Genomic DNA, 223,715 nt, shown 5'->3' on the forward strand with positions numbered 1-223,715 from the left:
CGCTGGATCCAGAGGACAGGAACATTTGCACATGTTGAGGAATGAGCCCAAGAAGGGAACAGGAATATGGAAAGGAAGGCAGAAGGTGGTAGGCAGCTTCTAAGATGGCCCTCAGTGATCTCTGCCTCCTGGTATTCATGCCCTTGTGTAATCACCTCCCCTTAAGTGAGGGCTGGACTTACTGACTCACTTCTAACAAACAGAATGCAGTAGAAGTGATGGTAAGCTGCCACTTTTTTTTTTAAATATTTATTTATTTAGGTTGCACTGGGTCTTAGTTGTGGCAGGTGGGCTCCTTAGTTGCGGCTCGCAGTCTCCTTATTTGTGGCTTGAGGGTTCCTTAGTTGTGGCATGCGAACTCTTAATTGCAGCACGCATGTGGGATCTAGTTCCCTGACCAGGGATCAAACCTGGGCCCCCTGCATTGGGAGCGCAGAGTCTTAACCACTGTGCCACCAGGGAAGTCCCAAGCCACTTCTGATATTAGGTTATAAAAAGACTATGCCTTCCATCTTGGGCACTCTTGTCTTGCTGTCCCTTGGGTCACTCCCCCTGAGGGGAAATCAGCTGCCATGTGTAAGGCAGCCCTATGTAAAGGCCCATATCAGTGACCCTAGAAGAGGATCCTTCAGCACCAGCCAATAGCTTGATTGCACTCTTATGAGAGACCTTGAAGGAGAGGCACCAAACTAAAGCACAGCCAGAGTCCACAAACTATAAGATAATAAATGTTTGTTATTTTCAGCCACTAAGTTTTGAATGCGGCAATAGATAACTATTAAGAAGTAGATATGTTTGCACGCAGGGAAGGCAAACATTTGAGGGAGCATGTGCCTGAAAGCCTTCCATTTTTTGTGCTGAGAGCAAGTTGAAAAAAAGAACAAAGGTTTGGCGTGGCTACATTGGAAGATGGGAAATTTAGCTGGCTAAGGATGCATGAAAGAATGGGCCAGTACTCTTAAGAGCCCAACTGAGATTGGTGATTAAAAAAAAGTTGAAGCTAATGCAATAAGCAGTTAAGGAATTGTTGTCCAGCTACCTTGATACCCTGCAACAGAAGAGAAAGAGGTTGTTGAAATGACCAGGATTGGGAGTTTATAAGATGATGAAGTAGAAAGCCAAAGAAGCAAATCAGTTGGAGATGCTAGCAAGAGACAGGCTACAGTGATGGAACCACAGGAGAGGAACAAGAGGTGGTGAGAAGGTCACAATTGGATGGACAGAAAATGGTAGGTAGCCTCAGTGAAGCTGGGGAGCTGGTTAATGGGCTTAAGAGTGAGAGGAACCCAAAGGCCCTAGGCCTGTGCTCAGAGGGGAGCAGTTCTGGGTGACCAGATGACTCAGGCTGTGCCCATGGGCGCAGGTTTCTTAAACAAGTGCCTTCTGCCAACTCCTCCAGTCTGATTCAAGCTAACCTGAGCTCCCTTCATCCCATCACCATGAACACCATGCTTCAGCCACAAAGGACTCCTGTGGTTCTGTTCTTCTCATGTCGGTCTGGGTTGCTCTCCCTTCCACCCCCATCTTTCCCCAACAGATTCCTTTTCAACCCTCAAGCTCCAGCTCATGTTCTACATCCTAAGTGAGCTCCTCACAAATGTCTCCCATCTGAATTAATGCCTCCCCACCCCCAGCCCAGTTCTGCACCTATTACAGCCTTGAGTTTGCCATAGTTATCATTAGGTTGATGGGGTTTTCTGTTTTCTCCATCGGAAGGTACATCCTTGGCGGGCAGACAGTGTGAGCCAGGATCTTTAGGGAGCTGGTGTTCCCAGAAGAGTGTCTGATTTGCAGTCAGTGCTCAGTGCTGAACTGGATAAAGTAGTAAAATAAGGCTGAAGACACTGAGCATACAGTAAGTCTTCCTGAGGAACTCTGAGATGAAAAAGGCAGCGGGAGAGAGCGCTTCCGTTCACTGTGCACCTGCCGACACTCACAACAGCTGTGCCAGGGAGCTCTTCCAAGTTTGGAAAACTAAGGCTCAAAGGTTCCGACTTGGCCACCACTTGTCTCTTTACTCCTCCCTAGGGTCTCCTCCAGTCTCCAGACTAAAATCCATCAATATGCTGATAACTCCCAGAATTCCTCTCCAGCCCAGAGTGTTCCCGGGCTGGACTCTAGACACAACTCCCACTGCCTCTGCCACATCTCTAACAGGCCTCTCAAACGCACTGGTCACAGACTCCTCATTCCACCGCAAAATGTGTTGCTCCCACAGCTGTCTTCACCCTAGTAAACGGTGACTCCGCTCTACCAGGTAGGACTAAAATATATCGACTCTTCTCTCTCACACACCCTCCCTCAGTGGTCCGATCGATCGGCACTTCCTGTCAGCTCCACCACCCGCGGGTGTCTACATTCAACCACCCACTCCCCTGCTTCCAGCACCTGCCACCTGGATTACTGCAAGCCACTCCTTAACACCTGCCGGCTTCCCGCCTGCCCCCTTCAGCCCATTCTCGGCACAGCAGCAGAGAGGTTCTTTTCAAATGTAAATCCCATCTTTCCGCTCTCCCGTTTAAAACCTTCCGCTAGCGCCCCATCTCAGATCCTCAGATGGCCTAACAGGCCCTGCCTGATCCGGTCTCCTGTCAATCACTGTTCGGATTTTTTATTATTATTATTTTTTGCGGTACGCGGGTCTCCCACCGCCACGGCCCCTCCCGTTGCAGAGCACAGGCTCCGGACGCGGACGCGCAGGCCCAGGGGCCATGGCCCACGGGCCCAGCCGCTCCACGGCACGTGGGATCCTCCCGGACCGGGGCACGAGGGCACGAACCCGCGCCCCCCGCATCAGCAGGCGGACTCCCAACCACTGCGCCACCAGGGAGGCCCACTGCTCGGATTTTTTAAAATAGCTTTTTCAGATATAATTCACATAACATACAGCTTGCCTACTTACAGTGCACAACGGTGTGGCTTTTAGCACATTCCCAGAGTTGTGCAGCCACCATCTCAGGTTACAACGCTTTCATCATTTCAAAAAGAAGCTGAATCCCCTAGCCATCACTCCCCCATCTTCCCCTTTCTCCCAGTCCCAGGCACCTGGCTTTCTGTCTCCATAGATTTCCCTTTTGTGGATATTGCCTTGAAATCTGAGTTTCTCTCTGCCTCCTGAAAGCCCCTTCTCCCCACCTCCTCTCTCTTCCTCTCCTACCCCACCCAACACCTTGGCCTCCTGGTGCTCCCTGAACACTCCCTTCTCAGGGCCTTTGCACTTCGGTTCCCTCCACCTGAACCCCACGGTCCCCAGATCACGGCCACACCTCATGTCTCCACTCAAATGCCACCTTCTCAGGGAAGAAAGCCTTCCCTGACCTCCACACAAAACAGCACTCCCATTATTCGCTTACCCCGCACCTTACTTACTTTCTCTGCGTCACTAATTATATATAATATATGTAATTTATACAATATATAAATAATTATATATGATATCAAGTATGCATATTTTTTTTCCTTTTTAAATTGCCTGTGTCTCCCTGCCACCCATGGAATATAAGCTCCAGAGGGAAGGGGTTACCACTTTTGTACCCTTAGTGCCTTGAACAGCACCTGAAATATACTCTATAATATCACCAAATGAACAGCAGAAACAGGACTTGAACATGAGTCTACTGGACTCCAAAACCTATACCTTCAGTCATTGTACCCTGCAGATCTTAGAAAATGGGAAGGATTTGGACAGTGGCAAGAGGTAGAAAGGTCTAACGCCCATGCTCAGGGTGGTGGATGCTGAGGTACGTTGCCCAGGTCTCCCCTCAGGATGGGGTGTTCTTTACCCCAGCTGCGGGGAGCGTTGGCAGCCAGCAGCTCACAGGTGCATCCTCAGGGCTGGCCCTGGCCTAAAGAGAGCCGCCTCCCTCAAGGCCACTCTGCCCCTTTCCAAAGCAGCCTGTATCCAATGGTCAATGTGGGGTATAAAGCCTGCCCCGAGCTCCAACTGTAAAAGGCCATCCTAGCTCCAGAGCTCCTTGTGACATCAGGTGAAGCCTTTGTTGGGACAGCATCAAAGTTCAACTTTTCCCTCCAACAATCCTGCTTCCTTTCCTCCTCCCACAGGCGTTGATCTTGAGTTCACTCCCCAATAAACTTTGTGCAGGCAAATCTCTGTTGCACAGCCTACTTCCTGGGGAGCTCAACCTGTGATGCTCAGAATAAATCATCCAATGACTTTCCAGAAAGGTCAAAGGATCTTTGGGAAACTGGACACAGAACAAATAAGCTGGGCCACTGAAAGCTATGCCAACAACCAGATGAGCCAGTCCTACCTATGTTTACATGAGCCAGGCTCATCACATCCCTTTTAACAGAATAACATGGAAAGGAAGAGAATGTGGTGTGCGTGGCCCATGACCACTGCCACGGCTTGGGAGCATCCCTCACGTGAAAGCAACTTCATTTCTTAGCCAAGCAGACCTCAGCTTGGGTCCCTGTCTGTGCCGTGACCTCACCCTGCTGAGCCAAATCTGCTGCAACTCATGAGTCATCGGGCTCAATCATAATTTCCTATTAGCTACGTACCCTGCCCCAAGGGACAGTGGTTATCTTCACCTCCCCCTTCTGGAGCCTGGCTGCTGAGTGGGAGAGAAGAGGGGAGGGGAAAAGGAGTCATCAAGAAATGACAACCCCAAGGGGGCAGCACTATCCCTGCCTGAAGTCTGGAGAGGAACAGGCAAAATTATTAAAATCACACTTGCCTGTCAGCCTTTTAGTTGAATAAGAAATTAGAAGGTGGTCTCCTCTCTAGTGTGGGAGCAGCTTGAGGGCAGGCATCAGTTATCACAAGTAATAGTACAGCCATTCATAAGACCATGAGTCATCCTAAGGCCACTTCTCATAGAGACTGGGCCAAGCTCTGTTCTGAGCGCTTGACATATGTTCACTAGTTTCACCCTCTTAACAACGCTTTCAGGTAGGTGCCAATCTTATCACCCTTATTTTGCACATGAGACTAAGGCACAGAAAGCTTAAGAAAGGGTAGGAAACTTACTAAGGCCACACAGGTTACAAGAGAGTTTGGCCACTGTACCTACCACACTACCGGTGTGTATAATTCAGGGCCGAAGGCAGTGCTGGGGTTTGGTGGGGTACACTGCCCCGGCGGCCCTTCTCACAGCTAACCACACACCTCTCAGGGGCAAGTAGGGGTGAGCGGCCCCCCAGAAACCTGGGTTAAAGAAAACATGGGTTAAGGAGAAGTGCAGGGGCTTCCCTCCAAGCCCCCCTTCTTCCTGCCTAGGGTATGGGCTGTGAACATCCCCCCATGCCTTGATTCACGGCGCCTGCTTTCTCTCTGATGCATTCATTCTTTCCAGATTCTTTTACTTTCTTTCCGTTTGCTCACAAGGGAAGGCCTGCTGGGGCGGAAACATCACGCTTGAGTGAAAGGAGAACAATGGGTGCTGGCGGCCGAGGAAGCCTCGAGTGTGGTGGCTGTATTGCGGTTCCAGAACTTCCTCCAGACAAGATCTGATCTGACAAGACACACAGCAGGGCTGATGGAGACATTCATCACTTCCTCCCTCAATAAAAGGTGCTAATAAAATAAACTTCTCCTCTCACTGGCCACTTGGCCGCTGTGTTGATTACAGCAAGATCTTTATGGACTCTGGTTCTTTACTCACCCCTTCCGAGTATTATTTTCCTTGTACCTATAAGTCCCAGCCCCTCCCAACACACACACACACACACATACAAGAACTTGGCTGCGTTTTTCCTTGGGCATCTCTGGGTAGTGTTGTTTATTCCCAGGTTACCCTCCTGGACCCAAAAGAGTGATGATCCCCTTAGGTTCCAGATTTTAGAACTGTAAGAATGTCTAGGTTTAGCTAGACCAGTGTTTCCCAAGCTGTGTTCATTATTACCCCCTAAAGAGCCTTGTCAGGTATTCTTTTCCTAATCGCCCTCCTTCCCATGACATTACTGTCTACCAGCATATCTCAGGGCCACGAACCATTGTAACATCTAAGATTCTTTTCACATACCTCTGCCCTCACCCCCTGCCCCACTCCACCTAAGAAACACCTTGGGGTCAATATCGCCTGCTAAGAATATATGAGCTGGAATCAGCAACGGAGTTTCCAGCCTGGCACTTTCTTCCTTTCAGTGGTGATTGCTGACATCCTGCCCCAGCGCTGCATTTCTTGCTCCTGGCTGTAAATAAACTCCCATCTACCTCTCACAGTCAAACCTTAAGCCTGAAGTAATTTCACTCCTAGGTAATTACCCAAGAGAAATGAGTGACTGTGTCCACCATTAGACCAGTACAAGAATGTTCATAGCAGCTTTAATTGTAACAGCCAAAAACTGGAAACAACCTAAGTGACCGTCAATAAGAGAATAGATAACTTAGCATATATTCACACAATGGAACATTACCAGCAACAAAAAGGAACAAACTACTGCTACATATAACATGGATAAATTGCAAAAACAATGTAAGTGAAAGAAAACAGACACAAAAGAGCATATATGGTATGATTCCATATCTATGAAGTTCAAGAACAGGCAAAATTAATCCATGGTGATATTCAGAATAGTACTGATAGTTACCTCTGGGACAACTTAGAGGGAAATTTCCTCCTCTATCTTGATCTGACTGATTGTTACATAGGTGTACTCAGGTTAAAATGTGTGTACTTATATAAAAATAAAAAGTCTAGCTATACACTTAAGATTTGTGCACTTATCTCTGTAAATTATACCTTAAAATTTTAAACAGGTCCTTGAAAGCTCCTAAAAAACAAATCAGCCAGAGGTGCCTGCTTAAGATGCAGATTTCAGGGTCCCGTTCAGAGACCTACTCTATGGGGCAGGGCTGAGAAACTGACCCTTATCCAAGGCCCCCGGTTATTCTGATGCAGGTTGTCCTGGCATTACCCTCTAAGACACACTGGTCAACAGTACCAAGGCATGTGGGATCTTAGTTCCCCGACCAGGGATCAAACCAGCGACCCCTGCATTGGAAGGGCGGCATCTTAACCACTGGACCACCAGGGAAGTGCCCAGGTCAAGAGTTTTAGCAGAAGGTATTTACTGGTTTCAGTGGCATCTTGGTACATGTTCCCATTCCATAAACCTAAAGAACTTGGAGTGAATGGAACAAATGTAGCAAAATGTTCCCTGAAAAGCTGTGAGAAATGCAACAAAAATAGACCCCTATGTCCTATAAGCTTAAACTGAATCAATGTGAAGGCAAACTGCCCCCTAGGAATGAAGGCTATGATGTTGGAGGCAAGGAAAAAAGGCAGAGAAAGGGACCCTTTAGACTAAACAGTTTTTGTTTGTTTGTTTGTTTGTTTTGCGGTACGCAGGGCTCTCACTGCTGTGGCCTCTCCCGCCGCGGAGCACAGGCTCCGGACGCGCAGGCTCAGCAGCCATGGCCCACGGGCCCAGCCGCTCCGCGGCATGTGGGATCCTCCCAGACCGGGGCACGAACCCGTGTCCCCTGCATCGCCAGGCGGACTCTCAACCACTGCACCACCAGGGAAGCCCTAGACTAAACAGTTTTGAATTGCTGCACTTGAGTACTCTGGTTGCATCCCACCCTAAATCATTGTGTGTGGAAGGCAGAGAATCTTATGTGGACCTGAGTACTAGCTCCTCCCGTTGAGCTGTGTGACTTTGGGTTACTTAACAGCTCTGATCTTCAGTTCCTTCTGTCTAAAATGGGAATAACAGAATTTACTTCATGGGGTTGTTGTAAGGATTAAAAGAGAGAAAGAATATAAGGACATTTTACCATATGTAGGGAAGGAAAAAAGTTTTTTTCCCTCTACCCTGTTAGGTTCTGTACCTGGGCCCTGTAAGTTAGACTGACAAAAGACACATTAACAAGAGAGAAACAAACAGAAGTGTATTAACATGTGCACTGCACATACCTATGGGAGTACCCAGTGATGTGTAACTCAGAGGGGTGGTTACAACTCGGGCTAGGTGGCATCTTAACAAAAGAACAACACACTTTGAGAAGTGACAAGAAAAGGAAAAGGACTTTGAATTTCTAGGGAAGCAAATTGTGGGAAGACAAATACATGGGGGAACGAATGAAAGACAAAGTCTTGTTAGTAAAGTTTGTTATATAGATTCCTCTGGTGCCACCTCTGAGCTGATAAGGGTCTAGAGGTATTTCCAGTGATGAATTTCTGTCCTTCCTGGTAGAGAGGGGAAAGGGACACCTTTATAAACTTCTGTCCTGCTTCTAGGCAAATAGGGAGAGGACAGAGAGCTTTTCTTATATCTGCTTCTTCTCAATTGCTGGCAGTTCAGAATAATCCTTATACCAGAGTGACATATTTGGGGGAGGCATATTCTGCTACCAGTCATATGCCTGGCATGCAGAAGGAGCTTCTTAAGTGTGGCTTTCCTGAAATGTAAGTTGTTTGCAGTAGCTTCAGCTCCTCATTCACACATCAAATATTTATTGGGCACCTATTTTGTTCCAAATACTGAGGGGCCAGGGCTGGAGGGATGGATGAGATGTAGACACGCACAGCAGATGAGGTGGGCAGAACGACCTGGGAGGACAGGAACTGGGGATACGCTGCACAGTGCAGGCAGCAGCCCCACCCCAGTCTCGGGGACCAGGGACGGTGTCTCAAGTTCCCCCAAGCTGCGTTTAGCAAGATAAAGGGAAGTTGCCAGAAAGGCTGGCATAAGGACAAACAAAGGCCTGGGGTAAGCAGGGCATCTAGCTGTGTAAACTTTCTGGGTTCTCTTTCATGGGGCGCATTGATATGAAATGCACAGCATCTAGGGAGAGACTGCACCCAGAGAGGCACTGGGTCGGATGCTGTGAGGAACATGAGGCTAAGTCAGTCCATGCTCTCAGGAGACTTTCATCTGAATCAAGCCCTCCCCAAACCCAGGTAAAAGACAGCAGGGGATCGAATTACACACATAATTCGTATCTGACCTACGTTGTGAACCAACTGCTAGTCTGCAGAGGGGAGGGCTGCAGTCTTGGGTGCTCTTACTATTTGGCCCCTGGACCTGGTAAAAGTCTCTGACCATGGGGGGAGCCGGCAAGCATGCTGACTGGCCCAGTCCTACTACCTCTGTCACCCTCAAGTTACAGCATTTATGAGGTTCTGCTTCTTGGAAGTCAATTGCCAGGAAACACTCGTGAGTGGCAGGAACCATACTCCACCTCTGGTAGGTGGGCAGTATCTTTTCCCAGGTATCTCAGGCAGAATCCAAAGGCCACCATGTCACTTTGTCATAAATTCTACCTTTTCAAGAAACTTATGCTCTCTGTGGAACTGAGCAACCTCTCCAGGGCTGTGAGAAGTGGTTCATGCTCAGCGGCATAGTAGTAACTGTTTAACATCGGCTCTGCAGGAAAAGAAAGCCCTGCCTTGTTCACCAATTTCTCTGGTGTAAATACTCCCACCATGACCAATTTCAAGCTACCAAAGCTACGCCACTGTGTGTGGAGTCGGGAAGAGATGTGTACGATCAGCTCTGGCCAGTGGAAAGGAGTCTGCTCCAGCACAGCCCTGAGTCATGCTCTTGGCAGCCCCTGAAAGATGACTCACCAGAATGATTTGTAAATATAACCTCAGTGATGAATAACGGCATATTCTTAAAAGCCCAAAAGCATTGTCTGAAACACCTTCGGGCACGAGAGTGACCTGCTCTCAGAGCTGGGCTCACGGTTCTATTCTTCTCTGGATCAGGCTACCTTCCATATCAAGTCCCATCATTTTTCTGCCCAGTCTCCTCCTACCCATCCATCCTTCCATTTTTCAGCTTAAGTTACTGCCTCAAGGAAATCTTCCCAACACTCCAGCCTCCACTTAACTCCTCCTACCATGAGCTCTCAAGGCCCCACCCATGTCTCCTTGCTGGGCTCATCACAGTTTAATGTTAAATGTTGTTGGTGTGATTATTTGATTTGTATCTTTCTCCCTCTAGACTAAATTCCCAAAAGGCAGAGCCTGGTCACCATTGATCCTTCCCCCAGCACATCATGGGAGCTCAGAATATACTTGTGGGACAATGAAGTAGATGATGTGAAGAAGAGTCTAAACCAAGAGAACCGACACAGGGCAGAGGCAGAAATTCCTTTCAGGATCACCCCATGGCGCTCTCTCCACCTTCCGTCAGTAGCAAGGTTTTCAGCTTCGGTGTCAATTTAGCCCCAGGGTTATCCTCATCCAGTAGAGGAAAAAACTGTCCAGCTCTGATGAGAAAGCCCTCTAGCCATGGGCTACCACTAGCCTTACATGGCTTGTGTACAAGTGAGACAAAGATCTCCTCTCTGGCCAGATGCAGCCCCAAGGACCCTTGATTTGCTACAGGATGCTCTTTGGTGAAGAAAAACGCTCCTCTTCCTCAGAGCACACAGCTTGGTGGGCAGCACTGGAACTGAATTTCAGCCCTTAATCCACCACCTTTGTGCATTGTACAAACTGAAGAAGTATGCATAGCAGCCCTGCTGGCTTGGCCTCCCCAGGAGCCAGCCTTGCCAAGATCTAGGAACAGAGAGTTGAGGGCAGAGGGAACAGCAGTGCAAAGTCCCCAGGGCAGGGCTGAGCTCAGGCATTGAGAAATAGGAGGAAGTCAGAGAGGGCAGCAGGGGCCAGAAGGGGAAGGGATTTGACTTGTGAAGAGCTTATATTTCAAGTGTTGTTGAATTGAACAGAAGTCGTAAAATTGGATAAAACAAGAATTTTCACTCTTATTGTCATGACCTATTGACCACAATGGGAATAGACCCTGAGGGAATGTACCAAGGTGGCCCCCTTATTATACACAATCGTTTGGGGACCAGGTCCCCTCCCAGGTCATGCAAGACCTGAGCCAAATTATATTGTGAACCCTCCTTCCTCCACTTTCCCCTCCAGGTAAAAGCAGGTTACAATAAGCACAGAAGATGGCCTTAAAGGGGTGGACATTTATTGTTACATGTACCTATCCCCTTTCCCTCCTTTTGGAATTGTTTCTTTTCCTAATCCAAACATGTGATTTGAATGAGGGCTGCCATGTTCTTACAGACCTGGCTCTTGGCCTGAGGTGGAAACTTGGCCTTAACTAAACCAGCTGAATTCTTCCCTAGGGTTTTAAAAATATGGACCAGAGAGACCTGAGTAACTCCTTCCTGTTGCATTTATTTTCCTGTTTTGGAGGTGAGCACTTATTACAAAACTAGGCTTGGGTATAAAGGATACAATGGTAATAACAGGAAAGGACACAGTCCTGCCTCCATGGAGGTTATAGTCTAGTGGGACGGACTAGACTAGTCCCTCCCACTAGATTGTGAAATTACAAAGGGGACAGTTACTACAAAGAAGAGGCTGGTGGTACTCTGAGACCTGTGATGGGTGAAGTTGGTCTTGGCTGGCTTCTCAGAGGAAGTGATGACTGAGCTGAGATCTAGGCATTGGGAATGGCACGTGAGAAGACTAAGTGGCAGGAGAGAGCATGGTGAGTATAGGCAGAGAGGACGGCATGACTTGAGAAGAGGGAGAAGGCTGGAGTGCGGTCTGATGCCAGATGAGGATAGAGGTATAGGAAGAGACCATTATGTGTTAGGAATTGTGTTTTGTTCTAGTTATAGAGACCTGTAATAGGAGTGGCTTCAATAAGATAGACATTTATCATTTCTCGCCTAAAAGTTGTCTGTAGATAGAAAGTAAGCATCTTTATCCCAAGCTCCTTCCACCATTTTCTCTGCCTTTTTTTTTTTTTTTTTTTTTTTTTTTTGCTATACGCGGGCCTGTCACTGTTGTGGCCTCTCCCATTGCGGAGCACAGGCTCCAGAGGCGCAGGCTCAGCGGCCATGGCTCACGGGCCCAGCCACTCCGCGGCATGTGGGATCTTCCGGGACCAGGGCACAAACCCGTGTCCCCTGCATCAGCAGGCGGACTCTCAACCACTGTGCCACAAGGGAAGCCCTCTCTGCCATTTTTAGTGCTCATTTCCATCTTCAAGTTCTCCTCATACTCTCAAGATGACTGCTCGAGCACTAGCTATCACATCCACATTCCAGGCAGAAGGAGGAGGAAGGCATAAGGGCAAAAATGGCAAAACTTCCAGCTGAGTCAGCTTTTTATAAAGGACTTTCCCTAGAAGCTCAACTTAATTACTTCTGCGTACATCTCATTGTCCACCCCCTGACTGCAAAGAGAAGGGGGAAAATGTGATCTTTTCAGCCAGGTACATTGCCACTTCCAACAACATGGGGATTTTGCTACCAAGAAAGAAGGGGAAAATTTCAGGTGCCTTTGAGATACCCAAGAGTAGATACCAGGCAGGCAATTGGCTACATAGGCCTAGAGCATGGAGAAAGGTCTGTGTTGGAGAATAAATATGGGAACCCTCTAAGTAGAGATGGTGATTAAAACTGTGAGGATCTCTGAGGGAGGAAGTAAGAGGACCTAGGATAGAGCCTCGAGGAACTCCAACATTTGATGGCCAGGTAGGAGGCTAAGCCAGTCAAGAAGACAGAGAAAGAGAGGGATAGAAGATGGGAAATGTGAGGCTGTGGCACCACCATGTTAGGGACAACCCCTATCTGCGGGGAGAGAGAAGAAAGCATCCTTGTAGAGAGTAAGCCAGAGAGAAGGACTGTGGGAGGAGGAGGCAGGATGAGGGAGGGATGTTTTCCCTGGTTCCCTCATATCTAATGCCCTGCCTTTCCTGTGATTGAGCTGTTGAGCCATCTTTTTTTTTTTTTTTTTTTTTGGCTGTATTGGGTCTTCGTTGCCACGCGCGGGCTTTCCCTAGTTGCGGCGAGTGGGGGCTACTCTTCGTTGTGGTGTGTGGGCTTCTCATTGCGGTGGCTTCTCTTGTTGCGGAGCATGGGCTCTCAGTGCACGGGCTTCAGGAGTTGCGGCTCGCAGGCTCTAGAGTGCAGGCTCAGTAGTTGTGGTGCACAGGCTTAGTTGCTCCACAGCACGTGGGACCCTCCTGGACCAGGGACCGAACCCATGTCCCCTGCACTGGCAGGCGAACTCTTTTTTTTTTTTTAAACATCTTTCTTGGAGTATAATTGCTTTACAATGTTGTGTTAGTTTCTGCTGTATAACAAAGTGACTCAGCTATACATATACATATATCCCCATATCTCCTCCCTCTTGCGTCTGCCTCCCACCCTCCCTACCCCACCGCTCTAGGTGGTCACAAAGCACTGAGCTGATCTCTCTGTGAAGCAGAATTTCTTAACCAAGCTCTCTATCCATGTACCTGAGAGAAATAGCAAAATCAGATCTGGCCAAGTGGCAGAAGGAATTTTAAATAGTAGGGAAAGGGCCAATAAAACTATTGTTCATTTTTTGATGAGGGGTGGGGAATGGTTTGAGTAGAAAGGACTAACTGATAAACCATGTCCTATTTCCAGTGACTTTGAGTTCCCTAGGTACTGGTATAAACAAGGATATGAAACACACACATCCTCCCTACTCAGGCAGCTAACTAAACCAAGTAACTGTGCCCCATCGCTGGCCATAAGCTTCTCCAAAGCTCCTTTTCTAATCCAACCTATTATACACATGCAAACCATCAACTTTCCCAGTTTGGGAAATAAACATGGAAAATAGTGCTCAGTCCTCATCCTTTTCACCACAGGAGGTCTTAGAGATGGGTATTTTGACTCAAGCCAGTCTCAGCCGCTAAAATATCACCTATCCTTGTCTACTCTCTTGAGAAGGAATGAGGCAACTGGGATGAAACAGGAGAAGTGAGCATTTTATTCAGGAAAGGTGATATACAGTAAATTTCCTACTGAAATGGTTTTATTCTAGGAAATATTAGTCATGAACAAATGCTAGATTTCTTATAGGCTCAAGGTTTAATCGAACTAGTGGGTAATTGTCCACAAGAGATTGTCTGGTCTTGAGAAGTCGTATCACCACGCTCCAAGCTTGGTGTACTGTCCACATACTTCACCACTTTGAAGTCTTTGCTCACAAAGTTTATGGCATTAAACTGTTTTTGGTTTCCACCTTAAGGGATATGAAGCTGTTGTTTCTTCTAGATCAGTCACGGAATTAAAGAAAACTCAGCTACCTCTGAATAAGCCTACTCCTTGAGTTACCTTGAGTAATTTTCACTTATGTCATTAGTAACTGGAGTGAGGGAAAAAACTTCTAATGTGCAACTTTTAAGAGCCTAAGTCATTCCCTACTAGAAAATTAAGAGTTTAGTGATTCATACCAACTCTCCTAGGCCAAAAAGATGCTTCCGATTATATGACTAGGTAGTCCCTTATGCACTACCTACTTGAGCCCCTGGGGAGCTGGGCTTCCACCCCAAATCATCTCCCTCTATCCACCCTACTTGTTAGGGTGTTCAAAACTTTTTGGCCCCTCCTCCATTTAAATGAAAATTCCCCTCAGGAGAGCACTGTTTTTATCTTTTTTTTTACTTATAAAATTTTTTGTACTTTAATCATATAGAGATTTTACAACATGTTTTCATTCACATTTTAAGATATTTTGTTCAGTAGATTATCTCATTTTGAAACTACTGATTTATATATACATACTATGTAAATATTAGTATATATTTCTCGATGACTAGATTAGTGCTTTCTTTTTTTTTTTTTTTTTTTTTTGCGGTATGCGGGCCTCTCACTGCTGTGGCCTCTCCCGTTGCGGAGCACAGGCTCCGGATGCGCAGGCCCAGCGGCCATGGCTCACGGGCCCAGCCGCTCCGCGGCACATGGGATCCTCCCAGACCGGGGCACGAACCCGTATCCCCTGCATCGGCAGGCGGACTCTCAACCACTGCGCCACCAGGGAGGCCCAGATTAGTGCTTTCTTAACTACTTAAATTTGTTTAATTCATATTGTTGTTCTCCAGCATTTCTTTCTTTTTTTTATTTTATTAATTTTATATTTTTATATTTTTATTTTTTTTTTGCTTTATAACAAATTTAATCAGTTACACATATACATATGTTCCCATATCCCCTCCCTTTTGCGTCTCCCTCCCACCCTCCCTATCCCACCCCTCCAGGCGGTCACAAAGCACCGAGCTGATTGGAGAGCACTGTCTTTATCTTAATCTGTGTTGTTTCTTGTTTTTTGTTTTTGTTTTTTGGCCGCGAGGCTTGTGGGATCTTAGTTCCCAGTGAAGGATGGAACCCACACCCTTGGCAGTGAAAGCGTAGAGTCCTAAACACTGGACTGCCAGGAAATTCCCTACCATAATCTGATTTACAGAGGGGAGCAGACAGAGGAGAGCAGGCTTTCTTTGGTTAAGATTTCCACTCAGACTTCCTACTAAATATAAAATCACTGCCTCAATCTACTTTTTTCTCCTTGGGTTCCCAAATCATTGCTGGGAGGAAGTTTAGAGAATATCTCAAAGGTAGGATGGCAGGCAATATTTTGTCAGTTAAGTGCACAGATCCTGGGTTGTGCTGGGATCTGCTATATACTGGCTGGGTGACCCTGGGAAAATTACTGTAACCTCTCAGTGCCTCGGTTTCCATCTCTGCAAAATGGGGATAATAATGGTACCCAATTTATATATCTAAAGTATTAACTATGAGGATGATGATGATGATAATCTTTCTCCATTCTTCTTCTCTTCTCTGATCTACTGAAAATGACTTCTTTTCAGTTCCCTAAAACTTTCTCTCCCTTGACATGAGCCTTCTAGAATGCTAGTCTCTCTTCTTGGGACAACCCCTCCCCACAACTTCACCCCTACACCTTCACCTAACACACTCAGGTTTTACCTTAGATATTACTGATATGGTCCTGATCAGCTATGCCCAAGTCTAGGGTGAGTATCTGTGAAAATATTCCAACCACACCCCACATTTCTCCTACTTAGCACCTATCACATGGAATTATAAGTGCCAGATTAGACTACACTCCCTGAGGACAGGCACTGTGTCTATTTTATCCAAGGACTAAGCACACAGTTTTGATAAGGAATGAACTCATAGATAGATGGATGAATGTTAGACAAAAGTTTACTAATACCAACGTATGGAAATTCCTATAGACATTTCAGTGGAGAGGGTATGAGAATGGAATTACCCAGAGAAGGGATCTTTGCCATCAAATACACATTTAGTGCCTAGATGTTATTTACTTGTCGTTTGAAAATTGATGGCATTTGATGCCAACAGCTCAAAAACCATTTATTATTTCATTTAACTTTACCTCCACAGATGTAGTAATAATATGTTATCAGGATAACAAAATCAAGAAGTTTCTTTTAGGTATTTCTTTTTTGATTTTAGCAGAGGACAAACAGGAAGGAAAAACAGGAATTGAATCCCCTAGCATGTAGTCATGTGTCTCTGTTTCTCAGAGCCTCAGTTACAGTGAAGAGGTGAATGACATTTAGATATGAAGCTAGTGACTTCGGGTCTCAGTCTCTGGTGAAATAGGGTATTTCCATTTGGTAATCACTGCTCTAAAAATGGTAAGAGTGTGTGGCCATTCTGCTGAACAGAACTCCAGCCCAAAGGAATTTCCCTGGGAGCCCTGCTTCAGCCATCTCCCTGGCCCCTGGGAAGTGTTTGTCTGATTTCTGCCCAGTTCTGAAGGTGAGGTCATCATCATCACCCTCTCTATTCAGGGCACCATCCTGAGGGTACTGAGAAGCAAAAGGGTAGGAGATGGACGTGGTGCCCATCCAGGAGGGAGCAGAGGGGAGCCAAGGACACACAGAGCCAGAAAGGGAGCTAGGTTTTGCTCATGGAATAGGCGACTGGACAGGCCAAGGGGTGCACGAGGGAGCAGAAGAGGTGGCCATATTGACAAGTTAACAGGGAAGCAAAGGAGGCAGATGAAGCAGGAGTGTGTCCGAGAAGCAGGGCAGACCGAATGCATTTGTAGGGAGGAGGGGCTGAGCTAAAGAGAGAGGGAAGGCGGAGAGCCCACGCAGTGACGTTCAGTGAGAGACAGGAGGAAACCAAGGTCAAGGTGGAGGAGAACACGTCGGGTTGAAAGAACTGTTCTTCCTCCAAGACCCAGGGATCAAGACAGAGACATAGTTTTAGGGGAGAAGATAGAAGTCCAAGAAGTTCATCCTGGAGATGGGCAGTCCTGGGATCAAATGCCTGCATTGTGACCTGGAAGCAGTTAGAGGCTGGAAGAAGTCTTTAAGCTCTGGTTTCATCATCTGCAAAACAGGGTTATCGATACTTTGCAGATGAAGCATACATACTGCACCAGCCTAGTGTTTGTGGCTGGTGCATAAATGATAGCAGCTATGATTATTTTGTTACTCATCTCAGGAAAGCATGAGGCAAGGACATCTGCAGAAGGGAAACAGGGAGAGAAAAGTTTGGGGCCTTGGGGGAAGTGAGTTGCCATGGGAATAAGACACACAATTAGAAGATGATTAGAAGGCAGGCCAAAAGGCAGTGAGGACTTGCTGAGGTCAGAGGGCAGGAATTTGGGGCAGTCCACTGGCAATGCTGGGATTTGAACTAGTAGGACTCAGCAGCCTGGGAGTGGGGTCAACATTTTCAGGGTGTGGACATTTCCATGGCATTGCCTTGACATCCACATTGTCGAGGGAAACAGCTGGTTGTTTTAGTTTTAGGGAAGCTGGTCTTTTGATCAGGATTTGCACGACAAAGCACCACTTCAGGGCCTGTGGCTCTTCTGTAGCATTGAAGCCACTGTGGGAGGGACTCCCTGTTTCTCACACAGCAGAGCTGGAACCAGGTTTTCACCATTGTTTTAGTTAGAGCTACTGTCCCCACAGCCTTTGCCTGTGCGTTGGCGGTGGAATGGAAGGTACTAAAGAAGGAAGAGCCAAGTGTGTGGCTCAAGGAAGAGCAGAACAATGGTTTATGGGAGAGACCAAACTGCAAAATGCCTTTGAGAAGGTACCTCATGCTGTTTGCTGAGCATTTCATTTTTATTTTATTATTTTTATTTTTGGCCGCACCGTGGGGGGCATGTGAGATCTTAGTTCCCCAGCCAGGGATTGAACCCGTGCCCCCTGCAGTGGAAGCGTGGATTCTTAACCACTGGACCACCAGGGCAGGGCAGTCCTGAGCACTTCATTTTGACAAGCTGAGTTGTCAGTGACCTGCAGTGCAACAAGTACTCTAGAACAGGATTTCTCAACCTCAGCACTATTGATATTTGGGACCAGACAGTTCTTTGCTGTGGGGGGGCTGTCCGGTGGATTGTAGGACGTTTAGCAGAGCCCCTGGCCTCTACCGACTAGATGCCAGTAGCAGCCTACCCACACCAGCCCTTTTATGACAACCAAAACTGTCGCCAGACATTGCCAAATGTCTCTTGGGGGGAAACTTAGCCACGGTTGCAAATCTCTACCATAGGACGAAGGAAAACACTCTAGAGTGTACGTTTCATCACTTGGCTCTCAGCTGTATCTATCTCTCCTCCCAGCATGTCTCCAAGGACCTTCTTCCTCATTATCAAACCCCTGGTTTTTGCAGCACCTATCTGGCAAAGCAGAGCTAAAAGTTCGTAAATCTGAAAAGCAAGAGCTACAGAAATAGAGAGGCATTTCCTCAGGAGCGGTCCCAGTTTTATAGAGCCTGAAACCTGTACAACTTGGGAAGCTCATTTTATGAACACTAATGCCAAATTAAAATCACAAAATTGTGAGGGTCCCTCTCGGGGCTTTGGAGGAGGCTGGAGCTAAGCGAGGGGCCGTATCTCAGGTTTTGTTAGTTTCACCACGAACCTGCTTCTGCACATCATGCAAACCTGATTCTTTACTCAATTTTCTTCTCTTGCCCGAAGTTTTTTTCCCCCTAGAATACTATACTATGTCGAATAATCCCACAAATGACATGTGTTTTTCTCTTGTAAACAAATACGTAAGACACTATCCATTTTGCTTCCTTTTTTGACAAGTTATTGAAGGTGAAACCATACTGCTTTCTGCAAAAGAGGTGCAAAGTCAACCTGAGACTAAGTAAAAGAAACTATTTAGATCTTAATTTCCTAGGCTATATGGAAAATGAAATCATTCTACTTATTTTTGTTTGTTTGTTTTGTTTTTTTGTTTTTGGCCATGCCACACAGCATGCGGGATCTTAGTTCCCCGACCAAGGATTGAACCCGTGTCCCCTGCAGTGGAAGCGTGGAATCTTTTTTTTTTTCAGTAGTTGGGGCGCACGGGCTTAGCTGCTCCGAGGCATGTGGGATCTTCCCAGACCAGGGATTGAACCCGTGTCCCCTGCATTGGCAGGCGGATTCTTAACCACTGCGCCACCAGGGAAGCCCCATTCTACTTATTAAAATAGCCTTTCTTCAAATTCTTGTGACTTACTAAAAATGACCATTAACATTTTCAGTTGATTTCATTTTGGTTTTGGTCAGAGTTTCTTCTGAACTGAGTTTCACTGACAACTTTGGTGACATTTATCCCTCACTTCCCTTTTTTTTTTTTTTTTTCTGATGCCCTCTGGGACTGAGGCTAAGGGATGTGCTGCTCTTGTTGGCACAATAGCTTTTCTCTTTGGATAGGATACGCCGAGACCCAATGCTCCAACAATGGCGATAAATCATGTTTTCCTTTTCAAAGCGCTCTCATATTTACTCTCACTAATGTTATGTGTGGGAAGCTCTTGTGAGTGCAACATAAACCAGGCTTATTTGGGAATCCAACAATAAATAAGGCTCTCTCCTCACCCCGAAGAGGCTCATGGTCTGGTAGGAATGACAGGTAAGTGTATATAAACAATGACAATAACAGTGGTAACGGTAATCATCATAATTTGAGTATCTACTATGTTCCTACACTGTTTAAGCACTTTACAAACATTAACTCACAAAATATTGGGCACACATGTGATATATATAATGGTATCTGAGGCCATATGAATTACAGCTGTGGTGGAGAGCGCCGGGAAAGCTTCATGGAACACAAGGGATTTTAACTGAACTCTTGAAATCACTATGTTTTATACAGGCAGAGATGCTCCAAAGTATCAGACAGACACTTATTTCTTATCATCTCACACGATATCTGAGCCTACTTATAATAATTTAAAAAAAGGCAGCCACAATAGAATTGTTAAAACAAGAATTAAAACACTAAAATCACATTATGGAGGAGGAGGGAGAGCTGTACGAGAGAACCTGTATCTACTAGGACTATTGCTTAGAACTGAGGTAAAATCTAAGTGTCTTGGCAACTTAGGTATAACGGGTTTCATAACTTCAACTTCTTTCTCAAAAACAGATATACATGCTCGCTCTAACCTCTAAGAAAATCAACAGGATGAATCTTTATCTGAGGGGAATAAAAGGTAGTAGAAATTGTTTTTCACAGATACAGAGAGGTCTTTCAGGCATTTGTTTCTTACACTTAAATTATCGTCCTGTGACGGCATTTCTGTGAGAAGCCGAGAAGCTGCAATCCAAGAATGCACCCTTCTGGTGTTCTAATTCTAACCGGATCCAGGGAGGGAGCTTAGAGCAGTGCTTTTCAAACTCTAATGTGCATCCCAGTGACCTGGGGTTTCTAATTCAGTCAGCCGGCTTGGGGCGTGAGATTCTGCATTTCTAACAGTCTTTGAGAGGCAAGGGCTCAGAACAGTAGTTTTCAAATGTGAGCATCAGAACCACACATGGATGGCTGGGCCGCAGCTCCTGAGTTTCTGATATAGAAATTCTGGGGTGGGGCCCAAGTTTGCATTTCTTCTTTTTTTTTTAAAACCACTTTATGGAGAATGACTGACATACAAAAAGCTGTAGATATTTAACATATATCTGATGAATTTGGAAATATACATCCGTGGAACCATCACCACAATCTATGCCATAAACATATCCATTATCTCCAAAAGTTTCCTCCTGCCTTCTTTATTTATTATTATTAAACTTTTTTGGGGATGGGAGTTTGCAGGCCTAACAAATTCCCCAGGCGATACTCATGCTACTGACTACCAACCCCCACCCCCGCAAGCCAAACCACCATCACCACCACATTTTAAGAACCACTGGCTTAGAACAGCCCTCATGAATGTGAATGGTCCCTCCTGGGCTTTGCAGGAAAGTTGGGGGGATAGAGAATTCAAGATGAAACAACCAAGATTGGCCTTTCCGAGCAGGTATCTTATGAGCTTAAATGAAAAGGGATCCACACACTTTAGATAATGAAGATAAGGATAGCTAGCGTTTGTTGACATTTTCTCTGTGCACCAAACTAAGGGGTTTAACTCACATTACCTCACTCAGCAACCAGCATGGGCAGCAGACTTGGTGTTTGATGTGTAGCTGAGGAGCCCGCTCCTTGTGTGTGTCAGGAGGTGGTGTCTCGGCTCAGCGTTGTGGTCCGCAGAGGTACCTGCAAGCAAGGTCAAACTGGCCCTCAGGAAACACCTTTAGATCTGGACAAGCAGCCGCTGAAGGCCTGATTTCTGCTTCACAGGCCTTGCAGAAACAACCAAAAGAATTTGGGGGCAGGTGTTAACAATCATCTGTCTCAACCGCAAAAGTACCTGAATATAGAACAGAGTTTATCAGCCCTAGCACGCATCAGAAGCATCTGGATGCCTGAGACCCATCAGGGGAGAAACCTTTTTTAAAGCTCCTCAGCCAAAATTGAGAACTAATGGTATAGGTTTGATTTGGGGAAAGACCAATGCGGGAGGGGGAGGGCAAAAAACAAACTTTCCAGCAAAACACCTATTCCCAGAATGGATCTCTTGAGGGTTTGCCAAATTGGCCAAATTGGCTTCTTGCTACTCTTTAGAGCAGCAGTTCTCCAATTTCAGGACGCATCAGAATCACCTGGAGGGTTTGTTAAAGCAGTTTACTTACTGGGCCTACCCCCAGAGTTTCTAATCCAGCAAATCTAGGGTGCATTTCTAACACATTCCCACATGAGGCTGATTCTGCAGGTTCCAGAAACTTGGTTGCTCTCTCTCACCCTCAGAGGCATATCCTCAAAGGCCACTCTTGCTGTCAGCCATCAGCACACCGGATCCTCCAGCCTTCTCTCCACCAGACAGCCCTGTCCTCTCCACCACCCTGAGGCACAGAGACACAGCACCCAGACACAGAGCTGGAGGTCTTCCCCCCTAGAAGGAACAACACCAACAAAGGCAGGAGGCAGTGTTCTCAACACAGGGTACACTCTGGAAAATGCCCAGGCCAGGGCTTCACCCCCAGGAATTCTTATTTAATTGGCCCAGGATGGGAACTAGGCAGCAGTTTTGTTTTTTAGTTGGAGTAAAATAGACATAAAAACAAAAAAGTGCACAAATAGACAAAAAAGTGCACAAATCTTAAGTGTGCAGCTCAGCAAATTATCCAAACATGTATGGATTTTTAATTTGTATAAGCATCATTGAGGAAAACACAAACACACACACACACACACACACACACACACACACACACATCACCAGCAGCTCAGAAGCCCTTCATGTGCCCTCCCTGTAAAATCTACTCATTCCCTCTTCTTCAAAGGTAACTGCTGTCCTGGCTTCTAACACCACTGAGATTTAAGATTTTCCTGATTTTCCTAATTGTATGATATCTCATGTTTTGAGGAAAATCTTTTATGTCAGGTTCCTTTTATTGAACATTATATTTGTGAGATCCACCCATGTAATTGCAGCTGTATTTTGCAAACTTTCAATACTGGTCTGTATTCCATTATATATGATATACCACAATTAGTCTATACTACTGTTGATGGGCATTTGAGTTTGCAGTTTGAGCGATTGCAAATAATACTGCTGCAAACATCCTTGTACATGTCTCTTGATGCACCTGGGTAGTCATTTCTCTTGGGTATAAACCTAGGACTGGAAATGCTGGATCACAGGGAGGTATTGGTTCAACTTCAACAGATGCTGCCAAACTGCTTTCCAAGGTGGGTGTACTGACTTACCATCCGTTAGTAATGCCTGTGAATTCTAGTTGCCCCACATCCTAGCAGGACAGGAGTATTTGTATAAGCTTGCCGGGCTCTGTTGTGCATCGGGTGTTGAGAGCCACTGGTGCCATCGTACGTGATACACTTTGGAAATGGCATATGATCTCACATATGGTGGGAGTACTGGGGATAGAGGGAATATAGTGTGATGTTTTCACAACCACCCAAGAAGCAGACAGGACAGATATTTTTATTCCCCTTTTGCTAATGAGGACACTGAACTCAAAGTTCATTGACTTGACGTAAGTAAGATAACCATATAGTAACAGTCATGACTAAAACTCAGGACTCTTGATTTCCATCCCTTTGTATATTCCAACATACAGCATAATGCTATTCATTAGATGTCTAATGTATAGAGGTTTGGGGCAAACCAAACGCCAAGGCACCTTCTCTGTTGTCTCCTGTCCCAGGGTTTAGGAAAGAAGGGAAAGCAGAATGACTCAGACTTTCCCTGTGACTGAAGTCTCTGGTCATGGTTGTGAGAAGTACACAGATCCTTCCTTTAGTCAGGGATTTAAGACAGTAAATATGCCCCTTCAGTGCCCGGGAAACTCCACAAGCAGAAGGGTAGCTGGTGAGCCTAGGAGCAAGATGGCCTGAGCTTCCCTCAGACAGACTGGGCTCTGACCCAGCCCTTCTGTCCTCGCTGGGTGAGCTTGGACAAGAAACTCAATGTCTCTGAGTCTCCATTTCCTCGTTAATAAGATGGGAACCTTAATATATATCTCATGTTTTAAGGAATGAATAGCATATATAAAAACCTAACACATATTAGCAGTCAATACAATGTAGATGTTCTTAATATTACAAGGTAGAGCCCCTTAGCCCCGAATCTTCCATTTTTCCCTCTCTACTGGATCTTCTCCATCAATGTACAAATGTGGTCATTTCTTCTATATTTAAAAACCTCGGCCTCTTCCCTTCCAAGATGGCCCACACTCTGTCTATGGAGTGTGTATCTCCCTGAACAAACCTTCTTTCACTTTACTATGTCTTGCTCTTGAATTCTTGCCTGCACAAAGCCAAGAACCCACACTTGGCGGCCATCCCAGGGACTCAGACATGACTTGGGATGTGACCATCCTCTCGCACCCCACTCTCTTTCCTGCAACATCTTTTCTGGCACCCAATGCGGGGCCTCAAAGGCCATAATCTCGATCTGCCTATTGGGCTACAGCTCCCCTCTAAAGGGTGGCTGGGACTTATCCTGAGCCATGTAGATTCAAGTAGCCCGTTAAGTGGCAGCTGACGTCGCCTGCAGGATCTGGCAGAGACCAGTCCTCTGGCCGTGAAGAAGCTCACTGAGGCCAAGGCTTTTCCCCCTCAGTCTTTCTCATTCTCTTATTGCTCTATCTCTTTGGACTTGATAAGATCCACCCAGAAGACCACCAAACATCCAAATTAAGACTGCGTGGCAAGTAATTGACAAATTGGTTGGGTCTAAAGAACTCCTGCCAGGGGGCTTATCTGGTGGCGCAGTGGTTGAGAATCTGCCTGCCAATGCAGGGGACACGGGTTCGAGCCCTGGTCTGGGAGGATCCCACATGCCGCGGAGCAACTAGGCCTGTGAGCCACAACTACTGAGCCTGCGCGTCTGGAGCCTGTGTTCCGCAACAGGAAATGCCGCGATAGTGAGAGGCCCGCGCACTGCGATGAAGAGTGGCCCCCTTTTGCTGCAGCTAGAAAAAGCCCTCGCAGAGAAACGAAAAACCAGCACAGCCAAAAAAAAAAAAAAAAAAAACCTCTCTCAACCCTACGTCCTCCTCTAGCTTGAGCCCCAGTTCTCTCTTCCATTTACAACTAATGGCCTTTGAAGTATCGTTTGTACTCACTGGCCACAAGCCCTCCTCTTCATTTGTTCTTGAACCTTTCCATCAAGACTTTCACACCCCCGACTCCACTGACAGGACTCTTCTCAAGGTCACCAGTGACTCTGTCTTTGGAGGATTCCCAGTCCTCATCTTACTCTGTCAGCAACAGTCAATGCTCCCTCTTCCTTGATGGGTCTTCTTCACTTGGCTTCCAGGACAGACACCATGTTTCTCCTACTCTCCTTCTAGCTCTTGGCTGGCCCTTCTGTCTTTCAGCTTGTTTTTCTTCTTCTTCCCAGTCACAAACACTAGACCATTCCAGGACCCACATCTTGGACTTCTCCATCTGCTGTCATTCCCTCAAAAACTTCTTCATCTCTTGGCTTTAAATAACATCTCTTCATTGGTGGCCCCCAAAGTTAATCTCCTGCCCCAGCCCCACCCTTGAATTCCAAACTCATATATCTATCTGCCTGCCTACTTGGGCCCTTCACTTGTCTAACAGGGATCTAGGGTGCAAGTTCCCGCAACTGAATTCCTGATCTTCTTCCCAACCTGCACCTGTGAAGCCTTCTGTCTCAATTCATAGCAAAACCCTTTTTCTAGTTGCTCAAGTCAAAAACCTTGACACTTCTGTTTGGCTCCTTTCTCTTCCTCACACCCACAACCAACCCATTAGCAAATCTTTTTGACTGTATTTTCAAAATATATCCAGAATCTCCCCACTCCTCACCATCTCTATTACTACTACCCTGGTGTAAGATATTGATACTTTCTTCTCTTCCTGGGATTATTTCAATAGCCTCCTAATTGGTTTCACCCTTGTCCTTCATGGCTTATTCTTAACACAGCAGCAAGTGATCCTTTTAAAATGCAAATCAGATCATGTCACTCCTAGGTTTAAACCAAACTGTGGGTTCTCATCTTGCTCAGAGTATATAAAAGTGCTTAAAAAGGCCCTCCACCATCCCCCACCCACACACCCACACCTTCTGACCTCATCTTCTAGTCTTTTCTGTGCTCATCCTGTTTTTGAGTCAGTCACACTGGCCTGACTGTTGATCTCTAAACTTGCCAGGAGTGCTCCTGCCTCTGGCCTTTGCATTTGCTCTTGTCTATGCTGAGAATGTTTCTGCCTCAGATATCCTCGTGCCTCTTTCCACCTCCTCCAGGTCTTTCTTTAAATTCCACCTCCTCAGTGAGGCCTTCCCTGACCACCCTACATTATACTGTATTCGTCTTTATTTTCTCCCTAGCACTTCTCACCACCAAACACAACACACACACACATTATTGTTGTCATTGTCTTGTTTATTGTGTATTCTCCCCATAGAATGTACAGGGAGGGCTTCCCTGGTGGCTCAGGGAAGAATCTGCCTGCCAGTGCAGGGGACATGGGTTCAAGCCCTGGTGAGGGAAGAGCCCACGTGCCACAACTACTGAAGCCCATGCGCCTAGAGCCCATGCTCCGCAACAACAGAAGCCACCGCAATGAGAAGCCTGCACACCGCGATGAAGCCTGTGTGCAGCAACGAAGACCTGACACAGCCAATAAATAAATAAGTAAAATAAATTTATGGAAAAAAAAGAAAAAAGAAGAATGTACAGGGAACGAGGGCAGGATTTCTGTCATTTTAGTTTACTCCAATTTCTCCAGCCCCTGGAGCACTGCTTGCTTATAATTCAAGCTCAGTAAATATTGATTTAGTGAATGCAATAGTCCCTACTCACAAATGAAAAACAAAACAAACAGCCTTGGTAAAAGAGATCCTGGGGGAAATCCCCAAGAGTTCTTTGGCCCGAGAGAAATACAACTCATTTGAAGGGGGAAATAGTTTTGGTTTTCCCCTTTATTTCTGAAAGTTCTATTTAACAAAGACTAGCCATGCCTGCCCCTGTAATCCCTTTCTAATCTTTAATATGCCTTCATGAGAACACAGAAAAGAAAGGAGTGTGGGAGCCTGGGGGACCGGCAAGGAAAGGGGGAGGAGAGGAGAGGAAGGCAAATGAAGGGTAGAGGGTTCCGAGGAACGCATGACCCACAGGAACTGGACTTGCCCTGAGTGTTTTCTGCCTCAACAGGACCCTGAAGCCAGTCTCCTGGCTGTGTCTCAGCTCTCTGGTCCCTCCTATGTTCATCACTTCCCCTAAACAAAGAATCCTTCTGGCCGCTTGCATCACTAATGGAGTTTCTCTTAGGTTGTATCACAGCCTCTCAATTTAAAATTTCCATCATAGAATGGTATGTGTTAGGAAAGAATAAAGAGCCATTTACAGCCTGCGTAAATACCATTTCTCCCATTAGAGGGGGGTGAGGGTAGAAAGGATGCTCACTGCCCCACTGCCTGACAGGGAGTGTTTGGTTTGCTTTCCTTAAGTGCACACCTGAGTTATAACAGAATGGCCAACCACAGTTCTCCAGCAGGACCACCTGGCACAGGCAGATGAAGCAGCCACTCCCCAGGCAGGATTTGAGGCTCATCAAAGACTGTTGTGCCTCTCACCTGCTGCAGCATATGCCCTGCTCTGGTTAGGCCGGCCCTTCCCTGGGCTAGGGTGTTGTGTCTCTAGGGCTCGCTGATCAAAGCCCCAGATGTGCTGCAGAAGACAGAGTACAATCCAAGACAGTGGATTACACTTGCCAGGGCAAGAGTGCAAAGGGAGGCCTATGAAATATGTGTTTAAATATTTAAAAGTTATAAGTCAAGCCAACAAACTGTTAACCCTAGAATGGACTTTTGCAAAGATCACTCCACCTTGGATCCCACACAAAGAAAAGGCCAAAACCTTATTAGAAGTTATTTTCATAAGTCCCTGCTGTGTTTTGTTTTGTATCACGTTGTTTTAAAGCCTATTACATCCCAGTGTAATATTTTATCTGCTAAAAGAGTTTGGCATAAATGTTATGGGTAATGTTTCTGTACTAATTTATTCTCAGGAAACAGTCTGTTCCAAGTTTCTGGTGACCACATGTATAGCACTTTTTTTTTTTTTTTGCGGTACATAGGCCTCCCACCATTGTGGCCTCTCCCGTTGTGGAGCACAGGCTCCGGACGCGCAGGCTCAGCGGCCACGGCTCACGGGCCCAGCCGCTCCGAGGCATGTGGGATCTTCCCGGACCGGGGCATGAACCCGTGTCCCCTGCATCGGCAGGCAGACTCTCAACCACTGCACCACCAGGGAAGCCCTGTATAGCACTTTTGATCATCATACTTTGTCTTGTATAGGCCAGTTATCTCCTCTATCTAATCATTTCCTAATAAGTCTTTATATTGTCATTCCACTTACCTTTTAACACCAAAAACATGGGTAGATTTTCATTAACTTGAAATTGTTAATTAAATGACTCCTAATTATAGTATCCGAAGTTTAGACTTTTAAGATCTTGCTGTTTAATAGAATTGGGGTGTGTGTGTGTGTGTGTGTGTGTATGTGTGTGTTTGTGTGTGTGTGTTTAAAAAGTAACTTACATATCTAAATTATCTAGAGCCAATTTAAAATAAACTTTTACCATCAATCCTAATTTTTCTCCTTCAATAGCAGATTTAAATCTTAATATAAATTAAATGTACCTTAGTAAGAATATGTTTTTATTTCTGGAATTTGATTAATGTTACAGGAAAACAAATACATTAAAAAGGAAAAAAAACACCAACAGACCTATGAGATCCTTAGCAAAATGGCCAACCACTCTCTTTCAAGTCCACTTATTTTTGGTTTTCCAGATATGTGGGCATATGACAAATGATTTCGGAAATAAGAAGAGTATGGGACTAGCTGGGAGAAGCTTATCATTAAGAAGTCTCTGATGGTAGTATTTCTATGATATCAGACTGGGAAATGATTTAATTGAAAAAAGTAAGATATTGTAAGTAAGGGTTAAGTCAATGACAAGGGTTAAGACAAACTGTCTAAAGACCAGCTCTCAGAGAATATGGTCTCTGACACTAGTGATAGACAGTAGGGAGAGACCACCAATTGGTCCAGCAAGACACTCTCCCATCCCGAGAATCAGAGGGTGGTCTGTTACCTTTGTAGACCTCCATTAATCGAAAGTGTGAGTCCCCAGGGAATTAAAGGTTGTCACTAGGGAGGATTAGGACCATTGAATCCTGGTCATCTTACTAGATCAGGATTTAAATACTTAGTGTTAAAATAATTAGGGACTGCCAAAAATAAGGCAAGCTCTTGAAGGGAAGAAGAGCCTTTGTTGTTTCTGCCCTAAAGGGTGTTTGGAGCTATCTCTGAATTTGGAAACAGAAGCCTTCAGCTTCTAGTCCCGGCTTTGCAGGTGACTAAGTGACCTACTATCCTTTATTCCCCCATCTTGGGCACCAGCATCCTCCCATCCAGGGTTGCTATTAGCTCACACTGAACTTTGTTCAAATTAGGAAAATGTGCTCCAGACAGACAGCCAGAGCCTGCACCCAAGATACCTGGCCTGGAGGGTGGGGCACAGGCTACTTACCTCTGCCACAACCTCACAAGCGCAGGTGACTGTCCTTCTCCATCAGTTTTCAAACAAGCTTTGTCCCCCTTAAGAAACTCTCCTCCTGGACACCCTTCCGTGACTACCACAAAGCTTGTTTCTCCTTCCCACCTTTCAGTAAGGTCACCAGGGGATTCCAAGTGCCTAAATCTGAGGGACAGTTTTTGTTCCTCATTTCACTAGGTTCCTCAGGAATGTGGACTGTGCTGATCACTCTCTCCTTAAAATGCTCTTTCCCCGGCCTCTGTGGCACCCATGCTCTTAGTCGCTCTCCCCCTCTCTCTGGCCTCTCCTCTCAGTTTCTTTGGCTGGGGTTTCCTCTTTGAAACCATGCTTAAATGTGAGCCTCAGTCCTGACCTTCCCCTCTTCCCATTCTAGACTCTCTTTGATGCTAGTGACCTCAAATACTATTCCCACAGGCAGGGAAGACCTGTTCCTGCATCCTCACATCCTCCCCAAGAAGGAATGGTACTGGAGCCCCTCTCCTGCCTGCCTCTCCACAACTTACCATGCTCCTCCAAAGAGCGAGTAAAGGAGCTGATTGGGAGGGTTGGGGAAATGCTGCACTAGCTCTAGTGACCACACTTCTGGGTCTGGCAATCTCCCCAGCAAGCCAGGAGGCAGGCAGCTGGGGTTGGGAGGTCTAATTCAGGGGGGTGTGTGAGGAAACCCAGCGGTAGCTGCAGATTCCCAGCTGCGTTTTCCAATCCAACTTTATCAGCAATAAAGTTGACATACTGATCCCTAGCAGAGTCCTGATCCTACTTCTCAGTTGGTTCTGAACTCAGAGGAGGGGGATTTGATTTGTTTCCTCCCCACCCCCAAACCATGGCCTACAAACCAGGAAAGCTTAAGGAACAGGCACAACGATAGGGCTTTGGAGATTTAAGATATATCCAGAGAGAGCGATGCTTCAGGTGTGACAGGGATAGGAGGTGTCAATACTTTAGTCAGCACAGGGCTTCCAGGTCCTCGACTGCTTTAAGACACAGCAGTTTAATGAGCCTGGTGTCACAGGACTTCGGCAGACCCAAGCCTTTGCCACCTCAGTGTACACAGGCTTCGCAGGTTTTTGCAACTTATAGATCTAAGAAGGTATGCCCAACATGGGGATTAGATGGGTCTTTCTGTCACTTAAAACATGCAGAGTTTCAGTGAACAAATTATTTAGGTATTAGTGGTTGGGAAAATTTCTTGCTGCTCCTACCATATCTCTCAGGCAGGAACGAACAGACCAAAAGAAGCTAAGTTTCACATGAAACTTTCTGTAAATGGAACGAAGCTCCACCTGGGTGAGAGCTGTGGTTCTCAAATGCTAACATTCATAAGAATCACCTAGCGAACTTGTTAAAATAGTTTCCTGGGCTCCCACCATCCATTTTAGTAGGTCTTGGGTAAGGCCTATGAATTTGCATTCTCTAACAAATTTCCAGGTGATGCTGCTGGTCTGAGGGCCACCTGAGGACAGGGTTAGGATATACTAGTTGTGCATTAAGTCGTCTGCCTCAAATTCTCTTCCTCCTTATGTTGTGTTGAACTGAGTCCAGTTTTAGAGCCAAGGAGTAAACTGTGGTGGAATTAACCTCCTGATTCCTTAATGACTTATCTACAGACTCCCGGAATCACCCTCAAACCCCACCACACAGATCAAAGTCCTCTCTAGCTTTATTGCTTAAGCCTGGCTATGGCTTTGGTTAAAGGCTCAGATCCGGAGGTTCAGCCACGGAGGGTGGTGGCTTTTCATCACCGAACAGATAAAGGAAAAGAGGCCCTTATTTTATAGGTGGCAGGACATCTTTTTGGACATTAATAAAAATATTAGTAAACCAAAGACTAGGAAGGAGTAGTAAGAGGCCTAATGCCAGGAACATACTGTCTCTAGGAATCAAGGAGGAGCTGGATTGGTTTAGAAACTAACAAAGGTTCTCTCCTTGACCAAACTCCAGTCTGGCTCTTCTGAACTCTCTTTTCAACTAAGCCCTGACTTTTAGGCTTCCCGTGTTCATCTCTGCTTTGTCCATCGTTAGCAAGAACCCCGCTAAGTCAGTTTAACTCCATCCTCAATTTCTGATCTCCCTTGATATCTGATTAGGTCCCTCATCCTCCACCATCCCCCAGGTGATGTCTGATCACCCTTGCCTGCCTTCAGCAAGAAGGTTAGGATGGTTTAGCCGAAAATCCCTGCCCCCACTTACCCCTGGTATTTCAGTAAATTTCCATCCACTGACTCCCCTTCCCTGCTCCTTGGCTATAAATTCTCACTTTTCCTTGTTGTTGAGCCCAATTCACAGTTGAGCCCAATCTCTCTCCCCTACTGCAAAAGCCCATTGGTTCCTACAACTACCACAATGATGCTGAATAAAGTCTGCCTTACCGTTCTTTAGTAAGAGTCATGAGTAACTTTTTCTCTAACAAAACTTTGATCTTGAAGTCAGAATGAGAACAGTTGGAGAGAAAAAGATAAATAAAGGAGCCAGGCTGTGTCAGCCAGAGACACACATTGGATGTTTGCAGCCCATGTCCATTCTGACTGGCCAGCACTGGGTCTTACCACCACTGCCGTGTAGGGAGATGGATTTCCTTAAGAGACAGGTTTTGATGGCGGAGGCCAGCCTAGTCCAACATAAAAGATGAAAGGAGATACTCTTGGACCTATGCTCTCAAGGAAGGTATTAGAAACCATTCTGCTTGTTTGTTTTGATTATTACTAGACCAGAAAAGGTGACTGGGATCCAAAGAACTCTAATGGAGGGAGGTGAAATTTCAGAGAACAGACTGGAATAATCTGCACCTGCCAGCCAAAACCAGGAGTGCAGTTCCAGGAAGCTCTTGAGAAGTGCCCTCTTTAAAGGTCAGATAAGGAGTCAACAGTAAGTTTAATTGGGGAATCACCCTTTAAAGACTGCAACAGTTACACCTGGTCACGCAACCATGGCCAGATTTGAGCTGGGAGATCTGGAAGGAGGAGCATAGCATGCTGACAGCATTACCAGTGAGTTTCAAGGTGGCTCAATTATTGTAATAGAAGAGAATGCAGGCATGGCGTGTGCCTTGAGGCAATGTAACCCAGGAAACTTTTGAAAGGGGACATTCAGGGAAGGCACAGGAAGGTGAGATGAGCTGCAGGAGAACTAGGCAGGACAGTGGCAGATAGAGTCCAGGCCTTAGATATTGGTCCAGTAGGACAACACCATCCATGAGGGGTCACCCACCCAGGAAAACGGATAAAGGACGACAAGATCTGTGTCAACAGCCACGTTTCTGGCAGACTCAAGACTTCCTAACTACAGATGGCTCACTGGAGTGGACCCCACAAGACAGAATCCAAGGAGTATATCAGAAAAGCAAATGCCTGGACTCAAAAGCATAGGGAAATAAAGAGGAAAACATTAATCAGTACAGCAAATAGTGCTGGCTGATGTGATAAAGAAGGAAATGATCAACCCAAGAAGCAAGTTAAAATGTTAAAAATGTGGCTGAGTCTTCCTGAAAAGAGAAGTGGAACAACAGAGGCAAACAGATGATCAGAGACATGAGCCACTTCACAGAGAAAGAGGACGTAGGGAAAGTCTCTGCTGCCTTTGACCCAAGAGAAAGGCAGTGCTCTGTGGACTAGCACACGGCAGAGGTGGCTGTCCTCACCAGCCCCAGCGAAGAGCCTCAGAACCACCACCACAAACAAATATGTGCTGAGAACCTTCTGTGTGCCAGGGACTGTTTTAGGCCCTGGGAGTACAGCAGTGAACAAAGACCTCTGCCATCACGGAACACATATTCAATAGCAGCTTTAGTTGAGGAATCCACTATGAGAGATTCTCCAGATTAAGCAAGTGACACAACTTCTTTAGGAGGCCTGAGAAATTCCAGGCAAGAGGCTGTGGCTCATAAGGGCTAGTAAAAGCTGACACTAAAATATTCAGGGATGTAACCTGCAACTTTGGTAGCTTGAAACCTTCCACAGTGGGAGTATTTACACCAAGGAAATTGGCAAGTGCTATCAATCAGGGCTTTTTTTTTATTACACAGAGCCGGTTTACCAGCACACCATTGCAATGACTGCTCACAAGAGGAAATGTGGCTGTGTCCTTGGTTTGACAGGGACACAGGGGAAATAGAAATTAAGGGGTTTTTAAGCGGGCAAGAAATGAGCCTCCAATAAATCCTGGAGAATCATTAAAAATTTCTAAATTTTGCAAGCGGCTGGAAGGTTTCAATTTCCAGATATGATATGGTAAATCTAGGCCATAATTAACCTCTTGGTGAAAGACTTCTCCCAACACCATGTAAAGTTAACAGGTCAAGGGACTTCCCTGGTGGCTCAGTGGTTAAGAATCCACCTGCCAATGCAGGGGACACAGGTTCGAGCCCCTGGTCAGGGAAGACCCCACATGCCATGGAGCAACTAAGCCCGTGCACCACAACTACTGAGCATGTGCTCTAGAGCCAGCGAGCCACAACAACTGAGCTCAGGTGCCACAGCTACTGAAGCCTAGAGCCCATGTGCCGCAAGAGAAGCCTCCCTGATGAGAAGCCCGTGCACCACAACAAAGAGTAGCCCCTGCTCGCCACAACTAGAGAAAGCCCGCACGCAGCAACCAAGACCCAGTGCAGCCAAAAATAAATTAATTAAAAAATTTTTTTAAAGTTCACAGGTCAAGAACTATAGAAAAGTGATATATAGATGGAGAGGCATTCAGACAAGGCTAATATCAATAAGGTTTTTTCTTTTGTGTTTTTTCAGTCTTCCCTCCTCCCCTCAGATCCTGCTGGACCTCTGCCTGGGTCTTCAGTTGGTGCCAGTACTATGTGTGTGTTCTGGGATTTCAAGAACTTTATTTTGACTGAAGTAGACATTAATCTTGATTTTTAGGTGCCCATCGTCTACACCTCTTCCCCCTCCTTAAGAGTCTTGGTTGGAGGCAGAGTCTGTCTCCTTTTATAGAAGCAGAAAATGCTACTTACTTACATTCCCAGCTTCCTTGAAGCCATACGACAAGAGTGCGGCCATATGACCAAGGCTTATTCTGTGAGACCCACCCACCTTGGACTTTGTATCAGGAGTCAGTAACACACAGCCCCAGCCCCAGCAGAGAATTCCCCAAGTCTGTGGGTCCAGGGCTCAGCTGCTGACTACAGCAGCTGCTGACTACAGCAGCAGGACAGGGTCTTCTCAGGACCAGTTCATAGGTAACACCAGGTTTTCCAGTCTTCCCTGTGATTCCGCCAACTGCCCAAAGAACTACTAATACATTCCTTCTCTGCTTAAATCAGGCAGAGTTGATTTCTGAAGCTCAAAACCTAGAATCAAGACTGATACAACTGGTCTAAATGCCAGGTAGAGCCAGCAGATTTGACCCTGTTTTCTAAGTTTCTTGGGTGTGGGACTGGTGCTGGGAAATCTATGTCCTGTTAATCCTTTGGACTCTAAAAGTAGAGCATATAAGAGACTTTGCCTGCAACCACTGAGGGAACTCCACTCTTTCCAGGCACTGAGTGATGCCCCTGGGCTGAGGCTGAACAGGATGAGAGTTTGTGTAGAAGATAACTGTGGACCTGAATGTCTGTGGTCTTTACCTTACCAGAGCAAGGAGATTTGATTTGGGAGCTTTTAGTCCTTCATGGGGATGTAATACTATGTTTCATAACATCTAACACACTACCAAGAGAGGGGGAGAAAATGTCAACTAAAGTTTGCACAACACTTGTCACTTAAAATGTTTATCTTATACTTTCTTAATAAGCTCTTTTAGACTTAGACATAGATCTTTATCATACGTTGTTCTCATGCATATATTAAAAAGAATATGAGCAAAAAAACTTAAAGTATTCTTAGAAGCTCTTTATATTCAGAATTCAAATATTCTGAATCATGTTTATTTTCAAAGTTGGAAAAGAGCTTTTGTTGAATATCCATTTACTTTTTTCCCCTAAAAGATAGTTCACATGTCTATAAGCAGACTCTGAGTACAGATATTTGTTCTTTTTCATTTTCTTTTCCATTATAGGTTATTATAAGATATTGAATATAGTTCCCTGTGCCATACAGTAGGTCCTTGTTGGTTATCTATTTTATATATAGTAGTGTGTATCTGTTAATCCCAAACTCCTAATTTATCTCCCCTCCCCCACCCACCCCCGCTATCCCCTTTGGTAACCATAAGTTTGTTTTCTATATCTGTGAGTTTATTTGTTTTGTAAGTAAGTTCATTTGTATCATTTTTTTAGATTCCACATATAAGTGATATCATATGATACTTGTCTTTCTCTGTCTGACTTACTTCACTTAATATGATAATCTCCAGGTCCATCCATGTTGCTGCAAATGGCATTATTTCATTCTTTTTTATGGCTGAGTAATATTCATATATATATATATATATGAATACATACACACACACCACATCTTCTTTACCCATTCATCTGTCAATGGACATTGAGGTTGCTTCCATGTATTGCCTACTGTAAATAGTGCTGCTATGAACACTGGGGTGCATGTAACTTTCTGAAGTATGGTTTTCTCTAGATAGATGCCCAGGAGTGAGGTTGCTAGATCATATGCTAACTCTATTTTTAGCTTTTTAAGGAACTTCCATACTGTTCTCCATAGTGGCTACACCAATTTACATTCCCACCAACACTGTAGGAGGGTTCCCTTTTCTCCACACCCTCTCCAGCATTTGTTATTTGTAGACATATTGAGCTTTTTTTTTTTTTTTTTTTTGCGGTACGCGGGTCTCTCACTGTTGTGGCCTCTCCCGTTGCGGAGCACAGGATCCGGACGCGCAGGCTCAGCGGCCATGGCTCACGGGCCCAGCCACTCCGTGGCATGTGGGATCTTCCCAGACCGGGGCATGAACCCGTGTCCCCTGCATCGGCAGGCGGACTCTCAACCACTGCACCACCAGGGAAGAAGCCCTTGTAGACTTTTTAATGATGGCCATTCTGACCAGTGTGAGGTGGTACCTCATTGTGGTTTTGATTTGCATTTCTCTAATAATTAGCAATATTGAGCATCTTTTCATGTGCCTGTTGGCCATCTGTATGTTTTCTTTAGAGAAATGTCTATTTAGGTCTTCTGCCCATTTTTTGATTGGGTTGTTTGTTTTGTTTTGTTTTGATACTGAGCTGTATGGGCTGTTTGTATATTTTGGAAATTAATTCCTTGCTGGTTGCACTGTTTGCAAATATTTTCTCCCAGTCCGTAAGTTGTCTTTTCATTTTGCTTATGGTTTCCTTTGTTGTGAAAAGCTTTTTAATAAAATTTAATTTTATTGAACTGAATACAGATTTTTAAAAATATAAGACCTCCATATTGGATGGTATTCCAAAAGGTACTTTTTAAAGCTTTTTACTTTGAAATAATTTTGGACTCACAATAACTTGCAAAAATAGTAAAAAGTGTTCCAATATATCCATTACCCAGCTTCTCTCGATGTTCTGGATCACTTTTTAAAAATGAGATACCATTCATATACCATAAAATTCACTCTTTAAAAGTGTACAATTCAATGGTTTTTAGCACATGCACAATGTTGTGCAACCATCACCACCATCTACTTCAGAACATTTCCATCATGCCCCAGAGAAACCCTGTATCCATTAGCAGTCACTCCCCAATCCGTTCCTCCCACTCTCCCAGCCCCTGCAACCACCAATATACCCTCTGTCTCTATGGCTGAACCACTTTTTAACTCAGAGTGGCCTGAATGATCTCAGATGGTATCACCATCTGTGTCATCAAGAGCACTCGTGAGGGAGCATTTTATAACAACACTCTGCTCTGTCTGCTGGGTTTTCTTCCAAGCTGCTGACACCCATTCTGCCAGTTTTGATGCACATGGCAGGCAATGACACCTCCATCATAACAGCTGCCTGGCTGAGGAGACTGTAATATGACTCCCAATTTTAGAGAGGTTAAAATGTGGGAAAAAATTCACATCCTAGAATCAATGAGATTCTGTAATGGAAGAACGTTATTTGAGACATTTCAATTTTATTGGCATTGCATCATTGTCAAACATATTATCATAAGTTTATACTGTCATTTGATCCCATTGCATATCTTCTGGTAAACCAGTTGGACAATACAGCTGAGCAAATATGGGATAGGAAAGAGGACAGTGATGAGTTTTCACCCTAGGGTGCAGTGGGCATTGAAAACTTTATTAAATAACTGTTCTGTTCCCATTTCAGAGCCTTCTTGGAACAAAAGCTAAACGACCCAACAGTGGTTGAAGGAGGGACTCCAAGGAGTAGTGGATGGTAGGGGGCAGGGTGTGGAAGTTAGTCTCATAAAGGTGAGGACAGAACCATGTGCTGGTTCTTTTCTTTTTTTTTTTTCCTTTTTTTTTTTTTTTAAAAAAAAAAAAAAAAACTTCTTGGCTCTGTCACTCAGCATGCAGGATCTTAGTTCCCTGATCAGGGATCGGGCTGCACCCCATGCAGTGGAAGTGCACAGTCTTAACCACTGGACCGCCAGGGAAGTCCCTGTGCTGGTTATTTTCTGATTGCCCATTCCCACCCTTTTCTGCCCTACTTTGTACCTGGGCAGGCTGACTGCTTAACAGACTACATTCCCTGGTCATTATAGTGCTCTGGTTTCCTGTGCGTTTCGTCAATGGGAGGGAGTTTAGACGGTGGGAAGAATGAGTAGGCTGGATATTTCCCCCCCTCACCCCCCAGCCCATCCCTACCGCTGGCAGTCAAGGGCACACTTTGGGCACTGACTCCTTCCCTCTGCCACGTTCCTGTTGGGCAGCGCCTCTGCCTCAGCTACAACTCTCCTGAGTTCTGTACAAGCTGCCTCCTCTTGTCCCTAGAACGAGAACTTCCATGTAAATCCTGGATGCTTCTACATCCCTTGTCTGTACCCTTAACCTTGCCCACACCTCTGCAAACAATCCCTTTGTTACATCCCCTTCAATTACCTCTTTAAGTATACCATTTATTTCCTGCTGAAACACTCAGTCCTTCCCCCAGGGGGAGTGACTCACTGACGGCTTGGGTGCTTCTTTCTCCTCTCATCTCTCTCTCTCTCACTCTCTCTGGATCCGTGCCCCCTGCAGCAGGCACCTAAGTCCTCTCTCCTACATGATACAATCTTACTGGGGCAGGTGTTTCTGAAATAGGGAGATAAGCAGTGGGGGCCAATAGGTTAAGTCCTGGGGAAGATATTAAAAAGTCCAGTTTTGTCTACAGATCAAAACTATACTCTATAATCTAGCTTAACCAATTTAAAAAGTTAAGATTTTGGGCTTCCCTGGTGGCGCAGTGGTTGAGAGTCCGCCTGCCGATGCAGGGGACACGGGTTCGTGCCCCGATCCCGGAGGATCCCACATGCCGCGGAGCGGCTGGGCCCGCGAGCCATGGCCGCGGAGCCTGAGGCCCGCGTACAGCAAAAAAAAAAAAAAAAAAAAAGTTAAGATTTTGTTCCTTAAGGTCTATTTCTCAAGTTGCTTCTTAAGTCAGAAGTTAGGGGGCATTATTCATTGGTCCCCTTAAATCCCAACAACCCCTCTCAAATGTATATCTCCAGTTTCAGACCCATACAGACAGCTGTCCTGTCACTTTGCTCTTCCTCTTTCTACCCCAACCTGTTCCGAGTTCCCTATTTCATTCCATCTAACCACTCTCCACCCAAGTGCTCATGCTGAAAGTCATTCTTTTTTATTTTCTTTTTGAGGGCCCTCTTCCAGGTTTATTTTATTTTATTTTTTAACATCTCAATTGCAGTATAATTGCTTTACATTGTTGTGTTAGTTGCTGCTGTATAACAAAGTGAATCAGCTATACGTATACATATATCCCCATATCCCCTCTCTCTTGCGTCTCCCTCCACCCTCCCTATCACACCCCTCTTGGTGGTCAGGAAGCACTGAGCTGATCTCCCTATGCTGTGCAGCTGCTTCCCACTAGCTGTCTATTTTACATTTGGTAGTGTATATATGTCCATGCCACTCTCTCACTTCATCCCAGCTTACCCTTCCCCCTTCCTGTGTCCTCAAGTCCATTCTCTACATCTGCATCTTTATTCCTGTCCTGCCCCTAGGTTCATCAGAACAATTTTTTTTTTTAGATTCCATATATATGTGTTAGCATATGGTATTTTTCTCTTTCTGACTTACTTCACTCTGTATGACAGACTCTAGGTCCATCCACCTCACTACAAATAACTCAATTTCGTTTCTCTTTATGGCTGAGTAATATTCCATTGTATATATGTGCCACATCTTCTTTATCCTTTCATCTGTAGATGGACACTTAGGTTGCTTCCATGTCCTGGCTATTGTCAACAGAGCTGCAAGGAACATTGTGGTACATGACTCTTTTTGAATTATGGTTTTCTCAGGGTATATGCCCAGTAGTGGGATTGCTGGATTGTACGGTAGTTCTATTTTTAGTTTCTTAAGGAACCTCCATACTGTTCTCCATAGTGGCTGTATCAGTTTACATTCCCACCAACAGTGGAAGAGGGTTCCCTTTTCTCCACACCCTCTCCAGCATTTATTGTTTGTAGATTTTTTGATGATGGCCATTCTGACCAGTGTGAGGTAATACCTCATGGTAGTTTTGATTTGCATTTCTCTAATGATTAGTGATGTTGAGCCTCCTTTCATGTGTTTGTTGGCAATTTGTATATCCTCTTTGGAGAAATGTCTATTTAGGTCTTCTGCCCATTTTTGGATTGGGTTGTTTGTTTTTTTGACTTTGAGCTGCATGAGTTGCTTATATATTTTGGAGATTAATCCTTTGTCAGTTGCTTCATTTGTAAATATTTTCTCCCATTCTGAGGGTTGTCTTTTCGTCTTGTTTATGGTTTCCTTTTCTGTGCAAAAGCTTTTAAGTTTCATTAGGTCCCATTTGTTTATTTTTATTTCCATTTCTCTAGGAGGTGGGTCAAAAAGGATCTTGCTGTGATTTATGTCACAGAGTGTTCTGCCTATGTTTTCCTCTTAGCGTTTTATAGTGTCGCCTTACATTTAGGTCTTTAATCCATTTTGAGTTTATTTTTGTGTGTGGTGTTAGGGAGTGCTCTAATTTCATTCTGAAAGTCATTCTTGACACCTTCTTCTCAACCTTATATACACGAATTTTCAAATACTGCAGATCCTGTCTATGAACAAATCATGAATCCACCCAACGCTCTCCATCAACACTGCTACAACCTTGGTACAAGCCACCAGTAACTCTTGCCCAGACCTTAGTAATAGCTTTTCTTAAAGTTTTAAGGGAGAAACAAATTAAAGAGACAAAAATTTGTCCATATTCTAAAGTCTCAGATGTATCATGAAGCTTCCAGGAAGTCCAAAATAATAGCTAAGAAACATTCATTCTAATACAGAGTGAATTCTAGTCCTTTTTTCTAACAGTAAGTGACATATTTTTAAATGCAAGTGACTAATATCTAAGGGACTTAAAACAATAAAAAAAAAAGAAAAATAAGTGTCCTAGGGTTTGGAGCTGCGGGAACTGTGAAGGGTGGTGCTCTCTATTTGCTCAGTGTTTGCAAGTGCTCCCTAGGATGAGACCTGAGCCAAATCTGGTGTTCATCAGTAGCATCACTGTTCTAAGAAGTACATGATAAGGAGGATATCTTTGACCCAAAGATCCTCCAGGGCTCTCTGCCCAAATCCATTGCTGTTGTGGGTTGAATTGTGTACCTCCAAAAGATATATTCAAGTCCTAACCCATAGTACCAATGAGTGTGATCTTACTCAGAAATAGGGTCGATGCAAACATATTTCGTTAAGATGAGATCATACCAAATTAGGGTATGACTGGTGTCCTTATAAGAAGAGAAGAAACACAAACACAGATACAGAGGGAAGAGAGCCATATGAAGATAAAGTCAAGGTTTGGAGTTATGCTGTCCCAAGCCAAGGAACACGTAGGGCTACCAGAAGCTAGAGGAGGCAATGAAGTATCTTCCCTCAGAGGCTTTGGAGGGAGCATGGCTCTACAACAGGTTGATTTCAGATTTCTGGCCTCTAGAACTGTGAGGTAATAAGTTCCGCTGTTTTAAGCTACCCAGTTTGTGGCACCTTGTTACAGAAGCCCTAGGAAACTAATACGCCAGCCTTTAGGAACTTAGTCCTCTAGAGCAGGGGTTGGCAAACTGGCTCACTGACTTTTTATTTGGCCCATGAACTAAGAACTTTTTTTTTTTTATCAGAAGTACAATTTGGGGCTTCCCTGGTGGCGCAGAGGTTGAGAGTCTGCCTACCGATGCAGGGGACGCGGGTTCGTGCCCCAGTCCGGGGAGATCCCACATGCCGCGGAGCGGCTGGGCCCATGAGCCATGGCCGCCTGAGCCTGTGCGTCTGCAACGGGAGAGGCCACAACAGTGAGAGGCCCGCATACTGCAAAAAACAAAACAAAACAAAACAAAAACAGAAGTACAATTTGCAATCAATTTGAGGATAGGAAACATTAACTTTGAACCTCAATTAAGTGAAATGTCTCCTAAAAAAGAATTCCATTTTTCTCATTAGCAGACCTGTATTACAAAAAACATATATTATTATTATATTTTTTTTTTTTTTTTTTTTTTTTTTTTGCTGTACGCGGGCCTCTCACTGCTGTGGCCCCTCCCGTTGCGGAGCACAGGCTCCGGACACACAGGCTCCGCGGCCATGGCTCGCGGGCCCAGCCGCTCCGCGGCATGTGGGATCTTCCGGGATCGGGGCACGAACCCGTGTCCCCTGCATCGGCAGGCGGACTCTCAACCACTGCGCCACCAGGGAAGCCCCTATTATTATATTTTTAATATCATTTTGAAATGTGCAGAAATTTGTTTTCTCTCTTATTATATGAATTCCTACATAGTATTTATGGTTTTGCCTCCTGGCCTGCAAAGCCTAAAATATTTTCTATCTGGCCTTTTACAGAAAAAGTTTGCTGAACTCTGCCCTAGAGGGATCTCAGCAACGTCTTCTCATTTAGCCAAGGAAATTTCTAAGCATCAGTGAAAACATTTTTTAAAAATATTTATTTATTTATTTATTTGGCTGGCTGCGTTGGGTCTTAGTGGCGGTGCTTGGGCTTATCTCTAGTTGAGGCAAGTGGGCTCCAGAGTGCTTGGGCTTAGTTGCCCTGCGGCATGTGAGATCTTAGTTCCCCGACCAGGGATCGAACTCGCATCCCCGGCATTGGAAGGCAGATTCTTAAGCACTGGACCATGAGGGAAGTCCCCAAAACATTTAATTATGGTTTTTATCTGTTTTCATTTGACATAAACTTTTTTCCCTTGTTACTTTTTTAAATAACAGCTTTATTGAGATATAATTCACACAACATACAATTCACCCACTTAAAGTGTACAGTTCGATGGTTTTTAGTATATTCACAGTTTTGCAATCATCACCACAATCAATTCTGGAGCATTTTCAGCACCCCATAAAGAAATTCCGTACTCATTGTACCCATTAGCAATTAGCCCCCATGTCCCACTAGCCCCACACCCTCCAGCCCTAGACAAGCATTAATCTACTTTCTGTGTCTATGGATTCGGATATTTCATACACATTTTCCATGTTACTTTTCTATATTTACTTTGGTTGATCTTAATTTTTATTCATTTTCTTTCAATCCTTTAACCAAGAACAAGAAGAATTAAGACCAGAGGTGTGAGCCATAAAAAGCTTTTACTTCTCTGACATCCATCTTTCCCATCCTGATATTTAGCTCACACATATGGTCCCACTGGCTGCATGTCCCATATAGACTAAAAATGTCCTGGACTTTACCCTACAGAAACGTTACATGACTGAATGTCCTGAGGTCAGGAAACCGGAACTCAGTCCCTAGAATTCCTAAACCTCCCAGCTTGTAGCTTTTTGAGCTGCTGAATTGTGACAAGTCAGGAATCACCCCAAATATCTGTCATAGTTTGTTGATAATATGAATCTCTGAAATAGGAAGAAAAAGTGGTAAAAAAAGAAAATTACTTGCACAAATTGCCTTTGAGAAATACAACATAATCTTTAAACATTTCATGTTTACCTAAAGTGAAGTTCTTTCAGAGTCAAGATTTTTTAAAAATATTACTTGGCCTCACCAATTAATTATTTGCTTTAATTATCGGTAACAGATCCTCTGACTGGAAACCACCAGTTCACCTTGCTCATTATAGTAATTAGCTATAATGACTTCTAATGGTCCTAGAGTTTTTTCCTTACTTATTAAAGAGCCATAGCATTTAAATCACCTCATCTATTGTTCCGGCTATCTATTGCTGCATAACAAACCACCCCAAAGCTCATTGGCTTAAAATGACAACAATCATTTTATTATCTCTCGTGGTTTCTGTGGGTCAAGAATTCAGGAAGAGCTCCACTGGGTGGTTCTGCCTTAGGTTCTGCAGTTGAAGTCATTCAGTGCCAGGAGCTGGAAGAGTGAGCACTGGGAGAGCTTGGGCTGGCTGAGCATCTCTCTCCATTTCAGAAGGCCTCTCCATATGGTCTGTCTGCATGGGTTAGCTTGTGCTTCCTCATAGCACGGTGGTCTCAGGGTGGTACTGCTTCTTACATAGTAGTTCATGTTTCTAATGCAGGGCCCAGCAAACCAGGTAGACTCTGTACCACCTTTTATGACCTACCCTGGGAAGTCACATAATATCACTTTTGCCACAGTTTACTGGTCAACCAGTCACTAAGGTTTAGCCCAGATTCAGAGAGGGGCCACAGAATTCACCTCTTTATGGGAGGTCAAAGAATTTGCAGAAAGTTCTTAAAGCTGTCATTGTCTATGCAGAAGACATTTTTTGGCTTATGCAATAATTACTCCAGTGAGAGACATTATTTCTCTCTTCCTTTTACTTCCTTGTGTCTTTTTTTCCTTCTTTCACAATCCCCTTAAAATGTTTCCAATTTAAAGATTTCAGCTCCACATACTTTGCTTGGTACTTTTGTGTTCTGCAGATAGACTAATTCTTGAGCCAGACCCAAATATTTCTGGCTGTTCTGTTCTACTCTGCCTACTTCCTGTTTGGTTGACATTTATTTCCTGTACTCTTTGTCAAGGGCTTTGTCAAAACTGTAAACTTCCATTTTGGCCTAGGCACTGTGTTCTATTTCTGAATCTGCCAGTGGTCTTGAGCAATAGTATGCATACAGTAACTGCAAGTATAATACCGGAAGTGAAAATTAAAATACTATGTCTTAATATATATAGAATTAAATACCCACTTTAAGGAAATACATATTTTAGTGGAGACCATTTTCCAGGAGATCAGACCTCAAAGAGTCAACTCACCTTCTCAGGGGTGAACCGCTTTGAGCCATTGGTTGGACCACTGACGATCCAGCCCCAAAGATCTTATTTCCAAGGGATTACAAGGCTAGCTAGAATTCTTTCTTTGAGACAGTTCTATAGCTCTTAAATTGTTTTGGGCTGCAAACAACGGGAACCTCAATCAACTGGCTTAAACCATAAGAGAATTGTTTAAGCAGCTAACCATGTCATCAAAAACTCAGATTCCCTCTAAATCTTTCTGCTGTAACTTCTTCAGTATGTTGGCTTTATTTTTAACTCACGGTCTTAAAATGGCTTCCATAGTTCACTTGTCACTCGCAGACACAGCCAAGTCCAGTAAATTCCTAGATGTCTCTTTTTATTATGAATGAAAAAAAATTATTCCAGAATCTCCCTAGCAAAATTCCCATCTTGTTACATTGCTCAGAAATGTATCATTTGCCCATTCCTAAACCACTCTGTGGCTCAAGAATGGGATTACCATGATTGGCTTAAAGATGCACTTGGCATTTGTAGCACAGCGAATTACCCAAACAAAATCAAGATTCTGCTAAAAAGGGGGAAGAGAACAAAGAATGACAGATGGGGAGCCTTCTAATATTTGGATTTAATGTAATACAAAGGGAGAAATTCCCCTCCCGTGGAGTTCCTAGATCATTGAATGGGACCACAATTAATACAGTTGCTCAAAGCAGAAATCTGGCAGTTCTCTTTACCTATGTCTCCCAATTATCTGTTCCCCAAAGCCACTGTCTTAATTCAAGCACGTATCTTCTCTCCCCTCCATTGTTACAATTATTTTCCTTACTGGTCACCTGCCTCTAGTCTTCCACTTCCCTTAATCCATCTTCCACATTGTTGAGAGGCTGAGCTTTCTCTCATGGATTATCAGGGTATTCTCAGTGGAGCACAAATGCTAAAAATGGAGTGACTTTCACCGTCCACTTCCTCCACATGAGTTGGTGAAATTTATTTTGTGGCTGCAGATGTATGAAACAGTTCTGGTGCAAGGGTGTTCAAGAGACAGGTGGGGAAGCAACAGAGGAGATGGGATGGCATTCGTTGCTATCATCAGCCTAATGATGGTATGGAGTCACAGAAGGGGTTAGAGCTGAAAGATAAAGATACTGTATTCATAGTAGATGCTGTGAGACTTTAGGCACAAGCAGTCTTCTGTGAGTCCCAGGTGACTGTGATACACTGTTGGACAGAAGGGAAGGTCTTCTGAGCTCAGCAAAGCAGGAAAGAATATTTCATGATCTGTTGTACTCTGTCCCTCCTATTTCAGTGATATACCAAGATCATATCAAAAGTCTAAGGCAACATGGATGGACCTAGAGATTACCATACCAAGTGAAGTAAGTCAGAAGGAGAAAGACAAATACCATATGATATCACTTATATGTGGAATATAAATATGGCACAAATGAGCCTATCTATGAAACAGAAACAGACTCACAGACATAGAGAACATACTTGTGGTTACCAAGGTGGACGGGGGGTGGGGTGGGGGATGGACCAGGAGTTAAGAGTTAGTAGATGCAAACTATTATATATAGAATGGATGGATAACGAGGTCCTACTGTATAGCACAGGGAACTATATTCAATATCCTGGGATAAACCATAATGGAAAAGAATATAGAAAAGAATGTATATAGTGTATAACTGAGTCATTTTGCTGTAAGCAAAAATTAACACAACATTGTAAATCAACAATTCATCAATAAAAATAAATAAATTTTAAGAAGTCTAAGGCAAAAAAATACTCAAAATATACCCAGTAATATGAAAGAAAACTTTATGATTTTTAATATTGATCTATAATGTTTAATAAGTATTAAATAAAAATAAATGTGTATATGTTTACTATGAAAATGAAAAAGCTCCTTCTGGAATATCCCAAATTAGGTTTAATATAGTTTGAACCTCATTAGAGATTTTGATAGTTTGCTGTAAATATTAGATGAAATATTAATAATAAATTATTATTAGAAGAAAATTATGCTTTCTTCAATTTCAGTTGTTAGATAACAAAATACAAGTCTTTATTATGCAATAATTTTAAAAGCCCAACCTTCTGCTCATAATTTCCTATTTTTCCAACTTTCCCACTCCATGATCACACAAAATCTGTTTTTTAACCTCAGTAAGACCTACAAACCTTGGAACTATTCTCAGTTTGCTAGGACATCCATTTTCCAGCCAGCTTCCTTCCTTAAAGAGCTTAGTATAAAAACTATGTAGCAACACAAGACAATGTGGATGGTATAAATATCAAGTGGAAAAAAAAAGGCTACCAAATTTTATGTATGCATAGTATTCATCGCTGTAGCTATATAAATTATGTAATAAAAGTTATCTGAGGATATACTCCAAACCATTACTCTTGGATACTTTTTTCCCAGGGTTGGAGGTAAAGTCATTTTAACTGATTCTCATTTTCTCTGCTTTAATTTTTTACCATAATCAAGTAATAGCAGAAGAAATCAAAGCCTGCATATGAAAAAGTCCTGGAAGGAAACACATAAACACACTCACACATGCACATAGGTGATATCTGTATTAATAAGATAGAATTATAGGCCATTTTTCTTCTTTTCTACAACTTTCTTTAATGTTTTATATATATAATTTTTTTTTTTGGCCGCACTGCGCGGCATGCAGGATCTTAGTTCCTCGACCACGGATCAAACCCACGCCCCCTACAGTGGAAGCGCAGAGTCTTAACCACTGGAATGCCAGGGAAGTCCCCTATATGTATAATTTTGATGGAATTTTAAAATAAAAATTTTAGCAAAAGTTTAAGAACTTTGCCTATTATTGAATAATTTAACTGGTTGGCTCAACTTGCTTCTATGATATTAATCCATGATTTTGGTATTTGTCTTAATATAATCACTATTATGCCTTTCTGCAGGCATGGTTACTTACCTCTTCGGGGAGGGAGAGTTGAAGCCTTGTGTGTGTGTCTCTCTCTCTTTTTTAATAGTATCTCATGCCCAGTGGTAATAAATTGTTACTCATATCAATACTGGACTGATGCAATGTATAACAATTTATATTTCATTAGATATTTACTGAGCCTCTCAATACTCAGGGCACCGTACTGACCACTGTAGGGAATAAAAGATGAATATGATTTTTACTTTTCCCATGGAGTTCAATTGAGGACTTTTGGGAAAACAGCATGAGGGTCTTCTTTTTTTTTTTTTAATTGAGGTATAGTTGATGTACAATATTACATAATGAGAGTCTTAAAAGATACAGAGCCTGTGAATGCTAAGTACTCCTAATACTATGTTAGCATTTTTATTAGTAAGATTATGGCTGCTAAAAATTTTTTTTTATATTGCTTTGTATCTTAGATCAGATTTGGAAATGCAATGTGACATACAGGACAAAGATCTAAACTATTAGTTTGGAGGTCTAGTTTCAAGTTCCAACTCAGCAACTAACTAGCTGTATGACGTGGGCATAGTACTAAAATTTTCTGTCCCTCAGTTTTTTCATGTGTAAAATGGGTTCCTTCTAACCTTAAAACTTAACTGTCCTCTGTTGAGACATATCAGAAACATCATATGACTTTAAGGTGATGAGGACTTTATTACCAGTTCTGAAAAATGCTAATTCTAAATCTGTGCAAGTAGTTATTAGATCACATGCTTGTGAAACAACAGCTATTATTACTACCATTACAGAAACCAAGTTAGTATACTATGTCATACTTCCAAGCAGTGCTATACACATAAAACTAGCATATGTAGAACTATAGGGCCTACACAATGTAAAGATTAAAAAGAGAGGGGTATTTTATAAATGGATGTTTTATGACTGCTTTTTAGAGTTTCCACATACTAAGATTTCATTTCTCTGGGTGCTCACCAATCTCACGTTTCAGTTCCTTAAATGAAAATAGGTGAGTGGGGAGGGTTTCCTCAGAGCTATAGGTTCTTACTTTAGGGACTGGTGTTAGGGAGAACAGGCAAAACTGATGATGGCAGGATCTGGGTTTGCTGCCACACTCCAAGCGATTTATGCATTTTTGAAGTTAATCTACATATTTCCATTTTCCTGACAGCAATTCCTGCTGTATCAGCAGTTTTCCAGATTAGAAATCTGGGACTTTTCTTTGACTTCTGGTTCTTCTCAATTCCCTATATCTAGTTGGTCACCAAGGCTTATTACTTTTCTTTGTAATACCTCTTATTTTCCTTCCTCTTCTTTTTCTACTTCATTTCCACATTCACCATCCTGGTCTGTTTCAGACTCGTATTTGTTTCACTGCAATAACCGCTTAATGGAGCCTTTTTTTAAAAATTAATTAATTAATTAATTAATTTTTTGGCTGCGTTGGGTCTTCGTTGCTGCAAGTGGGCTTTCTCTAGTTGCAGTGAGCGGAGGCTACTCTTCCTTGCGACGCGTGGGCTTCTCATTGCAGTGGCTTCTCTTGTTGCGGAGCACGGGCTCTAGGCGCGTGGGCTTCAGCAGTTGTGGCTCGCGGGCTCTAGAGGGCAGGTTCAGTAGTTGTGGCGCACAGGCTTAGTTGCTCCGCGGCATGTGGGATCTTCCTGGTCCAGGGCTTGAACCCGTGTCCCCTGCATTGACAGGCGGATTCTTAACCACTACGCCACCAGGGAAGCCCTAATGGAGGCTTTATATGCTACCAGTGTGATTTTCCTGAAACACTGCTCCCATCACAGCACTCTCTAGTTTAAGAACTTGGAATATTTCTCTAATGCTTATGAGACAAAACTAAACTACTCCTCTAACCCCTCCATTACCAGGTTTTAACCTTATTTCCCTCTGTTTCCTAACATGTACTCATATTAGTTATTGTAATGCTAGCTGCTATAACAAAGAGATCTAAATGCAATGGATGAGAAAAGAGAGAAATTCATTTCTCAATTTAATGTCTGAGTTCCAGGATGCTCCATGCAATCGCACAGGTTCCTTCCATCTTGTTTCTCGATCCTAACCTCTAGGACATCATCCTCAATATTAGAACTGAATCTGGATGACAGGACATCTCATTAGCTTGAGGGAAGGCAAAAAAAGGGAAGCAAGCTAAACATCTGAAAGGCTCTGCCTATGAATGGGTGGGCATATATTTCTACCCAAGGGAAGCTGGGAGATAGAGTATAGTTGGTCAACCATATATCAAGCTACAATTAATACAGAAAAAGAAGAAAAGTCAGCTGGCACTGTCTGCTGCACACCCTCTGCTTCAATTGTCCTGGTCTCTCCAACATGCAGTTTTTCTTTCTCTCCTTCCCTTCTCTCCACTTAGCCAAATGACATCCACCCTACTTAAGCATTACCTCCTCTTGTCAGTATTGCAGCCATTTTCAAAGAATGCTTCAGTATGCTGAAGAAAGTGGAAATGGTTCCAGGACTGTTCAAAACTGATTTATAGTCCTCATTTTTTTATGACGTGTTTTTCCCTTTAATTTTGTCTTTTACAACCTCTTAATCCACAGAAGCGGATTTTGGAGGTCTCAAACAATGCCCACATAGGAAGTAAGTAAACAGGAGAGTAGCAGTGAAGAGTTCTGGTAAAATCCACTCCTAACAGCTGAGTCCGGCCATTGCAACTGTATGTCCTGACTGGTAGTATTCGAACTGGGACTAGTGTGTAGTCTTGATAAGGCTTAATTTCTTGTAAAATATCCTTGTGGCCTAAATTGATATAAAATATCTGCATAAACTATGGATAAAAGTGGTGTCAAAGAGAAGCAATGTGGTCATGTTCATCTAAAATTCTTTAAGAGACACACTGAATCTGATGAACAGGATCATTCTGGTTATCACAGAAGTATAAAAATAACTGCTTAGGCACGTTAAAGTATTGAGAGAGAAGTGTACCACTGTCTATAATCCAAGGTCCGTGCTGTTTGCAAAGCCAGGGCCCTTAGTTATCTATGAAATAGGGATAATTCAACAGACTTTTTTCACAGCCTCCATTAAATATTATTCAAGACTCTCTCGCTCTTGGGGTAGTCAATACCAAATACAGATTCCAGGGCCCTTCTCCTACCCACTGAATCAGAATTTCTGGGAGCAGGGACAAAGAATCTGTATTCCCAACAAGCTCCCCACGTGATTCTTCTGACAACCAAAATTCAAGAACCACTGTTCCAAACCACTGGGGATATTTTGGAACTCTATGACCAAATAGTCCACACCACTGGCATTTACTGTAGGAGTGGTCAGGAATGCTAGATGCCCTGCAAAGGACAGTGTAGCATGGCTAAGGATTGTCCATCATCCTCATGACTTACCTACGTTTCACCAGAAATTCACGTTCATGTAGATGAAAGGTCTATTATAATAATATAAGCCTAGATCACCACTCCATTTTACATATAAACAAAATATTTTTTGCGTGGTTTTAACAGAAACTGAATTTCCCAGTAATACAACTACAGTCATCCCTCAATATCCAAAAGGGATTGGTTCTAGGACCTCCACAGATGCCAAAAATCCTTGGATGCTCAAGTCTCTTACATAAAATGGCATCGTATTTGCATATAAACTACAGCATATCCTCCCTATATACTTTAAATCATCTCTAAATTACTTATAATACCTAATACAATGTAAATGCTATGTAAATAGTTGCTAGTGCAGAGCAAATTCGTTTTGCTTTTTGGAACTTTCTGGAATTTTTTTCCCCAAATATTTTCAATCTGTGGTTGGTTGAATCTAAAGATGTAGACCCATGGATACAGAGGGCTGACTGTACGGTGTAAATCAAGAGCAGATTGTTTTATTAGAAAACTTTTTAAAAGTTGAGAAACTGTTAACTGTGACAGTTTACCAATACAACATATCAGTGTCAGGCTGCATTGGAGCCTGTGATTCTATGTATAGGTGCAAACATTTGAAAACTTCATTATGTCTTTTTTTTTTTTTTTTTTTTTTTTTTGCGGTACGCGGGCCTCTCACTGTTGTGGTCTCTCCCGTTGCGGAGCACAGGCTCCAGATGTGCAGGCTCAGCGGCCATGGCTCACGGGCCCAGCCGCTCCACGGCATGTGGGATCTTCCCGGACCGGGGCACGAACCCGTGTCCCCTGAATCGGCAGGCGGACTCTCAACCACTGCGCCACCAGGGAAGCCCCATTATGTCTTTTTTTTTTAATTAATTAATTTTTGACTGCACTGGGTCTTCGTTGCTGCGCACGGGCTTTCTCTAGTGTGGCGAGCGGGGGCTACTCTTCCTTGTGGTGCACGGGCTTCTCATTGTGGTGGCTTCTCTTGTTGCGGAGCACGGGCTCTAGGCACATGGGCTTCAGTAGTTGTGGCATGCGAGCTCAGTAGTTGTGGCTCATGGGCTCTAGAGCACAGGCTCCGTAGTTGTGGCTCATGGGCTTAGTTGCTCCGCGGCATGTGGGATCTTCCCGACCAAGGCTCGAACCCGTGTCCCCTATACTGGCAGGCGGATTCTTAACCATTGTGCCACCAGGGAAGCCCCATTATGTCTTTTAATGTAGTCGTGCCCAAGCATTTACATATCAAAGTCAATATTATTTTTTATAAATGACTTTTTTATTTCACCTCGATATTGCTATTACAGCATTGTTTTTGTTTGAAAACATACATGGAAGGTAGATTATACATATGATTTTCACTTCAGGGGAGTAAAGGGGATGTTACAAATATCTGTTATAAAACAGTGGACACTGATCTGGTAAGGCAGAGAACCACTGCTCTTGATACTAAAGAACATGCCTTAAACATTTTAAATCTTGCTGTTGAAAGAATAAAAAAGACACTTGGCATCAAACTGAATAGATGTAGTTATAACAAAGTTTTAGAATTAGATCAATTGTAGGCTCAGAAGAGCTATCCAAATGCAAGGTGTATGATATATAACACACTAAAGACCAGACATGGTAGGATGTTCAATAACCCAACCAGGCTTCAGAAACAAAGGTGCTGATCTCTAGACAGGATGATTCATTCAACAAATATTGAACATTGGCTATGTGCCAGCCACCCGGAATAAGATCTCCTGCTTTCAAGGATTTTATAGTTTAGTAAGGGAGGCAGGCACATGACCAGATAACTGTAATTCAGTGTGGTAAACCGGCTGATAGATAATATGCTGGCTATTATGTTGTCCAGAGAAGAAATAGCCTATCTGGCCAGGGGAATCTGTAAAGGCTTCCTGTAAACTGAGTCTTAAAGGATGAGGAGGAATGAACCAAGTGAAGAAGTGAGGGAGGGGCAATATAGGAGTTGGGGAGTGGGAGGTACAAACTATTAGGTGTAAGATGGGCTCAAGGATATATTGTACAACACGGGGAATATAGCCAATATTTTGTAATAAATGTAAATGGAAAGTAACCTTTCAAAATTGTATAAATTTTTTTAAATGTATTTCATTGTGAAAAAAATTAAAAATAAAATGAAAAGAGTTCAAAAAAAAAAAAAGAAGTGTGTGTTAGGACACGGAGAGGAGGGAGGTGGTGAGCAGGGTCTCAAGGTAGGGCTGTGCTGGTTGTGTGGCCCTGGTGGGGAAAGGTATTCAAAGATCTTTTCAAATATTTTTAAAAATTGAGATATACCGTACATAAAATAAACAAGTCTTTATACACCAGTATAGCTCAATTAACTTGTAAATATACGTAACCCATGTCAAAGATAAACAAAGCCAGACACTTGTTACAGTGATAAAGACAGATTCTATTCAGTTCAGTAGGGAAGACAGCCCAGTGTAAACTGACTTCAACTTTCATTTGTGCAGAGGTAACTGGGCATTTTCAAGGGAGAATGAGGGAATAGGGAAGGAAATGAACAGCATGAGGGAAGTGGAAATTTATAAAAAAGTGGGAAGGGGAGTTGGTCAGTATATTTAGGCCACGCAGGTTTGTTAACTGGCACTTATGGAAGTGAGGCTCCCACCCTCCCACAGAGACTGGGAGATAGAGGCCCTGACTTTAGGTGTTGGCTGGAATGAACAGTAAATTCTTTTGGCAACCTTGAGTTTTCTCAAGCAGGAACCTATGGGGGCTGAGGTTGTCATCTTAGGGATGTGGCCTTGAGCTATTAGAAAATTTGCTGGTGTTATTCAAGTCTCTTAGCAAGAGAGGATTGGCAAAATCATTTGTGCTAAGAGTCTTCAGTTGTTATAGGCCAAGGTTGAGGCCTAGTTGAGAAGTGGGATCAGAGGAGCCTGACAAGAGTTCGGTCAAGGAGAGAGCCTTTCTCACTCACCACCCAGATCAAGATATGGAACATTTCTAGCAACTCAGAAGGCTCCCTCAGGGCCACTTCTCGTCAATTTCCATCCCTAAAGATACCTAATATTTTGCTGCCCATCACAATAGTTTTATCTGTTTTTGAACTTGATATAGATGGATTCATATAGTATATACTCTATTGTATATGACTTTTCAACTTATATTTATAAGATCCACCCACATTGTTATGTGGCAATAGTACATTCTTTTTCATAACTGGGGAGAAATCTATGTTATGAATATAGTGCAGTTTATTTATGCATTCTGCTGCTGATGAACATTTGAGTTGCTTTCCTATTGTTGGATAATATAAATAAAGGTTCCCTTAAATATTCTTATCTGTCTTTTGGTAGATACAAGCACTTATTTCTGTTTGGAATATACCCAAGAATAGTACTGCTGGATCATGGGTATTTATATTTTAGGTTTAGTAGATACTGCCAATTTTCCAAGGTTGTTGTACCAATTTATATTCCCACAAAAAAATTTTAAGAGAATTCCGTATCCCCACCAACACTTGGTATTATCCTTTTATTTTTAGTCATTCTGATGAGGTGTAGCATTATTTTATTGTTTTTTAATACATATTTTCCTGCTGACTAGTGATTCTGAGCATCTTTTTATATGCTTATTAGTCATTTGGCTATCCTCCTTTGTAAAGTGCCTATTTGAGTCTTTTGCCCACTTAAAAAAATTGAGCTACCTATCTTTTTTTTATTGATTTGTAAAGTGGATATGAGTGTACCAGTTGGGTACTCTGGGAAGCAGATGCCAATATGTAATGAGCAATGCAAGAGATTTATTGGGGTAACACCTACGAAAGACAAAGGGGAGAGAAAGAAGGAGTAGATAGGGAAAGTTCAGATGCAGGTCTGACACTTGTGTAAAGAAAGGGGGAAGGAAGGAAGAAATGGACAGGAATAGAATTAGATTGGGGTGCATCTATGATAAAGTCTCAGCCAGCCCCATGGGGAGCTCTAACACAAAGACTGTCCACAGAGAAGTCCTGTGCTGGTCAGAGATAGCAAGCCTTTGTACCACCACTGTGCTTATAACTGGCTAGGTGCTTCCAATGAAACACATGGCCTTGGCTTGGAAGATGAGGTAGACCCTCTTGAGAAGGGAGATCTGAGTGGAGTATCTTCATGCCATAGAGTTCTTTATCAGATGTATGTATTGCAAGTTTCTTCTCCCAGTATGTGGCTTGCCTTTTCATTATCTTAGTGGCTTTTTTTTTTTTTTTTTTTTTGTGCAGTACATGGGCCTCTCACTGTTGTGGCCTCTCCCGTTGCGGAGCACAGGCTCCAGACGCACAGGCTCAGTGGCCATGGCCCAGCCGCTCTGCGGCATGTGGGATCTTCCCAGACCAGGGCACAAACCCATGTCCCCTGCATCGGCAGGTGGACTCTCAAACACTGCGCCACCAGGGAAGCCCCTTAGTGGCATTTTTTAGTTAATTTTAATTAAGTCCAATCTATCTACCTTTTCTTTGCTAGTTAGCACTTTTTGTGTAATGTTCAACAAGTCTTTGCTTATCCCAAGGTTATGAAGGTATTCTCTTATGTTTTCTTCTAGAAGGTTAATTATTTTACTTTTCACATGGAGGTCTATGATCCATTTAAAGTAATATTTTAGGTATGGTATAAGTTTGGGGTCAGGTTTCATTATTTTCCATATAGATGACAAATTTGTCCCAGCACCAGTTAATGAAAAGACCTCCTTTTCCCCCACAGAACTGCAGTGGAGACTGTTGTAACAAGTGACTGTATATGTATGAGTCTACTTCTGGATTTTCTAATCCAGCCCATTGTTCTATTTGTCTAAAATTATGCCAATATCATACTATCTTAATTTCTGTAGTTTTATAATAAATTTGTCTGTCTGGTAAGGTACATTCTCCATCTTTATTTTTCAATATTGGCTTGGCTATTCTAGGACTTTGGTATTCCTAGATATATTTAAAAATTACCTTGTCAATTCCAAGAAAAAATATGCTGTTTTTGTTTTTGTTTTTTTTTTCAATTTTTCAAAGACAGTTTTAATGCCATGGGGAAAATGCTCACGATGTTAAAATGAAAAAAGCAAGATACAGTACCATATGCAGCATGATCTCAACTATGAAATAATTTCAATATTTATACATTGAAAAAAAAGACTGGAAGAAAATGCACCAAACATTTAACTGTAGTTATCTGTGTATAGTGGGAAAACAAGATACTGAATTTTTTACTTTTTGGAAATTTTCAAATTTTCCAAGAAATCAGTATTTACAAATCAGAAAACCAGTAAAAAAAAATTAAACTTAAATGTTAAACTGCGTCACAGCTAACTACCAATGGATTATTAAGGAAGTACTAGGTGAGTAAACTGGCTTTGAGGCATGGCTACATGGACTTTTTCACCTCAATGAAAAAAATGTCCAAGAAAATTTTATTGCAAATTCATAACAGTTTTGTATTATTAATGTTGGAAGCTTTAGTTAAGTCTTACCCACAGAAACTTCAGTAGCTAATATCTAATCTTAATATACAGAAAATGCCAACTTTTCATCAAAAATTTAATGCTATCTTAATTGCCTTAATTTGTTCAGAGGCTGGTCTGAACAAAGGGTATAATTTAAAAATTCCAGCCTTCAGAAGAGTTTCAATTAAAGAAGATTTTAAATAATCAATTTTAAGCAATTAAGAGATGAGATTTGCTTTTGGTGCATTAATCTCTTACATCTTAATTTCCAAATAAGTTTTTTAAACATTTTACTGTTAAATAACTATTGACAGTTCTGTTATTTCAGGGAGATGCAGAATGCAACATTCAACAGACATTTATTAAGAATCTACCGTGTTCCGCACTTTGTGCTAGGAGTGTGGGCAAGAGGAGGAAAAGGGGTTCTGAAAGGTGGTTGGATATAAATCCCCCACAGGTCAGTTCTAATTAATTCTCTACAACAGAAAATTGCCAAGAAGTTTCTTTCATGCTGTACCATTGGTTTAAAAGCACTTAACCTAAGTATTTGTGTGGCTGTCAACGTTTGTTTCTATATATTTAGCTTTATCAATGGATGGAATGAAGAGTGACAGAAAAGGGGGAGACACAGAACCAAGCATAAATAATCAAATTTCTTCTTAAAGGTACAGATCTCAATTTTATCGGGAAGATTTGTTCTCACCAAAATTTGGGAACTTCTCTACTACACACAGGCCGAAGAATGTTCTGACAAAATAACAAAAGCTACAAAACTTGTGCTCAAAGGAGCAAGAAAATCCTATTGGTCCATGCTGCCTAAAATCACAGCTTTCCAAAACTCTAGGCGAAGAAGGGATCCATTTTATGACAAATTAGGAATCTGCCTTACATTTTTTTCTAAGTAAAAATTCCTACCTGACCTTACACCCCTAAATATATCAAATGAATGCATTTTTCTTATATGGCCCTATACTCAGTCTCTCCAGATCCAAGAATCTTGTCATGCAACTTAATGATTTTAAGAGACTAAGGATCACCACATATACCAGAAAAAGACTTTGTTAGACCAAAAAGAGAAGCCAGATACGGAGTCTATTAACTCCTGAAGCGATGGCATTGTGCCTCAATCTGATTGCCTGGGATTACATGCTTCAAACTGTCTAATAATACAATTCTATTAGGCTAGAAACTCCTTGAGAGATTATGTGATTCATCTTTGAATCACCTGCCCTTATCACTAGCCTCTAATAAATAGAATGCTTGGCTGTTTACTGTGTTCACTAAATGTTGGGTAATAGGAAAGGCTACAGAATGACAAGATACATTTGTATTTTTAAATGATCACACCTTCCACAGAAGGATTTTAATTGCAGAAATCAGAATTCATAACACCACATATGCTGGGTTTTTGATTGGAATCCATTAAATCTATAGATTAATTTGGAGAGAACTGACATTTAAACAATATTGAGTCTTTCAAACCACAAACATGGCATGTCTGTGGGAAGGAGCATTCTAGGCAGAAAGGAAAGAATGAACAGGGCAGAAAGACAAGAAACGGCATGGCTCATGGAATATGAGAAGCTATGAAGCAGTTCAGTGAGGTGTGAAGTGCAAGGTGTGGAGTGCAGAAGATGAGGCTAAAGAAATGGACAGAGGCCAGATTATGGGGGAACTTGTCAGCCATGTCCAAGTTTGGATCTAAGGCTAATGGGTGGCCTTAAAGCACAAGAGTGGTATGGTCTGATGTGCATTTGTCCAGAGGATTCAAGTGGCAATGGGTTGGAATACGATTGAGTGGCTTTCAAATGGGACAAAAGTATAGACAGGCATAATAGTTAGAAGTCCATTCCAGTAGTTCAGGTGAGATATGATGAAGATCTGAACAAGGACAATGGCAGTTAAGATGGAGAAGCAATGGATTCATACTGGTAAAATCAGCAGGACTTGATGATTAGACATTGTGGGTTAGGTAGGGGATGATTAGAGAGAGAGTCAAAGATGGCTCCCAACTTTCTAACTTGTGTCTGGGTAGATGGTGGTACAAGGAATATGGGAATAAGAGTAAACCTGGAAGAGGAGATGCTGTGTTGATTGAGTCTGGGGTGTCTATGAGTCTCCTAATAGACAACTGGATATACAAGTCTGAAACCCATGCAAAGATCCAGGCTGGATATATGGTCCTGGGACCATAGGTAAAATAATGGGAATGGGTGACATCACCCAGGGAGTGTGTGTGAGCTGAGAAGTACTTAACATCCCTCCCTCATATTCCCATTCAGACTTAAATTTTCCTAGTTCTTTGTCTTCTTTTTCAAAAATAAACCCATTGATATCCCCTGGGTTAAAAACCATACAAGAACTACTGTGTACTGGTCTGACATTATATTTATGACCACAAATTTCAAATGATCATTCAGTACAGGCAGACACATCTAATGTTCCACTCTCACAGACTGCATTTTCAGCTTCTCCTCTTGCTTGTTGCCCTCCACTCTCAGCTGAACATAACCTCATACCTCATATTTCACTAAAAAAAAAAAAATGCAATTTGACTGACTACTTCATCTCTATACCATCAGGTCTACTAGGTTCTACTTTCCTCCTTGTTACCACAGAGGAAGTGTCCCCATTCCAATCTATGGCCAATCCTATAACCTGTGCTTTAGATTTCATTCTTTCTCCCTTACTCATTACTTCCTTCCTCTCAATCATCACCTATTTCTCCTTCACTAGTGAGTCAGTCTTATCTTTTACAAACATGCCTTAATCTGACCCTCTATAAACAAAACAAAACTGTAGTACCAGAGACTGCTAGTGATTACTCATATCCAATTTCTTCTCTACTTCCATGGCACATATTTAAATTCCATTTCTCAAATTATATTTCTCAGCCCCCCTTGTGGAGACCATATGGAAAACAGACTGTGACCAGAGGAATGTATTCCACTTTCAGGTCTGGCACATAAAAATCTCCCATTCATGATTCTCTACCCTCTTTCCTTTTCCAAGATGACTTTCAAATCCACATGTTGGTGCTACAAGATAGAAGGCATCTAGGTTCCTGGATAACTTCTGGAAGAAAGCCACTCAACTCACATTGGACTGTGACTCAAGTGATAAATAACCTTTGTGTTAACCTGGTGAGATGGAGGTTGTAGCGACAGCCCTTAGCCTAAGACAACCCCACATCCCCCTCCAGCTATTGCCCCATTTGTTTCCTTTAACAGTCTTCAAAGAGTTGTATATACTCATCCTTTCCATCATTCTCTTCTCAACCTCCTCCAATTCAGCTTTCATTCCCACCATTCCACTGACATGGCTCCCATCAAGGTTACTGATGACCTTCATCTTGCCGAATCCAAGGTCATTTCTTTATTCTCATCTTTTGCAGTCTCTCAGCATCATTTAACACAGTTGACCACTTCCATTCTTTTTGAATAGTCTCTTGGTTTTCCTCTTCTTTCACTGGCAGCTCCTTCTTTTCTACCAGCCTTCTTGGGTTCTTTTTAATTTTTTTCCTCTGTGCTCCTTTTTTTTTTTTTTTTTTTAAATGAAATGCTGCTGACTCACACATCTTTATTTCTACCTTTGACCTCTCCCCTTAGCTTAGTTCTATATATTCAACTACCTACTCAGATATCTAATAGGCACCTGTAACTTAACAAGTCTAAAACACAACTCCTGGTTTTCCCTCTCAAACCTTTCTCTCACCAGCCTTCCTTTTTACCTTGTTGCTCAGACCAAAAATGTGGGTTATCCCTGATTCCTTTTCTTCCCCTTCCATCTGCATCCAATCCATCAGCAAGTCCTTCAGGCTCTGACACCTGAATCTTACTGAATATGACCCTTTTCACCATCTCCTCTGCTAAAACGTAAGTCCAAACCACTTTTACTTCTCCCTTAGACGACTGCAACAGCCTCTCTGCCACTCTGCCTTCACTCCTGCCCCTGGTTAGCATACAGTGCCCCTAGCAGTTTAACACATCAGCCAGAGTAAACTTCTCGAAATGTAATCATAAATCAATCACGTGCTTAAAACTCTCCAGTAGGTTCCTGTGTGCACCTGGAATAAAATCCATCCTCCTTACCATGGCCTACAAAGCCCTACATGATCTGGCCCCTGCTTATCTCTTCAACCTCATTCAGTTTGGTTTGGTCCCAGTGGTGTTTCAGTCCCTCACATAAGCTCTTTCCTGTCTCAAGGACTTCGTACTTGGTGTTCCTCGCACTGGAATGCTCTTTCCCTGAATCTTTCTGTGGATGTCTCTTTCTTTCTTTTTTTTTTTCTGGATGTCTCTTTCTTATTCCTCAGGACTCGGCTCAAATGTCACCTCCTCAGAGTATCCCTCTCCCTCAGTCACCTTCTATCCCATTACCTCATTTTCTTGACAGCAATAAAGAAACAAAATAGTTTAATAATAGTATTTTAGATGATCTTATTTGCTAACACGCTTGATGTCTTTCATGTGAGACAGCTGCACGAAGGCAGAGGTTTTTATCTTTTTTTTTTAATTGAGGAAAAGTTGATTATCTTGTTATTAGTGTTCGTGCCACAATCTAAAGAGCACCTGGCACAGAATATATATTTGTTGGACTGAATAAATAGTATCAAAAACTGTAAGCCCTTGAGGAATAATACCATGTGTTACATTATAATCCCCACCAACTAGCTGCCAATCATCTTTACAGTAATAAACTATTTTCCCCCCACATAAGTCTGAAAAAAAATAAAAACTACTACTCACATTTGTTGTTGTTTTTAGTCCATCCATAACCTTGTCTTGTAATCTTCCTTTTTTTCTAATTAAGTTTATCCTGCACAAGTGAAATATTTTCACTTTTCAGATGTGGACTGGATCTTTGAAAAAAGGGTTCAGCAAGTTTCTAAAATAGTGAAAGGATTTTCAAAAAAGCCTTTAAAAAGGTGAGATAATATAAATCTACAGCTTCTTCATGTGACAAATAGCCCTGGAAATAAATACCAACATGCCATCCTATTAGTGAGGAGGTTTAAATAAGTGAGTCTTTGAAAAATAAAAATAAAATAAATTCAAAATTCTGTAGTGTTACTAAATCTCATAAGATCCAGCTTGTGATTTCATAGTTGGAGTGGTTTTAGGACTAGTTTGGGGTCCTGCAACTGGGACAGATTCTGTTTGGCCCAGAACTCTTCAGTAAGCAAACATTATTGTGTCCTATTAAGAAGCAACTCTGGGCTTCCCTGGTGGCGCAGTGGTTGAGAATCTGCCTGCTAATGCAGGGGACGCGGGTTCGAGCCCTGGTCTGGGAGGATCCCGCATGCCGCGGAGCAACGAGGCCCGTGAGCCACAACTACTGAGCCTGCGCGTCTGGAGCCTGTGTTACTCAACAAGAGAGGCTGCGATAGTGAGAGGCCTGCGCACCGCGATGAAGAGTGGCCCCTGCTTGCCACAACTGGAGATAGCCCCCGCACAGAAACGAAGACCCAACAGCAAAAATAAATAAATTAATAAACTTCTACCCCCAACATCTTAAAAAAAAAGAAGCCCCTAAAACCAATCAATTTCTGGAGGTGAAATATAAACAAATACACGCAAAATATTTTCCATTCCTATTCGTCTCTCATCCTCCTATTGGATTCTTAAACATTTATGCTTAGTTCATTCATATAGTTCTCACATTTGGGGTTGTAAGGGTAAATACAAGTCTAAAATAATTAAATTTAAAAATCTGCCTGGTGTCAAAAAGAACAAAGAACATTACCCTCTCTCTTTTCACTTAGCAATTCTTTTAGAAAAATAGAAGCTATAAATGATTTCTCTGAGATGTATGTACACCTTTTAAAAAGCTAAACAAGCTTCTTGCCAGTTTTGTACCCCCTTAAGATCTTTCTTGGGGGCCTTTGAGCTATCTCTTTGAAATGTGAATATCAAGGAGGATGGTGCCCCATCTCTCTGTCTCTGTGGGAGTTTAAGCCTTGGCTTTTGGCTCCAAGATGTAACTTCCTATTTTTTTTCCTTGGGAGAAGGACAACAGGTATGTAATTGATTGCATCTGTCTGATTATATAAACGAGTGAGATTTCTTCTCTTTGCAATCTCTTTAGTGCATCACAGTATGGTTTAATGCTTATTCTATAATAAAACTATTTCATTCTTTTCTACTTTTCTATATTTTGTGGAGAGGATGTTTTGGGCGTGTCAGGAGAGTTTATTTTTAATTATTTCCCCAACTGGGTCCTCCAGTTTTGGCACTTGTATGGCTGATATTTCCCATTGCCCCTCCACACTTATTTTAGGCGGTAAAGGATAGTGGAAAGAGCATGGAGCTTTTGGAGTTAGAAAACCCTGAGTTTAAACTGTTTTGTTTTGTTTTTTTTAGTAGCATTCTGAGGTATGAACAAGTTACTTAACTTCTCTGAACCCTGATTGCCTCATCTATAAAATGATAATAATACATTATAAGGTACTAAACTGACACATAGAAGGTTCTTTACACATGAAGGAAACAAAGTTAACTTAGATTCCTTTAGCATACTAAACTTTCGTCCTCCTTTCCACGTGGGTAACTCTGTCAAACCCCAAGGCAGTGTCCACGTCATTAATCTTGAGCACAGAGTGATGAGGCAACGAACTCACACTGCGGACCTCACGAGTTAAAAAAGTTTTAGTTTGTAAAGTACGTTAACAGAACAATTGAGATGATGCAAAGGGATAAGATCAGACTGCTGGGGTCCCCGTATGCAAATACCTTAATTACAGGCGCGCAGAGGCCGCTGCAGCTTCCGCACTTCCCATCGAGTGCGCTCCGGGACGCCCGCAGGGGCGGGGGCGGGGATTTGCATGTGCGAAATCAGGAAGAGGGGGAACCACCCAACGAAAACCCCAGCTGTCCTTAGCCCTGCCTGGGAGGACGGGCCCCACTTCGCCGCCCGGCCCGCCCCCAAGTGCTCGCGGGCGGCCGGCCCTCTAGACGTCACCGCACCCTCCCACCCGCTCCTGAACTTTAAGCCACGCGCCCAAGAACACCCTGGAGGAGGGGGATTTCTCAGGAGCCGGCGGCTTTCGCACGCTCGGGGCCATCGCCTCCCGGCTCCCAGCGTTCCCTGCGCTCCCGAAGGTCCCGCGCTCGCGCTTCCGCGACCAGGTCCCAAGCCCACCGGGACTCCGGGAGAGCGGGCGGGGGCGGGGGCGGGGGCGGGGCAGGGCGGGGCGGGGCGCGGGCCGCTGAGGGCGGACGCACGCGCGCCGGTCGCAAGACGCTCCGCCCCCGCCCCAGCCCGGGGGAAGCGGTGGTGAGGAGCTTACGTCAGACGCGGGAAGTCCCCCTCCCGCCGGGCTGTTCGCCTCTCGGGCAGACCTACCCTCAGCTGTATCAGCGCTCCGCCTCCTGGCTCCTGCAGCCTGGACGGGCAACGCCGGTTGACCGGAGCGCGAGAATTAAGCGGGTGGGAAGGTGTGAGCCGCAAACCCAGAGGAGGGCGGGAAGGAGGAAGAGGAGGCCCGGGGGTGGTCAGGGGGACTGGGGATCCCGCCGGCAGAGGTCCCTTGGCCGCCTGACTGACTGACGGGCTGATTGACTGCAGCGGCCTCGGGTCCGGACGGTCGGAGCGGGGCGGCGCGGTGAGCTGAGCCATGGCCTCGGGTGAGTGTTCTCGGCGCGGGCTACCGAGGGCCGGGCGGGAGCCTGGCCCTGACGGCGGGGGCGGGGGAGGAGCGCGTCCGAGGGTCTTGCAGCTCAGGGTTTCGGGCGCTCAGTTTTGGTTGTGACTCCTTCTGCCTTTAAAATCGCCTCTGGCAAACTGTCAATCTTTTAAAAAAGTAAACTGGTTCAGGGTTTGCGTGGGAAATCAAAGTCACGCTCTGTAATTTGATGCCATTATAATAGCCGGGGCCTTAGAGTTTGCAAAGACTTGGTTTTTGGATTAGGGAAGTAATAAGAATCTAAATAAAGGAGGACGAAGATTTCCCGTATTTAAAAATTGATTTAAATTGAAATGGTGGTTTTACGTTTTAGAACAGTAACGAGGAACCTTCCGACCTCAGGAGAGGTCTATCTTTTTTTAGTTTAATTTCATCAGTTGCCAAGAGGTGATCCCTGTCGTGCTGACAGTTGGACAAAATGCGGTGCGGCTTTAAAAATCACCAGTGGTATTTTAACAGGTCTTACGTGGAAATGTTGCTTCAACAAAGTGAAACATTTTTACTGTAAAGTGCGTACTTTCTAATTTATGGAACAGAAGTCGAGTTTTGTTTTGTTTTCCTTTGTTGGAAAGAAGGGGGAAAGAGGATTTTTAGAATTCCCGTGCTTTAAAATATGAGTTAGAATGAAAACAATTTTCTATCACTTATGTGAATACTTATTTTTAGTCAATAAATGCGTGGATCTCTTGCTTTGGGGGAAACCAATTTACCAAGAAACTGCTTAAAGGGTGAGGGAGGGAGCCTCACATCCAGCCATGGTTTAGGTCTGCCTGTAATCTAAGGGAAGTAAATCAGGTAGACTGCATTCGAGTGGGACCTTTACAGAAATCTGGCAAGGTTTATGGGGGCACTTTCCCGGCAGAGGGAGCAGCGTGAGCAGAGGCTGGGGGGCCTAAAAGTGTGGATTAACCCTGTGCTAGGAGGCTACAGACGGAGGCTTGTTTATGCTTGACCCGCATCCTCCCAACTCCCTGGTTCAGTGACCCTCAGTAGAAGGCTGATGACTAGCAGAGAAGAGGAAGTAGAAAGCATAAAGGACTTTTTTTTAAAGGGTTGAGCAGAACAAAGCCATAGCTAGTGCTGTAGGCTGAGAAGGAAATTGGGGTGGTTCACATGACATTTGATTTCAGTTTGTCTGTGGTTTTCATGTGAGAATACAAATGTAGTTTAACATATTTCAACTTTCTCTTTAGCCACTTAAGTGACCCTGAACTTTCAGATAATCTTGTAAATTCATAAATTCAAACCGTCTATAGATTAAAAGTGCAAAGTGACTTGAAACACTTGGTTAATTTATTGATTATCAGAAAGATTTTGTATGAAAGTTAAAGAAGGGCCAGCATTATAAGAAAAAAAAAATTAGCCTTCTGGTAATTTAACCAAACTTTGTTGATATATGGCATGAATGTAATACTCCTAATTCTTTCAAAAGAGAAAGAAAAGAATTAGCCATTTATATAGCGTATTCTAAGACCCACATCATTTAAAAATGTGATACAATTTAAACTTGTTAAATGACACTGTATTTTGTCCTATTGTGAGGACTGATTTCCTAAATTGAAGGGGAAAAAATTTAAAGGAATGGAAAGTTGTAGGGTAATTTTCTTTTTTTTCCTGTTTTCTGGAGTTGCATTAAAATGGGACTGTTTAAAATATAACAAGTTATTTAAGTTGTAATTCAGTTGTCTGAAAACTGCTGAGGAAAAGTCTGGGTTTCCTTAATCACTCAGTAAAGACCTTAGACAAAAAGATTCACAAAATTATAAACTCCCATCCTGTTTTGAAACAGTAATTTAACCGAAAGAGTAACAACAACGACAAAAAAACTTTTGCTTAATTAGTTTATCATTGTCTAGTTTAGAGTCTGTTTGTAGCAAAGTTGTATAAAACCTCAAAAAGTATTTTTATTGATTACCAAGCATTTAAGACCATTTCTCACCGGATGTAATATGTAAATAGGTGTCTGTAGTTGAATATATGATCTGTATAACGTGAAAGTAACAGATCATTATTTCATAAATAAAATTATATAAGTACCATGAATAACTGGGACTTTATGTATGATTCTAAATTTTGTTCAATTAAATTATATTATTTAGGATTTCACAGCTCAAGTTCTATTAAGCTGTCTTTATTGCTTTTTTTTTTAAAAAAATTACACCTTGGTTCCAGTCTCTTGACACAATTAATGAGGACAGACATTAAGAAAAATGTTCTCAGTCCTATCCAAGGTATGCATAGACAGTCATTACTCTTGTATATTTATGATTCTATCCTGTTTAATGTAAATAAAATTAGCTCTTTTGGGTTTCCCTGGTGGCGCAGTGGTTGAGAGTCTGCCTGCCGATGCAGGGGAGGGACACGGGTTCGTGCCCCGGACCGGGAAGATCCCACATGCCGCGGAGCGGCTGGGCCCGTGAGCCATGGCCGCTGAGCCTGCGCGTCCGAAGCCTGTGCTCCGCAACGGGAGAGGCCACAACAGTGAGAGACCCGTGTACCGCAAAAAAAAAAAAAAAAAAAAATTAGCTCTTTTTTTGTCTGAATTTAAAGCTTCTCATTGTTCCAGTAGAAAGTGCAAATGTTCCTGTGTGTGCATAGCTCTGTTTACTAATAAATAGTACTGTCTTTGGTAAAATATGTTTTAAAATTTAGGTAATTTATTTTTATTTACAGTTTTAAAAATTATTATTTTTTAAATTGGAGTATAATTGATTTACAGTATTGTTTAGTTTCACATGTACAGCATAGTGATTCGGGTTTTTTTGCAGATTATATTCCATTATGGGTTATTACAAAATACGGGGTATAATTCCCTGTGCTGTACAGTAAATCCTTGTTGCTTATCTATTTTATGTATAGCATATTCACAGTTTTCTTTAGTATAGTTCTGCTACATCACATAATAGGAAGTACACAAAGAAATTGTGTTTGTTATTGCACTACTTACCAACTTTGTAGTGTAAATTGCAAGAGAACTGTTTCTCTTGAGTAAGGGGGAAAAAATCAATGTAGCACGACACAATTTAATCTTTAATGAAAAACTGGAGCTGGAATTGATACGTAAAGACAGTGATTTATTTTTTTAATAGAAGACTGAACACATAAACATGAAGGCTGCTTCAGAAGTGCAACACATGAAAATGTAGAGATAACAGTAGTATAAAAGAATTAAGATGATATATGATAGACATAGAGTGAAGGGAATGAGCAAGTGAAATGACTAGGGAGGAATCATGATGAGTCATAATTGGGAACATCTGGGGTGTGTGTAGTATCTTTCTCAAATATAATTTGAGGGACTCAGAATTTCCTTTCATTCCATCTTTCTTTCATCTGTGTTTTCTGCAAATGATTGTGTTTGTAGGCACATGACCCAAATAATTGCATGGGATATACTTATAGTAAAAAATTATTTGTTTAATTCATATTTAAATGGGCATCCTATAATTTTTATTTTTAAATCTGACAGTCTTAATCCAGACAGATGATTTGGCCCTGCCATCTGTTTTTAATTTAGTTTCTCTACTTTTTTCACCCTGGAAGTTAACATTTTTTTTCAGGAGTTATTCTTCCACCCTGCACCCCAACAGCAGTGGAATCTCTAGCAGTAAAATCTCTTTGCCAAAATTTTTTACATATTTTATTTACCTTGTGGTGCATACATCAGTCAAATACTCATCTGCAAATTCCCTTACTTGGATTCTTAAAGCCCAGATGAGAGAGTCAGCCTGATATATTGGAATAAACCTGGATTTTAGTTCATGATGGACCTGGGTTGGTTTTTATTCCAATTCTGCCACTCTGTGATTTGAAAATGGGTATAACTACTGCAGAGTCTTAATAGGAGCAAATGAGGTAATGCATGCCCATAAATGTTAGTTTTCTTCTGTACTGGAGCTGTTTTGGGACTCAGACCTCTAGGAAACAGGAGCTCCTAGAAACACTTGGCACTTAATACTGTTTAAGTATCCTGATGATTGTAGAATTTTACAAAACCTTAAGGTTTCATAAAAATAGACCAGATGCTAGATAGAAAACATATCTTTCAAGAATATGTAAGCACGCTCATGTACTTTTAAATAATTTGAAGTGGTTTTGTGTATATTTAAACTAGGGGAGTAGAAGTTGACAGTGATGTTTGGAGGCAGTCTCCTTTGTCCACTTAAATGATAGTAAGCATTCTGAAGAAGAAAGTAAATAAAAAATTGCTTAGTAAATAAACCACGTGTCCTTTTGCTAATTTGATTGATATAACTTATCCTTCCTTTGATTTCTTTTGCACCTTCTGCGTTAGTCTTTTTCTGTCTTTATGGGAATAGGCTTGAGTTTTCCTTGCCCTTTTGTTAATTGGATACAATTCTGTGTAGGAAGTGGTAACTCTAAATTTTTATTGTAATTGGGAAGAAATGGAAAAACTCACCTGTGTCTTAAGGTAAAGAAGGTCATCAACATAATTCATTTCGGTTTGAGGAAAGAAGAACAGGTCTTTTCTTTTTCTCCAAAGTGAGTAGAGGTGATATTTAGAAAAGTATATATTGGTAGCTCCATTTGCTCCTTTGGGTCTCAGGCAATCTGTTATCCTGTACTTCAGTGAATGAGATTCAGTCTCTAGTCAGTTATTCAAAATTGTGGTGTTCACACATTGGCATGCTGTCTTGTAAGAAGTGTTACTGATGGTAGTTAAAATATTAATTTTGTAAAAGATTTATTTTAAATATCAGTGCAGTTGAAGGCTATCTCTGTAATAGTGCTTTTTTTCTCTTGCTTGCATTTGGGTAAGCTTTTTAGAGTGGGAGAGAGTTACAGGTAGTCAGAATTCCTCCACCTAGTCTGTCCATCACCCGGCTCATCCTTGTGCGTGAATTTTGGGGTTGCTTCTCCAGATTTGTGTGTTGTTGTTTCCACTTCTTTATGTTTTAGGGCAATGGTTCTTAATCAGGAGTGTGTTCAAATTGCTTGGGAAGTTTTTCTCAGAAACAAGTCTGGGCTTTAGATGGATTTCTATCTCTATTCAGCAGATCTCAGGTGGGGTCAGGACATGTATGTTTTTTGAAAAAGCTACCTAGGTGATTCTGATATATAGCCCCAATATGAACTTTGTTCCAGGAATTTCATTGCATCTAAATACTCACTTGCCTGTGCCAAGATGCATTATCTTCTTAAACTAAGTTGCATTTAGCTTATTTGCTATATCAGTTATTGTGACTTTATCCACAGCTGCTTTTATGCTGCTTGTTCTCTGAATTTGACCCCCCTGGGATCCCAGCTGTCATATTTGCTAATGTCATTCATAATTTCTTTTTCTTACAACTTTACATAATTTTGAACTTTAGTTTTATCAACTGTAAAATGGGATAATAATTCCTGTCCTGTTTTTATGAGACTGAAGTTAAGAGGATCAAATGGGAAATGTATATTAAAGTGCCTTAAAACAGTGTTTTAATTACTATAATTAACATTTTTCCACTGTGCAATTAATGCTGGTTCCCAGTGCTAGCTGACAGTTGATCATCCACTTTTATCTTTTATTTCAATGTACGTTCTTTTTTTTCTTTCTTTTCCAATGTACTTTCTTTTTTTAGTCTTAAAAACTCAAATAGCACTCTTTCTTGCCTAAGTGCAAATAAAAACATAAATATATCTTGCAAACATTTTGGCTATATTTCAAATGTTATTCTGGTCTGTATGAGCATTTTACAATACTGTTAAAAATTTAGGGGTCAATCCCAGCTGTGCATAATATTGGTTAAAGAAAAGTACAGTAATCAGCTTGTTTAGAACCAACTTTTGAAGACATTTCTATGATTTTCAAAACTGTAGTGATTTGAGATAATCTTAGTTAAGAGTACTCATTTTCTCTACAGTTCCCTGATTTTTGTTTTACCAACTTCCACTCCATAGATGATTGCATTTCACCACTTTTTATCTTCAGGAAGGATGGCACTTCAGAACAGGGTACTGAGGAAGGAAGTAACTGATACACTGTACTGATGCATGATATTATAAATGATTTATAGCTGGGAAGTTTTTTAAAATTTATAAATAGAGGTAAAGAAATTAGAATATGAATAGGTAGAGGAGTATGAAGGTGTAGCGATTTTAGTACTCACAAAGCACTGTTTTTTTCCTTAGTAGTACAGCCTAATAAGGAAAATCTGAATAATTATTAATATAGTCTTTCAATGTTTGCATAATGTAGACAAACAAAAAGATCTTTAAATTTTCAGTCATTCATTCCACAGATATTTACTGAATATCTGTGCAAGGCACTGATGAGTAGGACACAATTCCTGCCTTTAGGTAGCTTGAAGAAATAAAACAAGTTGTTTGAAGAAATAAAACAAGTAGCTTTTTTTCAAGAAGAAATAATACAGTGAGTCTTCCCTAACTTACAGTTATTTGCAATAATTGCCATAAACAAAACGCTGTGATAGTTTAGAGGAGGGGAAGATTATTTCCAGCTGGGGGAATGGAGAATATTACAGTAAACTCTGGTTGTTAGACTTTTTACCAATAAAGAGCTTCTACAATAGAAAGAATAAAGTTCAAGGTTTTTTTTAAGTACTTGATGTTATATGATAACTAATATTTGTCATTTTTAGAATTTAAAAATCTTTTAAAAATGTTTTATTTAATCTTTCAACAACTGCTTTTCTGTTCTCTTGTCTACAGACTTTTTTCTTAAACACACTTTCTAGTTTAAGGAGGTGTTGTATAACCAATGAAATATTTGAGTGCTCACTTTAAGCCTAGCACTTTTATTCACACTCCTCCCTCAGAAGTTAGCCACTTACCATTAGTGATGTCATTCTATATCAACTTCCCACTAAGACACCTTTAAATAAGCAGTGGGCAGGGATTTATTGGACCTTTAGTTCAACCACAAAGATGATTTAAGATATTACTTAAAAAATACTGTTGAGTATTTTGAACTTCATTTTCAGAGGAAAATGTACTTTCTTTTAAATACTCCTACAAGGATATATAAGGTTGTGAAATTTTTGGTCTTTTTTTATTAGAGTATAATTCACTTACAATGTTGTGTTAGTTTCTCTTGTACAGCAAAGTGAATCATATATATATATATACACATATATATATATACATATACATACAAATATATATCCACTCTTTTTTAGATTCTTTTCTCATATAAGTCATTACAGAGTATTGAGTAGAGTTCCCTGTGCTATACAGTAGGTTCTTTTTTTGTGGCTGCACTGGGTCTTTGTTGCTGCGCACAGGCTTTCTCTAGTTGGGGCGAGCGGGGGCTACTCTTCTTGCAGTGCACGGGCTTCTCATTGCAGTGGCTTCTCTTGTTGCAGAACATGGGCTCTAGGCGTGAGGGCTTCAGTAGTTGCAGCACGCGGGCTCAGTAGTTGCGGCACATGGGCCCCAGAGGGCGCGGGCTTCAGTAGTTGTGACGCGTGGGCTCAGTAGTTGCGGCACACAGGCTCTAGAGCACAGGCTCAGTAGTTGCCCCGCAGCATGTGGGATCTTCCCAGACCAGGGATCGAACCTGTGTCCCCTGCATTGGCAGGTGGATTCTTAACCACTGGACCACCAGAGAAGTCCTATAGAGTAGGTTCTTATTTGTTATCTATTTCATATATAGTAGTGTGTATATGTCAATCCCAATCTCCCAGTTTATCCCTCCCAAGGATGCAAAATTGAAATACTCATCTGCATGCGTTACATTTTTCAGTAAAATTGAAATAAGTATTATTAACTTGATTAGGTTAAAGTCAGTTTTCCCTGGCTCTTTGTCTTTTGAATAAACAAATAGGTAGTAAATTCAAGCACAAGGAGTCTAAACCAAACAGAATAAAATTAAAGATACCAGTAATGCTTTACTTAGTAACACAAAGTAGAAAATATGGAGCCATCAATGATTCTTTACTTAATCTTAACCCTAATGTTCATTCAGTCACCAAGTACTGTCAATTTTATCTTTTAAATAATCCTTCATTCCTATTATCACTACCAAGTTTCAGAAATACTCTCATCATTGCCCACATTACTGTAACAGCCTCTAAACTGATCACCTTGCTTTCTCTTTTCTTTTTAATCTGTTCACTGCCACCAGAATTCTTACTCTAAAATGTCAATCAGATCATGTGATTTCCCCTGCATAAAACCTTTCATTGATTCCCTGTCACTCAAATCTCCAAATGTACTCTGGCTTTGGTTCTCTTTCTGAGGGTGGAAGTGTACTTCATTTCCATTGGGGCTGTATTGTGATACTTTAGCTCTTTTTTTCTGTGCCTCCACCTTTGGACACACTCTTCCGTTTCTCTAGAATGCCTGCGTTTCTCCCTTCCCCCTCCCCACCCTTTTGCTTCAGTACCTCTTTTTTTCCTTTGACAAAGTTAGGCTTTCCTGACTCTTTTGCTCTTATTACAATTTTATGTAGAATTTTGTTAGCATAAACAAAATTTTGTTCCTTCCTCTATAGTCTAATAATTTGTGTTGTTTGCCTCACTATTCTGTAAGATCCTTGAAAGAAGCAGTTGTATATATACTGTCATGGTATCACTATAAATCATTGTTTTCAAGAAAGCATTCAAAATAATAATAGACCATTTACTGAATATTTGTTATATGCCTGACACTTGGTAAGAACCTAACACGTTATCTCTAATACTCACAACAACCCTATGTGGTAGGTGCTATTGTTATTATCTCCATTCTATAGAGTAGGAAACTTAAGAGATATGATATTTCCAGGGTCTTCAATGTTAAGATGTGGCTGAGTAGTACTCAAAAGGCCTCTTCCCCATACTGCACTGATAATACCCACTGTGTTACCCTTTCTGAAGATTTGCTTGCATCGTAACAGAGGATAAGCCTTTTTGTCAAATAAATGGATATCTTAATTGTGGGAATTTAGAAATCACTAAAGTGATTGAGGGAGGGTTTTTTGGGGGGTTTTGGTTTTTGACTTGGGGTTTTTTTTTAGTGGAAGACATCTTTATACCCCTGAAATAATGATATGTTGCTAGGTACCCTACTTGTAAGCACACTTGAGTGTCTTTATTAAACTGTCACTTCCATGATTTGGATAATAAGAGGGGGCAAAAGTGCATATGGTTTAGACAGCTTTATTGACATATAACTAATGTACAATAAATTGCACATGTTTAAAGTATGCAATTTTACAACTTTTGACATATTTATACAATTTTCAGATCATCACCAGATCATCATCAGTAATTAACATGTCTGTCATTCCCCAAAGTTCCCCATCCACTTCACACCCCTATGCTTAGGCAACCAGTGATCTGCTTTCTATCATTATAGATTAGTTTACATATTCTAGAGTTTTATATAAATGGAATCATAACAGTATGTGCACTTTTGATCTGGCTTCTTTCACTCAGCATATTTATTTTGAGATTCATCCATGTTGTTCTGTGTATCAGTATTGATTCTAAAGGTATATATTTTGAATTACATTTGTTATAGAAAGTAAATAATTATTTTCTTTTCCTCTGTTGTGTCTTATACTTTAGGTGGGACTGACTGAAAAATTCTTTTGAGCGTAAAGTCCCTTCTGGAACTTGTTTTGCTGTACTATGTATAAATCCTTTAAGATTCCAATGGAGATATAAAAAACTTAACATTTCCTTCTACAAGGATTTAAATACATTTTCATTTTCAATGAACAGTCTTTTAGTCCACTGTTAAGTCTAATGTAAAATCAAGCAAAGTCACTTTTGGAATATAATATTGTACTTCTGAAGACTATCTTCTTGACCCTTTTGGGAGAATTTTGGGGGAAAACCCTTCTGCTTGGTCTCATGTAAGTGGGTATCTCTGAAGTGGTTATCACAGAACTTCACTCTGGCATTAGTTATAGATATTAAACAATAAAGTGCTAACCAGTAAATATGATTTGAATGACTTGTGTTTACACTGTACGGGAGCTCAATTTGAATGAGAGAGAAGAGTGTCTTTACCACCCAATCTTTGATAATTACATTTCAACCTTGTTATTTAATATTGAGAGGGAAAATTTTTTAGTCTACTGTTTTATAAAAAACAAAATGGTCAAAATCCATTATCATTTCTATTGTAATCTCACTCTCCCCCCTTTTAAAATTTTCAGGTGGTTATAACCCATGTATAGAGATAATTGAACAACCCAGGCAGAGGGGAATGCGTTTTAGATACAAATGTGAAGGGCGATCAGCAGGCAGCATTCCAGGGGAGCACAGCACAGACAACAACCGAACGTACCCATCTATCCAGGTAATAGACCATTCTCCTGTGTGTGTCTGTCTCTTAGTTGCTTCATATTTTAGCTACAGCAACTATGTTAAAGACCCAGCTTCTTCACAGTGATCTCCACCAGCTTTTCTTCCTTTTTTTTCTCTTTAATTGATCTATACTGCATAGAATTCTAGGGACATTTCTTAAGTACAGCATGGATTCTTCATCCCTGTGGATAGTTATACATTGTGTGTTAATCTAAGTAGAGTGATTCCCAGTGCTTAGTATACATTGGCAGCTTTTGGATGATGATCCCTTTCATGGAACAAAAAGCTAATGAGGAAAAAGCATTCTCTCCTTCCAGAGGTGATCAGAATTGTTCTGTAGATTGAAAACATGCATTTGGGAATTCAATTAGAATTCTTCCTGCAGTCACTTGGTTAATCTAGAGTCTGGGTAAAAAGAGAACATTTTTGTCTTTTTTCCCCCTTACCTTTATTGCCTATCCCTGATACTCTGGGTTGCCTTGACTGATTTGAAATATTGTCACTTTTTAAATATAGTTTTTTCATATTAGCATAAATTTTGAAAGCAGTTTGACTTTGGTAATATACTATAATTATAAACTATACTATATTTGTATTTTATATTTATATACATTTCCTTCAGTTTTTAATGATTTTTTTTAATTCTTTAAATGCCAATTTAAAACCTTAATGGCAGAGTGGATTTTTGAAAAGTGTTATTCAATGTTTCATCAGCAGATCTGAATTCACTATTTTATAACTAGATTATTTACAGAGTTTATTGAACTTAAAGGAAATGCTAAGTTATATAACAAGCCAATGGCAAAATTACATATTGAATTACAAATTCCAATCTTCTATCACATTTTTTTTGTTAGCAATATGGATTTGAGTTAGATCTAAGTCTTTTTATATAATGTTAAAATGGGAGAGGTGCTAAGAAAAGGTAAATAAGAAAACAGTAATCTTCTATTCCTTTAAGAGCGAATTTTAACTCTTCTCCATAATTCAGCTTATTCTATACATTCTCTTTAATATTTCTAAGATCTATATCCTTACCATTCCAGTATGTTCTAAACAACTTTGCAGCTTGAGTTCTACATTAGCCTACCTTATGCTTTTTTTTTTCTTTTTCTTTTTTTTTGGGCTGCACCACACGGCTTGCAGGATCTTAGTTCCCCAACCAGGGATCAAACCTGTGCTCCTGCAATGGAAGCACGGAATCCTAACCACTGGACCGCCAGGGAATTCCCAACCTTACACATTTAAGTTGTTACCTTCTCTTTTATTTAGAAAAGCAATAAATACTTTCTGGTTACTGTTCAAATTAAGTTTAAATTCAAAATTATGGATTTTAATGCCCTTTTACCTGTGAAACCACCTATTCTTACTTAACTGTCTTGCCATTTGTGCTTGCAAATTTGCTAGCTTCCAACCTAAACATTAGCTCATCCCCACATGCTTCCTTCCTCTCCCATGTTTAACTCTTCTTTCTCAGTGTTCTGTGTGAAAACTTAATTTTGCAAAACTCAACTTGATTTATTGCCTCTCATACAGTGAACACTTGCAGTATGCTTACTGATTAACAAATATTTTTGTAAAATGAAATGTAATGTATTAAGTAAAATGATCATATTTGTGTGCTATCATTTCCATTATGGCTTAAATATATACTTTTTTGTTTTTTGGCTGCGTTGGGTCTTTGTTGCCACGTGTGGGCTTTCTCTAGTTGCGGCGAGTGGGGGCTACTCTTCGTTGCGGTGCGTGGGCGTCTTATTGCCGTGGCTTCTCTTGTGGAGCACAGGCTCTAGGTGCACCGGCTTCAGTAGTTGCAGCATGCGGGCTCAGTAGTTGTATCTTGCGGGCTGTAGAGCATAGGCTCAGTAGTTGTGGCACATGGGCTTAGTTGCTCCGTGGCATGTGGAATCTTCCCGGACCAGGGCTCCAACCCATGTCCCCTGCATTGTCAGGCGGATTCTTAGCCACTGTGCCACCAGGGAAGCCCTAAATATATACTTTGAAGGGATGTTTATGGTATGACAATGAATATAAGAGCATGGCATTCAGTGACTCAACATCTTAGAATTTCCTCATGCTCTGTGATAATATTTTGGTGTAATTTTACTTGTTTTCAAAGGAAAGTAAGCAAAAATCAGATGATACGACCAATTGAATTAGGGCACAAAATAATATGCCAAGGAACTGAGAGGTAAAATTCTTCTCTACTGGTATTCTCTGTAAAGTTTCATCAAAACTGCAGTTGCCAGTCAGTTGGACTTTATTTATCCAGTGCTAACTGTATTATATAAATTGAACTCTCATTTTGTAGATCAGTTCTTAATGAGACGTATTTATGGATCATATATTTTATTTCCCCCCTTTTCAGATTATGAACTACTATGGAAAAGGAAAAGTGAGAATTACATTAGTAACAAAGAATGACCCATATAAACCTCATCCTCATGATTTAGTAGGAAAAGACTGCAGAGATGGCTACTATGAAGCAGAATTTGGACAAGAACGCAGACCTTTGTTGTAAGTACACAGTCACAGACATTTTTAGGAATAGGATAAGCATAGAATGAATGCTCTTGATTCCTATCCATGTACCTCTGTTATTTTTTAGCAGAATAAACTAATTCCTCACTGTACTTCTATTTACTATAGTATACATTTACATTTTCTTATCATTTGCATTGGAACTACCCTTTCATTCTTTATTAGTAGACACAGTCCATGATGGTAGCAGGAATACTTCTTTATTGTAACTAAAAGTAAACAAACTTATTTTATGCTGCGATTTTCTTTCTTAGTTTGAGCAACTTACGAAAGATTTTCTTTGATAAATTTTTACTCTCTTTTCATTGATAGTTAACTTAAAAATTGCCAGATGTGAGAAAATCAACTGGAAAACTGGAATTATTATCTGAAAAGGGCAGTTATAAAATTAACATACAACAACAGCTCTAAAATTTTTAAAAAGTATGTAATACTTTGTGTTTGAGGCTGCTGGATGGATCCATTCATCCTATTGGTGAGACTGTAAATAAATATAATCTTTCTGGTAGGCACTTTAACAACTACATAGCAAAAGCCTGAAAAATATGAATGTCTCTTGAACTAGTAATTCTATTTCTAGGAATTTATCCTGAGGAAATAATTTCTAATTAAGCATGTTCAGAAACTTAGCTATAACGATGTTCATTGAAGCTTTGTTTGTGATGGCAAAAAGTTAGAAGCAGTCCAGAGAATAAACAAAGGGGGATTAGTTAAATAAACTGGTATATCCATGCAGTGTACTCCTATGTAGCCTTAAAAATAACCTTGCAAATATGTCTTTGTATAGAATGATATTCCCAATATTTAGATAAATAAAATAGGGCTTTAAAACAATGTGTGATAAATAATTTTTTTAATTTTCATTTTATATTGGAGTATCGTTGATTAACAATGTTGTTTTAGTTTCAGGTGTATGTGATAAATAATTTTTTCAAAAGTAAATGTGTACATATACATAGTAGTATAAACACTAAGGTATTGATAGTAGTTGTCTCTGGGTGGGAAGAATTGTGGGGTTTTATGTTCTTTTAACTGGTGTTTATTTTATAATTCATTTTTTGTAACGAACATGTGTTGCCTTTGAGGAAAAATGAAACCAATTGCAACAGGAAAAGATTAGTAGCCTCCTTAAATACTAGCAGTAACCATTTAGAAAGTGTACTTTTAAAATATTCCTCTTTCAGTAACAACACAAAACACAAACTATCTAGTTATACAAACTTGGCAAGAAGTATTTCCTGTTTACATTATTTGACCTCCCAATAGCATTTTACATTGTAGATTACTCCTTTATTGGAACATTATTATTCCTTGATTTCTGATTTAGTAAGAACAAACTTTCCTGTTTTACTTCTTACTTCTCTGGCTGTTCTTTCTCAGTCCTAGTTACAGGCAGTTAAATTTTTGGACTACCTTTATTATGTCCGGTGATGCCCATTAATGCCTGTTAGGGCTGTCCTACCTTTCCCCTCACTCCAAGATCCTGTTAAGGATCATACATTATTAGGTGTCATGCTTATTTAGTCTCCTTTAATTTAGAACAGTTTCTTGGCCTTTGTTGGTCTTTCATGACATTAACATTTTTGAAGAGTTTAGGTTGTTTTGAAGAATGTTGTTCAATGTGGATTAGTCTGAATGGTTGCTCATGATTATGTCCATGTTACCATGAATAATAATTTCATGTTAACATGAAATATTTTGGATGAGAAATCTACAGAGGTGATGCTGTATTGTTCTCAAAATAATGTTTTAGGAGACGCAATATTAGTTTTTTCCCATTGGTGATATTAATTGGCATTCTATTGTAAAGAAAAACTTTTCCATCTTCCCCTACCTCAGTTGAAAAAATACCACTATAGACTCATGGGTTCTTTTATTCAGTGTGTTATAATTGAATGCTAGTCTATTACTAGCATTATTATTTTGACTTTCAAATTGACCCAGTCTTGACCAATGCAAGCCCCTTCAGACTGTTTCCTGTGTCCTTTTGACATGTCCCCATCTTTCTTCGAGCACTTCTTTACTTTCTGACACAATGAAGTGTTCAAGACTTACTTGTACTTTTCTTGCCCAAGCCTTGAAATCTTCAGTTTTTTCTAAGGATCCCTGGTTTCTTTCAGTAGGGAATGGTAATAAGGGTGATTGCCTTTTTGACATATTCTCTTAAATAGCTCAAAAGCACCTCAAATAGAATATGCCCCAAACCATGATCTTACCCTGATCATATATACCTCTTTCCTCTCAAAATTGGTCTTCCAGTGTACCCTGTTTTACTAGTTGCTATAAAAGCCCCAAACATAGGTGTCATCCTTGACACCTCCTCACAGAGGTGCACATGTTGAATTCACTAACAGGTACCTCCTAAATAGGTCTTGAATCTATCCACTTCTCTCCATGACTCCATCACCAACATACTAATTGATCAACTGTCTCCCATCATAGGTTCCCGTGACATAATGTGTATCTCCTTTATAAAACTTGTCATGATTTCAGTTTAGCATCTTGGTGTGTGATTACTTCATATCTGTTTCACTAGAAAAAAAGTTTCAGCAAACTTTTTCTGTAAAGGACCAGATAGTAAATATTTTAGGCTTTGCAGGCCCTGTGGTCTCTGCTGTACCTGATCAACTCTGCTGTTGTGGCATGAAAGTACCTGTAGATAATATGCCAACAAATAAGTTTGTTCGAGTAAAACTTTATTTATAAGAACAGGTGGGGGGCCTCCCTGGTGGCGCAGTGGTTGAGAGTCCGCCTGCCGATGCAGGGGATACGGGTTCGTGCCCCGGTCTGGGAGGATCCCATATACCGCGGAGCGGCTGGGCCCGTGAGCCATGGCCGCTGGGCCTGCGCATCCGGAGCCTGTGCTCCGCAACGGGAGAGGCCACAACAGTGAGAGGCCCGCATACCGCAAAAAAAAAAAAAAAAAAAAAAAAAAAAGAACAGGTGGGGGCCTCCCTGGTGGCGCAGTGGTTGAGAGTCCGCCTGCCGATGCAGGGGATACGGGTTCGTGCCCCGGTCCGGAAGGATCCCATATGCCGCGGAGCAGCTGGGCCCGTGAGCCATGGCCACTGAGCCTGCGCGTCCGGAGCCTGTGCTCCGCAACGGGAGAGGCCACAGCAGTGAGAGGCCCGCGTACCGCAAAAAAAAAAAAAAAAAAAAAAAAAAAAAGAACAGGTGGTGGGCCAGATTTAGTCCGTGGGCTATAGTTTGCCAACCCCTGCTCTAGACTGTAAGCTCCATGAGAGGAGGGATTGTATACTCCCATTACTTACCAGAGTTTTTGGTACGTAGTAGGAACCCCAGAACTTATTGAATGACTATGAATGAATGAGTAATTGATCCAGATAATCTCTGTGATCCTTGGTTTCCTCATGTCAGAATTTCAGTGTGTGAATAGGAGTCAAATATGATTATTCAGATGAAACTGTCAAGTAGTGTATAAATATATAAAAACAAAGAGTTCTTTAAAATCTTTTGTCAAAGAAAAAGTGAGAACCAACCTAAGAATCTTTCAGAGAAGTGGAATACTTTTGAGGAAGACAATCATGATTTCAGGGTTTCAAGAAAGGATTACAAGTTCAAGGTTTACTTTTTAATTATTGGAGGCAGAAGAAGGAAATGTTAAAGATATTTTAGGTGCTAACAAAATCACAGGTGTGGTGAATGTGAAGAGCATGAACAATAAGACAACAGCGCATGGAGGGGGCAAACAAGGCAAGCGACCTCCTGGTGCAAAGGGCCATTTCAAGTTTGAACAAATAGTAATGTTAGTATAACCAAGTTTTGCTTCCTTATTCACACCCACCCAACTTTAATGATGTCATGGTTTTTCCATGTGGGAACAAGTATGACTGGTGGTGGTAGGGGAGTTCCCCCCACCATCATCTGTACTACACATATGCAAATTAGTAATATTTGTAGCAGTTGAGAAATTTTCCATAAATGACGTTTTGAAACTTTTGTTAAATATTATTGTTAGTATTAAATATCTTTCTAATGAAAAAAATATGTAGTTTGATGCTTTCTTATGATGAATGATTATTATAACTTCATATGATAAGGCACAAAACATATTTCACTGCTGCTGGCAGTGAAGTCATTTGAAGTCAAAAACCAGATGTCTGTGGAGTGGAGAGGCTGAGGTGTAAGAGGATTAACAGGCACTGTAGCAAACTGCAGAGCCCTGTATAAATGGGGCTGCAGGTGCTTAGCTCCAGCCAGGTGTTTCTGTGCCAATCTACTGTTGCCAGACCTTTAAAATGTTCAAGAGAAGCCAGAAATCCAGAATGTTTATATGCAGTTACCTGGTTTTTAAATGTTGGTAGTCTATGCACATTTTTTTAAAATGTAGTCAACACTTTTATGAGCTCAGCAAAACTATACCTGTAGGTGTCAGCCTGTGGGCATCTTTTTACAACTTTTGCTTTACATTATTAAATGTACAGATTTTATTGATTTGATTATGAATTCGTTTGGGAGGTGAATTTTAGCTTTTTGGTGTTGCTTTCCTCTTAATCTTTGTCTACTTTGGTATATTTGATGCAGGAATATTAGTAAGATCTAACCATAAAATACTGTATGTAAAAGTGGTAAAGTATACGCTGCTTTTCTTTTAACAGTTCTCTTAGAAATATAGCCCCATTTTTTTATCCTCACATCTTTATCATAGCAATTGGAAATGTACTTCATGCTTTTAATATATCCATCTGACATTATGATGACCTTTCAGTGCTGGATATATGCTTGATTTTTGCAGTATTCTTTAATAAAACCTCATTTATGTGTCCTTGTATTCAGCTATAAGGAAATTTGAAAGTTCTTTGTTTTCCTTCTAGTTTTCAAAATTTGGGTATTCGATGTGTAAAAAAAAAAGAAGTAAAAGAAGCTATTATTTCAAGAATAAGGGCAGGAATCAATCCTTTCAATGGTAAGTATGTTTGATTTAATTATTTCTATTATTTGGATATTGACTTATTGTGATAAATGATTTCTATTTGTATCTTCAACCTGTGCTTTAAAAGCTGTCTTAAGTTCTGTGTTAACTTATATACTTGTCTTATACCTGTAAATGAGGATTGAAGTATATTTAAAGTGCTTCAGTGTTGAAAAAAAAAATCTTATTCACACAAGGCTTTCTACTATCAGTGAAGAGTGTCATTGTTTTCCATAAGAAAACCCTCTCAAAAATATTCTGATTCTTTTGGAATGTGGCCTTCCTTTTGCCACTCCAGTAGACAATATATACTCCCCTCTCTGAATATTGAATAGGCACTGTGGTTATAAGGTATTGGAGTGCATTTAACTCAAAGGCATATTCAACAGTGAAACTTAAATTAATCCCAATGTGGAAGTAGTATAGAAATAGTAGAGGCTATACAAAATATTTTCATAGTATATTTGTGTGTACGGCTAGATATTTACTGTTTAGTGGATTTTGTTGGGGATGGCACTGTCTGGTGTAGCACCTGGTAATGGTGCCACAATTGCTACAGGATAGGTGAGGGCTATATTTCTTGAATAGAAAAATGACTACCAAGCTGACATCCTACACTACAGTGGTCTCCATTGTAAAGTCATCTGCAGCCACTTAAATATGCATAATTCAGGTATTGAACAACTATAAGATTTTCAGGGCTTCCCTGGTGGCGCAGTGGTTGAGAGTCCGCCTGCCGATGCAGAGGGCACGGGTTCGTGCCCCGGTCTGGGAGGATCCCACGTGCCGCGGAGCGGCTGGGCCCGTGGGCCGTGGCCGCTGAGCCTGCGCGTCCGGAGCCTGTGCTCCGCAACGGGAGAGGCCGCAGCAGTGAGAGGCCCGCGTACCACAAAAAAAAAAAAAAAAAAAGATTTTCAAAGAATAGATTTCTTTGTCATATTTAAGATATCCTTATATTGTTAGTTTGTGTTTTTTGTGGATGTTTAAAAATAATTTCAGGGATATGATGATAATTTAAAGAATATGCTCATAGACAAGTAGTGTTTTTATGAATTACAAGGTCTGCATCTCTTTTCTCTAGGTCTTTATTTTTCATACTATTTAGTATAACGCAAAAAGCAAAAGTCCCCTTCTTTCTCTTCAGTATTACTCACTGTAAGAGACTACTGTTAAATTTGATGTAAATTTTTCTAGAATTTTCTTTATACATGTGTCATGTATATATATACACACACATGTATTTTTTATACAGATGGAGTCATGTTACACTTCCTAATCTACTGCTTCATACTTTTCACTCAGGAATATATCTTAAACATCTTTCCATATTAGTACTTATAAATCTAGTTTACTTTTTAGCAGTATTCTGTGGTTTGGGTAGGCTTTAATTTGTTCATCTAGTCATCTATTAATAAACATTTAAGTTATTTTCAATTTACTAAAAAAACTCCATTGAATATAGACTTTGAACTCGTGTGATTTTTTTTTTTTAATAAATAAATTTATTTATTTATTTTTGGCTGTGTTGGGTCTTCGTTGCTGCGTGCGGGCTTTCTCTAGTTGCGGTGTGTGGGCTTCTCATTGTGGTGGCTTCTCTCGTTGTGGAGCATGGGCTCTAGGCACGCGGGCTTCAGTAGTAGTGGCATGCAGGCTCAGTAGTTGTGGTGCATGGTCTTAGTTACTTAGTTGCTCTGCGGCATGTGGGATCTTCCCGGACCAGGGCTCAAACCTATGTCCCCTGCATTGGCAGGTGGATTCTTAACCACTGGGCCACCAGGGAAGTCCCTCTTGTGTGATTTTTTTTCCTTAAATATTTTCTATGCCTTCATTTCCTTATTTATCAAGTGGAGATAATAATAGTACCTACTTCATAGGTTGTTATAAGAATTAAATGAAGTAAAATATGTAAAGCACTTATTATGTACTAGGAACTATTCTAAGTGCTGTATGAGTATATGTTATTAATATCATGCCTTGTTCTGGATTGGTAAAAACAAAAATCAGAAAACCCCCCAAACTTCCACAGATGGCCCATCTGCCTTTTGACTCCTGCATTTTCCTTTTTTTTTTTTTTTTAATTGCATCCATCGTAGGGGTGTACAGTTCAGTGAATTTTTTTTTTTTTAATATGGCCATTTCTTTTATTTATTTATTTATTTATTTATTTATTTTTGGCTGTGTTGGGTCTTCGTTTCTGTGCGAGGGCTTTCTCTAGTTACGGCGAGCAGGGGCCACTCTTCATCGCAGTGCGCAGGCCTCTCACTGTCGCGGCCTCTCTTGTTGCGGAGCAAGGCTCCAGACGCGCAGGCTCAGTAGTTGTGGCGCACAGGCCCAGTTGCTCCGCGGCATGTGGGATCTTCCCAGACCAGGGCTCGAACCCGTGTCCCCTGCATTGGCAGGCAGATTCTCAACCACCGCGCCACCAGGGAAGCCCTGCATTTTCCTTTTCAATGCCCTTTCCACTGGAGTCAGGAGATCTGGATTTGAATTCCAGCACTGCCACTTGTACATGCTACGTGACTTGGAAAAGTTAAGTAACCAAAGCTTTGGTTATCTCTTCTGTAAAGCAGTGTTGTAATAATTAAATAAAATAGTGTACATAAAGTACTTAACACTTACTCCTTGACATACAAATAATACTTAATAAGTGGTAGCTATTATTTATAATCTCCTTGTTTTATACTGCATTATCCCTGTTTCATACTATGCCTAGACTTGATGACCACTTTAATTTAAAAGTTGGCCTTTTACTTTAGCAATAAATCAAAATTTTAAATGAGCATATTCTTGACACAGAAATTTTCCACTTTTGAAAATTATCCTAAGGAAATAATACCTGGTGGAGCTTGGATTTGAAAACAGGTAGCCTGGCTCTCGGGCACATTGCTTTATCTCAACTATGCTTGTTGTATTAACTGTTGTATTAACTCCCCGCCCCCCCATTAGAATAATCTTAGAACAGTGCTTTAGCATATTATTGTGATTAAAAAGTTGCAATGGCTCCTTAAATAGTTTAAAAACGAAATGGCCCTAAATTGGAAATCTTCCACATGTAGCTCCAACATATCTTTCCTACCTTCTTGTCCACTGCTCCTCTTCATGAACCATTCTCTATTCCAGAAAAACTGCTTTGTTCATCTACCCTGACCATCTCTCAGTCGTCTCTGTTCTTCTCACTACCATTGTAGGAATGTAAGCTTACATCAGTTTTTAGCCTGGACCGTTATTGATAGCCTCTAAACTTGTGTTCCTGCCTCTATTCTAGATCACCCTCCAAGCAGTTTATACACTCTACATCCAAAAAGATTCTTCTGAAACCAATATGAATCAGTTCAGAACTCTGCTTCAATGACTCCACGTCATCTTCACCAGTGACTCTCAATTTGAATGTGCATAGGAATCCCTTAGGAATCCCTTAGTACTTGCTAAAAATGTAGAATCCAGGCCACATTTTCCCTAATTTGATAGGTCTGATGTGGGGCCTTGGGCTCTGCATTTTAAGAAGCCTCTAGATCCATGTTTCTTAACTGCAACTCACAGTAGGAAATAGATTTTATTTCTCTACTCAATACATACACATTCACACGTACACACATAGATAAAAACAATATTCTTACTACATGCAGTATACTCTCTAATCCATTCCTTTCCATTTGATTTTTTTTTAAAGAAAATGGATGTCCAACCCAGTAAATTAATTTTATGACCAATGGGTCCTAAACTCTTAGTACATGCAGTGTGCTTTCTATTCTATTCAATTCCATTTCTTTTTCTTTTTTTTTTTAAGACAATGCTTAATGAACCCACTAAATTAATTTTATGACCATTGGGTCTCAAACTACAATTTGAAAATCTCTGCCCTAGATGATTCTAATGCAAGTGATCCATGGACCACACTTTGAGAAACTCTGATATACTTGCTAGATTCAGTTTCTCAAGCATGGCATTTAAAGCCCTTCATAATCTGATCCTTGTTTTCCATTCCAGCGTCATTTCTACCTGTCATCCTCTGCCTCAATTTCCTGTCTGTCCTTCCCCTCGCACTGAGTGCACGCATGCCATCTGAACTTTTGGCCATTCTGAATTACTTGTCATGTTAGAAGAGCCATATTTTTTCTTGCTACTATGTTCTTATACGTGCAGTTCCTAGCATGAAATGCCTTAATCTACATGGTGAATTCTTTCTGCTCATCCCTCAAGTTTAAGGGACACTTCTTTCAAGCTATCTGTGACCTTCTCAGAGCAAAGTATTCTGCTTTCCCAAAGTGCTGTACATATTCTAATATGGTTTGCTATAAATTTATTTACATGTTTCTCCCTCACTAAATCGTGAGACTCTGAAAGGTAGGGACTCTCTTCTGTGTATCTCTGGCACCTAGACCAGTGTCAGATACATGGCAGAGGCTTAATTAAAATTTGTTGACAGAATAAATGAACAAATGAATGAACATGCCTTGTTTGTACTTGTCTACCAAAAATATTCAAATTGCTTTCCTTACCTGAAATGCCCTGAAAGCCTTTTCAGTTCTCTCTGAAGAACTGAAATCATATCCTCTTAATTATACCATTCACGCAGCAATTGATCATGGAAAGCTTTGTGACAACTATTAGGTCATTTAATTGAAGCAGATGAATTTCATGCTTATTGTGGACAGAGTCTCTGATGGAACTTATTTATATTTCACTTTGGCACCTAAACAATGTATTTGTATTACTGTTATATTAGATATCTATCTTCACAGCTAAGTACCTTCAGGTAATGTGTTTTCTACCTGTATACAGTAGGTTACCCAACTTAACTACTTATGCATTCATTCCTTTGACAGATTTTTACCTTATGTAATCCTTATGGTCCTAGGTTGTTTTAGGTGCTTAGGATAAGTCAGTGAACAGAACAGACAGAAATTCCTCCCTTTGAATAAGGTATATTCTAGTGGAGAGAGATCAACAGTTAACAATCAACTTCACTAAACAGGTATATAATTCATTAGACAACTAAAAGTGCTAAGGGAAAAAAGCAGCAGTGTAAGGAGCCAGGAACCTGTAGTTAGGGGGATGGGTTATAAATTTAAGCAGAATGGTTAGAGTAGGCCTTGTTCTCTATTCCTGTTTTTTTTTTTTTTTTTTTTTGGCTGAGTTGGGTCTTCATTGCTGCACGTGGGCTTTCTCTAGTTGCAGCGAGCGGGGGCTACTCTTCGTTGCAGTGCGTGGGCTTCTTATTGCGGAACACAGGCTCTAGGTGCATGGGCTTCAGTATTTGAGGCATGCAGGCTCAGTAGTTGTGGCTCACGGGCTTAGTTGCTCCGCGGCGTGTGGGATCTTCCCTGACCAGGGATCGAACCCATGCCCCCTGAATTGGCAGATGGATTCTCAACCACTGCGCCACCAGGGAAGCCCTTCTAGGATGGGTTTTTTGGTTTGTTTTTTTTTTTTGGCTGTGTTGGGTCTTTTGTTGCTGTGTACAGGCTTTCTCTAGTTGTGGTGAGTGGGGGCTACTCTTCGTTGCGGTGCGCGGGTTTCTCATTGTGGTGTCTTCTCTTGTTGCGGAGCACGGGCTCTAGGCGCGTGGGCTTTAGTAGTTGTGTCACGTGGCTCAATAGTTGTGGCTAGCGGGCTCTAGAGAGCAGGCTCAGTAGTTGTGGCACACGGGCTTAGTTGCTCCGCGGCATGTGGGATCTTCCCGGACCAGGGCTCGAACCCATGTCCCCTGCAATGGCAGGCAGATTCTTAACCACTGTGCCACCAGGAAAGTCCCTCGTTCTCTATTCTGAAATGGTTTTCATAATAGAAATAATTATTCTGCGTTTTATTGTTTTCCTAGAATATTGAAATAAAAACCTAAAATATGCATTTCTAATATTAAGCAAAACATAATATCTAATCCCCCTGAAAAAACTCAAAACCCTAAAAACTGATTAAAATAGTCTGAACTCAGCTATAGACCTTTCTTGGTTGTTTATTCTATGCTATTTTCAGGATATACTGGTAAATTCTACCACTTACGTAGGAATTTGTCAGAGCTGAACTGACACTTTTTTATAGATGTATCACTTAACACAGGAAAATTCTACTGGTAAAGATAACAAGATACTAGCCAACTTTGTGTTATATCTTTATGATATATAGAAACAATGGAATTGGAAACGTTTAGCAGAATAGGGTCTACAAATTCTGGTCTATAGACTATCTCATTATGAGAGTCTGTTCCCTAAAGATCAAATATGTGAAAATACAAAGACTATTAAAAATTATTTTTACTTTGCATGTATCTAGGATGTTTTAAGGCAAGTCCTTATCTTTCTTGCCATTAGTTCTTTAAAACAGGAACTGTATCTTGCAGATAGGGACATGTAACAGTCAAGTATTATTAAACTTGAGGCTTCATGTAAAATACCTGTTGAAATTACCTAATATGTGCTGAAGTCTAAATTGTGTGAGGAATTTATTTAAGGGCTCCATTATCAAATTTTAACAGTGTCCATTTAGCTGGCACCAAAAAAATGTCAGTTAGACTTCATAGGAGACTCTTACTGCAAAAGCAGGGAAATAAAAATTTAATTGTCATTTTCTAGCTATGTATTTAATGACATGTAAGGAATTCTAATATTCAGTGATTAAAATCCATAAGATTTTTACCATAAAGTATTTGCAATTCTGTTTTATTAGTCACTTTACTTTTTTTCCATGTACAGAGGACATTGAGTTGTTGTGAGAGCACAAAGGCTGTTTTGCAGTTGAGTTTGGGGGGATTCTTTTATTTTGGTAGTCTGAAAGGGAATACAGTTTAAAAAGACAGGTAGTCTCTTAACAGATTCTTGTCTCTGAAAGTCTGGTTTAATACAAGAAAATAAGAGCCTTTCCTCACCACTTAAAGCCCAAACAGCAAGAAGAAAAAAAGCTCTTGTGTAGTTCATTATCCTTCATTGCAGTCATTTTAGAAAGCCTTCTTTATTACCCTGTGCAGAACTTGGGGCAGTTCTTTTATGCCTTCAGTACTCCTTGAGCATACTCCCATTATAACACTTTTCATGTTACATTATGTAATTTTAGTTTATGCATCTGTTTCTCATCCAGACACTAATCTCACTAAGGGCAGGCACTGTCTTTTCATATCTCTATCTAGCATTTGTTTTAGCACATAATAGAAGCCCAATAAATATGTTGAAAGAATGAGTAATTAATGATAGACTGCTATGACCATTTACCTTTTGCCTGGCACACAAGCGCTTAAATGTTAGCTTTTATTATAACTATACATTTTAAGTAACAAATTAAAAGAATTATAACTAAACTTTGTTATTTTTTCCCTTAAATAAGACATAGCTCTTAAAATTGTTAATCTATATACTGTACATTTTTGCCCTGTTAATTACTTTTTAAATTTTAGTAATATTTAGCAATAATTAAAATTTTAGAAAAGTCACATCTCTAGAGCTAGTAGGTGTTATAATTGATTTAAAAAATTTAATCCCTACTTTGAAAACAAGTAAATCATGATCATATCTTTTTGATAAAAATGAAATTCTTATTGCATATACGCTGCTCTTAGGACTAAGGAGTGACATTTATTGCTAAAGATAGATTAAGGAGAATAATTATTACCTTGTATGTATCTTTTTGATCAAGTATAAATGGAAATTTTAAACTAGTTTAAGAGAAATTTAAGAGAATTTGCTTGGTCTCGTGCTTTCTTTTGCTAGATTTTGCAACTATCATTTTTCACATTGCAGAATTTTTAAAATAAGACATTCTGTATCATGCTATATATTTAAAAGCCTACTGCAAGCATTATCTAAGTGGAGGAAACATCCGAAGCATTCACTTTAAAGTTAGGAATGAGGAAAGGATGTGCACTCTTGCCACTTCTGTTCCACATTGTACTGGAGATTGTAGCCAGTGCACAGAGCTGATCAAAAATGAAGAAATAAAACTGTAATTAGGGCTTTCCTGGTGGCGCAGTGGTTGAGGGTCCGCCTGCCGATGCAGGGGACACGGGTTCGTGCCCCGGTCAGGAAGTTCCGACATGCCGTGGAGCGGCTGGGCCCGTGAGCCACAGCCGCTGAGCCTGTGCGTCCGGAGCCTGTGCTCCGCATCGGGAGAGGCCACAACAGTGAGAGGGCTGTGTACCGCAAAAAAAAAAAACCTGTAATTATTGGAAGCTGTTATTTACAGTGAACACTCAAAAGGATATACAGATTATTAATATAATGTTTAAAAGGGTGAATGCATGTACAATTAACATACAAAATTCAGTTACATTTCTATACATCAGCAGCAAATAATTAAAGAAAATATTGTCAGAAAATATAAAATACCTAGCAACAACTCTTAAGAAATGATGATCAAGATTTCTTTAGAGAAAATTATAAAATTTTATTATGAGATAATAGAGAACACCTAAATAGATGGAGAGGTATATCATGTTCTTTAATATCAATATTATAAACATTGCATTTTTTCCCAAATTGACATACTGGTTCAGTGAAATTCCAAACAACTCCCAACAAGATTTTTCACTAAATGTGATAAGATGATTCTGAACAGGAAGAGGAGGATAATTCATAGAGGAGTAATAGCAATGAAAAACTGACCTTATCAGATATTAGGGTTTATTATGAAGAAATACTTATGAGATATTAGGGTTTATTATGAATAAGTACTAATTAAGTAATATTGGGGTAACAATAGACAAATTGACCAGTGGAGTAAAATTGAGAGCCCAGAAACAGACTTAAGAAAATATGAAACTTTAGTAAATGACAGTGGTGGCATGTTAGATCAAGAGAGAGGGAGGAAATATTTGATAAGCAAAGCTGGAAAAAATGATTATTTAAGTTGGATTCCCTACCTCTTGCCATATATAAAAATCAGCTTTCAAATGGATTAAAGACTTTAATGTAAATCAGCACTTCAAAAACTCTTAGTATAAAATATTGGTAAATAGATTTTAGTCCTTGGCTTATATAGAAAGACAAGTGTTTTCTATAAAACAGTTGATAAATTTGATGGTGCTTAAAATTTCAGTTTACTGTATTTTTCAGTTCTAGAATTTTGGTTCCTTTTCCAATAGTTTCAAGTACTCTACTAAACTCCCAATATTGTCTTTAACTCCTTACATATATTAAGTGTAGTTATTTTAAATCATGTATCTGAAAACTTCATTATTTGGAACCTTTGTGGTCTGTTTCTATAGTCTGTTGTTTTTCTTTTCTTTAAGAAAAATTACTTTGTCTCTTCTTATGCCTGCTTATTTAAAATAGAATACCAGTCATCCTATATGCAAAGTTGTTTAGGTCTAGGGTGTTTTCTCCCTTCAGAAGACTTTCTTGTGGTGGGTGGCTAGTCACACTAGCAGTCCCAGATCATCTAAAATTAGTGAATGATTTAGGTGAGGTCTGGTATCTCTGCATCCAGTTCACCCTTACTCCTAGGGTATAGCTCCTCCAGAGCCCCAACCAAAGCACTGGGCATTTATCAGATTCTCCATCCTTAGCAGACCCTGAACTCCTTTATTTTTTGCCTGTAGTCTATTGAGAGTTCAACTCGATTTCTCATCCTCTTAGCTACCTCTTACAAAATTGGCAAGCTGTATCTGGAAAAAAGAGTCCTCTTATTCTGAACTTACCTCTCTGGGTTTTTGTGATATTGTGATTTATAATAAATATATCTTCATTCCCATTCCTGGTTTATTAACGAGTTTATTTTTCTTTCATGTGCTATTTTAAAAGATTGTAAATAAACTTTTCTTGAGGTCTCATTTATATACGGTAGGATCCACCCAGATATATGTAACACCACCACAATCAAGATAAGGAATATTTCTACTACCGCCACTATTACTACAAAATTTCCTTGTCCACTTACCGGTCAATTCCCTCTCCCATCTCTGGCTCCAGTCAGCTATTAATTTGCTTTCTGTTGCCATCAGTTAATCTTTTCTAGAATTTTCATATAAATGGGTCATGTGGTATATATTTTATATCTAGTTCCTTTTGCTCACATAATGTTTTCGAGATGTATACATGTTTGTATATATATCCATAGTTCTTTTTTATTGTATAGCTGTCACAGTTTATCCATTCACATAGGTTTGTTTTTAAACTTGTCAATTTATTTTTGTGTTTATTGATTACTCATCTTTGGAATTGGGAAACATTAATGTCTTCAACTCTAAATTTATAATGCTATAAAAAATTATTTTGAAGAGGTAGATCTCTCATTGCCTACCTAATTGTGCCAGGAGAGTATGCTGCTGTGGTACAGGTGTTTGTATCATAACATTTGACCTTTTAGTTGTACAAATATGTTTTTGTAGCCTCTTTGAAATGCTAGGCTTAAGATTGCTGATAATGGAATAATTTTTTTTTTTTTTTTAGGTACGTGGGCCTCTCACTGTTGTGGCCTCTCCCGTTGCAGAGCACAGGCTCCGGACGCGCAGGCTCAGCGGCCATGGCTCACGGGCCCAGCTGCTCTGCAGCATGCGGGATCTTCCCGGACCGGGGCACGAACCCCTATCCCCTGCATCGGCAGGCGGACTCTCAACCACTGCGCTACCAGGGAAGCCCTGGAATAATTTTTAATGTTGTGATAGCTACTGAGTATAGTTTAAAATAAAAACAGTCAAAAGTACATTTGGAGGGCTTCCTTAGTGGTGCAGTGGTTGAGAGTCTGCCTACCAATGCAGGGGACACGGGTTCATGCCCCGGTCTGGGAAGATCCCACATGCTGCGCAGCGGCTTGGCCTGTGAGCCATGGCCGCTGAGCCTGCGCGTCCGGAGCCTGTGCTCTGCAACGGGAGAGGCCACAACAGTGAGAGGCCCACGTACCGCAAAAAAAAAGTACATTTGGAGGTTCCTTAAAAAACTAAAAAATAGAACTACCATATGACCCAACAATCCCATTACTGGGCATATACCCTGAGAAAACCATAATTCAAAAAGAGTCATGTACCAAAATGTTAAGTATGGAAACACAAAAGACCCCGAATAGCCAAAGTATTCTTGAGAACGAAAAACGGAGCTGGAGGAATCAGGCTCCCTGACTTCAGACTATACTACAAAGCTACAGTAATCAAGACAGTATGGTACTGGCACGAAAACAGAAATATAGATCAATGGAACAGGATAGAAAGCCCAGAGATAAACCCATGCACATATGGTCACCTTATCTTTGATAAAGGAGGCAGGAATGTACAGTGGAGAAATGACAGCCTCTTCAATAAATGGTGCTTGGAAAACTGGACAGGTACATGTAAAAGTATGAGATTAGAACACTCCCTAATTGTGACCGCCTGGAGGGGTGGGATGGGGAGGGTGGGAGGGAGGGAGATGCATGAGGGAAGGGATGTGGGAACAGATGTATGTGTATGACTGATTCACTTTGTTATAAAGCAGAAACTAATAAAAAAATTAAAAAAAAAAAAAAAAGAACACTCCCTAACACCATACACAAAAATAAGCTCAAGATGGATTAAAGACCTAAACATAAGGCCAGAAACTATCAAACTCTTAGAGGAAAACATAGGCAGAACACTATGACATAAATCACAGCAAGATCCTTTTTGACCCACCTCCTAGAGAAATGGAAATAAAAACAAAAATAAACAAATGGGACCTAATGAAACTTCAAAGCTTTTGCACAGCAAAGGAAACCATAAACAAGACCAAAAGACAACCCTCAGAATGGGAGAAAATATTTGCAAATGAAGCAACTGGCAAAGGATTAATCTCCAAAATTTACAAGCAGCTCATGCAGCTCAATAACAGAAAAACAAACAACCCCATCCAAAAGTGGGCAGAAGACTTAAATAGGCATTTCTCCAAAGAAGATATACAGACTGCCAACAAACACATGAAAGAATGCTCAACATCATTAATTATTAGAGAAATGCAAATCAAAACTACAATGAGATATCATCTCACACCAGTCAGAATGGCCATCATCAAAAAATCTAGAAACAATAAATGCTGGAGAGAGTGTGGAGAAAAGGGAACACTCTTGCACTGCTGATGGGAATGTGAATTGGTATAGCCACTATGGAGAACAGTATGGAGGTTCCTTAAAAAACCACAAATAGAACTACCATATGACCCAGCAATCCCACTACTGGGCATATACCCTGAGAAAACCATAATTCAAAAAGAGTCATGTACCAAAATGTTCATTGCAGCTCTATTTACAATAGCCAGGAGATGGAAGCAGCCTAAGTGTCCATCATTGGATGAATGGATAAAGAAGATGTGGCACATATATACAATGGAATATTACTCAGCCATAAAAAGAAACGAAATTGAGTTATTTGTAATGAGGTGGATGGACCTAGAGTCTGTCATACAGAGTGAAGTAAGTCAGAAAGAGAAAGACAAATACTGTATGCTAACACATATATATGGAATCTAAGAAAAAAAATGTCATGAATAACCTAGGGGTAAGACGGGAATAAAGACACAGACCTACTAGAAAATGGACTTGAGGATGTGGGGAGGGGGAAGGGTAAGCTGTGACAAAGTGAGAGAGTGGCATGGACATATATACACTACCAAACGTAAAATGGATAGCTCGTGGGAAGCAGCCGCATAGCACAGGGAGATTGGCTCGGTGCTTTGTGACCGCCTGGAGGGGTGGGAGGGAGGGAGCCGTGAGAGGGAGGAGACATGGGAACATGTGTATGTGTAACTGATTCACTTTGTTATAAAGCAGAAACTAATACACTATTGTAAAGCAATTATACTCCAATAAAGATGTAAAAAAAAAAGATGTTAAAAGAAAATAAATAAATGTATGTATGTATGTATGTAATAGGACTAAATACTCCAAGTAAAAGATCAATATTATCAGACTAGATTTTTTTTAAAAAGTACATTGTCATTTTTATTAGTTATTGCTAATTGTAAGACTAAAGAATTGGGGTTTTGGGCTTCCCTGGTGGTGCAGTGGTTAAGAGTCCGCCTGCCAATGCAGGGGACAGGGGTTCAGGCCCTGGTCTGGGAAGCCCTGGTCTGCACATGCCGCAGAGCAGCTAAACCCGTGTACCACAACTACTGAGCCTGCGCTCTAGAGCCCACGAACCACTACTGAGCCCGCGTGCCACAACTGCTGAAGCCCGCGTGCCTAGAGCCCATGCTCCACAACAAGAGAAGCCACTGAAATGAGAAGCCCGCACACTGCAACGAAGAGTGGCCCCCGCTCGCCGCAACTAGAGAAAGCCCATGTGCAGCAACGAAGACCCAACACAGCCAAAAATAAATAAATTAATTAATTTAAAAAAAAAGAATTGGGGTTTTAACTTTTCAAATTTAGTGTTTCAAATTTCAGTACTTTCTGAAAACTGAATGTGTTCGTATAATTTAATATGTGTATTTCATGATTTTTAAAAATACGGCTATGTTAGTTATGGTTGATTGCTGCACCTTATAGTGTCTTTGAAAAGGCAGTAATATCCTCCTTTGGAACTGGATTTCTTTTAAATAGCAATTTAACAAACTGTCATTATATTATATTCTGTAATGAAGAATGGTTAAAAACTTTTTTTTCAGAACTGTAAAATTTTCCTGCTGTAGCTTTTTTTTTTTTTTAAGCAAACCTAGTTTCCACATAAAATTTCTTATGGAAACTAGCTGACTTACCTCCTCTAGTATCCTCTTGGTATTTAATCCCTAAAATATTGATCTAAGTTTTTGTAGATATTCCTGTGTATGTCATTTTTATGCAAAACATATGTAAAATTTTCTAATAGAGTTCAGTTTTTAAGAGCATAGGCTCTGGATTCAGTGGCCTGAGTTTGAATTCTTCTGTGCCACTTCTTAGCTGTGAAATGTTGGACAACTAATTTAATTTTTTATTATTATTATTTTTAATAAATTTATTTATTTTGGCTGCGTTGCTGCATGAGGGCTTTCTCTAGTTGCGGCAAGCGGGGGCTACTCTTCGTTGTGGTGCACAGGCTTCTCATTGCGGTGGCTTCTCTTGTTGTGGAGCACAGGCTCTAGGCTCACGGGCTTCAGTAGTTGTGGCTCACGGGCTCTAGAGCGCAGGCTTAGTAGTTGTGGTGCACGGGCTTAGTTGCTCCGCAGCATGTGGGATCTCCCCAGACCAGGGATCGAACCTGTGTTTCCTGCATTGGCAGGCGGATTCTTAACCACTGCGCCACCTGGGAAGTCCCAATTTCATTTCTTTAAAATCAGTTCCTCATCTGTAAAATGGAGTAATTCTTAGGTAGATTTTGGAGATAATTTACAGAGTCCTTAATACATGACTGGACTAAATACATATTTGTTGAATTAATGAATGAATGCCTATTCTCTATTGTGTATAACCTGCAACCATTTTTGTAAAAATTTGATTTATGTCAATTTTGGATTCTGCTCTAAATTTCACATGACTGGGGTAGTTACTTCCTGACCATGGTCATAACTTAACAAATTATGTTGGATAGTGACTATATGATGAAAAGGATTAAAGGCAGTCTTGAGATTATGTACCATTCTATTTTTGTTAGGACAGATTTGGATGCTACTAAAGGTTATAGGCTATATTGGGCAGGGAGGAGGACTTAGCAGGATTTTAGTTCTATGTGACTATTCTGTATTCTTAAAAAAAAAAATGTACTTTTCAGTCCCTGAGCAACAGCTGCTTGATATTGAAGACTGTGACCTCAATGTGGTGAGATTATGTTTTCAAGTTTTCCTCCCTGACGAACGTGGTAATTTGACAACTGCTCTACCTCCTATTGTCTCTAACCCAATTTATGACAACCGTAAGTAATTTATTTTCTTGTATTTGTAGCCTTAGCTCTTTAAAATGATTTTTTAAAGTATTTTTGTAATTAGAAAAAGAGTGTTCATTATAGGAAAAATTCAAACATTACAGGGTAGATGTTATCTATCTGAAGTAGATAATGAGGAGAGTAAACCTCCTATACATCTCATCCTCCAAAGATATTTCACCGGTTTCTTCTTCATGTATATAGAAATACCTTGTTTCATCGTCATCACCATCATTCACACAATATATTTTGGCAACTTTTTGAAAAACGTCATTGATTTTTTTTTAAACTTTTTTTTTTTCTCCTCTTAGCAACATATCTTGAACCTCTTTACCTTTCAGGTACCTTATTCTTTTTGGTAGCTGCATATTTCCTTATATCATAATTTAACTAAATCATTATCCTATTACAAGACATTTGGTTTGTTTCCTTCTCAATTCTTTTCTTTTGCTTTAGCAAATTGTTCTGCAATAAATATCCCACATGTGCATATCTTGTGCAAATGTCTCTAGCATAAATTTGTAGAAGTAGAAATGTTGGCAAATGCTAGATCAAAGGATATGGATATTTATAGTGTTAAAAGATTATGAAATTGCCCTCAAATATTTGTGTGTTTGTATACTCTTATATATGCACCCACCAGTGGTGTATGACTATACCAGTTGTGCATGTAGAAGGATAGTGGGACATAGAACTATAAAGGTAAATCAGAATATCCTCATCATGGAGAGCTTTGAATGCCAGGGAATTATTGGAATAATGTTGACCAGATAATAGGAAGCATGAAAACTGCATTGCCACAGGGTTGTGGTCATGATTTAAAAAGATTAATCTGATGACAGTGTATAGGATGGATTGGACGAATCAGAATTTAGAAGCAAGGAGATTTAATTAGAGGACATGTCATTGCCTAGAAATGAAGTCATAACACTCTAAACCAGGGTAACGCGCTTAAGAAAAGAAAGGGACAGATGTGGATGATTAAGGTATTGAGTGCCCTTAATTTATTTATACTCTAAAGCTTTTATCTATCCTGTAAGTTGTTTTCCTAAAATTCTCCATCAGAAAGGAATAAGACATATTACTAAGGTAGCAACCCATTAAAAATATCCTTTACCATCATTGGATGAATGGATAAAGAAGATGTGGCACATATATACAATGGAATATTACTCAGCCATAAAAAGAAACGAAACTGAGCTATTTGTAATGAGGTGGATAGACCTAGAGTCTGTCATACAGAGTGAAGTAAGTCAGAAAGAGAAAGACAAATACCGTATGCTAACACATATATATGGAATTTTAAAAAATGTCATGAAGAACCTAGGGGTAAAATGGGAATAAAGACACAGACCTACTTGAGAATGGACTTGAGGATATGGGGAGGGGGAAGTGTAAGCTGTGACAAAGCGAAAGAGAGGCATGGACATGTATACACTACCAGACTGTGAGGTACATAGATAGTGGGAAGCAGCCGCAGAGCACGGGGAGATCAGCTTGGTGCTTTGTGACCGCCTGGAGGGGTGGGATGGGGAGGGTGGGAGGGAGGGAGATGCGTGAGGGAAGGGATGTGGGAACGGATGTATATGTATGACTGATTCACTTTGTTATAAAGCAGAAACTAATAAAAAAAAATTTTTTAAAAATATCCTTTATACTTAGGTGCTCCTAATACTGCAGAATTAAGGATTTGTCGTGTAAACAAGAACTGTGGAAGTGTCAGAGGAGGAGATGAAATATTTCTACTCTGTGACAAAGTTCAGAAAGGTATTTTTTTTTGTTTTTTTTGTTTCATTGAATTCAGAATATATTTTAGATTGATAGATACATTTTACTTTCTTTTCCCATTGTTACTTGCTTTCGTATTCACTAGATGACATAGAGGTTCGGTTTGTGTTGAACGATTGGGAAGCAAAAGGTATCTTTTCACAAGCTGATGTACACCGTCAAGTAGCCATTGTTTTCAAGACTCCGCCATATTGCAAAGCTATAATGGAACCGGTAACAGTAAAAATGCAGTTGCGAAGACCTTCTGACCAGGAAGTTAGTGAATCTATGGATTTTAGATATCTGCCAGACGAAAAAGGTATGACTTTTTCATGGTAATGTTTTATATATTTCTTGAAGTTAGTCCTGCTAAGAACATTTTCTTGTAAGATACACTTGAATACAGTTGTGTTTATTCATAATTTATGTTTCTTTTCCTGAAAGTTTTTGGTTGATTTTTGACTGATCTTTGTGCTCTTTGAGTCTCTTCCTTAGGAAAGGTATCTGGAATAATTTCAAAGTATCTAAACTGTTTATCAAAATTTGTTTTACATTTGAGATTCTGTTTTGGTCCTTATTGTGCCCTCTTGATAGATGGCATACTTGCCACTCAGAAAGTAGTCTCCATTTTGGTCCTTATCTGCCATTACTGCATTAATTGACATTGGTGACTTGTAGGTGTTATAAGAAAACAAGATGAATATTATAAACTATTTTTTACTAAGAAAAATATCCTTTATTACTGACTTGGGATGTAGTTTGTGACACTTATAAATCCATCTTATGTACATTTATTTAAAGCATTTTCTATGTAGGAGTAAAACATCTGTATATTTATTAAAGGAGAGGAAGCATAATCCCATGATGAATCACATTTTCTCGGTTTCTTTCTAAACAGATGCATATGGCAATAAAGCAAAGAAACAAAAAACAACTCTACTTTTCCAGAAACTGTGGCAGGATTGTGGTAAGAATATTTTGTCGTTGTTGTTTTTAATAAATTTATTTATTTATTTTTGGCTGCATTTGTCTTCGTTGCTGCCCGCTGGCTTTCTCTAGTTGCGGCGAGCAGGGGCTACTCTTCGTTGCAGTGCGCGGGCTTCTCATTGCAGTGGCTTCTCTTGTTGCAGAGCACGGCCTCTAGGTGCACAGGCTTCAGTAGTTGTGGCACGCAGGCTCCGTAGTCGTGGCACATGGGCTTATTTGCTCCACGGCATGTGGGATCTTCCCAGACCAGGGCTTGAACCTGTGTCCCCTGCCTTGACAGGTGGATTCTTCACCACTGCTCCACTAGGGAAGTCCCTGAACATTTTGGATTGATTTGTATTTAAGTAAATTTGTTTTGTTTTGTTTTGCTTTATTCAGTTTTTCAAATTTTAACTGATATACTGTTGTTTTTCAAATTACATTTAATAATGGAAAAAATTTATCATAGGAGTTAATTTTCCTGAAAGACCTAGACCTGGTCCCCTAGGATCAACTGGAGAAGGAAGATTCATCAAAAAAGGTATTTTATTCCCTATAGAGTATTCCTTGTGATTAGAGAGACCAGTGCTTTGCACAGTATATTGGAATTCCATTCTTAGGAATGAAAACTGCCTCTTTGATTTATTCCACTCCTACATATTTTTTATGCTATGAATATGGAATGAATTGATCTCAGCTTCCAAAAGACCTGTTGGCAACTATGATTATGTTTTGGGGATTTATTATTTGAGAAATTACATTTCATTCATATGGTGGTAATTTTACTAATTACAGTGTGTCATGGAAGAAATGATTTCTATCTGGCCAGTTGCCTATCTTTATTTATTTATTTATTTGTAAAGTTTTACTGGAACACAGCTCATTTGATTGCATATTGTCTATGGCTGCTTTTCTTGTACTATAGCAGCAGAGTTGAGTAGTTCCAACAGAGGCTATATGGCCCACAAAGTCTAAAATATTTACTGTCTGGCCCTTTATGGAAAAAAAAGTTGCCAAATTCTGGTTTAGATCATTCAACCAGGGTTAATTAGAAGTCTTCTTTTCTTTTTACATTCTTAAATCAGAGCTTTTTCTTGGTTTAATATGTACAGCAGTCATATAACATGTAAATAAATACAGACTCCTTCATTTTTTTCTGACTGGGAATTTTGTAGTACCTTAGAGTGAGTAGTATCTTAATATAGCTTGGAAATTTATGTAGATTTTTAAGTCATCCCTAATGAATGTTTCCTCCATCCCTCCATTTTCTCCTAAAGAGGAGAATATGAAATGATTTTGAATATTTAGAGGCCCATTAACTGAAATTCTGATATTTATCTTTCACATTTCAAAAATACCTTTATAGGGCCTCAGAAGCTAGATTTCCACATTTAACTGGAGTGAAATTTTCAATGCCAAAGTAACTTACCAAAATTATTTTATAGGTATTTGTAAAACAATTAGTATTAAAGAATTCAATTTTGGACTTGTAATAATTTTTAGTGCTATTTAACATTTCTATTTGAAGTGTTACATTGGTTTCCTTTAAAAATTTTTATGTGTTTATGTAATTTTAATTTAGAAGTAATGCTTTTTATAATTTTGTTCATTTCCATTTTGTACAAATACATTTCCTCCCCCACAGAACCAATCTTGTTTTCTTATGGTGCAGTTTTGACAGAAACGTCCGGGCCAGTTTCAAGCCAAGCAGAATCCTACTATTCCTCATCTGCGTCCATCTCAAGTGCATTGCCACATCATGCTTCAGCCATACCCCCAATGGTACCTCAGCCTTCTTCAAGCTGGTCATCAGTGGCCCACGCCACCTCACGTTCAGTCAATACAAATTCACTGAGTAGTTTTTCAACAGGGACACTTTCCTCTAATTCACAAGTTATCCCACCATTCCTGGATATGTCTGTTGTGAGTGATTTGAATGTGTCTAATGCTTGCATTTATAACAATACTAATGACATAGGCAGAATGGAAGCATCATCCGTGCCACCAGCTGACTTATATGGTATTTCTGATGCCAGCATGCTGCCCAATTGCCCTGTGAACATGGTAACGCCCAGTAATGACAGCATGAGGGAGACTGATAATCCAAGACTTGTGAGCATGAATCTTGAAAATCCTGCCTGTACTTCAGTGTTAGACCCAAGAGACTTAAGACAGCTCCATCAGATGTCCTCTTCCAGTATGTCAGCAGTCGCCAGTTCTAGTACTACTGCTTTTGTTTCACAGTCAGAGGCATTTGAGGAATCTGACTTTAATTGTGCAGATAACAGTATGATAAATGAGTCAGGACCATCAAATGGTACTAATCCAAACAGTCATAGTTTTGTTCAAAATAGTCAGTATTCAGGTATTGGCACTATGCAGAATGAACAATTGAGTGACTCATTTGCATTTGAATTTTTTCAGGTTAACTTGTAAGATATAAATGGTGATTCAAGAATTAAATCCCTTTAAAGGTAACCCTTTTGATATTACCTTTATAAATGCAACATTATATATTTCTCTAAGACTATACTACAGTATATCGTGGACCCTTGAACAACACGGGTTTGAACTGTGCGGGCGGGTCCAGTTAATACTCATATTTTCTTCACTAAATATGTAGTGCAGTACCACACGATTTGAGGTTGGTTGAATCCATGGATGCAGAAGACATCCCTGGAGACAGAGGGCCGACTGTACAGTTTTTTTTGTTTTGTTTTGTTTTGGCGATATGCAGGCCTCTCACTGTTGTGGCCTCTCCCATTGCGGAGCACAGGCTCCGGAAGCACAGGCTCAGCGGCCATGGCTCACGGGCCCAGCCGCTCCGCGGCATGTGGGATCTTCCTGGACTGGGGCACGAACCCGTGTCCCCTGCATCGGCAGGTGGACTCTCAACCATTGTGCCACCAGGGAAGCCCGACTGTACAGTTTTAAACACAGATTTTTCACTGCACGGAGCGTCTGCACCGCAACCCCCGTGTTGTTCAAGGGTCAACTGTAATTATAACTTTAGGTATGTAGGGGATTCCTCTAATGGGCAATCTTGTCTTGGGAGCTTCTTGTTTTGCTGGCAGAGAATTTGTTGGGATATAAAAGATGAATGCTCAGTGCTTGAAGCTGCAGCTAAAAGAGAAGGATGAACTCATTTCCCAAATTCAGGAAGAGTTAGAAAAAGTCCAGCATTTACAGAAGACTTTTGCTTCAAAAGTAGATAAATCCACACAGACCGAACTCCTAGGCTATGATGCATTGTGGAATCCTACATACAAAGAAAATTTATGTAAACCAGTGTATTATGAATCTGTGACATGTTAAATATTGAATAAAATCAATTTTTTCCATTAAAAAAACCCAACTTTGGGTATGTAGAATACAAAGTTGGAAAGTCATAAAAGGAAAATTCCAAAATAGAAATTTAAAAGAGCTTTACTGTTTCTTCTTTTGAAACATGTGATCTGATACTGTGTGTGGTGGGAATTCTAGCATGAGAATCCTGCCACATTTTCCCAGGACAGACTGAGGAGAACATTAGAGCAAGGCTTCAGTTTTTCCAGCTACATCTTTTTATACTTCTTTTATAATGTATTAATGTATTCTTAGTTAAATGAATTAACTGATATTTGCTTTTAAGCAAATTTAAGGTAAAACCTGTAATGGCTATGTCATTGGAAAAATTAATTCCTTATTATTTTTGAGGCCAATGGGCCAAGGTGACCCCTAAGGGGTTTTCTGAGGCTTTCTGGAGTTTCTTAGATTTACATGTAAATCAAAATTTCTTTGAAATGTTAAGTTGGGCAGCAGGCAGTTGAAGTAAGCTTTCAAGGTATGGGAGTTCTCTACATTTTGAACTATTTAGATCCATACCTTTAAAATTGCTTATGATTTTAACTTTACATCCATGTTTTTAAGAGGAAGAAGTTTCCTTGGACCTGTCCTCTTTGTTATGTGTCCGAACTCACTGTAATCTCATCCAATTTCATGCTGTCAACTCCCAAATTTTACCCCTAGCTTAGACCCACCCCTTGAACTCCAGACTTGGAGCTTATGTGTGTGTATAAAACTGCTTATTTGACATCTGTACATAGAGATGTAATTAAAGCTCAAACTCAACACATCCAGAGCTGAGTTCTTGATCTTCCCTCCCAAACTTGCTTATCCTTCAGTCTTCCTCAACTCAATAAATGGCAATGCCATGTTTCTAGTTGCTCAGGTCCAAAACAATGGAGTCATCTTTGCTTCTTTTTTTTCTTTTATCTCTCATATCCAATCCATCAGCAAATCTGGTAGGCCCTACCTTCAAAATGTGTCTTAAGCTGCCCACCTCTTTTGACCTCTGATATTAACATCCTATTCCAGACCACCATCATCTCTTGCATAGATTGAATTATAGCCTCCAAAAACTCTCTTTACATCCTTGTACTCCTGCCGTCTGTTCTCCCTGAAGTAGCCACAGTGATTATTTTTAAAAGAAATCAAACCATATTCACTTGCTCAAAACCATCCAGTGGCTCCCCATCTCACTTAAAGACCAAAATCCTTAAAATTAGCAGGCCCACACTCCCTCTCTTACCCTCATTCACTACCATTTTCCCCTTCTCATTCAGCTCCAGGCACTCTAGCCTCAATGCTCCTCTTCAGAAACACCGAGTACACTCCTGCCTCAGACCCTTTGTACTTCCTTGGTGGTGCAGTGGTTAGGAATCTGCCTGCCAATGCAGGGGACATGGGTTTGAGCCCTGGTCCAGGAAGATCCCACATGCCACAGAGCAGATAACCCCGTGAGCCACAACTACTAAGCCCGCATGCCTAGAGCCCGTGCTCCACAGCAAGGGAACTAGTTGTAAAATAAACGCAGCTGTATGTGTACCTCATGCCTTACATCCTTCAGTCTCACTCAACTGTTATTTGATCAAGACCTTCCATGACTATATATACATTGGCACTCCATGTCTCCCCTCCTTTACATTTGTCTGTAGCACTCATTATCTGACTTTACTGTTTGTTTGTTTATATTTGTTTTCCCATACTGGAATATAAGCTCTGTGAGGGCAAAGTTTTGTGTTTTTGTTGAATCCCACATTTGTAGAACAGTGTCTGCTTCCTGTTAAGCACTCAGTAAATATTTATTGAACATTCAAAGTACTACTAATAGAACTTCGGTTTTTGAACGAAAGAATACCTTTAATTATTAGATGTTTATGATTTTTATAGTTCTGCTTCATGTGACATTGAGTTTATTATATCAGAATCATGTACATTCAGGTTGATGACTAATAATGGTGACCCAAATTGTTTGAAAGCAGAGTAATCCCAGTGGGAAAATGACTGTAGAATTTGGACAGTAATCTTAATTGTGATGGAATCATCATGATGCTAAGTAAGTTGCTAAAGATAAAGACGTAGTTTATTTTACAGCTAGAATGTACGTAAATGTTGAGCATATTTCTAGCTAGAAACAATGTGTCTTTTCACTTAAGTGTAATATCCAGCCAAACCATAAATTTACTGGAACGATTAAAACTAGTCAATTTCATCAAAATGGGGAATGTGTGAATGTCATAAAAATTAAAATTCTGAGTTGAATGATACTGGGAAATGAGAAGGAGAGCATGGTAAGACTTGGGGTCAGAATAGTTTGGAAAGCAAAAGAAAAAGATTAAAGACACCTAACTACCATTAATATTTCTTAGAAATTATGATTTCAAAAGAAATACTTCTGTTGTATAACTTTAAAAATCATAAGCATATAACATACTTTAGTAGAACTTACCGGGGAGAAAAAACATGAAGGCATTTCTTTCCTGTTCAAAATATGAACCCAAGATATCTCCAGATAGTAGCTTATAGATGGTGAACTTTTTTTTTTTAATACAGAATCCTATAATTCTGTAGTAACTAGCACTTATCAGCTTAAACACTGACTGTTAGGCTATCTAAATGGATACTTAAAATTAAACAACTGACTTGTTTTGCGGGGTTATTTTTCTATGTAATTTGAATCAAGGTCCTGCTACATTTGTGTTCAGAGTATTTCCAAAGGATTTTTCATTTTTCAGGTGCTGTTTACTGATCACAGATTTTATTTTATAATTAAAAAAAATGGCAACCTGCTTCTTTTTCTCTAAATGTATTTATACTGTCATCTGTTCTTTTATCACGCTACTTTTAGTTTTGAGGAGAAGATTACCTCTTGCTTCCTAAACTCTACTTGTATACTGGATCCCTCTTCCTTCTCTCCCATCTTGTTTCTGTATCCTCATATGACCATTTAGTGCTTTTCTCGTATAAACACGGTAACTGTTTTCTCTAGCCTAAAAGAGAAAGGATAAACACCTTTCCTACCACTATCATGCTCCTTCCCTTCACATCCAGACTTATGAAATACTTTCAGCCTCCATTTCCTCACTTCCCAGTCATTCTTTAGCCTATCAGTCTTTCTCTTTTATCTCCTACTATTTTCTTATGATATTCTGGGAAAAGTGACCAGAGATACCCTCCCTTGTCAAATCTAGTGTCTTTTTATCAGTCCTCACTCTGCTTGACCTATCCATAACCTGTCCTCTTGACCACTCCCTCTTCAGATACTCCTCTCTGAGGTTGACTTTCTTTCCAGAGTCTCATCCCCAGCGCTCAGTTGGTGCTACTTTTTTCCCCTGGGTGACCTCATCAGTGCTCAGAAGAAAGCTTCAGCTTTCTCTTACGATACTTGAATGTCTTTATAAACTGGCTACTCCTGTTGCATTCTCTACTTTCATTAATGGCATTACTATTTACCCTACCATCCAAGATATTTAATAGGAGCCTCAAAATCGTATTTTATTCTTTTTCGTCCTCACACTCAAAGAGTTATCAAGTCCTTTTGGGTCTGCCTCCTGAAACTCTCTTGCATTTGTCCTTTCTTCATTCCTGCTGCTTTCTTAGTTTAGGCCTTCATTCTTTTTCCCTAACAAGAATCTTTTCCATATTGCCCCAGTTAAAGATAATACCCCTTCTTCCATACACTGTATTGCATAGTTAGCATTCCTTGAAGACTCTCGCAGGCCACTAGTCCGCCATGCCTTTCGCATGTTGCCCACTCTGCCTCTGCTTTTTACCTCCACAGCAAGCAGCCTTCAAGATGGGGCTTCTCTGTGAAGTTTGATCCTAGCTGAGGCACAGCTTTACACATACCCACCCTACTGCAGAACTCCTCTCACTGAACTATACAGTTATATGAAGTTTCTCTCGTTCACCTGTGGAACTCCATCACTTAGCGCAGTGCCTGGCACAGTTGGTGCTGAATAAATGGTGGTATTGATAGAGAGGGAAGGGTGAAATTGACATAGGTATGATTATAAAAAATGTGGACAAGGATATGGTTTTTAAAGGGAAAGGTATTTAACCTGGCAGGAAAAGCTACGATGCCAAGATTACCAGGCTTGTGACGTGCTTTACCCTGTGCCTCCTGTAGTGTCAACTGTATTGCATAGAAATTTTACAGTTACTAGGACTGTTTCATATCTCTGACCTTACTCCTCCTCTCTCTGTGTGGCAGGTTTAATCTCAGTTCTCCTCTGGTGCATTTCCTCAGCACCTTACCCTTGCACAGAAACTCCAGTATTCATGTGATCAGTCACATTTTTGTATGTCTAATGTGCAAAGCACCATGTTAGGGGCTAGAAATGACATAGAGGTGAATGAGAAAGTCTTGCTCTCAAAGATGTCAGTCTTTTTCTTTGGAGGGATAACATATAGTAAAGTGCATAAAGTGGACTAATTTTAAATTTGCAGCTTGATGAATTTTTACATATGTAAATAATCATTTCCAGCTCCCCAGAAGTTTCCTTCATGCCCCTTGCCAATCTACCTACTCCTCAAAACCACTATTCTGATTGCTGTCATCAGAACCTACTATCTTAATGGCCTTTTACATTGGTAACTGGGCTTCCCTACTCAAAACCTTAGTGAACAAAAACAGCTGGGTTGTCAATTTCTAACCTAATGCTTCAGAAAAACTAATTATACTGTCCATGTTAAGAGAGACTTAGAATTGGTGGTCCAGTCTGCCTAGTAGCTCCAAATAATTTCTTCTATCATTAATTGATTGTTTGAGGGATTTAAAAACTTACTGTGTGATGTTAAATAGCATGGAGAAATGGAAAGAGTAATTTTTAGTCAACATCTGGGTTTGAATCTTCAGCTCTGCCACTTAGAAGTCATTTAATATTTAGCAGATCACACTTTCTATGGGCCTGTCTCTTCAGATATAAAATGCAGAAGAAGAAACACTGTAAATTGTATAGTGCAAATCAAATATTGTTAGTAAACCAACATATGCATATATCCTGTGGCCCTGATAATCTCTAATCCAAACACTCCTTCCAGTTCACAGAGTGACAGATCACTATGGATTAGATTCTTTAGTAAGAACCCTGGAATGACTTCCTCTTTAGAATGGCTAGCTATTGCCCAAATTTGGAGGACTTTCATTTGGCCATATTCTTTCCAGAACATTTCCTATTGTATAGTGAAGATAAGGTCAATTAATGACTTCGGGTTCTGAAATTCTATGACTCAGTTTCTTTGCCAAAATTGACTATGAATTGGGAGTATTATGACTGTCTTCCTAAGAAGGAGTCTCATCATAGCTAATGAAGTGGCCACGTAAAGATTTCTGATCTGTTTTGTTTCTGGAGATTGAGTATGAAAGGGGGAAAATTAGGGTGCTTTTTGCATCACAAATAATACAAAATTTCATGCTATTTAACATTATAAGCCCAGGAGTGGGTAGCGAATCAGAGATAAATGTATGAATTGTCTGTACCCAGTTTTATGCCTTTGTTTGTCTAAGACTTGGTCAAATTAATATCTTAACTAATACATCTTAGCAGAGTTTAAAGTACAAACTTAACATCAGTAAAGTCTCCAAAGTAATCATGTCACCACTACTTTCACTAATAAAACACAGATACAATTTTTAAAGAATTATTTCTTCTAAATATTTTTTCTATTCTAAATGTCTGTGGCTTTAGAAAAAAGTACCTGGTAGTAATTATCTACTTAAAGGGAGTAGCATTTATCATACTCTTTTTTCTTACATTTCTTATTTCTACAATTTCAGTTTACTATTGGACTTCAAAAATTTAAAGAATCACCCAAAATTCATTAAATACCTATGTGTGAACAGTAATACACAATAATTAGTACAGAATGTTGGTGCTTCAGTAAATCAAGTTTTCAGGAATATCAGCAGATAAGTAAAATGTAAACTTTGTTAAAGGTATCATTCATCTTGCTTATTTTTCTTAAGCAGAACATTACAGCTCTGCATAAAATGTAGTGAAAAATAAGTTGGAGTGTTTGGAGACCCCATTTGTGGAATTCAGTCTCAGGAGACTTCATTGGTGACACACTTGATTTTATTGGGTAATCAGCTAAAAATATTGGTCGCTGGTGCACAGTTCAGATAGCTTTAAGATGAGATGGAAAGGAAAACACAAAGTTTTTGGGTAACGGGCATACTTAAATGCATGGTTCAGACCAGATGAACCCTTTTGGAGAGGACTTCCATTTTAAAAGAATGTACTTAAAAATACTGTTGACTATGATGAATCCAGATCCCTGCAGAAGGGCACTATTCTATTTTTTTTTTAACTGTTCTGAGTTTGTATATGCTTCTTAATGACTGCAATGAATTTGGAAGCACTGAAAAAAATGATTTTTAAAAGTTCTCATTCAGTTATTTAATGTTAAAAGTTGAAATCAATTTTTAAATGTCAAAATGTCTTTTGTACAGAATATTTTATTACCTTTGTAATATCCTGTATACAGTGATTTTTTTTCTTGATAATATAATAAATGGAAGAAATTCTAAAACCCTTAAAAAATTTGTTGCTGTTTGACTTTAAAATTATCAAGATTTTCTTGTATTTATAGCATCCTCCTTAAAGAGAAAGGCAGTTTTGGTTGCTTAGAAACATTAGACATTTTTATGGAATGCTGTATCTGAATATACTTACATATGTAACTGTCCTTTAAAATGATAATTTTTGTAGAGTACTGAAATGCCTTTTAAAGAGATTTTCATTTTCTGCCTTCCTGACTTATTTCCTGCCTGTCTCTCTCCCTTCCTGAACAATTCAGGACAAAAGTCATTTGCTTATTCTGAGCAAGGTACAGTTACCTATTGCCACAGGGGGCGAAGATGGTGGCCCATTGTGGGATTACAGTGTGGAGCCTGGGAACATTTGAGGGTAGTAGGGAGGGCAGTCTCAGTGATCTGAAATAAGGATGCAGCAACAGGAGATTGGTGACTTATGAGGGGGAATGATCTATTAAGGAAAATATTAAGGCTAATGGACCCAGATTTCTCACTGTCAGAAAGGACTTACAAATGCGGAAAGGGGGAAAACTAGAAGAAGGTTGGAATCGGAAGTACTGGTATAAACTCATAATTTTCAATATATGTAGATAAGTATATAGGGGTGTGTGCACGTGTGCAAGCCATGAGAGGGCTTGGTAGCAGCAATGCTGCAACAGCAGTGAGCACACCTAGTGCCCAGATCTTTTTTCTGTTATTTTCCATGAAAAGGAACCAGTTTTTCTTAGAGAAACAGCCCATTCCAGGGCTGGTGCAGATGAAATACAAGATGAGCCTGGAATGTCTCTGTATTAGAAATACAATAAGGGAAAGCTCTACCTTTCAGTGTAATGCCAAAAGGAATGGTGGAATTAGAAAATCATTTGATAATCACTGTGGTAATAGATTCAGGTGAAAATCTTCAATAAATGCTAAAACTAGTGAATGAAAGTTTGAAGGTCTCCCTACAAGATACTTATTAAAGGGAAAAAAGGGTAACTATAAAAGTGAAGGAGATTGGCACACACCACCTTCGTTAACTGATCAAAGCCCAGTCATCAGTAACTGCAGTGATCAAAATTGTGACATCTGAGAAGATGCAAGAAGATAATCTCCCTTCTGTGGTATTCTTGCTAGAAAGGTACAAACTGAACCTAATTATAAGGAAACATCAGGCAAGCCCAAATGAGGAACAGTCTGCAAAATAACTGGCCTGAAATCCTCAAAAATGTTGAAGTAACGAAAGTCAAGGAAAGACAAACTGTTTCAGATTGGTGAAGATTAAAGAGACATAGTTAAATACAAAGTTTCATCCCCTGACTATGAAGGACATTTTTGGACAACTGGTGAAATTTGAGGGGGGGGGGGTCTGTGGATTACATAATAGTAATATTAGTGTTAATCTGATTTTGATAGTTACATTGTGAGGAAGTAGAAGAATGTCCTTGTTTGTAGGAATTACACACTAATGCATTCAGGGTGATACATTTCTGGGAATAACATTCTTTGTACTTTTCATGCAAGTCTCAAATTATTTCAAAATGAAAAAATTGAATTGAAAAGTATAAAATATATTTTCCCTATAATAATAAAGGGCAGCATTTTAAAATATCAACTCAGGAAAGCTTACATCAAAGTTCATTCTCATATGGACTTAAAAATCAAAGAATAAAGCCCCAAAAGATCTATCTAAGTAAGACGCCTTTTTCTCTTTGGAAATAGAAATCTAACTTCTAAATTGATTTCATATAACTTGTAAATGAAACCAGTTATCTTATTTGGGAAATTTTTCATTTTACCAAATTTTTTTCCCCCACTTTTCCAGGTACTCGGTGTTTTTCCTAAACTAAACCACGGACTATATTTGGGACAAAGAGATACTAAAAGTACAAAGGGCCCTTTCTCTTAAGTGTTGTTCTTGTTGTTTAAATAAGCTATAGAAGATCACAAAAGTAATTTAAAAATATTTTTATATAGGCAAAAGTTAAGCTATGTAGTACTCTCATGACTTAATGTCTTCTGTTCTGCTTAAATAAAGACCTACATTAATTTTTAACAACCTATGTCTCATATGGATATTTGGAATAAGTATTTGCAGCTAATGCTTACTCTTGAAATTTTGTATAATCCCAGGAATAGAAATTTAAGAAACAAGTCTTCTAATTTAAGTTTGCTAAGGAGATTCTTAATTCTTCCATTTGCAGATCCACTAAGAAGTTCAAAGCTGAGCCAAAAAGAAACCTGCAAAAGACTATTTCCCAAATTATTTAAATCTCTTTTGTAGCAAAGTTTCCCCCAAAACTGAGAAACATCCACACAAACGTTCTTACCCTTTTATCAAGTTTATTTCTATTATCCCTTTCTCATTTACCGGCATTGAAAATAATGAAAAAGTTATTTGCTATTATTCACATACGAAATTTCTTCATGTCAGTTAAACCGTTTTCCTGATTCTTAAGGTGAATGATACAACTTAGTATCTCTGAATCATGTTTAATATAGAGATGGGAAATTGAATAATCCAATACTATCCAAGTCACATGTGTTCCAAAATAAGCTCAGAAAGTTGAATCAGGGTGATGGAAATTGCACTTAAATCTGAAATTTTAATGAGACTCTTTTCTGAAACTTTTCTCTTAATGACCTATCCATTTTCTTTGCTTCTTTAATGTTTTTCCTCTTCGTAGTACCAACTAATGATTAACTAATTAACAAATGGTAATCATATGAGCTCACGTGAAATTTACTTGGGCAATTTTTTGGTAAGCTTGATTTGGTATCTAAATTCCAAAAGTCAATTCTCATGGTTATGTCCATTAAAATGACATTCTTGGTTGCCTCCTTCATGTGGCAGATGCTCAATAGTAAGATTTATTACAAAAGACTCTAGGGACCGGGAAACTTCAGTCCTAGTCCTAGATATGGAAGTAACTAACAATTTTAGATAAGTCAGTTCACTTCTATTCTTTGGTTTTCATATTTATAAAGTGGAGATGATAATACCCTATCTACCTGATGAAGATGTTTGACATTGGATAATACATTGAAGCACTCTGGAATAATATCAGCTTATCTTTGTTTAGCAATGTCAATTTTTCAAAATCTTATCCCTGGGATTGAAGTCATTGAAGGCACTTGTGACTCCTTATTTAAAAGATTTATGAAAGTCTCTTATTATGGTATGCCTCAATTCCTAAGGTCTCACATTCTCTCCCCCAGGAAACGTACTGACAATTTTAGATTGTCAAAAGTGTAACTTGGAGTCATTAAGGTTTGTGACAAATTGTACCAAAACACACTTCTGTTGGTAAAAGCTTGCTTGAAGCTTACTGGGAAAAATATTAATGATGTCAGATTTGCATTTGGTATCTTAGAATATTACAAGGATACTGTGCTGCATAAATCTAGATGTAACTTTTATCAAGATCATTTAAAAAATTTTAAACCTGATTTTAAAAGTGGTATCTGGGCTTCCCTGGTGGCGCAGTGGTTGAGAGTCCGCCTGCCGATACAGGGGACACGGGTTCGTGCCCCGGTCCGGGAGGATCCCACATGCCGCGGAGCGGCTTGGCCCGTGAACCATGGCCGCTGAGCCTGTGCTCCGCAACAGGAGAGGCCACAACAGTGAGAGGCCCGCATACCACCAAAAACAAACCAAAACAAAAAAGTGGTATCTATCCTGTGGAGGGCAATTTTGCTGAAAGAAATTACAGCTTCTCAGATTTTCAGAGAATGTATCCTGTTTGTGTACCTCTCTGAATGAATGGTTTCATTATTCATAGTTTGGCTTGGGGGGGGTGGTTGGAGAAGGAACGAGAAAAATCATAAGACATCCTTAGAACAATTCAACACAAAATATACACGTACATAGATCCTGAGATGTTAAAACAAATTTAAAAATAGATAGATCAACATGATCCAAATGGTTTCCAAGACACCGTTATGGTGGGTAAAAACAGCCATTTTACAGTGTATGCTGAATGGACGTCCACATTTTGCTGGAAAACCCTACTCTGTTTCCCATTGAAAGCTAGTCATCCAGAGCAGGGGGCCAATCAACATCTACAGACTAGAAAGAAGAAAACAAGTCATTAAAACATTATTGTTTTAGTAAGCATTTGCTGGTAATGCTGTATAAATCTAGTAGTTTTAATATAATGCAACAGAAGAAACTGCATTGGAAGAAAAGAGCCATTGAACACCATGATTTAACACTCTAAAATCCATTCTAGGACCTGGGATTCTTGGGCCTGAGGTCTGTTCCTGAATTCACTGAGTATTTGGTTACTCAGCCAGTTATTAATTGTACCTTTTGGTCAATACAAGACTATGTTTAAATTTTTCAAATGTTATTTATGGGAAAAGTAGCAAATAATTCAGGGGCCAACAACAACTTTCCCTCAGAAGTCTCAGCAACTTTTAGTCTGACTGTTTTCATTTTCCCATAGACTACTCAAGTAGTCTATATACTTATAATCTTGTTTGTAACTTAGCAACTAAATGTGAAATAAATGGTTATGAAAGATCACTTGTAACTAGAAAAGGATTAGAGATCTTTGCATGTCACTTCAGCAGAATTTTTGTTTCTTTTAAAATTGAATTTATCTATCTATCTCTACTCATCCTGGTTTGGCACTTCTAGAACGAAACCTTGATCTTTAAGTCATAATGGAATTACAGCAGCAGACTATTTGTCTCCACATAAATAATCATGTCCCAGGCATTAGAAGTATGAAATTGCACTTTGCCTTAACTACCCTAGAGGGCCTAATTTAGAAGTTAAAACAAAAAAATACAAAAAACGAACAAACAAAAACAAAAAAAACTACCATACCCATGTAGTTTTTCGAGACTTAAAGTGTAAAACCTGAAATGATTTACTACAGATTATTTTTTAAGTTAATCTGAGTCACTACCAGATTTGGAAATTTTTATTAGAAAAGCCCAAATAAGTATTGTGTGTGTGTGTATGTGTATGTATGTGTGTGTGTGTATCTTTTACAGATGCCAAGAAATACTTTGGTTTTGTTTCAGAATATAGCCATAAAACAAACACCCATATATAAATTAATGGGTGGTTTCTCAAGCCTGAAAACCAAACATTACTGATCACAATCTTGTATGTGTTGAGGTCAGGGGAAGGTAGGCATATTTATAGGGTTTTAAAAGTTCTACAGGTGATTGCAATGGACAATCAGGGCTGAGAAACCCTGGCCTTTGGCTCTTTGACACTCCTAAGCTGTCCTAAGAATTAAGGTCAAAGAAGATGAATGCATTTGGGATTTTCTTTAAGAGAAGGTTGTCTTCCTCAAAATGATAGTCTTACTAAGAAGACTCCCTGCAACCTTGAAGATGCTATCACTGGTTGTACCACAGGTGTATAAAATCTAATCTGAAAGCACTCAAGAGAAGTGCTGGTAAAGCAATGACGTTCCAGTGATCATTTGATTACCATGGCTGTTTTCATACTAGGCAATTATACCCACTTCTTTTTATTTATAATGAGATTATTCCCAAGTGCAAAAATTCCTTTTTTTGTGTGGGGTGTGGGGAAGCTGTTCTTAGCCAGATATTTACCAAAGTGCACAACTCGTGACTCAATACCTATTGATGCTCAAATGAGAAAAATGTTTATGGAGAATTGTCTGAAAGATCCATTCATTCCATTCTTCTAATTACTTAAGAATGTAATCTGATTTCAATTCAGACTATAAGAGCAGAGAATTTCTCTTATACCACATCACAGAACACTTATAGAACTGCTTTTATTTATAACCATTGGCTCATCCCGTTTTCTATCCCTGTCCTGAATATATGTTTCTGAGGAGGCTGCCTTAAATTCTTTATAAGAGAGTCCAAAGGATATATGAAGGGCACTTACAACTTCGTTTCCTTGCTTGGTTTAAGGGTTTAGATCTCATGTCATATGTAAAGCACAGTTAGTAAATTAGCTATATATTTGCAAGGATTATAAATGAGACCTTGTGTTTTTTAAAAAATAAAAATTCTGAAGATAGTCCCTCCCTGCAATTCAATGCTACTGTGAGATTTTGACCATTTTCAAATACCTATTAAAGTGAATAGTACTATTTGGTTTAATGCTAAAAAAGCAAAACCTTGGCTGATTCAGTGTACAAATAGGCATTTCCACAATAAAATGGTTTACCTCAACATCCAGCTCAAGAATGTCTGCAGTCACATCCATCAGAGAGCAAATGTTCGGCTTCGTTCTTCCAAAGTCTCCATGTACAAACTCTTTAATGTAGCTGGGTTTTGTTTAAGGAAAAAGTGAAGATAACCACGCGATACCAACAGTTTGATGAGATTTGACAGGTTGAAGGGGAAATGACAAACAAAAGCAGAAAGGTTATAAAAGGGAGTTTATTTCTGAGCCATGACTTGGGATGTATGTCTTAGAAATTACAGCTGTGGCAATAAATAAACTAAGGATGGCAAACTGGTTCCTTCCTACCAGCCTTGCAGCCAACATTGGGACCTAGGGCCTATGTCAAACTTCCCAAGAGTCATGACTTTTCTTTTGGCACATCTCCAAGTGCCAAGGTTTGAATATGGATTTAAAAAATTAACTATAATTCATCGCTTTAAAAAAAAAAAACCTCAGCTATTTTCTTTTTTGCCACAGATTCTATTTGGTCATCTTTTTGGTCTCATCATTTTTCGATAATGACAGCAGGCGGTTGCCAAATGGTAGGTTTTCACAGGGTCACTCATAGAGTGACCTCAATGATGGCTCTCCTTATAACATGACCCAGTGACAACAGCAACAGGATGGGAGAGAAAATGAACTTATTAATTTAGACTTGATGAAGGCCCTTCAGAAGGATCATCAAAGGACCTAAATTTTAGTTGTCTGCAACTCTTGCATGGTTAGCAATAGACCTAATTCTTTTTTGTGTGTGTTTTCCTCATAGATCTTCAAAATTTCAAAGTCAATGACTGATCCTAGAATTATTCAGATTACCTTAACACTCCTTACACAGAACTCTACTATAATCTTAACAGTATTTTATCTGAAAGATGTGTTTTTGCCAGCATTCAGTAAACACTCATTTAGCATTATGTTGTGTCTATAAAGCAGCACTTAGTATAAAACTTAATACAATTTGAATATAAAAAAGTTTATTCTCAGATGATAAATAAAAAGTTAACACCATAATATGCTGACATTATGTCCTCCTCACTTTCTGATAGTTTATTTACTATACTTTCACCAAACATTTTGACTCAAGCATAAGGCATATAATTATCTATTAACTCTCTTCTTTGCTAAACTCATAATTACTCAACAATTGTCCTTTTTCTCTCACTTCTTTAGAGAGTGCTACTTCTAAGTAGCAATGATGAGGGGAGATGACCAAAAAGCCCCAGAATAACCAGTTAAAAGGTCCAGAATGTTTTTTATGAGGTATAAGTCAAATGAACTACTTCAGTATACTGAGCAATATACGAGAAAAATTCATATTCTTCTGTGTATAACCACGTGGTATCTAAAGTTTTACCAAATAGGGACTTCCCTGGTGGCGCAGTGGTTAAGAATCTGCCTGCCAACGCAGGGCACATGGGTTCGAGCCATGGTCCGGGAAGATCCCACATGCCGCAGAGCAATTAAGCCCATGCACCACAACTACTGAGTTTGCACTCTAGAGCCTGTGAGCCACAACTACTGAGCCCACGCGCCTAGAGCCCGTGCTCTGCAACAAGAGAAGCCACCGCAATGAGAAGCCCGCACACCACAAGGAAGGGTAGCCCCCACTAGCTGTGACTAGAGAAAGCCCGCGTGCAGCAACGAAGACCCAACGCAGCCAAAAATAAATAAATAAAATAAATTTATAAAAAAATAAAGTTTTACCAAAGAGCCTTTCTTGGCTAATACTTTAAATACATGTACATGGCTGGTTCTAAAAATATGTTAATGAGATTGAAAAGACATTAGCTTCTCCATAAGACCACTGCATTTCTTCCTAGCACACCAAAACCAAAGCTGAAATTAGGTAAAAATATGTTTTTAAAATCTGTGATTTCTTTGAAATTCCATCCACATTCCATCTACAAATAGGCAAATGTGCTCCATGCCCACTGGTCTAAATAGATCCAAACGGCAAAAATTTAGAAGATTTTAGGAGTAAATAACCTGTACCTGTTTCAGCTTAGTTACTCCTGGGGTGGAGTAGGGAAAGAAGAGGGGAGAGAAGCTTGATGGGAAAGGAGAGGCAGACTAATTATAGCAATATAGTGAGAACACTATTTGGTGATTAAAATGACATTTTTCCCTCTATTGTACCCAATAAGTGTGTCATTAGTTTTATACTAATTAGAAGGTTCCATGCTTCATGCTATTGGATCACACAATACTATAAAGCTAAGAAGCAAACAAAAACTAGGAGCACCTTTGAAAACTAAACTAAAGCTAAGACTATGGCAGCGCCCTGATATATTTTAACCAGCAACTAAGATATGATACAAAACCACACAAAGCAGGGTAGGTTATGAACAAGTGATCAAACTGGGACTATTATTCTCTTGTTCTGGGCCAGTGGCCAAATAATGTGAAGGTCTACATGTAAAGTAGGGCCATTCCCATCTACCATCCCTGTTTAATCATTTGGGGCAAATGCTCGAAATGCTGAAAGGACTCAAATGTGGTCATGAATATGTGACTTGCAAAATGTGTAAAGACATGAATCGATGAATGAATCAATCAAAAGTGTTCCCGGGCCTCCCTGGTGGCGCAGTGGTTGAGAGTCCGCCTGCCGATGCAGGGGATACGGGTTCGTGCCCCGGTCTGGGAGGATCCCATGTGCCGCGGAGCGGCTGGGCCCGTGAGCCATGGCTGCTAAGCCTGTGCGTCCGGAGCCTGTGCTCCGCAACGGGAGAGGCCACAGCAGTGAGAGGCCCGCGTACAGCAAAAAAAAAAAAAAAAAAAAAAAAAGTGTTCCCTGGGGCTTCCCTGGTGGCGCAGTGGTTGAGGGTCCGCCTGCCGATGCAGGGGACGCGGGTTCGTACCCCGGTCCGGGAGGATCCCACGTGCCGCGGAGTGGCTGGGCCCGTGAGCCATGGCCGCTGAGCCTGCGCGTCCGGAGCCTGTGCTCCGCAACGGGAGAGGCCACGGCAGTGAGAGGCCCGCATACCGCAAAAAAAAAAAAAGTGTTCCCTGAGCACTTACTATGCCCTCAGCACCTCAGCATCATGTGAGACACTAAAAATTTTAAGGTTCACATGGAATTGGCTGCTGCCTCATGGTTTAATATGTCATCTTGAAAAACACAAATTTAATGGGTAAAAACACTCCAGACCAAAAAAAAAAACAAAACAAAACAAAAAAAGGATTCTTCTCCAGCCCAAACCTTTCCTGAACTGTTCCGAGATATGGTTAAACCTCTTTTCTAGGGCAGCATGAACTTTCCTAATAGGATTCTGGTTCGATTAGTGCTACACAGACGGTGAAAGGATACGTTCCTGCCTGAGTCTTCAGATAGAGACGGAAATGGTGCTCATCCACATAGTGTGTCTCCATGGAGTGAATGATGCGAGTTCTCACAGCCAGGGGCCTCCGGTGAAGGACCCGTAAAGGTGTTTTCTGGTCAATCTTTAAGTCCTAGAGGAGGATATGATAACCACGTGTCAGCTTTGCCGCCCAGTGAAGCCCACTTTAGCACCTCCTTTGATCATCCATGGCTCACTACAGGCACCCCCATCTATCACTGTCAGGATAGAAACTGATACTATCATAAATTGTATCCTCTAAGGTTCAGACTCTGGGACTTCCTATAACCTGGTCCACAACTACTCATTTTCTGGGCCCCAGTATGCCATTAAAAAAAAAAAAAAAGGCTTTGAAGTAAATGATACCCAAGGTCTCATCTGCTCTAATAGTAACCAATTGATTGGACCCTGGAGTCTTATCCTGCCCTTTAAACAGAGCTCTTCTAAAAGATAATGTTCTTACCTTTTTTTTCCCTAACCCAACAGAGTGACCTAATAGTGGGGATTTCAGACTGAGGTGAGAAATGGTGTAGAAGGTGGGACATCAGCATCACCTGTGTGCCTGGACAGTGTCCATGTTTTAGGGAGAGCCATATACCTACTCACAGGATTTTTTTTTTTTTTGGTTATACAAAAGGATTTATCTGGAAAATTAACAGCTGCATCTCTGTCTAGGGTGGTATTTCCAAATAATAATTACAAATAAGTGTGTACAATAAACAAGGACCTCTCAATATTTGTTAGCCCAGTTCAGGTTACTTGAGAATAATACTGCATGTTTCTTTACAACTCAGGTTTTTAGGGACAAAGTCTTGTTTTTCTCACAATTAGAGATGTCCTTTTATGTCGCAAGATATAAATTAAGAAATAGAGGTTGGGCTTCCCTGGTGGCGCAGTGGTTGAGAGTCCACCTGCCGATGCAGGGGACACGGGTTCGTGCCCCGGACCGGGAAGATACCACATGCCGCGGAGCGGCTGGGCCCGTGAGCCATGGCCGCTGGGCCTGCACGTCCGGAGCCTGTGCTCCGCAACGGGAGAGGCCCCGACAGTGAGAGGCCCGCGTATCGCCAAAAAAAAAAAAAAAAAAAAAAAAGATATTGGGCATAACCAGCAACGCAGGTTCATAAGAACTTTGAATCCTCTGAAATTTCTTGTAGGAACAACTCCTGCCTGATTTACATGATTAGTGAGTGCCTAAAGCCATGCTGAGAAAAGAAAGATTTCTGTCTGGTCTCCCCCTACCAAGTTCTGTACCAAGAAAGAAGAGCAGGTTCTGACAAAGACTACACTTGAAATGGTATGACTGCTTTTATCAGGGCAGTGAGTCAGTGACTCCTCCTTACGATTCTATAATTCTTTGATTTTTAGAAGCACTTTGTTCTGATGAGATAAGTTGTTTCCACAACGTTTAACATTACTCTGGCCAAAAAGACCAAAAAAAGGACAAGGCTGAATTATTATAGAATCGATAAAGATATGGCCTCCACAAGAGCACAGAACCAGCTGGCCTTTAAAGGAGTGACTCGCTAAGGTGTGCCCTTCCCCTCTGTTTCCTTTACCTCGAGTCACTCCCTGGACTCTGACCCAGGAACAGTCAATGGAGGTACAACTGAGCTAGTAGATGCACCACTGCTTCCAACATGACACTCAGATCAACACACTTGCGTGTCATTTTTGGTTGCTTGTGTCTAGCAAACGAAAGGAAACTGCTTCATTTACTCTAACACTGCACTCTGCTGTCCCCATACTGAATTTTCAGAAACACACGCAGGTGACTTTTTTCCTTAGAAGTAGGTTGCCCTTAAAAAAAAGGAGACAAGTGGTAAATTTGAAGTGACCTTTTCTCAGAATGGGGCAGTAACTCAGTTTTTTTATTTTCGATGCCAATAGGGATATCTGAAAAATGTTTTAACCCTAACACTTTAAAAAAATTATTAGACGTCACCTAGTCTCATCAGTCCAATTGGGCGGTGGGCCATTAAATCAGACCCTTTCACTACCTAGTGTGTACCTGTAACAATCATCTTTCAGCATCATTTCTGAATCAGCTCTATGGCTACTCCCAAACTGTGAATCTATTTTTAAAATGAGTTTTTATTTTCCCCACAGCATTCTAAATGAGCTGTATACATGTACACATGTGATAGAATAGAGGTTTACAAATTTGTTTTGCAATCTTAAGGATATCTGTCTATAGCATAACTATCATCCTAAAGACTCCCTAGATAATAGGGCCAAAGGCCAGAAGGCCTTAGATTTGGAATCACAGAACCTGAGAAGTGGAGGGCCCACTGGGGATCATCTAGTCCACCCCTCATTTTATAGGTGAACTTCTCTAAGCAGGTGAAATGACATGTATGATTTCACCAAAACACTCATACTATAAACATTATTCTGCACCTTGCTTTTTTCCAGTAGTATCATGGGTGTTCCTATAAGTCCTAGATGTAGACCTACTTTTATCTCTTTTTCCAACAGTTTTAGGCATATATACACACAATAACATAAATTAAATGGGATCACATGCTGTTTTAGTTTTTTTAAACAGCTGTATAATATTCCAATGTGTTCTACCATTTCCTTATTGAAGGAAATTCACTTTTGTTTCCAGTTTTGTTGTTGATTTTGTCACTCTGAACAAAGTCAACAAACATCCTTGTGCACCTATCCTTATGCACTGGAGTTTTATTTCTTGTCCTGCCAGTAGTGGAAGTACTGGGTAGAAGACCAGTCTATTTTTTATTTTTACAGTCACTGCCACATTGTTTTCCAAAAAGGCTGAAACACTTACATTTCTACTGAAAATGTATATAACTAGGCTTCTCCTCCCTCCAACCAACAGGCATTCTTAGTCTCAGAAGAATAAAGTGAAGTCTTATTGTTACTTCAGTCTGGAGGTGGAACATCTTTTCAAATGATTCTTGGCCATTTGGAGTTGCTCTTTTTTCAGCTGTCTTTTCAAATATTTTGTCCATTTTTCTCTATTGGGTATTTGTATAAATCCTATTTATGGTATTTTTTTTTGCCATACAATTTGTTTTCTTTATAGTCATATGTATGTGTATACATAAGCACACACTTGTGTGTGTGTGTGTGTGTGTGTGTTTAAATCACAATGTATCATCCTCTATATATCCTTATAGCTTGTTTTTTTCCCCTTAGCATTCATCAGGAACATTTTCCTTTGTCAATGAATATTCATCTACCATATACTTTCTAACAGCTGGCTAGTAATAGTCCATCATACAGATAAGCCATAAGATTAAACCAGTCCCCTCTAGATTATTACAAAATATTGCCCATTTAAACAATGTTGTGATAACGATTTACATCTTTGTGCCCATTTATGCTCATTCCTTGCATGTGAAAGTAAGTTATCTTTACAGGAAGCGGTGGGGGCAGGTGGGAAGAAACATGCAAACGAACATGTAGACCCTCTACAGCAGCATGCTCATGTGAAGGAAAATCTAGCATGTGCCAGAACATTTGTGTTCTACATGTATCACCCTGATGTATTTATTTACAACATGTTTTATTTATGCACTTAATCTGAGCATCAGTTCTATTAGATAAGTTCTATTTTCTATTTCCTTTTTGCAAATGGCCAAATATAATAATAGCATTGCTGAGTGTTTTCTATGTGCCAGATTCTATTCTAAGAGCTTTATATGACTAAACCCGTTTAATTCTTCTAATTAATTTTACAGATGAAGAAACTGAAGCATAAAGAGGCTAAGCAACTTGTCCAAAGTCACACAACTAAGAAATGCAGAACCAGGATTTGCACCCAGACAACCTGTCCTTGGAGTCAGACTCTTAATCACTAGCAACACTGCTTCTCACACAGGTTAGATGAATTGCCCAGTCATTTAACTAGTAAATGGCAAAGGCAGGATTTAGAACCAGGTCTCACAGTCCCCAAAGCCTATGCGCTATGACTTGTTGGTAATAAACGAGAAGACAAAGGACTCTTTTATAGGCAGTAGAAAAATAAAAGAATTAGAGCACTGAACTACCTTTATGTCATCTAGGAATTCAATGTCCTTCCTCTGTATTGCTTTATTTGTCCATATTAAGGCACTATAGGTCTTGGTCTTTTCTTCTTCACCTTCTTTCATATGACCTATTGCCTCCCTAAACAAAAACAATAAAAGAAAGTTTGTCTGAATATATAAAATACAGACAAGACTTGCCCCAAACTTCCCTTTCTTTAAAAATAGATTTATTGAGATATAATTTACATACAATTCCCCTGTGTAACTGAACGATTCAGTGATTTTTAGTACGTTTACAGAGTTGTGCAGCTACTACCACAATCTAACTTTAGAATACTTTCATCACCCCAGAAGAGAAACTCCACACCTATTTGCAATCACTTCTCATTCCTCATTTCCCCCAGCCCTTGGCAACCACTTGTTGACTTTCTGTCTCTATAGATTTTCCTACTCTGAACATTTCATATATTAAAATGTGAATATTGTAAAATATACAATAAGTGGTATTTGATGTCTGGCTTCTTTCACTTTATAATGTTTTCGAGGTTCATCCATGTTGTAGCATGTATCTGTACTTCATCCCTTTTCATTACTAAATGATATTACACTGTATGGATATACCACATTCACATTTTGTTCGTCCATAGACATTTGGGTTGTTTCTACATTTTTGCTATTATGAGTAATGCTACTATAAACATTCATGCAGAAGTCTCTGTGTGGATGCACATTTCCATTTCTCGTGGGTATATATCTAGAAGTGGAACCGCTGGGCTATATGGTTACTCTATATTTAACTTTTTGAGAAACTGCCAAACTGTTTTGCAAAGTGGTACCAGTTATAATCCCACAGCAATGTATGAGGGATCCAGTTTCTCCATATCCTTGCCAACACTTGTTATTTTCTGTCTTTTTGTGAAGTGGGATCTCACTGTGGTTTTGATTTGCATTTCTCTAATGACTAATGATGTTGAGCATTTTTTCTTGTATTCACTGGTTATTTCGTGTATCCTTTTTTGGAGAAATGTTCACTCAATCATCTCTCCATTTTTAATTGAGTTATTTTCTTATTATTGAGTTGTAGGAGTTCTTTATATATTCTGGATACAAATCCCTTATCAGATAAATGATCTACAACCAAAACCCCCCTCTTGAAAACAAATCCAGTGAGCCTACCCTTACCTTGTGACAAGCTGCAAGTCACGGACTTGGATTTTGTTAGATGAGTTATTAATTTTCTGTAGTAGTAGAGAAAGAAAAACAATTAGCAACTCTAGTTCAGTTACAGAGTTGCAGAAACATGACAATTTCCATGTCATGAAGTGGTTTACCTGCTGAAGTTCCTTAATTTCTTGTGAAGTGAAATGTACTCTATGAGGATTCACCAGCTCAATTGCAAAGGGCCTTCCTGGCAGCACACACCCCGTCATGAAACAGAAACGTGTTGATGGAGTTAAAACATTTGGGCTAATGCAAGAGGGTTAGGAGGTGTGAAAAAACGAGTTGAGCTCTAGAGGACTGAAAGTTTAGTGACATGACTACATCTGGGGGAGAGAAGAATGTGTGAAAAGAATCATGGGGCTTTTTGGGGGCTGCTAAACCCCAGGACAGGCAATATGTAAAAATGACTGCTTTCCCAAAAGTCCACGAACAAGCCTGTGTTAATTACAAAATCAAATCCAAACAGCCACTAATTGACTTGGTTACACTAACATAATGTTGTCACATGCAGCAATGCCCAGGTATACCAAATTGAAATACATTCTCCTAGCCTAGTGAAATGAAAAGCTGAGATTCCATGAGAAGAAGGGACTATAAATCTCGAATACCTCAGGATTACTCGCATCATCCTTCTTGTAATGCAACAATGTAAAATGAGAGAAATGAAGGCTAAGAGAGCAGAAGCACTTTTTAAATGAAGACATTTTGCAATTTAAATGAGGTGCATTTTGAAAATTGTACTGGTACTGAAATGTTATTAAAAGGAACAATTAATTATCAATTTTTGGAAAAAATCAGGCACCTCTTTGTTAATGCACATAGAAGTCCCTTATAACCTACAGGTATTCAATAAAGATGGCCTCTGAAGAAATGATCCCTGTTAAAACATAGTCATATAATTTACAAGGGTAGCTCCATAATCCACAAGGCTTCCTCACATGGAGAAGCTCTGGGCTCTGCCAACTTTGATTCTGACTAAGTGACTACAAAAAAGCTGCTGTCTGAAAAGGGTGATAATCTGAAAGTTAGTTCCAGTCAAGTGATATTGTCACAATCTTACCATTTCCTAGTGTTCTCACATCTACATCTTCTCTCCCAGAGGATGAAAAATTAAAGCCTTTGGAAAGCAGAAAAAGAAAAGAAAAAAAAAATCAGAGACATAACAGTGCTAAGACTTTCATTCCCATCCTTTGGTAGAAACCCAATTTGTCTTAAACAATCTACAGGAGAATCCCAAGGAATAGTCATCATCACACCTCTAATCCCAATCTCTACTAAAAATAGCAATGATAATAATAAATACCATTTATTGAGCACTTATTACATACCAGGTACTGAGCTAAAATTCTGCATACATTATTTCATTCAATCCTTATTATAACCTTATGAGGTAGGTATTAAATAAAAGAACACCAAGCTTCTGAAACGTTAAGTACTTTTCCCAAGGTAACATGATTCAATGACAGAGCTAGATGTTTCTGATGTCAAAGCCAGACCTTACTTATCATCCCAGTCCACCATCTCATGGGAAAGCCAAAGGCAGAGCACTGTTGGGAGGGAGGCCCCACTACCACCCTGGCTACAAACTTCTGGTGAAAAATCTATCTTTCCTCTTTTCCTTAAAACAAAAGAAAACAAAATAAAAAACATTATTTGAGAATTAAACTCTATGAAAAGAAGAGGAGGGGAAAAAAAAGGTTTGATTCTAAAAGGAAATTCATTATGTAAGCAAACCTAAGCTGGAACCACAATATAACTAGTATACATTTTAAGATAGATGGATCATCAGACTAAAAGCTGCAAATATTGGAATGGGAAAGTGGTCAATACAGTGTGGGTGGGCAGGGGAAGTGGTTCCATGACAACTTTCTTAGATACAGAAATAACTGATGATTTCACCACAGCAAAGATTACCATGAGCAGGCATTATTCTAAGTACTTCATATATGTTAACACTATGAGGTAGATACTATCATTATCCCTATTTTATTTATAAGGAAGGTGAGACAGAGACAGCATAAGTAACGTGCCTAAGATCACATCACTGGTAATTGGTGGGGTCAGGATTTGAACCAGCCTGGCAGTCTGGCTCCAGAGTCTCTTAATCACTGTCTACACTGCACCACCACAAAGACAGCTGGAAGAGCTCAGACTCGTGCCAACTGGGACAAACAAGACCAATCAGTCCTCTTGTACCAGGGATTGGGAAAGACTAGGATGTTTTGGAAACCCTGGTCAATCCATAGTTCAGCCACTTCGGAGAGCACAAGATGAGGAAGGACAAGATTGCTGGGAAGGACAGACAGGAAAGGGAGAAGGGAAGGAGGGTCTGTACCATTTTGACAGACATTTTTCTCCCAGGAAAGGTTCAATATGCAAAGGTCCCGTGTAGATTTTAGAAAAAGGAAGGCTAAAAGGCTTGAAAAGTGCTATAAAAACTACACTGAAGATTAGCTCTCCTTTCTAGGATGTTTAGCTGTGAAGAAAGTAAGATTTCACCCTTCCTTCACCTTTAAGACATCCCTTTAGCAAGTCAAGGCCAACACTTGTTGGAAACATGGGCTCCAAGCTGTTGTCTGTCACCCACTGCCAAGGTGAAGTGGGCTCTTCTCTGCCCCACATGGCCCAAAACTGTGGGTCTCCCAGAGAGGACCAACCCAGGACTGGTTAGGTAAGGCCTAGGTATCTAAGGTCGGCCTAGAATTCAAGCTGCTCAGAGGTCTGGGTAACTTGTGCAGTGTTAACACCTGGGGACTAGCCAAGCGGGCAGCCACGAGGGGCACAATGTCAGGCTCTTCTCCAGGTGGAGAATCTACACCAGGCAGGTAGTAGGATTCTGCGGACCATTAAGTCCCAAAGAACCCTCCATTCCCTGTCTATACTCCATTGTCAAGCAGCTAATAAACCTATAGCAGGGCTTCCCTGGTGGCGCAGTGGTTGAGAGTCCACCTGCCGATGCAGGGAACGTGGGTTCGTGCCCCGGTCCGGGAAGATCCCACATGCCGTGGAGCGGCTGGGCCCGTGAGCCATGGCCACTGAGCCTGCACGTCCGGAGCCTGTGCTCTGCAACAGGAGAGGCCACAGCAGTGAGAGGCCTGCGTACTGCAAAAAAAAAAAAAAAAAAAAAAAAAAAAAAAACCTACAGCAACATCAGCAGCTTCTAGTCAGAGTCAACAGACTCAAGAGTAGCGCGAACGAGGGATGGATAGCTACATGGAGAGTTCAAAATGGCATCTGGGAAGCTGAAAGATACTCCCTGGGGTGGGGGTGGGGGGCTGTAGTTTGTCTTATACCTGCCCACCTCCATCTCTAATCCAGGCATAATACTGGGGAACCAGGGCCCTACAGTGACTAAGCCATAATATGTGACTGATAGGGGTGGAGGGAATGACAGGACACAAAGAGGTAGATCTCCTAGTGACCACTCAATCAGACCAGAAATCTCAAATTCATAAATTAGCCCATAAAACTTCCCACAAATTCCAGCCCATCAACAAGAAAAAAGTACAGAAAACTAGGCTCTTGAGAAGTCCAAAGAAACATTAAATCCAGATTAAGGGAGAAGGGGTATTTATTATATCTTTTAGAAAAATGTTGCAAATTTGGATCCTACATTGAGAAATACTTCAGGGGGCAAACTTTAAAAAATAATTTGCAATTATGAATAATAAATGACAAAAAAAGGAAAAGGAGTCACTGCCTTAAATATGAGGAAACATATGCTTAAAATTTAGTTGATTTTTCTAAACTCACATTACGCCTTGCCTTATCCCCCTAATCCTGTGAGTTCTACAGACTTCTGCTCAATGGAACAGATATTTCAAACATACAAACAAACAAACAACAAGGACAAAACCAAGGGCAAGAATGATCAGGAACTGTAAGGGGTTCGATAGTCTGTAGTAGCTCTCATACCTGGGGGCAGATAGACAATGGGACTGAAGGATGGGCGGAGGCCAGATGATGATGGTCTCAGAATATCAAGTTATATAGTTTGGACTTTACCCTGTAGCTAGTCACTGACCAGTTTTCAGCAGGGAACTGACATGACAAATATTTATTCCATAAGTGAAGTAATAAATGTATTAGGAAAACATTTCTTAGACATATTGATTTTGAGAGTGTGTCAAAGTTTTACTTATTAACTAGAGAATGGCAAGTAGAGAATATGTGTCAGTCTGAAGTGGCTGACAAACAAGTTTGTATCTCCCGCGGAGGGGAAGGAGTACTAGTTACTTCTGCTTTATAGAAGTAGCTAGGCTGCTTCATGCAATACTGGTTTATTTTCATAGAGCTGTAAAGCACAGAGGTACAACAGTCAGAACCATTTTCCCAGAGCTGTCAGATGTGAATCACAGAAGTAACAAGTAATGTATCTGAGAAGCACAAGTTTAGCAAATCGATGCTATTAATCAGGCATTTCGAACAACAAGGTTTTATTTCATGACAAGGAGGAGCCAGTTAGCACAGAGACCCAGAGGTCTGCTTTTTCTCAAGCGGCTCTTAATAAATTTCCTCAGCACACAATTACAGATGCTAAACACACAGTTTGCTTTATTTTCAGTTTGGGGAAATTTTTATTCCCTCCTCAAATGGAAAATGACAACAAATCACCTTCATGAAAGCTTGCAAGGGGGAAACAGATAGCTATTTCAGAGCCCCCCAACAGCCCTCTTGGTAATGGAGGCTTCCTTGGGACCCAAATAATCAGAACTAAATCTTGAATCTTCTTACAGAAAGGGAATAAGGTAGCCCCCCAAAAAGAGTTTGAAGGATACTTTTCATGCTAACGCTTTATTTTCACTTCTTCGTAACTTGGATAAGTCTTATGAGATAACCAGTGTGTAAATATTAAATTAAGTAGGTAAAAGCTCGTGGCAATAGCCCTCTACAGCTAAGATTTTGAAAAATATAAGGTTGCTAGGTTAGTTTCTTCTCCATTCAGTAAACAATTCTTAAAGGCCCTTTTTAAAAAGGCCCACCTACCTGATAGGCAACAAATTATAAGAGGGATATGGTTTTTGAAGTGTTTCTCTTTCCTCTTAACAAGCAGAGAGCTGGAAGGGATAGCCACGTCTCATTTTGGTCACCTGCTCGCCATTCCTAAAGCAGGCTTGTCTTAAGGTTTGTCAGAGAAAAAGATGGATGTCTCGGTCTATCTGGTCCTTCAAAAAGGGTGTTCTCGGACTTCCCTGATGGAGCAGTGGTTAAGACTCCATGCTCCCAATGCAGGGCCTCAGGTTCAATACCTGGTCAGGGAATTAGATCCCACATGCATGCCGCAACTAAGAGTTCACGTGCCACAACTAAGGAGACTGCCTGACACGACTGAGGAGCCCATATGCTGCAACTAAGACCCGCCATAACCAAATAAATAAATAAATAAATTTCTTTTTAAAAAAAAATGTGTTCTAATTATGCTAGGAGACCCACTCCAAAGAGTATGATATACTTATTCATTGTCTACAGTTTCTCCTGATGTACAACATGGTTTCTTGTGATTGAAATCTTAGTCCCTTTCCTCTAGTCTAATCCTAGGTGAAATCACAAGGTTTTTTACTCCTTTGACCTGATAGCCCTATTGAGCAAAGAAAGCATATGCCTGACAGGATCTGACTCACCCCACAAACCTGGGCTCATTAATACTTAGGAAATTAAAACAACACAACTACTATTAAGTCTTTGTAAAATGGTAGCTAGTGATCTATTTTCTCTAGGCTTGAACTTTATTCTAGGACACTTTAGCCATTAACATGGAAGCTGGGCATTTGCCAGTGATTATTCTTGAACAAGCACTGGATGTGGAAGCTGTATTTTAATTACCTCATATTCCCCAAAAGAGGCAGAGGCTCAAGGTGTCCCAAGGTCAGAGCTTAAGTGCATTCATTTAAAGTAGTTTCAATTGTTTTGAATTTGCCCAGGAAAAAGCGTAATCTTGAGAGAGGAGAGAAATCCTAGGGCACCTTGGCTCAAATCCAGCCCAGGGCAGAGGAGCTCAGGACACGGCGGTCCCTGTTCGCAGGAAGCTGCCAGCCAAGGGGCCCAGACTTGGTGGTGGTTTACAAAATATAGACATCTTTCCTGCCACCTCCAAGAAGTCTATTCATGAATGACAATGTAACTAAAATATGAATATTATAACACTTACTCTCTGCTTTGAACACTGTCAAAAGATGGTCTGAAATTAATTCTTCCACTGAAGAGTCCAGCTTCCTTTCTCCATCAATTATCCAAGGAGTTTGTGGTAGATTCCTGGAGTATTTATTATATCTCCCTGCCAAAGAAATATAAAGGTTACCTGGATGGAATGGTATGCTTAACACAATAGGATAAAAAGGAAAGCAACAGCTATTTATTGAGTGCCAGTATCCTAGGTGCTATGATATAAAACAAGGCTTAGCCTTCAACTAACTTACAATCTAATTTGGAGAGTCAACACATACACATAATTAAATGAAAAAATTTAAGGTAGCAATAGAAGAGATGGCTAAAGACACGGTATGAATCATCAAATGAGTTCTAAAGGAATGCTCAATATACTTATTAATTTTTTTGGCTGACTGAACAAGTTACAATATTATGGAACACACTATGAATCACTTAAAAAAAGAGCAACTACTGTTTTTATGCCTGGTTAATAATACTCTCAGTGTAATAGTCATTGGTGATCATGTATTCCAAAGAATTCAAACACAGGAAATTTTGAAGTTTTTGTAGGCAAAAAAAAAAACAAAAAAAAAAACCCCTAACAGAATATGACTCACTGTTTATGAAAAAAGCTACGCCAAGGAAGGTAGCTTCTATTACCCCAGGGCAGGGTATTATAGTCAAGACTAAAGAACAATTTCATTTCAGCTATTACTATGAAACAGCTGTAGCTTTCAAAACAAAAACTTTTTTTCAGGATTGATTTCATGTTATAAAACATCCTCTCCCTTCTCCTGACCAGTTTCAGGTCTGTACATACCCATATTTTTACCTGGCCATCTCTGATGAAAACTATTAAAACCTGGGAAGTATCATTTCCCTTCAACATGGCATTTTAAATAACAAATCTCCTGAGTGACCCTTAAGAATGCCTACAGAACCTACAATAAACTTGGTTATCAGCTCTAGTTCTCAAAAGAGTTAACTAATCAGAAATTAATAACAACAGTAAGAAGGAAACAGAGGAGGAGTTAGTTGAGTTTTTCAGAAAGGAGAGAAAATTGACAATGTAAGTATATCCTGGACTAAATATTTTACCAGCCACAAAAACAGCACCATGAGCACATTCAATTTCAACAACACTGCATACAGCCTTTGGTGAGTTTGGAGGACAAGGAAACTGCCTGCAAAACAAAATAAATTTTACAGCTACTATTTTCCAGACATGATATTGAACCACATAACTAAGATGAATCAGCACTGTCTGAGTTACACAGAGCCTGAGTCTCTCAAGGACTAAGCCTCTCCCTAATTTTAAGTTTTGGAACCATAAGGGTCTCTTAGGCCTCTGGAGTACCACTTTTAATACATGAGAGTGGCACTAAGTAAATAAGGGCTCGCTAGTAACATTCATGCTCAGGAGGCCTCATGTTCCCAAATGACAGTTTCCAAAATCAACCTGGAGATTTGGGGGAAAAAAAATCCATCTATATGTAGTGGAAACCTCTCCAGGTTCATTTTGCTATCCATGAACACTTGCTGCTGGCTGACAAGGTCCTCAGTCATTTGGGTAAAGCTGGTGTGCAGTCAGAGACTGGCCCCATGAGCATGTCCCACCTGTGGGGAGGGTACTCCAACATTTTTCTCTCTTTTTCCTCTTCATTTCAACTATGACCTTGGGAATCAGACCACAGAGCCAGAAAAAGTGGAATATGGCAGACTCTATCCTTTAGCTAAGAAACTTCAATCCAGCTGAGGACAGACCAGAAAGAGCAATGTATGGCTTTATTCTCTGTCCACCATCTGAGAAATTCCAGAGCCATGGAATGGAATCTACCTGTAAATGACTAGATGTGCACTTAATCCAAAATGCTTGTCTTAAAGTTTTCATTCCGTTTCCCAAGATGTCTTAACAAAGAAAGCACTTAGAAACTCAGGAACTATTGCTTGTGGAGAGTAACTGTCTTTACTTCCTAAAGTTTAATAGGGAATTCCCTGGCACTCCAGTGGTTAGGACTCTGTGCTTCAACTGCAAGGGGCGCAGGTTCAATCCCTGTTCGGGGAACTAAGATCCCACAAGCCATGCAGCATGGCCAAAAAAAAAAATTTTTTTTTAATAAAAATATTTCCATTCTGAGACTCATGTTTAGTCAGTAAAATATATGAAACATTCCTCATAACTTCTTCTGGAAGGGTAACTATGATAATATTTTATTAAATAAAATGAACACACTGAGAATTAAATCTAAGATTTACTGTAGTTCAGTATATTTTAACAAGAAAGGAAACTCAGGGGCCCTTTTCTCCCTCTTTTGAAGACGTACAATAACAGGAAATCCAGGATAAAGGATGTAATGGGGCCAGTCGTAGGCTAGAGAATCAGGAAACCTGGCTCTACGTCCACTCTCTACTGCCCAGTTGAAATCTTAGGCAAGTCAACTCCCTCTTTGGACCTCAATATCCTCCTCTAAAAGATAAAGAAGTTGGACATGATTCATAAATTCAAATATTAATTTGACATTTACGAACACCACTACATGCCAGATACTGAGCCAGGGATTGGGGATATAATAAAGATTAAGACACAATCCTGTTCCCTAAAATATATCCAGTCTTGTTTTTGAGATAATCCAGATTATTTCTAACATTCCCTTTATTCTAAAATTCCACGATTATTTCTTGTTTCTATAATTCTACTTACTTGCGGAAATCCTCTTCTTTAATCTTATTCAAAGCTTTCATAACTGCCATTCTAGTGAATACTGACTATATAGGGTAAAATGAAAAGAAAAGACATTTATCACCTATATAAGTGACTCATCATTCAACTCATCAGAGTTGAAACAAAGAACACAGTTGGAGAAATTATATCATTTTAAACCATACTTAAAAGGGAGAAATATTTACTAACTTCAAGAAAATAAATGAAGCACAAGTGTTCATACTGTCAGTTCTGTGATTGGTAGACCCTATAACCCTTCTCTTCAATCTAGTCTATGTCTCTAATACCAGGTGGATCTAGCAGAATGTCTTCTTCACTGCACTCTCCCATTCCCCTCAAAATGTGGTATTCCTCAAATACAAAAATGATGACATTGCAGGAAATGTGCTTTGAATATTTTTTCCTAGACCTCAAAAGAAGTTTAGGCTGACCCATCTATCTTTTCTTCCCTACATCCCTTCAGGGGCCATGGTATATAGTTTAGGAGTTGGCTGCCAGGGTAAGGGGTAAAACAGAGCCAACCAGCCTGACTTGGCATCTAGCAATTCAATATCACTCACCAACCTCTGAGAAAGTAAATGAATCCACTATACTGAATAAAAGGGCATCTACAAATGTCCCACTCTGGGTTTTTTAAAATAAGAAAAGCCAAACCTCGTGGTAGATATACTAGAACTAATTAGTGCATATATTTGTGGTCACTGTGATAAATCACAATTATTTCTTCTGTTATGAGAAATTATACTTGACTGAAAAGAAGAATAATGTAGGTATCTAAATAGTTTATCATCAAAGAAATGATTTTCTAAACCATATTCTGGGGAACCCTAAGGTGTCGTAGGGTTAGAATTAAAAATTAAGTACCTGTTTGTTAAGATATGAAATCTTAGGCCTGAAAGAATCTCAGAAGGTCATTCAAATTATTCCCAGCCATAAGGCAGGAAAACTACATTTAAGACTATACAACACCTACTGGCCAAATGGCGTGGTGTCCATGATCATTTGACAAAAACTTCCTTACTCTATTATTTGACGCTGGTACTTATATACTTCCTCAAAGATAACAAAAAATAAAACTAGATCTTTAATATAAATATGGCTTACAGCTCATTTGGGCAGAGCTTCCCAATTGGTATGGCAAAGCACACCACTGGGCTACAGTTGTGCCCAGATCCCTCTAGTTCACAAGGGCTGAGGGGCAGGGCCTGGAACAATGAGAACCCCCAGGCCTATTACTTACAACTTAGAGCAACTTCATCTGTTAACCTCAGGGTGCTGGCCAAACATGGCAATGTTCTAGGTATACCATGATGTAAGAAAAGGAGGCAAGCAGTGTTTTAGGCTTCCTGCATTTCTGATTATTTCCACACAGGGCATTTGGCAAATGTTACAAACTCCCCAACCCTCCCTTCCCACCCCAGGCAAGAGGAAAGACCAAAAGATGTATCTTTGGCAATAAATAACAACCACAACAGCAAAATTGATGTCGGTAAAACTAGGAATGCCTGAGTCTACACAAAACCAGCTAAGTAACTGGGGTGTGAAAGCTTGCCAATATCGTGCCATGCTATTCTATCCTGGCATAATAGAAACTAAAAGTACATGCTAACTAATTTTTCTCATTAACATGAAGACCAGCTCACATCAGACAGTAAAGGAGAGTTTAAATAAAATACCTTTTGGCAAATGTAGCCTGAAATAGGCTCTATTAATTCAGGACTGTTCTAAATAAAATAATTTACTTTGGATTATATTTTCAAAATACCGATTTCTAGAAAATAAATATTAGACAAAAGTTTGGAATGGTGATGATACTCAACAGGTATTTTCCCAGATGACATAATCTTGGGGAAACAATCCAGACACTGACACAAGCATGAGAACATTTGTGTGTTACGACTTCTCAGCCAAAGGCAAAGGTGTTGAGAATTGAAAAAATGGAAATAAATGTAGCAAATGGAAATATTTAAAGACTGATTCTTAGTATAATAGATTGCCAACATTTCTAATGCATATCCTTTTTGTTGTTAATTTGAATATTCAGCTCAGACAAAACTCACTAAAGAGTAAGAAGCAGGAATCCTTCCTTACCTGTTTGTTTTTGGCTGGCTTGAAACAATCTGGGCATGTCGCACGTCTAAGTAAAATTCAAGGTAATATAAAAGATTAATGAGTTTATTTTGGGGAGGATAAAATTCAAATATATTTTATACAACATGGCTGCTAAATTCAGGATATCAGAAGCAGACAAAATGAATCCCTATATGAGCTGCATTGGTTTGCCTAGACCCTTATGTCAGACAGCTCACAACCTACTAAGACATGACAAGTTCTAACAGGCTCATTAGAAAGAAGAGCAATACTATTTTCATGAAAATCAAAAAAATATTAACAATGTTGCACAATTGGCATTGTTGTTTACATTGTAACTTACAGGAAGTGGCAATCCTCAACTGTTTCTGGGTGAGCAAAGACCACACTCACTTCAAACAAGCTCTAAAAATTATAAAGACAGTTTAAAGATGAGCAAAAGGAAACTAACATCTAACAACTTATGAATGGAAACAGAAATTAACTCTCAAAGATTGGCTCAGAAAAAGAGTGACAAGGAAAACTGGAAATACTACTGTTTTCAAATCAGCTTGTTCACAGGGCAGCTGTAAAGGAAATCGTCTTTTTTTTTTTTTTAACTTCTAAAACTCAATCATCAGTGATCCTACAAAAAACAACTTTAAAACAAAATTTAAAATAGATTTGTATGATTTTTTGTATATGTATACATTTTTGTACAAGTATATTTTTTCTACATGTATATATTTTGTATAAGGTTATACAAAATTCCACACTGAGAAAAATATATAAATGTACAATTAGGTATGAAGATGAATGAGAATTCAGGGAATTGGAAAGGGATAACTGAAAGAAATGAAGAATTACTCCTCTCAGTACTATGATTAGAATTATTAGCAAAGCAAATAGCACTTTATGCACATGCTTAAAAACTCTGTATGAGGCTTGTTTTAAGTGCTCAAACTTCTTAATGGATTTAACTTTTAAAAGCAAGATCTTAATTTTTTGTTTTATTAAAAAAGTGATCATAATAAATTATAAAATAATCAAACAGGATGGGTTTTCAATCCCATTCCACTGAGGTAGAACCAGTAACAGTTTGGCATGTTTCCTTCTAGCCATTTTTATGAATATAAACATAAATGTATATACTTCTTTGTATATTAAACAGACTTGGAAAATTGCTTAATTCAATTAATACTGCATCATGAACATCTTTTCCACTCTAGGGACTGTCGGACGTTTAAGTTTTAGTTACGTTTTTCTGTTTTTAAAAAATGCCACAATGAACATCCTTGTACACAAAAAAGCACAAGTTCATACTCTATATACATTTACCTCCATGGAGATTATACAAAATTCCACACTGAGAAAAATATATAAATATCATACCATATAACAATTTTTCCTTTTTTATTGAGTTCTATATTTACTGATTGCATCGGATCGTCAGCAGGCTTATTAGCGACTCTATAATCACAATAGTGAATAGCTAAATTTTTGCTCTAGTCTAATCTACAAAATAAAATTAAAATTACAACACATTCCTTTTACTCAAGAAAACTTCATTCATCCTGAATCCATTAGAACATTACCGCATCTTTTGTTTTCTATTTTCTGTTCTCACTGATTCAACGTGTAAAATTCTGTGCTTCAAACTGAAATTTGAGGTTAAAATATTTTGCATCAATGACTTCTCTAATTTCCAAAGTACTTTCATCACCTCATTTCCTCTTCATACTATCTGTGAAGTGGTTTTATTCTCTATTCTCTTAGTATTCAGTTTAAAGGACAGAGCTTACTCTTACTAACAGAGGGAAACAGAGCTATATAACTCAGAACAAGGAAAAATTTTTAATTACTTAGCTTTGAAAGATGGTTTTGTGACTTTACTTGAATAGGGGTGTGTCTGATATTCAGGGAATTTCCTTCATGCAAAATGATGAAGCAATGGGGCCATACTATTAAAGTCTAATTTAAGAGGAGCTGGGAATATGTCCTGTTTCCATGTCTGGAAACCTATTGAACTCTTCCCTAAAATTCAATCCATTTCAAAGGCTGAGGCAAGGTCTGCCTTGGAATAGGGGAGATGGTAAGTGTTCTGGTTTCAAAGGCAGTCTGCTTAAAATTAAACAGAGGGACCTGAGATACGAACAAGGTGGGATAGGTTGAGCCCATGCTCACTGTAGTTGAATAGGGTCTGTCTGCATATTTGAAAACAAAATTAGCCGCAGATAACCAAAATTAAATAGTCTAGAGTTGACTCCATACTAGTTCATAGTTATTTATGTTTAGCTTTGTATCAGTAAATCTGTCTATCTAATTAAACTATAAGTATACTAAAGGCAAAGATTCACTTCTAACCTTTTAAGGTCAATTAGGATACACTGCACCTGTTATAAGTGTGTTGGATCACAAAGAAATCTTTAAAAAAAAAAAGAAAGAAAGAAAAACTTTAACCTCAATTTAAGACTGTTAGAAATTAACATTTTAAAAGTTCAAAAATCCTTCATTGGATTATTGAAAGAGAAGATTCTTTTGGATAACCAAAACTCTGCCATATAATGAAGTAAAACTAGTAAAACCACAGAATAAAATTAACAATGCTGATGACCCAATACCTTTCCATCAATGGGAACACCCAGTTCCTCTGAAAACAGGGGGTGAGTTATCCATTTGTAGGCTTCTTTTAGCTGAACTGTATCATTTCTTTCCAGCGACAGACTCTGCTTTCTGAATAACATAAAAATTAATTCACTGACATGAAAAGCTTCATTTTTATGAAAGCAAGAATTTATGTGATTATTAAAAAGTATGTATTATTGAGTGCCTACTATGTCCCAGGCACTATTCTACACATTAGATAGAAAGCAGAGACCAAAGCAGACAAAAATTCCTCAGTTCATGGACCTATATTCTAGTAGAATCAAGAAACTGCTTTTTTTTTAATGGCATATAAGACAGTTTTTGAAGCTTCAAAGACAAAAGCATACAAATGAGGTTTTTCTGAGATACAATTGCCAGATTCCAGGATTTATACATCAGAAGATGGAAAGGTGGAATAGAGAGGATTATTTATTGCTTAGAAACTACAAACTGTGTATTACAATAATCTCAGACCAAAAATGTTTGTATCTACTCTCTTCCTGATAATGGAGGCTTACTTTTGGGAAATTGATGTAAAAGCTGTACTTCTCTTTACTGGTGAAGAACAAGTATTAAATCCTAAAGTATCAGTGTTCTAGAATGCTTATCAATTTAACAACATATAAATATCTCAATAAATATTTTACATTACCCCCAAATCTACTCATGAGCCAATAAATAGGTTTGGGGAAGTCCCAATTATGAGTTCTAGCTTTTAGTTTGTAACCTAAAATGAGATAGAAAGGAACTGAAGCAAAAGGAAAGAAAAACATGGTATGGTAATATTTAAACAGTCCTACTCTGCAATATCACTATTAAACAGGCTGTATCATTCAAATAATTAAAACTTCAAATCAGTCTTATAGCTATTTACAGGACTGCTTTTAACAAAAGAGGTGTTTAGGCCAACTTGTGAATCATTTCTTTCAATGTCCTATTTTCACTATTAGAAAGGACAATATAGTCAATACCCATTGTAATTTAATTCCTCAAGACCAAAAGACACTACGAACTACAGGTAGAAAACAAAAAATAATTTAGCTAATGGCTAAACTTAATTGATCTAAATACACACACACACACACACACACACACACACATAAAGACCACTGTCCCTCTAAAAATGCAAATTAAGAAATAGTTGATCTACCCATTCTTATCCAGCTGAGAATAACTGGTTAAACAGAATGCTTTCATATGCTTTGGGATTGTGGTCTAACAATGAAATACTCTGATAAGCCCTACATCTGACAAAAAAATTAAGTTACTTCTTTACACTTAAGAAATTATTCAAACACTGAGCGTTTTAGCTTCATAAACCGTTCCTAGTTCTCTGACTATCAGAAACATTTTAGAAATTTTCAGACTATCTTGATATTATATCAACAGTTTAACTAATGATATTTGCATAAAATAGCATCGCAGTTGAAAAGTAAATAATTAAGGGATGACCATATATTTTAAAGAATAAAAAGGTGAAACAGAAAACACAAGAATGGAAAACCCTTTAAAAATTGTTTAGACTCTAGAGAGTACAAAGGATTGTAGCCAAAGCCAATCCTAAAAATGGATTAAAACATTACTCATTATATATTTAAGAAAACTGATACTTTAAGTCCCTCATGTCTTTGAAAAACATTTAAAGCACGTTAATCCAGTTTAAAAACTTCAACTACAGGTATTTCTTCCTTCCAGATTAAAGAGCTATAAGAAAGGGTTAAGAGACATTTTGGAAACCTTAACCTCACATTTAAGGCAAAAATACAATACTTAAAACTCCAAATTTTCAATCCTGCAAGTTGAACGTGGCTAATAGCTTTTCTAATATAATTTAGGGTGAATGTTTTCACAAAGGTCCTTAGCTTATGGCTGATGGTCCTTTAGAGGAATCAGTAGTCATTAAGGTAAATTCAGTACCAATTTAATACTTAGTAACTGCATTTCCCTCTTTCCTCTGTTAGATAACTAATGATGAGGATATCAATTAGGATCACTTTTGCTATAGATACAACAGGATAACCATTCTAAAGCAAACATGAACCAAAATATCCAAAACATTTTTTCCTAAATTCCTTGAATCAATTCTTTAACGGCAATTCCTCCACAACCTTTTGATATTAGAATGAACTAGGGACACTGAGAGAAAAGACTACTATTCTATATTTTTTTCTGTTCTAGTATCCCTATATTGATCAGGATCTTTTGGAAGAACTAAGCTTAGTTTAAAATACTTCAATAAGAAATAACAACAGCAAGCAAGGTAGATGGAAACTGGAAACATTTAAAATATAGCATGCTCTGACTTGACTATGCTAACAAATTTCTCAAACATAGGACCAAATTTTATTATGCCAGAATAACAAGCATTTGAGACTAACTTAACATAACTGAACAGAACCCCCAAACCTTTAATAAATATGTGGTTATTACCCTTTTAAAAATGCAGATGTGAAATACAACATACACAAAAAAGCCAAATCAACTAATTTTCTATAAAACACCAAGTATGAGATTCTGATACAGAAATTTATACTTCTCTCTGTGGTTTTCTTTCCAGAGTACACAGGAAACTCCAGTAGTCACATGGTCCTTTTCATACTGGTATAAAATTTTTAATTTCAAAATCCAGAAAGCTCTGGGAAATTAAAGATTTTTTCCTTAACTCAGTTGGCAACCAAACTCTGACTTGAACATGTGAGGCTATTTATTTAGACTTTGTTTATCAAATTTATTGTGACTATTCATATATTTCACTGCAGAAATATTAATGTTTGATTATATAGTACTACCCCAGACCCTGGAGGAGATGGGTATATTTTATATGGTATTTATACTGCATTACATTTCCAAAGTCTAAAAAATTCTAAATTTCAAAACACATTTGGCACCAAGGGTTTCAGATAAAGGATTGTGGACCTATGTTTTCTATGTCTTATCTATGTACACTTTGAAATACAACAAAAACTAAGATGGGTAGCTGGATAAATTGATAGGTATATAATAAAGCAAATAAAGAAAAATAGCAATAAGTATAGAATCTAGGTGGGTATATGGGTGTTCACTGTTGTTCTGCCTTAACTAGGACTTTACTATGTATCTTTTATAGCATAATTAGTTTTATAATTTAGTTTCTAAGATTAGTATAAAATGTGTTCCTTTAAAATAAGTTGCCAAACTACATGCATTTACATTCATGATAAATCTACCAAAAAAAAAAAAAATGAGTCTGCTTTAATAGACTACTAATATGCTGTGCAAATAAACCAATTAAACAAGGTTAACACCTTAAATATATACAATAAAAATTTCCTCTTTGTGCCAATTTCTCTAGCAGCTAGTGAACTCCCTCTAAAAAAAGAGATAGTAGTAGTAAAAGTACTTTAAGAATCAGGTAGCTTATATTTAAAGGGTAGTAAAAATTCCCTACCTAAATTACTTACCCCATTTCCTGTTTTACCAGCAACCATGCAGCATGCTGTAGGCAATTTAGTCACACCCAGAAAGAAAAGGGAAAAAATGTTCATTGAAATTTGGTTCCAATATCATTAGTGAACTGCCTAAGTAATTTGCTAATCAAACTCTCCTTTTTAGGAGAGGAGTTAGTGTTCAGAAATTCGGCAATGACCTCAATCTCATTTAAAATCAGAAGTGAGGTAAGATGCCACTTTGTAGTGCTGGCTTGCTGTGGCCTACGAATTCAACAGTGGTATCCCCCTCCTCCCCACAGATTTCTATTTCTCATTAATGAGTTACAAGTGTTTTTTAATATGGGTAGCTTACATTTTTTAAAAAAAAATCTTACTATTTCATAGGGGAAAGCTCAAAGTGATTGAGGAGTACATACTATGTCCCCAAAGAAGGCCTCAGTTTTTTGTTTTTGTTTTTGTTTTTTTGTTTTTTTGTTTTTTTTTTTCCGTACGCGGGCCTCTCACTGTTGTGGTCTCTCCCGTTGCGGAGCACAGGCTCCGGACGCGCAGGCTCAGCGGCCATGGCCCACGGGCCCAGCCGCTCCGCGGCATATGGGATCCTCCCAGACCGGGGCACGAACCCGTATCCCCTGCATCGGCAGGCGGACTCTCAACCACTGCGCCACCAGGGAGGCCCTGTTTTTGTTTTTTTAATAGAGCTAACATTTTTAACGCTAATTAATGATATCCACATGTAAGTGTTTAGGAGTAAAATGTGCTAATGTCTATAACTCACTTTGAAATACAACAAAAACTAAGATGGGTAGCTGGATAAATTGATAGGTATATAATAAAGCAAATAAAGAAAAATAGCAATAAGTATAGAATCTAGGTGGGTATATGGGTGTTCACTGTACAATTCTTTCAACTTTAATATAGTTTTGAAAATTCTCATAATTAAATGCTAGGGAGAATGTTCTGGGAAGGATTAATAAAAAACTGAAAAAGTTGCTAAAATGAAAACAATAACATTCACAGTCATGGTCGTTATGAGGATTAAGTGAAATTCATATAAAATGCTTTGCATGGTAAGTGTGTGACACTAAGATTTCTCAGTTTGCCATTAGACTCCCATAGCTTTCACCTTAAAGAAAGGTAATACATGGCCTGCCTCGTATATACAGCATTCTGTGAACATGACAGAAGCATACATGTGTAAGTCAATAAAATGCCATAAGTAGTCTCTGCTTCTACATGTCACAAAAATGGCCAGTCACATCCACTTCAAGACCTGGAGAAAGAGAGGGACAGAGAGAGCAAGACAGAGAGAGAGAGACAGGGAGACAAAGACAAAGAGAAAGAGAGAGACAGAGAGAGACAGAGAGACAGAGAGAGAGAGAGAGACAGCTTTTGTTGTGCATATGTAGAACCCTGTCCTTTTAAATTTCAAGTGGCTGGTGGGGCACCAGAGACTGCTAAAGACTTAGGATCATTTGGAAACATTAGGTGCATTACTTTGTTCAGACATGAGCCAAGCAGAATAAATTAATCACTAGCTAGGTAAGAACTAGAACTGTTCCCAATGCCTAAATGTCTCATCAGTACCTTCCGATCTGTTAGTTTTGTTTACTTTGCTAGCTCAAACTAATACCTTTATAGCGCTGCAAGACCCCTTCCTTCTTGCCTTCCATTTACTCAAGCCCTCTCTGAAAGTGCATGGGCATGGTGTAATACACAAATTATGAGTTGTCAGAAGACCTGGCTTTAGGCTTTACCAGATTTCTGGCACTCAGTTTCCTAATGCATAAAGTAAGAGAGTTAGACTAAGATGATTGTAATTTAAATTTTTCTGGATGGCTAAAGGTCATCATTAATGGACATTACTTAGTATACTGTTTTGTAACAGGGGCTATTAAGGCTTATAGGACTTTGAGATCATAGAAAAAAAATAATAATAATAAAATAGGGCTTCCCTGGTGGCTCACTGGTTGCGAGTCCGCCTGCCGATGCAGGGGACGCGGGTTCGTGCCCCGGTCCGGGAAGATCCCACATGCCGCGGAGCGGCTGGGCCCGTGAGCCATGGCCGCTGAGCTTGCGCATCCGGAGCCTGTGCTCCACAACGGGAGAGGCCACAGCAGTGAGAAGCCCGCGTACCGCAAAAAAATAAAAATAAAAAATAAAATAAAATAAAATAAATAAATCGACTAAGGTTGAAACCTTGTATTCAATGTTACCCCACCTTCCTTCAGCCTCCATACTTTATTTAACAGATCAATAAATACTTGTTTCCTCATCTGTAAAGGGATATTAATACTCCCCTTGCAGAGATATTATAAGGATTTAATGAAATTATGTATGTAAAGAACCAAGTAAGATTCCTGGCATGTACTTAATAAATGGTAACTATTACTGTCATTTTTGAATTAAAACCTTATCTGTATTTCACAAGTAATAAAATTATTATCCCTTTAAAGACTTAAAAGGCTGGATCCCTTTCCCTCACGTCCCAAACTGCTCTGCTATAAGTAGTTCTGGAACCTCCCTCATCAATGAATCCCTCATGGGTATCTGAGCTATAGAGAACTATCTGTCCTTTTTTTAAGGGAACTCAGACTCTTCTGCCCTTTTATATTGACCTTTTTCTCTCCTCTTTTGAGGCAAACTCTGTTCCCTATGGTCACTTCCAGATGATGCCATCAAGTCTGTAATCTACCTGCCATTTTCTGATTATAAAGTAGGGTAGAACTGGAGGTTGCCAAGGGAAACCAGATTACCATGTGTGACATGTAAAATTAAATCAAATGTCTTCAGTACCTGAGATTTGTTAAAGGGTTTTTCCTTCCTAATCCTTTGCAGGCTCCCTGCTTAAGCATGCCAGCAGGTTGGACTGAACTAATCACACAGCAGGGGCTGGAAACCTGAATCCCAAAGTCAGTGTTGCTCAATTATTCAATTTTTATCACACGCTAATAATGCCTTGGACCTGCTTCTGCTGAGAAAAAAGAAGTACATTTCCCCCTTTCAGTCACCAAGATAATTTTAAGAAATGTTCTATTCCTTAGTGGAAAAAATTCATTCTCTAGAGTAAGCAATTTAATTCTTCCTCTGCAACAGAACCAAATGGCATTAAAGTTATCAAGTTTAATCAAATTTGATACCAAAGGCAGCATGTCACCTCCTGAAAATTCAGAAACCACAGAATTTAATCCTGGGCTCAGCTTTGCTAAATGGGGCAGTTGAATAACGTGCTTGCTAAAAGTGCTTGTGCACTCTGGCCATACACAGACATACAGACACACACACACAAGCATATACCTGTATACACATATCATGGAAACTCTATGCCTGGGAATGGATTCTTTTTTTTTTTTTTTTGGCTGTGTTGGGTCTTTGTTGCTGTGCGCGGGCTTTCTCTAGTTGTGGCGAGCAGGGGCTACTCTATGTTGCAGTGCACGGGCTTCTTGTTGCGGTGGCTTCTCTTGTTGCAGAGCATAGGCTCTAGGCGTGTGGGCTTCAGTAATTGCAGCAAGCAGGTTCGGTAGTTGTGGCCCGCAGGCCCTAGAGCATGCGGGCTTCAACAGTTTTGGTGCATGGGCTCAGTAGTTGTGGCTTCCGGGCTCTAGAGTGCAGGCTCAGTAGTTGCAGCACAGGGGCTTAGGTGCTCTGCAGCATGTGGGATCTTCCTGGACCAGGGATCGAACCTGTGATCCCTGCATTGGCAGGTGTATTCTTAACCACTGCGCCACCAGCAAAGTCCAGGGAATGGCTTTCAGAACTCATAGAGTTCTGAGCTGGGGGTGCATCCAGCACCAAACTATGAGAGTGGGTTACAGTAAGGCCAGGGATTGAGGCTGATTCAAGCAGAGGTGGAAGGAAGGAAGAACAGAGAGAGAAGGGGAGGAATTAAAAATGGCATGTTGTCACATATGGATCAATGGAACAGAATAGAGAGCCCAGAAATAAACCCACACACCTATCGTCAATTAATCTTCAACAAAGGAGACAAGAATATAAAATGGGAAAAAGACAGTCTCTTCAGCAAGTGGTGCTGGGAAAGTTGGACAGCTGCATGTAAATAAATGAAGTTAGAACACACCCTCACACCATGCACAAAAATAAACTCAAAATGGCTTAAAGACTTAAACATAAGACATGACACCACAGAACTCCTAGAAGAGAGCATAGGCAAAACATTTTCTAATCGTACCAATATTTTCTTAGGTCAGTCTCCCAAGGCAATAGAAACAAAAACAAAAATAAACAAATGGGACCTAATCAAACTTACAAGCTTTTGCACAGCAAAGGAAACCATAAAAAGAATGAAAAGACCACCTACAGAATGGGAGAAATTATTTGCAAATTATGCGACCGACAAGGGCTTAACCTCCCAAATATAAAAACAGCTCATACGACTCAACAACAAAAAAGCAAACAACCCAATTGAAAAATGGGCAGAAGTCCTTAATAGACATTTCTCCAAAGAAGACGTATGGATGGCCAATAGGCACATGAAAAGATGCTCAACGTCACTAATTATTAGAGAAATGCAAATCAAAACTACAATGAGGTACCACCTCACACCAGTCAGAATGGCCATCATTAAAAAGTCTACAAATAACAAATGCTGTAGAGGGTGTGGAGAAGAGGGAACCCTCATACACTGTTGGTGGGAATGTAAGTTGTACTGCTGGAGAACAGTAGGGAGGTTCTTTAGAAAACTAAAATTAGAATTACCATATGATTCAGCAATCCCCTCCTGGGCACATACCCAGAAAAAACTATAATTCAAAAAGGTACATGCACCCCTATGTTCATTAGCAGCACTGTTCACAATAGCCAAAACATGGAAACAACCTAAATGTCCATCGACAGATGAATGGATAAAGAAGCTTTGGTACATATATACAATGGAATACTACTCAGTCATAAAAAAGAATGAAATAATGCCATTTGCAGCAACATGGATGCAAGTAATTATCACACTAAGTGAAGTAAGTCAGAAAAAGAAAGACAAATGCCATATGATATCACTTACATGTGGAAACTAAAATATGGCACAAATGAACCTATCTACAGAACAGAAACAGACTCACTGACATAGAGATCAGACTTGTGGTTGCCGAGGGAGAGGGATGGACTGGGAGTCTGGGGTTGGTAGATGCAAACTATTACATTTAGAATGGATAAACACCAAGGTCCTACTGTATAGCACAGGCAACTATATCCAATCTCCTGGGATAAACCATCATGGAAAAGAATATAGAAAATCATGTCTATGCATGTAAAACTGAGTCACTGTGGTGCACAGCAGAGATTGGCACAGCACTGTGAATCAACTACACTTCAATAAAAAGAAAAAAAGGCACGTTGGGGAACTACAATTCAGTAAAGTTGGAGCTTGGGGTATGTATGTGTGTACATAAATGTGAGTAGGGGTTCAATGACTAGAGATGAAACTGGAAAGGTCAGCAGATTTTGACTGCCAAGCTAGGGCATGAAACCAAAGATTGAAACCATAACATGAAGTGCCACGTTATGTGTATACAAATTCCCATGGCAGCACATTTGATCTTCTATAATTGATCAAGTCACAATATAACCATCATCTTCACACTATCGTTTTTCTTATGCGGTAGCTTAAGAGAAAAATAAAGTATTTCTTGTACAAAAATATTTCTTTATTATACATGGGAAAATACAGTGTGAAACAGGCATATGTTCAGAAAAATGTCAGAATGACTGTAAAAAAAAACAATCCACTTTTCTCATATTTGTTGCCTATCTGGCCCTTACAGACACCTGAGTCTGTAATTCCTGACAGAGGGAAACAAACACTAGACTAAAAGTTAGGCTCTAAATATTGTGTGAGCACTTTGCAAGGTGGCTTATCTCTCTGAGTCTTGGTTTCTCAACTATAAGATAAAGGGGCTCAACACTTCATTATTTGGGGGGTACCTCCTATGTGGTGATATCTTTACTGAGAAAACAGACCTGAAAGACTAGTTTCTGCCCATAAGGGAACTCGTGAACTAGGAGAGAATAAAGGTAAGTAAAATGATAATAAAACCACAATAGTGATTAATAATATTAATACAAATAAAAATACAGAATGGTGGGGGCTGTGACAAGGACATATTCTGAGTGGACACTTAGGGCATCCTCAGCTCAGCCTTGGCATTAGAGTTATCAAGAAGTGACACCTAATCTGAGCTCTGAAGAATCAGGGATTGAGAATTAACTGGGTGAAGAGCGGGGAAAGTCATTCCAAACAGAGGAAACTGTTGTGCAAAGGTCACGGAGCATCAGGAAGTTTCTGGGAACTAAAGGTTAGTGGTCCCTACAGAGCTGGGGATGTGTGGCTGCAAAGTGCAAAGGAGGAAGCAGGACTAAGATCATAGAACTAGTGTACCCATGCTAAGAGGTTTAGATTTTTACACTTAAGGCAATATGGTGCCACAGAAGGATTTTAAGCAGTGGAGTAGCATGGTCACATTCGTCATCAGGAATGCTCACTCTGGTTGCAGTGGGAATGAGAGGAAGAAGATGGGAACTAAGGGAAATGAAGATGTTTGGTAAACGAAAGCAGTAATTCAAGTAAGAAATAACACATATGGCAGTGGTGGTAGGAATGGAGAGGAGGGGGCAGCTCTAAGAGGCAATAAAGACACAGGCCAGCGGGACTTGGTGATCGACAGTGGTGTTGGGGTTTCTAAATTACCACTAATGCCCTTAAAACTCTGAAGTCTTTTGAATCCTACACATCTCTTGGACTCATTTATAATTACAAGGGTAATGCAAATATAGACGTGCACCAACAGGGAAATGACAATAGTTGTGTGGGCAGCTAGAAGTACTATCCCCTGCTCTTTCTTCTTCTCCCAACACACGCACACACACACACACACACACATACACACACACACACACTCTTATGTATTTTTCTTGCATACAAATAGTCAGTTGGGAACTAGGCTCGATAATGATGTTAGTAACAATAGAAACTCTTATTCCCTCTTCCCACCCAGCAAAACTGCCTAAGGTTTCCTTCTCCTCCTCCCCACCCTGCAGTCTGCAACACTTTGAACATCTGCCTGCTCCTCACCTTGGGTCAGGTTTGGTGTCAGGCGTGGTGGCAGAAAGAGAGGTAGCGAGAATATACTCCTAGAACCCCTCTAGACTTCCACTTAGCTACCCCCATTACCCCAGAATCTCGGATGTCAGACCTGTGATGTAAAACTAACACACTGAGTCTGGATGTCTCTTTTGATAAATAAATGTTCTGTTAGCCATATTTAAAAACCCACCCCAATCCTCTCCACAGGGTTGAGAAAAAAAGAAAATGAAGCCAGACATAAGACCTTCTCACTCCAGCTTTTCCTACCACTGTTGGCAATAAAAAGCTTTAGATAGCATTAAAAAGGTTGAACATGTTATTTTTGACAGGCAAGAGGAGAAAAGCAAGGACAAAGCAGCAAAGACAGACTGAGTTTGCAGAGCCGAATTACGTACAGCTCTGCTGACCCAGTTCCCAAGAGGATTCCTATTTCTAGTTTGTGAGTTTGAAGAAGGAGAATTTCTATTTCATTTTCCAATAGTCTAGATGCTGATGTTTGCCTACCTCTGAAGGACTTGAGTGGAAATAATCACAAGAGAAAATTCTATGGGGGTGGGAAGATGGGGTAGGAGTGCAGGTGGAGAGAAGGAACAGAAAAGACATAACAGCTGCAATGAATGAAAGGCTCTGGGACAGACATAAATAAAGACAGATATGGTTCAGTCTTGTCCTTCAGTGTCATATACTAATGAGGAGATAACCTGGCAGCTGAATTTCAGGTAATTCTAGAGCTCAAAACATCAGTGAAACAGAGACATCTCAACAAATATCCGTTAGCAACTGGGTGTGGCTGAGAGTGCAAACGTGTTTCCTTCTAGAATTTGGTTTTAGAGAACTAGCATCCTCACTGAAATACTGGTTAATGTGAAGTGAATGTGCAGATTGAAGAGGCTTCAATGTATCAACTAGCTCAACGTCAATCGTCATAAATACAATTTTACTGCAAAACAACTAACAAGAGAAACAGCGTTTAAAGTAAATTTTAAGTTTTGGAATACCAAGGAGACAAACTAATTGTTAGTTGCTGAGAACCTACTAATTGTTGAAAAAGGTCTCTTCAATAAATAACTCAAGAACTCTAAAAAGAGAATTATTTAAAAATTATTCGAAATTATCACAGAAAAATTACAAGACTGGAATCATTCCATGTGTTGAACTTGATTTGCACTAAATGTATTCTTAGGGATAAGGATTTATTTATTGCATTTTTAAAAATTAATTTTTAGATATTACTTTTTAAATATACTAAAAGAATATTATAAAATAATCAGACTTCTGGCTTCAAGATGGTGGAAAAAAGCCCTTTCTGCTCACATCTCTGGAAAATCATTGCAAAATCAGGAGAATGAGAAACAGAAAAAGAAACTCCATCTACAATGAAACAAGAAAATACTCATCATCCCAACTCTTGATAGGTGACAGAAAGGGAATGCAGGAGTAGAAAGTAGCAGAGTCCAGGAAGCTGATCCCTCAGTCTCAGCAAAGGGAGATGCTTGCTCCTCCAAGCCCTGCAAAGCTGAGGACCAGAGACCTAAGACAACAGAGGGTGAAACATGGGCTGAAAAGAAGAGGAATAGCAAAAGACAAAAGACAGAAAGCCTAAGTTTGCACAAGCCTCTTAGATAGCCTCATCCACCAGAGGGCAGACAGCAGAAGCAACAAGAACTACAAGTCTTCAGCCTGTGGAACAAAATCCACATTCACAGAAAGATAGACAAGATGAAAAGGCAGAGGGCTATGTACCAAATGAAGGAACAAGATAAAACCCCAGAAAAACAACTAAATGAAGTGGAGATAGGCAACCTTCCAGAAAAAGAATTCAGAATAATGATAGTGAAGATGATCCAGGACCTTGGAAAAAGAATGGAGGCAAAGATCAAGAAGAGGCAAGAAATGTTTAACAAAGGCCTAGAAGAATTAAAGAACAAACAGAGATGAACAATACAACAGCTGAAATGAAAACTATACTAGAAGGAATCAATAGCAGAATAACGGAGGCAGAAGAACGGATAAATGACCTGAAAGACAGAATGGTGGAATTCACTGCCGCGGAACAGAAGAAAAAAAAAAAGAATGAAAAGAAATGAAGACAGCCTTAGAGACCTCTGGGACAACATTAAACACAACAACATTCGCATTATAGGGGTCCCAGAAGGAGAAGAGAGAGAGAAAGGACCCGAGAAAATATTTGAAGAGATTATAGTCGAAAAATTCCTTAACATGGGAAAGGAAATAGCCACCCAAGTCCAGGAAGTGCAGAGAGTACCATACAGGATAAACCCAAGGAGAAACACGCCAAGACACATAGTAATCAAATTGGCAAAAATTAAAGACAAAGAAAAATTATTGAAAGCAACAAGGGAAATACGACAAATAGCATACAAGGGAACTCCCATAAGGTTAACAGCTGATTTCTCAGCAGAAACTCTACAAGCCAGAAGGGAGTGGCATGACATATTTAAAGTGATGAAAGGGAAGAACCTACAACCAAGATTACTCTACCCAGCAAGGATCTCATTCAGATTCGATGGAGAAACCAAAAGCTTTACAGACAAGCAAAAGCTAAGAGAATTCAGCACCACCAAACCAGCTCTACAACAAATGCTAAAGGAACTTCTCTAAGTGGGAAACCCAAGAGAAGAAAAGGACCTACAAAGACAAAAACAAAACAATTAAGAAAATGGTCATAGGAACATACATATTGATAATTACCTTAAACGTGGACAGATTGAGTGCTCCAACCAAAAGACACAGGCTTGCCGAATGGATACAAAAACAAGACCCATCTATATGCTGTCTACAAAAGACCCACTTCAGACCTAGGGACACATACAGACTGAAAGTGAGGGGATGAAAAAAGATATTCCATGCAAATGGAAATCAAAAGAAAGCTGGAGTAGCAACACTCATATCAGATAAAATAGACTTTAAAATAAAGAATGCTACAAGAGACAAGGAAGGACACTACATAATGATCAAGGGATCAGTCCAATAAGAAGATATAAAAATTATAAATATATATGCACCCAACGTAGGAGCACCTCAGTACATAAGGCAACTGATAAAAGCTCTAAAAGAGGAAATCGACAGTAACACAATAATAGTGGGGGACTTTAACACCTCACTTACACCAATGGACAGATCATCCACAATGAAAATAAATAAGGAAACAGAAGCTTTAAATGACACAACAGACCGGATAGATTTAATAGATATTTATAGGACATTCCATCTAAAAACAGCAGATTACACTTTCTTCTATAGTGCGCATGGAACATTCTCCAGGATAGATCACATCTTGGGTCACAAATCAAGCCTCAGTAAATTTAAGAAAATTGAAATCATATCAAGCATCTTTTCTGACCACAATGCTAAGAGATTAGAAATCAATTACTGGGAAAAAAATGTAAAAAACACAAACACATGGAGGCTAAACAATACGTTACTAAATAACCAAGAGATCACTGAAGAAATCAAAGAGGAAATCAAAAAATACCTAGAGACAAATGACAATAAAAACTCGACAATCCAAAACCTATGGGATACAGCAAAAGCAGTTCTAAGAGGGAAGTTTATAGCTATACAAGCCTACCTCAAGAAACAAAAAAATCTCAAATAGACAATCTAACCTTACACCTAAAAGAACTAGAGAAAGAAAAACAAAACCCCAAGTTAGCAGAAGGAAAGAAATCATAAAGATCAGAGCAAAAATAAATGAAAAAGAAACAAAGAAAACAATAGCAAAGATCAATAAAACTAAAAGCTAGTTCTTTGAGAAGATAAACAAAATTGATAAACCATTAACCAGACTCATCAAGAAAAAGAGGGAGATGACTCAAATCAATAAAATTAGAAAAGAAAAAGGAGAAGTCACAACAGACACCACAGAAATACAAAGCATCCTAAGAGACTACTACAAGCAACTCTATGCCAATAAAATGGACAATCTGGAAGAAATGGACAAATTTTTAGGAAGCTATAACCTTCCAAGACTGAACCAGGAAGAAATAGAAAATATGAATGGACCAATCACAAGTAATGAAATTGAAACTGTGATTAAAAATCTTCCAACAAACAAAAGTCCAGGACCAGATGGCTTCACAGGTGAATTCTATCAAACATTTAGAGAAGAGCTAACACCCATCCTTTTCAAACTCTTCCAAATATTTGCAGAGGAAGGAACACTCCCAAACTCATTCTATGAGGCCACCACCACGCTGATACCAAAACCAGACAAAGATACCACAAAAAAAGAAAATTACAGACCAATATCACTGACGAATATAGATGCAAAAATCCTCAACAAAATACTAGGAAACAGAATCCATCAACACATTAAAAGGATCATACACCATGATCAAGTGGGATTTATCCCAGGGATGCAAGGATTCTTCAATATATGCAAATCAATCAATGCGATACACCATATTAACAAATTGAAGAAGAAAAACCATATGATCATCTCAATAGATGCAGAAAAAGCTTTTGACAAAATTCAACACTCATTTATGATAAAAACTCTCCAGAAAGTGGGCATAGAGGGAACCTACCTCAACATAATAAAGGCCATATACAACAAACAAACAGCAAACATCATTCTCAATGGTGAAAAACTGAAAGCATTTCCTCTAAGATCAGGAACAAGACAAGGATGTCCACTCTCACCACTATTATTCAACATAGTTTTGGAAGTCCTAGCCACAGCAGTCAGAGAAGAAGAAGAAAGAAAAGGAATACAAATTGGAAAAGAAGAAGTAAAACTGTCACTGTTTGCAGATGACGTGATACTATACATAGAGAATCCTAAAGATGTCATCAGGAAACTACTAGAGCTAATAAATGAATCTGGTAAAGTTGCAGGATACAAAATTAATGCACAGAAATCTCTTGCATTCCTATACACTAATGATGAAAAATCTGAAAGAGAAATTAAGGAAACACTCCCATTTACCATTGCAACAAAAAGAATAAAATACCTAGGAATAAACCTATCTAGGGAGACAAAAGACCTGTATGCAGAAAACTATAAGACACTGATGAAAGAAATTAAAGATGATACAAATAGATGGAGAGATATCCCATGTTCTTGGATTAAAAGAATCAATACTGTGAAAATGACTATACTACCCAAAGCAACCTACAGATTCAATGCAATCCCTACCAAATTACCAATGGCATTTTTTACAGAACTAGAACAAAACATCTTAAAATTTGTATGGAGACACAAAAGACCCTGAATAGCCAAAGCAGTCTTGAGGGAAAAAAACGGAGCTGGAGGAATCAGACTCCCTGACTTCATACTATACTACAAAGCTATAGTAATCAAGACAATATGGTACTGGCACAAAAACAGAAATATAGATCAACGGAACAAAATCGAAGGCCCAGAGATAAACCCACACACCTATGGTCAACTAATCTATGACAAAGGAGGCAAGGATATACAATGGAGAAAAGACAGTCTCTTCAATAAGTGGTGCTGGGAAAACTGGACAGCTACATGTAAAAGAATGAAATTAGAACACTCCCTAACACCGTACACAAAAATAAACTCAAAATGGAGTTTAATGTAAATGTAAGACTGGACACTATAAAAATCGTAGAGGAAAACATAGGAAGAACACTCTTTGACATAAATCACAGCAAGATCTTTTTTGATCCACCTCCTAGAGTAATGGAAATAAAAAGAAAAATAAACAAATGGAACCTAATGAAACTTAAAAGCTTTTGCACAGCAAAGGAAACCATAAACAAGATGAAAAGACAACCCTCAGAATGGGAGAAAATATTTGCAAACGAATCGACGGACAAAGGATTAATCTCCAAAATATATAAACAGCTCATGCAGCTCAATATTAAAAAAACAAACAACCCAACCAAAAAATGGGCAGAAGACCTAAATAGACATTTCTCCAAAGAAGACATACAGATGGCCAAGAAGCACATGATAGCTCTCAACATCACTAATTATTAGAGAAATGCAAATCAAAACTACAATGAGGTATCACCTCAGACCAGTTAGAATGGGCATCATCAGAAAATCTACAAACAACAAATGCTGGAGACGGTGTGGAGAAAAGGGAACCCTCTTGCACTGTTGGTGGGAATGTAAATTGATACAGCCACTATGGAGAACAGTATGGAGGTTCCCTAAAAAACTAAAAATAGAATTACCATATGATCCAGCAATCCGACTACTGGGCATATACCCAGAGAAAACCATAATTCAAAAAGACACATGCACCCTAATGTTCATTGCAGCACTATTTACAATAGCCAGGTCATGGAAGAAACCTAAATGCCCATCGACAGACGAATGGATAAAGAAGATGTGGTACATATATACAATGGAATATTACTCAGCCATAAAAAGGAATGAAATTGGGTCATTTGTTGAGACGTGGATAGATCTAGAGACTGTCATACAGAATGAAATAAGTCAGGAAGAGAAAAACAAATATCATATATTAACACATGTATGTGGAACCTAGAAAAATGGTACAGATGAACCAGTTTGCAGGGCAGAAGTTGAGACACAGATGTAGAGAACAAACGTATGGACACCAAGGGGGGAAAGCCACGGGGTGGGGGGATGGTGGTGTGATGAATTGGGTGATTGGGATTGACATGTATACACTGATGTATATAAAATTGATGACTAATAAGAACCTGCTGTATAAAAAAATAAATAAAATTAAATTTAAAAAATTTTTAAAAAGATAGAAAGCCTGATAATTAAATCCACATAGCTTACATAATCTAATATTCAAACCATAATCCAATATGTAATCTAATTGCATAATTTAATACCCAAACCAAAGGTAGCATAAAAATGGTAAATAGGCTATTCTTATTTACATATATACATACATATGTATGTATATATGTAAAAATCCTATATAAAATATTAATAAGTCAAATTGTTATGTAAATAAAATGACTAAAAAATGTTATCTCAGGAAAACAACAAAAGTTCAACATAAGAAAATCAATTCATTTACTTGACTATAATAATACCTAAAAAGATAAAAATATGTCTGCAAATATCTGTTCCTGATTAAAAAAACTTCCTATACTTGGCATAGAAGCAAACTTCCTTAAATAGAGAAAGAGTATGTATCAGAAAAGAGTTAACAATGTAATTAATATTTAAACTCTAGAAACATTCCTATTATTGAGGGTCAAGATAAGAGTCACTAGTATTACCATTATGTAACATGTTTTGGAGGTCCTAGTCAAGTCTACAAGATAAATTCACACACATACATACATACACACATATACTAGGAGAAGAAGAGTAGAAAAATGATCATAATTTGCAAATAAGGTAATAGCATATTTAGATAACCAACTGAAAAACCACTAGAATTAATAATAGAGGCTAGAAAGTTGGGCAGTTACAAGATAAATATCAAGACACACAAACATACACACATTAGTTTCCTAGTAACCAAATAGAAAATGTTACTAAAAGAAAAAAAACCTACTCAGATTACAATTAAAATAAAAAACGAAAACACGTTAAAAAAACCCACATAGGAATAAATTTATGAAATGTGAGATGAAAACTGTAAAATAATTGTAAGCCCAAACAAGGAATTGAAAAAATGTAGAGAATGTAGAGAAATTTGTTCCTAGTTGAAAAGTTCCATAAAAATTAGAAATTTAAGTTTGTTGAATGACCATAAACAAAGATAAATGACAAATAACAGGCTGGAAGAAATAAAATAGACAAAGGATCAATAACCATATGTCCAAAGAGCTCTTACAAATCAATTTTAAAGAGCCAAATAACCAAATAAAAAGGAACCCCAATGGTTAATAAACATGCAAAAGAGATGTGAAAACTCACTTGAAAATCAAAGTGTAAATTAAACAAGATCATTTTTGCGTGGTTTAGAATATGAAAGGGTATGATATACCCAGTTTGGGCAAGGGTACAAGGTTGTAATACACTGTTGTAAACTGGTAACATCTTTTAGGAGGGCAATTTGGAAATACTTATCAAAATTTTAATCAATTCAAAGAGAAGAGTTGCCCATTTTAAATGTAAACCTCATTCTCCATAAATACAATAGCTATCTTTAGAAGTGCTGTGATGACAGAATGAATGTTTTGTAAACTATAAAATGTACACACAACACCCTCCCCCACCCCATATATCGTGATCTTATTTTTAGAGAAAAATTTTTCTCCAAGTTAATGAATTTTATTATAATTTGAGAAACAGCTTATGTGTCAAGGTATTAATATTGGAGGCTTTCTAAATTTATTAAAACAATGTCCTGAAAACTTCAAACAAAATCTTTCCAAATAAATGACAAACTCCTCTGATCCGGTAAGGTTTAGTGTGCCTACCACTTTTTCTTTCCAGGAACTTGCCTAAGTAGTGTCAGAGGCAGGATGGGAAGGAGGTCAAAAAGCATCCTGGAAAAAGCATGGGAGTCTGAAATAGAAAGAACTGGGTTCAAGTTCTCTTCCTACTTAGCAGCAAGTAATTTGGGGCAATTAAATGTCCTTTTGGTGTTTGTTTCCTCGTCTGTAAAACAGGGAGAATGCTGTTTCTTGCATAATTGGAAGTTTAAATGAGATATTATACCAAAATGTTAATTGTTGTTTTTATAATGCAGGTCTCCTAACTCTGTTTAGTAATGCACATTAAACAAAAAAGGGGATTTCCTCAAGCCTTGCCCCTTCCAAACTTTCAGTTATAGTTTTAGTCTAAAAGTTTAAGAAAGGTGATTTGTTATGAATTTGAGAATGGAACAGCATCTGCACTGGGCCAGTTTCTAGCCATGAATGCTAGTTAATGGGTGTGCAAGACATAAAGGCAAATGATCAAGGCACATCAAACCATATACCCAACAACAAAATGCAGTATGATGCTGGGGAAAGGAGAAAGGCAGGGGCCCTTGGACCTTAAATTTTGTCCAGTTTGAATCCTGCCAATATCTTTATTAGGACACCTTGATATAGTATTTGGAAGGAAGGGAGGGAGCAAGGGAAGGCAGAAAGGTAAGGGAGAGGGAAAGGGGGAGAAAGAGATGGAAACAGTGAGAGAAAAAGAAGGAAAAAGGAACCACAGATTCCTACGAATAATTTGGTGAAGATTATCTAACGGCAAGATCTAATGACAAGGCTTTGGTGGCTGGGATATTTCAAGTGCATTTCTAGAAAATGGCAGTGTGATGAGTTATTCATATACTACCACTAATTTGTACAATATGATATAAAAATAGAAGCTAAAATAACTAAACAAATAAAAAAGACCTAAGTTCATGAGATGTCAAAAATGATTATTAAATACACTCATGAGTCTAATTGGTAATGAATTTTTTCTAACCTTTTCTTCCACCTACCATTCCTCCGTTACATAACCTTAAAATATGCAAACATTGTAAAGGTCATTATTGGGTAGGAACCCTACTATTAACTGCCAAAAAAGAATATAAAATTTCTTCAAGAATATTTTTTCTTCATATTTTTCCATATAATTAATTTGTAAAATAAAAACTAAATTGACAGATTTCCATTAGGGTTGTAATAGCATAAAAAAGTATTTCTAACCTCACAGATGAAAGAAACTAGACAGTATACTTTGATTTTGGTAATTTGTTTAATGTAGTAAATAAAAATAATGTAACTATAATAAAAATTAAAATGAGACAAATGCAAACATTATATTTTAAAAGTAAGCAAATGTATTTGGACTTCTAGGTGAAGAGAGAATATCAAAGTCAGGTATGTACTTTTGCTAATCCTCTAAAACAACAAGTAACAAGATTTGTTAAAAGAGCATAAAATCCACCAGGATGGGGACAGTGGGAGTGTAGTTAGAAATCTGGAAGTTGGAAAGCAGATAGAGGAGTGGTAAAGGACAGAGACACACACACACACAAAAAAGCTGAATCCTAAACTGGCAGCACACATAACTGATACGCCACAATCAGCAAAAGTCTGAGGAGTAAACACACCACCATGGAATTCTGGAAGTGGGGATAGAAGGAGCAAAATAAGGAAGTTTGACTGAAAATCTGTTTGAAAAAAGAGGTAGATCTTCAAATCCCCTACATCACTTCATTCAGCCAGGTGAATGACCTGCCCTAACTCCTCTAAAAGACTATTTTTTTTGGAGAAGGTAAAATGAGGGTCTTTTCAGTGGGGGTCATGAGTCACATGAGGGGAAATGACACCAGATGGCAACTTGGATCTAGAGGAAATGAGGAGCACTAGAAATGGTAAATTTGTGGTAAATATAATAGGTAGGCATATTGTTTTCATCTCTTCTTTAAAAGATACATATTTCAGGGCAAAAATTATAACACAGTACTGTAGGGTTAAAACGTATATAAACATAACAGATATATAACAATTGACTAAGAACAGTAAAATAGAAATATAATGTTGTAAGATTATAATATTCCTGATTGAGTTAAGATAAAGAGCATCTTATAAGCATATTATAGCCCCTAGAGCCAAGGTTGGCAACATTTTTCTGTTAAAGACCAGAAAGTACATATCTTAGGCTTTGCTGGACATATGCATCTAGCACACCTAATCAACTCTGCTATTGTAGCGCAAAAGAAGAAAAACCCAAAATAAACTATCTAAGCTCCTAACTTTAGGAAGACAGAAAAAGAACAATTAAAGCCATAATAAGTAGAAGGAAGAAAATAATAAAGAACAGAAATCAATGAAATATAAAATAAACATATACAGAATAAATCAATGAAACCAAATACTGGTTCTTTGAAAAGATAAATAACATTGGTAAATCTCTAGCTGCACAGATCACAGGAAAAAAAGAGAAGACACAAATTACCATTGTCATGGAATAAAACATTAAACCATAAGAAGGGGGAACATTATGAAAAACTTTATGAGAATAAATCTGACAACTTAGATGAAACAAATTCCTCAAAAGATACAAATTACCAAAACTGACACAAGAAGCAACAGGAAACTTGAATAACCCACTATCAACTGAAGAAACTGAATTTGTAATAAAAAACATGGTCAAATATCCTAAGGAATCTACAACAAAACTATTAGAACTATTTTTTAAAGTTTAGCAAGATTGCAGGTTACAAGTCTGCAAAAACCAACTACATTTCTACAGATCAGCAATGAAAAATTGGAAAATGCAATAAAACTCCAATTCCACTTACAAGAGCACCCAAAACAATGAAATTCTTAGGGACAAATTATTTTAAATATGTGTGAAATCTGTACACTGAAAACTGTAAACCATTGTTGAAAGAAATTAAAGATCAAAATAAATGAAAGTGGGAATGTAGACTAGTACAACCACTTTGAAAACAGTTTGGCATTATCTGATAAACTCAAAGAATTGTATTCCTTATGACTCAGCAATTCCACTCATAGGCATATACCATAGATAAACTCCTGCATATGTGCACTAGGATAAACTTCAAGAATGTTGATGGGATTTCCCTGGTGGCGCAGTGGTTGAGAGTCCACCTGCTGATGCAGGGGACAAGGGTTCGTGCCCCGGTCCAGGAAGATCCCACATGCCGCGGAGAGGCTGGGCCCGCGAGCCATGGCTGCTGAGCCTGTGCGTCCAGAGCCTGTATTCTGCAACGGGAGAGGCCACAACAGTGAGAGGCCCACACAGCGCAAAAAAAAAAAAATAAAATAAGAATGTTGATGGTGTCACTGTTGAAAGTAGCTAAAAACTAGAAATAACCTCAATATCCGTTAATAGTAGTGTGAATAAATTGCAGTATATTCATGCAACTGAATACTGTACACCAATGACAACCTATAGCTCCACATAGCAATATGAATGAATCTCTTAAAAATAACATCAAATGATAAAAGCCAGACACAAAAGATTTATCATGTTATGATTCCATTTTATATAAAGTTCAAAATCAGGCCCATTTCAACTCTAGCTTTAGGAGTAAAGACAATGGTTATCTGTGAGAAGGAAGGGGTTAAATGCTGATGAATATAACATAAATTGCTAAAAAGAAAATGAAAATATTTCTATTCCAGGATAGATTTCAACTTCAAGGACTCACATCATGTAATCTCTGTGTTTCCTATGAGGCAATTACTTAAAATGTGAGAAACATGAAAGACAAAACAAACTGGAAAAAGACTACCTAAGATGTCCAACAAGCTATCCAATAGATGTACTATATCACAAGCTCAGGAAAAAAGAGTCTCTATGCTAATTGAATATTGTTTATCTGAACACTCACTCTGATTCATTACACTATACCTGTAGTGAGTATGATTAAAAGCCCTTCAAAAGATACATGTGGTGCATCTTAATCTTATTTACAAAATAACTCAGGTTGCATCATGAATAAAAATGTATCCAAAAGAAGTGCCCTGAATACATGTCTGCATTTAAAAAAATCTTTTGGAATACCAATTTAGCATTCGTTCCTGGTTACTGATTTATTCAATAGGGCTTGAGTGGACACGCCCACTTTCTTCATAAGGAGAGATTCTACCAGGTAATGCTTTCAGAAATACGATCCAAAGTCTCACTAAAGTCATTCTCTCACAGTTTCTAATATGAATTTATAGTGATAATACCAAATGAACAGAATATTATCAATACACATAACACCCCAGCTTCACAAAAAATTTAAATCCTAGACGTGAACTGAATTCTAAATAGAAACTATTTTATATTATGATTCTTTTTTTTAATGAGTTGAGGTTTTTTTTAAATTTATTTTTATTTTTATTTTATTTATTTATTTTTGTCTGTGTTGGGTCTTCGTTGCTGCACATGGGCTTTTCTCTAGCTGCGGTGAGTGGGGGCTACTCTTTGTTGCAGTGTACGGGCTTCTCATTGCGGTGGCTTCTCTTGTTGCAGAGCATGGGCTCTAGGCACACAGGCTTCAGTAGTTGTGACTCACGGGCTCTAGAGCGCAGGCTCAGGAGTTGTGGTGCATGGGCTTAGTTGCTCCACAGCATGTGGGATCTTACCGGACCAGGGATCAAACCTGTGTCCCCTACATTGGCAGGCAGATTCTTATCCACTGTGTCACCAGGGAAGCCGTGATTTTTTAAATTGAGATAAAATTGGTATATAACATTATATAAGTTTCAGGTGTACAACATTATAATTTGACATCTGTATATACTACAAAGTGATCAGTACCAATAGTCTAGTTACCATCCATCACCAAACAATTGACCCACCTCACCCATTTCATCCATCTTGCAACCCCCTTTCCCTCTGATAACAACCAATCTGTTCTCTGTATCTGTGAGTTTGGAGGGGTTTAAAAAAATATTTATTTATTATTTTTAGCTGTGTCGGGTCTTTTTGTTGCAGCATGCAGGATCTTTCACTGTGGCACACAGGATCTTTCATTGTGGTGTGCCGGCTTCTCTCTAGTTGTGGCGCATGGGCTTCAGAGCACGTGGGCTCAGTAGTTGTGGCATGTGGGTTCTCTAGTTGTGGCGTGCAGGCTTAGTTGCCCCGCAGCATGTGGGATCTTAGTTCCCTGACCAGGGACTGAACCCATGTCCGCTGCATTTGAAGGTGGATTCTCAACAGCTGGACCACCAGGGAAGTCCACTGTGAGTTTGTTTTTGTTTTGCTTTATTTGTTCATTTGTTTTTTTAAGTTCCACATATGAGTGAAATCATACAGTTTTGTCTTTCTCTGACTTATTTCACTTAGCATAATATCCTCAAGTTTCATTTACAGTGTTGCAAGTGGCAAGATTTCATTATTTTCATGCCTGAGTAATATTCCACTGTGTATATATACCACATCTTCTTTATCCATTCATCCTTCAATGAACATGTAGGTTGTTTCCATATCTTGGCTATTGTAAATAATGCTGAATGAACATAGGGGTACATATATCTTTTCAAATTAGTAATTTTGTATTCTTTGGATAAATACCCAGCAGCGGAATAGCTGGATCATATCATAGTTCTAGTCTTAATTTTTTGAGGAATCCCCATACTGTGTTCCATAGTGGCTGCACCAATTTATATTCTCACTAACAGTGTACAAGAGTTCCCCTTTTTCTACATTCTCTCCAACACTTGCAATTTCTTGTCTCTTTTATAATAACCATTCTAATAGGTGTGATATGATTCTTTATATAAGAATAAAAGGGCTACCTGTGTTGATACCAACGCATCTATTTCATTATTTCATCTTTTTTATGCTTCATGACCACATCTAAATAAAATCCATTTTATTTTTCCCCACAAATCAGTTCCCCTCACATTATACCTGCCCAGATACTCATAATAACATTTTAACAACCACCTCAGAGATAAACTGAGATTCCACCAGAGAAAAGAATCAAGAGTTTGAATCACATCAATACTTCAACAGTTACTTACATGAATAACTTTCTTTTTTTTTCTGGCTGCACTGCACAGCCTGTGGGATCTTAGTTTCCTGACCAGGGATTGAACCCGGGTCACGGCAGTGAAACCACCTGGTCATAACCACTGGACCACCAGGGAATTCTCTGAATAGCTTTTAAGTGATAATAAAAATAATATATGACTCTTTAATTTTCCATATATATAAATTTTTAAATAAAAGTTTATATAATTATATATCTCTTAAATAAAAAACTTGCCCTCTTCCTTCTGCCAGTACCTGCTCTGAGCACTCTTGTCAAGGTTGTAGAGACAGCCATACACCCATCTGATCTCCGACCCACTAACTGTTAAACCAAAAGCTACGAGCAATAAAAAGGAAGTAACACTGTGAAATGACAATCCAATGCTAAACTAAGGCCTTTCACATGAGAGTTTTATAAACGATGAGTGTCCAAATTAGTTGAAAAATATTTATCATATTAAAAAAATCAGATAACTCTGCATAATAAAAATAATGGCAAGGAAAAAGATACCCAGTTTTTCTTAGGAAAAAAAATTCTCAGATACCATTTCCTTGAATGGTATTTACTCTAGAAAATAGATTCCACTAATACTGATTCTGTATTAATACTGGTAAGGAAAAACAAAGTTTCGTTTAAAAGGAAAGATTTGTGGGACTTCCTTGATTGTCCAGTGGGTAAGACTCTGTGCTCCCAATGCAGGGGGACTGCGTTCGATCCCTGGTCGGGGAACTAGATCCTGCATGCATGCTGCAACTAAGAGTTCGCATGCCACAACTAAGAAGCCCATGTGCCGCAACGAAGATCCCACGTGCTGCAACTAAGACCCAGTGCAGCCAAAATAATAAATAAATAAATAAATATTTTAAAAAATAAAAGCAAAGATTTGTAAAGATAACATCCAATATTTTAAGCAGTACAACCTAATTTTTTTTAAAAAAGAAGCAGGAGCAGCTGTAGCACTACCATTAATCAATACTACTAATTCTTTTTTTTTAAAGGTAAGAAAATACCAGTATTAGTTCTCAAGAAAGAGATTTCTGAGAAGTCAATAATGAAGTTGGATTTGTCTGACTTCAGGGTGGCACCAGCTCTCTCTTTTTGGATATTTGGAAGTACACATGACAAAAGGACATGGCTGAAATCCTGACATGCCCACCTTTAATTATTAAGGGAATAACATAATAATTCATCATCACACACACCTACCAATCGTCCTAAGATTAAAGGAAAAACAGAAGTAGCTCCTCACAAAAGTGAATGGAAATTCCTCTATTTTAAGACATCTGCTGGGGCTTCCCTGGTGGCGCAGTGGTTGAGAGTCCGCCTACCGATGCAGCAGATACGGGTTCGTGCCCCGGTCCGGGAAGATCCCACATGCCGCGGAGTTGCTGGGCCCGTGAGCCATGGCCGCTGAGCCTGCGCGTCCGGAGCCTGTGCTCCGCAACGGGAGAGGCCACAACAGTGAGAGGCCCACGTACCAAAAAAAAAAAAAAAAAAAAAAAAAAAAGACATCTGCTGTAAAAAGATATTTGATTTAAAACCTCTTCTGTACCTATTCCAATCATCTAATGACAAAACTTGAGCTCAAGTGTGGTGGGAAAGTGCTAAAAAATGTAATTTTAATTTTACTTTCAAAGTTGTAATTTTAGAGAATCACCAAATAAATTGGTGGTTTATCATCATGTTCATTAAATTATTACTCTTGTTAAAATATTACAAGAGCTCTGGTTCCATATATATATATATTTTATATATATATATACTTTTACCAAGAATCCTTTCCCTAACTTTGAAGATACTGTACCATTTGAGTGTAAAGGTCAAAACCTAGACTAAGCCTCTCCTGTAAACACAGATACACAATAACCCACTTCTGATATCTATCTGACCAAATCACAGTGTAGGTAGTAAGTAGGGCACAGCAATAATCAAAAGCATATACTTTGGAGTTGGATACATGAGCGTTTAAATCCTAGCTCTGTTATTTATTAGCAGTGTAACCTTGAGTTTCAATTTCATCATCTGTAAAACAGAAATAATAACACTGCCTACTTCAAGGGGTTGTTATGATTAAACGAGACAGCACAGGCAGCACACTGACCTACAAATAATAAATGGTGGCACCTACTGCCCCTTGTTTTTTCCAAGAAAGGGGTTGTATCTTACTGCTCCTAAAACATAAGCACACATTGTGGTGGTGTGGCTGTTTCACATATCAACTATCACTTTATATACATATATTGTATATATAAATTATGAATGATTTTTTCAAAAATAATAACTTAGTAGTTCAGAATTACTAAGTCTAAAACATGGTGGTGATCTCAGCAAAAAGGGTAATTGAGATGACTTCTCTATGTAACAAAAGAAATCTGAAATAGAGTCTAATTTAGAAGCTCCCTTTTTCTGAAACTTAGTCCACTAGGCCATGCAGTCCTAAAACTGAATGAAAAAAAAGGAAAGTTTGATAAGGAACTCAATAGTTGGTAAGTAGCAATGTGAAAATATGTTGCATTTGATGGGGAAATAGAAAAAGGATTTCCTTCATCTTGTATTCCTATTAACTCTGTTATATAACCATTTCTCACTAAAAATTTTAAAGATGCAAAATGTGACAATTCATGAGAATAAGACCATACAAATTAAAACATAAACTTCAAAATTTTAAGGCCGCCTCACGCTCTTAACACACCCTGCTACCTCTCAACCACCCACACCGGTGGATTAGCCATAGCAACCTTTTCTTTCTTGCTGCCTCCTCTGCCTATACTTAGCTGGTTCAGGCCAAGAGAAAAGCAAAGCTAGGAAGTAAACATACGCATCTTCAAGTATTTAAACATATGTCTGAATACTCCGCCAACTGCATTCCTGAATCCAGTATACATTATTGTGATGGTTTTTAGAATTAGCCTTGCTCCTTGTCCTACTTCACCATGGCATCTCATTCGTGGGAATATGATTTGTTCTTCCTTGCTACAATGCTCAGTGACTTCAGGAAAGGGTTCTTGCTTTATTTGTTGGTCTCCCTGCACCTGTACCCTCTAATAGTGAGTTATTAAACCTATTCAATACCTGCTCTGACTCCCTGACAGCTGGACTGCTGACTGCCCACCCTAAACTAACGAGGACTTGGGTTCTACAAAGACCTTGACTAATCACAGGTCACTCATCTTTTCTTCCTTGGACACACATCCCAACTGTAGATGGAGTAACAGAATCCTGAACCTGCTCCCATGTCTAGTCCCATGTTCCCCCTGATGCAACAGCTCTGCCTAGATTTTATCATTCTTTTGTCCCCTGATCCTTCTCAAGTATATGGCTTAACAAGTGCAGTAGTTAAGAAAAGGCAATGCCCATAGAGCCAAGGTAGTTAAGTAAATAAAACATACCTAAGTATAAAAGATGGAGAGATGGTGTGGATTAAAAAAAAAAAAAAGAGCATGAATGAGGGAGACACACCCAAATTCCAATAAATGTGACACATTGGGCAAGCTTTGGTCTTCCCCCCTTCACGTGAGATGAGTGAGATGATTAGTGAAGTAATCCCAGTCTATGAGGCTGAAAAAAATCATCCAAACATATCTTCTTTCCAATTCACAGACACTGGGGATCCGTTAAATTTTCAGAGATTAAAAGGTTGGGAACTCCTGGACTCCATCAGAGATTCTCAGTAGGTTTTAAGGGATTTATACCTGGGGTGGTGGCATGGCCAGAGCTCTGACAAATCACAACCATATACATGTCATTTTTCAATGAGGCCAGATGGTCACCAAGGTCTCCTACAGATCTATGATTCTGTGATTCTGATCATGCAGGCTTCCATATACTGATGTTGTGCTCACAGAGGTATGCTATTGGGGTCACCTCTCATAAGGAAGATGGGTCTGCTGCATGTCCTCTGAATGGCTTAAAATGTTGCAGCCTGTATATGCAAAACATTAGCAAGGTTACATCCCCCCAACCCATCCATAAAAAATCTACTGAAAAATCCCTAAGAGGCCGAGACAGTGATTGCTATAATTTTGCATGTTTTTCAGTGCCTCATTCAGCAACCTTGTAAAAATGCTTTGCATGGATAAATGGACCACATAAAGATTGAAGCAAGTCTTAACTAACTAACCTAACCAAAAAATAGGGTTACAAAGTCTGAAAACTCCTTAGTAAGCTCAGAAAGTTTATTGATTGAAGTGAACCTTAAGTTGGTACTAAATGGTGGGTAAGAGAGAACAGAAACTGATTTAAGCAGGGTGTTTGTCATACAAAATAAAAATTAAGAAGTCACGCAAAATGAATAAAAAGTAGAAAATATGCATGCTAAATTAGAGAGTTGGGTTAATGAATGAAGATAGCCAGCTCAGGCCTACACATACAATATGAAATTGAAAGTGTAGCTCTCTGTACTTGAAGTCAAAGAGATTTCATCAAATTCTGTACTATGAGCTAATCATAATTAGAAAAAACACTGCCCTTTAGAAAAAGTAAGCACATCAATCAATTACAGAGGGGGAAAATTACTGGAGTGTCCAATTAAGAAAGATCCTAGGTTAATGGCTGGAAGTTTAAGGGGTCTATGTAAATACATGCAAAATTCTGAATACATGCATTTTTAGGACAAGGGAGTCATTGCTTTCTTTAGATTCTTAATGAGATGATGGTCCCAAACTGGTTAAGACTGCACAGATTTAAGTAAAACTCCAAAGTCTTTTGAATACCCATTTGTCAGAATTTAAGAAAAGAACAATTTTGTAAATATAAACTGCTACCACAGAAATGGTACTGCTTTTATTTTTGGCTACTTTTCTAGGGCTGTGTATAACTTATAGTACTTAGTGCAAAGCATGGAAATATTACAAAGTATAACAAATGAGAGAAAAAAGGTTTTGATTTGATAAATAAAACTCAAACTATACCAAGCTGCATATAGAGAAGTAGGTGTTTCATACGACCAAAGTAACATTTAAGGGACAATTAACATTCAAAGTCAGTAGTAATTAAGGACCTACTGTAGAGCACAGGGAACTCTACTCAATACTCTGTAATGACCTATGTGAGAAAAGAATATAAAAAAGAGTGGATGTATGTATAACTGATTCACTTTGCTGCACAGCAGAAACTAACACAACGTTGTAAATCAACTATACTCCAATAAAAATTAAAAACAAAAACCAAAAAAGTCAGTAGTAAACAACTGTTTCCCACACGCTGCTCCTGAGGTGGGGCCAGTAGGCCAAACTGATAGTACAATATTGCCCCCTACTGAACTGTACTAGTAAAGATAAACCTAGAAGAACAGGACTTTAAAGTGCTTACTTTTAAAAGGACCTACTTGGAATGCTCTTTTCCCATCAACACCAGGTTAGCCTAATATTAGCATAAGTCTGGGTTATTCACTCTGTGGTAATTTTAGTGTGGCAGTAATGTAATGTGGTGTAGGAGTTTAGAGGAATCAATCATGAATATAAGGTAACATTTAAAAATTACTATAATAAATATTTTTCTTAAAACTATATAGGATGTTGAAGTTTGTAAAGGCTGAACAAAGTCTCTAGTCTAACCAACTATAGGTTTACAACTTCCTTATATATATATATCTCTGCCAAGTAGTTGCCCAGCCTTGGCTTAAACATTCTGGTGACAGAAAACTCACCATTCCTGAAAACAGTCTATCCTGTTTTGGATAATCCTCCTTACAGCTGAAAATTACTTTATCTCTCCAGGAGAAAACCCCTCAAATATTTAAGCAGAGCAAATTCGTCCCACTAAATCATCTATTCTCCAAATTCAATAACCCAAGTTCCTTTGGCAGCAGCTCCTGTGACCGGGGTTCAGATGTCTCCAACATTCTAAATGCACTCATCTAAATGTGTTTGTTTCTATTGTTGCTATAACAAATTCCCACAAATTTAGTGGTTTAAAACACAAATTTATTATCTTACAGTTCTTTAGGTCAGAAGCCTGACACTGGTCTCACTGGGTCAATAGGACCATATTCTTCTCTGGAGGCTCTAGGCTAGGAGGACCTGTTTCCTTGCCTTTTCTAGCTTTCAGATTCCACTCATTTTCCTTGGCTCATGGCTCCCTCCCACTGTCTTCAAAGTGAGCAACACTGCATCTCTCTGACCATTCTTCCACAATCACCTTTTTCTCTTACCATCACCTCAGCCAGGAAGGGTATTTTTAAGGACTCACATGATTAGGTTGAGCCCACCTAGATAATTAAGGATAATCTCTGTATTTCATCATCCTTAACCTTAATTACTTCAGCCAAGTCCCTTTTTTAAAAATGCAAAATAACATATTCACAAGTTTGGGGGATTAGTACATGGACTACTACAAAATGCCTTCCCATTTGTATTTGTTCCTCCTAAAGTAGAACATTCCATCTGAATATGGTACTCTAGGAATGGCCAGCACTGAGTAAAAAAGGATTGTCACCTTCATCTTTTCAGATACTATACTTCTAATATCTGGATGAAAATCCAAAGAACTTATCTAATCACACCCATAATTCTCATTGGGCTACTAACTAAAACTCCTAAGCCATCACTATAAACACAGCTCTTTTTAAAAAAATTTTTATTGGAGTATAGTTGATTTACAATGTTGTGTTAGTTTCAGGTGTACAGCAAAGTGAATCAGTTATACATATACATACATCCACTCTTTTTTAGATTCGTTTCCCATATAGGCCATTACAGAATATTGAGTAGAGTTTCCTATGCTATACAGTAGGTCCTTATTAATTATCTATTTTATATATAGTAGTGTGTATGTGTCAATCCCAATCTTCCAATTAAACATAGCTCAAGCCACTCCTGCCTCATCCTTTACTTGGCAGTTGTTTTTCTAAACCCAAGTATAAGAACATAGGTTTAAGGACTTCCTTAGTGACACAGTGGTTAAGAATCTGCCTGCCAATGCAGGGTACATGGGTTCGAGCCCTGGTCCGGGAAGATCCCACATGCCGTGGAACAACTAAGCCCATGCACCGCAACTACTGAGCCCACGCTCTAGAGCCTGCGAGCCACAACTACTGAAGCCTGCATGCCTAGAGCCTGTGCTCCACAACAAGAGAAGCCACCGCAATGAGAAGCCCACGCACCGCAACGAAGACTAGCCCCTGCTTGCTGCAACTAGAGAAATCCCGCGTGCAGCAACGAAGACCCAACGCAGCCAAAAATAAATAAATAAAATCAAGAAGAGTTTATGCAGAATAATTCTATTTTTTAAAACAGCATCTTCTATTTCTAATATGGAATATAAATACTTCATAAGTATTCAACAAATATTAAGTTAATATTGTTAAAATCATCACATGTGGTAAAAATGGACAATACAAATTTTAATGTAAAAATATAAACTTTGAGATGAAGATTGGTAGTAAGATATATAACCACACTTAGAAAATATATTTCTTTTCCTATTTTTGTTACTCAAACACCGAAAGCTTTTGTGAGTCACTTAGCTTTTGGAAGTCTGTTTTTCTCCACCAAAATTGGACCCTGGAGATGACCTATCTATGAGAAATGCATTGATGATTGACTAGAAAATGACTTTCAGTGTTTATAAACCTCAGTATTATCATTATCACCGCCTTTGCTCTTCCATTTGCTCCATTATCTTGTCATCAACAGAGATACAACTTAAAATCACTCTATTCTTTTTCACTTCCCAGCTCTTCTCTATCATTTATCCAGCCTCAACAAGTCTTAAGTCAATCTTTAGCCTTTTAGGGACTAATAAACATATTCACCCAAAGAAAATGACAGTATAAGATGTAAGGTGATGCTTTGGGATTCTTAGGGAAAATATACCTCATACATATAAATGGATGTGTTTACAGCTCATTATAATTTGAGATTACAGAGGCCATTCTCTCTATACTACATTTAACAGTATTAACAAAGATAGTTTTGTGTTTTCACATCAGTTTCTACACATAGGAACATTACAATAATGACTACTATTATTTATTTCACTTACCAAAAGAAAAAAGTTAAAATAAATATGAGGCTATTTCTCTCCCTTTTTCCATTGACTAAAAGAGGTGCCATCTTTTTATATTTTACTCTGGAAAAGAGAAGGCTCATCAAAATTAAAATGATCTTATCCTAGGACCATTATAAAACACATACATCTGCCCCAAAAGATCTCTGAAGTCCTGGTCAAATATCTTTCTCTGACCAACATGCCGCTCAATGAATGTTGCTACTGAATTAGGACCTTTTAAAAAGATGGCAGTACTGTGATGAATAAACTAACTTGAACCAATAATTCCTTTTCTCATTCATTCACTCAACATCATTAAGCAACTATAGTAATGAATGCTTTCAGTCATTCAATAAATTCATAAAATGTGAAAATATAATATGGGAAGGGATATTTATACTTATTTTTTTAGAAATTTATATTGTGTACTTCACATATAGTTTTATGTATGTAAATGACCTTACCTCTCTTACAGATAGCTGTGGTGGGAAGGAGATTGACAATACCAAGTTGGTGAATTCAAACCCAGAGGCCTCAACCTTTTGGCACACCTAAAAAAGTATTACATAAAAAGTATTTTTTATTACATAAAAAAGTATTATATAAATTCCCAGGAATTGCTGAAATTTTTACACTAATCTTCATAACATGAATTTTTGGTCCAGGAGATGACACTGCAAAACTTCTAAACTTTTACCTTTGAGTAGGAAACTCTCACAAACAACCTGAAATCAAATATTTGCCAAATATGACCCTGAGGACTGATATCACAAGGTGCCAAAAGAGCCAGGACTCACCTGCAGAACAACCTGTTGAATATCAAAATACTTTTCTATTAAGTCACCTGGTAATTCAGAAAAGATTTTAAACAAAATAAAGCCAAATAGGCACTCTTGATACCTGGAAACAAAAAGCAATCCCACCTTTAATCATGTACCGTCCTCAAGGCTGTAACACTAGGCTTTTCTAGACACTAAAAGGTATGACTAAAGAAGAACTTTTCTCTAACTCCTTAGCTATGTTAAACAGCAAAGGGAAAACTGCTACATTTTTGTTCAGTTGAACAGCACTCATAACTGAAATACATGGATACATATTTCATTAATTTTCAGACATGTTGATAGAAAGGTAATTTGAGAATAGTAGGCTTTTTTCAAAAAAAATTAAGAAAACGTTCTAATGATCCATTTGTGTGAAACAAGTTGAAACGAATGGCATTGTTCCTTTGGATACAAGAATTCTAGGCCTTAGAACTGAAAATCTTTACGAATCGCACATTAATAAAAAAACAGTTTACCTTTTTAATGAACTCTTTTTCACAGAAATCTTGAAGAATTCCTAGGCATACATTGCATACATTTAAATTTAAGTTCTTGGAAGCAATGCTTCCATCTTCAATAATCGAGATCTTTCCCTCTCCATTTTGACTCAGATTATCCATCCCATCAATCCCATCTTCTAGTCCTTGTAGTCGAATTTTCTTGGGAGGTGGGTTTGGAACTTCTGAAACTAATTCATCTTTTTCAGTTTCCAGGAATTTTTGCAGTTCATTGAGCAACTCCTGGAAAGTTAATTAAAAAAAAAAAAGTAATGACACTTTGACAATGTCCTTAAGGGTAAGATGAAGCATGAAAATTATGATATATCACAGACTTATACAATGCTGACTTATATCGGTTCTGGAGCAGTTAGTTTTATTAGCCAGCACTGGCCTTCAGGAGAATTTAAAAGAGAATACCTAATTCCTATAATATATGTGTGAATATTTTTTCAAAAGAGTTTCATACATCAGTGAAGCTAAAATCCTAAATCTGAGATGGAAAGACTCCATTAACAAATTTATTAATTTGGTCTGTAGTTCTGTTGTGAGGGTCATTCACTTGCTAATTTCAGCAAAACAAACAAACAAAAACAAAAACACCCAACTTCAATTCTAATTATTAGCAAATAGAAATGCAAACTGAATTTCCATCTATGCTAGGTTATTTAATAATCTCACAACCACTAAAACTTCATATGTACAATATTTAATATGAAATATGAAAAGTTACATAGATTAGAAGTCTATTAAGTAAAAATAATTTCTAGGCAATTTACTAAACAAAGGCAAACAGATGCTGGCAATGCTGAAATTTGGCATAATAATTACAAACCATTTACAGGCATTAATTGAAAAAAGCCCTCTCCTACATTCTGGTTTGCCTAATTTCTGTCACTCTTTGTATTGGAATGTAAGAAGTGGCATTCCTTTCAAACCACTATCATATTTCAGACATTCCACTCATCTAAATACTCAGAGGACTTTTCTTCTGTTTTGTCTAAATTGGGCAGGTTTTATTATTCAGTTGTTGAATAAATATCCTTTTGAAATTCACTCATATTACAATTTACTGACTCTAAAGGGAAAAATCTTTCACTCAAACAAATTTAATTCATTTTATTAAGACATGAGATCTCCTATTAAATCTTTAACAGAGAAATACATACTCATACACATATACACATACAGGAATATTATGGCCCACACAAATATGTTTATTATTACCTAAGACCTATAATGTCAATATAACATCGTACAAATACATGCATGTGTACATATATCACATGAATAGAAAGTATCAAAATATATTTACCCAGAAAAGTGCTCAGATATTTTCATGTTTATTTACATAAAATGATACAAAAGTTGGTAACACTAAGTTTCTTTCTATAATATATATTTTAAAACTTACAACATATGTATAAAATAATAGATTATAAATGTGTCTGAAAAAATTGTAAGGCAAGTTACACAAACTCAATCTTATTACTTCATAGTCATTATGCGTATAAAGGAATATAAATGTATATATTAATCATCATAGCATATGTACCATTTCCAGTTTTCAAAGTATTTTCACATACTTTATTAGATATTATCCCTTAAAATCCTGTGAGGTGGATGTTATCATCACGCCCATTTACAGAGAAGAAAACTGAAGCTGGAAAGTGGTGAAACTGGGATTCAAATCCATGTCTTCTAGCTCCAAATTCTAGGCTTTGGATTCAGACAGACAGTTCATATCCTAGCTTGCTCACTTAATAGCTGTGTAACTTTGGGCAGGTTGCTTAACCTCTCTGTGCCTCAGTTTCTTCATCTGAAAATAGAGACAATCATAGTATGTACTTACCTAATAGGTTATTGTGAGGATTATATGAGAGCTTGACATATAATAATGCTATATGAATATTGGATATAATTATTTCCAAAATAATAGAAACTAATACATAGGAGAAATGACTGCTATTGCTAACTCCTGGGCAATATTTTTTAATTATAGGAAGTTGAATATGTGTGTGTGTGTGTGTGTGTGTGTGTGTGTGTGTTGTATTCGTACTGTTTATAAGTACATATTTACACATATGTATATAATTACTATCTGCCTCTGAAAAGAACATCACTGTTAGAATAAAATATATTTCACAAAATGTTATATATTTTATATGAAATATTCTATTAAATGTCAAAGCTCTCTGTATATTACCATAAATGTCAAAGACCTCAGTATATTACTTTTGCTATTAATAGTGGTAAATGATAATAAGCATTTACTTCTAGAGAGTTGCAAACACCTATCTGTAAATACAAGTGGTAATACAGAAAACAGAAAAAGAAAAAAGGCAACCAAACCCACCATGCTTCCACCCCCCCATTACATTTTACTAATATCTGGTGAGACGCACTATTTTGTGATATTCTGTCTAGATATTCTTTAGGAAAGATCTATGCAAACATTAAATGCACCAGTGAATTGCTTCACAAAGATCTCACTACATTAAATGTTAAATATAATCACTTAAGAAGGAACTTACATTTTATATGGTAATGGCAATTCCAAAGTTACCATTATCGGTAACTACTTTATTATAGTTTTTTTAAAAATTTAATGAAGAGTTATGAACAGATACTTGCCCTCAAATACACAGGTATTGATTTAAGACCCTTTCTTAACTTAAAAAAGAAAGGAAGGAAGGAAGGAAGGAAGGGAGAGAGAGAGAGAGAGAGAGAGAGAGAGAGAGAGAGAAAGAAAGAAAGAAAGAAAGAAAGAAAGAAAGAAAGAAAGAAAGAAAGAAAAAGAAAGAAAGAAAGAAAATACCCTTACCTTGCAGGGAAGTTTGTATGGTGCATGAAAATCCACACCACAGAATCTGAAGATACATCTTGGACAGGTACCAGTACTGAGCAACAACTGGGCCACATGCTTGTTTTCCACAGTCAGTGGAAACATATTAAATAACTACAGCTAGAAAAAAAGAAAAAGTAAAACTAATGAGCACCTTTTGTGTTTTACTTTCACAGACAAATATATGGTCACCTTTAAAGATAAAAATCTTTAAAGATAAAACATTTATATTTGAAAATCACTATTTGGTATTCTCCAATAATGTCCCTTTCATTATATCCATATTGAAACAAAAACTTGAAGGCAATTTATTAGATGGATCAGGTAAAAGTTTCTAATTGTCAAGGACTTTAACATTCTGGATTATGATAAATTGCATCAACATAACTAAATCAATCACAAGAAATAAAAACTAATATAAAATGGCTGTCTCTAAGGAGGGTAATGAAAACAAGAATACAGAGTGTAATTTTGCTCTTTATTTTGTACCATTCAGTATTGTTTGAGAACACAGAGTTGTAAATTCAATAAACTTTCCTGTTAGAAATAAGAAATGAGTTTGCTAGAAAAAATAATCAGATCAGTCTATGTTATGTAATACTTGACTGACCTTAATGATAGTTAAGCAGTCAAGTATTCAAAGCAAACTGATCAGATTCAAAAACATCAATTTTACTTTGATGAAATAATAACTAAATAAAAATGAACTGTTAGCAAAATGAGAAAAATCTTCCCCTTTCATACACAAGTAAAAACTCCAACAAAAACAAATTAAGTGCAAAATATTTTGGAGTAATTATTGTCTAAAACAAGTTGCCACTTTTTTGCAATTTGAACAAACTCACTTGGAAGTAAATGCTACATAGAGAATGGGTTCTTGTTGCCAGGAAGGAGGGGGGTAATGAAAATTAAATTACTTAGTCATTCTGTTTGGAGGGAAAAAAAGGTCTTCTGATGAATGAATCAGCTCACATTACTTTAAAATGAGGAACTAGTGATATTTTATAAAACTACGATTGCATGGTAATGGTACTGAGGTCATAGAGATAAAAGATTGTGGCACCTTTAATTTGTTCAGTTTCTAATTCAAATGAACTTAATATTTGTAGAGGGTGAAGCTCTTACCAACTGCTTACTATAAAGATGTGACTCTTAGAATTAGTTTGTGTTTTCTAACCCTTTAAAACCCACTACTTACTTGCAAGTTTCTAAATGTTTGTGGCCACTTATCAAGAATAGATCCTTGACAGAAAATAGATAGTACTATGGAACTCTTCACCATAAAAATAAGGTCAGCAGGCAGGACTACAAAAACCAGATTGCCTGTGGCTGGGTTCTAATTCAGGTGAATACGTGAGTTGTCAGAGAGGGGAAGGGAAGAAAACCAAGCTTCTCTGGACACACCAGTGAGAACTTTCAGACACCCAGATTGGGAAACTGATTTAGGATTGCCTAAGTAAATTTGAGCTCCAGAAAGTACAGAACATGTAAAGAACACCCTCTGCATAATGAAGCTCTGTATGATCACTGTTATTTACAAACGATCTGAATCCCTTCCCCCAGCTCATTTAATCTAATAGTTTGATGCTGATAAGGGGTTGGGATTCTTCGAGGAGCTGATTATCAGCATTTAAAGTGTATCCCAACTGCATTCCCCTCACAGAGAAACTGTTTCTTTCCCCTCACAGAGAAACTGTTTCTATCTCGTCCTTTTTTTCTCCGCCTTTCCATTAGCTAAGGTCAAGGATTTCATTTAACTGAGAATTAACCTTTAACTCAGAAAGAGAAACAAATAAATCCTCGTGTCCAATAAATAAATCCAAGAGTGAGTGCTTAAGAGGGACACTTTGTATCAAAGATTTCCCAGGAGACTTAAGTTATGCTTTTTCCCCCCTTTGGCTTAAAGACAATGTTTGTTTCTCCAGTAGGTTCACTAGAACAAAGGTATCACGCTACTCAATAAATGACACATTATAATCTCTTGGCTCTAAAGTTTCCAAACCCTTTCAGAATTAGGAAATCTCCTGTCTTGAGTAATTTGAAGAGGTCTTAAAAGAGCAAAACAAAACCCTCTTTCGTAATTATGTTAGTAATCGAATGGCCTTACAAATTTCTCAAGATCATTTTCACCTAGCAACAATCTAGCGACTTCCCAAGCGCGTTAACATTAGGAAAAAATACGTTCTTAAATTTAGTTATTTCATCTTGATGTACAGCGCTGAAATGACAGGATTTCATAAGACATCAGAAATCAGTTGTTCCATATTAGATTTATTATCTTTGAAACCAAACCCTGAGAAATGCATCCCGTACTGTAAGGTTTTCATTGTCGGTTGCCTTTAAGATGTTTGCTTTTCGTTTACGTGTTTACTTTACCCAAAGAACTGGAACATATCATTGCAAGAGAATCTCTTCCCAGGTGTCAGGATCCTACGGCGATCGAGTCCCTGCTCCACAAATCAATGGTAACTAGCCCCGTCTCTGGTTTACTAGAGAAGATGGTTTTTCTTTTCACTTCTCGGACGATTACAGAAACTATTTATTACAAACAAGCCAGGAGCAGGAAAAATAACCAGGCTGAGTCTCACATCCCGGGATCTTTTAAAACTCATTTTCATACAGAAGGGTGTCATTCGTCTTGTGGGGTGGGGGTGGGGTGTGGATTTTTAAAGAAAGGCGCTCGTAACTTCATCGCGCTACTGATACACTCAGCAGTGGAATCTACTCTAGATTTCTGGAAAGTTCAACCCCAGGTCTAACCTCCAGTCTTTCCTTTGGCCAACCAAGAAAGCCCTTCTCACCTTCAGTCGGGTCCCCAAACACTTCCCACTCACCCCTCCTTGCTAACAAAGCCTCTCCCACAGGAAGGAAACGATCCCCTCCATCCACACCTCTCCGGCACGCAGTCCTCACTCCCTCTCCTCAGACCCCCCTTGCCTCACCTTCTCCCACGGCGCCGGAGCCAGAGATTTAACCCCTTCCAGCCCTCAGAGGGAACGGGGAAGACTAAAGACAACGCACCTACTGCGTCTAGCAATTCTGTTCCCCGAGGAAACGAGAGCTATAGAACGAAAAGTACCAGCTCCCTCACGCGAGGACTGAGTGAATTCTCCCCTGCTGGTTTGCAGGGAAACCAGTCAAGATGCCTGGCCGGCCGCCACGCACCCTGCCTGCCCCGCGGGTGGAGGAGTGGTGTGTGGGGCATTACTCCCAGCCGGGTGCAGGACTTGTCCCAGGGAAGCTTCCGTGGGACTCTGACGTCTAGGACATTATAGCCGCCACCAGAAATATCGATGAGCTCTTACCCTCTGTTAGAATGGAAGTTCTTTCCAACGCAAATAAAAAGAGAGCGTTTCTTCCCATAGGTTAGTGGCATCCTCCTAGGCTGTAACACCAGCCAGCAAAGCACCACAAGCCACATCCGCAGGGGAGGGCCGGGTGGAGGGCTCTGTACTCTGCATGTTGTGCCTGGCGCTCAAGCGGCTGGTGTCCTCGGGCCTGGAGAGTCCCAGCGCAGAGCGGGATCTGAGAGGAGGCGGAGATGGCGTCCCAGCCGCCGCCTCCCCCGAAACCCTGGGAGACCCGCCGGATTCCGGGGGCCGGGCCGGGGTCAGGACCCGGCACCTCTTTCCAGTGAGTGTGCGATTTTTCAGGCCGCGAGTTTTGTGGGCCGTAGCGGGGACTTCGCAGGAGGCGGTTGAGGCCGTTGTTGGGTGTGAAGTGTCCCCTCCCCCTCTCAACCAGCCCCCACCCACACCCCTAGCCTTAAGGGAGGTCGAAGTGCTGCTGGGGCGCCTGCAAGGGGAATTTCGGAGTCAGACAGCTGTTTCTGAGTCGGCGGCTCTCGGCAGCGACGTTTCCGGGCGGGTGGCGATAGTCCTGGGCTCCTTTCTGGGTGCCGGTGCTTGGAAGAAAGGGTCAGGTACCTGTCCCTTGTGTTTGGGGGACACCCTGACTGAATTGCACGACTCTCTTCCCCCCGCCACCCCCACCTTAAAGAGTTAAGACTTTCGGTCCGTAGCAGGTGAGAGAGGCATTTGCCCGGCCCCGGCTCGTTAGGGAGCAAAGTCTCGAAAGCTTTTAACCATCTCTCGACAAGTTGGTGAAAGCCCAAAAGGTCACTTTTACACAACTGGAACTCAAGCCTGTACAGTTTGCGTTCTTTTCCAGCATAACTCAGCAATGTTTCGGATAAAGATTTGGAAAAGCAACTTGAAAGCGGGAGTTAAAAACTGAGGCCTATGAGTGGCCTTTGTGTGCTAGATAGTGTGTGAGTTTTTCCTAAGGCCTGTGGTTTTTTGTTTGGTTTTAATCAGTGTTAAATGGATCTACAACTCAAAAAAGGTTAAAATAGAATAAAAGAGAAGAATTTCACAGCCTTACGTGTTTTGTGTTGGGTGGATCTGGACATCTTTTTAAAAAATTTTTTATATTGGAGCAGAGTTGATTAATAATGTGTTAGTTTCAGGTGTACAGCAAAGTGATTCAGTTATACATATACATGTATCTATTCTTTTTCAAATTCTTTTCCCATTTAGGTTATTACAGAATATTAAGCAGTGTTCTCTGTACTATACAGTAGGTCCTTGTTGGTTATCTATTTTAAATATAACAGTGTGTACATCGTCAATCCCAAACTCCCAGTCTATCCCTTCCGCCCTTGTAATCATAAGTTCTTTTCTCTAAGTCTGTGGATCTGGGCATCTTAATTCAGATGGTGAGACTCGAATGTCAGATTGCCTACTATGGTAGGTTTACTTACATAGAAATCCCCAACATACTGGAATGTATTTCTGCTGTGTTCTAAAATCTTGTAATTTTTTTAAGGTATTTGAACACAATTGCTACTTTATTTAATAATGAAGGTACATAACTAGTAAGCTTTAATTATGCTATTAAGTTGGGATGACACTTTCTGCTACTTTCTTTAAAATAAATTTGTTTTGTTTATTTATTTTTGGCTGCGTTGGGTCTTCGTTGCTGCGCACAGGCTTCCTCTAGTTGGCAGCGAGTGGGGGTTACTCTTCGTTGCGCGGTGGGTGGGCTTTTCATGACAGTGGCTTCTCTTGTTGCGGAGCATGGGCTCGAGGCGCATGGGCTTCAGTAGTTGTGGCTCGCGGGCTCTAGAGCACAGGCTCAGTAGCTGTGGCGCACGGGCTTAGTTGCTCCTCAGCATGTGGGATCTTCCCAGACCAGGGCTCAAACCCGTGGCCCCTGCATTAGCAGGCAGATTAGCATTTTTTGCTAATCTAAAGGTAGCATCTGCTATCTTTTTTTATGAGTGGTTTGACCTTCTTTAAAAATTTGGACTGCGCTTTAGAAGAGAGACGTTTTATTTTTGCATCTGTTAAAGTTCTGTTTATGTTAAATTAACTATTTTCCCACTTTTTAAGAAAATGTGAAGTATTTTAAACACCTAGAGACTGGTAGAGAGTAAGATGATGAATACATGTGTATTAGCTCCCAGCTTTAAGAAATATTAACATTTTACCAGATTCGCCTCAGATTTTTAAAAAAATAAAAATTAGAGCAACAGTTAAACCCTCCCATTCTTCTTTCCTGCGGTAACTACTGTCCCTATTTGGTTTTTATTGTACACAATGTTTTTATACTTAAGTATTTAGCTTTGTGTGTACATTACATATGTATATATGTATTATTATTCAGTATATTTTTAGACTTTAAATATATTCGAACTGTATGTATCATTTGCAAAGTGTTTTTCCACTAAGTATTATTTATTTTGAGATTTATCTTGTTCATTCTTGTAACTGTACAGGCATACTTGGGAGGTATTGCAGGTTGGGTTCAGACCACCGCAGTAAATCAAATATTGCAATAAAGTGAATTGAATATCGCAATAAAGCGAGTCACATGAGTTTTTTTGGTTTCCCAGTGCATATAAAATTATGTTTACACTCTACTGTAGTCTATTAAGTGTGCAATAGCATTATGTCTAAAGAAACAATGTATATAACCTTAAAGATACTTTATTGCTAAAAAAAAATGGTAACCATCATCTGAGCCTTCAGCCAGTTGTAATCTTTTTGTTGGTGGAGAGTCTTGCCTTGATGTTGACTCATTGGAGGTGGTTGCTGAAGGCTGGGGTGGATGTGGCAGTTTCTTTAAATAAGACGACAATGAAGTTTGACACACTGGTTGAGTCTTCCTTTCTCGAACATTTCTCTGTAGCAAGACGTACTGTTTGATAGCATTTTACCCGCAGTAGAACTTCTTTCAAAATTGGAGTAAATCTTTTCAAACCCTGATGCTGCTTTATCAACTAAATATACATAGTAGTCTAAATCCCTTGTTGTCATTTCAACAATCTTCATATCTTCTTCACCAGGAATGGATGCCATCTCAAGAAACCACTTTCTTTGCTTATCCATAAGAAGCAGCTCCTCATCTGTTTAAGTCTTATCATGAGATTACAGCAATTCAGTTACATCTTTAGGCTTCACCTCTATTTTTAGTTCTCTTGCTATTTCCACCACATCTGTAGTTACTTGCTTCACGGAAGTCTTGAACCCCTTTAAAGTCATCCATGAGGGTTGGAATCAACTTCTTCCAAACTCCTGTTAAAGTTGATATTTTGAACTCATCCCGTGTATCACAGATGTTCTTAATGTCATCTAAAATGGTGAATCCTTTTAGAAAGGGTTTCAATTTACTTTGCCCAAGTCCATCAGCGAAATCACTATCTATGGCAGCTATAGCCTTATCAAATTTATTTCTTAGATAATAAGACTTAAAAGTCAAAATGACTCCTTGATCCATGGGCTACAGAATGGATATTGTGTTAGCAGACATGAAAACAACATTAATCTCATTGTACACCTCCATCAGCTCTTGGGTGACCAGTTGCATTATCAGTGAGCAGTAATATTTTGAAAGGAATCTTTTCTTCTGAGCACTAGGTCTCAACAGTGGGCTTAAAATATTTAGTAAACCATATTGTAAACAGATGTGCTGTCATGCAGGCTTTGTTGTTCCACTGATAGAGCACAGGCAGAGTAGATTTAGCATAATTCTTAAGGGCCTTAGGATTTTCAGAATGGTAAATGAGCATTGGCTTCATCTTCAAGTTCCAGCTGCATTAGCCCCTAAAAAGAGAGTCAGCTTGTCCTTTGAGGCTTTGAAACCTGGCATTGCCTTCCCTCTAGCTATGAAAGCCCTAGATGGCATCTTTTTCCCATAGAAGGCTATTTTGTCTGCATTGAAAATCTGTTGTTTAGCATAGCCACCTTCATTAATTATCTTAGCTAGATCTTCTAGATAACTTGCTGGAGCTTCTACACCAGCACTTGCAGCTTTACCTTGCACTCTTATGTTATGGAGATGGCTTCTTTCCTTAAACCTCGTGAAACAACCTCTGCTAGCTTCAGACTTTTCTTCTGCAGCTTCCTCACCTCTCAGCCTTCACAGAATTGAAAAGAGTTAGGGCCTTGCTCTGGATTAGGTTTTGGCTTAAGGGAATGTTAATGGCTGCTTTGATTTAGCTAGACCACTAAAACTTTCGTCATGTCAGCAATAAGGCTGTTTCACTTTCTAATTAGCATGTTCACTGGAGTAGCACTTTTAATATCCTTCAAGAACTTTTCCTTAGCATTCACAGCTTGGCTAATGGTTTGGTGCAAGAGGCCTAGCCTTTGGCCTATCCTGACTTTTGACATGCCTTCCTCTCTAAGCTTAATCATTTCTAGCTTTTGATTTAGAGGCGTGTGACTCTTCCTTTCACTTGAACACTTAGAGGCCATTGTAGGGTTATTAATTGGCCTAATTTCAACATTCTTATGTCTCAGGGAATAAGGGAATCTCGAGAAGAGAGAGACAGACATGGGAGGAAAGGCTGGTCGCTGGAGCAGTTAGAACACACACATTTATTTTGACAGTTTGCTGTCTTATAGGGGCACAGTTCATGGTGTCCTAAAACAACTAGAATAGTAACATAAGAGATCACTGATCACCATAACAAATATAATAGTAATGAAAAAGTTTGAAATATTGTGAGAATTACCAGAATGTGACACAGAGACACGAAGTGAGCAAATGCTGTTCAAAAAATGGTGCAGATAGATTGGCTTGACACAGGGTTGCAACAAGCCTTCCATTTGTAAAAAACACGATCTGCAAAGCGCAGTAAAGCAAAGCATCATAAAATGAGGTATGCCTGTAGTTCGTTTTAACTGCCATAGGATATTCTGTTATATAAAAGCAAACTATTTGTTCTGTTATAGATATTAGAGTATTCGTTGTTAAATATTTAAAGCTACTGCAGTCAACATTCTTGTGTCTTTCTCCTTGTGCACGTTTCCAAGAGGTTTTCTGGGAGGAGAGTTGCTTGTTGGAAGGGTATGCTTATCTTCAAGTACTGACTATCACCAAAGTGCTCCTCGAAGTGGTCGTTAACCAATTTTTACATTTTCACTAGCAAGATATTCTGTTTCTCTACATATTTTCCAACACTTGATGTTATTTTGCAGTACTGTATTTACCAATCTAATAGATGTGAAATGGTATTTAATTTGCACTTCTCTGATCAGTAATAAAATTGAGGATCTTTTTGAATGTTTATTAGCCGTTTGAAATTTTTTCTGTTGGTAATCTTTTGCCCAATTTTATGTTGGCTTTATCTTTGCTTATCAATTTGTAGGAGTACTTTATTGTTTGTACTGATCCTATTTTGTTTTTATCTTTCAATCTATGACTTGTCTTATAGCTTTATTTACATTCATGTTCATTTTTGTTGTACAGATATTTTAATTTTAATATAGCCAAATTTTACATCTGTTATTTGTGCTTTTTCTGTCTTGGTTAAGAAACCCTTTCTACCTCAGATCAGGAAAATTTTTCTCTATATCTTCTTTTAACTGTTCATTTCCCATTCATATCTTTTTTTTTTTTTTTTTGCGGTACGCGGGCCTCTCACTGTTGTGCCCTCTCCCGTTGCAGAGCACAGGCTCCGGACACACAGGCTCAGCGGTCATGGCTCACGGGCCCAGCCGCTCCGCAGCATGTGGGATCCTCCCGGACTGGGGCACGAACCCGTTTCCCCTGCATCGGCAGGCGGACTCTCAACCACTGTGCCACCAGGGAAGCCCCCCATTCATATCTTTAATCCACCTAGAACTGGCTTTGTTGTACAAAAATCAATGTGAAATAGAGAATTCAATTCTTTTCCATGTGGATAACTTATTGTCCCAGCACCATTTATTAAGTAGTTTATACTACTTTATAATGCCATCTATATCCTACCAAGTTTTCCTAAATGTGTGGTTCTGTTTGGGAGACTTTATAATATGTTCTGTTGCTCTATTTATCTATTCTTATGCTAACACCACACTGTCTTTATAATAAGTTTTGATATTTGGTATGTCAAGATGCTCCACACATTGCTGTTCTTCATAATTGCCTTTGTTGCACTTAGCCTTTATAAAAAGACTTATTGGGATTTTTATTAGAACTTTATATTTTATTGGAACTTTTATGTAAAGATCAAGTAAGCCTTTTCATCCATGAATATTGTGTAAGGTGCAATTGGTGAGATTTTGACATTCTTTTTTGCTTTAAGTAGTGTTTTATAATTGTTTCCATGAAGTCATTTCCCATCGTTTATAAGATATAGATATTATATCCAGCATAATGTCAGACTCTTAATTTGTTCTGATGGTTTGGTTGAAATTCTTTTGAGTCCCATGTTGACAATCCTATCATTTACAAATAAGCCAGCATAAATTGCCAACATTCTTGTATTGTTCCAGACTTTCATTGGAATGCTTCTCAAGTCTCACTATAAATTATGATGTTTGCTTTTTGTTTTTGATAGATATCCTATCAAACTTCTATCTCTCTACATTGCTCAGATTTTTATTATGAAGGGGTATTAAATTTTATGAATAACTTTTCTGCATCTGTTGGGGTAATTATGTGTTTTTATTTTAATATGAAAATGTGGTTTATTGCATCAATTAACTGTCCAATGTTGAATCATCCTTGCGTTTCTGGATGAACTCTGCTTAATTTTGATTTTTAAGAAAAAATACAATGCTGAAATCTAATATTTTAAGATCTTTGCATATATGTTCCTAATTGGCCTATAATTTTCTTTCTTTGTGTTATACCTTTCTGGTTTGGTATCAGAGTTTTGTAGCTACAGAAATGTTTCTATTGAGTCTAATTTTTATTCCTTTACCGACTATGTTCTCCTTAGCAGCCTTTAAGATTTTCCCTTACCTTGGTCCTCTACGGCTTTATTAGGCTCTATCTAGGTTCAGATATTCAGATATACATATGTACATGTATATATTTTCCTCCTGCTCAGCAGCTACAGTGTTCATGCTCAGTACCCACAGTGTTGAATCCGAGGATTCAAGTCTGTCTTTAATTCAGGAAAACTCTCACGAATTCTATCTTTAAATATTGTTTGAGCACTATTCTTTCCCATCTCTTCTTCTGGAACTACTATTAAACATATCAGGAATAGTTCTGCTCCAAGTAACAATATCTGACTTTCTGTGCTTTCAACTATAGAGGCATTTATTGTTTAGTTGACAAGAAGTCTAGAGATCTGCTAACTCACCATTGTCATCAGGGGACCTACACTTTTCTTGGCTTCCTTTTTCTCTGTCAGCTTTCTGACATTTTCAGTCATCTCTGTCTTACTCTTGCTCCTTCGAAAGGAATCTCTTTTTTTTTTTTCCCCAGCAGTTACACTTTGTTGGGCTTCAATGTATTTTTCATTATATTATTTTTGGTGGGATTCATAGAGATACTTGAATCTGACTTGATGTCTTTCATTGATTTCAGAAAGGCTCAACCATTATTTCTTTAAATATCGCTTCTGCCCATCCTCTTTTCCTTTCTCTGACCCCAATTACATATATGCTCTATATTTCACTATACACTCTGTATCTTACACTCTTTTCTGTATGTATCCTTTTGTTACTCATGCTTCATTCTGGGTGTTTTCTTCTGAACTCTTCTAGTTCACCGGTATTTTTCTTTCAGTGTGTCTAATCTGATAGTAAACGAATCAGTCATTGAGTTCGTAGTTTCAGGTATGTTATTTTTTTAGTTTTAGAATTTCCGTTTGGTCCTGCTTTATAGTTTCTATTCTCTTCTGAAAATCTCAGTCTTGCCTTTTTTTCCTTGAATATGTATAGCATAGTTGTTTAAAGTCTCTGCCTGATAACTCCATTATCTGCATCCATATGGATCATTTTATATTGGCTAATGTCTCTCATTTTTTTTAACATGTAGTTTTGTCATCATAGAGGCTCAATTATTTTTCAGTGAGAGCTGGCCATTGTATGTAGATAATTTAAGGCGATTTGAGGCCTAGTATGGTGCCTTCCTCCAGAGAGTTTTACTTTTGACAGGCATCTTGGGCCACTAGCAATCTAAGATCATTTTAATAATTTCAAATTTGAGCTAACTTGAAATTGTGGTTTTCAGTTTCTGCCAGGGCTAGTCTATTTCTTGTTAACCTTTTCCCCCTTACTCCTAGCATGTGGCTGTTTAAAGTCCCAGTCTGAAGTGTGGGCATTTATCTTGTCCCTCTTTTGGGGCTTCTGAACTCTAGTTTTTGTCTCCTTAGCCCAGAGAGTCTATTAAAAGCTCTACTCAACTTCTCATCCTGTCAGCCATCTCTTCTGGAATTGGCCCTCTTCCCTTGAGAAACATGTAAAATGGGCTCTCTAGGTTTTCTCCTACTCCTGGATCTTGACTCTAATTCCTCAATGTCTTGTCTTCTCATGCTTTAAACAGATAATTTTATATTTTTTCTAGCTTTTCTAATTGTTTTCTGTGAAAGAGTTGGTCTGATTACCTAGAATACCATTACTTGAAGTAGAATTCCACAAGTTCTATATTTCTACTCTGTTCCTTAGTGTACAACAACTAATTTTCTTTTTGCCTCATAGTTACAAGACGCCTTGTGGCTGTGGGCATTGTGTATAAGATTTCTAATGAAATTTTTTTCATATTTACATGTTTTATTTTCAATTTTTATTTCACAGATGTTATTGCTACATTTATCTCTTTGACTTTTTTAAAATCAATTCATTCAATCTCATTATTCTTGTTCTGCTTATCTCTTTGACCATTTTAAACATATTTAGAATCTTTGATGAGCTATTATATAAAATTAGTTTTTCCTTGAATGACTTTTCATTCTTATTGTTGATTTTTGTTATTTTGGTCTCTTTGTGGTTTTTTTTTCTTCTTGAGTGTAGTATGTTTGATATGTCCATCTTGAGTGTGAATTTTGGGGTTCTGTTGTCTCACTTTTCCTTCTACATTCAGCTCTTTCTATCTGGTAGACTTCCTGCTGCTTGTACCTCCCTCTCAGCGTCCACTCTCCATATAAGAATCTGGTAAAAAGTGGCTTAGTTAAGGATATCACAGATTAAGTCATTGAGTCAGTTGTTAACTTGTTTCATTTCCTGAGTTTGAGGCTTTATCAGAGTCTTCCCCCATTCTTAGTTTTGTAACTTTCTAAAAATCCTAAAGTGTTGTCAGCAAATTTTATAATCTCTTTTACCACTGTCAGCAAATTTTTATGAGGCAAGGTGGCACTTTCCAGTCCCCAGCCTCAAGCAATGAACTAGTTTCATTTGAGTGGAGCACTTACCCTCTGAGCTGCTTCATCCAAACCTGAATATACTACACTATTTGGTAGTCTACTGACCCTTTTTAAAGTTTTGTTCCTTTTTTTTAATTTTAATTTTAATTTTTTGGCTGCGTTGGGTCTTTGTTGCTGCATGTGGCCTTCCTCTAGTTGCAGTGAGTGGGGGCTACTCTTTGTTGCGGCGCGCAGGCTTCTCATTGCAGTGGCTTCTCTTGTTGCAGAGCACGGGCTGTAGGTGCACGGGCTTCAGTAGTTGCGGTGTATGGGCTCAGTACTTGTGGCTCGTGGGCTCTAGAGCGCAGGCTCAGTAGTTGTGGTGCATGGGCTTCATTGCTCCGCGGCATGTGGGATCTTCCTGGACGAGGGATCGAACCCATGTCCCCTGCATTAGCAGGCGGATTCTTAACCACTGTACCACCAGGGAAGTCCCTGTTCCTTTTTTTATGATGTAATACAATCTGAGGTAAACAACTTCACTCATGATTTATGCTTGACAAAACCTATAGATCAAACCTTTAGATGCATACTTCCAGTTTATACTTCCAGTTCATACTTCCAGTTTATACTTTGAGTTTAACTGGAAGTATAGAGGATAGGGGATAGTTAAACAACATTTGATGGGTAACACAAATCCAGAATGTGGGACACTGTAGAAGAAATTGACTGGACTCTTCAAAAAGTCCAGGGCATTATTGTTCTGTTTAGATGAGAATAGGGACACAACCAACCAAATGCAATATGTGAGACTTAATTGAATTTTTGTTTCAAAAAAACCTAAAAAGACATTTTGACTTTTACAACTCAATGATAAAAAGACAAATAACCTAATTTTTTAAATGGACAAAGTATGTGAATAGACATTTCTCCAAGGAAGATCTAAAACTGGCCAATAAGCACATGAAAAGATACTCAATATCATTAACCATTAGGGAAATGTAAATCAAACCCACAGTGAGGTACCATTTCACACCCACTAGGGTGGCTATAGTAAAAAAGACAGATACAAGTGTTGGCAAAATGGAGAGAAATTGAAACCCTCATGCACTGCTGGTGGGAACATAAAATTGTACAGTTGCTTTGGAAAACAATTTGGCACAGAGTTACGATGTGACCCAGCAGTATCACCCCCAAGAAACATGAAAACATATGTTCACACAAAAATTTGTACATAAATGTTCATAGAAGCATTAGTCATAATACCCGCAAAGTGGAAACAACCCAAATGTTTATCAGCTGATGTATGGATGAATATAATACAGTAATAAAAAAGAATGAGGTACTGATACATGCTACAACATAGATGAACCTTCAAAACATTAAGTGAAAGAAGCCAGTCACAAAATACTACATATTGTAAGTTTCATTTACAGTAGATCCTCATTATTTGCAGATTCATTATTTGCAAACTCTCCTACTCGATGAAATTTATTTGTAACCCTAAAATCAGTACTTGAGGCATTTTTATGATCTTTTCAGACACACATAGAGCCGTGAAAGATCTGAGTCATCTCTCAGCTAAGGGTGAACAAAAAGCAACATTCTGGCTTCTTGTTTCAGCTCTCATACTGTAAACAGGTGTCCTTTTCAAAATCAGTTAAGTGCCAGCCACGTTTTTCACATTTTTGTTGATGATTTCACTGTCTTTAAATGGCCCCTAAGCATAGTGCTGAAGTGTTCCTAGAAGGCCATATGGAGAAAACATTAGCATTAAATAAACTTTGTTCAGACATGAGTTGTGGTGCTTTTGGCCATGAATTCATTGTTAATGAGTCAACAATGTAATTAGATAAAGTATCTTTAAACAGAAACATACATTAAAAAGTATATGTATTGATCAGTAGATGAAAATGTTGTGATCAGAGGCTTGAAGGAACCTAACCCTTTGTTTCCTCCAGGAGCAGTGATTCAGTATTTGCTGATTCATTGTTTGCAGGTTTATAGAACATCACTATCGCAAATAACAAGAATCGATTATATAGGAAATGTCCAAAGTAGGCAAACCTATAGAGACAGACAGTAGATTAGTGATTGCCCAGGATTGGAGGAGGGTAAGAAATGGGGAGTGACTGCTAATAAATATGGGATTTCTATCTGGGATGATTAAAGTGTTCTGAAATTGCATATGGTGATAGTTGTACACCTCTGTGAATATATGGAAAACTGTTGCTTTTTACACTTTAAATGGGTGAATTTTATGGTATGTGAATTTTATCTCAATAAAGCTGTTTAGACAAAGATATTTGAGAGTAATGGATATGTTTTGAATATCAATTGGGTAATAGATGATATGGAATTATTAATTTTCAAAGATGGGAAAACAGTATTATGTTTTTGTATAAAATATCTTTATTCTTAGGAAATGCCTGCTGAGGTATTTAGGAGTAATTTATTAGGTCTACAAGTTAATTTCAAATAGTTCAAGAAGTTTTAAAAGACTAAAGAGTGATAAAGAGAAAGCAAATGTGGCAAAATGATAGCAGTTGTTGAATCTAGATAGAAGGTATGTGGATATTCATTGTACTTTTCTTTCAAGTTTTTTTTTTTCCTGTTTGAAACTTTTCAAGGGAAAAAGTTGTGTGGGGGAGACTGCACATTCAGCAATGAGAATAAATCATTTGTTCTTCTAAGTCATAGGCTTCTTTAGCTCTTTTTTTTTTTTTTTTTTTGGTGGTACACGGGCCTCTCACTGTTGTGGCCTCTCCCGTTGTGGAGCACAGGCTTCGGACACGCAGGCTCAGCGGCCATGGCTCACGGGCCCAGCCACTCCCCGGCATGTGGGATCCTCCCAGACCGGGGCACAAACCTGCGTCCCCTGCATCAGCAGGCGGACTCTCAACCACTGTGCCACCAGGGAAGCCCCTTCTTTAGTTCTTATTTTGCTTGTTGTAACAGAAAGCAAGACTGTACATGCACACTGAATGCACTTGTGTATGCCGGAAACAGACCACATTAAAACCAAACAAGGGGGAATTCCTTGGTGGTCCACTGGTTAGGACTCCTCACGTTCACTGCCAAAGACCTGGGTTCAGTCCCTGATAGGGAACTAAAATTGCACAAGCTGAGCAGGGCAGCCAAAATTAAAAAAAAAAAAAAAAAAAAAAAAACACACAAAGAAGAGTAAGAGGAAAGCTCTTTATTTTTTTATTACCAAATGTTTAAATTTAATTCCCTATAATTTTTTAAGTTACATATTCATCACAACTTATGAAACAATACAAAGATATATAAAGAAAAATCTGTATTAATAGTCTTTGTGATATATGTGTATTAAATATTTACTAATGAAAGACTCCAGTATAGTGTTTGTATCAGTACCTATTTATATGCTAAACACTATAGTTAGGTAATGGAGAAACAAGGAAAGCTCCCATGCCTTTGAGGAGTTCACCATTTAGAGGAACAGTCAGATGTATAAATAAATGTAAGATACTGTACAAAATATGGACAAAGAATTATAGGAAGGACTTTTGATGATGGCAGAATAAGTACTTTAGGAAAAAAAAACTATTGAGGACAAGTAGAAAGCTAAGCAGAATATAAAACATCTGGAAGGCATTATAGGGCAAAAAAGAAAATAAAGATTTATGGAGCCCAGATTCAGGAAAGTTAAAAATTCATAAAGGTGAGCATGGCCTTTGAAAGCACTTTTCCCATAGAAGCTTCTGCTGATTTCAGAAGAAGTAGCTTAGATAATGAAGTTAGTTGAGTAGAACTTTTGACAGACTCTTGAATCATGGTTAGAGTTCAGACGTCCTCCAAGACGAGATACTGATAAATTACCCATACCTAATGTTAGGTACATCTAGATATAAGGGTATAAAAGATATATCTAGATATAAGGGTATAAAAGAAGTAGACAGGCCCTTATAGGAACAGAAGCCCAGCTTCAAATCATCAATTCCTGAAATTAAATTAGGGACATCATGAATTGATAGTAGCCTTAGCAGCCTGCCTGAACCAAATTAGAGAATAGTCCAGAAAACAATATCCAGATACATATTACTATATATAAAATAGATAAACAACAAGGACCTATTGTATAGCACAGGGAACTAATGTATAGCACAGGGAACTATATTCAATATCTTGTAATAACCTAAAATAGAAAAGAATCTGAAAAAGAATATACATATTCAGTTTTATATGTGTGTGTGTGTGTGTGTGTGTATATATATATATATATATATATATATATCTGAATCACTTTGCTGTACCCCTGCAACTAACACAACATTGTAAATCAACTACATTTCAATTAAAAAAAATGAAACAATATCCAGAATGAAACACATCTGGAGAAAGAGAACATCATCCAGAATCTCAAATTACTGCTACAATAATAACTGCTGACGCACAGCAAAATCAAATAGCCAGACTCAGGAGGACATTATGTAACATAAATGGCAGCTAAGTTAACATCTGGAAAAACAAATTCATAGGGACTGTAGATATTGGAGTTAGCAAAGAGACTTTAAATTATCTTTAATATGTTGAGGGCAATAAAAGAGAAGATGAAGAATTTTGGCAGAGAATTGGAAACTATTAAGAGAGGAAAGGAATTTCTAGAACAAAAAATACAGTAACCAAAATTGAGAACTCGTTGGGTTTAGAAACAGATTAGACACCATTACATAGGGAATTAGTGACTTAGAGCAGTACTACTCGAAGTGTGTTCTGTAGCTACTGAGAGTCTATGGGCTGGCTGCTATTTTTTGAACTGTATAGTAACAGTCCACAACAAGATAGGAAATGTGTGTCAGATGTAGAACAAATTGACCCTGAGCACACCATTTAGTTCAACTGGCATTTTCTTTTCTTTTCTTTTTTTTAAAAATTTTTATTGGAGTATAGTTGTTTACAATGTTGTATTAGTTTCAGGTGTGCAGCAAAGTGAATCAGTTATACATATAAATATATCCACTCTTTTTTAGATTCTTTTCCCATATAGGCTATTACAGAGTACTGAATAGAGTTCCCTGTGCTGTACAGTAGGGTCCTTATTAGTTATCTATTTTATATATAGTAGTGTGTATATGTCAATCCCAATCTTCCAATTTATCCCTCCACCACTCAAGTGGCATTTTCTTTTTTTTTTTTTTTTTTTTGCGGTGTGTGGGCCTCTCGCTGTTGTGGCCTCTCCCATTGCAGAGCACAGGCTCCGGACGCGCAGGCTCAGCGGCCATGGCTCACGGGCCTAGCTGCTCTGCGGCACGTGGGATCTTCCCAGACCGGGGCACGAACCCGTGTCCCCTGCATAGGCAGGTGGACTCTCAACCACTGCGCCACCAGGGAAGCCCTCAGGTGGCATTTTCTTGATAGCAAAACTTTCTCTGTGAAGAAAGAATTTGTTGATTTACATTATAGTGCAAGCTCCTTATCTTGCGGATTGACCCCTTGAGTAGCAGTGACCTAAAGAATAGTTGGAGGGCTTCCCTGGTGGCACAGTGGTTAAGAATCCGCCTGCCAATGCAGGGGACACAGGTTTGAACCCTGGTCCAGGAAGATCCCACATGCCGCAGAGCAACTAAGCCCGTGCGCCACGACTACTGAGCCTGCGCTCTAGAGCCCGTGCTCTAGAGCCCGCGATCCACAACTACTGAACCCACGTGCCACAACTACTGAAGCCTGCGTGCCTAGAGCCCATGCTCCGCAACAAGAGAAGCCACCACAATGAGAAGCCCGTGCACCGCAATGAAGAGTAGCCCCCGCTCGCAGCATCTAGAGAAAGCCCGTGTGCAGCAACGAAGACCCAACGCAGACAAAAATAAATAAATAAAATAAAAATTAAAAAAAAAAAGAATAGTTGGGAAGAAAATATCTAGAAGGAAGTACAAAGAGACAAAAGGACAGGAAAATACAGAAAGGAAGGGAAGAGATTTAGAGGATGAAGCAAGGTATATTTTACAGATAGAAAAGATAAATAGTCCTTTAACACTTGAAGCAGTGCTTCTCAAAATATTTGTGATGATGGCCAATACTTTTTATAAAATACAGTAAAAATATCATAGCGGTGTCAAATTACTTAAACACAATCTCGTTTTCTGTACTTTTCTTATTATAGATTGGTATAAAATGGTTCATAAAATAACACTGGTCCATAGACCACATTTTAAGTAGCATGATACTAAAGAAATTAAATTTATAATGAAAATTCTTCCCAGTAGGAGAATTCCAAGCCCATATGATTCACTGGTAAACTCTAGAAACCTTTAAGGAAGAAATAATTAACTTTTCTAGAGTATAGAAAAGAGTGAAATACTCCCCCAACTCTTTTTAAGAGGCCAGTTCAACCTTGATGTCCAAACCTGACAAAGACGTTTACAATAAAAGCATATTAGGACAGTCTCATTCATGAACATAGATATAAAAAAATCTTCAATAAAATATTGGCAAACCAAATTGAGAAATATATTGTGGCCTACTTGATTCTACTTCAGGAATGCAGGTTGGCTTTAACATTTGAAAATGAATGTAAATTCATCATAGACAGTAAAGGAAAAAATTCATATAATCATCTTGATAGGTGCTAAGGAATCATTTGATAAAATTCAGCATTCATTCGTGGTAAAAAAAATTTTTCGAAAAGAAATAGAAAAGGAACTACTAAATCTACAACAAACCTACAGCAAACATGATAATTATTGGTGACGTCTTGAAAGTTTTCCCTTTGAGATTAGGAATGAGACTGGGATACCTTCTATCATCCCTTCTATTCAAGATTGTACTGCAGGTCCTAGGTGAATACCTTAATAATCAAAGCTGTAAGAATTGAAAAAAGGAAGAAATAACCTATCGTTATTCACATACAATATGACTGCAGATCCTTAAGATTCTAGAAAATACAAAAGAAGAATCCAAAATAAGGTTGCTAGATATAAGGACCATATTTTTTTTATCGATTATTTCTATATAACAGCAAAAAAGTGAAATTTTAGAAAGACACCGTTTACAATGGCATCAAAAAATCAAATATATAGAAATAAATCTAAAGAAAGACCTCCACACAGTAAACTATAAAACATTGAGACTCAGTGGTTATTTTATTTATTTTTTAATTAATTTATTTATTTTTGGCTGTGTTGGGTCTTGATTGCTGTGCATAGGCTTTCTCTAGTTGCACGAGCAGGGGCTACTCTTTGTTGCAGTGTGCACGCAGGCTTCTCACTGATGTGGCTTCTCATTACAGAGCGTAGGCTTTAGGTACGCGGGCTTCAGTAGTTGTGGTGCATGGGCTCAGTAGTTGTGGCTTGCGGCCTCTAGAGCGCAGGCTCAGTAGCTGTGGCTCACAGGCTTAGTTGCTCCATGGCATGCGGGATCTTCCCGAACCAGGGCACGAACCCCTGTCCCCTGCTTTGGCAGGTGGATTCTTAACCACTTCACCACCAGGGAAGTCCCTCAGTGGTTATTTTAAAAAAACATTATTAAGAAAAATCTTTAAAAGACATAAGTAAATGGAGGATATGCTATGTTGAGTTGAAACTCTCAATATAATGGAGATGTCGACTACCTCAAATTAATCTACGAATTTAATGTAATCCCAAACCAGAATCTCAAAAGGGCTTTTGTGGGGAGAACAGTGTAGAACTTCAAACTCTGATTCTAAAATATATATGGATATTCAAAGGGTCAAATAGCCAAGACACTCTTGAAGATGAAGAATAGCGTAGGAAGATTTGTCTTATTGGATATTAAGACCTATTATAAAACTATGGTAATTAAGATAGTACCATTTAGGTGTAAGGATGGATAGATATCGAGTTGTGACTAACTCTGAGGAAATGGACATGTGTCTTAAAAAGAAACCAAAGGTTGAAGATACTACTAATAATGCAGCATAAGTAAACAAGAATATAGAGTTCAGTCAGCTATTTTATCTTATTCATTTTGTCTTTTTTTAAAAAAAATAAATTTATTTATTTATTTTTGGCTGCGTCGGGTCTTTGTTGCGGTGAGCGGGGGCTACTCTTTGTTGAGATGCCTGGGGTTCTCATTGCAGTGGCCTCTCTCGCTGTGGAACACAGTCTCTAGGCACACGGGCTTCAGTAGTAGCTCATGGGCTCTAGACCGCAGGCTCAGTAGTTGTGGTGCACGGGCCCAGCTGCTCCGCGGCATGTGGGATCCTCCCAGACCAGGGCCCGAACCCGTGTCCCCCGCATTGGCAGGCGGACTCCCAACCACTGTGCCACCAGGGAAGTCCCTCCATTTTGTCTTAACACAGATTCTAAGCATCTGGTTATTAGAGACTATTCCTTACTCTTAAGACATCTTTAGTAGGATCTGTCGTAACACTAGGTATATACAAAGTGTTTAATAGTTACTTTGAATGAATTTATTGTGTGCTTAAGTTACAACTTTGAATCCTTTTTGGTTTTAGATCTGCTGATTTGGGTCCTACTTTATTGACAAGACCTGGACAACCAACACTTACCAGAGTGCCACCGCCTATTCTTCCAAGGCCATCCCAGCAGACAGGAAGCAGTAATATGAACACTTTCAGACCTGCTTACAGTTCATTTTCTTCTGGATATGGTGCCTATGGAAATTCATTTTATGGAAGCTATAGCCCTTATAGTTATGGGTATAATGGGTTGGGCTATAACCGCCTTCGTATAGATGATCATCCACCTAGTAGATTTGTTCAGCAAGCTGAAGAAAGCAGCAGAGGTGCATTTCAGTCCATTGAAAGTATTGTGCATGCATTTGCCTCTGTCAGCATGATGATGGATGCTACCTTTTCAGCTGTCTATAACAGTTTCAGGGCTGTATTGGATGTGGCAAACCACTTTTCCCGATTAAAAATACACTTCACAAAGGTTTTTTCAGCTTTTGCATTAGTTAGGACTATAAGGTATCTTTACAGACGGTTACAATGGATGGTAGGTTTAAGAAGGGACTCTGAGAATGAGGACCTGTGGGCAGAAAGTGAAGGAACTGTGGCTTGCCTTGGTGCTGAGGACAGAGCAACTAACTCAGCAAAATCTTGGCCAATATTCTTGTTCTTTGCTGTTATCCTTGGTGGTCCTTACCTCATCTGGAAACTGCTGTCTACTCACAGTGATGAAGTTACAGGTAAGAGTAATAAAATGGGTTAAAAAACCATATAACAATCTTAAATTTCAAGAATAGATTAAATTAGCTTTCTTTATTCATTTGTATTTAATATTTTGATCCAGTTATATTTTCAGTTAAGAACTTCAAAACTGGAAGAGGAACATGTAAAAAAACAGGCTTGTTGATTTATTCTTTGTTAGTTCAGTTTAACAGCACACATTACTTAACTACTGTTCACAAGTCACTGAACTTGATGCTGTGGAAGATACAAAGATAACATAGGGCATAATCCCTTTATCTTTCTAAAACTTACTGGGAGAGAGGTGGGCGAGACACATAAATAGGTAATTGTAATGAGGCATAAAGAGTGTAAGTAGTACAACAGTTGGGGAGAAACATAAGATTTATTAAGCCTTTTTTTATTATTATTTTCTTGAATTTTATTTTAATTATTTTTTTATACAGCAGATTCTTATTACTCATCCATTTTATACACATCAGTGTATACAGGTCAATCCCAATCTCCCAATTCATCACACCACCACCCCCACCACCACCCTCCGCTGCTTTACCCCTTGGTGTCCATACATCTGTTCTCTACACCTGTGTCTCAATTTCTGCCCTGCAAACTGGTTCATCTCTACCATTTTTCTAGGTTCCACATATATGTGTTAATATACGATATTTGTTTTTCTCTTTCGGACATACTTCACTCTGAATGACAGTCGCTAGATTCATCCACGTCTCTACAAATGACCCAATTTCGTTCCTTTTTATGGCTGAGTAATATTCCATTGCATATATGTACCACATCTTCTTAATCCATTCATCTGTTGATGGGCATTTAGGTTGCGTCCATGACCTGGCTATTGTAAATAGCACAGCAATGAACATTGGGGTGCATGTGTCTTTTTGAATTATGGTTTTCTCTTGGTATATGCCCATTAGTGGGATTGCTGGGTCATATGGTAATTCTATTTTTAGTTTTTTAAGGAACCTCCATACTGTTCTCCATAGTGGCTGTATCAATTTACGTTCCCACCAGCAGTGCAGGAGGGTTCCCTTTTCTCCACACCCTCTCCAGCATTTGTTGTTTGTAGATTTTCTGATGATGCCCATTCTAACTGGTGTGAGGTGATACCTCATTGTAGTTTTGATTTGCATTTCTCTAATAATTAGTGATGTTGAACAGCTTTTCATGTGCCTCTTGGCTATCTGTATGTCCTCTTTGGAGAAATGTCTATTTAGGTCTTCTGCCCATTTTTTGATTGGGTTGTTTCTATTTTTAATATTGAGTTGCATGAGCTGTTTATATATTTTGGAGATTAATCCTTTGTCCGTTGATTCACTTGCAAATATTTTCTCCAATTCTGAGGGTTGTCTTTTCGTCTTGTTTATGGTTTCCTTTGCTGTGCAAAAGCTTTTAAGTTTCATTAGGTCCCATTTGTTTATTTTTGTTTTTCTTTCCATTACTCTAGGAGGTGGATCAAAAAAGATCTTGCTGTGATTTGCATGAAAGACTGTTTTTCCTATGTTTTCCTCTAAGAGTTTTACAGTGTCCATTCTTATATTTAGGTCTCTAATCCATTTTGAGTTTATTTTTGTGTATGGTGTTAGGTAGTGTTCTAATTTCATTCTTTTACATGTAGCTGTCCAGTTTTCCCAGCACCACTTATTGAAGAGACTGTCTTTTCTCCATTGTATATCCTTGCCTCCTTTGTCATAGATTAGTTGACCATAGGTGTGTGGGTTTATCTCTGGGCTTTCTGTTGTGTTCCATTGATCTATATTTCTGTTTTTGTGCCAGTACCATATTGTCTTGATTACTGTAACTTTGTAGTATAGTCTCAAGTCAGGGAGTCTGATTCCTCCAGCTCTGTTTTTTCCCCTCGAGACTGCTTTGGCTATTCAGGGTCTTTTGTGTCTCCATACAAATTTTAAGATTTTTTGTTCTAGTTCTGTAAAAAATGCCATTGGTAATTTGGTAGGGATTGCATTGAATCTGTAGGTTGCTTTGGGTGGTATCATCATTTTCACAGTATTGATTCTTTTAATCCAAGAACATGGTATATCTCTCCATCTGTTGGTATCATCTTTAATTTCTTTCATCAGTGTCTTATAGTTTTCTGCATACAGGTCTTTTGTCTCCCTAGGTAGGTTTATTCCCAGGTATTTTATTCTTTTTGTTGCAGTGGTAAATGGGAGTGTTTCCTTAATTTCTCTTAGATTTTTCATCATTAGTGTATAGGAATGCAAGAGATTTCTGTGCATTAATTTTGTATCCTGCAACTTTACCAGACTCATTGATTAGCTCTAGTAGTTTCCTGGCGGCATCTTTAGGATTCTCTATGTATAGTATCACGTCATCTGCAAACAGTGACAGTTTTACTTCTTCTTTTCCAATTTGTATTCCTTTTCTTTCTTTTTCTTCTCTGACTGCTGTGGCTAGGACTTCCAAAACTATGTTGAATAATAGTGGTGAGAGTGGACATCCTTGTCTTGTTCCTGATCTTAGAGGAAATGCTTTCAGTTTTTCACCATTGAGAATGATGTTTGCTGTGTGTTTGTCATATATGGCCTTTATTATGTTGAGGTAGGTTCCCTCTGTGCCCACTTTCTAGAGAGTTTTTATCATAAATGAGTGTTGAATTTTGTCAAAAGCTTTTTCTGCATCTATTGAGATGATCATATGGTTTTTCTTCTTCAATTTGTTAATATGGTGTATCGCATTGATTGATTTGCATATATTGAAGAATCCTTGCATTCCTGGGATAAATCCCATTTGATCATGGTGTATGATCCTTTTAATGTGTTGTTGGATTCTGTTTGCTAGTATTTTGTTGAGGATTTTTGCATCTATATTCATCAGTGATATTGGTGTGTAATTTTCTCTTTTTGTAGTATCTTTGTCTGGTTTTGGTATCAGGGTGATGGTGGCCTCATAGAATGAGTTTGGGAATGTTCCTTCCTCTGCAATTTTTTGGACGAGTTTGAGAAGGATGGGTGTTAAGCTCGTCTCTAAATGTTTGATAGAATTCACCTGTGAAGCCATCTGGTCCTGGACTTTTGTTTGTTGGAAGATTTTTAATCACAGTTTCAATTTCATTACTTGTGATTGGTCTGTTCATATTTTCTATTTCTTCCTGGTTCAGTCTTGGAAGGTTATACCTTTCTAAGAATTTGTCCATTTCTTCCAGGTTGTCCATTTTATTGACATAGAGTTGCTTGTAGTAATCTCTTATAATCCTTTGTATTTCTGCAGTGTCAGTTGTGATTTCTCCTCTTTCATTTCTAATTTTATTGATTTGAGTCCTCTCCCTCCTTTTCTTGATGAGTCTGGCTAATGGGTTATCAATTTTGTTTATCTTCTCAAAGAACCAGCTTTTACTTTTATTGATCTTTGCTATTGTTTTCTTTGTTTCTATTTCATTTACTTCTGCTCTGATCTCTATGATTTCTTCCCTTCTGCTAACTTTGGGTTTTGTTTGTTCTTTTTTCTCTGGTTCCTTTAGATGTAATGTTAGATTGTTTGTTTGAGATTTTTCTTGTTTCTTGAGGTAGGCTTGTATAGCTATAAACTTCCCTCTTAGAACTGCTTTTGCTGCATCCCATAGGTTTTGGATTGTCGAGTTTTCATTGTCATTTGTCTCTAGGTATTTTTTTATTTCCTCTTTGATTTCTTCAGTGATCTCTTGGTTATTTAGTAACGTATTGTTTCGCCTCCATGTGTTTCTGCTTTTTACGTTTTTTTCCCTGTAATTGATTTCTAATCTCATAACGTTGTGGACAGAAAAGATGCTTGATATGATTTCAATTTTCTTAAATTTACTGAGGCTTGATTTGTGACCCAAGATGTGATCTATCCTGGAGAATGTTCTGTGCGCACTTGAGAAGAAAGTGTAATCTGTGGTTTTTGGGTGGAATGTCCTATAAATATCAGTTAAATCTATCTGGTCTCTTGTGTCATTTAAAGGTTGGGTTTCCTTTTTAATTTCCTTTTGGATGATCTGTCCATTGGTGTAAGTGAGGTGTTAAAGTCCCCCACTATTATTGTGTTACTGTCGATTTCCTCTTTTAGAGCTGTTAGCACTTGCCTTATGTATTGAGGTGCTCCTACGTTGGGTGCATATATATTTATAATTGTTATATCTTCTTGGACTGATCCCTTGATCATTATGTAGTGTCCTCCTTGCCTCTTGCAACATTCTTTATTTTAAAGTCTATTTTATCTGATATGAGTGTTGCTACTCCAGCTTTCTTTTGATTTCCATTTGCATGGAATATCTTTTTCCATCCCCTCACTTTCAGTCTGATTGTGTCCCTAGGTCTGAAGTGGGTCTTTTGTAGACAGTATATATATGGGTATTGTTTTTGTATCCATTCCGCAAGCCTGTGTCTTTTGGTTGGAGCATTTAATCCATTCACGTTTAAGGTAATTATTGATATGTATGTTCTTATTACCATTTTCTTAATTGTTTTGGGTTTGTTTTTGTAGGTCCCTTTCTTGTCTTGTGTTTCCCACTTAGAGAAATTCCTTTAGCAATTGTTGTAGAGCTGGTTTGGTGGTGCTGAATTCTCTTAGCTTTTGCTTGTCTGTAAAGCTTTTGATTTCTCCATCTAATCTGAATTAGATCCTTGCTGGGTAGAGTAATCTTGGTTTTAGGTTTTTTCCTTTCATCACTTTAAGTATATCATGCCACTCCCTTCTGGCTTGTAGAGTTTCTGCTGAGAAATCAGCTGTTAATCTTATGGGAGTTCCCTTGTATGTTATTTGTTATTTTTCCCTTGCTGCTTTCAATAATTTTTCTTTGACTTTAATTTTTGCCAATTTGATTACTATGTGTCTTGGCGTTTTTCTCCTTGGGTTTATCCTGTATGGGACTCTCTCTGCTTCCTGGACTTGGGTGGCTATTTCCTTTCCCATGTTAGGGAAGTTTTCGACTATAATCTCTTCAAATATTTTCTCGGGTCCTTTCTCTCTCTCTCTTCTCCTTCTGGGACCCCTATACTGCGAATGTTATTGTGTTTAATGTTGTCCCAGAGGTCTCTTAGGCTGTCTTCATTTCTTTTCATTCTTTTTTCTTTATTCTGTGCTGCAGCAGTGAATTCCACCATTCTGTCTTCCAGGTCACTTATCCGTTCTTCTGCCTCAGTTATTCTGCTGTTGATTTCTTCTAGTGTATTTTTCATTTCAGTTATTGTGTTGTTCATCTCTGTTTGTTTGTTCTTTAATTCTTCTAGATCTTTGTTAAACATTTCTTGCATCTTCTCGATCTTTGCCTCCATTCTTTTTCCGAGGTCCTGGATCATCTTCACTATCGTTATTCGGAATTCTTTTTCTGCACGGTTGCTTATCTCCACTTCATTTAGTTGTTTTTCTGGGATTTTATCTTGTTCCTTCATTTGGTACATAGCCCTCTGCCTTTTCATCATGTCTATCTGTGAATGTGGTTTTTGTTTCACAGGCTGCAGGACTGTATTTCTTATTGAGCCTTTTTTATATGCAAGACACTGTGCTAAGTATTTCATGTATTTTACTCATTTAATTCTTACAGCAATTCTAAGAGAAATTATCCTCATTTTACTCTTGATAAAACTGAGGTTCAGAGAAGTCTCTTGCTCAAGGTCACATCTTTAATAAGCCAGACAAGAAACAAAACCAGGCATATTTGACTGTTAAGGCTTTACTCTGTCAACTGGTACAGAGTATTATCTCAGCTCAGAAGTGAAGCTTATATTTTTTGACTCTTCGTATCCAGAAAGAAGTAGCATCTAAGTTAGATTTTCGAATGATAGGTAACATTCCATCAGTTACATAGGAAAAAAAAAGACTGAAGCAGATGGAGTAGCTTGAACAAAAGTATATAGGTAGGAAATATGAGATTTGTTCATCAGCTGTCCTATAGTATTGAATAGAAGGATATTAAGAAGTAAGGCTGAGAAATTAGATTGGAGCCTAGTAATGGAAGATCTTAATTTCCATGACAAGACTTAATCTTCATTTAGTAAGGAAAGCGTGGTTTTTTGGTTGTCTGCTTTTGTTTTTGTTTTTTAAAGCAGGCTTGTGACATACATATAAACAGTGCTGTAAAGAGGTCAGTCTGTCTTAAGTGTTTAAAATAGGTCAGTGCAGGTTAACACAGGTTGAAATTGGATGGTAAGATTAATAAACAATTTTGGGTTATACTTACCATTGTATTCCCAGAAGCTAACAACCTGACCAGCATATCCAAGTTGCTTAATAAATATTTATTAATTTAGGGACATCACTTATGATGCTTTTGCATTTGAATGGATGAGAAATAATGAAGACCTGAACTAGGGTATGTGAAAAGCAGCAAAGATATAATAGACGTAACAGATTTAGTTACTAGCTAGATGGAGTACGTAAAGGGAAAGGAGGAATTGAAATGCCCTAGACCTTTAAAATTGAGTTATGAGAGGGATAGTGTTTTATTTGTTAACAAGTATTTGTTGAGTGCCTACTACATACCAGACACAGTTCTAGGATCTAGGGATATAGCAGTGAGTAAAACAGATTTTTAAAATTCCTGCCCTTGTGACTAGTGGGTAGAGACAGCAATAAACAACTAAGTCAAATATTTAGTAAATCACAAGGTAATAAGTGCCATAGGAGAAAAATAAAGCAGGGAAGAGTGTTGCGGAGTGCCAGTGGTAGGAAATGGGGTTACAGAGCTACACACAGGGAAGGCCTCTCTGAAGGAGATAAAGGGGGTAAGCTGTATGAGGGAACTGCTGGAGGCATAGGGAACAGCAGAACTGCAAAGTTATTTAAGTGGCAGTGTGCCTGGCATGTCACATGAACGACAGGAGGCCAGTACGAATGGAGCAAAGTCAGAGTACCAGAGGTGAAGGAGGGAAGAGTACAGAGTGTAGATGGTATAAGCCTTGTAGCCATTTTTAAGGACTTTGGCTTTTATTCTGAAATGTGAAGCCATGGCAGAATTTTGAGCAAAGGAGTGATATGATTTGACTTAGGTTTAAAAAAAAATCTTTTTCCTGAGAATGAATTTTAGGTAGAGCTAGGGCCAAAGAGACCAGTCTGGAGAATCAAGAGGCCGTTACAGTAATTCAAGTGGGAAATGATGGTGGCTTGGCTCTGGGTCACAGTGATGCAGGTTCTGAGGTGGGTCACATTCTGGATATTTATTTGAAGGTAAAGTCAATAAAATAAATATAGAGAAATCACATGGAACAACTGGTTTGTGAATGATTATCATTCATTTCATTAGAGATATATTGAGTTTGGTTGTGCCAGTGGGACATTCAAATGGAACTTGAGAAAGTTTCAGAAAGCAGTTTAAAAGGCAGGAAAGGATCTTAGGAAAGAGATGAAAAATGAAATATTTAAGAGTCATCCACATAAAAGTGAGAGTTGAAATAGTGTTAGTGGATGATATTACAGTGGTAGAGAGAAAGAGGAACTAAGATGGAAACCAGGAAGAGCAGAAGTAGAACTATGTTAATCCTGTGTTATAGAAGTGAAGGTGGAAGGAGGAAATTTCAAGAAGGGGAAGAAGGATGACGCCTGGCGTCAGATGCTGTAGTAAGATAAGATCAAGAATTGAAAAAAGGTCATCACATTTGGCAATTGGAGGTCATCAGCTCCAGCAAGCAATTTTAGTAAAGTAGAGGAGAGAGAAACCATGGAGGAGTATAAAGGCTATATAAAATCAGAAGGTGTGAAAAAAGAAAAGATTAACAATGAATGGAGGAAGAAAAATGAACAGGCTGCTTGGGTAAGAGCAAGTTGATGTGGTAGTTTTCCGTTTTTTTGTTGTGCTTTGTCTTTTATGAAGTACATCTGGGAATGTTTTTAGGCTGAAAGAAAGGAGTCTGTAGAGAAGGATTGATTTTCAAGGAGGGAGAAACAGGAGTCTTAAAAATGAAGCCTCCTGTAAGAGGTGGGAGAAGATATGATCCAAGGCAGGTGAAAAGGAGGGGCGATTTTTTTATCTGAGGCCGAAGAGGGAGCAATGGGTAATGATACTAAGAGATTTTTGAGGAAAAGCGGAACTGAGGAAGCTTAGGCCTTATGACTTCTTAGCTGCTTAGGACAGGGGTCAGCAAACGATAACCTGTCAGCAAGATCTGCCTTGCTCCTGTCTTTGTACAGCCCACAAACTAAGAATGGTTTTTACAATAAAATCCAAAAGAATACTATTTGTGACATGTTAAAATTATATGTAATTCAAATATCTGTGTCCATTAGTAAAGTTTTATTAGAACACAACCGCATTCATTCATGTATGTGTTGTTATGGCTACTTTTGTACTGAAAGACCAGAGTTGAGTAGTTTGTAACATAGAGATCCTGTCTATGTTGGCACTCTCATTGCTTTGCACTTGTTCTGCGCACTGCAGATCTCAGTAACATAACTTGGCAATGTGTTGAGTGCCACATGTGTTGTTATACTGCAATATATATTTTTATTATGAGTACATACATGCTACACAAGAAAAGAAGAGTGAAGTGGACTTTGAAGGTCACACTTTTAAGGCACAGTATAGTCTGGATTATTTTGTTACTGAATTAGGTGGTAAACCATTATTACATTTATTATGCAGTGACAACATAGCTATGTTAAAGGATTACAATATATTATGTTGGCCAAAAAGTTCCTTTGATTTTTGTTGTGTTTTTTAAAATTTTATTTATTTATTTTGGCCGCATTGGGTCTTTGTTGCTGCGTGCAGGCTTTCTCTAGTTGCGGTGAGCGGAGGCTACTCTTCGTTGTGGTGCACGTGTTTCTCACTGTGGTGGCTTCTCATTGAGGAGCACAGGCTCTAGGCACATGGGCTTCAGTAGTTGTGGCACGCGGGCTCAGTAGTTGTGGCACACGGGCTTAGTTGCTCTGCGGCATGTGGGATCTTCCTGGACCAGGGCTTGAGCCTGTGTCCCCTGTATTGGCAGGCGGATTCTCAACAATTGCGCCACCAGGGAAGTCCTCCTTTGGTTTTTAAGTAAAAATAAAAGACACATTTTTCATTTTCACCAAGAACTTTATTGAACAACATATTCACCATTTTGTTCCACTACCTTCTGCCATTTTTCAGCCAACTTTATAATTCCATCTTCCCAAAACTTTTTATCTTTTTGAGCAGAGAACTGTTCCAGGTGCCTTTTACAGTCTGCCAGGGAATTGAAATTTTTTCCATTTAGAGAATTTTGTGAAGACTGAAATAAATGGAAATCTGAATGAAGGTGCCATGTCTGGTGAATACCATGGATAAATCAGAACTTCCCAGCCAAGCTCTAACAGCTTTTGCCTGGCCATCAAAGAAACGTGGTCTTGCATTATCCTGATGGATGATTATGTGTTTTCTGTTGACTAATTCCGGACGATTTTCATAGAGTGCTGCTTTCATTTGGTCTAATTGGGAGCAGTACTTGTTGGAATTAATCGTTTGTTTTTCCTCAAGGAGCTCATAATAGAGGACTCCCTTCCAATCCCACCTTATGCACAACATCACTTTCTTTGTTTTTTTTTTCTTTTTTTAATATTTGTTTATTTATTTTTATTTGGTTGCACCGGCTCTTAGTTGCAGCTCACGGGCTCCTTAGTTGCGGCTCACTCACCCCTTAGTTGCAGCACATGGGGTCCTTAGTTGTGGCATGTGAACTCTTAGTTGTGGCATGCATGTGGGATCTAGTTCCCTGACCAGGGATCAAACCCGGGCCCCCTGCATTGGGAGTGTGGAGTCTTAACCACCATGCCACCAGAGAGGTCCCAACATCACCTTCTTTGGATGAAGACCAGCCTTTGGTGGTGGTTCATTTCACATGCCCCACGATCTCTTCCGTTCCACATTATTGTACAGTATCCACTTTTCATCACCTATCATAATTTGTTTTAAAAACGGAACATTTTCATTACGTTTAAGTAGAGAATCACATGTGGAAATATGGTCAAGAAGGTTTTTTTCACTTAACTTACATGGAACCCGAACATCAAAGTGATGAACATAACCAAGCTGGTGCAAATGATTTTCAGCCTTTGATTTGGGTATTTTGAGTATGTCAGCTATCTCCCACGTGGTGTAACATTGATTGTTCTCAATTAATGTCTCAGTTTGGTGGGTATCAACTTCAACTGGTCTACCCGACCGTGGAGCATCATCCAACGAGAAATCTCCAGCACGAAACTTCGCAAACCACTTGTGACACGTTCGATCAGTCACAGCACCTTCTCCATACACTGCACAAATCTTTTTTTGCACTTCAGTTGTGTTTTTACCTTTCTTGAAATAATAAAGCATAATATGCTGAAAATGTTGCTTTTTTCCTTCCATCCTCAATATTAAAATGGCTACACAAAAATTCACCAATTTTGATGTTTTTTTTTCTGATATGACAGCTGTCACAAAACAGTCTAACAAAATTGTTTTAAATGAAGTTAAAGACAACTAAGCACTACTAGAGCCATCTTACAGAAAAAACCAAACTCTTTGGCCAACCCAGTACATCAACATTACCAGACTGAGCACTCATCACAATATTCCCAACTCACAGGAAGTCAACAGTCAGAAAAATTAGAAAATTTAAAATGGAATAGCTCATCATAGCAGAATTTCCTCACCCAAAAGGGGTCAAGAGCAGCCACCGCAATGAGAAGCCTGTGCACTGAAACAAAGAATAGCCCCTGCTCGCCGCAACTAGAGAAAGCACACACGCAGCAACGAAGACTCAACGCAGCCATAAACAAATAAATAAGCAAAAGAAGAAAAAATAAGCCTGCAACCAAAATAAGTTTCTGAGAGGCTCACTTGTCAGATTAGCAAGGAAATCTGTTTACCAGTGGTTATTGCAACAGTCAAGGAAATGTGTCAGAGAAAGTAAACTTGTTTAAGACTGTTAACCTTTCAGGGAGAACAGTTTCTTAAAGAGTATTTGAAACATCATTTTAATAGTCATTTTAAAACAAGGCAGATGAGTTCAAATGGATTTACTTGGCTCATGATGACCCAGTAGATATTGTTACTGCTCAGTGGTTTATTGGAAGAGTCAGTGTTGAATTTGAAGTGGCTGAAGATGTAGCCTCTGTGAATAGTCTGCGTGGAACAACTACAGACAAGAATATTTTCAAAGAATTTGGAAAAAACACTAATCTGCAAAGATGTGTTGTGACTGATGGTGGTAAAAATTTGTGTGGAACAGAAAAAGGCTTAGTTGGACAAAATTTACAGAGTTTTGAAAATATAAAGCCTATAGTTATTCATTGTATTCATTGTATTCTTCATCAGCAGGTACATTGCAGAAAATATTTGAATTTATCATGTGTTACTGAATTAGTAATGTCAAAGGTGAACTTCAGTCACCCTTGTGGACATAACTATTGTCAGTTCTGTGAATTTTTGTCAGAAGTAGAAGCTGAAGATCCTGACTTGCCCTACCACACAGCAGTTAGATGGCTGAGCAGTCAGTGGTTTAAGTTTTATTACTCTTTTTGAGAGATCAAGGCCGAGACTGAAATTTTTCTGAAAAACAGGAACCACCATCAGCCACTCTTAGAAAATGTTTAATGGCTTTGGAAATCAGCTTTTGCTGCAGATTTGGTAATCTTCTTAATGCATTCAACCTAAAACTATAAGGCAGAATAGCAATTATATTGTGAAAGTTACATTGGAGTGAAGTTATTTTGACAACAACTAATATTGTTTGAATCACAAGTAATGTCACACTGCTTTATACATTCCCCACCCAGGTTGTCAAAAGTTAAAGAAATAAGATTTCCTTTCCCACATAAGTTTGCAGCAGATAGACGTTTCAAGCTTAAACTACAATTCAGAAGTGTTTTGGACCTCCATGCAAGTGCGAAGGAAATGTCCATATTTCAAAATCCATTTAACTGCCATTGAGGAGTTTCCATTTAGTCTTCATTTGGAAGTGATTAATATCTAATGTAAGGACATGTTAAAAGGTTAATATCGAAGGAATTTAACAGAATTCTACTCTATTCATCTTCTTAGGATGAATATGCTCAATTAAAACCACATGTTCAATGTATTGATATCAGAATTTGGCAATACATATCTATGTGAAAAAACATTTTCAAAATGAAATACCTCAAATCTCATTACAAATTAGCATTAACAGATGAATATTTGCAATTGATATTGATGATAGAAAACACTACCTTTGAACCCCAAATTAAGTGAAATACTATCCTATCCCAAAAAGATTCCATTCTTTGTAGTAGACCTATATTACAAAAAAAGAATTCAGTTGTTATATTTTGAATTTTTCATTAAATTTATGGAAAATTTTTTTCTCTCTTTATATAAGAAACTACACAACATGTTCAATTTTGCCTCATGGCCTGCAAAGCCTAAAATATTTACTATCAAAAATCTTTTTACTCTACAAAAAAATTGCTGACCCCTGGCTTAAAGTAAGGGAACTAGAATTTAGAGCTTAAAGAATAGGAAAAAGTTTATAATAGGTATCATAATGAACATATTGTTGATTTTACATAGTGTTAATTGTGGAATTTACTTTGGGGGGAACTTTTCTCTTGGCAAATAAGTTTATACAGTTTGCAAAACATAGCCCCTGAAATATCTTTTTTCTTTTTTTTTAAGTTTTACTAACCTAATCTTAATTCTTAATTTGGTTTATAGACAATACCAACTGGGCAAGTGGTGAGGATGACCATGTAGTCGCTAGAGCAGAATATGATTTTGTTGCTGTATCCGAAGAAGAAATTTCTTTCCGTGCTGGTGACATGCTAAACTTAGCTCTCAAAGGTAACAAAACATGAATAAATTGGAATTATCTGTGCATTTTTAGAATTTGTAAATGTAATATTAAAAACTGCATTAAAGGATCTTGGTCACTGTTAGTTAACTCAGAAGTAGTTACTAGGGTTTCTCTTTGTCAATGTAGACCTTCTAAATCTGGGGGAGTGGGAGAGTCCCAACAGAGTTGTTCCAATAATATTTCACTGAGATAAGGAAAGATTTTGTTTATGTAATTTCTTCTAAACTCAAAACACTTTTAATCACCACCCAAAAACATGAGGTAAGTGCTAAGTGGAACAAATCTAATAAACCAAAGTAATTGTCTAGCATCATCTAAGCATCTCTGTTGGTCTTTTATTTCTGGGACTAGTATTGCTTTCTTTTTTACTTGAATAATGTTTACCTTAGAAACTTCAACATGAATATTGAGGAATTACTGTCATGACGTATTAAAGAACCTCAGCAAGAAATTTATAGGCATTCAGGTTAATTTTCAGACGAGGTCACTAATAGTTTTTAATGGCTCCAGACAAAACGGCCTTTTCCTCCACCTTTCCCCAGTAATGATCAGAATTTTTGTGGATTTACAAAAAAAAGATTTTTTGTGTATTTGTGGAGATTCAGGTTTGCTACAAAAAGTCATATTTTGTTGGTAAAGATACTAGTAACAATAATAACAGCTGTCATTTATAGACTGCTTAATATGTACTAGGGGGAATTCCCTGGCAGTCCAGTGGTTAGGACTCCACGCTCTCACTGCCAAGGGCCCAGGTTCAATCCCTGGTTGGGGAACTAAGATCCCGCAAGCCATGGGGCGGCCAAAAAAAAGGAAAAAAAAAATGTACTAGTCACTGTACTTTACATATTTCATTTAAACCTTATAATAATGCTGTAAAGTGAGTACTGTTATTATCCTGTTCCTGGTTTACACATGAGGAAAGTGAGACAGAATGAGAAAATTGTCCAGTGTGTTGGAGCTGGACTATGAACCTAGGTTTATCTGACTTCAGAACCTGTATTTTTAACCACTTTGGCTGATTTCCATGTGACCTATTAGTGGAAACTTTAGCCTTTTATTGGTGTTAGTCACTCTTTACATAAGGGAAAAATACCTTCAGTGTTCAGATCATTAGTTTAATGTGTAAATAATTGAAAATTTTGGATCAAATTTGCTAAATCTCTGCCTCATCTCTTCACACACAAAACCTAGGCTTCCAAGAAAATTTTTTAAATAAATAATAAAATAAAATGTAACTTTTCAAAAATCCTGGCTTTTAGGTATTCATGTTTCTCTTCTGGTGAAAATAGTAACTTACTATTTTAGATTTCAAAAGAATTATTTCTTTTTAAGATTTATTGTTAGAGGAAAATACAGATAATAGTTTTAATAAATCTAATTAAAGAATAAAGATCAAATGTGGTTTCTTTCAACTAAATTATAATATTCCAGAAAAATTTTATATCTCAGATTATTCTTCAACTAATAGTGCCATTTAACACTTTGGCTTTGCTTTGTTGCTTTCCTCCATTGCTCAAGTAAAATATGTGTGGGCATTTAGAACAAAATCAGTCACAGACATGATAAATTTAACTTTTTTTTTTTATCATAGAGTAGTATTAAACATGAAAATGTCATATTGTGCCTAAATTACAGTGTTGAACTAAAACTTAACAGTTAAACAGGTTTTTAAAGACATGGATAAAATAGGTGGGAGAATATCAAAATACAAAATTGAATATTTAAATAATCTTTCCTACTTTAAGCTTAGAGTATTGCCTTTAACTTTTTGTTATGTGGCTATAGGTAACTGAGGTCTTCAATTTTTGCCCACCTTGGATTAAAATTAACATTCACTGCCCTTCAGGATTATACATCACAATCATATGGAATGAATTTTATATTTCAGCCAAAAATATATAAAGAAAGCTGCCTTATGTAAATGTATATATTTATTTTCTATACTTACCCCTAATTTATCCTATTGAGAAGTAATGAGATATTCATTCCTTAAATTTCAATTTAAAATATGAAAGACATTGATGTTAATTTTCATCTTTTGATAGAACTGAATCTTTTTACTCTATGAATGCACCAACCGATGTAAACTTCATGCTCTTCAAGGCTGAAAAAATATTTAGTAAATATAAAATTAAAAGTGTAAGTTATAAGAAGGGATCCTAGAATTAAACCTACTCATCTTGATTTTATGAATATTCATGTACACTATTTGTTTATGTACTTATTATGTAAGTGTAACAGAGATTTTACTTAACATTTTATAATCAATATTCTGTTGGACCCTCAAAGTATGTGATAATTACAAGGCTGTCTTTTCTTCCATCAGAACAGCAACCCAGAGTGCGTGGTTGGCTTCTGGCCAGTCTTGATGGTCAAACAACAGGACTTATACCTGCTAATTATGTCAAAATTCTTGGTAAAAGAAGAGGTAGAAAAACAGTGGAATCCAGTAAAATTTCCAAGCAGCAACAGTCTTTTACCAACACAACACTAATTAAAGGAGCAACAGCTGCTGATTCTTTGGATGAACAGGAAGCTGCCTTTGAATCTGTTTTTGTTGAAACTAATAAGGTTCCAGTTGCACTTGATTCCACTGGGAAAAATGGAGATAAACAAGATCTTTGATAACTTTCATGTTTACCTGCAGCTGAACTATATACTTCAGAGTACTTTTAAAAAATTTCTTCTTACAAAGAAATTATTCTTCAATCCAATGAAAACATTTGTTAATGGCTATTCCAGATGTTTTGCTGCTAGAAATTATTAAAGTTGTACACTAGTATGTTGGTCTAGTGACCTGGTTACATTTTACGAGTTGTTATTGGACCATGAGGATATTTGTTTTACCTAGATTTTAAGATTATGGAGACTATCATTTTCATCTTATTTAAAACCCTGTGTTTATTGAAAGAATAAGATTCACGAACTATAGAATACACAGTTTGCTACAGTAGGGATCACTAATGCATTTTAAAATTCTAGATTAATTGACTTGGAATCCTCAAAAGTTGAGTGACAGCATATAAATATCAGAACAGGCAAAAAGGCTAATTTTTCTACAAACAGAATAATAAAAATATTCTGATGTGTATTACATCCAGTATTGGGTTTGCTTTAGGCAGTAGTAATATGTTTTCACCCACCGACAATTGATACTTTTATCTTTTATTGTATTTTTTAAAAATTTATCTTGGAAAAGTCACTAGAAGCATTGTGAAGGAAATGGTTCCAGGGTGACATATAGCCCTAATAGTTTTCCCTGCTAATAAAGAGGCTATAATTTATCTTTCTTACAGATTATTTCCATTTCTTCAGAGGATCATCTCCCTTTACAGTATGATTAGTTTTCATCCTGGGTGAATCAGAATACATATATGAAAGATTTACTTTGTTTTCCTCCAGCCAAGACTCAAGTCCTTTGAGTTTCCAACTCAGTTCTAGCAGCAACGATTTTAAATCTTTTCATAGATTCTCTGCTTCTACCTAATTAACTTTTTAAAATTCCATATTCAGGCTGTTCTTTAAACATTGAGAGTGTGTCACATTGGGTACACATTTCTTTTAGGTTTGGTTTTTACTACTGAGACTATAAATACAATGCTGAATTGCCATTTAGAATATGATAGTGCTATTTGACTTGTTTTTTGTTTAATAATGATTTTAAATCTAGTTAAATTTCAGAACACTGAATATTCCCCCACAAAACTGGAAAATTCATGTACTTGCTGTGATCATACTACAAAAATAATACTATCAGGAATACAGGGTACAATAATACATTTACATATATTGTTGAAAACTTGGAATTATTTGATAAAGATTTTGATTTAGTATTTTTATCTTTCTTCTTACAGACTTTATGTTCAACAAGTAAGTAATTCTAGAACAGTTCAAACTAAAACATTAGGAACCAAGTATGTGTATAATCAACATAGAATTTTACTAAAGGCTTCTTGGGAATCTCTCTTTTGAGACAATATAATAAGTAATATATCATTTAAAATACAAATGTTGACCCCATGCAGAAAAAGTAATAAGATAGTAAAATCTGTTTATCTTAGGCATATTTTTCTAACACCCGGTTCTTCAAACCTTCAAGTTAAGGAGATTGAGTTACTTATATATTATTTTCCATTTGTGTTCTACAATTAGAGGTTCTGCTTTGTTTGTTAGAAAGTAATTTATGGAAATTTTGTTATTGAAACAATTTTTGATAAATTATTAAATTTGGCATTGAGACATCTAAATTGAATACTAGAAGTGAAGTAGAGGTGAAATATTGAGTCGGCGCTATTTAGATTAGAAAAGGTGGGTCTTTAAGATAGTACTTGTGATTGCTATTAAAGATGTATAGAGAAAAGAGTATAGTACAGAATGAATGACAAAAATAATTTGACTTGGGACATCCCTGGTGGTCCAGTGGTTAAGACTCCGAGCTTCCAATGCAGAGGGCACGGGTTCCATCCCTGGTGGTCGGGAAACTAAGATCCCACATGCCTGCATGGCATGACCAAAAAAAGAAAAAAACTGACTTTTCTTAGGGTGTTTTGGTTTTGTTTTGTTTGTTTGTTTTTGGTTAAGAATGCTAAATTGCAATGTATATTATCTGACTGGTAACTATTTGTGTCTGAAAATTCCTTTTCTATTAAGAATCTAGAAAAGGAATTTAGGACTAGAATAAGCAGAGAAATTTTGTAACCTTTTTTAGATGACTAAATGTAATGTTTAAGGCTCTAATATTGTTATTTTTAGGAACTTATTTAAGTACTGCTACTTTACAGAAATTACTAACTGAAACTAAAACACTTGCAATTAAGTAAAATAATAAATCACAAGTTACAACAAGAAAACAGGTTTCATTTAAAATTTTTTTCTGATTGTAGTTTATCAGTGTAGAAAGGAAAAGGTAAGAGGACTATAAGTTTTCATGTTTTAACATTTCATTTAGGTACTTGATTTAGTCTATCAGTGTGTCATAATTATATATTTACTTGAATACTGCTGTCCTTTATCTTGTGCTTTCTTTAGTAGAAAAAAGAATTATATTAAATGCAGTTAAAATTTTATTTTTAATAGATTGTGAAGTTACTTTTACTGGACAAATAAAAATATATTAAACTTGATTGACATTTTTTGAAGACAAACTGTTAACTCTTTTTTCAGTATTGCAATTAATGTAAAAGTCTGTATTTTTCTTCATATCATTGTGTATATTAACTACTGCAAACCAATGTGTCTGCTCTATTTCCTTGTGATTTAAAGAAAATATTAAATTTACATTTATATAAAAATTATCTAGAAGGTGAGTTAAATAAAAATAAGGCCTCAAATCTAGGTTTTGGGAGACCTAGATTCTAGTCTGGACACCACTACTCACTTACTGTAAGATTATTTTTCAGTTTCCTCATTGATAACATTGGAGATAGCTACTACATCTGCCTCATATGAGAATGCTTTTTTTAAAATATGAAGCACAGTCAAAAGTAAGAGATTATGACAACTACTTATTTGTAATTTTTTCCATGTATATTTAAACTTCTTACATCCTATTAAAATGTCACAAGGTATTTATATCAATGTAAAATTTCAGATTCACACATAATCAAAAATTAAAATTAGTTCACTTGTACTTATAACTTTGCCCAAAATGTAATTTTAAATTATTTTGCTGAATACCAGAACAGCCTAGAAAAATGCAGTGGATTATTCAACACAAGGAAATTTTGTTTTTTAAGCATTGCCTTTAAGTGTCCTTTCATATTGTATGTTGTTTTAATTTAGCTTATCTTATTTGGGAGAATGAACTGTTTCTTTTAAAGACAGCTAACTCACGAATCCTATGGGGTACTTACTCTATTATGCCCTATGGATAGTTTTTCACATTTAATGAAGAAATGTTTTAGTCTAACTTAACTGTGTTTCTCTCCTCTTATAAATCGTTTCTTTTTTTAAGGCTTTCATTTGCTCAGCATTGACTCAATCTTTGATTATACTCTTTATTAATGACAGCAGTATCATTGGTCTAGAAAACCTACACTTTTGTTCTGCTTCATTTTACCTTAATAGTTTTTCTTCATCTCCTGCCTGCAATACCATACTCCCCACTCTCTACTATATTTAATGTTTATCCTTCCAAGCCATCTACCAAATTTTTGATATATTTCTTTGAAAAACTATATAATAACATTTATTTTGTATAACTTTTAAATTTTATATAAATGATATGGTATAAATTTCATTTTGCTTCTAACTTTTATAAAATAGTAAGTTGTTTTTTTTTTTTTTTTTTTTTTTTGCGTCTACCTCCCTCCAACCCTCCCTATCCCACCCCTCTAGGTGGTCACAAAGCACCGAGCTGATCTCCCTGTGCTATGCGGCTGCTTCCCACTAGCTGTCTATTTTACATTTGGTAGTGTATATATGTCCATGCCACTCTCTCACTTTGTCCCAGCTTACCCTTCCCCCACCCCGTATTCTCAAGTCCATTCTCTAGTAGATCTGCATCTTTATTCCCATCTTGCCCCTAGGTTCTTCATGACCTTTTTTTTTTTTAGATTCTATATATATGTGTTAACATACGGTATTTGTTTTTCGCTTTCTGACTTACTTCACTCTGTGTGACAGTCTCTAGGTCCACCCACCTCACTACAAATAACTCAGTTTCATTCCTTTTTATGGCTGAGTAATATTCCATTGTGTATACGTGCCACATCTTCTTTATCCATTCATCTGTCGACAGAAATTTAGGCTCCTTCCATGTCCCGGCTATTGTAAATAGAGCTACAATGAACATTGTGATACATGACTCTTTTTTTTTTTCTTTTAGTTTCTACTTTATAACAAAGTGAATCAGTCATACATATACATCTGTTCCCCCATCCCTTCCCTCTTGCGTCTCCCTCCCTCCCACCCTCCCTATCCCACCCCTCCAGGCGGTCACAAAGCACCAAGCTGATCTCCCTGTGCTATGCGGCTGCTTCCCACTATCTATCTACCTTACGTTTGGTACTGTATATATGTCCATGCCTCTCTTTCGCTTTGTCACAGCTTACCCTTCCCCCTCCCCATATCCTCAAGTCCATTCTCAAGTAAGTCTGTGTCTTTATTCCTGTTTTACCCCTAGGTTCTTCATGACATTTTTTTTCTTAAATTCCATATATATGTGTTAGCATACGGTATTTGTCTTTCTCTTTCTGACTTACTTCACTCTGTATGACACACTCTAGGTCTATCCACCTCATTACAAATAGCTCAGTTTCGTTTCTTTTTATGGCTGAGTAATATTCCATTGTATATATGTGCCACATCTTCTTTATCCATTCATCCGATGATGGACACTTAGTTGTTTCCATCTCCAGGCTATTGTGAATAGAGATGCAATGAACATTTTGGTACATGTCTCTTTTTGAATTATGGTTTTCTCAGGGTATATGCCTAGTAGTGGGATTGCTGGGTCATATGGTAGTTCTATTTTTAGTTTTTTAAGGAACCTCCATACTGTTCTCCATAGTGGCTGTACCAATTCACATTCCCACCAGCAGTGCAAGAGTGTTCCCTTTTCTCCACACCCTCTCCAGCATTTATTGTTTCTAGAATTTTTGATGATGGCCATTCTGACTGGTGTGAGATGATATCTCATTGTAGTTTTGATTTGCATTTCTCTAATGATTCATGATGTTGAGCATTCTTTCATGTGTTTGTTGGCAGTCTGTATATCTTCTTTGGAGAAATGCCTATTTAAGTCTTCTGCCCATTTTTGGATTGGGTTGTTTGTTTTTTTGCTATTGAGCTGCATGAGCTGCTTGTAAATTTTGGAGATTAATCCTTTGTCAGTTGCTTCATTTGCAAATATTTTCTCCCATTCTGAGGGTTGTCTTTTGGTCTTGTTTATGGTTTCCTTTGCTGTGCAAAAGCTTTGAAGTTTCATTAGGTCCCATTTGTTTATCTTTGTTTTTATTTCCATTTCTCTAGGAGGTGGGTCCAAAAGGATCTTGTCGTGATTTATGTCATAGAGTGTTCTGCCTATGTTTTCCTCTAAGAGTTTGATAGTTTCTGGCCTTACATTTAGGTCTTTAATCCATTTTGAGCTTATTTTTGTGTATGGTGTTAGGGAGTGATCTAATCTCATACTTCTACATGTCCCTGTCCAGTTTTCCCAGCACCACTTATTGAACAGGCTGTCCTTTCTCCACTGTACATTCCTGCCTCCTTTATCAAAGATAAGTTGACCATATGTGCGTGGGTTTATCTCTGGGCTTTCTATCCTGTTCCATTGATCTATCTTTCTGTTTTTGTGCCAGTACCACACTGTCTTGATTACTGTAGCTTTGTAGTATAGTCTGAAGTCAGGGAGCCTGATTCCTCCAGCTCCGTTTTTCGTTCTCAAGATTGCTTTGGCTATTCGGGGTCTTTTGTTTTTCCAAACAAATTTTGAAATTTTTTGTTATAGTTCTGTGAAAAATGCTAGCAGTAGTTTGATAGGGATTGCATTGAATCTGTAGATTGCTTTGGGTAGTAGAGTCATTTTCACAATATTGATTCTTCCAATCCAGGAGCATGGTATATCTCTCCATCTCTTTGTATCATCTTTAATTTCTTTCATCAGTGTCTTATAATTTTCTGCATACAGGTCTTTTGTCTCCTTAGGTAGGTTTATTCCTAGATATTTTATTCTTTTTGTTGCAATGGTAAATGGGAGTGTTTTCTTGATTTCACTTTCAGATTTTTCATCATTAGTGTACAGGAATGCCAGAGATTTCTGTGCATTAATTTTGTATCCGGCTACTTTACCAAATTCATTGATTAGCTCTAGTAGTTTTCTGGTAGCATCTTTAGGATTCTCTATGTATAGTATCATGTCATCTGCAAACAGTGACAGCTTTACTTCTTTTCCAATTTGGATTCCTTTTATTTCCTTTTCTTCTCTGATTGCTGTGGCTAAAACTTCCAGAACTATGTTGAATAAGAGTGGTGAGAGTGGGCAACCTTGTCTTGTTCCTAATCTTAGTGGAAATGGTTTCAGTTTTTCACCATTGAGGACGATGCTGGCTGTGGGTTTGTCATATATGGCCTTTATTATGTTGAGGAAAGTTCCCTCTATGCCTACTTTCTGCAGGGTTTTTATCATAAATGGGTGTTGAATTTTGTCGAAAGCTTTCTCTGCATCTATTGAGATGATCATATGGTTTTTCTTCTTCAATTTGTTAATATGGCATATCACATTGATTGATTTGCGTATATTGAAGAATCCTTGCATTCCTGGAATAAACCCCACTTGATCATGGTGTATGATCCTCTTAATGTGCTGTTGGATTCTGTTTGCTAGTATTTTGTTGAGGATTTTTGCATCTATGTTCATCAGTGATATTGGCCTGTAGTTTTCTTTCTTTGTGACATCCTTGCCTGGTTTTGGTATCAAAGTGATGGTGGCCTCGTAGAATGAGTTTGGGAGTGCTCCTCCCTCTGCTATATTTTGGAAGAGTTTGAGAAGGATGGGTGTTAGCTCTTCTCTAAATGTTTGATAGAATTCGCCTGTGAAGCCATCTGGTCCTGGACTTTTGTTTGTTGGAAGATTTTTAATCACAGTTTCAATTTCAGTGCTTGTGATTGGTCTATTCATATTTTCTGTTTCTTCCTGATTCAGTCTTGGCAGGTTGTGCATTTGTAAGAATTTGTCCATTTCTTCCAGGTTGTCCATTTTATTGGCATAGAGTTTCTTGTAGTAATCTCTCATGATCTTTTGTATTTCTGCAGTGTCAGTTGTTACTTCTCCTTTTTCATTTCTAATTCTATTGATTTGTGTCTTCTCCCTTTTTTTCTTGATGAGTCTGGCTAATGGTTTATCAATTTTATTTATCTTCTCAAAGAACCAGCTTTTAGTTTTATTGATCTTTGCTATTGTTTCCTTCATTTCTTTTTCATTTATTTCTGATCTGATCTTTATGATTTCTTTCCTTCTGCTAACTTTGGGGGTTTTTTGTTCTTCTTTCTCTAATTGCTTTAGGTGCAGGGTCAGGTTATTTACTCGAGATGTTTCCTGTTTCTTAAGGTGGGATTGTATTGCTATAAACTTCCCCCTTAGAACTGCTTTTGCTGCGTCCCATAGGTTTTGGGTCATCGTGTCTCCATTGTCATTTGTTTCTAGGTATTTTTTAATTTTCTCTTTGATTTCTTCAGTGATCACTTCGTTATTAAGTAGTGTATTGTTTAGCCTCCATGTGTTTGTATTTTTTACAGATCTTTTTCTGTAATTGATGTCTAGTCTCATAGCATTGTGGTCGGAAAAGATACTTGATACAAGTTCAATTTTCTTAAATTTACCGAGGCTTGATTTGTGACCCAAGATATGATCTATCCTGGAGAATGTTCCATGAGCACTTGAGAAAAATGTGTATTCTGTTGTTTTTGGATGGAATGTCCTATAAATATCAATTAAGTCCATCTTGTTTAATGTATCATTTAAAGCTTGTGTTTCCTTATTTATTTTCATTTTGGATGATCTGTCCATTGGTGAAAGTGGGGTGTTAAAGTCCCCTACTATGAGTGTGTTACTGTCGATTTCCCCTTTTATGGCTGTTAGTATTTGCCTTATGTATTGAGGTGCTCCTCTGTTGGGTGCATAAATATTTACAAGTGTTATATCTTCTTCTTGGATCGATCCCTTTATCATTATGTAGTGTCCTTCTTTGTCTCTTCTAATAGTCTTTATTTTAAAGTCTATTTTGTCTGATATAAGAATTGCTACTCCAGCTTTCTTCTGATTTCCATTTGCATGGAATATCTTTTTCCATCCCCTTACTTTCAATCTGTATGTGTCTCTAGGTCTGAAGTGGGTCTCTTGTAGACAGCATATATATGGGTCTTGTGTTTGTATCCATTCAGCCAATCTGTGTCTTTTGGTGGGAGCATTTAGTCCATTTACATTTAAGGTAATTATTGGTATGTATGTTCCTATTCTCATTTCCTTAATTGTTTTGGGTTCGTTATTGTAGGTCTTTTCCTTCTGTTGTGTTTCTTGCCTAGAGAAGTTCCTTTAGATTTGTTGTAAAGCTGGTTTGGTGGTGCTGAACTCTCTCAGCTTTTGCTTGTCTGTAAAGGTTTTAATTTCTCCATCAAATCTGAATGAGATCCTTGCTGGGTAGAGTAGTCTTGGTTGCAGGTTTTTCTCCTTCATCACTTTAATTATGTCCTGCCACTCCCTTCTGGCTTGTAGAGTTTCTGCTGAGAGATCAGCTGTTAACCTTATGGGGATTCCCTTGTGTGTTATTTGTTGTTTTTCCCTTGCTGCTTTTAATATGATTTCTTTGTGTTTAATTTTTGACAGTTTGATTAATATGTGTCTTGGTGTATTTCTCCTTGGATTTATTCTGTATGGGACTCTCTGTGCCTCCAGGACTTGATGAACTATTTCCTTTCCTATATTAGGGAAGTTTTCAACTATAATCTCTTCAAATATTTTCTCAGTCCCTTTCTTTTTCTCTTCTTCTTCTGGAACCCTTATAATTCAAATGTTGGTGCATTTAATGTTGTCCCAGAGGTCTCTGAGACTGTCCTCTGTTCTTTTCATTCTTTTTTCTTTATTTTGCTCTGCATCAGTTATTTCCACTATTTTATCTTCCACCTCACTTATCCGTTCTTGTGCCTCAGTTATTCTGCTATTGATCCCATCTAGAGTATTTTTCATTTCATTTATTGTGTTTTTAATCGATGCTTGATTCATCTTTAGTTCTTCTAGGTCCTTGTTAACTGTTTCTTGCATTTTGTCTATTCTATTTCCAAGATTTTGGATCTTGGAAATAGAATCTTGGATCATCTTTACCATCATTATTCTGAATTCTTTTTCAGGTAGACTGCCTATTTCCTCTTCTTTTGTTAGGTCTGGTAGGTTTTTATCTTGCTCCTTCTCCTGCTGTGTGTTTTTCTGTCTTCTCATTTTGCTTATCTTACTGTGTTTGGGGTCTCCTTTTTGCAGGCTGCAGGTTCGTAGTTCCCGTTGTTTTTGGTGTCTGTCCCCAGTGGCTAAGGTTGGTTCAGTGGGTTGTGTAGGCCTCCTGGTGGAGGGGACTAGTGCCTGTGTTCTGGTGGATGAGGCTGGATCTTTCTGGTGGACAGGTCCACGTCTGGTGGTATATTTTGGGGTGTCTGCGGACTTTTTATGATTTTAGGCAGCCTCTCTGCTAATGGGTGGGGTTGTGTTCCTGTCTTGCTAGTTGTTTGGCATAGGGTGTCCAGCACTGTAGCTTGCTGGTCATTGAGTGAAGCTGGGTGCTGGTGTTGAGATGGAGATCTCTGGAAGATTTTCGCCATTTGATATTATGTGGAGCTGGGAGGTCTCTTGTGGACCAGTGTCCTGAAGTTGGCTCTCCCACCTCAGAGGCACAGCACTGACTCCTGGCTCCTCAATTTGGGATGATTTGTTGTCTATTCATGTATTCCACAGATGCAGGGTACATCAAGTTGATTGTGGAGCTTTAATCCGCTGCTTCTGTGGCTGCTGGGAGAGATTTCCCTTTCCCTTCTTTGTTCTCACAGCTCCCGGGTCTCAGCTTTGGATTTGGCCCCCAAATAGTAAGTTTTTAAGAACTATTCATGTTATTGTATATAGCATGCTTCTGACTGCTGCATATTATTCTATTGTATTCACATAGCATAGCTTATCTTTTCCTCTAGTCATAGATATTTAGGTTATTTCCAGCTGTTCCCACTTCTACAAACTTGTACATTTCTTCCTATGACCCTTCTCTGTAGTTTCTTTGGTATATATGTCCTAGAGTAGAATGGCTGGGGTTTTGAGTATATGCATATTTAATTTCAGTTAGTAATGCTGGATTGTTCTCGGAAATGGTTGTACCAATTTGCACTTACACCAGCAAGACATGAGGATTTCATTTTCTCTACATCTTCAGCAGTACTTGATATTTTCTGATTGTTGTTAATCTGATAATGTATGAAATTGTATTTTGTTTAATTTGCATTATCTGATTACTAATAAATCTAACCATATGCTTTTTAGTCATTCTGGTTTTCCAGGCGATGGATTGCCTATACTTATAATTTGCCCATTTTTCTGTTAGACTTTTCTCTTTCTTACTGATTATAGTACAAGAAATTCTTTATATAGTCTAATATTTCCTCATCAGGTTCAGATGTTGGAAATAACTTAGGCTTGTCATTTATTAATTCTTGTCTTTGGTGTCCTTCATGGAATAGAAATTTTAAATTTTGCCCCCAGTTGTTTGTAGTTTTTAGGTCTTGTTCTATCAGTGTTATAGTTTTACCATTTATATTTAATATAATTGGAGTCTGTATTTGGATATAGTATAAGGTATGAATCCAACTTTTTTTCCAGCTGATCATTAAGGGAAAAGTGTTATTAACACAACCACTTCTCTCTCTCTCTAGAGGAAAATTATCTTGGATTTACTTTCTCCTTAGCACTATTTCCTTGAAACAGTGGGTTAAGATAAATAAGGAATGCCAGCTGTTTACCCAGCAACAATTTTTTTATTGTAAAAAGCACAGGCTTTGAGATTTCTCTGAGTAAGGTACAACTGATAACCAAGCTTGTTCCTCCCTGGGGAGATGTGGAACCCACCTTTAGGGATTTTTACACCATAGTGGTTCCTGTGGCATGTGAGGCTTACCTAAGGTGGATGCTCTCCTCTATATGCTGTGTTTACTGTGCTATATATACCTTTCTGGCAAGCTAAGTGACCTTGGTGCCTTTTGGGTCTTGTGAGTGTGAATGTCTGCTGGGCATGCAGAGTAGAATTGTAAGTTTTTCTAACACCATCTATTAAATCCATATTTTCCCATTTCATTACATACCAAGTTCCCATAAGCATGAAACTGGGGCTCTCTGTTCTGTTTATTGATAAATGTCAATTCCTTTCCCAGTACAACACTTTTAATATAAGTTTTGTAATATGTCTTAATAGGTAAATCTATTTGTCCTACTTTGTTAAAATTACCTTAGCTGTTTGTGGATTTTTATTCTATGTATACATTTTAGTATCAGTTTATCAAGTTCCCCAAAACAAGCTGCTGAGATTTTTATTGGAATTGAATTGAATTTGCAGATTAATTTAGAATTAACATTTTTATAAGGTCAAATCATCACATTTGTGAACATATTTTTTTTCTTCATTTATTCTGGACATCATGTGTTGATGGGTTTTTTATTTGTTTTTTTTTGGCTAATTTCTAGGTACTTCATACTTCGTTGCCATTGAAAATGGTATCCTATTATTTCTGATCAGAGAAATATGTTGAACTTTATGTTGATCTTGTATTTCCAGCTTTGATGAATGCTTTTTAGTTCTAAAGTTATTGATTCTCTTCAGTTGTCTATCTAAATGCAAAGGCAAATAATAAGTTTTATTTCTTCTTTTTCAGTCCTTATACCTTTCTTTCCTCTTTATTGTTTCAGCCAGGTTGCCAGTCTGTATTTGACAGTAGTTGTGGTAGCTGGCATTTTTATCTTATTTCTACTTCAGAATCTAAAGTTGCTTTATTAAATGTGATGTTTGCTGGAGTTTTAATGCTAGTTAGTCTTTATCAAAAGAAGTTCCCTTTTATTGATAATTTAAATGTGCCTTTGTTTAGGTGGTCTTTTGATTTTTCACCTTTAGTAATAGTAATATAGAGTATAACATTGATTTTCTGGTATTGAACCATTCTTGCATTCCTACTTGATGTTATTTTTTTCAATGAAATAATTTATCAAAAATACATATAAATGAGCGTGGAAGATGATTAATATAAAAGTGGGGTATCATGCAGAAATGTAACTATATTCAGAAGGCAGAATTGCCACTGTTTGATGAGGTGTCCCAGAAGATAAGCTGAAAAGAGGCACTGGGTCATAGTCTGGCTTCATTGTCTCTGAAATTTTACAAGAGCCTCTTCTGGAGAAAGTAATTGGGCAAGTCCCTGAGCAAATATTGGGAAACCTAGGGTTATCCACAGTGTATGTATTTTGAAATATGTGCCAGCTCCTAGAGCTGGATACTGCCTGTGGCACAGGAGGAGTGGGCTGCTTAGGCTTTTC

The 223,715-nt window shown here is 38.7% G+C and overlaps 3 protein-coding genes across 10 annotated transcripts; 2 read left to right on the forward strand and 1 right to left on the reverse strand.

Annotated features, from left to right (window-relative positions):
* Positions 1-63,375: 63,375 nt before the first annotated feature.
* Positions 63,376-108,885, forward strand: REL (REL proto-oncogene, NF-kB subunit). Of its 2 annotated transcripts, none has more exons than XM_082643317.1 (10): positions 63,376-63,739; positions 73,907-74,049; positions 76,423-76,571; positions 81,431-81,522; positions 96,143-96,283; positions 97,955-98,059; positions 98,166-98,378; positions 98,958-99,026; positions 99,495-99,566; positions 100,671-108,885. In XM_082643317.1, exons 1-10 carry the CDS (start codon positions 63,730-63,732, stop codon positions 101,459-101,461), a joined length of 1,785 nt encoding a protein of 594 aa, XP_082499443.1. In that variant the 5' UTR covers positions 63,376-63,729; the 3' UTR covers positions 101,462-108,885. The 2 variants fall into 2 exon arrangements, with proteins under 2 accessions (XP_082499443.1, XP_082499444.1); XM_082643318.1 differs by having other exon boundaries at positions 63,377-63,739; positions 100,698-108,885.
* Positions 108,886-111,192: 2,307 nt separating this feature from the next.
* PUS10 (pseudouridine synthase 10) lies at positions 111,193-177,596 on the reverse strand. 7 transcript variants are annotated; one of them, XM_082643321.1, is made up of 18 exons: positions 177,510-177,596; positions 174,184-174,324; positions 171,339-171,602; positions 170,506-170,592; positions 140,609-140,643; positions 137,144-137,255; positions 134,887-134,948; positions 134,544-134,589; positions 132,432-132,496; positions 130,829-130,914; positions 129,732-129,857; positions 124,644-124,700; positions 123,694-123,770; positions 123,545-123,600; positions 122,384-122,501; positions 118,337-118,479; positions 115,030-115,129; positions 112,802-112,932 (listed from the first exon to the last, which is right to left on the reverse strand). In XM_082643321.1, exons 2-18 carry the CDS (start codon positions 174,307-174,309, stop codon positions 112,894-112,896), a joined length of 1,599 nt encoding a protein of 532 aa, XP_082499447.1. In that variant the 5' UTR covers positions 174,310-174,324; positions 177,510-177,596; the 3' UTR covers positions 112,802-112,893. The 7 variants fall into 7 exon arrangements, with proteins under 7 accessions (XP_082499450.1, XP_082499451.1, XP_082499447.1 ...); XM_082643320.1 differs by lacking the exon at positions 177,510-177,596 and adding an exon at positions 177,226-177,439; XM_082643319.1 differs by lacking the exon at positions 177,510-177,596 and adding an exon at positions 177,147-177,203.
* Positions 177,597-177,679: 83 nt separating this feature from the next.
* PEX13 (peroxisomal biogenesis factor 13) lies at positions 177,680-214,757 on the forward strand. The gene is made up of 4 exons (XM_082643327.1): positions 177,680-177,837; positions 195,210-195,904; positions 208,528-208,653; positions 210,993-214,757. The coding sequence occupies exons 1-4, from the start codon at positions 177,746-177,748 to the stop codon at positions 211,289-211,291; spliced, it is 1,212 nt and encodes a 403-aa protein (XP_082499453.1). The 5' UTR covers positions 177,680-177,745; the 3' UTR covers positions 211,292-214,757.
* The last annotated feature ends 8,958 nt before the right edge of the window (positions 214,758-223,715 follow it).

The sequence above is a fragment of the Mesoplodon mirus genome, assembly GCF_964341445.2.
Source record: "Mesoplodon mirus genome assembly, chromosome: 14".
Taxonomy (NCBI): Eukaryota; Metazoa; Chordata; class Mammalia; order Artiodactyla; family Ziphiidae; genus Mesoplodon; species Mesoplodon mirus.

What these genes read in the sequence shown, in the direction of transcription:
- REL (XM_082643317.1), top strand. An exon ending in AGGAATCAATCCTTTCAATG is followed by an intron (nt 81,523 to 96,142) that starts GTAAGTATGTTT and finishes TGTACTTTTCAG; the next exon opens with TCCCTGAGCAACAGCTGCTT. An exon ending in TAACCCAATTTATGACAACC is followed by an intron (nt 96,284 to 97,954) that starts GTAAGTAATTTA and finishes CTTTATACTTAG; the next exon opens with GTGCTCCTAATACTGCAGAA.
- PUS10 (XM_082643321.1), bottom strand. Translation starts at nt 174,309, where the DNA reads ATGTTTCCACTGACTGTGGAAAACAAGCATGTGGCCCAGTTGTTGCTC. An exon ending in AAAGAAGAGGATTTCCGCAA is followed by an intron (nt 130,915 to 132,431) that starts GTAAGTAGAATT and finishes TTTGTTTTGCAG; the next exon opens with GCAGTTTCCTTGTCCTCCAA. An exon ending in AATTCCTAGATGACATAAAG is followed by an intron (nt 118,480 to 122,383) that starts GTAGTTCAGTGC and finishes ATCCTCCTCTAG; the next exon opens with GACTTAAAGATTGACCAGAA.
- PEX13 (XM_082643327.1), top strand. Translation starts at nt 177,746, where the DNA reads ATGGCGTCCCAGCCGCCGCCTCCCCCGAAACCCTGGGAGACCCGCCGG. An exon ending in GGACCCGGCACCTCTTTCCA is followed by an intron (nt 177,838 to 195,209) that starts GTGAGTGTGCGA and finishes TTTTGGTTTTAG; the next exon opens with ATCTGCTGATTTGGGTCCTA. An exon ending in GCTAAACTTAGCTCTCAAAG is followed by an intron (nt 208,654 to 210,992) that starts GTAACAAAACAT and finishes TTCTTCCATCAG; the next exon opens with AACAGCAACCCAGAGTGCGT.